The 208,657-nt window shown below is 35.6% G+C and overlaps 2 protein-coding genes across 5 annotated transcripts; one reads left to right on the top strand and one right to left on the bottom strand.

Moving 5' to 3' along the window:
* Nucleotides 1-41,343: 41,343 nt before the first annotated feature.
* On the bottom strand, nt 41,344-88,537 carry MAPK6 (mitogen-activated protein kinase 6). 2 transcript variants are annotated; one of them, XM_074294522.1, is made up of 6 exons: nt 88,377-88,537; nt 72,779-73,967; nt 70,166-70,310; nt 67,293-67,457; nt 45,262-45,463; nt 41,344-43,585 (listed from the first exon to the last, which is right to left on the bottom strand). In XM_074294522.1, exons 2-6 carry the CDS (start codon nt 73,331-73,333, stop codon nt 42,484-42,486), a joined length of 2,169 nt encoding a protein of 722 aa, XP_074150623.1. In that variant the 5' UTR covers nt 73,334-73,967; nt 88,377-88,537; the 3' UTR covers nt 41,344-42,483. The 2 variants fall into 2 exon arrangements, 1 of the variants encoding a protein (XP_074150623.1); XR_012486932.1 differs by lacking the exon at nt 41,344-43,585 and adding an exon at nt 65,357-65,526 and having other exon boundaries at nt 45,330-45,463.
* A 723-nt stretch (nt 88,538-89,260) lies between these two features.
* LEO1 (LEO1 homolog, Paf1/RNA polymerase II complex component) lies at nt 89,261-185,243 on the top strand. Of its 3 annotated transcripts, none has more exons than XM_074294525.1 (14): nt 89,261-89,388; nt 121,804-121,975; nt 122,893-123,014; nt 141,525-142,283; nt 145,453-145,560; nt 146,766-146,860; nt 147,459-147,604; nt 151,745-151,829; nt 156,216-156,310; nt 157,153-157,287; nt 171,602-171,737; nt 173,826-174,012; nt 177,252-177,349; nt 184,999-185,243. In XM_074294525.1, exons 3-14 carry the CDS (start codon nt 122,957-122,959, stop codon nt 185,101-185,103), a joined length of 2,007 nt encoding a protein of 668 aa, XP_074150626.1. In that variant the 5' UTR covers nt 89,261-89,388; nt 121,804-121,975; nt 122,893-122,956; the 3' UTR covers nt 185,104-185,243. The 3 variants fall into 3 exon arrangements, with proteins under 3 accessions (XP_074150626.1, XP_074150627.1, XP_074150625.1); XM_074294526.1 differs by having other exon boundaries at nt 89,264-89,396; nt 121,809-121,975; XM_074294524.1 differs by lacking the exons at nt 89,261-89,388; nt 121,804-121,975 and having other exon boundaries at nt 122,801-123,014.
* The last annotated feature ends 23,414 nt before the right edge of the window (nt 185,244-208,657 follow it).

Raw genomic sequence — 208,657 nt, 5'->3', positions numbered from 1 at the left:
AAGGAGAGAAGTAAAATGGTGCAAATTAATCTATCATTAAAAAAGAGCAAGAAAAAGCTTTTACAGTAGAGGGGAAGAGGGGGAGGAGAGAGTGAGTGAGTGGACCTCATCAGAATTGGCTCAGGTGATAAAAGAGAGGGCATTTTGGGAGAAGGAGTGGTTTGTAGCAAAAACACTTTTGAGAAGGCACAGGGTGAAAGGAGAGAGAGAATAAATGGGGGGAAATACAATTATCGATAGTAAGTGTAAAAAAAAATTTAAGCAAGTGTCTCTAATGGAATATTATTGTTCTCTGAAAAATGATGAGCAGGATGCTCTTGGGGGCGGGGGAACAAACCTGGAAAGTCCTCTACGATCAAAATGAAAATAGACTGTATACAAAGTAATACCAATGTTCTAGGATGACCATCTGTAAATTACTTTGTTATTCCCAGTAATACAATCGTCCACAACTACTCTGAGGATTTGTGGTAAAAAAAAAAAAAAAAAAAAAAAAAAATCCTGTCCATTCCCAGGGAAGGAACTAACTGATGGAGTCTGTATTCAGACTGGGAACATTCTCTATTTCTCTCTCCATCTCTCTATTTTTAACTTAATTTTTCTTGAGGGTTTTTATTTTCATTAGGGTAGGAGATCTATGTTTTCTTTCACAACTTGACTTTTATGAAAATGTTTTACATAACTTCACATGTGGTTTCTTAATTGTGGGTGGGGATAAGGAAGAGAACCTAGAACTCAAAAATCTTAAAAACCAAATAAAAAAATTATTTTGAATGTAATTGGAGAAAATATTAAATAAATAAAAATAGAATAGTTGAGAGAGAGAGAGAGAAAGAGAGAGAGAGAAAGAGAGAGAGAGAGAAATGAAAGAAAGAAACCTAGTTCCTTCAGGGGTTCACTGGAAGGAGGAACGGAGGCAAAACACTGGGATTAGAATTCATAACTTTAATCTTCAAAGGGAATTAAATAAGAAAAGCAGAGGTTTCAAGCTTGTACAGGTTTTGTTCTACAGGTATTAAGAGGGTAAAGAAGAGAGAGAACAATACTGATAAAGGAGGAAGAAGGAGGTGGAACTTGCTATTTCTCATAATTGGGATGTGTGAGAAGAGTATACAAAAATGAAGAAAATGGGGGAGTAGGTGTCAGATGAAACTAACTTATCTGAAACAAAGGAGAGCTGAAAACACACACACACACACACACACACACACACACACACACACACACACACACACACACACACACACTATATAGTCTGGGGTAGAAACATCACACTCAACCAGGAAACAAAGATTGGGAGGGAAAGGTTAGCAGGGCAATAATACTGGGAATAGCCACAATAGTCCTGATTATGAAGAGAGGATTAAAAAGGGTTTAAGGAAGGGGGGGGGGGGGGTGTTAGACTCTAAGTAAATGCCTCAGATTGCCTCTAAGATTATTGAGAAATATCCAAACAAATTTGGTACATGAATATAATGGAAAGGTACCATGCTGTAAAAAGACAAAAGGATGCAACTGAAATTTTTGCAGTTTGAATCAACATGAAATAAGATGAATAAAACTGGGAGAAAAAATATATAAGGATGGCAACATTGTAAAGATAAACAACTTTGAAAGACTCAATACCTGATTTCATCAAAGGGACTCAATTATTGGTTAATTCTAATTACATGGAAAAATGAAAGCAATCCTAAGTGCTTTCATTGACCTTAACCCCAATGAGCTATATATAAGTTACTCTAAGTACTTACAGGTGCTGACTTTAAAGAGCTCATGATATCCATTCCCATAATTCAAAATTAACTACCATATTTGTGACCCAGTAGAAGGTCTTCCCCCTTAACAGGGCTGCTTCTTCCTTCCGTGGTTTTTTCTCTAAGGTCCTCAATGGAAATTATTCTTACAAACCCATTGAGGGTTCCCTGTTATAACAGAAACTTGCTAAAAACATCAACATTTTGGTGAATAGTCTTTTCTCAGTCTTTTAGTTAGAAATTGCCTGAGCCTTGGGGGGAACTCAAGAGCCCTCATTCTAGGCAGACTCATTTTGGGTCTGCATTGAAAAACTTGACTGATTTAGAACAATCAAGTGAAGTGATGTCTTTGGGGATGTTTTAAGTTTGACAGGGCAAAAGGACACTGCTGCTCCAATCTTGACATCATGATACAGTTTTACTAACACTCCCACAAGCCAACAATAATCATAGCTAACATTTATATGGTACTTACTATATCCCAGACACAGTGCTAAGTGCTTTATAATTATCATCTGACTCCATCTTTACAATGACCCAGAGAAGTACATGCTATTATTATCTCCATTTTACTAACAAGAAACTGAGGTAGACAGAGGTTAGTTCCTTGTGTAAGAAACAAAATACTTTACCAAGAACTCCTTTGACTCACTGATGAATACCAGAAAAATTTTATTTTACATTCTTGCAAGATTGAGTGCCTAGGCTAGGAAGCATCTTTTGAAATCACAAAGTCAATCTTTCATTTCCTATTCTGGAGTGCAGGTCTCTGTCTTATTGCCCATTAATTGCGTGTTAGAGAAGTTACAGAGTGTGAATTTCCACTCCTTACATCTCCCTGCCATCAAGGAGCTTACATTCTTATGGGGGATGATAACCAGAGAAAGGGATCAGGGCCAAGTCCAGAAGGTTCCTGTCCAAATCTAAAACCTCCACCCCATTACATTTTTAAAAATTTCCTTGTGGATCCCAGCCTCCCATTTCTTAGGTTTTAGTTTTCTAATTTAAGTTTCATTTCTCCAATTCAATTTTCATAACTCTGGGGGAACTAAATCCCTATCCAATTCTTACACTTGACCTCAGACACACAAATAAGTGTCTAAATTCAAATTTGAATTCAGGTCTTTCAGGGCTGACATTCCAGACTGATCAATCATATTCTTTTTAACCCTTTGTCTTGAGAGCCATATCCAAAGCTTTAGATAGGAAAGATGTCATCATCACTGTCCACAGTAATTTCCCATTGTCCACAGAACACCTATGTTTGTAGCCATTGGAGCTGTCCCAATTTCTCTCTCAGATTTCATGAGTTGACCTGTCCATATCTATATGATGGTATGATTGGAGACACTCATACTGAAACTTGGATATTCCAGTGGAATCAGAATATCTGTTGTAACTGCACCTAAGGCAGGCTGAGAAGGGGTTCACAAAGCATGGGGTCAAGGCATGGAGAAAGAGGGCACTGCTTTTACCTGTATCTGGTAACTTCCCTAATTTTAGTTTTCCAAAAGAAATTGGTTAGAACTTTGGTGAGGAAGGTGGAGAAAGGATTTGGTATAGTGGTTTTTTGGGGTTTTTTTTTTTAGAATTGATGGTTAAAGAAAGGCTACTATGGTATCTAGTTCAGATGAATTCAAAAGCTTTGGGCTAAGATGCTGAGAAGATGCTTTCTTAATATTTCTCAAGATAGAATGGGGTTGTTGAAAATGAATTTCTACCTTTGCAACACCTGCTGGGGATATTGACTATATGTTTAAATGTAGTTGAAATTCAGGTAAACAATAAATATATATTAAATACCCGCTCCATGCTAGGTATTGTACAAAGTGCTGGGCATACAAAGCAAGACCAAAGACAGTCTCACAGGGAATTCACAATCTAATAATGGAGACAATATGTAGAGAAATGTGTATTAACAAGCTATGTACAGAATAAATTGGAAACAACAGAGGGACAGGCAAAAGCTTCCTGTAGAAGGTAGGATTTTAGCTGGCACATAAATGAAGACATTGGTGCAATTAATGGCAGGAATACTGAATTTGGAGTCAGAGGCCCTGACTCTACCACTTATCGGGTCTGTGTGACCTTGAACAAGTCACGTAACCAAGTCTTTAAGCCTCAGTTGTCTTGTCAGTAAAACATGCTAGGTATGGTGCACAGGGCACTAGGGTTGGAGCCTTCAATCCTGAGCAAGTCACTTCACCCTGCTTGCCTCAGTTTCCTCATGTGTAAAATAAGCTACAGAAGGAAGTAGCAAACCACTCTAGTGTATTTGCCAAGAAAACTGCAAACGGGGCCATGAAGAGTCAACCCAACTCTCATCAACAATACAACTACAAAAATGAGTGTATCCCATCTGACTTCAAAGCTATAATCCTATGATTCTCGAGGTCACTGGCCCTTCTCCCATCTACTTCTCCATTTCCTGGTTATTATCAAGGAGAATGATTTCTCTTTTGAAATTTCTGCCAGCATTGGTATTACCCCTACCATACTCTTCTGATGTGGTTTTCCATTTGTGACTGCGCTGCAGCTAGTTGGATTGCTTTGGGTTTTAAGTGGGAGTAAAGAAGAAAAGGGGAAAGAGGACAAAGAGAGGGAAAAGAAGAAGAAATAAGAGGATCAGAGGATCCTGGGCAATAATAATAGCCAATATTATTATAGGGCAGCTAGGAGTCACAGTGGAAAGAGTGCTAAGTCTGGAGTCAGGAAGACTCATCGCCTGAGTTCTACTCTGACCTTAGATACTTACTAGCTATGTGACCCTGGGAAAGTCACTTCCTAAAGTTTACTTCAGTTTCCTCATCTGTAAAATGAGCTGGAGAAGGAAATGGCAAAACCAGTATCTGTGCCAAGAAAATCCCAATGGGGTCATGAAATGTTGGACATGACTGGAAAATGACTAAACAACAAATATATAGCACTTTAAGGTTTGCAAAGCATTTTACAAATATTATCTTCAATACTATCTAAGTTCCTCTGTTTCTGTGGATAAGGAAAAAAGAAAGGTTGCAGGGCTAGTGTTAGCAACATGTTTACAAAGTCTAGAAACAGGAGGAAGGAGGGAAGTACAGTAGAGAAGGTCAGAAGTATGGTTGGGTAGAAAGCTATCAGATACAAGGATTTCTTTTAAAGAGTAGGAAAAGCAATAAAAAGGCTGCATTTATGGATACAGATTCCTAATATACATTAAAAAATATTCTTTTCTTGACAAATATTAACTTATATTGCTGCTCCTATCAGTTGGAGTGTCTATTAAAAAGCACCCCTGATATAGGGCAGCCAGTTGATTCAGGACCTGCAAGACTCATCTTCCTGAGTTCAAAACTACCACAAACACTTAATGTGACCCTGGGTAAGTTACTGAATCTCTGGACCTCACTTTCCCCATCTTTAAAAAGAGGGGATTGGACTAGTTGGAATTTTGAAGAGTCTTCCACCTCTAAGTTTGTGCACATATCTATTGTCTGGCATTGAGCAATAGAACTAATACTTTCTTAGAAGCATTGAATGTTAGAACTTGACGAGGACTAAGAGATTATTTTATAGAATCCGCCCATTTTATAGATGGGTTTAGAGAAGCCCAAGGTTTCATGAGTGGTAGTTAGCTGAGTTGGAATTTGAATTCAGATTTTTAGGCTCCAAATGTAGTAAGTGTTCTTTCCACCATATTGCACTGTGATTTGAGAGATGTTAGTACAGGAAAGTGAATCTAAAATTTGAGGGAGTGAGAAATTAAAACTTAGGTCCCTGATAAAGATATTGAAGTTGTTAAAATTTTGAAGCAAAGTAGAAGTCTGAATAGTATTGTATACTTCTTAAGAGTTTGTTTTTAATTAGGATAAATTGTGATGAATCAGGAAGTTGACTTGTCCCGCAGACAAAAAGCTGATGTTGGAAGTCAAAAGAAAATAGGTTTTCTTTTTTGCTTGCCTTTAAACATCTGCTGAAAAAATAATTATTTTGAATGATGTGTGTGTGTGTGTGTTCAGCAAAGTCACATGCTAACTTATGATCTAATCATCTGATGAGCAGGAAATCTTCCAATATTAATTTTCCCATGAGGCATTTAATGCTAAAAAGGAAGTCCACATTAAGCAAATAAGTCTCTGACTTGTACATTCTCTTTTTCTTCCAAGTATTGAATTTGTTGGAAGACACTTTTTTCTGCTGAAGATTTCTTCATAGTGGGACCTTTGGCCACTTAGTCAATTTAGGATTTAGCAACCTTTGAGAGACCAAGTCAAACCCTTTGACCCAAAACCTTTCCCTATGCTGTCTCAAATAATAACAGCTATTTCTTTCCCTTCTTTCCTTCTCTACAATCATTTACTCACTCTGAGCAATAATGACAATAATAATAATGTTGAAGATAGAGAGTATTTCTATAATGCTTTAAGATTTGCAAAAAGTTTAATAAATATTCTTCTTTTTGTTCTTATGACAACCCTAAGAGTTAGATACTATTATCCCCACCTTTTAGTTGACGAAATTGAGGCAAGCAAAAGTTAAAAGACTTGCCAGGTTCCTACAACTAACTAGAAAGAGATCTTTCTAATGGCAAGCCCAACCCTCTATCCACTGTGTCACCTAACTTTTCCACTAACTCCCCATGTGACCTTTGGAAAATCTTCAAATCTCTGGGACTCAATTTCTTCATCTGTAAAATAAAGTTTGACTTAATGATTTCTCATGTTCCTTGCAGCTCTAATATTTTATGATTCCATAGCCTCAGATATGCTTTATGTCTTACTCCTTACGCTTTATGTCTCATTAGTGTTCTCAAATTATTGGGATAAGTATCAATAACCTCAAGAAAACTTCAAAATCTAGATACAAGATGCAACTAGCATTAATGGCTAGTCCTTTGTAAAGACAACTGAAAGAAAGCCTAGTTTGTATTCTTATTCCATAAAAGTTCTGTTCAGATGTCTCATCCTGGTTTAAAATGACCTGGTTTCTCAAAGGCTCATGTGAAGAGATCACATGTTCTGGCAAGTTCCACCAAGCAACAACAGATTGTGTTAGAATCAGCCAAAGGACCAAGAGGCTCTTAACTTAGCAGCTTGGCCACTAGCTGATGAATTCTTTGGCCATCACTATCCATTAGATAGATAAAATGCAAAATGGCCTCAATCATCTGTATCTTGCTAGTAATGGCAATAGAGACAAAGAGACAGAAAGTGCTAGAAATGACAATTTTCAATACTTACATAAATTTTAACTATTAGTCTAAGCACAAGAGCTTTATTAGATTTCCAATTAGAACTATATATGGTTTAACCTACAAGCTTCATATCTGTGTTAAGATCATAGGAGATGGGCTGAAACAACTTGATAACTACATTCAAACATCAGTATTTATCCAGTCACAAAACAGGGAGACATGCTTGCCATCTCTTGCCATTGGTGTTTTACTGCTGTCACAAAGAATGCTCTATAGACAGCAAGGTTCTTCTTCAATGCATTTATTAAGCCCCTTTTCATGTGCCAGCAACCCTGCTAAGTGCTAAAGATAGTAAAATAAAAAAAATAAAAATAAAAAAAAAAGTCCTCACTCTCAAGGAGTTTACAATCTAATGAGAGAGACACAACTATATGCAAGAAAGCTATTCACAAGATAAATTGGAGATAATCAGTGGAGAGTGGGAAGAAACAAGATCAGGAGACCAATTAGAAAGCTATTGAAATAGCCTAAGTATTTAGAGAGATGGGGAAACTTAAGGCACCGAGAGGTTAATGGACTTTCCTGAGTTCACACAGCAAGTTCTATGGATAAGAAATTGTGTATATTATGAGAATCTTACCTAGATATAGATTTTTTTTAAATCAAGAAATAAAATACACAATTACTAAAAAACATGTAAATGAAAACATTAAAAAACAGTTAAACTCAGATTAAAGAAAATGACCCAAACTGGTTCTTTTTATAAAGAAAGAAGTTTAATACTATGGACACTAAAAACATATGCTCAGTTTGTTTTGCTTAATGATTTTTCTTTGTGAGAAAAATAGAAAGTATTATATGGGGCAGTGGGAAGGAAGAGAGAGGAGAATGACTGGGAAATGTTTGTGCTGTAAAACGCAAAAGCTATCAATGAAAGTTTTTAAAAAGAGGGACAAGTAACAAGAGGGAAAATGGAATAGGATGTGTTTGCCAACAACAAAGATATCTACTCAAGAGAACTGTAGAAAGTAAAGAAATAAAATTGCTCTGATTAAAAAAAAAAAGTAGGATTAAAGATATAAAAAGGGACATGAACCACTGGAAAAGATGGCAGGTCAGTTATGAAATGAAAATGAGATTAAAATAGATGGATGGGAATGGAATCAAGATGGTGAAGAAACAACAGAAAAAAATTCTGAAGATAGAAAGTTAGTATGGCAACAAGAAGATCAAAACAACACTCAGAAAACAAGGTCAAAGCTTCTACATCCAAAGCCTCTAACTAAAATATGAATTGCTCTTAGGCCATGGAAGAGCTCAAAAAGGATTTTGAAAATCAAATAAGAGAAGTAGAGGGAAAATTGGGAAGAGAAATGAGAATCATGTAAGAGAATTATGAAAAAAAATCAACAACTTGTTTGAAAAAAAATATGAAGAAAATAACACCTTAATAAATAGACTAGGTCAAATAGTAAAAGTATTTAAAAAAAAAAATGAGGAAAATTCCCTGAAAAGCATAATTGGCCAAATGGAAAAATTCATTGAAGGAAAAACCCCTTTAAAAGTAAAATTGTCCAAATGGAGAAGGAAGCATAAGAGCTCACTGAAGAAAATAATTCCTTAAAAATTAGAATTGAATAAATGAAAACTAATGACTTTATAAGAAATCAAGAAACAATAAAACAAAAACTAAAGAAATGAAAAATAGAAGACAATATGAAATATATCATTGGAAAAAGCACTAATCTGGAAAATAAATCTAGGAGAGATAATTTCAAAATTATTGGATTACCTCAGAGGCATGATTTTAAAAAGGAGTTTAGATATTATCTTTCAAGAAATTATTAAGGAAACCGCCCTAATATTCTATAACCTAAGGTTAAATAGAAATTTAAAGAATTACCTCCTGAAAGAGATCCCAAAATGAAAACTCCCAGGAATATTATAACCAAATTCTAAGAGCTCCCAAATCAAGGAAAAGATATTGCAAGCAGCCAGAAATATAAGCCACAGTCAGGATAACACAAGACTTAGCAACTTCTATATTAAAGGATTAGAGGGTTTAGAATATGATATCCTGAAAGGCAAAGGAATTAGAATTACTACCAGCAAAAGTGAGTATAATCCTTCAGGTGAAAAAAATGGATATTCAACAAAATAGAGAACTTTGAAACATTCTTGATAAAAAAAGGCCAGAGCTGAATACAAAAATTGACGTTCAAGTACAAGACTAATGAGAAGCATAAAAAGGTAAATGGGAAAGGGAAATTGAAAGGGACTTAAAGTTAATTTTTTTATTCCTACATGAGAAGATCATACTTTAATTCATAAGAATTTTCTCATTATCAGGCAGAGGACACAGCTGTGAGGCAAATATGAAGAAATAAAAACTAAAAAAATAAAATATTGGAGTGAGATAGGAATGTACTGGGACAAAGGGAAAGGGAGAAGCCAGAGAAAGCTTTTACAGTGGAGGGAGAGAAACAAGAGGTTAGGGGAAGTGAGCAGACCTTACTCTCAGAATTGGCTCAAACGAGGAATAACATATACACACAATTGGGTATAAAAATCTATCTCACCTTATAGGAAAATAGGAGGGGAAGGGGATATAAGAAGGGCAGCAGTGTTAGAAGGGAAGGAAGATTTAGGGAAGGGGCAATTAGAAGCAAAACACTTTTAAAGAGGGCCAGGTTAAAAAGAGAGAGAAGATAAATGGAGGAGGGTAGAATAGGATGGAAGGAAATATAGTAATAGTAACTATGAAAAAAAATTAAGCAAGTTTCTCTGATAAAGGTCTCATTTCTCATACATATACATAACCAATCAAACTTATAAAAATAAGAGCCATTCCCCAATTGATAAAAGATCAAGAGATGGAAGTAACCAAAGCTATCTATAGCCATATTTTAAAATGCTCTAATTGTAGAAATGCAATTCTACAATTCTGAGGTACTATCTCATACCTGTTAGACTGGCTAATAGAAAAGAAAAGGGAAATGACAAATGGTGGAAATGTAAGGAAAATGGGGAACTAAATACACTGTTAGTAGAATTCTGTTCTGACTGAAAACTGATTCAACCTTCTGTTGTAGAGCAATTTGGAGCTATGCCCAAAGGTCTATAAAACTGTGTATATACCCTTAGACTTAGCAATACTACCACTAGGTTTGTATTCCAAAGAAATAAAAAAACAAAATGGAAAAGAATTTATTTATATTTATATTTTAGCAACTCTTTTTTGGGACAAAATTCTTTGTCAATTTCCAATTGAGGGGATTCTCATCGAATGGGAAATGGCTAAACAAATTATGGTATATGATTATAATGGTATACTATTGTACTATGAGAAATGATGAGTAGGATGCTCTCAGAAAAACTGGAAAAACTTACATGAAGTGATGCAAAGTAAAATATACTGTGTCCAAAGTAACAACAAAATTGTTAGATGATCAGCTGTGAATGACTTTACTATTCTTAGCAATATAATGATCCAAGACAACTCTGAAAGACATGATGAAAAATGTTGTTCATCCCCAGAGAAAGAACTGATAATGGCTGAATACAGGATTTAAAACATATTCTTTTTTACTTTATTTTTATTGAGTTTTTTTTTCTATATTCTTTTCCACAACATGACTAATATGGAAATGTTTTACATTATTACACATGTATGACTTATATAGAATCACTTGCCTTCTCAATGGGGGAGGAAGGGTAAGGAGAGAAGAAAGAAGAGAATTAGAAACTCAAAGTTTTAAAAACAAATTCTAATTGCTTTTATACATAACTAGGGAAAAATAAAATACTAAATAATAATTTTTTTAAGAAACAGATAGTTGAAGCAATCCACTAATATCTACAAAATATTAAAAGATCAAAAGGTCTCTGGCATGTTGGGCAGCTCATCTATAGGTTTTTTGGTGGAAAGAAGTGAAGGAAAATCATAAAGGACAAGAAGATATAAATGGACCATATCACATCATTGAAAGGGATGTCCACATTGTTGAATTCAAAACACCATCAAAGAATACAGAACTTAGCAAAGCTTCTGGTTTAGAGGAGCAAATGTGTGGTGGTGACCCTTTCTGAGTTGGACAATTTCATTGATAGCAAGAGACAGAAGTAAGGGAAATTTTAAGAGAAATGCTGACAAAGAGAAGTGACATCCATTCAGAGAAAAAAATGGCCAAAATATAGTATACTGTTTTCAGTTTAATTGCACACAACTAGTGGAAGGACTTGAAAGTGACAGCTGAGAACTCCTGAGACCTAGAACAGTTTGGTCACCACAAAATAAATGCGTACTGCCTACTTATGATTTGGACAAAAGAAATTAGAATTTTTTGATTTTTACTATAAGATGAAAGTGAGTCATTGCAGGGCAGCTAGGTAGCTCAGTGGGTAGAACCCTAGCCTGAAATCAGGAGGACCTGAGTTCAAATGTGGCCTCAGACACTTAACACTGCGTAGCTGTGTGACCCTGGGCAAGTCACTTAACTCCAACTGCCTCAGCCAAAAGAAAAAAGAAAAGTCATTGTACACAAGACTCAGTGTTGGTCACTGGTCCATTTGGCCAAGTTCCTTCCCTAGCAGAGAGTCAGAGTACCCCAGAGACTGGACCAGGAATGGACCATCTGCTTTTCTGAAGAAAAAAGAAAGAAAAAAGCTTGTGCCCTGCCCCGAGGCCTACACGGAGCTTCAGGATCAGCCCAGTCCTGAACAGACTGGAGCTCTGGGCTTTGAGAGGGAGCTAAGTGATGTGGGAAATTCAGAGGAGGCTTTTGGCCCGGTGTGGACCCAGACCTCAGAACTAGCACTGCCCCCTGCTGCCTGCGAAGTGGAAATCCCTTCGAGTCGGCAAGAGCCACTCTGGGAAATCTTGGCCCTTTCCAGGTTAAAAGTTTCTGCTTGGCAGAAAGAACCTAACACTGCCTCCAGAACCCAGAAAAGAAACAGTCAAAGGGTCAGAGGCTACAGAGCAGGGGCCCTGCCCACAGTCAATTGCTGTGAAGAATTGCTGTCCCCCAAAGGGACAAAAAAACATAAAATCATGAAGTCTGGAGCTGTCTGTTGCACTGGGCAAAGGTGTATCCTCACTTGGGTGTCTCTTTGCTATTTTCTATCAACTTGTGCTCACCATTCCTCCCACAGACATTGCATAGGGGTGCAAAAGTTCCCAGGTTAATGGTTAGAATATCATGTGATAATTGTGATTCTCTTGCCTTCTGTTTAGTAATATTCTGCTTAAGTATTAAGAGTCATCTCTTGCCCACTATCACCATTACTATTCAATATAGTACTAGAAACTCTAGCCTTGGCAATAAGAGCCGAGAAAGAGATCCAAGGAATTAGAGTAGGAAATGAAGAAATCAAATTGTCACTTTTCGCAGATGACATGATGGTATACTTAGAGAACCCCAAAGACTCTGCTAAAAAGCTATTAGAAATAATTCAGAATTTTAGCAAAGTCGCAGGATACAAAATAAATCCACATAAATCCTCAGGATTTTTATACATTACCAACACAATCCAACAGCAAGAGATACAAAGAGAAATTCCATTCAAAATAACAGTCGATAGTATAAAATATTTGGGAATCTATCTACCAAAGGAGAGTCAGGAATTATATGAGCAAAATTACAAAACACTTGCCACAAAAATAAAGTCAGATTTAAATAATTGGAAAGACATTCAGTGTTCTTGGATAGGCCGAGTGAATATAATAAAGATGACAATACTCCCCAAACTAATCTATTTATTTAGTGCTATACCAATCAGACTCCCAAGAAACTATTTTAATGACCTAGAAAAAATAACAACAAAATTCATATGGAAGAATAAAAGGTCGAGAATTGCAAGGGAACTAATGAAAAAAAAGTCAGAGGAAGGTGGTCTAAGTGTACCTGATTTAAAGCTATATTATAAAGCAACAGTCACCAAAACCATTTGGTATTGGCTAAGAAATAGACTAGTTGATCAGTGGCATAGGTTAGGTTCACAGGGTTAGATAGTGAATAAAAATAGCAATCTAGTGTTTGACAAACCCAAAGATCCCAAATTTTGGGATAAGAATTCATTATTTGACAAAAACTGCTGGGAAAACTGGAAATTAGTATGGCAGAAACTAGGAATGGACCCACATTTAACACCACATACTAAGATAAGATCAAAATGGGTCCAAGATTTAGGCACAAAGAACGAAATCATAAATAAATTGGAGGAACATGGGATGGTTTACCTCTCAGACTTGTGGAGGAGGAAGGAGTTTGTGTCCAAGGGAGAACTAGAGACCATTATTGATCACAAAATAGAACATTTTGATTACACCAAATTAAAAAGTTTCTGCACAAACAAAACTAATGCAAACAAGATTAGAAAGGAAGTAACAAATTGGGAAAAAATTTTTACAGTTAAAGGTTCTGAAAAAGGCCTCATCTCCAAAATATACAGAGAATTGACTTTAATTTATAAGAAATCAAGCCATTCTCCAATTGATAAATGGTCAAAGGATATGAACAGAGAATTTTCAGATGATGAAATTAAAACTATTTCCACTCATATGAAAGAGTGTTCCAAATCACTATTGATCAGAGAAATGCAAATTAAGACAACTCTGAGGTATCATTACACACCTGTCAGATTGGCTAAGATGACAGGAACTAATAATGATGAATGTTGGAGGGGCTGTGGGAAAACTGGGACACTGATGCATTGTTGGTGCAGTTGTGAAAGAACCCAACCATTCTGGAGAGCAATCTGGAATTATGCCCAAAAAGTTATCAAAATGTGCATAACCTTTGACCCAGCAGTGCTACTCCTGGGCTTATATCCCAAGGAACTACTAAAGAAGGGAAAGGGACCTGTATGTGCCAAAATGTTTGTGGCAGCCCTTTTCATAGTGGCTAGAAGCTGGAAGATGAATGGATGTCCATCAATTGGAGAATGGTTGGGTAAACTATGGTATATGAATGTTATGGAATATTATTGTTCTATAAGAAATGACCAACAGGAGAAATACAGAGAGGCTTGGAGAGACTTACATCAACTGATGCTGAGTGAAATGAGCAGAACCAGAAGATCATTATACACTTCAACAATGATACTGTACGAGGATGTATGCTGATGGAAGTGGATTTCTTCAACATAGAGAAGAGCTAATCCAATTCCAATTGATTAATGATGGACAGAATCAGCTACATCCAGAAAAGGAACACTGGGAAATGAGTGTAAACTGTTATTTTTACCTTCTGAATCCAATTCTTCCTGTGCAACAAAAAATTCGGTTCTACACACATATATTGTATCTAGAATATACTGTAATATATTTAACATATATAAAACTGCTTGCCATCTGGGGGAGGGGGTTGGGGGAGGAAGGGAAAAAATCTGAATAGAAGTAAGTGCAAGGGATAATGTTGTAGAAAATTACCCATGCATATGTACTGTCAAAAAAATGTTATAATTATAAAATAAAATTAAAAAAAAAAAAAGAGTCATCTCAATTTATTTGTTAAATGAGCACTTTGGTGCAAACCACAGTAGTTGGAAACAAAAGCATGGCTCCCCCAAACCCTCACTTACCTCTGCGGCCTTGAGAGTGAGTTGTAGCAATATAACACCCCCTTTGGAGATCCCCTGATGTGCCAGCAGGAGGGCAAGCTGGGTAAATGAACCAGCCCATAGAGGGAAGAGTGGGAAGGGTTGCCAAGCCCTCTCTCTCTCCTATGACCCAGTTTGCTCTAGTCTCTCTGATGCTTCATGAAACACCCCAAAAGTCCAATTTCATCATGCACCATCATTTATAGAATAGTTATCATTTTTTATTGTAAAGGGAGCCCTGATTTTAGAGTCAGACTTATGGTTAATTGTAGCTTTTCCACTTACCAGCCATATCATCTTTCAATATGTGCAGGTATGGAATGTTAGAGCCTTGGGGGAGAAGGAAGGAAGAAATGAATGGGTTTTAAGGAAGCACAGCTGAGAATTATCAAGGAGAAGTGGTGGAAGCTTTGTTTCCCCAGCTTCTTGGAGAGAAAAAAGGAAGTGGGAGAGTGAAGAGTTATAGCAATGTCTTGGATCACTGAGAACAGATACCCTATTCTACCACTTCAACAGGGTTGGCCCAAGCTTCTCCAGTTCAGTGGGAATTACAAAATCTAACCTTCCAGGTTACAGAGTAGGTGATGTGGGAGACAAGATTAGGAAGTGATCAGGTGGGAAATAATTTAGGGAAGAAGAGCAAGTTAATAACTCTAGTCTAAAGGAAGTGGAGGGCCATTACAAACAGTGAAGAAAACTGGCTTGATTTAGGGCAAAAACAGTGGCAGGATGGTAAAAGGCCCAGACTTGGAGTCAGGAGATTCGGGCTTGAGTTCCAGATTTGTCATTTACTCTGTGTCCTTGCACAAATGGCTTACATTTAGAATCTGGGTTTTCTCGTCTACAATGTGGGAATACAACACTTGTACTTTTTAGCTCCCTGAATTGTTATAAAGAGCCTATGAGACCATATGCATAAAGGGCTGTTACCACTATAGCACAGGATCTCAGCTCTGGATCAGAGGCCATTAGAACCAGGACCTCAACGTAAATGTCAATCGAGAAACATTCATTAAGCACCTACTAAGTTGCTTACGAGCACAGGAAGTGAAACGGAGATCAGCTGTTTCTAGGGGGAGGGGATTATTTCTCATAAGTCAGCTGGAAGCAAAGGTTTGAATTAGTGCTTAACATAGCTTGCAAGTTCTAACCGCAGTCTTAACCACACCTATTTAAGCATTCAACAGGAAGGGCCAGTGGTGAGCTTTCCAGTAAAAATTGTGCTGCAGTCAAGATTAGAAACAGACAGAGGCCATCCCCTGCCTTCTCTGCTGAGGTCCTGATCCAGAACATAATCCAGAGAGGGGCGGGAGAGGTGGAAGAGGAGAGGGAGGGAGAGAGAGAGGAAGGGGAAAAGGGGGAGGGAAAAGGGAGAGGAAGAGAGAGGGAAAAGAGAGAGGGAGGAAAAAAAGAGAGAGAGAGGGAGGGAAGGAGGCAGAAAGACAGAGAAAGACACAGATAAATATATAGACAGAGGCAGAGACAGAGAGGCTGAAAGAGGGGAAAGGGTGGGAAGGAAGAAGAAAGAGATACATAGAGACAGAGATAGAGATATAGACAGAGGCGGAGACAGAGAGAGGCAGAGACAAACAGACAAAGATTTAATCTGGTGAGAAATCTGGCAGCTAGTTTAGGAAGGCTGCTAGTCAGAATCCCATTTTTCAAATTAGAGATCAGTTTCTTGGGGGAGGAGCGCAAAGTCCAAGTCATAGGATTCAGAGCTGGAAATGATTTCAGAGATAATCTATTCCACTTCTTTTCTTTTATAGAGTGGTAAACTGAGGTCTACAAAGAGGCAGAGGTCTGCTCAAAGTTACCAGGCAATAAATAGAACAGGACTGAAGTCAGACTAAAGTCCAGAGTTTCTGATTTCAAATCCAAAGCTCTTTCCATAAATTAATCTAAACTTAAATCAATTTACTGAAGTGTCACACATGTCATACATGAACTGGTCCAAGTTAGCAAGAGCTTGCAATATGCAGGAAAATAATGAGAAAGAAGTCGCTCAGAAACAGGTAACCTAAGGTATTTCATCCTAGAAGTCAAGTAATAAGAAAAAAAGAGAAACAGCATTCACTTGATTCATTCTTATGCTATCAGAGACCTTTTCTCCCCACATTAGCAGGGTCTGGATCCAGAAGCATCAAGAGATAGTAGGAACAGTCAAATCCCAAGTGTCCACAATGAATGGTTGCTAATGCAGCCTTCAACTGAAAACCTGCAGTGATGAGGAGGAACTAATCCACAAGGATGCCCATTGTACTTCTAAACTGCTCTAACTGTGGGGAGTTTTTCTCGTTACCTGCGATCACTCCTCCCCAGAAAATTAAATTCTGCCCTCAGGACTTCCCTGAGCTTTGTTAGACCAAATTGGGTTTAGTCCCAGGCTTCCCAAGAAATAATTTGTCATCTTCACTCGGACCATAACCTCCATTCCTTCCTCCAGGGAACATCAAGTTCCACCTCTGGAATCATCTTCCCTTTGGCAGAGAAGAGAAGGGAATAAGAATTTCTGTAGCACCTACTATGTGCCAAGCACTGTCTGAAGCAAGTACTGGGGAGTACTTAAAGCTTGGTCAAGCACTGATGATACCATGGTCATCCACTGCATCCGTCTTCCTGACTTTTGCTTTCAGCTAGACTTTGATGAATCTGGAAGAGAGAATTAGGCTGATGACTTGATGCAAATCTGCCTCACTTAAATCCAGTTATTTCCTCTTCAAAAACAAAGGACAAACAATAACAAGTGAATCACTTAAAGGCAGAAATATGCTGGAACCAGCTCTAACCAACTGTTAAATTTTTAGTATAAGCATTTACACTTCATAAATAGAAAATACGATGAATCAGGATTTATTATTTTGTTGTCTAGTACAGTGCTGAAACAGTACTGTGTCACTATACATAAAGATCCCCACAGGTCATATATTGACTTAGTTTTAAAATGCAATGTCATCCACGTTATATTTATTTTTATTTATTTTATTACATTATTATATTGCCTTTTAGTAAAGAAAATAAGGCTGAAAATGACATTTTGAACTTTAACATTAAAAGAAGAGTTTGATTTGCAAAGTTTGCCTTTTAAAAAATTGTAATGTAGTATTGCACCCCTTGGAGTTGGGGTTGTAGTAGGAGAGTGTTGACACATTTGCTGAGCCAGTATTTCTTTTAAAAATGATCAAGACTGTCATCAAGACTTAATTGGCTCAGGAAACTAAGACTTTGGCCCTTGAAAAAGCTTCCTGGTGAATTAAATACAAACAAAACAAAACAAAACAAAAAAAAACCACCAAAAAACAGGGAATAAAGAATGTCCAGCTCTAGTCTCAGGCTTCTTGACTGGAAAACCAGCGTGACTAACACAAAGGCAGGGAAACTATCCCCAATTCAATCACTGTGGTATCCTCTCTAAATATCCTATCTCTGTTCTGGCTAAGTAAATATCCTTTTGTAAACTTTTATATCTGAGTGTGTCTGGTTTCATTTCAATTTTGACTGTGAACTATCAAACTGGTTTGAGTTAGCCTGGCCTTCTAATGTAGGAATTAGCTATGGTGGCTATTCCAGTAAGCTTGTATTTGACCTTCCCCGAGGAACTTTCAGAGACTCATGGACAAGAATGGCACAATACTGAAGGACTGATGTTTCGAAATGACCATTGCACATATTTAACCTATATTGTTGCACATGTTTAAGCTATATTGGACTACTTGCTGTCCTGGGAGGAAGGAACACAAAGTTTTGCAAGGGTGAATGTTGAAAACTATCTTTGTATGTGTTTTGAAAATAAAAAGCCATTATTAAAAATAAATAAGATAAAATAAAAATAGAGATGACCAACCAATCCTCTTTTGCACATTGAACAGTAAGAATAATTGACTTAGTACTTCTTTAAAAGAGAATGATTGACCCTCATCCACTTTCTTCTCTTTCTCCTTCAATCTTTCCTTAGAGCACTTTAAAAGGAGTCTTGTGCCCTGACCCCAACCTGGCTGCATGGAAGCTTTGAGGATATGGCTGCCAAAGCATATGTTCTACTTAGACAAGCCTGAGATTGGATCTCAGAGCCCCAGCTGCCACTTCTGCTTTATGGCTTGGGTTTGCTCGCTTGCTGTGCCTGGCCATAGGTAAGCAAGCACCAGTCCTTTGATAGCTTTTTCTCTAGCCCTGGAGGCCATCTTTTCAGTTGAAGATGTCTGTAGATCCTGGGTCCTCAGCCTGTAGGCAGTATTACCTCTGTATCTACTCAAGAACTTGGAGAAAAAAAAAACAGCTTTTTACAGGAGAGTGAACACAAGTCCTTGCCTGGCTTATCAGAAGATATGGACATAGAGGGAATTTAGACAGTGCAGAGCTGTGGTGAAATGTAAAATGCCTATTTAGAAGTCTTGAAAAGTATATCATGTTGCATAATGTAAATATTTTTATATTTGTAGAGAGAAAATAAATAGGTGTCCTATTGATGGAATATATTTTCTAGGGAGAGAGCAGTAGGGAGGTCTCCCTGACCTTGGGGTGCTTCTGTTCTAACAATCTGTCAGTGATTCTAAAGTCTTGAGGCTTTGGATTCTGTGACCCTGAGGTCCCCCAACCCTAGAGTGCTATTGCTCTAACAATCTGTCCATCAATGATTGTAAAAATTCTCTGACCTAGGAAGATAATATTTCTTCCTTAGACTTTAGGGAAGATGTATCAGAGATGCTGAGGCCCTCTGAACTTAGAGTGGTGCTGTTCTAACAATGTCAATGATTCTAAAGTGTTCTGGCCTTGGGATAGTCCTACAAACATTGCTGACTGTCAGAGATACATAATCTGCTGGTCAGTGATAACCAAATTCCTGAGACCACTCCTCACTTCTACCTCTAGGCCATAAAATTAGCATATCAGTGACATGAAGAACTGGAAAAATTTGTCTCCTTTAGCTTGGTCCTTTGCTAGATTCTTTTGACACTTAGCCCACTTCAGTCAGGGTTACAAATCCAATAAACTGTGCCCCTTGACTTGGATATGGGTTCAAGCCTGCAAATTCTTTTGAGACACCTCCTGACACAGGTCTGTGACCCCAACCTTTTGGGGTCCCTTCTGAGCCTCAACACTATGAGTGATATACTTTGTACAATGAACACCTTTCCACTTCTCTCTGCTCTTTTGGGACCAAAATTAGCCTTCTAGTAATTTTCCCAGGACTTTAGGAGATGTGTAAGGAAACCAACAGCAAAACTAAAGAGCCTGACCATTATGTTAAGTGATTAGGCTCTTTCAGGCCTGAATTTAAGTGGCAAATTCTTGAATCCAGAGCAGAGGAGTACCTTAATGGAAAAGAAAGAGAAGAGCACCCTCCCACCCCACTTCCCGAATGATACAAGTACATCTAGCAGTGGTCATCATTGTTAAATAATTTTATGATACCAAATATTTTAAATTCTTACTTTCTAGTATGATAAAGATATCCTTTTTGATTAAATATTTAGCAAATGTTTATCTTTTAAAAAGTAAAATTCCAAAAAAAAAACCCCTAATTTAAAAAAAAAAAAAAAAAAAAAAAAAGTAAAACTCCTGGATTAGCATCTAATGAAATTTTGCTTGCAAACCCAAAGTCAGGTGTGAAGCTATGGGTCATGTCCTTCCTTACTGGACTCTCCCAAGGGAAAGAAGGAACCAGACTGCACAAGGAATCACTAATGTCTGACTTAAGACATTCATTAACTCTCTGTAGATGAAAGAATTCAGTTTTCTAATTTGGAATAATAGTGCTTTTTTTTTTTTTTTTTTTTCCAGAATGTGGGCCTTGTCTACCCATTTACCACTCTCCCAAATAGGATTAAAGTAATACATTTCAAATTATAATGACCCTTTCTTCTGAACCTGAAGAAATCCCTGGGAAATTCAAATTTTTTTCCACCTATGGGTAGCTTAAATATCAACTAGCTGCTAATTAATTCCCTCAGAAGTATTTCATCCCTTCCCTCACCAATAGTATGAATCAGCATCAGTCCCCAAGTCCAGGTTCCCCACTCCCTTCCTCCATGTCTGGTCTTGCTAGATCCAGCTAAGAAAACTAGAGAAACACATAGGACTTTATAGGTTCAAAATACTCCCTTCCCTCTCAGGCCCCAGTCCTATTTTGGAAGCCCAACTAATTTAAACTGTTTCCACTATTCTCATTGATTGCTCTTCATATTTTAAGAATGTTCCCTCATATTCTAAGTACATCCCCTTGAGGGTAATTTTACTGCTTTGTATGCTTCCATGTTTATGCTGGACTACTGATTTTGTAAACATTCCTGAATATCCATTAAGACAAAACTGCTATAGGAATGTGCACAACACATTACAGGGATCAAAGAAGTGGCTCAGAAGTTAAATGACTTGGCCATGGCTAGTAAAAAACCAAAGATAGAATTCTGATCAGTTCTCTGTGACCTGAATTCCAATATTCTTCCCACCATGACGGGCTGAGGAGCGGTCTAGTCAAGTAGGCTAGTAGTAATAAGTAAGCTAGTAAGCTAAGCTCCCCTCAGCCCAGGCAAGTATCCTAGACTGTCCAGTTTGATAGGACTAGAGCTTACATTCTTTTTTTTTATTTTTATAACATCCCTTGTATTCATTTTTCCAAATTTCCCCCTCCCTCCCCTAGATGACAGGCAATCCCATACATTTTACATGTGTTATAGTATAACCTAGATACAATATATGTGTGTAAATCCAATTTTCTTGTTGCACGTTAAGAATTGGATTCCAAAGGTATAAGTAACCTGGGTAGATAGACAGTAGTGCTAACAGTTTACATTCAATTCCCAGTGTTATTTCTCTGGGTGTAGTTGTTTCTGTCCATTATTGATCAACTGGAAGTGAATTTGGATCTTCTTTATGTTGAAGATTTCCACTTCCATCAGAATATTTCTTCCTATTGTTGTTGAAGTGCACAGCGATCTTCTGGTCCTGCTCATTTCACTCAGCATCAGTTGATGTAAGTCTCTCCAGGCCTCTCTGTATTCCTCCTGTTGGTCATTTCTTACAGAACAATAATATTCCATAACCTTCATATACTATAATTTACCCAACCATTCTCCAGTTGATGGGCATCCATTCATTTTCCAGTTTCTAGCCACTACAAAAAGGGCTGCCACAAACGTTTTGGCACATACAGGTCCCTTTCCCCTTCTTTAGTATTTCCTTGGGATATAAGCCCAGTAGTAGCACTGCTGGATCAAAGGGTATGCACAGTTTGATAACTTTTTGGGCATAGTTCCAAATTGTAGTGTTTACATTCTTTTAGCATGGATTTTGAAAAGTTCAGGTCCTTTTTTCCAGGTTAGGACTTAAAAATAATAATAGTGCTTTGAAATTTGCAAAATATTTCCCCTGTATTATCTCATTGCATCATTAGAATAGCCCTAGGAAGTAGGTTCCTTTATTATCACTATATTCAAACTCATCTTTGTGGATGGGCAATTTTGAAGTCCTTGTTTAGGGAAGTGCAGGAAGCTTATTCTATTTTTTAAAAGGAGACCTCAGAAATGTGAACTATTTTGTGAATTAGTTCCAAGCCAATTACTAGTTGAAGAGTCAGGATGGAAATAGGAATTCCTATAGAGAGGGAGGAGCTGGCTGCAATAAGATCAAATAACAGAGAGGTCATCTGATTGTTTTCTTCTACAGTTCTTATTCTTAACCAGGCTCCTGAGCTAATTCTTTTGAACTGTTTCTTTATAGATCTCCCAATACCCTTTTTACAAAACTGGAGACATCCTCAACTTTGGTGAGAAAGGTGGAAGCTGGATCCTTTGAAACTGATAATGAATTGCAGGCCAGAAGGTAGGGCTTTTACTACTGAATTGAACTCGACCATTGTAGTCTCTTCAAAAAGGGACTTCATGTTAATTCTGGGGAGGTTTTCCTGAAGGTGGCCAAAAAGGCCACAAATTGCAAGTAATTTGTTTTTTGGATCTTTTGTTCTTGCCAAAGTGAGTCACTGGTTGAAAAAGTTGGAAAATCCCCTTTGTAGGGCTAAATGGACCTTTATAAGGCTAACAGAAAATTCTCTGAATGTCACCAAAGTATGGTTTTTAAAGGATTTGGGGTTCATTCTTTGAACAAGAATCAAGATATCTGGAAACCTTCATTTAGATCACAGCTTCTTAAACTTTTCCCACTCATGAACACTTTTTGCTTGAGAAATTTTTACATGACCCCAGGGATATGGGTATATAAAATAGTTCTACAAATTAAACATTTACTGATAATAAAACATAAATTTATTTTAAAATAATTTTGGCATAGTTATAATTTTACTATTTATTAAATATGAAAGCAAATTTGGATACTAATAAGATAAATGTGCTTCTTTATTTTTTAAATTACATCTTGGCAGAATATTTGATACCTTTTACTGTGGCCAAATTTTTCACAACTCCCATTCATTATTCAGTTACATGATCCCAAAAGGGGTTGCAACCCACAGTTTAAGAAGCTTTGGACTAGGATCACCATAGATTTAGACCTGAAAGTACCTCAGAGAAAAGCTGAGGCTGAATGAAGTTGTGGCTTACCTCAAAAGTCACATGGGTGGCAATTGTTAGAGGCAGCTAGGACCTAAAATTCATCACCCAGACTCAGGCTGCTTTGGACTGCTTGACAATTACATTAACATTTCAGTTGTTGAAATAGACTGCTTAAAGCACATGCGATGCTAGACAAAGATAATCCAAAAGAAGAATAAAAAAAATTTTTTTAAAGAGAGGAAGAAACATCTGGGACAGGTTTTTGACTGCAATGATGTCAAAGAAATTTCTCAGAAACATTTATAAAATGGCCAATATTTAGCTATTCCACAAGAGGGCAGCCTCTCCTCAAGGTCTGATGGAAACAATGTTACAGTTTTTGAAGAGAAGTTATAATGTTTGGTTTATCCTTCGGTGTCCTGGCCAGCCTATATCCTTCTCCCTACTATAAAGTTACCAAACAGCCCAAGCTAAGAACTTCTGCCAACAAAGTATTGTTGGACGTAACCAACAGCACAAGATTTGTGGAGAGTCTACAACTTCTGTGAGCGCCTAACTTAGGGAGCTCGCTCACCACGGGAAGCCTAAAGTCTGATGGAGAAAAAGGCAGGAGGCAATTACAGAACAGTAGTTGGAGATGGGGTCGGCCCTTAGGCTTTTATTGTAGAAGAAACTCCTCAATAAAGAAACCATACTGATGCAGGCTGGCACCTTCTCTGTAATTTCTAACGTCTCAGAGACTTTCTAGAGTAGTAATGAGATGAAGCGACTTTTCCAGTCATACCGCCAGGATGTGTCAAAGTTTGGGCCTAAACCAAGGCCCTCCTAGTTCTAAACCAGGTTTTCTATCTACGTTTCTAACCACAGGGAAAAGTCCTTCGGGAACTTAAGAGGGGAAATCAGTGTGCGTTGTACCAGAGAGGATAGACTTAAGCTGGTTTTTGAAGGGTAGATGGAATATTGTTAGAAAAAAAGGAGATGAAATTCAAAACAGAGGAGGGAAGATGAGGGGAAAATTCATGTTTTAAAAAAAAAGTCCACTAAATCCAGAATTTTGTCATGTATGAACTATATCACCTTGAGTCAGTTATTTAATCTAAAGGCTGTGAAAGACCCAGACACATGGAGTAGAATGTGGATTTCTCATTTCTCTAACTTGTTGCTTCTGTCCAAAAAAACTGGGTGGTTTATTATATATATGACTATCAGATCCCCTTGCAAACTCATAATTCAATTTAACAAGTTTATAAGTTCTTTTTAAAAAACTTGTTAGTAAAATAAAATAAATAGAATTTATAATGGAACTTTTGGAAAATATCAGCCTGATAATGGTCAGTCTTAAGTAAATCATTTTACCCTGGACTCAGTTCCCCTATCTGTTTAAAAAAAAGGGGAAGAGAGGGACGCTACAAGATTTCTTCTAAATTATCTTCCAGCTCTAGGGAAGAATATTTGTGTACCCTTTTCCTGAGATCTATATTGTTTCAGTCACTTACAATCATGATCTATATAAATTCCAAAAGAAATACCAGGCATGATCTGACATGCACCCTAGAGTCTGGGAGAGAATATTTCAGGATAGGTAGTATCCCATGTCCTAACAATGCTACAAAGAGAACAAGCCCGGGAGGGACAAAAGATTCATGTGAATAAAATTCTGATGACAGAAAAATAACACAAAGGATGGAAAAAAAGAATTTTCTAAAGATCAAGGTGAAACCATAGAACACTTGGCAAGTTTAAAAATATATACAAAAGATAAAAGCAAAAGGATGGATAGATATAAAAACATGACACTGAGGCCTATAAAAATAGTGCCTGCTTACATGAACTGATGAAGAATGAAATGAGCAGGACCAAGAGATCATTATATATTTCAACAACAATACTATATGATGATCAATTCTGATGGACGTGGCCCTCTTCAAAATTGAGATGAACCAAATCAGTTCCATTTGTTCAATAATAACTAGAACCAGCAACATTCAGGGAAAGAACTCTGGGAAATGAGTGTGAACCACTGCATGGAATTTCCAATCCCTCTGTTTTTGTCTGCCTGCATTTTTTAGTTTCTTCACAGGCTAATTGTACATTATTTCAAAGTCTGATTCTTCTTGTGCAGCAAAATAACTAAGGAAATGTGTACATATATTGTATTTAACATATACTTTAATGTATTTAACATGTATTGGTCTACCTGCCATCTGGGGGAGGGGGTGGGGGGAAAGGAAGGGAAAAATTGGAACAAAAGGTTTTGCAGTTGTCAATGCTGAAAAATTACCCATGCATATATCTTGTAAATAAAAAACTATAATTAAAAAAAAAGTGTGCCTGGAGGAAGAAAGTTCTAAATGAAGAAAGGCTAGTGAGAAAAACAAGGCTAACCAAAAAAAAAAAAAAAAAAAAGGGGGGGGGTTTCTTTTAAATATCTTAAAATAGTTAACATTTCCATGCATCTTTAAAGTTTATAAAATCCCTCTTATATTTAATCCTTATATACAACCTTGTGTAGTAAATGCTATTATCTCCACCATTTTACAGTTGAGGAAACTGAGACAAAGGTAAGTGACTTGTCCAGGATCACATGGCTAGTAGATATTTGAGGCAGGATTTAGACTCATATTCCCAAAATCAAGTCCAGTGTTCTATTTACAATGTCAAAGGAGAATACCATGGTGAATTGACAGTAACTAATGATGGAGAAAAGACACTTTTTTTTTCTTTGATACTCTCTTCCAAGAATAACCTGTAATCTGAAAATAATGTAACAAATGTGTTTACCGGGACATTTATAGAAATGGAAAAATAACCCCTACAAGAAAATAGAAACTAAATGCTTTAAAATGAGAACAAGCAAATTTAGCCCCAAAGAAGAGAGATGAGAATGTATTTCTACCTCCACTTCTTGGCAGAGGTAAGGGATTATTATATAAAGAACATAAAAAGACTGTTGATGAAAGCACGAACGTTGAGTATATCCAGCTTGTTTTTTTTTTAAAAAATATATGTTAAATTTAACACAATTGTACCAATATTGCTCGTTTTTCTGTCCTCTTCTTAACTTCCTTCTGTTCTTTTGAGTGTTTTCACAATGTTTCATTTAGATTTTTTCTTTTTTTTTTCTTCATCATCTTCCAATTTTTCCTATCAAAGTAAAAAGCTCTCCCTGATCATTAATATTTTTGTACATATAGAACCTTTGAGTCTATCTTTGACTTCACTGGGACATATCCCTAGTCATTAAATTAAAAGGTATGCAAAGTTTAAAATTTAATTCTAAATTCTTTCCAGAATAATTAAACCATTTTAACAGCGTCAGCAGTATATCAGTGTGTCTTTCCATTCTCACAATTGGCTTTTTCTTTTTTTGCCAATCCTATGGGTGTGAAGTAGAATATCAAAGATGTTTTAATTTGAATTTCTCTTATAAATTTGGAGTATTTTTGTATAATTGTTGGTGATTTGTATGTCTTCTTTTGAAAACTACCTGTTTATATTACTTCAACTATTTACTACTGTCATTCTTGTATATTTGCATCAATTCCCTTTATATATCAGATTCGTATCAAATATATTTGCTGCAAAATGTTTTTCATTAAACTATTTCCTTTCTAATTTGATTTTGTGCAAAAGATTTAATTTTATATTATGAAAATTGTTCATTTTACCTTTTTATGATCACCATTATCCCTTCTTTAATTAAAAATACTTACCCTCTTGTCCCTGTCTATTTTTGTGAAAATTGTCATCTCTTCTCCTTTAATTTCTCTATGATAGGAATCTTTATATTTAGGTCATGTGTCCATTTGTTTTTTATTGTGGTTTATGGTGTGAGAAATTGATTTAAACCTAATTTTTGCCAGACCTCTTTCCAGTTTCCCAACAGTTGTTCCTGAATAGTGAATCCTTCCCAAATAGTTGGCATTCTTGAATTTGTCAAACACTATAAGTTGTTGCTACCAGAAGCTAAATGCCTACTATGTGTCATAAGTACTTAACTCCTTTTTCTTGTTGGTCAGTCCTTTGGATACTAGGCAATGATTTTTTTTTCAGTCCTAGCATTTCATGAAATTATATACTAAGGTATGAGGAGCTGCAACCTGCTTTAGTGGAGGTAATCCCCATGATGATAAAACAATGGATCTTTTGAGGTCAATTCTCAATAATGGAACTACTGAGTCACAGAGCAATATTGAGTTTTTGGAGAAATGCAGTAGCATCTCAGATCCTTATATCATTCCTCTTCCACTCTCTTAAAAGAGTTTTCCATTAATTTGTGCAGATTCTTGACTTGTCTCTAATAATCTACTCTGAATATGAATAATCTACAATGAAAATGATGATGGATTTGATCTTTTCTCCAGTAGCTCTTTCTGAAGAAATAGGAAATGTTGAATAGCTGTCTATCATTCTCCTCAGCAAGCAAACATCATCTTTGAGAGGTTCTTGAGGTGAACTACAGGCCATTCTCCCAGGAAGCTATTCACTTTGAGAGATGTTTGTTATAAGTGGAGGAGAACAATAGTGAGGCAAATGTGACTTATGGATGAAGAAATTTAGGTTTCAAATTCAGCAACAAATCTATGATTCAGCCCATCTCCAAACTCTTTATTACATAATATAGTTGGTTCATTAACAAATTGATAGACATGGCAAGTCTAACAGCACAGATCATCCCAGAAACCTGACAGCTGGGCGATGCCTAGAATATTCCTCTAAGTTAGAATTAGTCATTCCTACCTCCCTCTCAAAAAATATTTTTAAAGCAATTATTTCTTGGAAAATTTAATGTATACCTGAATCATTGACAGCTCATTGCATATCACTTATACTAATGTGCTTTGTCAGTATTGTTATTCTCGTTCAAATCTTAGGTCACCTTGGTGACATTCTAGCAGGGTAAAAGAACTACATTTAAAACATAGCAGGGAAGCATTTGGGGAAAAGAAGTAAAAAATTAAGAAAAAAGTTAATTCTCATTGAAGTTAATTATAAAAGGAACTGTAGCCACCACTGAGAGAGAAATCATTATGGAGAAAGGGTTTACTTTCTTTGTCACCAATAATGACCAACTCCCAGTTTTCACATGAAAAGCAGCACTCCTCAGGCCCCAAGTCCTGCTTCCAGCCCAGGCTTCTAAGCTTGCTTTGAGGAGATCAGCCATCTCCAAGAATTGCTACCAACTGATTCACTGGGCAACCAAGCCAGTCTAGCTGAAGCAGCAAGGCATCTGGAAGGAGAGACAGGTCATGAGCAAATGCAAGTAGACCTCCACTGTCTTGACCATCCTGATGGAGACATCCCAGGACCCTGAACCTAAGAGTTATTGAAATAGCCACGCTTCCAGACCAGGGTCTTCAGTTATTATTCTGAGAGGTAACTCCCCTAGAGATGCAACTTGGCAACTGTTCTTGCAAGTGCTACAGTCATGTCTATTGAAGATCCCAAAAGAAAGTTTTTGTCACCCAAATCTTGATACTGTCAAATGGTTCAACAACAGAAAGTGATTAGATTTTTTTCCCATGGAAATGACATTAAGGAAGAAACATTACCATCTGATTTACCATCATATCCTAAGGAACATGAATCTCCCCCATCTGATTTGCAACTGAAACCTTCCCCTTATCTCCCTATTAAAATATCACCTCCTGGAGAAGAGGGATTGTCTTGCTTTTCTATTTCATATCCTCAGTACTTATTATAGTATTCTACATGTAGGAAGTGTTTAATAAGTGCTTTTATTCTTTTTAAAAAAAACTATAAAAAATCTGGATTGGATCCCCAAGGGAGATTTATTTTATGTAGATTATTTTAAAGTATTTCATTTGATCTTTCCTTCATGATATTGCCACAATTCAGAAGTGGCATTGTGAAAAATCATTACTACTTTATACATGATACTTCTTACTTCCATATTGGACTTTGAGGTGAGAAACAATATTGACTAGTATATAAAGAACCAGATCAGGAGAAGAGGAAAACATGAGGAAGAAAAAAAAAAAAAAAGCAAACAAACCAAAAAAAAACAACAAAAGTGAAAATACTATGCTTTGATTCACATTCAGTCTCCAAAACTATCTGGATGCAGGTAGCTTTTTTCATTACAAGTCTGCTGGAATTGCCTTAAATCACCTCATTGTTTCCTAATAATTTTTTTTTTTATCAAATACCAAATTCTTATCCCCAAAGCTTAAATCTTTGTCAAATACAATATTACTATTATTATTTTCCCGTGTATTGTGTGTCTACTCTTCCACTGATCCACTTTTCTATTTCTTTTCCAGCACCAAATAGTTTTAATAATTACTGCTTTTTAATATAGTTTATGATCTGATATTGCTAAAGTTCCCTTCTTTACATTTTTCATTAATTCTTTTGATATTCTTGATCTTTTGTTCTTCCAAATGAATTTTGCTACTGTTTTAGCTCAATAAAATAATCTTTTGGTAATTTAATTGGAAATAACAATGATTAAGTAGATTATTTTAGGTAGAATGATTTTTATTATATTGCCTCTGTCCACCCATGAAAAATTAATATTTTTCCAATTCTTTAAGTTTGACTATTTGTATAAGATATATTTAATAATTATGTTCATGTAGTTCCTGAGTTTGTCTTGACAGGTATATTCCTAGTACATTATAACTCATTTGCATTCCCTAAATGATGGGCACCCCCTTCAATTTCCAATTCTTTACTAACACAAAAAGAGCTGCTAAAAATTTTTTTTAGACATATAATTCCTTTTTCTTTTTCTTTGATCTCTTTGGGATACAGACTTAATGGTGGTATTGCTGGATCAAAGAGTATGTACAGTTTTACAGGCCTTTGGGCATAATTTTAAATTCTTCTCCAGAATATTTGTACCAGTTCACAATTCCAACAATGCATTAATGTCCTAATTTTTGACATCCCCTCCAATATTTGTCATTTCTCCTTTTTGTCAGATTAGCTAATCTGAGATGAGAGATGGTTCTTTCAGAGGTTATTGTTTTAATTTGCAACTCTCTAATCAATAGTGATTTAGATAATTTTTAAATATGTTATAACTTTGATTTCTTCTTCTGAAAACTACATGTACATATCCATCGACCATTTATCAACTGAGAAATAGCTCTATTCCTCCATTTTTGAGGAATTTTTACAAATTTGGCTGAATTCTCTACATATTTGAGAAATGAGACTATCAGAAACTTGCTGTAAAAATTGTTTCTTGGTTTCCTATTTTCCTCCTAATCTTGGCTGCATTAATTTTATTTGTGCAAAAACTTTCTAATTTAATCTATTATACACTATATTTCCCTTGACACTATTTCTTATTTAATTGTAAATTTTCCCTTGGTCATACATCTGACAAGTAATGTTTTCCATGTTTCCCTAATTTGTTTTATGATATCAGTCTTTATGCTTAATCATGTACCTATTTTGATTTTATCTTAGTATACAGTGTAAAATGTTGGTCTATGCCTAGTTTCTGCCAAATTGCTTTTCACTTTTCCAATAATTTATTCAAATAGTGAGTTCCTGCCTACCAAACTTGGATCTTTGTGTTTATCATCATGAAATAAAGTCATGGATAAAGTCCACAGGTTTTGTGTTGTGAAGGTATCGATTTCCTCATTACTGAAAGTTTTCAAGTAGAAGGCAAATAACTAGATATACGGTAGCTGAAATTCCTATGCAAGTATGAGCTGGACTGGTGATCTTTGAATTCTCTTCCAACTCTTGAGATTATAGGACTCTAATAATTCTGAATTTTAGATTTAATGCTGAAATGTGCTAGATTCTTAATTCTTAGAGAACATTAAAAAAAATTATTGCTTGCATTTTGTTTGGGTTTTTCTGTGTTTGTATGCAGATGCATTTTACCTCCTTGGAGAACTCCTTGCTTGAAAAATTCCTGCATACTTAAAAAGAAAACAGGTAGATCACAATGGGCATGTTTTTCCAGGGTACCCTAGTGTCTACTCATCCCTTATAAAATGGAGTATGGATTCTAAAAGACTTAAGGATTAAATCTTTGACACCAGTCATCCCCACAAACTGTAATTACCTTTTTAAGGCATGACTTTAAAAAGGCTGTTAGCTTTACTCATGACTTTATCATGATATACTGATACATGATATCAATGGATCTGATTTGTGCCCTTCATCCAAGAGTGGTGGATCACAAGCATCTCCCACCAGTGCTTTTTTTTTTCTATATTCTTCTGCCTTTCCAAAGCTTAGCATATTCTGGAGGCCTTTCTCTAGATCTCGACATTGTGTGGCTCCCAATGGAAGAGACAGGATTACTTCTCTCTCATTACATGACAGATATACATCATCTTTTCCAATAATCAATCTCTCTGATGATGTACTATATTCTGTTTCTGTACACTTTTGTCAGTAATATATAGAATTCACTCTTACCCATCCTTATATTATTCCTATTGCCCATGGGGTGACTTCTAATTTGTTTAAAGACTTGGCATTCCACAGTCAATACCCAATTGATAAATGGTCAACGAATATGAACAATTTTCAGACAATGGAATTAAAGCAATTTCTAATCCTATGAAAAAATGTTCTAAATAGCTATTGATTAGAAAAATGCAAATTAAAACAACTCTGAGGTACCATTTCACACCTCTCAGACAGATGACATGAAAAGATAATGACAAATGTTGGAGGGGATATGGGAAAACTGGGACACTGATACATTGTTGGTGGAGTTGTGAATAAATCTAGCCCTTCTGGAGAGCAGTTTAGAACTATGCTCAAAGAACTATCAAACTGTGCATACATACTCTTTGATCCACTAATTTCTCTACTAAACTTGTATCCCAAAGAGATCTTAAAGGAGAGAAAGGGATCCACGTGTGCAAAAATATTTGTAGCATCCCTTTTTGTAGTGGCAAGAAACTGGAAACTGAATGGATGCCCATTAGCCAAAGAATGGCTGAATAAATTATGGTATATGAAAGTAATGAAATATGTTTCTATAAGAAACGACCCAACAGGATGACTTCAGAAAGGTCTGGAGAGACTTGCATGAACTGTTGCTAAAGGAAGTGAGCAGAACTAGATTATTGTACACAGCAACAAGATTGTGTGATGATCAGTTGTGATGAACTTCAACAATGAAGTGATTCAAGACAGTTCCAGCTTGTGATGGAAAGTGCCATACACATCCAGAGAGAGAACTATGGAGACTGAATATGGATTAAAACATAGTATTTTTGCTTTTTTAGTGGTGTTGGTGTTTATTTGCTTGTTTGGTTTTTCTCATTTTTTTGATCTAATTTTTCTTGCACAGCATGATGAATATGGAAATATGTTCAGATGAAATGCATATTTATCCTATAGTGGATTGTTTGCTATCTACAGGAGAGTGATGGAGAGGGAGGGAGAAAAAAATGCAACACAAGGTTTTGCAAAGATGAATGTTGAAAACTATCTTTATATGTATTTAGAAAAATAAAAAGCTATTGTAAACAAATAAAAATAAAATTTCACCTTCTAGAAAAAAAAAACTTGGCAGTCTATGACTTGAGCTCATACAGCATCATTGACAGATTATTTTTTAAAAGATATTTTTCAGTGTAAAATTTAAGAGCACAGTCCTGTGGATATAAATATGGGCATATGTACTACTCTATGAAGTGATTGGATATAGAAAAATCCCATATGTAAATTTGTTTTTATATAGAAAGTTCCTTCTGACAATAGTAGAATTAACGGATTTAATTGATATTTAACTTTATATCATATTAATACAGAATATACTTATAAATAAGTGTCAATATGAAGTAGCATGAGTAGCATTGTTGTTTATGCTGTGATTTCTAATTCTGGCCTGAAACAAAATTAGCAGAGATGCCAGAGAATCAGCATGAACATAACAGGTAATGACAAATAAACTCCATTTTCCTTTTTGTGTGGTTAATAAAACTAACTGGTAAATTAGGGGGGTATTTTCATAGTTTACCTAGATTTTGGCAAAATATTTGATAAAGCTTCTTTTTTTGTTGTTGTTTTGGGGTTTTGTTTTGTTTTGTTTTTGTAAAAAAAAATAAATAAACAAATGAAAAAAGGTAGGCTAGATAAATTCAGAGGCATCTAGAGATGTAGGGGATAGAGTGCCTGCCCTGGAGTCAGGAAGACTCATTTTCTGGGCTCAGACACTTTCTGAATGACCATGGACCTTAACACTGAGTTTTTTTTTTAATAGCTTTTTATTTTCAAAATATAGGGAATGATAAATCACTTCAACATATATATATATATATATATATATATATATATATATATATATATATATATATATATATATATTTAAAAAAAATACAAACCCCAAATCGGGACACAGAATCAAAAAAGACTTAAAACAACTAAACAAGATGAATTCGAAATGAATTGAAACAAGCATGGACAATGCGAAGTAACTAGTAATCAGTGGTTTAATGTCCCCTTGAGAGGTCTTCAGTAGAAAACCTTAGAAATAAGCGTGATCCTGTACTACTTAACATTTTTGTTAGTGACTTAAAAGCATGGATAACATGCTAACAAAAGATGCAAATGATACAAATCTGGAGTGATGATTTGGTGGACTTTGGCCAGGTTCTGCTGTGACTCATTTGTTCCCATTGCCACATATAAAACTCAAATAAGAGTGACAAGACACAATAAAAAATTTAACTAGGGGACAGCAGGAAAACAAATGGGGGGAAAAGCCAGAAAAGCATGATTACAAAATAGGGGAGAGGGAATATCCTGAGATATGTCGCTCCAAATCACTAATTGTTTTGACAACTGCCCAGATAGCTCTGGAGGTAGCTAAATGTCTCAATTTATGGAGCACTAAGCCCAGAATCAAGAGAACCTGGGTTCAGATGTAGCCTTGGATACTTACTAGTGCCTAGGCAAGTCAATCTGTTTGCCTTAATTCACTGGAGAGAGAAATGGCAAACCCTCCCAGTGTCTTTGCTGAGAAAACCCCCTAGACAGATTGGTGTGCTATGATCCATGACATCATGAAGAGTTGGACATGATTGAATGACCGCACAAGAAGTGACTCTTACAATAGTATGGCTAGATGGGTGCCCACACACGAGCATTCTAAGCAGAGGGTTGTTTCCATTATTTGTTTAGAGACTCAACATTCCCAAGGGCTGCTGTAGGGATCCAGGATGAAATGTCTATGAGAGATTGATAGAACAACTGGGAGACTACCACACAACATCAGACCACAACTGCCATCTGTCTACTCTCTACCATGGATCCATAGTTCACAATGTTCTTATAGCCTTTGATGATCTTAGCAAAGGTATAATTAGCACTACTGGATATTGTTCCCAGATGGTTACCTGAGACCCTTCATGGAAAATTCAGATGCTAACATTCTGGATGATAGAACAAAAGATCTATCAAGAGAAAACTATTAGGCTACAACAATAAAACAAAGTTTGAGTTTTATACTTCAGTTTAAAAAAAAAGCAACCAAACTTACAATTACAAGTCAGGGAAAAACATGGTGAATCAATAGTTTATCTGAAATATAATCTGGGAATTCTGAGCCTTCAAACTCAATGAGTCAACAGTGTGATATAGTAACTGAGAAAGCTAATGAAATTTTAGACTGCATTAAGAATCAGAGCTTGCAGTTTATAGGTGGTTGTTCTTCTATAATCTACTCTGACCAAGTTATTATTAACTACCATTTTTATAATGACCTACTATATATCAGGTATTAAATGTTCTACAAATATTATCTCATTTGATTCTTACAACCCTGAGGAGCAAGTACTGTTATTTTTATTCCCATATTACAGATCTGGAAACTGAGAGAGGCAAAAGTTAAATGACCAGGGACACATATACTGTATCTAGGATATACTATAATATATTTAATATGTATGGGAATACCTGCCACCTAGGGGAGGGGGTGGGGGGAAGGAGGGGAAAATTCAGGAACAGAAGGAAGTGTAAGAGATAATGTAAAAAATTACCTATGCATATATACTGTCAAAAAAAAGTTATAATTATAAAATTAATTTTAAAAATTTTTTTGCGAATATAACAAAGATGACAATACTACCTAAACTAGTCTATTTATTTAGTGCTATACCAATCAGACTCCCAAGAAACTATTTTATGACCTAGAAAAAATAACAAAATTCATCTGGAAGAACAAAAGGTCAAGACTTTCAAGGGAACTAATGAAAAAAAAAAAAAAAAATCAAATGAAGGTGGCCTACCTGTACCAGATCTAAAACTATATTATAAAGCAGCAGTCACCAAAACCATTTGGTATTGGATAAGAAATAGACAAGTTGATCAGTGGAATAGATTAGGTTCAAAGGACAAAATAAGTCAATAACTATAGCAATCTAGTATTTGACAAACCCAAAGACCCCAGCTTTTGGGATAAGATAATTCATTATTTGACAATAACTGCTGGGAAAACTAGAAACATTAGAAACTAGGCATTGATCCACACCTAACACCATATACCAAGTTAAGATCAAAATGGGTTCATGATTTAGGCATAAAGAATGAGATTGTAAATAAATCAGAAGAACATAGGATAGTTTACCTCTCAGACTTGTGGAGGAGAAAGGAATTTGTGGCCAAAGAACTAGAGAGCATTACTGATCACAAAATAGAAAATTTTGATTGTATTAAATTAAAAAGTTTTTTTACACAAATAAAACCAATACAGACAAAATTAGAAGGGAAGCAATAAACTGGGAAAACATTTTTAAAGTCAAAGGTTCTGATAAAGGCCTCATTTCCAAGAAAATTGATTTGAATTTTTAAGAAATCAAGCCACTCTCCAATCAATAAATGGTCAAAGGATATGAACAATTTTCAGATGATGAAATTGAAACTATTTCTAGCCATATGAAAAGATGCTCCAAATCATTATCAGAGAACTGCAAATTAAGACAACTCTAAGATACCACTACATACCTGTCAGATTGCCTAGGATGACAGGGAAAGATAATACAGAATGTTGGAGGGGATGTGGGAAAACTGAGACACTGATGCATTGTTGGTGGAGTTGTGAACACATCCAACCATTCTGGAGAACAATTTGGAACTATGCTCAAAAAGTTATCAAACTGTGCATACCCTTTGATCCAGCAGTGCAAGAATGTGCAAGAATGTTTGTGGCAGCCCTCTTTGTAGTGGCCAGAAACTGGAAACTGAGTGGATGCCCATCAACTGTAGAATGGCTGAATAAATTGTGGTATATGAATATTATGGAATATTATTGTTCTGTAAGAAGCAACCAGCAGGATGATTTCAGAAAGGCTTGAAGAGACTTACATCAACTGATGCTGAGTGAAATGAGCAGGACCAGATCACTATATACTTCAACAATACTATATGATGATCAATTCTGATGGATGTGGCCCTCATCAACAATGAGATGAACAAATCAGTTCCATTTGTTCAATAATGAAAAGAACTAGCTATACCCAGTGAAAGAATTCTGGGAAATGAGTGGTAACCACAACATAGCATTTCCACTCTTGATGTTTTTGTCCGCTTGCATTTTTTATTTCCTTTTCAGGTTATTTCTACTTTAAGTCTGATTTTTCTTATGCAGCAAAATAACTATGTATATGTGTGTGTATAGATAGATAGATAGATAGATAGATAGATAGATAGATAGATAGATAGATAGATAGATAGGTAGATAGTGTTTAACATGAAAAGGTCAAGAATTTCAAGGGAATCAATGACAAAAAAAAAAAAAATGCAAAGGAAGGTGGCCTAGCTGTACAAGACCTAAAACTATATTATGAAGCAGTGATCATCAAAAATCCATTTCATTCTAGCTATGAAATAAAGAATAGTAGATCAGTGGAATAAGTTAGGTTCATTAGGCATAATTGTCAATGATTTTGGAATAAGAACTCACTATTTGACAAAATTTGTTGGGAAAAAATGGAAATAGTATGACAGGTACAAGGCATTGACCACCCTAAAATAAGCTCAAACATAAACAGAGTTGTGGAGAAGGAAGGAATTTATGGCCAAAGAACTAAAAAACATTATGAAATGCAAAAATGGATAATTTTGATTACATTAGATTAAAAAGTTTTTGTACAAACAAAAGCAATGCAAACATTAGAAGGGAAACAAAGCTGGGAAAAAGCTACTTACATCCATTGTTTCTGATAAGGGCCTCATTTCTAAAATATAGAGAGAATTGATTTAAATTTATAACACATGCCATTGTCCAACTGACAAATGGTCAAAAGGATATGAACAGAATTTTTAGACAATGAAATTAATTTCTAATCCTACGAAGAAATGCTCTAGATCATTATTAATTAGAGAAATGCAAATTAAGACAACTCTGAGGTACCATTTCACACCTCTCAAGACTGGCTACAATGAAAGGAAAAGATAATAAATGTTGGAGGGGCTGTGGGAAAACTGGAACACTGATACATTGTTGGTGGAATTGTAAATACATCCAGCCATTCTGGAGAGCAATCTGGAATTATACCCAAAAAGTTATCAAACTGTGCATACCCTTTGATCCAGAAGTGTTACTACTGGGCTTATACCCCAAAGAAATATTAAAGGAGGGAAAGGGACACACATGTGCAAAAATGTTTGTGGCAGCTCTTTTTGTAGTGGCCAGAAACTGAAAACTGAGGGGATGCCCATCATGGAGAATGGCTGAATAAGTTATGGTATAACTTATGGAATGTTATTTCATGAGAAATGATGAGCATGATGATTTCAGAAAATTCTGTAAAGAATTACATGAATTGATACTAAGTAAAGTAAGCAGAACCTATAAAAAATTGTTCATCACAAGATTGTGTCATGATCAACTGTGATGGACTTGGCTCTTTTCAACAATGAGGTGATTCAAATTAATTCCAATAGATTTGGGATAGAAAGTGCCGCCCGCACCAAGAGAGAACTGTGGAGACTGAATGGGGATCAAGACATAACATTTTCACCTTTTGTTGTTGTTGGGTTGCTTTTTCTCGTGTTTTTTTCTTTCACTTTTTGATCTTATTTCTCTTGTGTAGCATGATAAATATGTAAATGTTTATAAAAACTGAACATGTTTAACCTATATTGGATTACTTACTGTTTATGGGAGGGATAGAAGAGAAGGAAGGAGAAAAATCTGGAACACAAGATTTTGCAAAGGGGAATGTTGGGCACAGGCTCTGAAATCAGAACTCAAATACGACCTCAGATACTTAACATTTCCAAGCGTGTGGACAAATAAATCATTTAAGCCCAACTGCCTCAAAAAAAAAACAAAAAAAAAATTTTTATTAAAATCACAAAAGTAAAATTCGAAAATGATCTTTGCATGTATTCAGAAAAAAAAAAAAGCTATTAAAAAAAAAAAAAAGATACCATTAAAAAAAATTTAGAAGATTGGGTCAGGCACCTTTCTCAATCATGCATCCAGGAAAAAAATTATGAACTAAAGAAGAAAACAGGGATGATTACAGAAGGTTCAAGTAGGTAATTTTGATTACAAATATTTTGAAAAGCTTTTCTAATTAGCAAATTAATGTCTCTGGGATAAGAGAAGTGGTTTGGGGATTGGGTGGAGCAGAGAGAAACTTTTGCATCAAATTATCTCTGATAAGCAGGACCAAATATTTGAAACACAGTTTTTGTGCAAAGAATCTGAAACAAAGTAGGCCCAACATCTGGGGAATGGCTAAACAAACTAGGATACATAGATGTACTGTAATTATTGTGATGCAAGAAATAATGAGTATGATGAATAGAGGAACCTTGTTAGACAAAAACTGATGTCAAGTGAAATTAATGAACTAGGAATATATACACACACACAAAGTGTATGAATATGTACACTGTTTATGTGTGTGTATATATTCTATATCAGTATAAAAATTTAAAGAATCACAATGAAAAAATGAAAACTGATTCTTGCAAAATTATTAAGACCAAGTTTAGTCCCAAACAAGGGGTGTGAGAAGGCTTCTCCCTTTTCCTTTCTTTAAAGAGCTGTGGGATGATAGACATGGAACACTGCATATGTCAGGCTTCAACTGGATGAAACTTTAATTTTCTCTTTTATTCTTTGTTATAAATGAAGTCTCTCTGAGAAGGGGGAGAGACACGACAGGGAGGTATAATTGCTAAAAATAAAAAAAATTGATAATAAAAGTCAAACTAGTTTCCTGAGAAATATTTGGTTTTCCTCTCACTTGGGATCTTCAAGCAAAGACTGAATGACCATTTCCTTGATTGTCCAAATGAAATTCATTGTCCCATCTTCTCCAATTTTTTTCTCACTCTTGCCACAAATATTGGGCAACAGAAAATTATGGATGGATGATAGCACTTTGGAGATAAGTCTGGTGACATAATCTTCCCTAAGACTCTCCTTTCAAGCTAACAAAATAATCAAGAGGTTGGGCTTTGCTCTGGACCTTAGTGGTATGGCATTTCAGAAATAACTTAGTCCTTCATGAAAGAAACATCTCTAACATAGGAACTACATTTATTTTGTGAAAAAATAAAAAATAAAAAAAGAAATTCCTCTTAATAAAACAGTCTCCAAACATGAAGGGAGAAATTTGAATGAGATTTATTATAGGAGCTCTCAGGGCCATACAGTGTCTATCTTCAATCATATATCACTAAGTACACATATTAGTGATTACCTCTGGAGATTCTGTGGTCAAGCTAGTGGAATGGGACCCTCCTGGCTGGGATAATTAAGATAGGCAATAACAGAAGACCAAGTTGTGACAAGATGATGGAATCTTTTTTAGTAAAATAAGATTACGAATAGACAGTGGAAAACAAGAAGGAATACAGGATGCTTTCAAAAAGCAGTTGTCAAAAAAATCCATTAAATCTTAAAAACAAGCAAGGGAGGAAAGTATTTGGAGGAATTAGGTATCAGCATGTACTAACACATTCTAGCAGAGATAAAAAATTTAGCCCAGGAAAACAGTAAGGAGTGAAAACTCCTCATACAGCAAAAAAAGAAAGAAGAAAGAAAGAGAAAGAAAGAAAGAAAGAAAGAAAGAAAGAAGGAAAGAAAGGAAAGGAAGGAAAGGAAGGAAAGGAAGGAAAGGAAGAAGGAAAGAAGGAAAGGAAGGAAAGGAAGGAAAGGAAGGAAAGGAAGGAAAGGAAGGAAAGGAAGTAAAGGAAGGAAAGGAAGGAAAGGAAGGAAAGGAAGGAAAGGAAGGAAAGGAAGGAAAGGAAGGAAAGGAAGGAAAGGAAGGAAAGGAAGGAAAGGAAGGAAAGGAAGGAAAGGAAGGAAAGGAAGGAAAGGAAGGAAAGGAAGGAAAGGAAGGAAAGGAAGGAAAGGGAAGGAAAGGAAGGAAAGGAAGGAAAGGAAGGAAAGGAAGGAAAGGAAGGAAAGGAAGGGAAAGGAAGGAAAGAGGAAGGAAGGAAAGGAAGGAAGGAAGGGAAGGAAGGAAAGGAAGGAAAGGAAGAAAGAAAGAAGGAAAGGAAGAAAGGAAGAAGAAGAAAGAAAGAAAGGAAAGGAGAAGAAAGGAAGAAAGAAAGAAAGAAAAGAAGAAAGAAAGAAAGAAAGAAAGAAAGAAAGAAAGAAGAAAGAAAAGAAAGAAAGAAAGAAAGAAAGAAAGAAAGAAAGAAAGAAAGAAAGAAAGAAAGAAAGAAAGAAAGAAGAAGAAAGAAAGAGAAGAAAGAAAGAAAGAAGAGAAAGAAAGAAAGAAAGAAAGAAGAAAGAAAGAAAGAAAGAAAGGAAAGAAAGAAAGAAGAAAGAAAGAAAGAAAGAAAGAAAGAAGAAAGAAAAGAAAGACTTAAGAGTGTGGATCAGCCTGGAACAAATTTGGGGAGGCTCATAACCAGCCTCATATGCAATATTATGAACTTTTCGGGCACAGCAAACACATCTCTATATGCTTATGGAAAAGGTACAATCTATAATAGTTTTATATGTATATTTTATGCAACATGTACATTTGACCTAGTTTAAATTACAATTTCAACAAAGCTTAACAGTGTTTTGTTTTGGTTTTTTAAGTGACAAGGCATATTGACTTAAGTCAACATAGGACTTCTACTTGAGTGAGATAAGACCATTTTTTCCTTTAAATATTTCAAATCAAAAGAATTTAAAATCATGACTATAATTTTTGGCCCTATAAAATGGAATAGACATTTCACTTAACAGTCAATCAACTTAAGTAGTGAAACAGGAACCATTTTTTGATGGCCATGTTTTATTCATCCTTTTCTTTAAACAGGTTAACCAAAGATACAGACAGTATTCAATAAAATAAAATAAAATAGGTGAAGTGAATTTTCAAGAGACTGAGATGTCACATGCTACATTTAACCTAATTTTATTCATGCTTGCTTTGGGATGGGGAATAGATCATTCAGTAAAAACATACAGTAAAAACAAAATATGTCTTACCATATACAACTTTTAACCTACAATAATGATGTACCTTAATTACGTCCATGCACACAAGTCTAACATTACAAATTTTTTAAAAAATAAACACAATTAAGACTTCTAGGAGCATTTTATAATAAAGTAATTCCTAATTTTTCTTTGTAGATAGATCAAGCCCTCCAAAATACAAATTCCTATACACAGTGAGCGCTTTACTTAAAATGAACACTTAAGTAATTGAGTACGTGGACAGCCTCAGAACAAGCTGACATTATAATATTCAGCTAGGTAGGCAACAAACCATAGTGCCAAATGGAAAAACTTTATTTGCAAATAAATTTCAAAAAACTAAGTTAACTTTCTATAATTAAATACAGAAAATATACTGATTTGCTAAAATAAATAAGATGTGGTGTATTAACACTTCACTATAAAGAATGCATACCAGAACACTTATAAACAGTGAATGATTCTTATTAAGAAGTTACTATAATAACGCTGGCTAAATAGAAGTGATATTGTGAAGCACTATGGGTGGTACATGTTTTGCCACATACTTCTGTTACCTTGAGGTAGATAACACATGTGTACCAAATTCGGCATTCATTTTCAGTTGCTGCTGGTATCATGTGTTTTAAGAAATGTGTACAGTATGAAAAACTTGAAAAATACTCATGAATGAAAAATGTCTTAGGAAAAAAATAGATATTTTCATGCAATTATGTACAGTCTCACTGTGTAAATTTCAAGGCAAGATTTTTTTTTTCCTGTAAAACAGAAAACTGTTTTACTGAGAGAATGTTTTTACTTGGCTTAGTGCATTTCTTTTGTCTCCTCCTGCATTGCATTATTTTGCTCTATTCTTTAATTTTGTGTGCAAACGACATGCCAGTTTAAAATGAAAACTATTTCATGTATAGAAAGTAATTCTGGATTTTTAAAAACCAAGAACTAATGAAATCCATACTAAAATGACACCGTCTGATTCAAGTAAAAAATGACTTATACTAGTAATAAAAAAGACAAAACACATTTCATGAATACAAAAAGAACTGTCTGCTGAGTGTTTTAGTTCAGATGTTTCAGAATGCTGCTGTATGTTTTATGGGGAATCTGGGGAGAAGATTTCATAGCAGAAGGTGTTAATGTGGCCTGTATTGATTTAAGTGGTGAACCAACTGGACTATGAAACTGTGGGATACCTATCGACTCAAGCTGCTTGTTAAAGAGGAACTCCCCACTATTGTTAAGAAAACCCTCCTCACTTTCTCTTTCCCCAAACTTGCCATCCTCTACTGGCTCAGTTTCTAGCATTTCAGTATCTTCCTTCCTGCTAAAGAACTTGTCCAAGTAACTGGTGTACGTGTTTTCTTTCTCAATTTGCTCATCCTTTCTTACTTCACAACAAAACTGATCTATGAGAAAACATTCCTCCCCACCACTTACATACTGGCTTTCCCAAGAAGACTGATACAAAGCTTCTAACTGTGCCAAATTTGCCATTCCTTTTTCTTGCTTTTCCCGGCTAACTGACTTTGATATCAAAGTTTTCATTTCTAGTTGGGACACTGAGCTATTCAAGTCATTTAATTTATCAACAACATCAGTAGACTCATGTTGTGAACTAAGTTGAATAGTTCCTGCAATAAAGGAATCAAAGTCAAATCCTTGATTCTTCTCCCTTTCTTTTTCAACCAGTTGCTGTGATGCTTCCTCAAGAGCTATTTGAGCTTTAACCAATCCATTCCTTTCACATTTTGACTTGCCTTTCTTATCAGATTTTTCTTTGCTTTGTTCTTTCCAATTAGAAAGATCTATAATAAGTTTGGGTTCATAGTAATGGTTAACTTCACTCTCTCTCCAAACTAAATTATCTAAATATGATGATGACCTCATTTTGTAGTTACAAGTGTGGCTGCATTCCAGATCACAATACTTATTTTCATGATGATCTGGATACTGCCAACAAGGCTCAGTAGAGAAATGGGTATCAAAGGCAGGATCCTTCAGATACTTTTCACGATCTCCATCCAAATATTTTCGAGGATCTACTTGTACTTCCTCTTCATCAGTGACATCAGAAAGAGCCCTTGGGTCACGCTGAACTTCATCAATATCAAAATTGTTGTGTATAGGCCAGTCATGGTCTGAAAATTGACAATCATGGTACCTGAAATAAATTAATATCACAATCAGTCATGTCTTAGATTGTAATTATTAAATAATAACATGCCAAAAAATTCCATTTTAGAAGAACAGATACAAAAATAGGATTTTCTGTCCTCTAGGAATTTACAGTCTAGTTGGGGAGAAAAGACCTATCGACAAAGAAAGAAAAACAAGACAATATATGTCAAATGATGCCTTATTTTGACTAGAGGTTTGCACATTTGCATTTTAAGCAATATTTTTTATCCATTACTCATCATTTCAAGAGAGGCTCTCCTTAACTAATTCCTTTTGTTCGCAAACCACAAAAACTACTAGATAAAGAATGTGGATCAAATTCAGACAAACACTTTTATCAATTTGTATGCTACTTATCACAAATGAGACTAAGTAAAACACAGGAGGGATTTGAGATATTTTAGCACAATTCCATAATTTTATAGAAAAAGGAAAATGAACTCCAGAAAGTTAAGTCATTTGTTCCAAGGTCAAACAATTAATGGCAGAACTAGAAAGAGAACTCTATACTTATAGCTTAATGATAAATCAAAGCACTGAAAAGGTTTTTTTTAAATGACCTAACTTGAGCACATTACTAGACTTTCTTAACGATTGAGGGAAAAATATAAAATCAAATGGCTGGAAGGAATTTTAAAGGTTTTTTGACCACTATTTCCCTTTTTAGGCAGGACTATGCCATAACCATTCCATAAATATAAGAATCTTTAAAAGGGATTTAGACAATCTCATTTCCATTTGTCTGAAAATTCTCCTAATAATAAACTCGAATGAGTCTAGCATTAAAAATATGAGCAAAAGGGGCAACTAAGTGGCACAGTGGTTAGAGCACCAGCCTTGAATTCAGGAGGTTCTGAGTTCAAATCTGTTTCAGACATTTAACACTTCCTAGCTATGTGACCCTGGCCAAGTCACTTAACCCCAGCCTCAAGGGGGGGAAAAAAAAAAAAAAAGAGAAAGAGAGAGAGAGAAAGAGAGAGAGAGAGAGAGAGAGACAGAGAGAGAGAGAGAGAGAGAGAGAGAGAGAGAGAGAGAATTAGGAAAAATATGAGCAATGCAGTGAAGAAAAAAATTTCTAAACATGTAGAATTCTAATATTAAGTGTGTGTGTGTATGCCATAGGAAAAATAACATCCTCTAAAACATAATTACATATGTGACAGCCTGATGATTGTACTATTAATACAGATATTTGTCTTCACTTAAAAGGAACATTATATTATATATTATTTGCTGAACTGTGTAATATTTAAACTATTTGAGTCTTATATCGTCTCCTCATATCCTCTGATCCCCCCCAAACTAATTTTTCACTTTAAAAGGGCAACAACAAAACCATTCAAAGGACTGTTAACATGAAAATTTTTTGATAAAGTACCAAAACGGCATATTTTTTTCATTCTACAAATTAGTTTCAGGAAAAATATTTTCTTAAACATTTTAAATGGTTTATAAGTAGCATGCACATGCATACATACACAATATGTGTAAAGAGAAATAATTTACCAGGAGAGTAAAATTAAGAAACACAGATTAAAAACATGGTATTTTTACTCATACAACTTTTGCAATGACACATCAAAACCAAACAAACCCACCATATGTTGTGGGTTGATAGAAATATAGTCAATTATTAGCTGAATATAAAATCAACTTTACCTCTCCCAATTATAAATGTGACTATGAGTTTCATCCATGAGCAAAATATCATCAACTTCATCTTCAATGTGAAAAGGATGGCTTGAAATTGGTTCATCCATTGGAAAGGAATAAATGCTCATATAAGGATGGGACAGAGCTTCTTCTGCTGTCAATCGATCCATGGGACTAAATGTCAAAATTTGCTCCAGGAAGTCCAGTGCTACAGACATAAAATAGAAAAGTGTTAAGAGAAATACTTTTCTAAAAGAAAAACTCAATGATACATCAAACATGATTATTAAGCATTTACTATGTATAAGACATGATGCTACAAAGATTTTTTTTTTTAAATTACAATCCCTAACCTCAAGAAATTCTTATTTTTTCTGGGTATAGGAAGAAACTAGAAAGATATGACATGTATCACAAGGAAAGAAGGAAAGAAGAGATCCAAACAAAATTTTCTATGTACATTTGAGGGGGAAAAAAAAAAAAATTCAATTCAGGGATTAGGGAAGGTGACACCTAATCCAAATTTTCAAAGAAGAGAAAAGATTCTTTCATACCAGAGTATATACCTGTGTGTGATGACAGCTGTGATAATCTTTATTATTTCATGTTACACAACAGGAATGGGGGAATCCCCTTGCATACCAAGGACATCAAATTATAGGCAAAAGCAAACAAGGGTGCCATATCATATAAAAATAAAGTTAATATACTTTTGTCTAGAACTTTCAGTATTTTCTCTCTCAAAAAAAAAAAAAAGAACAACTTACCTGATTTTTAATTTTTTTAATGATACAGAAGTTTATTCAATTAAAAAAATACTTTAAAATACTTCAGTTCTACATTACAGTCAATTAAGAAAGAAAAGCAGTAATGGGAGAAAGAAAAAAGGAGCCCTTTTCTCATCAATTAATCAAATTAGTAATTCAACAAAATCATAGGTCAATTCTTCTCTAAATGGCACCACTTTCCTTTTCTATCATTTCTCCCATTCCAATCACTGAATGGTTTTTAACTAATTCATTAGCTGTCTAATGGTTATGCTAGAATCCCTACTTGGAATAGACTATGTACTTAGTCATCTTACTACCCCTCCCATTTTAGGGGGGGGTTTTTTGGTCTTTTTTTTTCTTTCACAAATGACTATGGAAATGTCTTACATGACTATATTATGGAAATGTTTTGCATGACTATACATGTATTACCTATATTGAATTGCTTGCCTTCTCAATGGATGTGGGGTAGGGAGGGAGGAAGGAAGAGAATCTGGAATTCAAAGTTTTAAAAACATATGTTAAAAATTGTTTTTACATTTTTTACTGGGGAAAAATAAAATACTAACTAAATAAAAAAAGTTTACAATGAAAAAAAAAAAAAAATACTTCCCTCCCCACCCCACTATCCTAGTTCCTCTTACCCATTTGATCTTCTACTATGACTGACTGCCAAACTCACCATTTGCTTTCTCTGTTCTTAAGTCATGCAATATAACTACAGAAAAATAATAATGAAGAACTGGATCATGACAAATGGATATTGTATCATTTCAATTACTGAGCCAAGCTTAATAAATTTTTTTAATTGCTTTGGGCTATACATCTTGTATAGGCAGTGCTCTGTTTAAAAGTTAAATAGAAATGTAATTAAAACACATTTATATTATCATATAAAATATGTGATAATGAAGTACTATCCTTGTACAAAAAGTCCTGATCTACAAATCTGAAATGCATTTTACTGGAAAATTTATTACTATCTAGTGCAAATTCCCACATTTTCCCTCATCCATACAACTTAAATTTGTCTCTAAATTCAACTTCTCATTCTTTCCTTATTTGGGAACAGAAAATGTTATTCCTGTGTAAAGCAAATCAATCTACCAGTACCCTAGAGTTCGTTTCTTTCTCAGCTCCTAAAGAGTTATTATTTTCATTCATTCTTTTCTCTCATCAAGCTTTTTAACTATTTTTTCAGAAGTCCCCTACACTTTAAAAAACCTTTGCTTCAATTTGTTTTCCTTTAAAACTACTGTTCTGTTTTTTTTTACCTGATTTTTCACGGCCAATTATTTCTGGACATTAACATTTCCTCTAGTTTTTTGAGGTTATCAGCAGACTGCCAAACATGACAAAAAAGCTCAAGTATCCATGAGCCTAATTTGGTAATAGCAAAAACAAATGAAAACACAATCTGATCTATGATACATAAAGATTCAGGGAATCATGCTCCAATGCTTCACCAAGGCACAAAGGCAATCCCCAAATTCTCAAATACTTTATCAGCAGTCTGTAAACCACAGCAGGTTCTGCCACTTTGGAAAGGATTTGAGTATGGTCTCAACTATCTGATTTCTAAGGATAAACATAGCTGAGTAGAGAGAGACTCCACAACAGTAGGGTGGGCCACTTGATGATGAAGTGTTTGGCAATGACAACTATAAAAAACAACAATATAAAATAGTCTTCAGTCCAGATCCCTGCACTCACAGCAGGAGCAGGGTAGCTGAAACAGTCAGAGTTTTAAGACGCATAGTTGACATTTTAAATGTGAAATTTTCCTATGTCTCTTCAGGAGACATAATTAGGGAGGTATTCATTTCATTACATTCTTACTACATAGAAAAATTTAGTTATTGTAGTCATGTCTGACTCTGTGACCCCTTATGGGTTTTTTTGGCAGATACTGGAGTGGTTTGCCCTTCTCTTTTCCAGATCATTATACAGATGAGGAAACTGAGAAAAACAGGGTTAGGTAACTTGCCCTGGGTCACACAGCAAGGGTCAAAGCAACTGTGTCTACTTCTGGATTTGAACTCAGGGCCTGCCATGGCTCTATCCACTGTGTTATCTAATTGCCCTTAGAGAAATGATTTAAAAAAAAAAAAAAAAAAAAAAAAGGGAAGTTGTAGCTAAATGGAAGACTTGTTCCCCAGGTTCTTCCCTTAGGAAAGGCAAATGAAAGGGCTGGCAGAATTGGTTTTGGTTTGTGATCCAAGGCTGCCATCTTTTAACAGTCAAAATGAAATTACAAGAAAAAAAAAAAAGACAACTGGGAAGAAAACTGTAGCTTATGTGCTAATCTGTTTCAGATTAGGAGGTAGACAAATTTTAAGAAAATCTCAATGAAAAGCTCAAAATTAAATCAACATATACTTGTTGACTTCAATGCAAAAATAGGAACAGGGAAAAACAGTGAAATATGTTGTTAAAAAAAAAAAAAGTACAAAATGAGAGAGCTAAGGGCTTAGATTATACACAAGTTACACGTTTAAATATCACATATACTTTAAGATTTAGAAGTGGACATAGTGAATATCAATTAACATTTTTTAAAAAGAAAATTAATTATATCCTAATGGAAAATAACTGGTTTAAAGTAATTTTTAATCTTTTGAGTTCATTTTCAATCAACTGTCTTATATAATTAAGGTTAAACTATCAACTTTTATTAAAGCAAACATAAAGTCAGTAATAAATAATAAAAATAAGATGTGGTATATTTGAGGCAACTTAAACCTGACATGTATAAACAAGTTGTTACATGCTAAAAAATGGAAAAGGTATTAACAGATATAACCATTTCCAAAGAAAACTGGATCGATGTAAATCAATTGCCATAATAAGGAGCCCAAAAGAACCCAGATGCTTTCTCTGCCAGAAAACCACTTGATCTTCTTGCCAGGGAGAAATGGCAGCCAAAAATACTGATTCAGACTTTAACCTTATAAGATCTCACTGAGGACAACAGTGGAAGATTTTGAGCAATATCACCTCATAAAACAGTAGGAAGCAATGGAAAGAAAAACAAGTCTACAGAAAGCTGGTTCAAAGACCCAATTAAGTCAGATCATCCTAAGAGCATTTACAGATGAAACTGAAAGGAAAATAAGCATGAAAAATGAAAGAGCTACAAAGATCTGTACATCTAATTATTTTCACCATTAAAGATAGTGAAGTCACTACATTTAGACTCTAACATCACAGAGTTCTGAGTGTGCTTCCTGAGGAAATGGAAATAGTACATACGAAAACAAAAAGAGAAAAAGGCTGGACTCATCCAAGCATATATATAGGTGGTCCATGCTAGAAGTGACATAAGTTTGTGGATGTTGAGGTATTCATTCTCAACATCTGAAAAAGGAGAAGATACCAAAAGTATTTCCGATCTTATGACTACCATTACCAAAAACATGAAGTGACAGAATATTCTGATAACTAATAACCCATATGCCTAATAGGGAATAGTCATATGAATTATTTGGCTACTTTAATAACCTCTTCTGAATAATTTTTCTTTACTATTTTTCCCTCCTTTTTCCCTTGGGAATTACCTTCTCCCACTAATTTTTTTTTTCAGGACTTTCAAAGAATAGCACAAAATATAAAAGAAAAGAAATAATACATATAAAGTTATAGTGCCGGTTAATTCTGGGGGATTATATGCTTTTGAATCTTCCTGATTTAAGATAATGGAAATCATGTAATTTTTGGTACAGTGGAAAGAACATTGGCTTTGGAATAAAAATACAATTTCAAATTCTGAGTCTGCTATTTATTATCTACATGACAATTTTGTAAAAGTAAATTACTTAGCTTCTCTAGAACTCAGTTTCCTCAAATCTAAAATGAAAGAGTTGGATTAGCTGCCTTTCCTTTCCACTTTATGATAGTAAAAGCCTTAGTTAGGTGTTAGAAAGAAAGGATTGTTAGAAAGAACACCAAAATCAACTATCAAGGTGAATCCTGATAGGCTGAGATGTGAGTCTGGGATGAGGGAAATGAAAAATAGGCAATCCCACCCAGCTAGCCGATTAGTGTTATGAAAAGAAAGACCATCTTTATCGGAAGACAAGGATGCTGTGATGTACTGACATCAAATGAGGCCAAAGATCCATGGGAGCAATAAAAACAGCATGCGTACTGGTTATAATATTTTATCCTCGTCCCTATTTTCTTCATCTCAAAATCCTTTGAACATTCCTTCCCACTCTCTCCTTTTCCCAAACTGACAGTAATATACTGATCCTATCTGCCAAGGACAATACACTGAGCCCATCCCCTTCCAATCACACTGCATTCTCATTTATCAGCCCTGTCCCACTCACTCCTCCCTATCTACTGATTATTTTCCTACAACTTTCAGACATAATGAAGTCTCTCCCCATCCTTAAAAAAATACCTTCCTCTAGACTACCACTCTCCCTTCTCAAACCATCACGTTCTATCTTTTCTCTTTTTCCCTCCAAACTCCTCAAAGTGTTTTATACTTGCCACTTCTACTTCCCACTTTGCTTTCTTCTTACTCCTTCCTCAATGCTTTATAATCTGGCTCCTGACCTTACCACTTAATTGTTACTGCTCTCTTTAGTTACCAAACAATCTCTTATTGCCAAACCTGATAGTCTTTTCTCAATTTTTCTGCTGCAATGGATACTATCAATCATCTTTTTCTCTTTGGATACTCTTGCTTTTTAGGATTTTGTCATATTGCTCTCTCTCTCTCTCCTGGTTCTCTCCTCCTCTATACTCCTTTTAAAATTTCCTTTGTTAATTCACTTTCTATAGTATATTCTCAATAACTCACCAGCTTCCCATAGATTTAATTATCACCTCTAATGTGAATGATTCACAATATACAATCCCACTTTCTCTCCATGATCTTCAGTATCAAGATATTTCAAATTGGATGTAGTAGACATCTCAAAATCAACATGTCCAAAAATGAACTGATCTCATTCCCCTCTTCTAACATACCCTATTTCTGTTAAAATTATCACCATCCTGAATGTTGGAGGGGATGTGGGAAAACTGGGACACTGATACATTGTTGGTGGAGTTGTGAAAGAATCCAACCATTCTGGAGAGCAATTTGGAACTATGCCCAAAAAGTTATCAAACTGTGCATACCCTTTGACCCAGCATTGCTGCTATTGGGCTTATATCCCAAAGAAATACTAAAGAGCGGAAAGGGACCTGTATGTGCCAAAATGTTTGTGGCAGCTCTTTTTGTTGTAGCTAGAAACTGGAATATGAATGGATGTCCATCAGTTGGAGAATGGTTGGGTAAATTGTGGTATATGAAGGTTATGGAATATTATTGCTTGGTAAGAAATGACCAGCAGGAGGAATACAGAGAGGCCTGGAGAGACTTACATCAACTGATGCTGAGTGAAATGAGCAGAACCAGAAGATCACTATACACTTCAACAACAATACTGTATGAGGATATATTCTGATGGAAGTGGATATCTTCAACATAAAGAGGAGCCAACTCACTTCCAGTTGATCAATGATGGACAGAGGTAGCTGCACCCAGAGAAGGAACACTGGGAAGTGAATGTAAATTGTTAGCACTAATGTCTGTCTGCCCAGGTTACATGTACCTTCGGAATCTAATGCTTATTATGCAACAAGAAAATGGTATTTACACACATGTATTGTATCTATGTTATATTGTAACACATGTAAAATGTATGGGATTGCCTGTCATCGGGGGGAGGGAGTAGAGGGAGGAGGGGATAATTTGGAAAAATGAATACAAGGGATAATATTATTAAAAAAAAAAAAAAAAAAATATATATATATATATATATAAAAAGAAGATTGTGTTTTAGGTTACAATCTTCAATCCATAAGGTCAAAATATATTCTATCTCTATCACTGTAACTCTTGTGTTCCTTATAGTTATACATAAACCACAAAAAGCTGAAAAAAAAAAATTATCACCATCCTTTCAGATTTGTAATCTTGGAATTGTTATTGACCCTTTACTCTTCTTCACTTCATATCCAATCATTTTGTGATCATGCCATTTCTATCTCCAAAAGATCTCTCAAGTTTAAACCTTCATCAGCAATGAGAGGATCCAATTCGGTTCCAATTGATCAGTAATGAACAGAACCAGCTACACATCCAGCAAAAGGACATTGGGAAATGAATGTGGACTATTGCATTTTTGTTTTTCTTCTTTCCAGATCCGATTGTTCTTGTGCAACAAGAGAACTATATAAATATGTTCACATATATTGTACTGAGGATATACTTTAACATGTTTAACATGTATGAGACTGCCTGCCATCTAGGAGAGGGGGTGAAGGGAAGGAAGGTAAAAGTTGGAACAAAAGTGATTGCAAGAGACAATGCTAAAAAATTACCCATGCATATGTTGTCAATAAAAAGCTATATTTTAAAAAAATAAATAACCCTTCATATCTCATACAGCTATCATCTTAGTTAAGAGGACTTACCATCTCTTATCTAAATTATCAACCTTTCCAACTCCATGATTTTGTATAGATAAATTTCAACTATCTTTATGTTGGACCTTTTTAAGCCCAATATAAAGACAATTTTTAAAGAAACTATATTTGACAGAGAGGCTTGGAGAGACTTACATGAACTGATGCCGAGTGAAATGAGCACAGCCAGGAGATCATTATACATTTCAACAACAATACTGCATGAGGATGTATTCTGATGAAAGTGGATTATCTTTGACAAAGAGATCTAATTCAGTTCCAATTGATCAATGATGGACAGAATCAGCTATACCCATAGAAAGAACACTGGGAAATGAATGTGGACTACTTGCATTTGTTTTTTCTTCCTAGGTTATTTTTACCTTCTGAATCCAATTCTTCTTGTGCAACAAGAGAACCGTACAGATCTGCACATATACACTATATCTAGGATATACCTTAATATGTTTAACATGTATAAGACTGCCTGCCATCTAGGGAAGAGGGTGCAGGGAAGGAAGAGAAAAGTTGGAACAGAAGTGAGTGCAAGAAACAATGTTGTAAAAAATTACCCATGTGTATGTTCTGTCAATTAAAAAAAGCTATAATTTAAAAAAAATAAGAAACTATATTTGTCTAGATATAATATTCTAATTTGCTAAGCTAAAATTGGGAAAATCAAAAAATATTTAGTACTGCACATCTAGTTTTGAACAGATTCTAACGATCTCCCTACAGACATCAATGAATCATCAAATGATTGCAGAGACAGTAAGGGATGCCCATGACGAATGTCCACAACTTCTCAAACTGACAAATAGCCTTTTAGAGATGGTAGACATTCCTAGCCCTAGTATATGGTTCTTGAACAAAGGTTAAAATACCTCCAGTCTAATCCTCCCACATATTCTACCAATGAATATTTCAAGATTTGCCTGAATTTAGTTGGGTATGTCCAAGATTTTTCCAAGAACATACATATTATTTCTCTTAGCTTTAAAACATTGGAATGATTTGATTTCTGGGCTTGCTCAAAGTTTTTAAAAGCTTTAGCCTTAACACTAGTTTTCCATCCTGCTGTAAAATAGCAAGAAACAAAGAATGCTTTATTAAAGTAGTGCCTTCTCATCACAGAAAAAACAATCCCATTCTTAAACAATGTATCTTGCATGTATATATTTGAAAATCAATTTAGAGGATTAAAATTTTTGTGGATTGACAGTCATTTTTCTGATGGGCTATAAAAATGCCACAAAATTAGTTAGTTTCCATACACATCAAAAGATGTCCCTTCAGTTGTGCTACCCCCTTACCTTGAGCAAGCCATTTAATCTGCCTGAATTTCAATCTTTTCATCTGCAAAACAGAGGTGAGAATGCCTCTCAGAGTTGTGGGGTAAGTGTTATAAACCATACAGCTATAAGCAAATGTTATTTATTAGAGGAACAATTCATAGTAATAAGGTTTTTTTATTTCCTTAATGTTTATTGCTTATCATCTTGACTGTGGATAATTTTATGGTATATACATTCTCACTTAAAACTAATTTACTGTTTCCATTATTTTTTCTGAGGTAGATTTTCTAGTTATCTCTAGATCTGCATTTTACCTCTTCATTTCTACCGTTAATGCCTCTTAAACTTTTTGAGTCTTACTACAGTTGCCAGAATTTCCAAAAGAATGTCAAATAAAAACATGTATCTTTGATTTGTATCTATTTTTTAAAATAACTTTTTATTAATATTTTTTGCTTTGGCATCACTTGCTTCCCCATCTACCCTTTTCTCTCCCATTCTCAAAGAGTCAACTCTGATAATAAAAAACAAAAGTGAAGAGGAAAAATAAAGTCCAATACAAGGAATCAACATATCTAAAAATTCGGGTGAGACTATTTATTTGTTTACTAAGCTAGCTGGGTGACCTTGGAAAGTCATTTAACTTTTTTCAGTTTTGTTTTCTCCATCTTCAAATAGGGGCACCTACCTCACAGTTATTTTATCAGGATTGAAAGAGATAAAATATGTAAAATGTTTTCTAAACCTTAAAATGTTACTTAAATGGTAGCTATTTTTATTACATGCTGTAATGTTCTTTAGTTCCTGGAGGTCTTTGGAGCAGTGTTCTTGATTTGGTTTTCTGGTGATCTCTGGGGCAGCCTTAGTTTCAGTTCAGTAATCACCACAAGAATAGCCAGGTGTTAAAGTTCAAATCCTTTATTGTCTCTTTCAAAGTCTTGTCTCCTTGCCTGGGGCTTCAGCTAGCTTTCTTAGAGGCCTTCCTGCAGGAGGCCAGGCCAGCCACCAGGAGCCTGAAAGAAGATGGAATTGAATCTCTCTCTTGCTCTCTCTCCTAGGCTCAGGGAGCTCCTAGTGCCCTTGTCCTCTGTGACTTTCAGACCCTGCTTATATGCTCCACACTGAATATAAACCAATCATTATATCACTAGGAAATCATTATTTGTTATAAGATTAAATCAATCATACTGAACTTAGAGAACTATTAAGCACCATGCTAAACTAGATAACCATTGTCTCATCAATTCCACTGAATTAGCACCTAGTAAGAATCCTTGTTTCAAGTTCAGAGATCTGGCCCCAAACAACACGCAATATTCCATATTTCCAAAGTCTTTTAAAAGGAATATGAAGAGTGATACCTTGTCATATTTCTTCTTTGGGGGTCAGGCTTCAGGTTCTAGTTTTGCTAGTGTTATTTCATTTACATACCATTATAGTTACTATGTATACTGTTCTCCTGAAAAATTAGTTCATTTAAGTCTTTGAATGTTTCTCTATAATAGGGTTTTGGGGTTTGAGTTACCTATTTATTGACTTTAAAAAATTTATCTTGGTTTCATAGTCATTATGACTTGTGAGTACAGTAACATTACTTTACATTCACATACTACAACTTGCTTAGCCAATCCCCAAATGATGGGCATTTAACTTTTTGTTTTCAGTTCTTTGCTACTATCAAAAGTACTTATATATATTTACTGTGTATAAAGGGCACTGGAGTATATGCCTAATAGCAGAATTTCTGGGTCAATGGGTATGGTACCATTTACTTTAGTTATTTTCTTTGCATAATTTCAAATTTCTCCAATAGTTTGGTGGCATCAAGTCATAGATCAACTAATGATAAGTTCAATTGCCTGTCTTTCCACAATCCCATCAACAGTGATAAATTTTTTCTTTTGCTATCTTATACCATTTTGTTGGGTTGTTGTTTTAATGGGCATTTCTCTAATCATTTGCTATGCATACTTTCATGAGTTTTTGTTAGTAGTTGGCAATTCTTTTGAGATATGTTCATATCCTTCAACCATTTATTCATCTTAGAATTTGTGGGGGGCGGAGTTCATGGGGTTTTTTTGTTCCCCATGGATATAAGAGGCCTTTATCAGAGATATGATTCAAAATCTTTCCCCACTGCTCCCCAATTGACCTCTTAGTCAAAGCTTCCCCAGGCAATTGGGATTAAGTGACTTACCCAGAGTCACACTGCTAGTTGTTAAGTATCTAAAGCAAGATCTGAACTCAAGTCCTTCTGACTTCAGGGCTAAAAAAGATTTTTTAAAAGTGTAATCAAAATTCCTACTTCAATATCTTAAGTTCATTTCTATTCATTCTTTAGTTAAAAATTCTGCCTGGAATCATAACTGAAAAAGGTACCTGACCCAATCCTCTTCTTTTTTTTTTAAATAATGGCATGATCTTTCAAGTTCAGGTTTATTTGGAGCTTATTATGGTTTATGGTATAAGATATTAGTCTAATCCTAATTTCTACAAAATGACTTTCTAGTTATGCTAACAATCCTTGCTAAAGATAGGAGTTCTTCCCCAAGTAATTTTTGTCCTTATCTAGCTTACTCTGTTGTTCTACTTTCCAATTTTTAAAATCAGTACCAAATAATGTTTATAATTATTGTTTTATGGTAGAATTCCAGGTCTAGATATGCTTTTTTTCCCCTTTATTCATTTTATGATTTCCCTTGAGATCCTAGATCTTTTGTTCCTCTAAATGAAATTTGTTTTGTCGATGTCTTTAAAATATCCTCTTAACAGCTTAATATAGCACCAAATGTATAAAATAATTTGGATAGCATCATTTTTATTACTGAACAGCCCAAACATATAACACTGTTGCCTCTGCAATCAGAACAAAAGAGATTAAATGAAAAGAAGCAAAATATGGGGCAGCTAGGTGGCACAGTGGATAGAGCATCAGCCTTAAATTCAGGAGGACCTGAGTTCAAATCTGGTCTCAGACACTTAACACTTCCTAGCTGTGTGACCCTGGGCAAGTCATTTAATCCCAGCCTCAGGGGAAAAAAAAAAAGAAGCAAAATAACAAATGTCCAAAGGGATGATTGCTGTTTTTCTATTCTACTAATTTGTTCCTACCTCCTTTTAAAAAATGTGCTGAACTTTCCTTTGAATAACTTTTGTTTCTTTTATAATTCCTTTAGGTTTAAGTTGATTTATTTTCTCCTTTTTTCTTAAACACTTAGTAATATAAATTGGCTTCTAAGTAAAGCATTGACTACATTCCATATATTATAACATGTCATTGATAATTATCTTTTAAATATTGTTATTTTTCTGATTTATCTCAATCACTATTTGACAGATTGTTTTCAGGAAGATTTGTGCATATATTCTTTCTGCCTCTTTTTAAGTTATGAATCTCTGACCTAATTAAATTAATTTGTGTTAGTGTTCACAAGGTTTTGAAAAGGGATTTCTTCCCCTTTCTCCCCTTCCCTCCAATGCTTCTCTTTCCATTATCTGTTGTTCAACACAATAAAAGTGTTTTGTTTTGTTTTTTTAAACAGATATAAAGTGTCTGAGACCAGATTTGAACTCAGGTCCTCCTGACTTCAGGACTAGTGCTTTATCCACTGTGCCACCTAGCTGCCCCCCCACCTCTAACTTAAAGATGAAACTGTTTCCAAATATACATTACTAAAGAGCACTGAAATAGAACAATGGTTTCCTTACAAAATATACAAACTAGGAAATATTTTATTATATATTTATATACATTTATATTTAAATAATAGAAGTATAAATATATATGCAGAACCTAAGTATAACAGATGTAGAAAAAGCCTTTAATAAAATCTAATGTACATTTACATATTGCTACTCTACTTCTCTCCTTTTGTTAATTATATTCTAATAATAGTTTGGTCCAGAGCTTATGTATAAGTAAGTTTTGCTTACTTTTCTAAAAATCTTTCCACTCTTCAACAATAACAAATCCAATTCAGAGGTAATCATTTGGAACAATGGTGATCACTAGTGGTCATTAAACTGTACATAAGGATTCCAGTAAGTTGCAGCTAGGTGGCGCAGTGGATAGAGCACCAGCCCTGAATTCAGGAGGACCTGAGTTCAAATCGGGTCTCAGACACTTAATGCGTCTTAGCTGTGTGACCCTGGGCAAGTCACTTAACCCCAGCCTCAGGAAAAAGGGGGGAAAAAATTTTAAATGTAAATTATCTGTTTCATTACATTTTTACATATTTTTTGTTAAATATTTCCAAATTACATTTTAATCTGGTTTAGGCCACACTTTGGAGGTGCTGTGGATCATACATTTCTGACACCTCTGAACTAGAGAATTCTCCCTTCCTCCTGGCTTTGGGCCAGGCAATCTCTTTAAATATCTCCAAGGAGAAATTTAGGAAGGGGAATAACATATAAAAATTTGTCTCCCTGCCAAATAAAATACCAGAAACATTGAAAGGGAGATCAGAAAAGATCTAAAAAGAACTATTAGAAATGTCAGAGCTAACTTAGAAGAAATGGGGTTTCTCTAGTACATAAGGGAGTGTCAGAAGCAATCCTTACACTTGTCTTCCTTCCTAGAACTGCCTCCCAGAAGTGTATAACAGTGAAATTATCAGTGACTACGTAGGTCTTGAAGAATATATACTATCTCGAAGTTTCTGGAGGCCTCAATCAGCACTTTTGGTTTTGTATCTCAGGATAAGAAAAAGAGCCTATAATACACTTCAAAATTTAATTCCAATAAGCATGACTTAACATATATTATGGATCATCATATATCTTTTTGGCAAGGTCAATGCCTTACTATAAAAATTAGACATTTAGAAACATCTGATACCAAATGGTAGAGAAAACAGAAATGAGATTACTTCTGATCTCCTGCTTCCAATAAACTTCTTTAAGTTTCCACTTCCCAAATCTTCTAATACATCTGCCTTTTTTAACTTTTATTACATATTTTATCTTGATTTTAAACTGGTTCTTCCCCACCCCCAATGTATTTTCCCACAAGCAACACATTGATGGATTTTATTATTGATCCATTCATATTTGCTATAAGTAATAAATTTTTCCCATTTTCTTATTGTTCTTGCTGTCTACAGGAAGTGAACTCTATCACCCTCTTTAAAATATTTTAATATTAAAAAGTATTACTTACATATCTCACCCCCATGCTAAACCTCTGCTCATTCTCATTCTTGTCCCCTTGTGTGGGCTCTATTTGGGCCCACTAATACTAAATGGTTCTTTTGCCTTCAAAAATCTCTCAGTAAAATCAATAGCCACTTTTTTACAAGATGAAGAATCATAAACATCAGTTAACTAAAGCTGCTCAACCTTCTCATATTGTTTCTGAAAACTCTTCTGCCCAAATATCCTCAACTGATGAAACTTCCTCAACTCCCTGCACTTCACAAATTACATATAAAGGTTTTCTGACCACAAGTATTCTGCTGGGCTTGCTAGCAAGCTCATCCTTATAAAAGAAGCCCAGGCATTATAAACTGAATAGTTCTTCCACAAATATGGGCCATGAAAAAATAATTTTTGCTAGCTCAAGACACTGAATGGCAGGCACACCTTGGGAATGGCATTTATACACTTAGCTCTGAAAGAGTGATTCACTGCTTACTGCACTAATTCCATGTGCCCACTTTTGTTGACCCATGAGAATAACAAGAAACCCCATTACACAGCTAAATATTAAATGAATAACCTTTAACTTGATTGTCCATATCTGGGTGATTTCTTAGGCAAAGTCTATAGTTAATTGCTTTAGCTAGACAATTTAAGACAGATTCATTCTCTTGAGATACCCTTGAAAGGTGCAGTATCATGTTTTATGCCTGTCATAAAACACCACAAACAAAATTAACCCTTGACAAATAGTCTTCAGCAGACCATTAATAACTGATACCTTTTTCCTTTCATTGAAGAATGGAGTATACACATGACTGGCTTTTGAACTCAATTGCTCTTGTTAGTCTTAATAAAGGTCCTCCATATTTTTTAGAACGAAGAGTAACCATGTTGTTCTCCCCTTAAAAGCCTGCAAAGAGATAACCTGACAAAGGGTCCATAACTGACTAGATAAGATAAATGAACACCTCCATGGGGAAAAAAAAAAAAAAAAGAAAAGACAATTTTCTCTAGATCAGATCACTACATTATGCACAAACAACTACTTAAAAGACTTCTGGAACCATGTAGTTTTGAATCAGCAAACTGATTTTAAGGATGGATGGATCACAAATTATGAAACCAAAAATAGCTCTTTAGGACTTGTACAAGTTACCTAGTATATCCACAGCCATGAATTATAAGGTCACAGAATCAAAGTGCCATGCATTTAGAGCTGGATGGGAGCTTAAAAATCTTTATGATCCATTTTATAGATGAGAAAACTAAGTCCTGAAGAGGTTAAGTGACTTGTCCAGGGCTCTTATCTAGTGTCTCAGGGGAAGATTTTAACTCAGGTCTTTCTGACTCATAGTACCACACCTCTATATCACATCACCTCTTGTCTTCCTCTCTAATTTAAAAAAAGAAAAGAAAAGAAAAGAAAATATGTCTCCCAACCATGAGTCAGATTCCAGAGCTTCCAGTCACTGTTCTAGGGCTTCTTATATTACACTATCCTTTGAATTAGAGCCAAAAGACTAGTATATGACCTTTAATCAATTGAAGTTTAAAAAGAAGTCTATTTTTAGGGATCCCAACTCTATTTTCCAGATGATATCCAATCCTCCATCAACTAAGAAAAGCTCCAAAAAGAAATCTTATATGTCTCAGGACCTCAATGACAAGTATAAAAAGATACTATTCAAGCACTTAGTATAATAATGGTAAGACTATAACAAATTATCATTGGACAGATATCCCAAGGGGGTCAAAAAACAGAAAATAAGGTCCACATACACCAAAATATTCATAATAATGCTGTTTATAGAACCAAATTTGACACTCAAAAATTATGGAATGGCTAAACAAATTGTGGCATATGAATGTGAAAGAATATTAATGAAATGTAAGAAAAAATATAATTATAGAGAAGCAAAAGAAGATGTATATGAACTGATTCAGGGAAGAACCAGGAAAACAATACATCCAATGACAATATAAATAAAAACCAACAAAAACAATCTGTAATCATAACAAGCAAGTTGGCATGGGAGGAGGAACGGGGGACCCATTTCAGAGATAGCAGACTATGAGAGGGGAAAACTACAAATATTAGGCTCAATTACTGTGTTGATTTATTTACTATTTCTTCTCCCTTTTTTCCTTCTCTAGCTGACCAGAAAATACAAAAATAAAGGGAATGTCAAACTACATAAATAAAAAAATTTTTAAAGAAAAAAAAACTTAGGTTTTCCTTTTATTTTATTTATTTTTTTTTGCTACAAGCAGAAATAAAGGCATTAAAAAAAAAAAGTTTATTTTTTTAGCATCCGTATGTACACAAATCCTATTATCTTATTTCCAGAAACTTTTCTATGATAATATAATACAAAGCCTGAAATAAACCCACTGGAATAGTTTCCTGGCAAAATCAATTTCTCTCAAAAGGGAAAATTCATTTAGTGTGGTAATGCTGTAGGATAAATTACTTGAAATGAAAATAGGTACATTATATCTAAAGGATACCAAAGTCTAGTCTGTTTTACACCAAATGAACCATAGATGTGTATACTTCTTTGATGTTAATGGATGAAAATGGAAAAGGGAACCCAGGCTTAATACAATTGGATATTATTCTTTTTTTTTTTTAACTAATTTTAATTACTTTTCTTTCTTTTAAAAAAAATTTTCTCATTTAAAAAAAGAAACAGAAAAGGAAAATAAAATGAAAGAAAACAAAACAGAACAGAACATTGTCATAATGCAAAACATCAAGGAGGATTCAAAATACACAATAAATTGCCAGTTCAAGAAAGGATATATTTCTGAGAGTTGTGTGTGTATAAATACAGATATATACATACACACCTAACCCACATACATATACTCACACCCATCCAGAGCCACACACATATACCTATGTAAATACATACACATCTACATATACACACACACACACACACGCGCCCACATGTAAACATGCATCTAAAACAATATTAGTATGGCTGACATAAAATGTAGAGTTCTCTTGATTGAATCTTAAAGTTTGTTTTTGTCTAAGATCAATGATTACTAGCTGTACCTTTTTTCCCCTAATAAATTATATTCCTGATCCTTGTAGTGTTTGTGTAATTATTTTCTTTCCTATGCCTACTAACTCTCCTTAACTTGCCTTGCTATTAAACTAACTCTCCTTAACTTGCCTTGCTATTACTTAACCTCTCCTCCCCCCACCCCCCCCACCACACACACACACACACACACACACACACACACACACACACACACACACACACACACACACACTCTCTCTCTCTCTCTCATGGATCCCTCCCTTGTCATCTTCCTCAAACCTTTGCTTCCCCTTCTAGCCACTTCTCCTCTCTTTATCTCTTTATATAGATGCTGGAAGTTGCTTATTAATAATGCATATTTAATCATAACCAATGTGAGGTTTTCAGAACTATAAGCCCTCCTCCCTCTACTAATAATTGTGTCTATTCTTCCTCTGAACCTCATTTGTAAAACATAATTACTATTTTTACATTTTCCCAGATGGTTCTGCTTTTCAGAATCAGATTATACTCAATCCTACCCTAATTATTTTGTGAGCCATCCTATTGTTGATGTCAACATATGGTACACATTTCCATGTGAAAAACATAAAAATTTGTCCATGTTAAGTTCCTCGAAACTGATCTTTCATATTGACTCTTCTATTCATTATTGAGTTTAGATTTAGTGTAAAGTTCTGAAAATCTGCAAGTTTTTTGTTTTTGTTTTTTTTTTTAATTTCTGGGGGTTTTTCCATTGAATATTTTGGATAATTTTGTTGGATATGATATTTTTGGCCACAGGCCTAGTTCTTTTGATTGTCAGTAGATATGATTCCAGGATCTGCAGTCTTTTATTGTGGCTGCTAAGTCCTATGCAATTTTAATTGTAGCTCCAGAGTATTTGAATTGTTTTTTCCTTGCAAAATTTTCTCTTTGATCTCGGGGACTGAAATTTAATAATAATATTTTCCACAAAGCCATCTCTTTGAGGTGGTGATTTTTTCCTATTTCCACTTTCCCCTCAAATTCCATCACTCCAGGACAATTTTCTTGGATTATTTCTTGCATTACTGTGTCAAGACTTTTTGGGGGGGACTCAAAGCTATCGGATAGTCCAATTATTCTTATATTTTATCTTTTTGATCTGTTCTCCAGATCTGTTGTTTTTCTTACAAGATGTTTCACATTCTGTTCTTTTTTCTCCGTTCTTTATATGGTTTTGTTATTTCTTGGTCTCAAAACTTCCCTGGCTTCCCCTTGCCCAATTTTAATTTTAATTTTAGACTTTTAAAATTTAATATCCTTTTTTAAACTGGTTAACTTTTTTTCATAATTTTCTTGTTTTTCTTTGATGGTTGTTTTTTTTTTTTCCTCAATATATTATTTTATTTTTAAATTCTTTTTGGGGGTTAAATTCTCTCTGGCAGTGAGCCATTTAATGTTATTCTTTGGGGTAAAAGTAGCTTCTTTACTTCAGTCTCCTCCACTGAAGATGAACTTTGGTCTTCCCTACTCCCATAGTTAGTTCCATAGTTAGGAGGTTTTTTTGTCAATTCATTTTTTTTTTCCTTTTAAAATGAGAAGTATTATTGTAAATACAGCTACTTGTGGGGTGGGGAGTTTAACTTGTGAAGTGGTGCCTCACTTCAGCTCTCCCCTATGACCTGGAACTCCAAACCAAAAGCTCCACCTGCCTACAAATGCCCACAGCCAGCAGCATCCCTACAATACTGCCTCTGCACTCACCAGATATGCTGGTTTCTTCCAGCCTAGGACTGTGTCTCTACAGCACAGCTGGGCCAGGCATTCAATCAGCTGAGTTAGGGACTCAGAACCTCTCAACTCTTCAAGTTATCTGGGGGGGGGAGGGGGGAGAGTGAAAGTTTCTGTGGTTCTGGCTGAGTTTCTGCCAAACCCAGCTTGCCCCAAAGGTCCTCTCACTTGGTATTTCTGTGGAGCTAGCCAGGAGATTATTTGTATTTCATACTGATTAATCCCAGGCCTGGGGTCTTTCTCCAGATCTTGGGTTGTATCAGAACTCCCATTCTGCCCCAAGTCTTCTTAATCTTTTATCAGTCTATGTTTGCTCTCTGAGGCACAAATTTGTTGTTTGTGGAGGAAATATGTAGATCCTGAAATTTACTAAGCTACTCCTCTATCTTCCTAGAATCCTCCTCCCCTACCACTCATACAGTTGACCTTGACATCTTCAGATGTAAAGCTATAGATTCTGAAATGAAAACTGATTAGCAAGATGCTCAAAAAGTTATCAAACTGTGCATACCCGTTGACCCAGCAGTTCTTTTTCTACTAGGCTTGTATCCCAAAAAGATCTAAAATGAGGGAAAGGGATCCATGTGCAGAAATGCTTGTGGCAGCCCTTTTTGTAATGGAAAGAAACTGGAAAATGAGTGGATGCCCATCAGTGGGGGAATGGCTGAATAAATTGTGGTATATGAATATTATGGAATATTATTGTTCTGTAAGAAATTATCAGCAGGCTGATTTCAGAGAGCCCTGGAGAGACTTACATGAACTGATAATAAATGAAATGGGCAGAACCAGGAGATCTTATACACAGCAACAACAAGATTATGTGATGATCAATTCTGATGAGCATGGCTTTTAAACAATGAGATGATTCAAGCCATTTCTAATGATCTTGTGATGGAGAGAACCATCTGCACCCAGAGGGAGACTGTGGAGACTAAGTGTGGATCACAAAATAGTACTTTCACTTTTTTGGTGTTGGTGGCATTTGCTTGTATTTTGTTTTCTTTTTGATAGGATTTTTTTTTTTTTGGTGCAGCAATTGTATAAATATGAATGCCTACATTGGATTTACATATATTTTTACCATGTTTAACATATATTAGATTACTTGCCAGATATCTAGGGGAGGAAATTGGGGGGGGAGGGGGGAATTGAATACAAGGTTTTGCAAGGGTCAATGTTGAAAAATTATCCTTGCATGTTTTGAAAATAAAAGGCTTCAATTAAAAAAAAAAAAAAAAAAGACTATAAATTGTGGAGCAAAAAAAAAATTTAATTAGTAGCTTTGTAAATCATAGCTTAATTAATAGAAATTTCTGATAAGATACAAATGGATATTCCTGCCATCTTAATGTTTTGGAGAAGGCCAAAGCTATGGAACTTTCAAATAAGCCAAAACTACCAGTGCTTCTCACATCTTCTATGCTAAATTTAGCATCCTTTTATTCCCAGCATTTTTTTGGTACTACCATAAGAATAGTTTCCTTTTAAACATCTAATATTTGTAATTTCTAAAGACTCTGGAAAATGGCCATTTTGATGAGAACAAGCACACCCTACATTTAAATTTAAAAATATACACGACTACAAAATCAGCAGCTTCTGTCAGAGTACTTACACCTTTGGCTTCTTTATAGGTCCTGATTTCTACAATCCTTGATTCTAGATTAAATCATATCTCAAGTTCCAAGCATTCTACACAGGAATGAAAACTTTCATTCAGTTGTCTTAAGGGGATTTATCTATTGACAGGTACAAGAATTTTCCTTATTCCATCTTGACAAGTCCCTGCACAAGGGAGAAAAACAGGCCTCTTATGAATCTTCCTTCATCAGCAGCATTTACAATGTACCAGGCAATGGTCTAAGAGCCTTATAAATATTGTCATTTGGTCCTCACAGCAACCCTGGGAGCTAAGAAATATTATTCCCCATTTTACAATTGAGGAAACTTGAAGAAAACAGAGGTTAAGTGACTGTTCAAAGACATACAAACAGTAAGTTTTTGAGGCAAAATTTTGAACTCGTATCTTTCTGACTCCAGGCCAAGTACTTTAACCATTGGACTACTTGTTGCCTCGATCTGCACATAGCTATCATTTTCATGCCTTGACCTTTCCCCACCGGGGATCTTTCAATCAACATCTGTCTATTTGTTATTCTTGCAGGAGACTCAGGTGAGGCATACACTATTTACAATCACTTGTCAATGGGAGCCTATTCTTCCCCTTCTGCTCTCCTATGGTACAAAAGAGTGACCAAAGAGCTTCATTATCCAAGCCCAGACACTAAAATTAATACTTTTTCATTCAGATATAATTATATCTCATAAAAAAAGTTCTTGGCTATTATGCAAAAACTAAAAATCTATCTATGCAAATCCTGCATCAATAAAACAAAACAGCTTCATTCTTTTTTGGCTGACCAAATCAATTTGAATATCCTAAAAAAAAAAAAGGATAATTTCAACATTCATTTTCATCTTGCCACACAATGTTTTCTTGGGATATGTATTATGTTAACATTAAGATGGTAAAACATACTGTTTTCCTGACCCACATACATACTATTCATCTTCATTTAACTTCCAGAACTTTACTGAAATGGAGATAAACTAGTAAAGAGAAGCTGGAATTTGTTTTCTTTTTTGGGGGGGCAGGAAGAGGGGAAGGAGATAGTGGATATCTCTAACTTCCCAAACTGTCTTAGAAAATGACAACTCTAAAAATGAAAACATTTTGTGCCACTGTCAAGACTGAACACTAGAATGAACAGGCCACATGATAAAATGACAAAAATTTTAAGAAATAGTTCAAAAATAACTTTATTAATATTTGCCTCTTATAAAAATGTCAACAATTAATGTTGAATGATTACTAATAGTTAAAATCCTTTGTATTTTGTTTACATTAGCACCCATCTAAAAAGATAAGAGACATACTTTTTTCTCTCAGTGTTTTCGAAAACATATGGTTTTCAGTCATACTTTGTAAGAATTAGTATCTGACACATATAACTATTACTCAACATTTACACATTCTTTATATGCCTTCATACTCATTAATTCTACTCAAAAGTCTTCTTACCCTCCATCTTTACCATCTCGCCCTGCCTGGTAAGTCTTAGAATATCTCCCTGCCCTGCAGTCTCACTCCATGCTGCTGACTTAATTCTCTTTCTCTTTTATATCTTTTCACAACCACACCTTCATACTTATGCAAATAGTCACCCTACCCTTGGTATGACTTCTTACAAACCAGGATACTTAAAGACAATAGCCATCTTTCCCCTTTTATCACCAATGGCACCCAAAGAATAGAGAAGCTAGAGAAGAAATAGGGTTAGAGCCAGAAAGTGATCTCAGACAGGCAAAAAGTGACAAAAGACAAGTGAAATATGAAGAACTGAAGAATATTAACAAGAGTAATGCCTTTAGATATTGAAAAAAATATGCATATGCATAAGGAAAAAAAATTTCCTTGGTAAGATTAAGCTTTCCTTAGTTTGACTAAGAAATGTAGAGAAAATAACATAGTTCATCTTATTCCAGATTACCTTCACGACTAATTCCTGGAAGCAGCTGAATTAAGGGTTTATGTGGCTCAGTCATATCATTTTTTATGTAAACCGGGATTACACTGAGAAGCTCCTGACGATCTTCCTCATGTACAACAGGAATAGATTCTAATATCAGCTGCATTTGTTCAAGTTCATGTGCACCTGAATAAGAAATATCAAATGAAACATATAAAAACAATAACCCAAAGAGCACCAAAAAAAAAAGCCAAAAGATTATGATCTCTTCATTCAAATTACTTATGTTTTATCTGTACACTTATTTAAGTTTCAATGGAATGATAGCTCCTTGGGAGTCAGGGACTGTCAAAGAAAAATAGATTTAGAACTGGAAGGATCACCATCAAATCTAACTCCTTCTCCCAACACTCCGCATCCAAAAATGAAAAATAAAGAGATTAAGTAATTGGCTCGGTCATATACACACCAATTAACAGTCAGAATTCAAACTAAAACTCACATTCCAGATGCCAGGCTCTACTATACCATACTGTCTTCTCCGCAGTTTTTTGCTTTTGTACCCCAGAACTCAGCAGACTCTCTTATACATATTATACCCTTGAAAAATATTTAATTGAACACATATTACATTACCCAAAATAATTCCCATTATATTTTGTAATGTACCAAATAACACTTATTTAGCCGAAATGTACATTTTATTAGATTTACAGACAGTTTCTACTTTTTTGCCACCCAGGAGATTATTTTTTTTTGCTCATACCTTATCTTAGTTTAATTCATTAGCTGGGATACCATGTCAAAACAACATTGTATAATATAAATAATAAAACTGAAATTGAGACCATAGTCATAATCTAATCCTTGCATAGCTACTAAGCAGCTGTAAACTTTCAACCAATTAGCATCACTGAACCACAGTTTCTACATAAACAAAATGATAAAAAAAAAAAATCAATTTTGGTAATCTCCAATTCAAGGTCTCTTCTTAGTTCTAAAATTCTGTTTCTAAACCTCAATGCTTCTAATGGGAAAAAACAAGAGTTGAGTCCTATGCACTAGCTTTTTTTAAAAAGAGTATTCCCATCATTCTATTTTCTGATATAGTTCTTAACACAGCACTGCATTAAACATTAGAACGTAACTATTCATTAAAATGTTAGTTAAAGACCATAAAACTAAACATAATTTTCAGCTTCCAGATACTAAGTATTCTTATTAACTGAATGACCAAGGCAAATCACATTCTCAACAATCTGAGCTTCACATTTATAAAAGAAAGAATTAGACCAAATGATTTCTCAGTTTTTCTAAATAGCTTTATATAAACCTAAGAGATAACAGATGTGAAAGCTTATTGTAATCTAATAAAACCTACAAATGAAAGCTATAATTGGCAGACACCAACTTATGTTTACTTGTGATGTTTTCACATTCCATTCAAGACTGCCAAATATCCAATATATGTCAACTTCTATCATCTTTTTGGATAGTTTACTGATGCACTGGAGTGGCATCTAACCGGAAAAGAAGGTAACAATGAGTTTTTGTAAAAATAGATTCTCTGAACTCAATTCAAAGGAATTTTTGTGAACATCTCAAGTTTGCTATGGGAAGAGAGAAAAAAAACATCAAGGTCACACTTCCCCAGAAATATTTTTCCAAAGTAAACTGGATCAAAAAGATCATACTAATAAAGCCCCTATAAAATGTGAAAAAATGTTTATTATAGCCAGTATCAGCGTCATGTAACATATACAGTTCTTTACATCTATTCTGTAGGATTTGAAGCAAAATTTTACTGTTTATATTACAGATGTGTATAGCTTCCTTCTTTAAGACAGTTTCTTAAGTTAGAGCTGGAAGGAACTTTAGAGTCCCACTACTCCAGCATATTCCAACACCCTTCTTAATTTTGCCCATTCTATCCAAATTTTGATTTTCATTAATGTCCAACATGAATTCTAAAGCTCTAATCTGCATGTTTTTCTGATTGTTACACTACTTGTTCTACTTTTTTTCTACCCTTATCTATTTAAATCCCACCCAATTATACAGGCCCAAGCTCTAGTCTTGCCATTCATAAAAAGCCTTTTCTGACTACCCAGCCCTCACTAATCTTCCTAAGAATAACCTAATTGTACTTAGGTTTGCATTAAAACTGAAACATAGTACCCTTAATTATATATTCTGTGCTGGGGGAATCTGATGTTTATTACATTAGCTTTATCTTCACAAGCAATTTGTTGACAAAAACTAGACCATATTATACTTCTCTATCTAGGACCTACCATAAATATCTTACAGGTAAACTGGCTTGATTATAATCTTTGAAATCATCATTTTTGCCAGAAATTCCCACCAAACATAATGCCAGAATATAGCAAGCACTCAATAGGTATTTGCTTTAAAATATTTTTTTTAATTTTATAAGATTACAAAAGCCACTAAATTGTGGTGGGAAAGACTTTGGAAGGTCAAAGAAAAAAACAGCCAGAATTTCCAGCAGTTGCAGCAATAGCACCAAAGACCAAAAGTGATAAAACTACATAGCATTAAGTGACAGACAGCACTTAATAACATAGGCCCTTACTGACCTCAAATACAAAACTGAAATTTTTAGTAAACAATCAGCAGAATAATTACATAAAAGAACATCATAGAGTTAACTAAGTACAAGTAAACAGAGGGTTTGCATGAAATATATTTTTAAAACCCAATATTCATTTTTAGGTTTTAGAATTCTTTATTCCACAGTAAATTACTTGATATATATATATCCCCTAAATAAATGAAAACTTGCTTCTGAATGACATTAATTTCTACATTTTGTGTGTGTTATGTGTATATGTGTGTGGTATGTATACATATATATGAAAAGAAATTCAAACCTGCAAAGAGGGTTTTCCCAGTCAGCATTTCAGCAAAGATGCATCCTGCAGCCCACATGTCAATGGCTTTAGTATAGTTATTAGGAGAAAGTAAAAGTCGTGGAGATCTGTACCATTTAGTAACCAATCCTTCAGAAAGATGACCCTAAAAAAAAAAAATGGAAAAACTTACTTTCACAATGTTATTTTAACAAATGCATAACAAATACATATTTGCAGCAAATACATAAATCTGACCTAAAAAAAATCTTAATCTAAAAAAACTAATGTGGAATTTTTAAATTATTCCTTTTTGAAGGACAATGGCTATTCTGGGTACCAATTCCCTTAAGGAGATCTCGTTTAAATTCCATTTTCATAGCAGAATAGACTTCCCACTACAACATGCATGCAAAAATGCAGATTTCATTTAACACTTATAGGTCAAAAATGCTATAGAAATCAGAAGTACTACTAAGCCAATAATACAAAAATGGTTAAATCCTCAAAGCCTTAGAGAAAAATTCACATCACAGAATTTTGATCTGTTTTTAGAAACAAAAGGATATGATGTAATTAATAAATGTAATTTCTTACTACTATGCTTAAATATGGCTCTATTATATATTCAAAATGGTTAAGATATTGTCCTTCACATATTTATAGTTATACACACAAGTATAACTCACTTTATTAATCAATTATGTGTCCAAAGTCATTTGCACTGGAATTGAAGCATTTAAAATGCAAATGGGAAATCTGGACTTATAATTTAAGTTCTGTACAAATTAATATTTCACATTATATCATGCAAAAGCAAGGTTGAGTATGTTAAAGAATTACCAAGAAAATACCATAAACTTTCAAGTAGCTAATCAATCATTCTATGCCTTAAGGTAAACCCACACTTATCATTAATATTCCCCCACTATTGGGGCACACCTAGGTGGCGCAGTGGATAGAGCACCAGCCTTGAATTCAGGAGGACCTGAGTTCAAATCTTGTCTCAGACATTTAACACTTCCTAGCTGTGTGACCCTGGACAAGTCACTTAACCCCAGGGGTGGGGGGAAGAGATTCCCCCACTATTAAATTATTTTTTACTCATTTAACATAAATGACCCAAATCAAAGCCCAAAATATGTAAAAACAGGTCTTACAAATAGGTGAAACCAGTCTTTTAATGAAAGGAATAATGCTATTGTGTTTATGTCTCTATAGATATGAAGAAATCTGGCTTTAAAGAAAGTACATCAGTTGGATAGAAAGAAGTTCTTGATCATCAGAATGATAAACACTGAAAAAAATTAGGCTACTACAGGATTCCAGGACGTCTCTTGAGTTGAAGCCATTCAAGCATATAAAACTTTATGACCTAGATCATTTTCATATGTCTTTAAATAGAGGGTACTAGGCTTGATATTACTTGAGATTTTTCTAAATCCTGTGATTCTGTATTGAAGGGTAATGGTGGTATAGTGGAAAGAGAGAAGGCCTTCCAATCTAAAAGAACTGGGTTGAAGTCTTGTCATAGATAAGCCTGGCTATATGATTCTGAGCAAGTCACTTAATGTTCTCAGTGCCCCAGGCAACTCTTTAAGACTAGCAGTTTTTCTTGTTAGTTTTTCCCCCTTTGTTCTGATTTTTGTCTCCCAACATGTTTAAGAAAATGTTAAAAAATGTTTACATATAAATGGGGAGGCGGAGAAGACTAGCAATTATACAGTTAATACAGAAATGTTTTAGATGACTGAACATGGATAATGTATAGCAAATTCCTTGCCTTCTCAAAGAAGGGAGAAAGAAGAGACTTTGGAACTCAAAAGTTTACAAAAATAATATTAAAAATTATTTTTACATGTAATTTAGGAAAAAAAAATTTTAAGGCTAGCAGATGTTGATCTGTGTTGGCAAAAGTAATTCCTTACTAGTTTTCTATAGCAATGAAATCTAACAGATTTAAATTTGTGTCACTTATACAATTAGAAAATGTAATTGCTAACCATTCATTCTCAATTGTCCTCAATAAGTGAAAAATATAATTCATTTTTAAATTTTGTGTATGCATGTGTGTATGTAAAAAGAAATTCAAACCTGCAAAAAAGGGTTTTCCCACTCAGTATTTCAGCAAAGATGCATCCGGAAACTTATATCAATGTAACAAGAAATGGGGATTATCACACACAAATATAAGGGCCCAAATCTAATTTTTATAATCTTCTTCATCACAACAAAATGAATAAAATAATGGATAATAGGAATTCCTATTTATTTAATTTCCTCTTTTCATCTTTTAGTGAAGCTACTGAAACAATGAATAAAATTACTAAAATGCCAATATTTAAATGGAAGCAAAAGGTCAAGGTAAACTCCCTAACTACACCTGGGATAAAATCAAAAATTACTTTGAGTCTGTAAAACTTACAATACAATTTCCAACGTACAGAGTCTTCATTTCTATTTCTCTAACTAAAACATTAGGATACCTTCTCAGCTAACTTACCCAACAGGGTTGTATCATGTTAGGAAATAGGAAAGAGTGCTACAAAGAAAATGAAGATTCTCACCTCAACTTTTTTTATGGATTATTGCACAGGTGCACGTGTGTTACTATGATCCTTTTCTTTTACATACCTTATGTGAATAATGGGGATCCATAATCCGGGCAAGACCAAAGTCACCTATCTTCAGCACCAAGTCTTCAGTATTAATGAAAAGATTAGCTGGTTTGAGATCTCTGTGCAGTACATTTGCAGAATGAATATACTTGAGCCCACGTAGCAGCTGATACATGAAAAGCCTGGCATGCTCCTCCAGTAAAGGGCCCTGCTCTAGCAGATTAGCCAAGTCTGTCTCCATGTACTCCTGAACAATGTAAACACTGTTCAGCTCTGTCAGAGAGCCCACATCATCTGTTAACTGACTTCCACTGGGACCAAGAATTTCAAATACTTTCACAATGTTATCGTGGTCGAGTCTTCTAATAATTTTGATTTCTCGTAAAGCATGTTTAACACTCTGGGGATCTGTAAGAACAATTTTCTTGACAGCCACTCTTTTGTCACAGTCATTATCGACAGCAGAAAAAACTAAGCCATTGCCACCACAACCCAGCGGTTTTAAGTCCATATATCGAGAGCCCAGATCAAAACCATGAATGTTCATGAGACTTTCAAACTTTTCTGCCATTTTGAGACACTTAGTATTTTTCCTTTCAAACTGATGAACTTGTGTAAACACGGAAGGAAACTGGCATCAAAAAGAAAGATCTTTCAAAAAGGGAGAAAAATAATTCTGCTTCCACTGCAAGATGGTTTCTTGATACTCATCGCATGTGCCAACCAGGCCTGGTGAGTTCCCTTCAAATTTACAGCTTGTAAGCTCTAACTCATACTGAGAATTAGAAAGATTGCAGTATCCATAGCTCAAGATAGGGGCAGCAACTCTGCAAACATTTAAAGAAAACACTCAAGAAACTCAAACGGAATGAAATGACATACTATGCACTCAGCTTTACTGTGCTAAACGAGTTAACATTTAACAAAAAAGTGAATAAATATGCACACAATAGGCTTCTCTGAACATTCTCCTCACAGTGCAGATACATTCAGTGTTGGACTGGTCCTGAGCAGCATCATTTCTAGGGTGCCAGTAAGCACTACGTTAGTTTTGTTTCTTTTCCTCCTTTGTTTGTTTACTGTTTATTTGACTAGGAAGCTCTGGCAGCTGTTGGTTTACAGAAGATGTCTTTTGTTAGTGATCAGGTGGCTCCAGCTCACCACAATCACAATCAAAGCTACCATCCATCTTATTCTGTGACAACCTGGAAAGAAAGGGGGAAAAAAAAAGAAAAAGAAAAGAAATCAGTAAAATTATACTGCCGACTATATTGCTTCCCTTCTACTTCAACTACAGAATACCCTTACCAAAACTATATACACTTAAAACTGGAAAAAAAATTTTCTATAAAAGGTTAATTTTCAAACAATTAGGTGCTCACAGAAGTTTGCCTTACCAACAAGGTCACAGCGTAATGTGGTGGGCACATCTTTAATGCTGCTTCTGGCAGTCTCTGTATGGTGGTGGGTACTTTTGACCCTGTCTACCAGATTAAGACTAAAGTTCAAATACAGCCCACCATTTCATCATTATTCTTGTGTCAGTCACCTTCCAGATGTTTACTCATCACAAAGACGACTAAGTAGCCTCCTTTCAGGCTGATAAGCTCATCTAAGTAAGGCAAATGACACCATCAGGAGAACATGGTGATGACTGAGCTTCAGTCAGAGGTCTTGAACAAGAAAGCATTACTTCACATGTCTTCTACTCACACCAGCCATCTCCACGATTCCCTTATTATATAATCATCTATATCTAAATCTGAGAACTTATTATGACAAGGTCCTTAAGAACTTACAGCCCATAATTCCTTCACTCATTTGTGTCTCCCAAAAGAGGCAAGGAAAAGCAAAAATTAGCTTGAAATCAATTGGTATTCTCCCCTAACTCTACACACTTGATAATTCTTTGCACAAAAATGATTACACGCGCACATAGCCAAAGCCTACAATGATAATTTGGGGGAGATTTGAAGATAAAGACTAGATCAAAAAGAGATAATTTCAAGAATTGAGTTGGCTTGATTGAGTTGGTTGCTTCTCCTACCATCACCCAGACCCCCTCCTACCACCTAAGCAAAGTGCTCTGCATCAGTCTAACTGGGGACTCTTTATAAAAGCCCAATAGGTTATCCAAAGTTGTGCTAGGGCAGAAATGAAAAGACAAACAAACACAAAAACAACCCAATTTGCTTATTCCAAAGGAACTAGATTTCCCAACCCCCAACAACCTGAGAAATCATTTATCTCAGATCTTTAGTCAAGAAATAAAAGTATAGCTTCAATTAACACGGTCTGGGTAAGAAGCTTATATAGCTTGCTATTTACATTAGTGGAATTTTCACTTTTCTTTTCCACTGATTCTCCATTTTCCACTCTTTTCCACTGATTCATTCAGCTGTATTGTATTAATACTTGTCATCTGAGCTCACTTAGAAAAATGGTTTTATATTTAGTCCTCCCTCTACAATAACCTCACCCCCACCTGGTCATCCCATTGACAAATATATAAAGAGTATAAAGAAGCAAACAAATCCAGCAAACTTCTCTTCCCATGATAAGCACTGATAGGGACTAGAGAAATTAACAAGAATGCATTACATTTGAAGATAAGGACTAGATTATAACTGTATATATCCTGGTTATTGGGTGTATCTATTCACACACCACAGCATCTCACCTCAATGCCCTGAGTACCTAAAACTATGTGATAGTTCTGAAAGACACTTATTAGTCCCTCAGAGCTACACAGAAAACTCTGATTGAAACTGGTCAGTCTCCAAAGCAGAAGCCATCAAAGCTAGGTTTCAAAAGCTAAGAAGGTTTCTATTGTGCAATGCCCTAGAGATAATGAACTAGTCTTAAGTCTCAGAATCAACAATTGCCTAATTCAACCTAGTGAGTAGACTGAAGAACATGTGAGCTCATCAGGTGATGCCCAAATGGTGCTCAGGAACATCATTATGACTACAGCTGCCATTAAATAGTGATTTACAGGAGATGTGTTATCTCATTTGACTCTCAAAACAACCCAGTGAGACAAGTATCATTATCTCTACTTACTAGATGAGAGATTTAGTACCCTGCTCATAGTAATAGCTAGTGTGTACCATTGTTCTGCTCTTTTCACTATATTGGAAATTGCCTCTCAGATGCAGATAATGCCTAAATTTTTTCCTACATCTCCCCCACCCCAATCTCTGCAGGAACATTATTATCGAAATGTTTTTGTAAATGTTAGGTATATTTGTCATCTACAATACATAAAAACATTTAGTGAGCCTATTACTAAGTATCCAGTTATTCTGAATTCATATCCATCTTAAATGTAAGAATTAAGGATTGACTAGATAATCTTGTTAAATAGCATGCTTATTAATATTTTTTTATTTAATGTTAATGGCAGCTACATGCTAGAGAATTCATCCATTCAAAAAAATTCATTAAACAGCTACTCTGATTGTCATACACTGGGCTAGGCCATGGGGATGCAAAGAAAAAAAAAAGAAAGTCCTTCCTATTAAGAAGTTTGCATGAGAAGAGGGGGAAGGAAAGAGGACAAGAACACAAAGATAATACAAAATATAGATTAAACAATAAGCATTTCTTTAGAACCTACTACTTACAAGCATTGTATACTAAGCTATAAGGATGCAATGACAGAGCTTACATTCTAACAGGAAGGGAGACATTGGTACAGACTATAGCACAAGGCCCTTTGTGTGAGGAACAGCAAGTAGGGCTGTTCAAAGTGCTAAAAAGCCAATTCATTAGCCAAGACCTTCTATTTAATCCTAGAGGTAATAGAAAACCACTGGAATTAATTGTGTAGTGCAGGGGTTCTCAAACTACAGGCCAGATGCAGCCGCTGAGGACCACTAAGGGGTGGAGACAGAGTGTAAACTTTTGTTTTTACTATAGTCTGGCCCTCCAACAGTCTGTGGGATAGTAAACTGGCCCCCTATTTAAAAAGTTTGAGGACCACTGGTGTAGTGGATATAAGATGGCCAGACCTACACTTTGGTAACAGTATGAAAAATGGATAGGAATGGGGGAGACAAATGCAATTAGGAAGCTTTTTCTATAGTCCAGGTGAAAATTAATGAAGGCCTGAACCAAGGTGGTAGGACATCTGTGAAAGATGTTGCAGAGATATAAACAATGGATTGTACATGGAGGTGGAGGGAGGTTGAGATTGAGAAATCAAAAAGGTACTAGGCTGCAAATGTAGATAACTAGAAAGCGGCAATCTCTTGCTTTGTAAGAGAAGTGGTTTTAAGTGAGTACACGAGTTCTGTCTTTATGTGTGGGAATGCCTATTAAAAGGATAGGCATAGGGAATGATGATGAATGACAAGAGCTCATATATTGGGGGGGGTCATCTGGAATGATAATTGAACTGCAGAGGAGTTAATAAAATAACAGCATAGAGGGAAAAAAAGAAGAGTGCTATGTTCAGAGTCTTGGGGTACACTGGCAAGGGACAAGGATGGGAGAAATTAGAGAGAAGGAAAGTGGAGATTGGAATAGGCCTTGTTTAAGAGGTGGCACTTTAGCTAAACTTTGAAGGCAGCTAGGAAGACTAGACAGAAGCAAGGAGTACTTTCAGGTATGACAGTCTGTACAAAGGCAGGAACAAGAGAGAAGAAATGATGTATATAGGGCCCAAAAAACACCTTAAAAAGTAAAGTGAAATAATTTTGGAAAGTAGATGGAGATAAACAGAAGATTTTGCATTTTACTGAAAGTTTCCTCATAACAGAGACTGTCTTCTGTATATATAGTCTCAATATTTAAAACCCAGTAAATGTTTAATACATGCCTGATTGATGGACTGATCCTAGAGGTAACTAGTTTTACTGGAACTTCTTGAACAGGGAAGTGAGATGGTCAGATTACTGCTTTAGGAATTTCAATGGCAGCTGTATGGAAGATAGATGGAAAAGTAGAAAGAACAGAGTCCACAGTTAGCAGATTATAGTAGTAATCCAGGTGAGATGTAATGAGAGCTGAAACTAGAGCAGTTGGGACAGGAACTGGAGAGGAGATTGAAGAGAAATAATGTGGGTGAAGAATCAGCACAAGAGTTGACAAATCACTGGATACCATATGAAAGCACATAGTCAGAGATGTTTTTCTCTTGATCACTCAATTTCTGGTACTTATCAACTAATCCCTCATTTCTAAGCATGCCTCACCTAAATTTAAATTTAAATCCAAGAGACAGGAAAATAAAGGACACATAGCAGTTTCCTTTCCGAATCTCTACTGCATATCATCTCTAGGAATAAAGCTAGTCTATAAACTGATTCTTCTTTTTCCCATTCATACCTAAGAGTTTTTCTAATACTTCATTTCTAATCTCCCTCTTGTAGCATCACACTGAACTTCACTATCTCTGCCCTCCAATACATTTGCTCATTTCTCTCATATCCTACCCTATTCATTTAAGGTATTATTTTTCCTCTTTTTCTAATGGTAGCTCTGCTATTCGGGAAGTTTAGGTAACATTTATGAATAACAAAAGAGAGAATATCAGAGAAGACACAGAACCTGCTCTTAAGCTGCTTATACTCTTCACCCATCATTAGAAAGGCACAATAAAACTGCTAGCAACTAGCAAAATATATATTATATATAAAAACCATTTCCCAATAATTAAATTATTATAAGTTATGAACAAAGTTATTTTTTTTAAAAATCACAAATTATTAATAATTATATGAAACACTATTCCAAATCACTAAGAGGAAATAAAAGAACCTTGAAGTTTCCCCTCACCCCCAAATTAGTAAAGACAGAAAAAGATGGGAATAGTCAATGTTGGATGCATTATGGAAAGTTGGGTGAAATTGCTTGTGAAATGGGGAAAGCAATTTCGAATTATGAAAAGATTAAAATATCCAACCTCTTTTGATCCAAAGTTTCCACTGCTAGACTTATATTCCAAAAAGGTCAATGAAATTTTTTTAAAGCCCCACATACAACAGATATTTATATTAACCTTTTATCTAGTAGCAAACAATTGAGAACAAAGCAGAGGATTATTAAGTGGAGAGTCGCTAAGCAAAGTTGTGATATATGAATTAAGAATATTGCTGTGCTGTAAAAATATGTAATATGACCAAAAAAAAAAAAAAAAAAAAAGAGAGAAACATTAAATAATGCAAAGTGAAATAGGCATAATAAGGAAAACATCACACATAATGACAATGTAAAGAGAAAAGACAACAAATCAACACAATTCTGGAAAATCATAGTAGTCAAATTTGACTCCAAAGAAATTATGAGAAAGCATCTCTCTATTTCAAACTTTGGAGTACTGAGGTACTATGAGTGTGTTAACATTTGTCACACTTTTTTCATGTGTTGCTTAAATTTTGCAGAATTGTTTCTTTTTCCCTCACTTGACCATAAAGAGACAATGGATCCAATAAAGGATATCGATAAAAATTTCTTCAGGTAATTATGTATCACTCTCTTTTCTTTCCTAGAAATCCTAAAAAACCTCAGCTCAGAATGTTTTAAGATCAAAGAGTAACTTGGCTTTGCCTTGAATGTGAGTGTGGCTGGCAATATCCAATGTGATGGACAATCAGATACACTGTATTATGAATGAAAGAGTGATATTAAGAAAATTATATAACACAACATTCTGAAAGGTCATATTAGTGAGTTCAAAAATCAAGATTGTGCAAGTTTAAAAGTTACAGAGCTACCAAGACCTTTCTATCACTACTATCAACAACTTGTCATAATAGTGTAATAGTTTGTGCAACCTGCATGATTTTCAAGCTTAAACATCAAAGCTTACATAATTGCATTAGTTTCCTGAGTTATACAAGGTGAGAGGGACAGCAAAGTCATGCTAAGCAAGTCTATACAGAACAGCATCTCTAGACTCTTACTCAACAGGTCCTAGTACAGCATAGGTTCTAACTGGGACCAAGACAGACTAAAGCTGCTTCTTCTCAGCATATATATCTTGCTAAATACATAATAAAATAAGCATGAGAAAGAAAAGAAGATGGAATAACTACCAAAGATAAATCATACTAACAATGTTTATCAATCAGTTCATGTTCCCCTTCTTTCTAAGTTCCTAAATGCCCACTGTTAGTAACATAAAATTAGGGAGAAGCTTAATTCAACAATATCATAATTTCACTATTAAAAGCAACAAAGGCTTTACCCACATGGGAGAAAGAGAAAAAACACTGCAATAATTATGGTTTTTGAAAAGTGTGTTAAATAATTAATCCACAAAAATTTAGGTGATTACATATACATAATTTCTCCCCATTTTGATACTTGACAAAGAGTTGTATCATTGAAAGAAATGAAATTCAAATTCACCAATTTAAATGTAGCAAAGTGTAGTGAAATACAAAACAGTAGGGCATTTGGGCACTGTGATTTGAGTATTCACTCCTTTTAAACAGACCAAACTGCTATAAAATCAAGTGGAGTAGTCCACCTAGATTCATAAACAAAAGACCCAAGTTTTAATCTTGACCTCGAACAAGTCACCTTACTTCTCTCTATGCATCAATTTCCTCATACAGAAATGAGGTTAGTCTAATTCTTTCTAAGGTGCCTTCCAACTCCACAATTATGATTTTATAATCTCTCTTCCAAATGAAGGAGGGGCCAAGAAAACAAGGAAGGCTTCTGGGCATTAAAGGGATGGGTAGGCTGTCTAGAGATGAGAGGAGGAAAGGAGAAGGGGTATTCAAGGGATAAAACACAGACTATGATCTTTCGTCCAAAAGAGTAATGAAAGAATCAGGAGGGCTTTGGTATCAACGTCCACACCTAAATCCCCTGGAAAAGAAAATAAATCTTCCTCTTAGATAAAACAATTACATGACCAAATTCCTTTAGATTTCAAATTCTCCCATATGCTACACATACTATTAAACTAGGACACTTGGTGACCAAATAGCTTCCAAGCACCTCAGTTTAAAGCAAGAGAAAGTACTGTAAAACCCTAGGCATTTTTAGTGATTTGTGAAGAAATACATTCTTCTGAGTTAGAATAAAGTTTGATTTTTTTGGGGGAAGTTTTCTTAAGGGAAAATGTTTAAAACAAAACTATTATCACTCCATAGTGTATATTAAATACATGATCCATGTTATTAATGAATTAATGGTATGATGAGATACAGCTCAGTAAGTAGTAAGGTTCCCTGAAAAATCAAACACAGGTACATCACATTCAAATCCTATATAATCAAGGAGAATTCCCTAGGAATTGGCAGCCAACTTAGAGTATATTTTTAATTAAATGGATACATGAGTTTTCAACAGGTATATTAATATAGTACAGACTGAAATGTGAATTCTGCAAAGCAATTTGGAACTATGAGTTAAAAATTACTTATTTATGCATATGCCTTTTTGACTTAGTGATATCCTTAATAGGCTTATGCCCATCAACTGGAGAACAGACGAATAAATATTTGGTGAAATATCATAAGGGAAGCTTTCAGAGAAAGCTGAGAAGACTTATATGAACTAATGCAGAATAAAGTGATCAAAACCAGGAAAACAATACATAGAATAAAAATATTCTAAAGAATAACTTTTAAAGATTTAAAAATTGTCAACAATCAACATTATTCCAGAAGCCCAATGATGAAACATGATATTCACCTTCTGAAAGAGGTATGTATTCAAGATGCAGAAAAAGACATTTTTGGACATGGCCACTATATGAATTTATTTTGCTTAAATAGATATTAATTGCAAAGGTTTGTAGGGGAGAGAATAATTCGGTTGCAACACCCCTCCCAAAAAAGGGGGGAGAATCAGTGTGAAGCATTTTTTAAAATGAACATAAGAGAACAGAGTTAAGAAAGCCAGAAGGAAACCCAAGCATTCAACTTTCAAAACTACATGTTAAGTCTCCATTATATACTTAAAAGGAAAACCAAGTTGTATATAATAGATTCAGTTTTGCACACAATCTTCTCCTGTTCTATGTGGTATATAGAAATGCTTTTATTTAGTGTTTAAGTTAACAATAATTTCCTAAAATCACATATAGTGGCTGACTATAAATCTTATTTAACAATCAATTAAACTGAGGCTCCAAGAATTAAAAAAAAAAAAAAAAAAAAAAAGTCCATACATTCGAGAAATTAATAGATTACTGAATATTTGATTTTTAGGAGTAAGGAAATTAAAACTGTCAATAACTACTTTAAGATATTGGAGCTAAATGACATTACAGAATAGAAATTACAACCTATTTTTTAGTATTTAAGAGAATATATATACACAAATTATATTTAGATATAATACATACATGTTCAAAAATATCAAACAAATTCCTCTTTATAATTACAATATAATAAATTTCAGAGGTAAGAGCAAATCATGAATTTTTTAAAGCAAAGGTACTACTACTTATGAGCTTCTTGATCTTGGGTAAATTCTTTAATATCTTTGGGTCTCAATTTCTTCCTAGGCAAAATGATGGAACTAGACAAGATAATGTAAATATTTTAGGTATAAAGAAGACAAAAAAGATGGAAGGGGAGGAGGAGAAAGAGGGAAGAAGAGAATACAAAAGTAGAAAAAGAAAGAGGAGGTAGTAGAGAAAAAATTACAGTTTACAGGAAATCTAAATGGCATGGAACTTTGGACTTCAGAGTGTAAAGACTTTTGAATCCTACCTCAGAGGTTTACTAGTTGTGAGACATTTGGCAAGTGGTGAATGTTTCCACTTCTATAAAATGAAAGGATTGGATAATAATGGCTTCTGAGACCCCTATTGGCTCTAAATCAATGACCCCTCGAAACTATTTCTGTAAACTGGCATCCATAACTATTAAGATATGAATTCATTTAAATCATTAATAAATTCAGTTTTTCTTAATCACATCTATCTATATCTGAAAAATAATACATATATGTGTAAGGTATTATTGATTTCATCACAGCTGGCGTATTGCCAATGTATAGCTTTTCAAATTCCTTGAAAATCCCATGGTTTTCTCAAGTATTCAAGTCAGGGATAAATGTAATTGTCCAAAGCTACTTTATTCTTGATTCACAAGAGACTAAATCATAATATCCAGCTTTTAGCAAAAGTAGGAAGCAAGACTCATGTGAAACAACATGAACTAGTACAACTCAGAGCACAATGAAACACTAAATTTTGTGACACAGACTATAAAGTGCTATAGAAGACTGGACTAGTCATAAAAATTCTGAAAAATGGGGAGGATCACAGAGCTGAAATAGGCAGGAAAAGTTCAAAGATAAATAGAACCAAAGCTGGGCCTAGCATGATAAAATCACTTAAACACAACTGCAAAGCAGGTTCTGATCTGAATTAATGGAAGGATTTCTCTATATGTATCAAAACACAAATTCAGCTTAAAAAAAAAAAAAAAAAAGTGAAATTAAAAAAAAAAAATTATTCCAGGCAGAGAGAACAATCTAAGCAAAAGTATGACACAGCATGTTTACAGGAAAGGGGTTGAGGTAAGGTGGGGTGGAGTGATAGAACGATGAAGAGGGGGGAAGTAAAATATAAAATTTTTAAAATTCAGTTGAGTTACAATATAATTTTAGAAGTATATCTCTGTAAGAGATTGCTGTTGTTCAGGTGTTTCAATCTTTTCAGTCTCTTTATGATTCCATATAGGGTTTTCTTGGCAAAGATATCAGAGTGGTTTGCCATTACAGATAAGGAACTGAGATTTAAAAAGGGTTAAATGACTTGTCCAGGTCATTTAACCCTTTTTTAACCTCAGTTCCTTATTTATATGAGGCCAGATTTACACTCAGGAATAGACATCTTCTGGACTCCAGGATTGGCAATCTATCCACAAACATATACACATACACTTCCCCCTCCATGGCATAGAATCTAGCTACTTTAAAAATTAATTCACTAACATGAAGAAATAGATAACAAAACTATAACAGTTGAACACTTCAGTGTGGCCCATTAAACCTAGACAAATTTAACAAAAGGATAAACAATAAAGAGGCTAAAGTCCTGAACAAAACAGATGTTTGGCAATTATTGAATAAAAAGGGGATTGTACATATTTCACTGCTATTCATTGTACTTTTACATAAATTTACATATACCAGAGTCTAGTGTCCTTCTGGAAGTCCCTGTTCTAACGCCAAAATGTAGTGTGCTTTCTAGAGCCCCCAAATTGGGGTGCCAAAATATACAGTCTGGACTAGCTCTCTGGAGGACCTCGGGACCAGCTAAGACCAGCTGAGTCCTTTGTCTAAATGGAGGAGTGAAGGCAAGAGACCCAGGAGAACGATCCTTATTTCCAGTCCTCTCAGCCCTTAAATACCTCAGTATGACTATATCATCACATCACACTGAGCAAGTGCTAACTATAAGCACCCTGCTATTGATAAGCAAATGCATCTTATAGTAAGTATCCCTAGCTTCAAGTAGAACACAGGTGGTCCTGCCCTCCTTGATTTCTCAGGAAGGGTAAGACCCTCCCAAAGGGAGATGGGGAGCAGCAAACTAGACATGGTCATCAGATTCCCTTTGGGCTGAAGGGTCTTATACCCTTACCCAGAGTTCCCCCACTATACATATGCTGATTACTCCTATATTGTGTAAATTCACCTTAAATATTTAGGCTTAATATAGGTGATACAAAAACTTCAAAAGCAAAACCCCTATGTATTAATACAGGTTTTACATATAAAAATTTCATTCAAATTTTTAAAAGTCTATCTGCCAAATTATATTTTAAAAAATTAGACCCAAAATAAAGTCCAGTAATTCCTAGTACAATTATTTTAATGACAATAAATCAATTTTTAAAATCCTTTAATATATAAAACAAAAGGGGAGGAGACAAAATAAAATCATCTGCCTTAAATCTTATTGCTAATCTTATTTTAAGCCAACATACTAAACACTGAGTTTTCAAGTCAGTCAAAGCTGTATCTTGTTACCTAACTCCAATCTAAGCCCTAATTTTGGAACAGTATGCTAAACAGCCTATCATGAAATACTGAGATGAAAAAGTGGCTATCATGCTGATCTATTTAAAATACTCTTCATTATATAAGAAAATAAGGCTGACAAATATTTGTCAAATTTGCCACTGTTCTAATAGTTTTATTTTTCAAAATACATGCAGAGTTTTCAACAACCATCCTTGTAAAACCTTGTGTTACAAATTTTTCTCCCTCCCTCTCCCCCCTAGACAGCAAGTAATCCAATATAGGTTACTCTAGTAGACTTAATTAAAACTGAAAACTAATCTTTACAATTATATTTCTGATTCATTCTTGAAACCCTTAAAATGATTATTTCTAGGTATGTTATTACAAAAGATATCTAAACGGTAAAAACAAATGAAGTCAGTTTAATAAACTAACAAATCTCTCAAAATACTACTGGCTAAACCAATTAACCTCACCAGGAAACCTTTAGAAAATCTCTTTTAAAAATGATTCAAAATTCCACATTTGAGCATCTAGTACTTAGAAACAAAACTACACTGACTTATTTTAAGGTAACAAAGATTAAAAAACCCATTTCATATTATAAAACGTTAAATCGAACCAACTACAAAATCACTTCATGGACAAAATGGTAACTCTCTTTAGAATAGCACCAGAAATATTATGCATTTTGGACAATTTTAGCCTCATTAAATACAAGAGTATACTTGGAAAGGGGAGGGAAAAAAAGAGCCACGTTGCAGTCAGCAGTCAGGCTGAGTCATCATGGAACTCATAAAACTTGCTGTTCTTCTAAACTCCCTCTCATAATAAAAAATGTGCACTGAATCAGCAAATGCTATTTTTCCAGCCTATGAAAATTGTCAGAATTAATGCATATGTAAAAACAATGAAAAACTTTTAAAGGCTGTTAAATTCATAAAATAAAAATCAACATTACTTCCACTCAGAAAGAAAATTTCTTAGTGGTTGGATTGGATTGTTTATAGAGATTTGGGGAGAGAAGAGAGACAGCTTTATTCTTTTGGTAAAGGTTTTAATAACATCAAAGGAAGAAGTCGATCTATTTCAGTTTTGAAGAAGGTGGGGGGGGGGGATTGTTAAATTCCCAGGAGAGAAAGGAAATTATGTTTCTTATTACTGTCTTTATTTGTCTATTATCTTTCAAGGGACAGAGTTTTGCATATAGTTTGTAATTAACAAATGGCTATTCAATTGAAATTGAAATAAATTCTAGTCTTCTGCAAGGGTTTAACATCTGAAATCAACAAATGTATTTTACTTACAGATTTCCATTTTCTAAAGTTTCTCCTTACATTAATATACAGAGGGCAAAACCTAGCATTTTCAAATCTGGCATATCAAATCTAGCTTATTTTAAGACCAGCCAGTGAAAAAAAGTGTATTTAGAAAAGCAGAACAAGAAATATAGTATTGCATATTTTGATCTGAAAGGTTTTTTTGTTTTGTTTTGTTTTCTTATTAACTTCTTACTAAAACAAATAAGTTTTAAGCCTTTATTCAGATTGAGGAAGGAAAGAAAGAAAAGCACAAGTCTAAGAAGTTTCCTTCAAGTGCTCTGCTCTGAATCCTTCAATCTTCTAGTCAAACAATACTATCAAAGAATCCCATAGTGAAAATTATGCTTCTGATTAACAAACTCAAAAAAAAAAAAAAAAAAAAGGGAAATGAATCAATTCAGAATTTGTTTAAAATAAACAGGATAGAAAGACTGGTCAATTTGATAAGTTATTTGACATTGCAGTTTAGTTAAAAGTTTGATGCTACTCCATTCCCCATTAACTTTTCCCTTCCAAAAACTACTAATAGATAACACCAAAGCTGAAAATGACCTTTTAAAACAATCATTTCAGCACTTCCACACCACTCCACCATTACCGTATTCCTAATTATAGTTTACTATTTCCCCTCACCAAATCTTTTCCAAAGAGTGCACAAAAGAAAAAAAAAATATTTTTATTTAACCTAAACAATCCTTAAATTAAGTCAGAACGCCAGTATTTTTCAGTGCATCTCAGGGAAGTCATGGGTCAAAAATAAGATGATGAGGGTACACTAACTCGATTGAATTTCACAGAATTGACAAAAGTAGATTTTTAAAAATTCTGGTCTCTCTACAAACTACCACTCTACACAGAAAAGAAAGTAAGTGTCTTGGAACATACAAGGAAATTTGAAAACAAATACAAAATCGCCTTCACTGTACCCCAGAGTAGCCTAGATTAGTAACTTGAGAAGATTTCAGACAACTTTTTATGTAGCAACTGCTACGTAGTTTATCAAATCCTCGGGTGCCTTAGCCTCGTAGGAGTCAGCTGAGGCAGAGTCACCGGGGGGTGGGGAGAGAGGAGATCCGGGAAACTATTTCGACCAGCAAAATGCCAGGAAGGCGTGAGGGGCCCTTATCACACTGTTTCACCCAGCACCACTAACCGCCCCTGGGATTTCCCCTCCGGGGGGCCACCTACAAACCCCAAACTATTCAAATCTCCGCCCTTAAGAAGAGGGGTGAGAAGTCGAACGCCCACCTCTCTAACAGCAAGAGTGACAGAAAAGCCAAGTTTCCCGGGAGAAAGAAGGGATTGGGGGCGGCGCCCCGGCCCAGAGTCAGTAGAGGAGACCCTAAATCCTGGGAGTGGGGGAGGAGGGGAGTTCTTCAATCAATCCGTGGGACTGGAGAACTCCTGGCGCAGAAAGGGTCTATAAGTTGCCGGGCCAGTGGGAGTAAACCCCAAGTTCCTGAGGCAAAAGGGGGAGTTCCTGGAGCAGTAAGAGAATAATTTTCCACATTAGAGGGGGCTCTAAATCCCCGCGACAGGGGAGATCAAGTTTTCCAGGCCAGAAGGGCGCTGGGGAAGACTTTAAGCCCCCGGGACTGGGAGGAGAACCTAGTTCCCACGTAGAGAAGGGCTCTCTAAGTCCGAAGAGCAGGGGAGGGCCATAAGGTCCCGGGGCACTGGAAGAATGTAAGTCCCAGGACGGCGGGGACCAGTCCTGGGACCGCCCCCCGCCAAGGTGGCTCGGGGTCACCAAAGAGAGGAGTCGGGGACCCCCGAAGCCGGGAAAAAGGGAGCGAGGGGTGAACGCCGCCCCCTATCCCGGTCCCCCCCACCCCAGCAGTGGGAGGAGCGGGCGGCGCGCCCCACGCCGCGGTATCAGTTTCCCCAGCCCCGCAGGAGGCGAGGTGGGGGGCGGGGCGGAGGAGGGCGAAACCGGGCAGCAGCACGCGGATGTCCCCCCCCTCGACCCAGGCCGGTCCAGGCCGGTCCGGCTCCGGGGGAGGAAAGGACATGGCTCGGCTAAAGAGGCCAGGCTGGGCAGGGCACAGGAGGGAGCTGGAGGAGGGGCGGCGGGAAAGAGACGAAACAAAAGCGCCTTTGTTAAGCGGCGGCGGCGGCCGCTACCGCCGCCGCCGCCGCCGCCGGAGGGAGGGTCACACACAATGGAGGAGGAGGAGGGACGGGGAAAAGAGAGCTGAACCGGCCTCGCGGCCGCCGCCGCCGCCGCCGCCACCACCGGGCCCTCCTGGATTCGGTGTCTTGTTCCCCCGCCTCTCGCCAGCCGCCTGTCCCTACCCCACCTTCCCAGCGGCCCTCGGCCCCCACCGCCCCACCGAACACACTCACGGGACTTCTCCGACTCATCGAGGCAGTGCAGGGCCCGCAGATAGCCCCTAAGGTCGGCTCCGGTCTCCGGCGGTGTTGGCGGCAGCGGCGTCTCCAAGGCTCTCGCTTTGCCGCAGTCGCCGCCATGTAACCCCGACCCGAGAGAGAGGGCGAGGGAGGGAGGGGGGAGGGGGAGGAGGAGGTCTAGGGGAGGGGCCTCCGCGGGCTACGCCCCCCCAGGAATACGTCACAGGCTCCCGAGCAGGGTTCCCAGCCCAGGGCCCTCCACCCTACACACACCCCACTCTCAGGCCCGCTTCCCTTTTTCCTGTTGGCTGCTTGCCACTGACTCGCGCAGGAATTTCAAATGCCGGGGACTGGAGCCTTGGCGCGCGGATGGGGGAGAGCAGCGAAGGCCGAGGGGCCGTGCACCTCGTGGTGCTCACGCTGTGCCGGGTGCGGCGGGGTAGTTAGCGAACCACTTGTGCTCTGCTGGCTCCCTGGGCCCTCACGCTCCGGCAGAAACACATCGAGTGAAAAAAGTGTTACTGTTCTGCACATGACCGCAGACTTCAGCCCAGGGGCCCGGGCGCTGTCCGGGGAATCTGAGTCCGAGAGGGGCTTTAGAAGTTAGAGGATGGCAACGGCGCTTTTTTAACAACCCATTTAGGCAGAGACTGGAGGACTCGAAACAGGCGTGGGCGGGACGCGTCCTTCCGAGCAGGGTCGCCAGGACTGCCGTTACTTCCAGGTCTATCAGTCAGTACTGTGATCCAGGGGCCGGGCTGAGGGCGCAGCAAGCTCAGCAAGCTACTCCAGACACGGCTCTTAGTCCCTGGAGGTGTCACCGCGTAAACAATTGTGTGCAAATAAGCGGTGCTCGGGGTAAAGCGGAAGCCAGCCCCAGAGCGAGGGCTGAGCCAAGGCTTCCCGCAGAAAGCAGGATTTCAGGGGCACTTGAAGGGGGCCAGAGCAGTGAAGGAGGTGGAGATGAGAGGGAGAAGATTCTGGCCGAAGTTCCAAGGACTCTCAGGTTAGAGGGTCTTAATCTGGAGTCCTTGAGCTTTTAATATTTCGACAAATGCATTTCAATATCCTTGCTTTCTAGTGTAATTCTGGAAGTATTATTTGCATTCAGAAACATTCAGAGAAGGGACCGAAAGCTACACTAGTTTAACTATTATGATATTTCAAACCCCAGCTCTATTTGCTACATTGGTAACCTTGGCCAAAGTCTTCTTCTGTAAATTAACATTTTTCCCATAACTTATACCACTAAATAAAATGTTACAAAATGTGGGAAAGATGAGTAAGCGGAAGAAGGAAAAGCTTATTTTGCTCTCAGAACCAAATTCAGAACAATGTGTATGAATTGTAGATGGAGGCCAGTTTTGGTTCCATATGAAAATTGTTCTTTTAATTAAAGTGGACCCACAATGGAGTGGGGTGTCATGTTTTTTGTAGTAAAGCACTACATTTTGAATGGGAGGCCTGATGGCAAACCCCAGCTCCACCCTTTACTATCTGTGTGACCTTGGATAAGTCATTTTCTCCAGATGTTGGGCTTTTTCTCCACAAAAAGACATCTTTTTCTCATACTTTATACCACTATATGAAAGACCCTACAGAGCTGTGAGTACCCAAAGTATTTTAAAGTAGAATAGCTCTAAGACTTAAAGACTTCCTATTTGTGGCCTAGCAGTTTTGTGTGAGAAAGGCAGGGACCTGGAACAAAGAATTTGAGGTGAAAGATGTTGCTTTCTCGGAGCTTTACTACCTTTTTAGTTTTACCAGTTTATTCCTTTGACTAACCCTGAAGCCCTTGTGGGACTTGACTGAAGCTAAGGGCCCTCAGACCTTTGGGTTTTGTTGGAATGCAGCCTCCTGGAATAGTTTAAAGGGGAATGAAGGTTGACAATCATTAATTTAATGAAGTTAAGAGGACTTTTTGAAATGAAATCAAACCCCTCTCCCCACCCCATCTTCCTTTGAAGCTCAGCAGATAGTAGTGTAGTGAATTTGCCCGTAGTTTTTTTCAGCCAACCTTGAGGAAATTGGAAGTGAGTGGAGTCCAGAAAATAGACTTTAACAGCCCATGAAATAGCAGCATCAAGGGCAGTGGTCAAACATCAAAGTCCCTTATTTAAAAAAAAAAAAACAAAAAAAAAAAAACCACACGAATGTGCTAGAAGCCAATGTGCTTGCCCAAGAGGGGAGCTCAGAATTACCTTCTTTTGGTCCTCTGGATAATCTGCTACTTCCCTAGCTGTTGCCATCTCTTAAGACCTGGCAGGGAGAATCAGGTTCCCTTTCAGCTTCAGGGAATTTCTTTTAGACAAAAAGCTTTGAATTCAGTCACAATTAAGTCAAGACCCCAGTTACAAAAATGTTTAACATTTAGCAGAGGTTGGGCTCTCTGCCTAAGGATATTTATATCTTTCTCTCAATCTGGTCTCTGTGGTTGAGGCAAAATTCAATTTACTGGAAATGTTAAGGTAATGAAACAACAGCTATTATGGTTTCTGTGGATAGACAACCACCAGAACAGGAAGCTGGGGAAAGAGGTGACCTTTTCCTGGAACTTGTTCCTTCAGCCCTTGTCTTTGGCTTTGAGATACCTATAGAACAATTAATCCTTTTTTCTATCAGAGGTATACTGGAACACCAAGTCCCATCCAAGCAATAAGCAGTTATTAAATACTGTCAAGCACACTGCTAAGTGCTGGGAGAACAAGGAAAAGCAAGAAACAATCTCAGCTTTCAAGGTGCTCTATCATGGTCTAATGGGAGAAATAATATGGAGACCATTGTATAGGCAGTAGGGAATGTACTAGACCTGGAGTCAGGAGACAGTAGTTCAAAATCCAGCCTGGAACAAATACTCCTTACTATCTGTGTGATCCTGGGCAAATCACTTACTCTTGTCTGACTCAGTTTCCTCATCTGCAAAATGGGGATAATGAGGATTCAATGAGATAATACTTTATTGCAGTTTTAAGCTATTAAAGCTAAGAGGATAGTTGTGCCCATTCAGCTTTAATGAAGTTATAAAGAGGGTAATGATAGATTTCTCAACAATTTTGGGTCTGTTTAGTTTAAGATGCCTTTGAAATGTCCAATAAGCATTTGGAAATTCAAAATAAAGGGCTGAAAGAGGTTCGGCCTGGATAAGTAGATATGAGAATCATCTGCATAGAAATGACATTTGAATCCATGAGATCAGGTAAAATCTCCAAGTGAAATAGTGTGGAAAGAGAAGAGGAAAAAAAAAAGGCTTAGGTCAGAACCTGGGGGCTACCCATGGTTTAGCTGGATGTGTCATGGAATGAAGACCGGCAAAGGGGACTGAGTTGTAGTACACAGGTAGAAGAACTAGGAAAGAACAGTTTCAACTCATAGCCCAATTGTTCCAGTCTCTATGCTTCCAGACTATCTCTTCTACTATACATTCCTTCATACATGGCCCAGCCCTCTCATACAATGGTAGGTCAATCAAAAAGTGTTTTTACCTTACAAAAGTAATATTTTTAATAGGTGAAATAATAAATGGAGACCCACCTGTATACTGGAAAAGCCCAAAATCAAGTTCCCTTGTGCCTCTGCCCTCAAGGCAGAAATGAGGGATTCTTAAGTATAAGAGACAAAAAGAGCAATATGTTTACTTGTGATATTAAAATAAGTTTCTGAAAAACATTTTATAAACTTTTTGAGTTATCATGTAAAATAGACAGCTGAACTAGAAGAATGCCTATTCGAAACATTTTAAAATCCAAAATGTAATACAATCACTCCTGATTTATTTGCTTTTATAAATAATATTTTCTTAATATGCGATAAATTTGAAGATGAGTAGATTTAAATGAATAATTGAAGCTGTTGTTAAAGGAGTCATTTTTATCTTTTTAACAAGGATAAAAGTCTCATGGCTTCAGGGAAATTCAGTTCAGGTTTTGCCTCTTGCTTTGGCAAACTGCCCTGATTTGTAGTGCTATCTTGACAGCTCTGCTAGCGTAGGAAGAACAGATGTACCCAATTTCTGGACACAGTACTTATGTTTTAACCTTGAGGTCTTCACAGCAATGAGCGATCCTAGAAAAGCACACAGTCATGATCATGACCAGTGAGATAAAAGTATTTTAAACTTGAAGACAAAAGGAAATTTGGTAATTAAAGTTTTTTGCTCTGCTCACAATACTTCAGTGTGCAAGTCTACACACTTACTTCAGGGAAGTCAGGACAAACAGCTCAGTAAGCATTAAGAATATAAAGATTTAGAAACAATAAACTTTCCTAGCAGGATTGCTTCTGTAGCAAAGAGGATCCAGTGGGTAGGACCTAGATAAACAGCTATTTCATAAGATAAAGGACAGTTTATTCATAGCAGTTGTTTCTCTTCAACAATCCCTGATGGTCTGGAGGAGGTTACTTCTCCAGTTCTTTAGCCCTACAGTCAGTTAATTGGTGGCCAATTCCATAAGAGTTGATTATTCTCTAGGAGTCACTAGGAAAAAAAACAAACACTTCACTTGAGGCTTGTATTATATGCCATAATGAAAAATTACTAGGAATATAAATATCAAAGTATTTCAAACCAGTAATACATATATATATCCGGTTTTTCATTGTGTAGCAATGATACTAAGGGATATTTTATTGAATAGCAAAGCTGACTTTGTTTTGATAAACTGAGAATTTTAAGGATTTATTCCAAACCTCCCTTATTCTCTCTCTAATTAGTTTTATTTTCAAGACATATGCATGGATAATTTTTCAACGTTTATCTTTGCAAAACCTTGTGTTCCAATTCTTCCCCCATCCCCTCCCCTAAATGGCAAGTAATCCAATATATATTAAACATGGTAAAAATATATGTTAAATCCAATGCATGCATACATATTTATACAATTATCTTGCTGCACAAGAAAAATCAGATCAAAAAGGGAAAAAATGAGAAAGAAAACAAAATACAAGCAGACAACAAAAGGAGTGAACGATACTATGTTGTGATCCACACTCAGTCCCCACAGCCCTCTCTCTGGGTGCAGATGGCTCTCTTCATCACAAGATCATTGGAACTGGTCTGAATCATGTCACTGTTGAAGAGAGCCACATCCATCAGAATTGATCATTGTATAATATTGATGTTGCTGTATGCAATGATCTCCTGGTTCTACTAACTTCACTTAGCATCAGTTCATGTCAGTCTTTCCAGGCCTCTCTGAAATCATCCTCCTTATCATTTCTTATAGAACAATAATATTCCATAACATTCCTATACTATAACTTATTCAGCCTTTCCCAACTATGATCATCCCATTCAGTTTCTGGTTTCTTGCCACTACAAGAAGGGCTGCCACAAACTTTTGCACATGTGGGTACCTTTCTCTCTTCAAGATTTCTTTGGAATATAAACCGCTTTGAAATACTGTTGAATCAACTCTCTTACTCCTTTAATGAAGCTTATTTACTTAAACGTCTAACATCTCTTTGAGACATAAATGTTTAATAAATGGAGGAATAGCTTAGAAGTCAGGAAGATAGATTCAAGTTCTGATTGCTGTGTAGTAGCTGATTTACCATGAGCAAGTTATATCCTCTCAGTGCCCACTGACAACTTGAAGACTATAAATTACAGAGGAGTTACCTTTCTGGGAGGTAGAAGGAATTTTCTTACCTGAAGTTCTTCATACCATTGAAAAACAAATAAGTAAATTCTACCCTCTCCAAAAAAAAAAAAAAAAACCAAACCCTAAACTATTTATCTGAAATTTTCTTGAACTTATTTGTTATATATTTTTCAACCTTTGTTGCATGTCAGGATAAAGAATTCCTTAATCTGGTCGTATCTCAAGTCCTTCTCTGATGCCTCTTCATGGCATGGAGATGATTGTTGTTCATCCTTTGCTTTCCAAGAAGACCAGTGATATCATGGGGCAATGTTCTGAGCATGAATTGGATTTAAGTGAGACAGAATTGCCCAAAATCATCATTCTCACTCTTCCCTTTCAGAGTCCTCAAAATCCAGTGACAGAACAAAAGACAGGGTGACCAACAATACCGTGGATGACTTTGTGCTACTATAGGTTACCATTAGGGTGCAAGTTCCAGAAGGTCCTTCTAGGCCAGAAAGACTTCGAATATGACCCTGGAAGCAAAGCAAGCTTATTTTCTAGATTGTTACAGAGTGCTAGTCTGGCTACTCAGTGGCAGATTTTTGTTTGGTTATGGCAACCCATGAAACAAAATAAAAATTTTAATGGTCTTCAGTCATGTGGCCCTTTGTTTCAGTAACAGTGAAGGGAAAGAGGACTGAAGACTCTTAGAATTTTATTTTAATTTTTAGACTGTTAATGAACTTTATTTGTACTGATGGTATTCTAAATCTGAGTTCCTCATCCAGTGACCAACAACTACATATACTGTTAGAGGGATTGAATTAAAGTATAGATCAGTGGTCCTCAAACTTTTTAAATAACGGGCCAGTTCACTGTCCCTCAGACTGTGGGAGGGCCGGACTATAGTAAAAACAAAAACTCACACTCTGTCTCCGCCCCTCAGCCCATTTGCCATAACCTGGCGGGCTGCATGTGGCCCGCAGGCTGTAGTTTGAGAACCCCTGTTATAGATCTTAACATTCTTGTTACAACCAGAAGAAAGAAGTTGTGGCTAAATGAAAGGATGACTCAGGTATTTCTGGAGAAGCAATGAAAAGAGTAAAGTGGATTAATCATGTAGCCCAAGCTACTAGAATTATTTCACGGGACATTTGGTAATCATGTATTGCAATACTAATGGTAAATGTTTGCAGAAAGAGAACCAAGAAAATACTTGCAGCATTATATACCAACACTTTGCTGAGGATGAACTGGTTAAGAAAAACTAAGAAGAACTTGATAAGACCTTCCAGATCTGATTAACATTTTATTACTTGATGACTTTAATGCAAAGCTCAAAGTGATTGCCTTTCCTGGCTCACTATTTCAAAACATCCCTTACTCTTTGTTTATTTCTTCTGTGCCTTGCTCTTTCCTCTCTACTTTCCATATTCCTTAACTCCCTTCTCCAGTTCTGAAATTTATAATCAAATCAAGTTCATCGTTCCTAGATACACTTCTGTCAGTCTCAACTTTGGTCTCACTTTTCATAATCTACCTTTTAGAACCAAAGTCCCTCCCCACTGGCCACCACTCCCCTATGTGTACTGGTGGGGTATCAGAATTCAGTTGGCTTTTGGATTTGTATCACTAGCACTTGGCACAGGGTAATTATTTAATTACATTTCAATCACTAATGCTTTTATTCAAATGTCTGACAAGTGAGCATGGGGAGAAACTTCTGATACAGTATAAATCAGCAATAAGAAATGAGAGTCCCCAAGACTCATAGAGACACCAATTTAAGACCACCCCATCCATGGAGGCTCCATTTCTCTTCAGGCTGCACCACTGACTCATCTCAGGAATTCTGTCATCTTCCCCCAATCTTTTCAGCTCACTTTTATGTGCTATCTTTACTCTTCCCCCTCTCCCCCAATTAAATATATGCTTCTTAAAGTTTAGCCCAGCACTTAGCCCATCACCTAACACAAAATAAACTTAATAAATGCTTGTTGACTATTGCTGACTTTTTAAAAAAATGTTAACTGATTTAGATGAAAAAAATTTTTTGAACTCAAAATCTTATAAAAAATGTTGAAAACTATATCATTGTAATTTTTCGTGTAATTTTAAAAAATATATCTTTGATGATATTATTAGGAAGTGAGCAAGTAGATTTTCACAATTGACATTAAACAGTGTATCATATCTTTGCCACCTCAATTAATTAAAAGTTGCAGAAGATATAATAACCAGTTGTATTTATTGTTTATTATGGAAAAAAGTATCTGATTCAGTAAAATAATCAACACATAAGCTCTTTTGTAGAAAGCTGTCTCTCATCAAAACACCAAGTTTATACAGGATTCTTAGCAGCATGTTACAACAAAGATTACCCTGATTAGTAACGCTGTGATAATAAACATCAGGCAAAGTATGAAAAAGGGAGATGTCTGCTTGCCAAAGATACTTGATAGAGGAGAATTCAGTGAATTATCTTGGTTGAGGAAGGATAGGTGGTACAGTGCTTTTGTTTGTGGATGGCCTACATTTACAGAAATCTCCTAGAAGGGATTTATAATCATTCAAGGAAATTTAGCCCATCTACCCACACAGGAGTCCCAAACATCTATTCCCACGTGGGAGGGAAAAATGTCAATTGCCCAGATTTCAACATGCATTTTGAAGAACGCTCTATAAAGCGTGTCCAGCAGTATGCATATCTGGGACACAGAACACATATGGACAATTAGCCAGGCCCAGTGAAGGAGAAGAACAGAATAACTAGCTTTAGGGAAATTTCTAAACTCACCCCAACCTTAAATATCTCATGAAAGCAAAGACTAATTTTTTTATTTTAATTTTTACGCTCAACTTCAACACCAAATAGACATTTCCACATAAATAATATAACTTAAGAATAGCATTGAACATAAAACTGGATATGTGTTATGTATAACTTGCTTTTCTTTTAAATGTAACAAACCTGTAACTTTAAAATTGTGCTACTTACATTTGATTCTTTCTAATGGTCTACCTTTCCAATACTGATATTTGCCTGTGTTTCTCTTTGGCAATGAGAAATGGAACACCAGTGCCTCTGAAGAACCAAAAATGAGTGTCACACAGAGGACAATGGAAAAGCACATGATATGAGCGGGCTGTGTTACATAACCAAACAGTTTTTTACTGTAACAAAAAGAAAAGGCTCATCCAAACCTAAAAATTCTAATCCAAAAAATTTCCATTTCTCATAAGGAACTTACACAGTCCTTCAACATAATAATACTGCCTAGTGTGACTCAGGGTATGAGAGAGTCAACTTCCTCTCCCCCATTTTACCTGAACAGTGGGCATGACTCAGTATTACAGAAAGTCAAGATTCAGGTTGGTTCCTCCACTTTTATGGCACTTCATTCTATTTTTGTCCATCTAATCTTTAGTTCTCTGTGTAGTCCTTGGTTGTGTCTTGACTTTTCATGACCCCATTTAAGCTTTCTTTGCAATTGTTTACCATTTCTTTCTCCTGTTCTTTTCACAGATGAGAAAACTGAGACAATAGGATTAAATGGCTTGCCCAAGGTTACATTGCTTACTAAATGTCTGAAACTAAATTTGAATTCCTCTTCTTGACTCCAGCCCCAGCTCTCTGTTCTCTATACCTAACTGCTCCTTAGTACTATATCTATCCCTGCCCTGTACAACTTTCTGAGCTTCAGCTATCTGCCATCAAGTCATCCTTCACTGTATGGGTTTTTGATTAAAATTATAGCTCCTCAATTATCACTCATAGATTTACAGGTTGAGACACCAGGGAGCAACTATTTATGGTTAAAATAACATTCTTTGGAGCTACACTACTAAACATTATTGTAGAAAACTCCCACCAGTGAGCTTTTAATTATCAGCCAATAGTCACAGCTCAAAGAAAAGGAATTCATTAAGATGACAGAAACAAAAGTATAAAACATTACCCCCCCATAAATCTGGGACACACTGCTACTGTGTGTGTACACGTGGTATCTGTGGGAAAGGTAGGAATTATCATAGAGTCCACTAGTATTAAGACCCAATTAGGGAACATGTAACCAAAGTGTATTTCTAGGACAGTAAAGTCCCAGTGCTCTTTCTCCTCTTCCAGTCACTTTATGCCAAGCCCCTCTGGGCATGGCCCCACTATCATTAGAGGCTGGGGGACTCAATATATGATATGTACAATTTTACATTGTGTCTTGGCTCTGCTATCTTTCAAAGTACTTATCTTCTACCAAGAGAAGCAAGGATTGGGGGCCACTTGCTTGTTGGTCTTTTCCAAGACCATTGGAGTAGTTGCTATGGAGTCTTTCTTTATTCTCAACTCCAACCCAAAAGACCTAGGACCTCCAGGCTCTGGAATCCCCAAGATTACCTCCAAGCCTAGACATATTGATTTTCGGGTATATGCTTGTTCAGGAAGAAAACAAGCCCCAAATACTCAACTCACACCCAGTCTCGGTCTCTCCTAGACAAAAACATTTTATCTGCCATATCTTCATGGCAGCCACAGTGGGAAATAGGGCAAATTGCCCCTCCTCCACAAATGACTTTGAAACAGCCCTGACAGACAGAATCTGAAGCCAAAAGGGAAGATTGGAATTGAGGGTGGGGCCACTCATAAAATACCCAATGAGTCATCTGTTCTTCCTGCTCAGTAACCAAGAAGGGCTTCGTCATCCCAAGTCCCCACTCTTAGCTAGGATTATAGAGCTACCGTTTGGTAGAAGTAAGCCAAGAAGTTTGTTATCCCCAAAGGGCCCAAGCACTGAGTCACTATGTCTCTGAAATCTCCCTAAGTTTCCAGGGGAGCCTGGGTACACATTTCTTGGGTTATCCCTCTAGGCCAATTCAACTGTCATTACAAAAAGAAAAAAAAGCCCTCAGAAGTATCAGAAAATACTTCTATCAGGGCTGTCACAACATGTATTTCAGCCAAGATAACTGCCTAAGTGAATCACCCAGCTCCCACATACCTACTCCAGCAAAACCCTGAAGTTCCCACCTTGCCAAATAATAGCCAAGAAAACCAATGAGAAATTATAGTAAGTAACTTCATCCCAAACTCTTCAAGTGATGAACAAGAAGCGTAAGAGTAATATGAAGAGTAATATTTTTTTTGAAGTATCTTTACATTTGGAATAATTTTTCAAACTTGTTTTTTTAATTTACTCACATCGAAGCTTTGCATCAGTCTTAGGCTCAGCCCCCTACTAATTTTAGTTAGGGTTTAGCTTTGCTTAGAGTCACTGGTCTTGGTTTTGTTCTGGGTGACTGATTTCTGAGCTGATAGCCACTTCTCAGGGCTAGGCCCCACTGGATCTAGTTCAGAATATTGAATTTTCAGGATCTTTACTAGCTTCTAAAAACAGTACAACAGGGACTTCTGAGTCTCTGTTTACATACATATATGTGCATATATGTGGGGGTGGTGAAATATGAGACATATTTCAAGCACAAACTTTAAAAAGAAATGGATTTTTTTTAACAAACTAAGCTAAGAATACCTAAGAAGAAACAAAGCAAGAGCTAAAACATGAAATAAAAGCTAATAAGGGAGAATAAATAATTTTCAAGAGAAATTTACCAAAGCAAGCACTCCCTGAAAATTAGTATAGACCGTACAGGTATTAAAGATTCTGAGAGAACAAGAAATATTTAAATTAGAAGATTTTAAAAAGGAAAAAAAATGAAAATAACATTTTAAAAAACTGACCTGGAAAACAGATCAAGAATTAATAATATAAGAATAAACTTCCTGAAAACTGTGATTAAAAAATAAAGTTTAGACAGTATATTTCAAAAGATCATAAATGAAAATTAGCTAGATTAGAACCAGAGAACAAAATAAATATATAAAGAGCCTATATTACTTCCTGATAGGTACTCCAAAAGGGAAAGTCCCAGAAATTTCATAACCAAAACCAGAGCTCCTTTATAAAGAAAAAATTCTAGAAACATATGAAGAGTTCAGTCACCAAGGAAGCACAGTCAGGATCATATAAGATTTGGCATCTTGTACTACAAATGAGAAATTATAGAATATAATATTCCAAAAGACAAAAGATGCATATTTAACAGGCAAGAATAACTTACCCTGAAAAGTTAAGTATAGACCAGTTTGGGGGAAGTTGAGTGGGGAATGGATCCTTCATGAAATAGAGGACTTCAAAACATTTATAATTAAGGCCAGAGCTAAGTAGGAACTTTGAAATATAATCCAGCAAAGGAAAGGTAAATTTATGTGAGCAGTTGGACAGAACTCTATGATGCTACAGTGTTAATGTATTGGAAGATGAAGAAACAAATTGATGTGGGTTAAGATTCCTTTTTGATTCCCAACCCCCATGGCTGAATTCCAATGGGAGATATCAGGCTCTCCCTGCCCCCATCAGATCTGAGCCAACTTGGGCTGTCCCAGCCCCCACTCTAAAGATCTGCTCAGGTTTCCCAACCCCTACCCTAAGTACAAACAGTTCCTTATCTAAAAACCCATTGAATTCTAACCCTGGCTGAAACCCAGCCAGGAGCCAATCTGGAACTCCACCCACGCCCCTTTAGATTACCAAAAGCCCCCCATTATAAAAGGGGGAACACTGGAGTCCATTCTTTGCAGAAGTCCCCAAACATGGCATCCTTACCCCGGCCATATCAAGGGTTTCTGCCCACCAGTGCCAGTCTTGGCCCTTTAACTCTACTTCCAAACCCCACAATAAACCTCTTTTATCAATCTAGGTTTTTAGTCTATAAATTCCTTTACAGGGGACTCTTGCGCCGCTACTACACCTCCTTGCGCCTAATCCAAAGGGGTTTCCTGTACCCTGAACCTGCCACTAGACCTCAGTTAAACCTAATTTAATTTAGATACTCCTTATCTAGTTCTCATCAAAATGTTTTTTCAAAGCTTTAATGTTTTCAAAAATTATTGAAGGAAGTGAATAAGGAAACATAGGTGGATTCTGTTCTTAGGATTTGTAGAATGAATACACTATTATGGAAAAAAAGAACTTGCTAGTTTTCATGAATGGAGTATACAAGAATAATATACAAACATGGAAGGAGTGTAGGAAGTAGGTATCAGATGAACCCTACTTAGTGAAGTGGACAAATGAAAGTTTAATACATATATAATATGCAAATATTCATGCAAAAGTTTAGTATAGAAATACATTAAACTCAATTGGGAAAAAAACAGAATACGAAGGATGCCAAGAGGGAAAATAATGCTAGAGAAGGAATAGCTACAAGCAAAATGAATTTCTTGATACTAAAGGGGAGAATTGAAAGAGGGAAAAGATTTTTAAATCTAAGAGCATACCTTTGAAAAGGGGACCCCAAAACTCTAAAAATCCTTGAAGGAGAAAATCTCCTCCAACCCTGCCTCAGTGAGAGACCACCCCAGGGAATCAGATAAAGTGGTTTACCTAGGTGGGGCTGGTTGAGTCTTAAGCAGAAGAATTCCAACCCTATTCAAATGTAGATCTTCTATTCTACTCAAGCTATACCTAGCCCCATCAGGAGCAACCCCCAGCTCATAGCCAACTTCTATATAAAATTCAATATGAAAGAACCAAACTAAAATCCTCTCTTTGCAGAGGTTCCAAACATACCAGCTCCAAGCTTGGGATGCCAAGGGCCTCTGTCCACTGGAATATTCTTTCCAGTGCCACCCTCTCTTTACCCTCACCTATTCCCCTAACTAGACTTTATGCCTTTCTGTCAGGACTTCTAATCTTACTTCCAAACGCCACAATAAACCTCTTTTATCAATCTATTTTTGGGTCTGTAAATTCTTTTACAGAGAATCTCTGCACCGCCAGAAGGGAGTCCCCAAAACTCCCTACCCTTGTGCTGAATCCCAAAGGGTTGCAGGGGAGCTAAACCTCTCCTTTTGGTTCCCTGAGCCCCGAACCTGCCACTAGACCTTATCATTGAACTCCCTGACCACCAGAAACCCTTATCTCATTTTGGTTCCCTAAATCTAAACCTTATCACCTTCAGTTTCTTTTTAGCCAGTTAAGCAATGGCTGAACAAATTGTGGTATATGAATGTAATAGAATGCCATTAAAAAAAAAAGAAAAAAAAAAAGATAAGCCTTGCAAAGCATGAAGATTATTTATCCTCATATAAGATATATCCAATATATACACACATATGGTATGTAAATATGTTGTCCTGTAAAACACCTCCCTTACTTTCCATGCTGTCATTTCTGTGATATTCTCCATTAAGATTATTGCCACCTACGCTTCATATAGGTATGTCCTAATTTTTTTTTTTTTTTTGCACAGAAATTTGAACAGCAGAGGTGGAAATGATTTCATATATTCCTGGTCTTTAGTGCCTAGTTCTCATTATTTTATTTTATTTTCCAAAGTAGGGCATTATCAGAAATCTAGGCCATTTTGTCATGCTTTTCTCAACTTTTCTCTCTAGTGAAACAGAGGGCTCACTTGACTGTAAAGTCCTTCAGTCAGGAATAAGTCATATTATTCTATTCTATTATTCTATAATAAGTCATATTATTCCTTCCCTCAGCCCTAGCCCAGTATTTTGTACCCAGTAGATGTTCAATGAATACCTCCAACTAATTAATTCCTCTAGATTGCTTAATTTCCCTAACCAACATCTTCTTTCCCTGGGCTATTACAAATGTTCTTGCTGTTTTCATGACCCTAAAATTCTATGCCCACAAGGCTATAAATGTTGTCTCTTGGGGTTCAAGTTTTGTTTTTCCCCCTTTCTCTTTGTGATCAAACCTCTAGAGAACCCGATATCTATTGGAGTTAGTGAATTCTGTTTGTCTCCCTTGAGGCAACATTGCTGTAAAATGAGATGGAGAAGGAACCGGCCAACCACTCCAATATCTTTGCTTAATGGGATCTTGAAGAGTTGAAAACAACTGAATGACAATAACAAATCCTGTCATTTCTTCCCAGAAGTAAAATATTTGACTGTTGTAATCACTCTCATTTTTTTGTCCAGACCAAGGAAGCAAGTCAGAGCAGAGGCCAGAAGCTGAGAGGTGTATATTCTGTACTACCCACACCTCTGAGCTGAGAGCTTCCAGTCACATGTTCTACAATGGAGGAAACTCAGATCCAGAAGGTGGAATCATTCTTTTTAAAATCCGTCTAATAGGCCATTCTTCCTGTTTTAGTGGATGAGAAAATCTGAATATTTCTTGGATCAAACTTCCACTCTTCCACTCTGCCTTGTTGATATAATGACAAAGTATTGTTTTAATTTTGTGTTGCAACTTCTCCCTATATAATTTTTGATTGGCATTGGCCTTTTTTGCCTTCCTTTTCATATTTTTTTCTATAATTGACCAGCATTGGTTAAGCTCTTTCTCCAGTACTTTCTTTTCTTATTTACCTCTTTTGTTTTGATTGTCTTTACTTTTTTTTCCCTTTTCTTCCTTACTTTCTGCTTGATTTCTTTTCTTTCCTTGCTATCTGCAGTTCATAGAATCATCAATTCTTAGAATGTGATTTTAGAAGGCTTCTGCTCTAACCCCTTCATTTTCCATTCTAAACTAGGAATGAAGTGATGCTTTATCCAGTCAGCCAACTCTTTCCTAATAGCCACAGCCACACCCACAAACACAGCTTTCTTTGGTTCTTCCAATTTTCTCAGGAGTTGTTTGTCTTTGCCTCCTTTAAATAGAATTAGTAGTTTAGCCAAGCCTACTGAAGCTTCCTGAAGGGGAGAGATTACATGTAACTCCTAAACTTCAAGAAGCTAACTGAGAAGCATTAATTTTGGGAAATTAATTCATAGGTGTGTATGAATACACACACACACACATATATGTGTATATATGTATAATCTCAAGGATAGTTTTTTCCCAAAAAATGGTTTTTGATTTGCTTGCTTTCCTCTGTCTTTTTGTTATGTATAACTACAAACACTTAGATGAAGTGTGCTGGAATAGGATCTTGAATCCCCATTTGTTCTTTTAAACTTTTTGTTGCTTGGATTACTTGGATAGTTCTCTGTCCTGAGCCTACCCAGAATCCTGGAAAAATCTGTATACTATGAATAGCTCAACTCCACCCTTGCAAGCATGCTAACCACAAATATATCAGAAGCATAATAATATGGAAAAGACAAAGAAAAACCCCCCAAAACGATTTACTGTAACTTTCCAATCCCACATAAGTCTCAAATGAGTGCCTTGAAGAGTCTTGATCTCAGGGATGACAATCTGCTTCCAACTGAGGACCTTTTTCAGGATGCAGCTACTCTTGGGTCTTCAGGGCTGGCTAGGGTTTCTCATGGACTGCTCCTGGATCAGGCCTTGGTCTGAAACTTAGGCTCTTTCTTGCCTTTTTTGGGAGGAGAGTTCAACTTCCTCTCTAATTCTTTCTTGATTTCCCCATACTTTTACAACTAAATAGGATGGGAGATGCCATTTATTACAACCTATTTATCTTCTAGATCCAGAGAAGTGAAATGATTTGTCCAGTCTCACATAAGTGGTAAATTGAAATGGGCTTCAGATGTAGTACTTCTGACCCAAAATTCAGCATTCTTTCTAGTATTTTCTGCCCAGGCACCAGGCAACTCACAGAACAGTCTCATCCAGGACTACAGCCTTAGAAATGAGGTCCAACCAGAAATTCAAGGTGTTCTAGATTTGTGCAGTATCTTCTGAGGGTATTTGTGTCATTTTGAGAAATTGAATAGAAATTCATTCAGGGTCCTGGAGACCTGACTCAGTATATTTATTGATTCAGAAGTCTGACTTGATCTGCTACTTCAATTCCCAAGTTCCATATAAGAGAAAACAGGTTTAGGTAGCTGTTTAGGTGCCTTAATTAGCTGGTATTCTCCCTGTCTCCAAACCCATTTTATGTCTAGCAAACTCTGACTTCTTCCTGTCCTAATTCTTATTATGTAGCCTCAACATCTTGCATGGCAAAAAGCCTTTGTGAAGGACCTATCTAGATGTGAGTCCTTCTCAGTACAGGTCTTCTGCTAGTTCTAATTCCCTGAGATTTGCAATCTTTTATGATTCTGAAGTGTTTGAGATAGCAGATGATAAACTATGGCACCTAGGACCCTGAGGTTGGACTGAACATGTTGGATGCTAAATAGACTTCTTACACAATGTCAGGACATGAAGCACATCTAGAGCATACCTTACTCATGAATACTCAGTCCCCAAAGAATTGCTCAGAAGTCTGTGTTTATTGTTTTATACCCTAAGGCATAGGGGCATCTGATCAAGTTGCTCAGGATTTTAAATTGATCATAGGATTATAAATATAGAACTTGAAGGACCCTAGGAACCATTTAGTTGAATCCGTTCATTTTATAGATGAAGAAACTGAGGTTCAGAAAGGTTAACAGATTTGTTTAAGAAGTAAGTAGAAGTTGCTGCACTATGCAGACCAGATTTCAGACTCCTGGCTCAAAGTAACTTCCTAAAGAAGATTTAGAGGCATTTGTCTGAGAAGGGTTGAGAAAAAAAAAAAAAAAAAAAGTAGAAGAGCAGGGATTTGAATACAATTTTCTTATCTAGTTCTTTTTCTTTCTTTTTTTTTCTAAATAAGTTTTCTCGTTATCTCTTTTTACATCACCATACTGTCACCAAATAATATCACCATAATCACTACTCTTTTACATCACCATTGTAATATTCTTCTTTAAAATTTAATGTTCTCTGGGAGCAGGTTTCTTGAGGGGCTTCTGGAGGCAGCCTTCGTTTCAATTCAGTGTAATCCCCCCAAATGCAGCCAGGAGTTAAAGTCCAGATCCTTTATTTTCTCCGTCAAAGTCTTGTCTCTTTTCCTGGACCCTGTTAGCTTTCTTAGAGGCCTATATCTCTCCTTGGTTCTGAGAGCTCTCTCCAAATGTCTCCAGCCTGCACAAAGGTGGAAGTTGGAATGAATCTTCTCCACCTCTGAGAGTAGGATTATGGGCTTCTTCTTATATATGCTCTCTAAAGGTGTGAAGTCTAATGTGTGAACTCCTTTAAAAGATGTGAACTAAGTACATAAGCATTAGCACCTTGTTTCAAGTTCTGTCCCTTAATAACCATAATTTACCTCAGAATAGAATTCCTTTCCTTCCCCCTTTCAGAGAGTCAACCCATATAGCAAACAGTACAAGACACACTTCTGCCATGAGAAAGGAGGAAAAAATCAACATAAGTGATCAATACATGGAAAAAAAATTTTGGGCAATGTACAATACTTGTGGACCTCCCATATCTGTAAAGGGATTGAGTATCCTCTCACATTTCTTCTTTTAAATGATATTTTTTCTTTATAATTTGACAACTTACATTTTTTATTTTTGCATAAGATTCTTTCCATTTACAATGTTGTTATCACTGTGTAAATTGTTTTCTTGGCTCTTCTGAATTACTCTGCATCAGTTCATATAGATCTTTCCAAGTTTCTCTGCATTTATCACATTCATAATTTCTTATAAGACAGTAATATTTTGCTATATTCATGTGCTCCAATTTGATTAGCCATTCTCCAATCAATGAGCATCTACTTTGTTTCCAGTTTTTTGCAAAAAGTACTAGTGTAATTAATTTGATATATTGGGATGATACCCACTGTAAAGTCTCTTAAACTCCCTTTATGGAATATTTCTCTTCCCCCATGGAAGCATCCATCAGTGGTACTCCCTTTCATCATTTAAATAAGACATAACCTTTTATCCCTTTGCCTCCTGGCTCACTCTCTACTTGTAGATTCTCTTCTTCCTAAGAGACTACAGGGGTTATTTTCTCCTCATTGTTAATGTTTGATTTGACTGGATATAACACATATTTTCTTTCTTCTTACTCCCTACTCTCCTTTTATATGCCCTCCTATTCTTTAATTTACTCCCACAAAAACATTGATTAATCTGTAAATAGGGTTTTATGAAGTTTAGTCCATTGATATTTGGAGGTAGGATGTTATTATGATGGTTTAGGAATATTTGTCACTTCATCATCATTATTTCTTCAATTTTCATTTTTGTTTCTGTGTACTTTTTAGAAAGAAATTTTTTAATTTTTTGGGTTTTTTTTTCTTGGTTATTCTATTTGCTTGCCTTCCATGTATCTCTGTTGATTTTTTTTGAAAAGCAAATAATTTTTTCAAATATAAGTTTTGTTTCTGGGAATGCTTCAAATAAATGCCTCTTTTTTGTTGAACATTCAGCTTTTTAAATTCATGGTTGGGCTCAGGTTGGCATGGATAGGTCCCCTTGGACTCTATTTAGAGCTCCTTTGCTCTTCAAAACATATTATTCCATTCCATCTTGCAATATCTCTAGTGATTGCACAAGTTTTGTTATTCAAATTTCCTTATATTTGAATCTTTCTCCTGGTTGTTTATAGAATTTGTTGTCATTGGGATTGTTTGATGTAGTTAATATTAGTCCTGGAGTTTGCAGTATGAGGTATTTTATTTTGTTTTTCTTTTCTGGAGGTGATATGTGTATTCTTTTGATGGGTACTTTGTTTTCTGTGTTCAAAAGTTCTGGGTTTATTATTATTATTTCTTGAATTATAGTGTTCATTTTTCTTTTACTTGTATTCTTCTGGAGAACTTATAATCCTTAAATCGTCTCTATACATCCTATCTTCAAGATCAATATATTTTACTTGTATGAGAGATCATATTCTCTTTCATTGTTATTTCTTTTTTCTTCTGTTTATTTGTATTCCCAAAAAGTTAATCTCTTTTGTTTCTTTGGTGAGACTTGTCACAGAGAGTAAAAGTTTTTCTATTCTGCCAATTACTTATGCTCTGCAGGTCATAAATTTTGCTTACACAATTCTTATTTCTCTTTTGAATCTTTCAGAAAGCTCCAACTGTGATTCAGTGATCTTTTAAGAGTCTACTCTTGGGGACTGAGCATGAATGAACATGTTAGGATTTAGGGATTAGCCTTTTCTATTATTAGTTCACTGGATTTTTCGCCTCATCAAAATTTTTGGTTTCCAAGATCACGGAGGCAGCTTAAATTTCTATTTTGGAGAGGTTTGTAAATTTGTAGGGTTCAGAGAAAATGTCCATCTTCTTGGATGATACAGAAGTTCTAGCTCTCTATTACATCTCAAGTGCGGACTCTCTCATTCCTCTCCCTCCCTAAGACTCCAGGACTCAAATGAAGTTAACTATGCTTTCCCCTGCCTGCTTATCATCCTCTGGGTCACCCAAGTTCCACTTTTCTCTTTATTTCTCCTGACCCAGCCAATTAGTAGCTAAGTTTTGTGATTCTAACTTTACTCTACTTTTTGTATCTTATCCTTTTTCTCCATCAGGTAGCCAGTATCAAAGCTCAGATCCTCTTCACCTCTCTCCTATATTATTAAATTGTTTCTTATTGATCTTCTTGCTTCAATCTCTCCTGCAATCTATCTGTCATGTAGCTATAGAGCTGTCCGTGTCATTCTCATCCAAAAATTGTTTTGTTCCACTCTTATCTCTTGGGTAACCTTCCACCTCCTCAGCCTGGTCTACACAGAGTTCTACATTTCTGATGGCCCTGCTCTTACTTTGCTCCCAGGCTCAGTTTTTACTCCCAAACAACACCTCCCAACCCCATTATATACTCTACACTCCTTCCAAATGGAACTGTTCCAAATACAGCCCTTGTCTTGCCTTCTTGCCTTTTCTCATGTTGCTCCCCATTCTCTGGACCTTTCTCTTCACCCGTTTTATTCACGCCATGCTTTTATCTCCAACTCAAATGCCATCTCTTTTGTGTAGTCTTCCTCCATCTTATTATCATAACTTTGCTCCTCAGATTCACCCAGCATTTTATTTTGTAATTCCCTTTTGTGCTTACTACGTGATATTATGTGATACAGAATCACAGGATCTTAGAGCTAGAAGTGATGAGTGATCTTAGAGAACATCTAGTTTAATTTGTATTGAAATGAGATCCCTTTAACAATATACCCAGTAAGCGGTCATACCATTCCTGTCTAATAAGTGGGACTGATAAATATGTAACAGTCCCCTCCCCCGGAGGGAAATATACACACAATACATTTTAAGTTTAATCTGTATCATTCTTAAGTCTAGACAAAATGCCCACATTGAAAATTTAACAATTGGTTTTTTAATAAGAGTTGTTTCCAGTCTTTGGTAGAAACCCACTACCTTCCAAGGCAGCCCATTCTGCTCTTAAGTAGCTCCAATTATAGGGGCATTTTCCCTTATATTTAGATGAATTTTTTTTGAAACATTTAAATATTACTTCCAGTTTTGCTCTCAGGAAATTATTATGGCCCTCTGCAGTTATGTCTTATCCCCCACAAGAATGCAAGATCCCTATGCTCAGGGGCAGTGCATATGCATTTCCTATTACCACTGGAGTCCCCACAAAATCCAAGATGCAACAAAGTCAACCAGGGTGGAGCTCCCAGCACTGTTCGATTTATTAGGGAGATGGATTCAAGACTCCCCTTCGTAATCCAGGACCCCCCATTTTGACTCCAGCCCTTTTTTATTGAAATTGAGAGATTGCTCAAAATAGAATGAGGTAATATAATTCATCATTGGTCAGTTCCCAGGAAGGAGGGAGGGGAATCTTATAATTGGCTAAAAGAGATGTCCAACAGCAGTGTTTCCTCAAGATTTTAATCCAGGATCACAGTGTAACATCCTAACTCTTTTTGTTATTGTTTGCTTGCATTTTGTTTTCTTACTCATTTACTTTCTTTTTTTGATCTGATGTCTCGTGCAGCAAGAGAATTGTATAGTTATGTTTATAATACTGGATTTAACATATTATATTTTAACATGTTTAACATATTGAATTGCCTACCATCTAGGGGAGGGGGTGGGAGGAAAGAGGCTATATGCAAGGGTCAATGTTATCAAATTATCCGTGCATATGCTTTGAAAATAAAAAAAGTGTTATTTAAAAAAAAAGAAAAATATTCATATCCTTTATATAGGCTAATATCATGCATATGTGTGCAAAAAAGAGAAAGAATATAAGGAGCAAAATTTCCTACTACAACAAGCTCTTTCTTAATTCAGTTTAACATTTAATGAACATGTATGTGCAAGCAAAAAAAAAAAAAAAAAAAAAAAGATTTTAGTCCACAGGGCTCTGGGATTTTTCACAAGCAATGAAACTGAGATTTTTTTGGAGCACACCTCTCATAGGACATTCAAAGAAGTGAAAGGGTAATCTTAATACAATAGATCTCTATCACAGTCAATATAGGCTTAACTAAAGTATAAATCTATAACTAAGAAAATATAAATCTACCCTGTAAATCATATAGAAATAATATAATCACCAATACATAGTGAATTAATTCTAACATAACATAACTCCTATTCTAAGTGTTAACTAATTCAGATTCAATTCTGTCCTACCCAACTAAATCAATCATTGATACTTAGTAAAACATAATGAACTGAAAAAATATTGATCAAATTGAGTAGTTGTATCAAAATTATTCTCATATCTCCAGTGATTAATATGAAACTGCCCACAGTAGGCATTTAATATTCTCTGAACAAATGTATTTCTAGTATGAATCAAAAATATACTTTTAATATTCCTTACTTATATCTCATCAAAGTGGTATTATCCTCTTATTAATATGATGATTTTTTTAAAGTAATGGCAAATAGAAACATTTAGGTTAAATATTGCATATTTTATATTTTCTAAAATATTTTATCTTTAAAATGTTATTCTAATCTAATGTTATGTCCTGTTAAATATATGTAAATATTTGAGTATATATTATGCATAAATCATGTAATATATATGTGTGTAGAGGGCCTGAACTCTGAGAAAAGTATACTTGAAGCAAAGATACTTTTACAGGGTTTTTCTCAGCGTGATTGATGAGATAAGGGTTCTCTAGTTCACATATACTTTGTACTTAGTGTGATATGATGATGTAATGATTCTATAGTTGGCACATGCTCAGAGTGCTGTAGTGATGTAATTGTACTAAGTTATTTAAGAGCTAAGAGGGCTGGGGAGTGTATGTTTGAGCTTGAGCTCAGACTGATTCCAGACTGAGATTACATTACATTACATATATGCATATATTATACAATATGAAAATATCAATATTGTACTAGAAATGTTGGCTTTAGCAATAAGAGAATAAAATAAATTGAAAAAGTTAGGTAGGTAATGAAGAAACAACATTATCATTCTTTGTAGATGACATGCTGTTATACCCAGTGAATCCTAGAGATTCAACTAAAAACCTAAACAATTAACTTTAGCAAAGTTGCAGGATATAAAATGAACCCACATAAATTATCAACATTTCTAGATGTTATCAACAAAGTCTAGCAATAAGAAATAGAAATTTCATTTAAAATAACTGTACATAATAAAAAAATATTTGGGAGTCTACCGGACAAAACAAAGCCAGGAACTATATGAACACAATTACAAAACACTTTTCACAAAAGTAAAGTTAGATCTAATCAATTGGAAGAATACCAAGTGCTCATGGGTAGGCTGGGCTAATATAATTAAAAATGACAATTCTGCCTAAATTAATCTACTTATTTTAATCAAACTGCCAAGAATTTACTTATAGAGCTAGAAAAAATAATAACAAAATTCATTTGGAAGAAGAAAAGGTCAAGACTATCAAGGGAATTAATGAAAAAAATGCAAATGAAGGTGGTCTAGCTGTACCAGACCTAAAACTGTTTTATAAGAGGAGTGATCATCAAACCATTTGGTGCTGGCTAAGAAATAAAGTGATTGATCAGTGGTTCACTGATTCAATCAGATCAAGGTTCATAAGACACAATAATCAATGACTATTGTAATTTGGTGTTTGATAAACCCAAAGACTCTAGCTTCTGGGATAAGAACTCATTGTTTGACAAAAACTGCTGGGAAAGCTGGAAAATAGTATAGCAGAAATTAGGCATTGATCAACACTTAACACTCTATACCAAGAGAAGGTAAAAATGGATTCATGATTTAGACATAAAGGGTATTACTATGAGCAAATAGGAAAACAAAGCATTGTTTATCTCTTGGATCTGTGGAGAAGAGAGGAATTTATAGCCAAAGAAGAACAAGAGAACATTATGAAGTGTAAAATGGATGATTTTGATTATATTAAATTAAAAAATTTGGAGCACAAGATTTTGCAAAGGTGAATGTTGAAAACTATCTTTGTATGTATTTGAAAAAACAAAAAGCTATTATAAAAATTTTAAGAGAAAAAGAAAAAAATATAAGAATATACATATATTGTAAATACAAGCATATATGTATATAAATGTAGCCATAACAGACACATGTGCTAAACCTATATATTATACACATACTATTATATGTATTTACATGTTGCATGTATCATACAAATAATACATGTGTGTATAGCACAGTGCCCAGCACATAGTAAGTGCTATACAAATGCTAGCTATTATTATGTGTATAAAAAGAACTTGAAAAAAATTATACAAAGTCATTTCTCCAATCTATCTGCTAGGAATTTGGATTTCATTTTCTTAAGAACTGAGAGACATCAATTCTCTTCTTAGAAATTCCCAAACTCATTTTTTTTTCTAGAAGTTTTAATGAAGTGAATTGAATTTTTGGCATATATTGTATATTCCAGAATTGGTTTTTTTTTTAAATACAAATATTTTATTTCCCTTCTCATTTTTTTTTCTTTTTTTTTTTCCCCTGAGGCTGGGGTTAAATGACTTGCCCAGGGTCACACAGCTAGGGAGTGTTAAGTGTCTGAGACAGGATTTGAACTCGGATCCACCTGAATTCAGGGCTGGTGCTCTATCCACTGCACCACCTCACTGCCCCCCAGAATTGTTTATATAGCAATTAGAACACAATTTGTAATCCTTGTGTCAGAGTTCTCATGTGACATTGATGGAATATATCTTCTAGGGGGGACAGCAATAATTTTAAGGTCCCCTGACCTAAGGGTGTTTTCGTTTTAACAACTGTCAGTGATTTTAAATCTTCCGGCTTTGGAAGATGTGATCCTGAGCCCCTCTGATTTTTTTTTTTTTATACAGTTAAATATTTTAATTGTGACTTTAATGACATCAACAAAAATAAACATTTCATTGTACAAAGAATAGACCTAGGGGATTATATGTGTAAACTATAACTTCTATGAACAAAAATTGTTAAACTATACATTAAATACAATATAACAGTAACAAAAGGCCCTCCTTGTCTGTGTCCTTTTCTAAGCTTCCTTCTGCTCTCTTTTGGGGAATTAATTTTATTTATTTATTTTTATTAAAACTTTTTATTTTCAAAACATATGCAGGTATAATTTTTCAACACTGATCCTAGTGTGCTAACCTTGTGTACCAAATTTTCCCCATCTTCCCCCTACACCCTCTCCTAGATGGCAAGTAATCCAATATATGTTATACATGTTAAAATATAAGTTAAATCCAACATATATAAACATATTTGTACAGTTATTTTGCTGCACAAGAAAAATCACATCAAAAAGGAAAGAAAATGTATAAGAAAACAAAATGCAAACGAACAACAACAAAAATAGTGAGACTGCGATGCTGTGAACACACTCTGGCCCATAGCCCTCTCTCTGGGTGTAGATGGCTCTCTTCATCACAAGATCATTGAAACTGAGAGGTCCTCTGATCCAAGAATGCTAAAGTTCTGTCAATGATTATAAAAACCTTCTGGCCTAGGAATATAATATTTCTCCCCTTAAACTTTAAGGAATATATATTAGTGATCCTGAGACTCTCTATCGTTTTGACTTTCTGATTATAAAGTCTTCTGGTTTTAGGATAATCCTAGGTCTGCTGGTCAGTAATAACCAAATTCCTGAAATTACTCCTCAGATCTACCTCTAGGCCATAAAATTAGCCTATCAGTGATATGAAGAACTAGATAAATGTATCTCCTTGCTTCCAGTGCTTGGCTAAATTCAGTTGGAATTTTGCCTGCTTCAATTGGGGTTTTAATTACAATAAATTTTGCCTCTTGACTTAGATATAGGTTCAAGCCTGCAAATTCTTTTTTTTTTTTTTAAATTATTATAGCTTTATATTTATCCCTCATATATTCTTGTTGCTAGGTTGGTAAGTGGACAGCCGATGTTAATCAATGTACTATCCTGTTTTCCCTTTAGTCCTGTCCCCCCCTCCCCATTAAATTAAATTCAATAAACATTTATTAAATACATACTAAATGGCACTGTGATAAGGGCTAGATACAAAAGAGATAAAAGACAGTTCCCGTGCTTAAGGAGCTTATAATCTAATGAGAGAAACAATATACCAAGAAATAAATACAAAGAAAATAGGAAAATAATTGACATTGAGAGGGCACAGGAATTAATGAAGGATTGGGAAAAGCATTATTTAGGAGGTGGGATTTTATTTTATTGGGATTTAAAGGAAGCCAAAAAGGTCAATATTAGGAGTGGAAAAGGGAGAGAGTTCCAGCCATGACAGGCAGTCAGAGAGAAGAGATGAAGTATCTTGTTAATTGGATAACTCAGGCCAGTGTCACAGAATGGAAGAGTACATGTAAAGACAGGGGGTTATAAGGCTATCTTTGAAAGGCAAAGAGCCATTTGTATTTTCTCTTGGAAGCAATAGGAAACCAGTGGAGTTTATTGAGTAGGAAAGGGTGCTATGATCAGATTTGTATTTTAGGAAAATCAGTTTAGTGGCAGCATACCAACTTTATTGGGGTCAGGCTATTCCTTCATTGAGACTCGACTTTTTAAAAATTCCATAGTCTTCTCTCCTTTGGGAGAATGGTTTTCTTCTCAGCTAGGCCATAGGTAATGGTGAATGCCTGACTCAATGGCAGCCAGTTAGCTTCCTACAGGCCCACTCATTTTAGTGCTCTGAGAAACTGTGGTGAATGTATTTTCCCCTACCCTGGAAAGTCATTAAAGTAAACCTATTAAGATGATATTCTCTCTTTTGTGAGTACAGATCCCCAGCCAGAAATCTGGCACTGGCAGATATGGCAGTTTTAAATCTTTCTCCCTGACAGGTGTTCCAAATTATTTCCCTCAATGCCATAAGGAAACAATCGCAGAGAGACAAGCCGTTCCTTGGATCAGTAACTTTCTCACATTTGTTGGAGTGATAAAACAAAGGCAAATGCCTCTCTGATCCTATGAGGAAGCATGACGTCCCTACTGGGAGAAAAAGGGAAAGAGGTGAGGAAAATGAAAAGTTACTGATCTCAGTTTTCAGTCGAGTTTCCTGATATAGGATTTTCCTTAACAGGGTTCTTAAATGTCCACATCACACGGGCTCGGGAGTCCCTGTGCCCATTGTCTGCTCTTCAGGACGACTGCCCCTTAGCTTCTGGCTTCCTGGCTCCTGTCCCTTCTACTTTTAGCTTCCAGAAATTCAAAGTTAAAGAGCCAAAATTCCTCAGGGGATCAAAGAAGAGAATGCTGGGAAATTTCTGCCCAAATAATGCCCCCAAATATCATTCTCCAGCATCTCTGATCTCCTTGGCTCTGCCTGAAGGTCCTATGGCTAAGAAAATTCTTCACCAATTCTTCAGAACGTTCACAAAGCCTGGGGAATGAATAGGTTTATTTATAAGTCAAAGGAAACAATAGTTGTTCTGCAGATCTAGTGGAAAATAAAGATAATTGATTAATTGATTGTGGGAAATTCTTCCCCTCTCCACCTCTCCCCAGAGCCATACAGCACCTTTCATTCTTGCGTAGACTCCCCCCTGGATTTGCCTCCAATGAGGCTCTTCGGTAGGGGATCGCCTTTCTTATACTTGGCAGCACCTCTCTGCAGATGTCAGGCACGCTTATTGCTGCCCGTTACATGAGTCCGCAGTTCTGTGGGGCAATGTTCTGCCTGTGGTTTTTCAGGAAGGCAGTGATGGTTCTCTTCTAGCCCACGGGGTCTCCATCAGACCCCACACTTACAGCCAGGAAGGATGTCCCGGAGCTCTTTTATCTTCTCTAGACTGAGATACTCCACTACGTAATCCCACTCTTCCTGTAGTAGCCAGGAAGGAGCTTCACTTCAGAGACCTCTTTCTGGGAATCCACATTTCCTTTCCTTCCCGTTATCTCTTCAGGCCGGGTGACTATCTCTGATGCCATGAGGGTGGGGCTACTGAAATGATCTGTTTCTCAGAATAGAATGGAAATAGGATTTGGTCTAGCTCTGGCTAGGGCTGAAGTCTTGTCACGACCCTAAACTCATAGCCCCACATACTATTCTAATCAGCCAGCTCAAGGATCCCTTAGGGATGAACTGAACCTCTCTGATGTCTTCAGCTCCAACTCTTATTTTATTGAATTGAACGTTTGAAGGATCTGTGCTTTTGTTGGCACTGGGAGAACACATTTCTGTTCTGATTAGAGAACTTCCTTCATTGAGGATAGAAACTGAATGTTCAGCTCCCTCACTTTCCATCCACAACTCTGCTTGGTTTCAACTCCACGGAACAAGATGGTCCCTCCAACCTGTCCACGTGTTCCCTACCCCTTTCCTGCTTGCTTTTATGTATTGTCTTCTCCATTACAAAGGTAGAGTCCTTAGGGGCAGGGCTTTTCTTTTTCTTATTTGTATTCCCAGCACTTAACAGTGCCTGGCATAAAGTAGGCATTTATCGATGTTTGTTGAATTGAAATCCTTTGCCAGTTCGGATTGCAGATCATCTTTGACTTATTCCATTAAATTCTGGTTGTCTAAGGTAGGAGGGTTTGAAGAGACTTATAATCTTGAAGCTAGAAAGCTTATAAGCAATGAGATCTGAAGCCAGGTCTTTCTAACTCCAAGATCAGCATTTTATCGACTTCTATCTAAGTCTAGTTTGAGTTGTTGTCTGGAAGTTCCTTCTAACTCCTACATACACCGCATCACTGGCCTGGGTTGTTGCAAATCATCCTAGTAGTACAACTTTGCAAAAATACAAAAGATCTCTGAGAAATCGCAGCAAGGAAATTCCTTTATATTTTCATCATTCAAAGTGCCATCCATGCAAATTCTACATGGCTAGTCTGAAGTCACATGGAACTGGTAAGACTGGTAACTTTTGTTCTACTCCCCCCAAGAATGGAATCTATATTGTTCTATTCATTTATGGAATGTTTCCATCCATATGTTCCTGAATTACTTAATTTATGCAGTTAGAGCCATCTTTTCCAAGAAACCTTTACTAAATTACCTAGCTTCATATTGATATTGTTCTTTTTTTACTTTAGTCCTTTCATAATGAGGGCCTTATGCAGACCCAGAATACCTCAGGTAGCATCTCCAGGTGAGGGTGTTAGGGAATGGCTTCTCCCAGTGCTTCATATTGATGTTGTTCTTTTTTTACTTTAGTCCTTTCATAATGAGGGCCTTATGCAGACCCAGAATACCTCAGGTAGCATCTCCAGGTGAGGGTGTTAGGGAATGGCTTCCCAATGCTTCATATTGATATTGTTCTTTTTTTTTTTTTTTTTTTTTTAACTTTATTACTAAAGGAAGAGATTGTACCTCTCCTGGAAATATTCCAAGTTTTGGGAGTCAGCATACATTATTATACTGAACTGTAATCAAGAAGACTCATCTTCCTGAATTCAAATCGGGCCTCAGACACTTCCTAAGCTGTGTGACCCTGGGCAAGTCACTTAACCCTACCTGCCTCCTCTGTAATATGAGCTTGAGAAGGAAATAGCAAATCATTTCAGTATCTTTGCTGAGAAAGCCTCCAATGGAGTGAAGAAGAGTCAGATGTGAACACAGAACAACAACAAAACAACAATAACAATAACATTAATGCTTAGACTTTGGGGAATGACCTTCAGGACCACACTCAGCTATAGGATAGAAACAAACTCATTCAGCAGTCCTATTACTTAGTTGGTCCTATTAGCGGACCAAAATTATGAAAAAAACTGAGATAAGTATTGAGTCGACTTCATCAGAAAGAGTATGACCCAAAGGTATTTTAGGAAAATGTATGTTTATTGTTGTCATATCATTGAAGATCTTTGTAACTGTAAATAAAGGTATTCATTCATCAGGTCAATGAAACAAATGCTTAACTGGAATTTTTGAGATCTTTGGGAGGTTTTTTTTTGGTTTGTTTGTTTTGTGAGGTAATCAGGGTTAAGTGACTTGTTCAGGGTCAAGCAACTACTATTCATCAAGTATCAGAAGCTGGTTTTGAACTCAGGTCCTTTTGACTCCAGGACCAGTATACATTTGATATATATCCACTGTACCATCTAAGTAACTCCCTATTGTTGAAATCTTGATCATGCTCCCTGCAGGCATAGCCAAGGGCATCCATGCTGGAGAATTTCCAGCAGTCTCTTCTTCAACTCCCAGAGGAATTCTGGGCTGTTTCCTTTTAACTAGTAGGAAGAAGAAGGATAAACGACCCGAGTCAGGGAGCTGGAGGCTGAGGAGCTATCACTGGGAAGAGCAGATAGGTTGTCAGTCCCTGGCCGTTGCTTTAGTTATTGATGCCCAAGAAATGGGAGAACTTTGAGGGGGAGAGCTAGACCAGGCCTTGTTTCAGGAATAGAGTTTAATAGAAGTTGAGTGAAATTTTAGTTATATAGTTAACAAAATTATTATTTTCCTTTAAAACTCTTAAGTTCTGAAAAAATTGCAAAACCCCCCACTATTGCTTATTTGTAGTCTTATTATGTTACTTATTTTGAATATTATTTAATCAGATTTTTGATATTCCTTAAAATAAGCTTGTTATATTACAGTTTTTAAAAATCTGCTCAATAGTCTACCCTATTGAGTTTTAGCAAAGAGAAAAGTCCAAAGGGGCAAAAAAAGATAATGGACTATCAAGGTGAGTCCTTTGGACTCCAAATAAACATTTCACAGACTTTTAATAGCTCAACTGCCTATGAAGGGGCAAGCAAGGGCAATGACTTACCTCTAGGAAATAGGCTGCATTAGCTCCTTTTCCTTCCAGCTGTCCACCTGCATGAGATGTCCAAGAATTGGGACCTCTCACTGTGGGCTTCAGAACTAGAACGGACTTCTCCCCCACTTCCTTCTTGGAGGTGACAAACCTCTGAAGTTCTGAAGGAGTTAAAGAGGAGAGTCTCCTGCCAATCCAGGGGTAAGGGTCATCCTCCTAGCAGAAAGAGCACTGGGGCATGAATGAAGAGCAGGCAAGGTCTGCAGCTGTGCATCCAGGGGTGAGCCTGGGGCGGTCAGGGGGGGCCAGCAGAGACATTGCCTGCTGGGGAGAGTCCAGGCTCCGTGACTGGCACACCCACAGCCTAAAGTAGCTGCCAACTGACCTGTGCAGCCCGGCCCATCCCAGTGGCCAGATGAGTCAGGCTCCTGTGAGTCTGCGTCAGGTGTGTGGCTTGGGTACAAGCTGTCTCTTCCGTAGGTTTGGCTGCTGCGTTTAGATACACAGTATATGCCCCAGTACAGATGTATGTATTTTTATACAAACATGTGCATATAAAAAATCAAAATTTATATTTATTACTCCATACACATATGTACCTATATAATATGTCCCAATAGGATATGTATGTTTATACATATATAACATGTAAAGCAAATTTATACTGGTTTATATATTAAGCCCATCTATGTATACATACAAATATATGTATATAAACACATTCCATAGTTATTTATACACATGCCCAATTACATGTAGTTATATTTAGACACATAACATCCAAAACAAAATAAAAACCACACTTCCAAATGCATTCACATATAAGACCATTTCTGTTCACTATCATGCATGCAACCAAATATATACATGTATATGTTTACATATATAAACACATATAAAAAGTCATGGCCACTATTTGACATACCTATACAATGTCCAGTTATGTATATGTGCGTATGCTATTATAAATATTATATATAATCAACTTTTATATTTATAATTATATATAAATAGTATATTTATATACATGTACTTATTCTCACTTGATCCTCACAACAACTCTGTGAGATAAGTACTTTTATCTCCATTTCCTAAAAAGCTGTTTTAAAATTTTGTTTGGAATGTTCATTTAAAAATGTTTTGAGTTTGAAATTCTTCCCCTCCCTTTAGCCTTCCCCCCACCATTTGAGAAGGTAAATAATATGATGTCAGTTATATATATATGAACCATGTAAACATAATCTCCAATTTCAGGCATGGAGTTACCGAAGGACCTGGAGTCAGGAAACCTCAGTTCAACACTGCCTCATCAACAAGTTACTTGACCTTTCAACCTCAATTTTCTCAAATATAGTCATCTATTTCTCTGAGTATTGTAAGGATCAAATGAGGTATTAGTAAAGTTCCTTGTATATCCTATAAACATTATTTTGCAGATGACAAACTGAGGTTGAAAGGAGACTATTGATGATAGGATTGTATTAGATAAAGAAAAAGGCTCTAAGTTTTAAAAAGGGTCTAATTTTAGCTCTAAATATAAAATCCCCTTGAGAAAGAAGATCAGAAATATTAAATGACATGGCCACAGTTACATAGAATAGACATTTTCAAGGCATTCTTATAATGCTACATCTTTTAATATTATAATTTTAAATAATATTAAAATTTTAAAATATTTTTAAAATTTTAATTTTCCTAATAAGTTATTTTAAAAACCTAAGTAATTCTTCATTTCTTACACATTTCTTTTCTTTTTTTTTTCCCCTGAGGCTGGGGTTAGGTTAAGTGACTTGCCCAGGGTCACACAGCTAGGAAGTGCTAAGTGTGTGAGATTGAATTTGAACTCGGGTTCTCCTGAATTTAAGGCTGGTGCTCTATCCACTGCGCCACCTAGCTGCCCCTTCTCACACGTTTCTTAACACTTCATACATAGAGGAACCCTAAAAGCAGAGTTTATGTGTTTGCTTCCAGGCCTATCTCCAAAGTCTTATTTAGTGAATGAAAAAAAATTCTATAGGAATTTTAAATAGTAAATTTTATTTTAGACATTCAACAAGGATAAATCAAGTAATAAATGATTATATGTTGTGCTAAATACTAAGGTTACAAAGCAAGGCAAAACTGTTGTTCTTCATCTCAAGAAGCTCAAATGAGACAGTATGCAAATTAGAAATCTAATTTGATACATAGTGAGAGTATTGAGTTTGTACCAAGGTGGTGGCTGTTTTGAGTAGAGAGAATAGGGGATATGGGGGATGTATTGAGAATATAGCAATAAGGCGGCTTGGTGGATTAGGGAGATTGGAGTGTGGAGTGAGAGGGAAAGAGGAGTTGAAAATAAATACATTTACATTTTACTAGCATATCATCTATCCAGTAGTATCCAAAAAGATACAGAAATAAGTGAAATTTAAAAATTGTAATAGAGGGTCAACCATTATGCTTTCTAGTCAGAATAGAGGGAAGGATGAACTTACTCATTGGCCAATTTTCAGTTGAAACTTATTAGCACAATAATATTGGGTGTTAAAGTATATATATATGTATATATACTTATTTGCTTTTTTAGAAATTTCCCCAAAAGATGCTGTGACTAATTACATATTATAATGTACATATTTAGAACATTATATTTCACCTTATAAAAGGATTTATTAAGACCTTCCTTTAAGATGTGAGCTTTAAAAAAAAAAAAAAAAAGTTGGGGGCTTTCCCTATGTCTTTTCATTAGGATTCAGAGGCTCCAAAATCCGCCATCTTTTCACTGAACCATAATGTCCTTTTCACTTGCATGTCTCCTGTTTGCTTGTGAAGTACATAGAATCAAACGCTAAATTGTTTTCCCGCTGATTGTATTATAGTTCAGAAATTGTTTATCCGTATCTCTGACTAGTCTACAATTAGTAGTGGATCTTAATATCGGAATTTTGAGTTTCTTTGTTTCTTTCCTTTGGCTGCTGAACAGATCAGAGCACCTCGAGATTCTCGGGGCAGACCGGATGTTAGATGCCCTGTTTTTTACAAGGGTCTCTCTAGGAGAGCCTGAACCCCGGAGGGGACAAGTGGTTTAGGACGCAACGGACCTGGCTCTCTTGCCTGCCTTCGTTACCTGTGGTTCGCCGCGTCTGGCTCAGTGGGTACTACTTTAATAAATGCTTGATGACTGGCTGACTTGTGGGTGTGCAGTGTGACTGAGGGCTACTCATTTAATCCCTTGGTGCCTTAATTTCCCTATCTGTACGTAGTTGAAAAACAGAGGCTCCAGCCTAAGAACCCATGAAACGCTCCTCTTACAGATGAGAGTCTTTCTGGAATGCCATAAAACAGGCATTTTCTCTCAGCCTGTGATAGTCAATTTTAACTTCTCTTAACCAAATCCTCGTGACCGCAGGAAGCCATCTGGTTATCGTTAGGGACAAGCGTCCAAGGCCCCGGGACGGCGCAGAACCTCTTCGACAGTCCAGTCAGCTCACTTGAGCGAGAACCGTTAGGAAAATAGTCATTTTGTATTTTTTTGAACAGTCCGAAAGGGCCGGTCAGCCCTAGACTCCTCCTTTTCCACACTGTAATTTGCCCCACATCTAAGGCTGGCGAGAGCGGAACTGCATATGCAGGCTACCTCGCCCATCCTTGACCTTAACTGCTCCCTGACCTAATCCAATGCGCTAAAAGTTTTAAATAATTTCTTTTAAATTAACTTTTATAAAAAGAGTCACTAGTTATTAATGTCCTAATCAGAAACGTATTGGTATATCGCAGCAATACCAAGTTTTTTCTAAGAGGAAAAGAAAACTTAGTAAAAGTAGAAACAAAGGATTTTCAACTTGGCATTGCATCACGGTGACCTCGTTTATTCCCCCAACTCTAGCCAACTAGGGCAGTCCATTCCGCATAGCTCCTCCCACCGGAGAAGCCCCTCCCACACACGCCAGTCCCTCCCACTTATGCCTCTCCTTCCATTCTTGGAGACTTGGGGCGGGGCTGGCGCGGAAGGCGGGTCAAGGGGGGGAGGAGAAGAAATTCTCTATTTGCTTAGCTATGTTTCTTGCGACAGTGTCGTGAGGCGCGCCGGTTTCTTGCCATAAAGAAAGTTAGGCACCGGCTGCTGAGGCTTAGGGATGGCGGACATGGAGGATCTGTTCGGGAGCGACGTGGAAAGCGACATCGACCGCAAAGGTTGGTCTGGGACTGCGGCTTAAATGTTTGAGGAAGGTGGGGATAGGCCGGGAGGACTTGAGCGCCAGCACGGTGTGGGAAAGGGGGAGAGCCTTTAGGCTGTCGGGGCCTATTCCTCTAATACTCCTTCTCTGGAGCCCCCGGCCAGAGCCCTCCAGCGATCGCCGGTGGCAGGGGCGCAGCCCGAGTCGCTGAGGCCGGAGGTGAAGGCTTTTTGGTCCGGCCGGGCCCTCCCCCGCCCCCCAGCGGCCCTGATCAGCTCCTAACGGTGGGGAGAGAGGGGAGAATGTGGGGGGCATAGATGCGGACTCGACGCAGCTCACAACGACTGTAGTCAGGTCAGCTGCTGTGGGGGGGGCGGCACTTGAAGGAGCGGGGGTTGGGTTCCCCAAACTGTTGGGGGACTACATAGCGGAAATGGGTGAGGGGCTTTCTCGCCAGGGCCAGATGATGAGGGAATCGGGATGGAAGCTGTTTGATGTTGGGCTGTGTGCGGAATACGGATAGAAGATATAGAGACTGAGATAGGGAGAAAGACAGGGGAAGGATGGAGACAGGGTACGTGGGAGAAGGGAAGGGATGGAGGCAGGAGATTTGTGAGAGAAGGGATGCATGCAGACCCGAGATTTGTGATTGTGGGAGGAGGGAAGGGACACATCTAGAGAATATTTGAGGTTTAAGGGCATGTGTAGGAAAGTTACAGCATCCTGTTTGTTCTTGAGTCCAGGACCTCATTACTTCTCCCTGAGACTATTGAAGGAACTTCCTAGTTGGTCCTTTTCTGTCTACTCGCTTCCTTCTCCACTCAGTCCTCCAAGTAGCTTCTTGCTCGCATTCCTAAAGCGTGGATTTGGCCAAGACTTAAAGAATGGTCTTTCAGCCAGTTCAAAAATGTATATAAATAAATTATTCAAATAAGTGGAGGGGTGACATGTGTAGTTTCTGTCAAACTGACACGTTAAAGATCTTAGCTGAAAAGACCAAAGTCTCCCACTCTATCCAGAGCCGTCTCCAGTCGCCCTGGTCTGTGTCTGGCCACCGGCCCCAGATGGCTCTGGAGTGGAATGAGAGAGGTGACCTTGTCCAGCCTCCCTCACTTACATCCCATTCATGGCATCATTTCCCTGATTTCATGATCCTGTTCTAGAATGAAGGACAAACAAGAGGAAGCTCTGCTTAAAAAGCTCCAGGGCCTCCTGATTGCCTACTATGGAATAAAATATTAATTTGTTTTGACATTTTAAGCCCTAAACAGTTTGGTCCCATCCTAGCTTTTTCTTTTTCTTTTATTCAGTGAGCATATATTAAGTAGCTACTAAGCACTTGGGAAGGCAAACACTTGAGCTTTTAAAAGTCTCAACTTTCAGGAAAAGGGCTGAGACTTTTTACTGAGACTTAAATTTTACTGGGATAGAGAATTGGAGATGTAAAACTGTGGCAGAAGTCTTTTTCTGACTATTCATTATGATATAGAGGTGTTCTTGGAATTGCAGTTTCAATTGAATCATTCTAGTTTCTCCCTTTCATGATGTCCCTGGTCTAGCTCACCTGACTTCCTTGTTCTTCAAACATGATGTACCACTTTCCATTTCTGTGCTTCCCATTTCCCAAACCTGGAATTTACTCCCTCTTTATCTAAGCTTCATAAAATTCCCATATTCCTTCAAAACTCAGCTCAAGTTGCATTTACAGGATATACTTCATAATAGGAGTTGCTAATGTCTATCCAGTCCCCATTACATTTCACTTATTTTGCATTTATTTAGATGTGTGCATGTTGTTACTTGATTAAATATATAGCTGCTTTGAAATCAAAGATGATACGGTTTTTGTGGTCTGTAGCATGTTTCCTGATACAAAAGTGCTTAATAAATGGTGATTGTGTCAATGGAGTCTGTATCAGGAAACTTTCATTTGAAAGAGCTCTGCTTAGGTGGAAGGAGAATAAGTAGTTGATAGAATAAAGGGTATATTGAATATATGTTGTAATTTCAGCATGGATAAAAGTACGTAGGATGGAGCTGCTCTTGTGAGGTGATCTGTTCTTGGTCCTTATTCTCCTTGTTCTTTCTGTGGCATTTGAAACTCTTGACTATTCCTTCCTTCTAAAGATTTCTCCCTTTCTGTCACATTTGGCTTCTATGACTTGATTCTTGGTTCTTACTCTACTTGTTTGACTTTTCCTTCTCTTATCTCTTGCTGGTTCATTTGCTTATTCATGGCACTCAGATACCTTACAATACTGACTTCTATGCTCTTCTGATTTTTTTCTCCACTACTTTGGTGACCGTAATTAAACTCTTTTGGCTTCATTTATATTCTTTATTCAAATGACATCCAAATCTTTAGCACATCATAATATCCTAGAAGCTGTCTAATCTAACACATATCTGAACAAGAATCCTTTATTTATTGTTGTCCTTTGTTCTCAGTGAACCAAAATGACATCACTATGTGGGAGTCAAGGTATAGGGTCTCCAACAGTGACTCATCAGACCACTGTGAATTTGGAGTACTCTACCACATTTCAAGCACATATATTCCTCATGAACACCTAGAATAGAAATATCTCTAAATTCGTACATTTCACTGTTTTTTTTTAGCTACTGTAATCCTGCTTCAACACCTTCTTTGATGAGGGCAAGACACTATGCCCAGTGTCCTTTGCCCAGTGTCTCCTATGTTATACAATTGATTTGAAGTTCAGAAATCTTGAGAATGTCCTGGTCTCTATGTGAGCATTTGCCTCATCTGAGTTCTCCATGTCTTTTAGATATATGAACATTTGGCATTTGAACAATATGTCTAGTCTATTGGAGTTGTTCTTTGTAGTAGAATTTGAATGCTTGGCCAAGACACGGGGGTCCTCAGTATTGATACCATACCTCACCAGACTATCTTCAGAATATTCCTAAAACAATTCAGTTTCCTGGCATGGTGCAGATATACTGGCCAGGTTTCACAGGTGTATAGCAGTGGGGTCAGCACAACAGTTCTGTAGACATTCAGCCTAATACCGCTCTTCTCTTGCCCTTTCCTTCTGAACCCCCTAGACGTTTAACTTTGGCAGTGTGTATATCAACCTCATCATCTTTATTCATGTCCTTGGAAAATATACTGCCAAGATAAGTGAACTTTTCTGTAATTGATGATTCTACCTGTGGTTAGTGTGATGCTGACTGTGGAGAACCTGTTTTCTGGTAGAGAACCTCATGTTAGCTTTAGGCCTAAGTTAGCAAAAGCAACAGAACATTGATCTGCATCTCAGCTTTGTTGCATCTCAGCTTCAGTGGATACAGAATCAAATGCAAATAAAAAAAATCATGTACCAACTCTCCCTTTATAGTGTATTCAGCTCTATCTAGATTATCTAGGTTATCTAGATCTCTACTTGAAGATCTATAGTGAGAGTGAAGCTACTTCCTAAGGCCATCTAGGGATAGCCCCAATGATTAGAAAGCTTGTCCTTACACCTGTCTCTTAGTAAATTGTTCTGGTTTTTCCTTTTGGGGTAAAGCAAATAAATTCTAATTCTTATTCCAAGGGAAAGCTCTTCCCCCCTCAAAGGTTTTTTTTTTTTTTTTTCTTGAGGCTAAACATCTTTAGTTCCTTGGTCAATTCATCTTCATGGCATTATCTTTGGCTTTTGAGTATCTTTCTTTGAGTGTCTTTCATTTGGTTAATGTCTCTTCTAAAAATATGGGGCCTAGAAGTGAACACAATAAACATAATTTAATAAGGAGAAGGCAGGGGCACAGTGGGATTATTACTTTTTTATTACCTGGATGTTGCATTATTTTTTTTTCAGTGACATTACTTTGTTTGCTAATTTTAAGCTTGCAATTCAATAAAGCTTCTAGATATTTTCTAGAAAGTGCTGCTAAATAGCCATACCTTTCTCATCTTATACATGTGAAGCTGATACATTTATTCCTATGAAATTTTGTCCTATTCTTTTTTGTTCAGTGTTCTAGCCTCTTAGCATTACTATCATTCTTTTGGATCTTGATTGTCTTCCATTGTGTAAGCTCTAACAGCTTTTGGACATTTGCAAATTTGACAAACATGTCATTAGTACTTTTATCCAAGTAATTGATAAAAATATTAAATAACACTGGGCCAAGCACAAGTTCTCATAGTCAATGTACTAGACTTCCAAGTTGACATTGAACTATTTAGTGACTGCTTTGGATTAGACCATTCAAAGCCTTCTGGAACTGCTTAATTATATTATTATTTATCCCCAAACTTAATAATTTAGCCACAAGAATAGCATGTCAAAATCTTGGCAAAGCTTATCTTTTAGTATTCCCTTGTTCTATTACTCTAATCTTGTCAAAAAAGGTATTTTGCTAGTCTAACTAATCTTGTCCAAAAATATAATGAAATTAACATGACATGATGTCATTTTTTAGGAATAATTTTTTTTGTTTTTTACTTTTTGTCTTTATAGCACCTCCCTGCTCCCCTGAGCAGGGAACTATTCCTTTTTGTTATTGTTCAGTCATGTCTGACTCTTTGTGAATCTATAGACCATAGCACACTAGGACCTTCTATCATCCACTATATCTTAAAGTCTGTTCAAGTTCATGCTTATTGTTTCATGATATTATCTATCCATCACATCCTCTTCTATCCCCCTTTTCTTTTGGGTTTAGTCTTTCCCTATGTTCCCCGTCTTCTCGTTATGTGGCCAGAATATTTAAACTTCAGCTTCAGCATTTGACTTTCTTTCTTTTTTTCTTTTCTTTTCTTTTTTTTTTTTTTTTTTAATTTTATTTTAATAGTTTTTATTTACCAGATACATGCATGGGCAATTTTACAACATTGACAATTGCCAAACCTTTTGTTCTAATTTTTCCCCTCCTTCCCCTCCCCCCCTCTCGATGGCAGGTTGACCAATACATGTTAAATATGTTAAAGTATAAATTAAATACAATATATGTATACATGTCCAAATAGTTGTTTTGCTGTATAAAAAGAATCGGACTTTGAAATAGTGTACAATTAGCCTGTGAAGGAAATCCAAAATGCAGGCAGACAAAAACAGAGGGATTGGGAATGATATGTAGTGGTTCATAGTCATCTCCCAGAGTTCTTTTCGCTGGGTGTGGCTGGTTCAGTTCATTACTCTGTTGCTCTGTTGGAACTGATGTGGTTCATCTCATTGTTGAAAATGGCCATGTCCATCAGAATTGATCCTCATATAGTATTGTTAAAGTATACAATGATCTCCTGCTCCTGCTCATTTCACTTAGCATCAGTTCATGTAAGTCTCTCCAGGCCTTTCTGAAATCATCCTGTTGGTCATTTCTTACAGAACACTAATATTCCATAATATTCATATACCACAATTTATTCAGCCATTCTCCAATTGATGGCCATCCACTCAGTTTCCAGTTTCTGGCCACCACAAAGAGGGCTGCCACAAACATTCTTGCACATAGTGTTTGACTTTCTAGTGAATAACCTGGATTAATTTCTTTAAGCATTGACTGATTTGATCTTGCTGTCCAAGGGATTCTCAAAAGTTTTCTTCAGAATATGTTTAGAAGAATTGTGCATCTGTAACTTATATTGGATTACTTGCTATCTAGGGGAAGAAGGGAGAAAAATTTGGCACACAGGGTTTTTGTAAGGGCATATGTTGAAAACTATTTTGCTTGTATTTTGAAAAATAAAAAGCTATTTAAAAAAAGTTTTCTGCAGAACTACAATTCAAAAGCATTATTTCTGTTGTGGCACTGAATTTTCCTTATAGTCCAATTGTCACAACCATATATTGCTACTGGAAAAACAGTAATTTTAACTATATGAATCTTTGTCTGCAAAATTATAACTGCTTTTTAAGTGGGAAGACCAATTAAACACAGTAATTTTGTAGAATCTGTTTTCGATGTGCTCACCACTTCACTTTCTAGTTTTTGATCCATATCAACATTTTAGGATTTTGTCCAGAGTCAAAATCAAGCTTATTAGTTGATAGTTTAAAATTCCATTTTCACCTTTTTGACTATTGGGACAATTTATCTTTTCTAGTCTTTTAGCACTTCTTTTTTCCAGTCTTTCACGATCGTTCTGCAGGATTTTTAACAATCCCTTTTTAGTATCCTTGGTTATAGTTCATCTCACATAAACTTATCAAGGGGAGCTGGATAATCTTTTAGTGTGTGTCTTCTTGTCTTGGATATTGACTACTTATTGGCTATTTTTGTTCCTTTTTTTTTTTTTTTTTTTTTTTTTTTTTAGTCCAAAGGTCATTCTCCTTGGTTGTTCTGTTTTCTATTGGTTCCTTTATTTCTTTAACAGTTGTTATCTTAATAATCTTCATTATCTGAGAAGCTTTCGCTAGAATTGACTACTACCAATATTGAATGACTTTATGGTTGCCCTCCCCCATACCACACATTTGAGCAACCTGTATTCATTAAATCCTAAAATGAGAAAGGAAGGAATCGAATCCCCCCAAAATTGATTTCAAGTCAACCCTATTACCTTTATTACTTTCTCAAGAAGATATTAGTAACAACCATTACATAACTTTGCCATAGTTAAATCACAGGTTTAAGCCCTGTATATCTTATTATGCCTTATCCTATACAGCTGGGCTTTCAAGATGCTCATATATTTTCATGACGATACTTTAATAATTGTCTTCTTAATCAGCTCATTAGTATTATATGTTCTTATTCTCATGCTTACAACAAAACTAACCCATACCAGCATCATAGATGCCCAAGAGGTCGAAACTATTTAAACAATTATACCTGCAGTCATCCTTGTCCTAATTGCCCTCCCATCTCTGCGCATCTTATATATGATAGATGAGATTTACAACCCCTACCTCACAGTCAAAGCCATGGGTCATCAATGATACTGAAGCTATGAGTACACCAATGAGAAAAGAGAAACAAAGTAAGTCAGAGCCAAGTAGTTCCACCTTCTCTGTTACTGTTTTTTATCATTCCATCCTCTGAGAATAGTGTAGCCCTTCTTAAAATTGCCCTTTTTCTTTATTTTTTTAAATTGAAGCTTTTTATTTTTAAAACATGCAGGGATAATTTTTCAACTCAATTTTTCCCTTGCAGTATCAATTTTTCCCCACTTCTCTCCCCCTCCCCCCCATGGCAAGTAATCCAATATGTTAAACATGGTAAAAAAATATGTAAATCCAATATAGGCATACATATTTATATAATTATCTTGCTGCATAAGAAAAATCAGTCTAAAAGGGGAAAAAATGAGAAAAAATAAACTTCTAACAAACAACAACAAAAGAACTAAAAATACTATGTTGTAATCCACACTCAGTCCCCACAGTCCTCTCTCAAGGTGGAGATGGCTCTCTTCATCACAAGATCATTGAAACTAGCCTGAATCATCACATTGTTGAGAAGAGCCATGTCCATCAGAATAGATCATCAGATAATCTTGCTGTTGCTGTGTACATTGATTTCCTTACATCAGTTCTTGTAAGTTTCTCCAGTATTTTTTCCTAATGCAACTTTTTAAAAAAATAAGTTTTTAGTAATGTCTTTTTTTTTGGTCATCATTTCCCTCCAGTAATTCTTCTGCTTCTCCCAGACAATCATTCCATATAACAAATAGCATTTTTTTTTTCAAATAGCATTTTTTAAAGACAAAAAAAAATGAAGAAAAAAATCAGTAATATCGATCAGTGCATTGGAAAATTCAGAAAAGGCTCAATGTGCAACACCTGTGGTCTTCCCATCTCTTTGAAGGTGCTGATTGGCGGTGACCTCTTATTTCTTTGAAAATTTGCTTGGTCTTTATAGTTTTGCTACATCTACTTTTTATTGTTTTGTTATATGGCTTTCCATTTACATTGTTATAGTCATTGTATATATTGTTTTCTTAACTTTGGTAACTTCATTTTCCATATTTCAGTGTAGTTTTTTAAAAAACAATCTTTTTTTTTGTTGTCCTTAGCATCCCTAGGAATTTCAGCTCTTGGAGCATTAGCATTTCTGCTACTATTCTTTGTATTTATCTTTAGCAACTTGTTCTTATTTTCATTTCCTACACATTTTTTTTAAAAACCTAAGTTTATTTAAAATATTATCTGTCTCTTTAGATAGATAGTTCTTCCTTTCCCCCGAACATTAATAATTTCTGTTTTTTAAACTTTTTCCCAGCTATCTGATGCCATTCTTACTTAGATGGCTTATCTATACTTTAAACTCAACTGATCAATAGTAGTTAATATTTCCTTCAACCTTTTCCCCCCACATATTAATAACCTCATGATTAATATTCATTAATTTGGAAAATAGATACAATATATTATTTTCTCAGTCACTTTTTAAAAAATTGATTCTATCTCTTCAGTATCTCTTGCACTCATCCCACATTTCCTTCTCATTCCACAATTACCCTAGAGTAGGCATTATTACTTGATAATTGAGCTTCCAGTGCATACCCACCACCCACTTCGAGTTCTTATCATCTTTTGCCTGCATGAATGCAATTATTTCCTAATTTATGTCCTTGCATCTGTTTTTTTTTCTGTTTTCAGTCCATCTCCATAGAACTGCTAAATTGATATTCTTAAAGTAGATATGATTGTGTCACTCTTTGTTCAGGAAATTTCAGTGACCCCAAGTTGCCTGTAGGATAATATACAAATTTCTGTGTCTAGAATTTAAAACCTTTCATAGTCTGATCAACCTGTTTTTTAATATTCTTTACATGAGATTCCTCACATATTCAGTGCTCCAGCTACACCAGCCTGCTTATTATTGTTTGCCTAGAGCATTTAATTTGCTAGCTTTGGATAGGCTATTTCTCATGCTTGCAATGCTTTCTTTCCTTGTCTCTGCCTTTTGGTACTCATGGCTCTCTTCAGGGCTCAGCTGCAGTGTCACCTCCTTCAGAAGGCTTTTCCTGATGCCCTTAGTTGTTAATTACGCCCACTAACGAAATCACTTTGTATATATTTTCTTTTCTTTTTTTTAAATTATAGCTTTTCATTGACAAAACATATGCATAGATAAATTTTCAGCATCGACCCTTGCAAAACCTTCTATTCCAACTTTCCCCCAACCCCTCCCCTAGATGGCAGGTAGTCCCATACATGTTAAATATGTTAAAGTATATGTTAAATACAATATGTTGTATATATTTTCAGCATACATCATGATGAACATATTTTGTCCTCATTATTTTTTCTAGTAGAAAATGAGCTCCCTGATGACAGAAGCTTTCCCACATTTGTAATTATACTCTCCAGTTCATAGTAAGCACTCAATAAATGTGTATTGATTGGTTGTAGTTCCATCCATTACCTTTTTCATTCTTTTGAAATGTTTTCCTCTTTTAGATCTTGAAAATATATCCTTGAGTACCTTTTAAACATTTGGTCGGCACAAATTTCTTCTGAGTACATTTGAGTTGCCATTTCTATTTCCTCATATTACACATAGGAATTGAGCCATTAGATTGAAGATAAGAATGGAGTGCTATAAAAATTGGTAAAACTTTTCCATTTTGAATCTGTTTCTTCTTCCAAGTTCATCTATAAATGATCTTGTGATAATCTTTAGTTTCATGCAAGTTTTTCTTTAGATTACTTAACCCTGTTGACTAATTTTCATTTTTCTGTGAGGTATTTGGGCTTTCTATCATTCTTCTGAGTAATGTTTTGTGAGTGAGCTGGTATTTTAATGCCATTTTGTCCTTGTGTGGTTTAGCAAATGTTCAGGGTAGTCAGTCAGTTAATGAATATTTATTAAACGCTCACCTTGAACTGGGCACTGTGCCACACAACTGAAGATACAAAGAGAAAAGTGAAATAGTTCCTGATTTCAAGGAGCTTGTATTCTAATGTCTCCTTTTAATTTTTAGAATTTCAAGTTTGGTATTTGGGGGTTTTTAATTTGTTCTTTTTCTAGTATTTTTAATTGCAAGGCCAATTCATTGATCTTCTCTTTCTCTATTTTATGCAAGTAAGCATCTAGAGATATAAAATTTCCCTTTATTACTGCTTTGGCAGCATTCTACAAATTTTATGTTGTCTCATTATTATCATTCTCTTGGGTGAAATTATTGATTGTGTCTATGATTTGCTGTTTCACTCATTCTTTAGGATGAGATTATTTAGTTCTCAATTACCCTTTAAACCAATTTTTCCCTGACTACATCGTGATCTGAAAAAAATGCATTTATTATTTCTGCTTTTGATTTTGAGATCTTTATGTTTTAATATATGGTCAATTTTTGTGTAGGTTCCTGGAACTGCCAAGAAGAAAGTGTACTCCTTTCTATCTCCATTCAATTTTCTCCAAAGATCTATCATATCTAGTTTTTCTAGTATTCTGTTTATCTCTTTAACTTCTTTCTTATTTATTTTGTGGTTTGATCTATTTAGTTCTCAGAGAGCAAAGTTGAGGTCTCTCACTATTATAGTTTTGTTGTCTATTTCTTCTTGTAACTCTCAACTTCTTTAGGAATTTAGATGCTATACCACTTGGTGCGTATATGTTTAATATTGATATTGCAGCTAGGTGACACAGTGGATAAAGCACCAGCCTTGAATTCAGGAGGACCGGAGTTCAAATGTGATCTCAGACTCTTAACACTTCTTAGCTGTGTGACCCTGGGCAAGTCACTTAACCCCAACCTCAAAAAAAAAAAAATTGATATTGCTTCATTATCCCCGGTACCCTTTAACAAGCTGTAATTTCCTTCATTATCTCTTTTAATTGGATTAATTTTTGTTTTTGTTTGATCTGAGATCAGGACCCCTGCTTTTTTTTACTTCACCTGAAGCATAATAGATTCTGCTCTCCAGCCTTTTACCTTTACTCTGTATCACGCTGCTTTAAATGTATTTCTTGTAAACAAGCTATTGTAGGATTCTGGCTTTTATTCCAGTCTGCTGTTTGTCTCCGCTTTATGGGAGAATTCACCCCATTCACATTTACAGTTAAAACTACTAATTCTGTATTTCCTACCATCTTATTAAGTCCAAATTATACTTTTCTCTTTCTTTTTCCCCCTTTTCCTCTCCCTAGTATTTCATTTATGAGCACTACTTGCCTCAAGTAGCCCTCCCCCTTTAGAGAGCCTCCCCATTTCTTATACCTTTCCCCTACTATTTATCTTTTCCCTTCTATTTAGCCTATCCCTTCCTTTTTCCCTTTTCCCCTCCCACTTTTCTATAAAGTGAGAGAAGTTTCTCAGGAAAACCAAATATGTCTAATATTCTTTCTTTGAGCCAAATCTGATGAAAGTAAGATTCACACAATGTTCATCATCTTCCCTTCTTTTCTTTAGTTATAATAGGTTTTCTTTGGCTCTTCCTGAGATGTAATTTCCCTCATTTTATCTCCACTTTCTCCTTTTTTCTGATACATTCCCCTTTCTACCTCTAGTTTCCCTTTTATATTATAACAGTAAAATCAGATTATACATGTATTCTCTATGTATACCCATAACAGAAATACAGTTCTCAAGACTTTTCTTTTTATTTTTTATGCTTCTCTTCAGTTTTATATTTGGAGATCAGATTTTTTGTTTAGCTCTGGTCTCTTCATCAGAAATAAATGGAATTCATCTATTTCATTGAATGTCCATCTTTTTCCCTGGAAGAAAAATTCTCAGTTTAGTGGGGTAATTTATTCTTGGCTGCATTCCAAGTTCCTTCTCCTTTTGGAATATGGATCCTTTAAAGTAGAAGTTGCTAGGGCCTGGGTGATCCTTATTGTGGTTCCTGGGTATTTGAATTGTTTGTTTCTGTCTGCTTGTAATATTTTTTCCCTTGGTCCGATAGTTCTGAAATTTAGTCACTTGGAGTCTCTTTCAGGTGTTTGGTGAATTCTTTCAAATCCTTCTAATCGATTCTATGACATCCAAGCAGTTCTCTTTGATAATTTCCTGAAAAAATAATGTCTAGGCTCTTTTTTTTTTTTTTTTTTTCATCATGGTTTTCAGGCAGTCCAATAATCCTTAGATTGTCTCAAGCTTATATTCTTTTGAGAGAAAGGAGACAATATTTACACAAATCCATATAAATCACACATAGGAATAAATAAAAATTAACATCTTGTTGTGGGCAAAGGAACATTGTCACAAGAATTAGGAAAAGCATTTTGCAGGAAGTATTACTTGAATTGACTCAAGAGGCAGAGAAAAGCAGGGAAATCATTCCAAGAGTGGGAGCAGAATCATGGAAAAGTATAGAAACAGCAGGTATCTGGTTGTATTTGGGAACCACCTAGACTAATTTAGTTGGATCATAGGAGAGTTGAAACATATGATGAAGAGCAATATGTTTATAAAAATGGATTGGAGCCAAATGGGGAAGGGCTTTAAATTCTAAAAAGAGGAGTTTAAAGGTATTCTATAGGGAACCAATGAAATTTCTTAAGCAAGGAATTGAAATATTATTCAGTCGTTTTCAATTGTGTCCAATTTTTCATGACCCCATTTGAGATTTTCTTGGCAAAGATACTGAAGTAGTTTCCCATTTCATTCTCCAGATCTTTTTACAAATAAGCAAATGATGGTTCAATAGTTCAGGCAAGCTCTAATGAAAACCTGAAGCCTAAGATGATGACTTTGTGAATGAAGAGAGAAATGATTAAGAGGAGGTGAAATCAATGAAACTTTGTTTCTGATTAAATTTAGAGAAAAGGAGAATAAAGAGAGTAGAGTTATTTACTAGATGAAGCAGTTTTCTAAGGTCTTTTGGACTGGTTTCTGTGATGATTATTTTGAGCTGATTTAATTTCCAGAAGAAGTGATAATAATACTCTTATTGTTAAATAAGTTACTCTTATTCATTTTGTATTATTATTTTTTAAAGCCTGATAGAACTGTTCATTAAGTCATTTTGGAATTGTAATTGCCCTTAGGATATAATTTTTTCATTTTTATCCTTCCTCTGAGCAAAGCAAAAACGAATACCAAACTACTGGATTTCAACTGCATATAACTGATTCAGAAATATCTCCCACATGAATTATCAATCACTTTCTGGCAAAATGAAGTCGTTTTCATTTTTTGTGATACTGCTTAACATCCTCCAACTCGCTTCTTGAGGAAAATATTAATGTTATAAAATAATTAGGTTTTTGAGTAATCTATAAATTTTCTGATCATTTAGGCTTAATAAATTAAACCACATTTTCTATTGTTATTTTTGCTGTTTATTCCTCTTTATACTTTCAAATTGAAGTAACCAATATTTGTGTATACCAGTGTCCACTTCTTTCTCGTCCCAGTTTCAACCCTCTCATTAGCCAATTCAGCTTTACACTGCTCTGTTCTCTATAATTCCTTGCCCTATTGCTGCTCATCCCTTGTGTTGTCACACCATAGTTTAGGATTTCTCCCATCATTTTCCTCCTCCATTCCTAATTATGGGCTCATGAATGAAGCTGAAGGAGGTCACACAATCAAGTTTTTTGGGTACATAACAAATTATACAACTGTATTATGTAAATAACTTTGGGCCCTTATTGCTACAAAGAAGTCTTTTTCTCTCTGCTTTAAGAAGATTAAAATAATCTTTTCTTCTTAATCCTCTCACACCTTTCCCTATGCCCACTCTCTCAGCTGAGTTTCTTCCGTACTGAGCAAATTTAGACTCAATTTCTCTTGATATGAATTTTTGTTAATGAGTTGGCCCTTTTCTTCACCAAGGGCAGCATCTCTCTGTTTACCTTTAGTCCTATCACTTCCCTTTTGTTTTGCAACTTGACAACTTAATGATCCCCTCATTTTAATTTTTAACCCCTACATACTGGTTCCTTTCATAGTGCCTTTAAATATGCCCAACTCTTTCTCATTTTTAAGAAAAATTTCATTAGACTGTCTCATTACTCAAGCTATTATTGTCTTTTATTTCGCCTTCCTTTTTCATCCAGACAAATTAAACCACCACCACCACCACCTTGATCAGCATCTCTACCCTCAGACTCTGAGAAGACATAAAAACTGAACTTAAGAGCCTTTGAGATAGCAATGCTTCTAAGTCAGTATGTGTAATTGTTTTACTGTTGAGAAAACAGCCTGGTAACTGCTCCTGCAGATGCTGCACCCAGATGTATTTATCCCTCAAATAAAGATCTTATCCCCAAAGCCTTTATTACTGTCAAATGGTCCAACAGCAGAAATGGAGATTCTCATCAACTGAAATGATATTAAAGCAGAGATATTAATTACCATGTGCTTTGCTACTGACCCGTAAGGGCCTTTCCAGCTGACTTGCAGCCAAAACCTTCCATGTATGTTGTTCCCCCAATAAATGTAAGCTCTTTGAGAGCCCAGTTTGTCTTTTCAGTTTGGTATCCCTAGCCCTTAGGACAGTGCTTCTTAGTAAGTGCTTAAATACTTTATTCATTTATTCTAACTAACTAACTAGAAATAGCTTCTAGAATAGGCTGTCAACATTTATTTCCTCCCAATTTCTCTCTTATTCATTCCTCAACCCTTTGCAGTGTAGCTTTGGATCCCATCACTCAACTGAAGTTTTCATGTTTGATTGTCTTTTATAACTCCTCATCTCTCTAGAGTACTTCTCTGATGTATTTGATACTGATAATTACCTTCTGGATGCTCTCCTCACTCAGTTTTCATGAGGCTGGTTCTTTTGCTTGGTTCTTTCCTTACTTGTCTTGCTCTCATTTATCATTCGTATCATGCCCCTTAACTTTGGGTGTTCTCCAAGGTTCTCATCTCTATATTCTCTAACTTGATGACCTTATTAGCTCCTATGAGTTTAATTTTCTCTATGCAAATAGCCATAGATCTCTATAGAAGCCCCAGCCTCATCCTTGAGCTTCAGTATTATATCACCTCCTACCTTTTGGACATTTCTTTCTTTTTTCCTTCCTATCTCCTTTCCTCCCTTCTTTCCTCCCTCCCTCCCTACCTCCCTCTCTCTCTTTTTAAGTCAAGCTGCTCCTTATTTCTTAAAGAACAATAATATTCCATTACATTCATATTATTAGAAATACACTCTTGACATTGAAAATCAGATATCAGGGAAAATTTATTAAAGAAAAATTTTAAGGAATCATTTTGACATTTCCAGCCGGAAGCGGACCCTACTCCTCTTCTAGAAGGGGAGCACTTGTTAGTTTGGTGCAGCCCCTTCAGAGAACAGATTGGTCCATTCTTTCCTGGTTATAATCTTTCTAATAAGCCCACTACATGTTTCCCCCTAAATATATTAAACATGTTCCCCCTACCTCATCATGTTATTTAATATGTATTATTTAATATTCAATTAGCCTATTAAGCAGGCGCAATTGTAATTTGGTCAAGTCAAGTCATTGACCCCAACTAGTTTGGGTTGGGTTGGCTATCTCTCTATCTGTGCTTTCCTAGCTCCCCAATTCCTTGTTTGCCTAAGGCTTCTATTGATCATTTGGTTGTTCTGTGAATCCTAACCTTCCTTAACCTCCCACATTCTGAAAAGTTCTTGGTCACTGTCCTGTATTACTTGAAAGCTTGTGACATCTGTGGAAACCCAACTTTTCAGCATTTCTCACAATATTATCATAACTTATTCAGCCATTCCCCTACTGATGGGCATCCACTCAATTTCCAATTCCTTGCCACTACAAAATGAGCTGCTACAAATATTTTTACACATGTGGGTCCTTTTCCTTTTATGATTTCACTGAGGAAATAGAACTAATAGTGACACTGCTGGATCAAAGGATGTTGCATGCAATTCTTTTTTTTAATTTTTTTTATTTTTATTATATATTTTTTTATAATATTATTCCTTGTATTCATTTTTCCAAATTATCCCCCTCCTCCCTCTGCTCCCTCCCCCCGATGACAGGCAATCCCATACATTTTACATGTGTTACAATATAACCTAGATACAATACATGTGTGTAAATACCATTTTCTTGTTGCACAATAAGCATTAGATTCCGAAGGTACATGTAACCTGGGCAGACAGATATTAGTGCTAACAATTTACATTCACTTCCCAGTGTTCCTTCTCTGGGTGTAGCTATCTCTGTCCATCATTGATCAACTGGAAGTGAGTTGGCTCTTCTTTATGTTGAAGATTTCCACTTCCATCAGAATATATCTTCATACAGTATTGTTGTTGAAGTGTATAGTGATCTTCTGGTTCTGCTCATTTCACTCAGCATCAGTTGATGTAAGTCTCTCCAAGCCTCTCTGTATTCCTCCTGTTGGTCATTTCTTACAGAGCAATAATATTCCATAACCTTCATATACCATAATTTACCCAACCATTCTCCAACTGATGGACATCCATTCATCTTCCAATTTCTAGCTACAACAAAAAGAGCTGCCACAAACATTTTGGCACATACAGGTCTCTTTCCGCTCTTTAGTATTTCTTTGGGATATAAGCCCAGTAGTAGTACTGCTGGGTCAAAGGGTATGCACAGTTTGATAACTTTTTGGGCATAGTTCCAAATTGCTCTCCAGAATGGCTGGATTCTTTCACAACTCCACCAGCAATGTATTAGTGTCCCAGTTTTCCCACATCCCTTCCAACATTCATCATTATTTGTTCCTGTCATCTTAGCCAATCTGACAGGTGTGTAGTGGTATCTGCATGCAATTCTTAATAGTAAACCATTAATTCTGATAAAACGCTCTTTTCCTTACACAGTAATCTGAAATAACCCATAAAATTCAATACATAAAATAAAATTGGCAATGTGCAAAACATTTTTCTTGTTAGTAATTTCCTTGAATTCTGTGATTAGTGTGTGTGTGTGTGTGTGTGGGTAACATCACAATTTTAAAAAAAGATTTCAGAGTATATTCACTTAATATTTTTCGCATTTCCATCTGAAATTTATAGTACCATAAATATTGTATAGCACATAAAATTCTTAAAACTAAAACATTTTATAACCTGAATCTTACCTTCAGGTAAGGTACCTGTGTCAGATGGCAGTGTGAAGTCATTTTACTCTATATTATATTACTATAAACCTTTCTACTTTGGTTTTCCTCTGAAAGCGAAGGGAGAATTTGCTGGGATTTTAGTGGACTTGGAAGGTGCTTTTGACATCACCTCTGACATTGTCCTTCCTGGCTGGTGTTGGAGATTGTGGAAGATGTACTAGCTTGAAAAGATCCATCTTTGCATCTGCTTTTTGAGCCATTTGAGTTTCTTAAGGGTCTTGGAATATGGAAGTTTAGTTTGGGATCAGCAAACAATGAAAATATGCAGAGAATGCCTGGGGAGCTCTTTACAATGGTAAGGTGACCAACTTGCTTCACAAACTTGTTCATTGAGCCTCTTATTTTTTTTGGGGGGGGTGGCTCTACTATATATAGCCAACACTAAAATGAAAATGAGATTGCTAATAAAATCATGCCAGATGCCTGCTCTCACAAAAATTAACCATGGAAATGCTGAGGATTGACTGTATCTTACATTTTCTTTTATTTTTTTTCAGTCTTTGGACTTTTTCCATAATAATTTTCATTGTCTCATAGAGTCATTAGCTTATGTTTGTTTCTTCTAATTTTCAGAGAGTAAGTTGCTTGGGCTAGGTTTTGTACATCTCCTGTTGAGCTCTGCTAATCCTATTTCTAATTCTTTATTTCATAGCTCATTTCTTTTCCTTCTAGTGTTCTCATTTCATTTATTTAAAATTTTTTTTTAAACTTTTTTGAGTTCTTCTATGAATTCTTCCTGGGAAGGTAACCATTTAACATTACTCTTTGGGAATAGGAAAGATTTAATTTTTTTTAACTTCAATATCTTCCTCTGAAGATTGAACTCTAGTCTTCCCTATTCACATAGTGACTCTAAAACTGGGTTCTTTCTGCTTTGCATTCTCTCCCTCCCCCCACTCCTCTTTGTCTCTCTGATAAAGAGCTTGTTATTATAGTTACTTCTAGTGTGGGGGCAGGGGTGTCCCTGGCTCGGGTCTTACTTCAGTTCTCCTCTCTGGTTGGGAACTAAGTTAAGAGCTCTAAGTCCTTGTAAAATGGGCAGTGTTCTGCTGTGCAGCATTTTTGCCCCATTGCTTTTGCACTCACTCAGGCCCCTGCAAGTGGGGCCAAGGGTCACTGCTTGTTGTTTCAGAGGAAGTAGCCTGGGGTGTTTAAACTTTTCTGGAGCCAAACCTTTCTTTATAGTATCTTTCTTAGGATATTTTTCATTGCACATGAAAGGACCACTCTTCTGCTTCAACTCCTATTTGCTTTTAGCTGCTCTATGTTTTCCCTGAGGTGTAATTTTGTCTTGTTTGTGGGGAAAACCTGGAAAGCTTAGAATTTTCTGACCCATTCCACCATCTTCTCAGAATCTTTTCTTTTTAGTATATTTTCTAAATCTGTTTGGAGAAATTTTATTTGGAGATGAAATGGAGCTTACTATGCCTTTTTTTCTCCTGCTATTTTAGTTTGCTCTGGTGAAAAACTCATGGTTTTGGTACTCATAAAAAGAAGAAAAGGTATTTGAATGAATATTGGTATTTAGGTTTGCTTACGTTTGATGGCATAATAATGTGTATGTAATTTCTTTGTTAGATTCTGATTCTGAATCTGGATCTGATTCTGATCATGAGAATGCTGCCTCTGGTAGTAATCCCTCTGGAAGTGACAGTGAGGGGGATGACAGAGAAGATTCGGTAAAGCCGAGTAACAAGGAATTGTTTGGGGATGACAGTGAAGATGACGGACTTTCTCATCACAGTGTGAGTGATAATCACTCTGAAAGATCAGACAATCGATCGGAGATTTCTGAGCATTCTGATCATGAAGAAAATGACCAGTCAGATATTGATCAACATAGTGGATCAGAAGCTCCTCATGAGGATGAAGATGGAGACCATAGGTCAGATGGAGGGAGCCATCAATCAGAGGCTGAAGGTTCTGAAAAAGGACATTCAGATGATGAAAAATGGGAGAGAGAAGATAAAAGTGATCAGTCAGATGATGAGAAAATACAAAACTCTGATGATGAGAGGCCACAAATTTCTGATGAAGATAAACTGCAGAATTCTGATGATGATGAGAAAATGCAGAACACAGATGATGATGAGAGGCCTCAGATTTCAGATGATGAGAGATTACAGCTCTCTGAAGAAGAAAAGATGGCCAATTCTGATGATGAACGACCAGCAGCCTCTGACAATGATGACGAGAAGCTACAGAATTCTGATGATGAAGAAAGACCACAGGCCTCTGATGAGGAAAAAATGCAAAATTCTGATGATGAAAGGCCCCAGGTCTCTGATGAAGAGCACAGACGGTCAGATGATGAAGAGGAACAAGACCATAAGTCAGGTGTGTACTTTTTGTTATATGTGAAATGTTAATTAGAAATATAATAATGTACATTGTGGTCTGGCTTTTCTTCTCAAAATTCTTTACCTTCACCTTCTCTCTAATCTAGCTTTCTTATTGTACTTTTTAATATTTTATTGTTTTTTTTTCCCATTTGTTAGTGAATGATCTGATATAGTAGAACGATGTCTTTAAAATTAATAGATGTTGAAAAGAGATTTTTAATAGGAAAGTTATAAAGAGGCATTTGTTCATTTCAGTAGTTTAGTATATAAGATTGTAATAAGATGGAGTTTAAAGAGAAGATCATAAATCTAAGTTGGTTAGTAATGTCCCTTGAAGAAAATGCTTGCTTAGTAAATACTAACTAAATGTGTTCTAGGGAAAGTTGAGTAATGTCATGATTAACATCACTGAAATGTGCTACCTTATTGATCTGAAAGTGAAAATAACTGAAGGAAAATACTTGAAGTTAATTGATATTTTCTTTATATTCAATAATATTTGTTGATTGTGGATATACTTTGTAAGCTATGGCCCATTTTAAACACTCTTGTTATATGATATCGAGACAGAATTAAGTGTTTATTATGTGCCAGGCACTGTGCTCAGTGCTTTATAACTGATATGTCATGTTATCTTCACCACTTCCCTGAGAAGTAGGCACCATCACTTTATTTATTTATTTATTTTAATTATAGTTTTTATTTATCAGATATATGCATGGGTAATTTTACAGCATTGACAATTACCAAACCTTTTGTTCCAATTTTTCCCCTCCTTCCCCCCACTCTCTCCCCCAGATGGCAGGTTGACCAGTACATGTTAAATATGTTAAAGTAGAAATTAAATACAATATATGTATACATGTCCAAACAGTTATTTTGCTGTACAAAAAGAATCGGACTTTGAAATAGGTGCCATTATTTTTACCCTTTTAGCTGTGAGAAAGCTGAGGCAAACAGGTTATACAACTTTACCAGTCATACAACTAGTGAGCAACTGGGCCTGGATTTGAACTCAGATTTTCCTAATTACAAGTCCATTGTTGTATCCATTGTCACCTAGCTACATTTTAGTGCTCTTGACAAGTGTCTTGTAACTATAGTGAATAAACTTTAATGAAAAGGACTTTCTTTTTCTTGTTCAAAGAATAGTGTTTTGTTTTTTTAAATAAGGATATCTGATTTTGTGCTATTTGCATTTTTAAATAAGAAGACTTAATTGAGTTATTTACAATTCTTTGTCTGACAGTCAGGCAGCAGTTACTCTTAAATACCTCAAGTTTGCCACTAGGAAACTCCCAATTATCCACCAAAATTTCCACTGTGAAAAGATTTAGAAGTTGAGGGGAAGGAGAAGAGTAGTATATTCTCTAATACCAATTGACTTTTATCTTTATGTCCAAGATACTTCTTCATATGTGCTAAGCTTTGAAGCCTCTGTTTTAGAAATAAAATCTACAGATTGAGAATTTGATTTATAATAATAAATTCATTCTGCTATAAGCATTATTTTACTATAACAGTGCTTTTTATCTAGTGCAAATACTTAATAGTTGTATATAAACATGAACAGATCTGAAAAGAAAGGAATACATATCTTTGAAAATTTTTATTTTTATGTTTTTATATCAACATTTCTCTAGTTCTTTCCCTTCCTTCCCTAGAGCCCTAAAAAAATAAAAGAAACTTTTTTTAAAGAAAAAAATTCAGCAAAACTGAGTCCAACATTATATATAATGATCTGCATTTATAATTTCCTGCCTAGGAATACTAGAGGTGTGGGTGCATTCTCATGGGTAAATGCACCTTTCTTGGGGCCAAACTTAATCATAATTTTAGAGCATTCAATTTTGATTATTTTGTTGTTCCTTTTATTTATAGTATGTAGTCTTTATGTATATTATTTTCATGGTTTTGTTTACTTTCTATCAGTTTATGCATCTTTTTCTGTTCTACTTCATTTATCATATTTATGTATATTTTAATAGTACAGTCAGCTAGGTGGCGCAGTAGATAAAGCACCAACCTTGAAGTCAGGAGGACCTGAATTCAAATTTGGTCTCAGACACTTAACACTTCCTAGCTGTGTGATCCTGGGCAAATCACTTAACCCCAATTGCCTCAGCAAAAAAAAAAAAAATTAAAATTAAAAAAAAAATAATCATTCAGTGATGTTCCATCACATTCCCATGCTACAACTTTGTTTAATCATTTTCCTAATTGATGGTTTTATACTTTGTTTCCATTTCTTTGCCATTATGAAAGTGCTGCTATAAATACTTGGATTTATTTGAAGGTATTTTTCTCATTTGTTTCCTTGGGTGGGTTGAGCAGACAATTCGTATTTATTATAAAGTAACTAAAAAGAAAAGGTGTGTTTTAGTGTTAAGTTATTTGCCCTAAACTTTTTCATCACAAATTTTATGCAAATAAAACATTTTAGCTCTAGAAAGACCAGATGTCAGTTGACCCATATAGTATAATTTTTCTTTTGAAATTAAAAAAAAAATCCTACTATTTTGGTTTTATTTACTTTATGAATACTAACACTAAGCACATTAACACAGTATGGTCCTTTGAAATATTCTTAAATTCTGATCTTTCCTGGCATTAAAATTGACTTACTTATAGCAAACATTTGCTAGCACACTTTTCCCATCGGAAATGACAAAATAAGTGAAATGCTCTTTCTAATGTCTTACTCTTAGGAGATTGGGGTTGGTATTTTGGGGTCAAGGTGAACCTGATTTTTCAAAAGTTTTTGTCACCAAATCACAAGATCTGACAGATCCAACAAAAACAAAGCTTTGTTTGTGCTGATAAAGCCATCTTTCAGCCTTGCTATGATTAGAGGAACTCTTCATCTGAAATTTGCCCCTCTATAGCTTATGAAAGGTTATTATCTTCATTGGTTGAAATGTATACATTGAATCACATATTGTTTGAAGTATAAAAGTACTTTGGATAAATAATAGCTCTGGGAAAGTATGATTAGAATGAAATTAACCTCTTTTATCAATTGGCTTCTAAATAGGAATAGTCATTACTTTTCTTTCTTTGAATCTTATCTTGATTAAAATGCTAATCTAAGTTGTTTTTTAAATTACTTATCTTAAAACTGAGAGGTTATTTTTATGATTAATTCCTAATTGTACTTTCTGTAGAATCTGCAAGAGGCAGTGATAGTGAGGATGAAGTTTTACGGATGAAGCGAAAGAAAGCAATAGCCTCAGATTCAGAAGCGGATAGTGATAATGAAGAAGGACAAAAAGGTAATCGTTTTAAAAATTGTAATTTACTCAGGATGTCAAATTAACACCAAAGAATTTTGATTAATACATTAATTGGCATAATTTGAGAAGCTAGGCTTATTCTGATGTTTTCCCAAAACTACCTTGTATTAATTTTATAGATTCTTTATATGTGTGTAAAGTGTGATTATGTCTCCCTCCTTAGAACATAAGTCGCTTGGGGGAAGGAATTGCTTCACTTGTGTCCCTGCCACTTAAGCTAGTGCTTGACACATAGTAGACCCTTAAATCCTTATTGATTGATTAACTGAAAGTTCAACTGCTCTTTGGCATTGCCAATTGAAGGAGTATGAGGCATATCTGTTAGCATGCAATGCTACTATGAACTTATAGCCCTTAATGAGGAATGGATCTGGCAGCATATAGCACGCTATAAATGGAAAGAATTTGGGACAAAGGGTCCCAAGACTTTGCTAAGAGTATTGGTTCCCCCACTTACTAGTCTTGTTACTTCTTTTGAAAACTAGGAATGATATCTGCCATTTCCAACTCAAAGAGTTGTTGTAAAGACTACATGAGATGATAAATGTGGTCATATAGGTGAGTATAGGTAAATCATAACTTCACTGAGCCTTAGTTTTTCATCTGTAAATTGTGGAATTAATACTAATATTATCTACTGTAGGATTATTGTGAATTGTTTTGTTAACTTCAAAGCCCTCTACAATATTGGCTATTATTATTACTTTGCAGTTTTTGTTTCCCACCTGCCTGGCCTTTCTTCTCTTTAGTGAAGCTAAATATAATTATCTTTTCACTCTTGTTAGGTCCCTAGATAATGCCCTAGTATTAGGACAATGCCCCTAGAGTACTGGATAGATCTTGGTTGTATGTAATTGTTTGCCTCTTACCTCTTCCCCATTAGAATGTCAACTTCTTGAGAATAGGCACCATTTCTTTTCTTTGCACCCCCACATATTATTACAGTGCGTGGCATAGAGTAGGTGCTTAATGGATATTTGACCTGACTGTACAAACCAGCATTAGTGAGCTGACTCCACGACAACTTTTGTAAATATTTAGGGGATCCTTCATGTGATTTGTGCATATCTGGGGGTATTTTATGGCATACACATATATGTTCATATGAGCTGTGTTCCATATAACTTTAGTTACAGGAAAGTGATGGTTTTGTTTGTTTTTGTTTTTTTTTTCATTCATTGAAGATAATAGTGAAGCCATGGATTTATTTGGAGGTGCAGATGATATTTCTTCAGGGAGTGATGGTGAAGACAAACCACCTACTCCAGGACAGCCCATTGTGAGTAAATACCTATCCTGAACTGGAACTGTTTTTAAAAGAAAAGGTTATGGTTAAGGCCCAGAGTCTTCTCTTTCTTATGATTATATGGAACCAATGCCTGGCTTTCAGGACTTTGTTGAATATTCTCAGATGTTAGATGGTTCTGGCCTTCTTACCAAGTATGTGGCAAATGGTACTGTTGAGATTGGGGAGGGGAACCCCAAAAGTCCCAGACCAGTATTATAAAGTGTCTCAAAAGAATTTACAGGATTGAACCCATCTCTTAGTTGAGGGGCAAAACTTTATTAAAAGTATTGTACGCCATTGCTAAGTGGAGTGAATTCTAAGAGAAGTAAAGAAACAACCAAGGAGAGTTTTTTTTCCAGTTTCTACCATAGATAGGCTGCTTCTATGGCTCAAGGCTAGGGAGTCTATATCATTCATGTCTGACAAATAAGGCACCAAAAAATTAGTACTCTCGGCGGATTCTTTGTATTGCACCATCCCTAAAGGGTATATTTTCTCTTTTCTTGATGTACACCGAAGAAAAGTAATGTTGGACTAGATGATCTTTCATATCCCTTTTAGTCCTTCAGTTCTGTAATTTATTTACTAGGATGAAAATGGGTTGCCTCAGGAGCAACAGGAAGAAGAACCAATTCCGGAGACCAGAATAGAAGTGGAAATACCCAAAGTAAACACTGATTTAGGAAATGACTTGTATTTTGTCAAACTGCCCAACTTTCTCAGTGTGGAACCCAGGTAATGTCCCCATTTACAGATTTTCTAATAATGGAACTGTACTTTTGAAATGCTGGGTTTTTGTTTTTTTTCTCATTTTATATTTTGCAGGGGAATTTCTATTATATAGAAGCTAGTGATTAAATTGCTTTGCCACATTTGTAAAAATAATATATAATTTAGAAGTCTTGACTATTTGCAAGAGATTTTAGGAATTCCAGTCACTTAGGCTCATAATCTCGATGTCATCCTCATTTCCTGACTTTGACATCCCCATATCCTGTCAATTCTGACTTTGTAACATCTCTCTCATATATACCCTTCTCTCATACTGCTACAACCATGGTGCATATTCTTGTCACCTCATACCTGGACCATTCTTATAGCCTACCACAAGTCTCCCCTCACTCCATTCTACCCTCCACCTAGTTTTCAGATTGGTCTTCCTAAAGCATAGGTCTGACTGTGTTACCCATTCTACTCAATAAACTCAGAGCTTTTTGAAACTTGCCTCTTTCCCCCTTTTCTCCTCAAACTTCCCATGTTATCTGTCTTACATTCTACCATATGATTTTTGTGTTTGTGATTCAGTATTTTATTTATTTTTGTGATAATAGCTTTTCCTTTTTCAAAATACATGCAAAGATAGTTTTCAACATAAACCCTTGCAAAATCTTTGCATTCCAAATTTTTCTCCCTCCCTTCCCACCCCTTCTCTCACTTAGACAGTAGGTAATCCAATATGGGTTAAACATGTGCAATTCTTCTTTTATATATATCTTTATTTTCAAAACACATGCATAGATCATTTTCACATTCCCTCATGCAAAACATTGTATTCTAATTTTTTTTCTCCCTACCTTTCTCCCATTCTTCCCTAGATAGCAAGTAACATATATGTTAAATTATGCAATTCTTCTATACATATTTCCACAATTATAATGCTGCACAAGAAAAATCAGATCAAAAAAGAAAGAAAACAAAATGTAGGCAACCAAGACCAACAACAAAAAAGTGAAAATACTATGTTGTGATCCACCCTCAGTCCCCAGTCTTCTCTCTGAGTACAGATGACTCTTTCCATCATAAGATCATTGGAACTGACATCAATCATCTCATTGTTGAAAAGAGCCATGTCCATCAGAATTGATCATTGTATAATCTTATTGTTGTCGTGTACAATGATTTCCTGGTTCTGCTCATTTCACTTAGCATCAGTTCCTGTAAGTCTCTCCAGGACTCTCTGAAATCATCCTGTTGTTCGTTTCTTACAGAACAATAATATTCCATAACATTCATATGCCGTAACTTATTCAGCCCTTCTCTAATTGATGGGCATCCACTTAGTTTCCAATTTCTTGCCACTACAAAAAGGGCTGCCACAAACATTTTTGCACATGTGGGTCCCTTTCCCTTCTTTAATATTTCTTTGGAATATAAGCCCAGTAGAAACACTGCTGGGTCAAAGAGTTTGCACAATTTGATAACTCTTTGAGCATAGTTCCAAACTGCTCTCCAGAATGGTTGGATCTGTTCACAACTCCATCAACAATGTATCAGTATCCCAGTTTTCCCACATCCCCTACAACATTCAATCCTGTCTTTTCCTGTCATCTTAGCCAATCTGAAAGGTATGTATGTAGTGATATCTCAGGGTTGTCTTGATTTTCATTTCTCTGATCAATAATGAATTGCAGCATTTTTACCACAATTAATTATCCAATGACCCATATCTTGTTGTTTACTTGAATAAAGCATTTTTTTTTTTTTTTTTTTTTTGCTGTCGTCCCCCCATGCTCCTTCCCTAGTTTTACTTCCTGGTTTTCCTCACTACCTTTAAGTCCTACCTTCCACAGGAATCCTTTTTCAGTCCCTCTTAATTTTGATATGTTCCCTATTTTGATAATTTCCAGTTTGTCCTTTACAGAGCTTGCTTGTGTTTGCATGTTGTCTTCCCCCTTTCCCCAGTAGGGTGTGAGCTACATACCTCAGTAGCCCCATGGTGCCTGGCACATAGTAGCTCCTCATTAAATGTTTGTTGAGTGACTTTTAAAAGCATATTATCCTTTGTATTTGAAGATATATGATATGATTTAATTACTGAGAGATTCTTTTTTAGAATTTTTCCTTAGTTCTTTTTAGCAATTTATTCATAACCTCTTTGTGTTTCCCCTCGTGAGTAGCCTGCTTTAACCCTGTTCTAACTGTCTGAACTAATCAGCCAGGCAGAACGGGATTGGGAAAGGGGTGAATAGCAGGATGGGACAAGGACAAAAAGGAAATCTTTTTCAAAGCTTTTCAGGGAAACTGTGGCAAGGTTATCTTTTTGACAAGGATTAGTACTTTAAATTTGGTTTTTGGTTTTAATTTTAATCTTTCCTCTTAGTAAAGATGTAGCTCAAATGAATTATTTCAAAATTATTTCAGCAATCATCTTGAAATAGTTTAGACTGAATGATGAAGTTGTAAAAGAAAGAGGAAATGAGTTATTTTTCCATTTAAACTTGAATGAATGAAAGTGACATCATTCAAAACAAGATAGGAGGAAGTGAGATAAGAGTATATTTGTGAGTTCCCTTTTAAAGTGTTACTTTCAGAACAAACCTTTTAGAGTAGGAGCAGTATGTTTTTGTGTTGTATATAATTAAATATATTTTTTAAAAAACTCACCATATTGTTATAATTAGAATATGACATTCTTCTAAAACTTTATTTAGAAAATTTTATTATGAAACTATATCATTTATTAGGTAAGAATGAAGTAAAGTTACATTTACTATTTACTAGTTTGCATATTTGCACTTTCCTTTGTTGCAAGTATGATTTTTCACCTGTTATTTGAGCTATTCCAAGTAGTTTTCCCTCAAATCCTCAAATGAGTTTTGTAATCTCTTATTGCCAGGAATGCTAATTGGTGGACTAGTATATCCTTTGCCATATTCCATTGAAGTTTTCTCTTAAATCATCATGCTTTTAGCTAAGAGAAACAAGAGTAGGACTATACAGTTGGGGGAAATATCTTATCAGTGATGATTACATAAAAGTTGTTTTGAGTTGTCCATTTCTTTTGTCAGATAAGTGACTGTTGAGAAGACTGTTTTAGCAGTAGCTCAGAAATCATTTAATTTTATCTTTTAATATGGTTGAAATGGTAGTTAAATAATAGTTCTAAAACTGAGTATTTCTCAGCCTTTTATATTGGAGGTTCTAGTTCATGGGAGTTTCAAAGTATCCCTGTTTTTGTCTTCAAAAGTTTCTTTTAGTTTGAAAAAACCAAATAAAATTAAGTACTTTTGTTTTCTTTCTTCACTTCATTTGATTGTCCAAGATTTAATCAATGAAAGTTTTTAATAGGGAGATAGATGATCACATGAGATGTTTGCTTTTGTTATGGAAGATACCTTACTTAAAGTTCAAAACAAAAATTGGCTGATAATCATGAGCTTTTCCAAATGTTACAACTGTTCATGACTTTATTTTATAGTATGTCAGTCTCCTCAATGCAATTCATAGGACTAAGGAAAAGATGCATTATCCTACTATTTCATTTTATCAAAACAAAATAAATGAAAATTGCATCTTACTTAGACTTTTGACTTGTAGTTAGAATGTAGACTGGTTAGTTCTTCCATATATATGTCTTGAATAAAGAACCCAGGATTGGAGGAGGAGGAGCTGTATTACTTTTTGAAAATTGCATAGTACTTTCAGTGATCTCAGACTTCATTTTACTACAAAAGCTACATGAGTAATAATTTAATATTATTCTACCTTTGATGATGCTGTTTAGTTACAAATTTAGAATAGCTTAATGCCAGAAGAATTAAACTTATAAATAACTCAAAGGTATCAGATGTAAAGAAATTTGGTGGACATGTCCAAATTTTAGCAATCCATATATAAGAACCGGCATAACTATCATTACCCAGAAATGTACAAACAGAAAAGAAGGTGTACATAGTTTAATAAGATCCGGTGGTTGGACAGCTTGGATAGTCCATTAATATTAAAAACAAACAAGAGAAAGACTTAGATTATTGTATACTAGAATCTGAAAAGATGGAAAAGAGAGAAAGCCTATAATTTTACTGAAGAATTCTTCTGTAATACTGATCACATACCAAATGACTAAAATTGAATTATATTTTTGTGCATTTGCAGACCTTTTGATCCTCAGTATTATGAGGATGAATTTGAAGATGAAGAGATGCTTGATGAAGAAGGCAGAACCAGGTTAAAACTTAAGGTATCACTACAGAGTCCCCTTTTATAGTTTTTGAATCCCTTTCATTAAGTAGGACATGAATAAGTGGAGGTTTTCTTTTTAAATTGAGCTTCTGTTTCATCTTCTATGAGCAGGCAAATCAGAATAGAATCAATAATTGTTTGCCTTTTTCAGAATGTTTCTTTTGATAGAAAAATATCATAGTCATTGTACTTATTTGCTGTAATAATTTCTTTACTTCTCTTGTAGATTAATTGATAGACCTTTTCCTTCAGTACCTATTCCAAGGAAATGTATGCTAGCTCTCTACCTAAAATAGGTAAATTTTGGGTTGTCTTACAGCATTTAGTACACTTTTACACAGATACTTAGTGTTTGCAACTAGATTGAATTTGATTCTTTGGATAATACCTAGTTATGTTAAAAGACACATTTCTCTCAATACACAGTACTTTGGTAGTTACCATGTTTATATATCATACAGAGTATCTCAGAAGTCTTAGTCTTTTTAAGTATAGAGCTCCATAAGTTTAAGATTAAGTTAAAACTATAGAGCTTAAAACTATACTAAGACTTGAGACATCCTGTATAGTTTGTGTAATCTTTAACTAAAAAATGCCAATTAGTATTGTTATATAGAAGACTGCTTCTGACATTTAATTTGTATTGCTGGCATGGCATTAAGTAGCAGGAGATATCTAAACTAATGATAGGTTAGCAGTTTAGACCTCAGATATTTGAAACTGTACCATTTGTACAGAAATCTGTAATATTTCTTATATATACTCAGACTCAGCATTTTTGGAAATTAATAAGCCGGAATATGAACCTATAACAGTTTAACACTTGAGGTTTCAGTTTGAATTCTGGAGTGCAATTAGTGGAAAGGGGACTAGATATAGTCAAGAGAAATTGAGTTTGAATCCTGGCCCTGTTAATTACTAGTTGAGATCTTGAATAAATTATTTAATCTTTCTTGGACCTTATTTTCCTTAATTGTAAAATAAAGGAATTGTACTAGATTGTCTTTAAGGTTCTTTTAAAAAAAAAAAAAAATATATATATATATATATATATATATATATATATATATATATATATATATATATATAATTATAAAATTAATTAAAAAAAAGGTTCTTTTTTTCTACTTCGTGCAGAGTCTTGGGGTTATAACATATGACCCCAAGATTATATTATTATATAATATATAATATAACATTATATTATATATTATTATTATATATAATTATATAATATATAATATAGCAAATACATGTAAATATATATGTGTATGATATAAATATAATAAATAATGAATAAAAATATAAGTAAATAAAAATAGTTTAAGAAGTGAGGTGTAATGTCTACTAAGGTAGCTTTCTGGAGGTCCTCTGGACGAGTCTTGGTCTCAGCAGAATAGTTATCACGAAGATGGTCAGGAATAAAGTCTAAAGTCTTTATTGTCTCTTCACAGTTTGTTCACTCTGATTGACTTTGTTCCCAGTTCTCTCAACCCTTAAATACCCTATTACAATTACATCATTTCAGCATACTGAGTATATGCCAACTAGAATGATTATATCATTATATCAAACTAGATATATATATATATATATGAACTAGAGAACCATTATCTCATCAGTTCCACTGAGTTAACACCTTGTAAGTATCTTTGTTTCAAGTATATTTCTCCAGAGTTCCGGCCCTCTACAGTGAGGAATCATTAACAAGTGAGATCAGGGCTCTCCACAGAGGAGAGGTAGCTGCTGAGCCAAGCCTGAGAGTTAGAGAAAGGTTCCGAGAGGTAGAGAATGACAAAAGGGAAGTAATCCCTGCTATTAAGGCATTCCATTCTATCAAGGAAGACAACATGGACCTAAATATATAGACATTGCACAAATAGAAAATAACTGCAAGGTAGTTTAGGAAGGGAAGATACTGACTCCCCCTAGAGGGGAGGATTAGGAAAAGTTTCACACTTTTGAAGGAAGTGAGGGAGTAGTCTCTAAGGTAGAAGTGTGGACACTGGACATTTTCACATGGGAGGTAGTGTAATGTGTCGGAAAGCACTATATGTGTGAAACAGCAGGAAAACTAGTTTGAGTAATGATTATAGTGTGTAGAAAGGGAAATCATGTATATTAAGGCTGGAAAGGTAGGTGGTGGCTAGGCTGGGAACACTTTTAAAAACCAAATAAAGGAATTAGTATTTTACCTCAGAGGTAATAATAAGAAACTGCTGGAATTTATTGAGCAAAAGACTACCATATTTTAGGAAAATCATTTTGGCAACTATTTGAAGGGTAAATTGGAGTAAGAGATCAATTCCATTTAGTTTGCTTTGGGGACAGATTGCAAAAATACATAGTTGAGTTCCAGGGAATAATTTGTAGTTCAGTTTGGCTGCATTGTAGAGTATGTGAAGGGGAGACCTGTGTATTAATTCAGAAAGGCTAGATGAAGCCACGTGACTGAAAGTCAAAAAAGCCTAATTGATGCAATGAATCTTGCTCAAGTGGGTTTAATACTCAAAAATTATAAAGATTTTGTTTGAAAGGGCCTCAAAGCTGAAGGATAACATAATAATGAGTTCTCTGTGTATTATTATTATTATTATTGTTATTATGATTTATAAGATCATAAAGCAACACTTATTTTTCAGATAAAAAAAATGGGAGATCAAAAAGGGCTAAGTGATTTTTTTTACCCAAGACTTAACAATTATGAGCTGACGTTGTTTAAATTCTTTCTTAACTTTTGACCTAGTGTTTTTCCCTTGAGAATATATATGTTCCTGTTAGCACTGAATATTTTTATATCTGGCTATAATGTTAATTTTCTGATTTACATAATGTTAATGATTTTGTTCATGTGTTGATTCTCTTTACTAATTCTCTCCCACCCCTTTTTTCACCAATTCTTCACATTTTTCATAGCCACTCTCCCTTTTTTTTTGATTGTCTTCAATCTGCTATAATAGGTTTATAGTAAGTTTGCCTTGTCTCCTCACTTTTACTGTTTCCTTTTCCTACTTTTCATTTCTTAGTTCTTTGGTTTTAGCTTTTTTGACATAGAGCCTTAGAAACATTTATTTTTGAATTTGAAAAAATTTTCCCTCCATTTTTTTTATCCCAAATCTTAGTACCTTCTTTAATCTGGAGCATCTTTATGTAACTCAGAATTTTTAGAACTTTAGAATGTCAGTATGTCATGAAAAAGATACTTTGATATTTTTTCTGTGATATTAAAAAATAGTTCAGTTAAATTTAGGTTTACATAAGAACTCAGATATTATCTGTGGTAATAGTTTCCTGGTGAATGAATCCTTATTATAATGTGTACATGTCCTGAATTGAACAGTTAATAGGAACAGCTTCAGCAATAAATTGTAACTTGATGGCATGTATGCATACATATTTAAAAGGGGACATCTTTGTCTTCAAGTGGAAGCACATACAGATCTGGTACCTTTAATGAAAAAAGAATTCAACACATTTTGCTGCTAGTGATTGAGTTGCATCATTTTTGAATGTGAAAGGCAACACCTAATTCATTTTGTAATTCCAGAGTAAAGTGTTTTTCACATAGTGGGCACTAAGTAATATATCGTTTTTTTTTTCATTTGTACTGTCATATGTATATATGCCTAGTTTTTTATATGGGGAAGAAAGATAAGATTAATGACCTGTATGAAAAAAAAAAATGTTCTTGATTATCTGGCTGCAGTGATTTTTGAGGGAAGGAGAAAAAAAGGGAGGAGTGTCTATGAGAAAAGCTGGTAGGATGTGAATTGTTAAAACAAGTTAAACAGAAGAGTTCCAGAGAGGCTGCTATATTATATCTGCATGGTGGATAGGCACACCTGTTTTACACATAGCAGTCTTTACTATATTGGATATTGGAAGCTTTTTAGGTTATTGATATTAGTGATCGGTTTTAAATTGATGACAGCATTAGAGAAACTGGTTTTGCCTCCTCTACGGGAGGAGTTATTTACCACTTGCTAATTGACAAAGTCAATGAGAATTTAATATTTTCTATCAGTATGATTTATATATCTATTAAGTAACACATTTATATATCTACTTAAGGTTTACAGAAAGCTTTCTTCCACAGTAAATCTCTGCAATAGATCATGCTATTATTATCTTTTGGGGAGGAGGCATGTAAGGCAAAGAGGGACTAACTGCCCTATTCACATTACTCAGCTATAATTAGTATGTGACAGAAGTGTGTCTCCTGAAACAAAGACCCATATGCTCTTCATATTAGACCACATAATTTTCCAATCTTGCTTTGTGATTATGCTTTTTTTTGGTAGGTGGTGGGACAAGGAAAATAAATAAAATAATTTTAAACAATTTTACTTTTTAATAATTTTCTATACACACATATTTTTAACAGGTTGAGAACACTATACGATGGCGAATGAGGAGGGATGAAGAAGGAAATGATATTCGTGAAAGTAATGCTCGAATTGTCAAGTGGTCAGATGGAAGGTTAGTAGAGATTAACATTGTAATTATAAAATGAAAGAAAAATTTTGAAATATGCAGGATTGTGATTGAGTGGACTGAAATATTAGATGGATTAGAACCTTTGAATGGGGTCTTTTACCAAATATAACCAAGAAATTGTTCATCACCTGAGTTGCAGTTTTTCATAGGACATCGTAAAAATAAATGAAGAACGGAAGCTAATAATTAATGTGCAACAAGAAAATGGTATTTACACACATATATTGTATCTAGGCTATATTGTAACACATGTAAAATGTATAGGATTACCTGCCATCGGGGGGAGGGAGGGGATAATTTGAAAAATGAACTAAAAACTAAATAATGAATGAATGAATGAATGAATGAATGAATGAATGAATAAATGAATAAATAAATAAATAAATGAAGAAGAGGCTAAGTTTGTGATACATTTCTAATAAAGATGGCAATAAAATGTCACTTTTCCTATTGGCTACAGCAGATAAAAATAGAGGATGAAACAAGTTGATCACCTACTGTTATATAACACTAATTGAAGCTTTTTATTTTTAGAAACTATTGGTATTTGATTTATTAACAGTCTTAGAAAAATTTCAGATCAATTGTAATTTAATTGAAAGTATAGATTTTATTTTAGCTTTATACAACCAACACAGCAACTGACAGAATATTCAGTACTCCATGTACTTAGTAATTTCCTACCTATAAAATGAAGAAACTTTAATTTTCTCTAGCACCAGTTACTTTTGTTTTAAATGAACAGATGAGGCAGGGAAGAAAGCTTTATGGCCCATAAAATATCCACTTTACTAAGATGCTGTGTTTTCTTTTTCTTCTTAAAGCATGTCACTTCATCTAGGCAATGAAGTTTTTGATGTCTACAAAGCACCATTACAAGGGGATCATAATCATCTGTTTATAAGACAAGGCACTGGTCTTCAGGGACAAGCTGTTTTCAAGACCAAACTAACCTTCAGGTAAATATTAATAAATTACCAGGTGCCATATTAGGTGATCTTTTCTCAATTTTACTTCCTGACCAATATAGCTGCCACATGCGACACTGTTGATCACTCTTTCCTGGTTGCTCTTTCCCTTCTGAGTTGTCATGACACTATTTTCTCCTACCTGCTTGAGCAGTCTCTCTCTTGCTAGCTCATTATCCAAATTATTCCCCCCCCCCCAACTGTGGGTGTTCCCCAGTGTTTTCCCAGGCTCTTTTCTATTTCTATGTTTTGTAACTTTTCAGCTCCCAGGAGATTAACTCTGTTTTTATGTAGATGATTCATAGATGCATATGTCTAGTCCTATTCTCTCTTTTGCATTTCAGTACTTCATCACTAATTGTCTGTTGAACATTTCAGACTTGAATGTCCCAGAGATATCTCAAATTCAAACTGAGCTCATTACTTTTCCCCCTCAACACTCTTTTCTTCCAGGCTTCCCTATTTTTGATGAAGGGACACTAGCCTTCTTCCTCTGGGAAGGAAGAATGTTGCCTCACTCATTGAATATCCAGATTACTAATACAATAACCTGTGTAACCTTGGGAATTTCCTTCACTCTTCATTCCCCCTAACCTTAGTCAATTTCCCTCTCTCTAACATCTCTGTAACCTCACTCCTACCTCTTCATGTAGCTCCCACCTTAAAGGCTCAGTAACATCTTACCTTGATTATCTCTATACATTTCTAATTGGTCTCCTGCCTCAAAGTTCTTCCCATCCCAACCATTGTGTATAGCTGCCAAAGTGATTTTGCTCCCATGTGACTGTGTGACCCCCTCTACTCAGTTAACTACAGTGGCTCCATATTGCCTCCAGCAACAAATATCAGTGCTTCTGTTTAGTTTTAAATCTCTTCAAAACCTGGCCTTAAAATATCTTTCCAACCTTCCTGGATTTTGCTCTCTCTCCCACAATGTGTGACCACCCCATCCTGACTCTTTTACTGTTGACATTCACTTCTTTGTACTGGCCATCCCCCATACCAAGAATATACTCCCTCCATACCTCTCTTTTTAGAACTCTTCTTTTCCTTCAAAAGGCAGCTCAAGGACTGTCTTCTATATACTAGTCCTCCAACTGCTACTGTTTTTCCTCTCCAACTAACTTTTATTTAATTACGTTATACTAAGTTTTCCTTCAGATTTGTTCTATATTTATGTGTGAATATATGTGTATATATACTTAGGTATATGCAGTATATACATTTTTGTCTATATATACTTATATGCTTTTTTGTCTGTATATATTTATGTATATATGCTTCCTCACGTCCCATTTCCCCATTTAAGCATACAGGTAATTTTACTTATTATAATCTCCAGTGCCTAGCATGGTATCTAGAATATAGCAGGCATTTAGACATGTTGATTGATTTGATTATATTTAACCAAACTTTGCCTCCCTTTCATCCATTGTTCCTAATTTAAATTGTTCTCAACTATATGTAATTACTTGAAAAATTTTATGATGCTATTTTACCATTTTAAACATGCTTTTCTTTTTAAATTTTGAATTCTAAATGTCCTTGTTCTTTCCCCTCTATCCCTACTGAGAAAGCAAGCAATATATGATTTGTAAATGTAAAAAAAAGCAAACAAGTGGGAAAATGACACTTCGGTTTGTACACAGAGTTCATTAGAGTTCATCTCACAGAGTTCCTCTTTCTTTGGAGGTAGATATCTTTTTTCAAAATTATGAGTCTTTGGAATTATCTTAGTCATCATATTTATCATAGTAGCCAGTTGATTATCATTACAGCATTGCTGTTATCATGCACAATGATAACCCTTCTTTTTTTTCCCTTTGCCAGATAATCTTAGACATTTAGCTTCTTTAATTTGGGTGTGCCACAAGGCTCAGTGGTTTTTCTCATTTTACTTTGCATCAGTTCATATAGGTTTTGCCATCTTTCTGAAACCATTACCTATGTCATTTCTTTCTTTTTCATGTAATTTTTATTTTTTTTCCTCAATTGTATGTAAAGAAAAAATTTTTAACATTCTTTTTTTAAAAAATTTTGAGTTTCATATTCATTCCCTTCCTTCCTTTTCTCCTCACTCCTTGAGAAGGTAAGCAATTTGATATAGATTGTACATGTGCAGTCATGCAAAAACATTTTCATATTAGCCATGTAGCCAGACCAAAAAAAACCCAAGAATAATCAAAACATTTAAGGAATATGTTTCATTCTGTATTCAGATTCCATTAATTCTTTTTCTGTAGATAGGTTAGCATTTTTTCATCATTAAGCCCTTGCAAATTGTCTTCGATGAATCATGTGTTGCTGAGAATAGCTAAGGATTTATAACTGATCATCATATAATATTACTGTTAACAATATACAGTATTCTGTTCCTACTCATTTTACTTGGCAGGTTCACTTCCCAGGTTTCTGAAAAAACATGCTACTCATAATTTCTTATAGTACAATAATGTTCCAATCACAATTGTATGCCACAGTTTATGCAAGAATTCACTAATTCCACTAATTGACCATCATATACATTTAGCTTTTTTACTTTGGGTGTGCCACAAGGCTCTGTCACAAGCCTTTTTCTCTTTCTGTGTTTTCTCTCCCTTGTTGACCTTCTCTCATAGCTTGAATTATTATCTCTATGAAGATGACTCACAGATCTAGATATTCAGTTGTAGTCACCAATTAGTGCTCTAGAAAGTTTTTCTTCTGCAGAACTCTTGATTTTTCTCAGACCTGAAAACAGTATCTTACCCTGTTGACTTTGCCTTTCCAAAATTTAATTTGAGAAATTACTTTAAACTTGTTTAGAGAGGGGAATGTTGAGTTCAGCTGAATTGCTGTCTTTTATCTGCCATCTTGGCTTTACTTTTGGGAAGTTCTGTAATAATACATACTCCTTGATATAATCCTACAGGTTTTTGAAGTCAATGTTGTATTCCTCTTAAGTCTTCTCTTTTTTAAACTAAACATCATCATTTTCTTCAGCTGTCTTCAGTATGACATTTTCCATACCTCTCTCCCTCCCTTTCCCCCTGCCCCCAAGTAGAACAGAGTCTTCCAGTTAGATTATGGAAAAAGTATGAAATATAATAGAATATTATAAGTAGTTCTCTTAAACTAGAGTGAGAAGTAATTCTCTTATTTTGTATACTTATACCCCTGAAGTTGAGTTGGCAATCAGTCCAAATCATCTAGGTTTTTTTACATATCAGTGATCTAGTGCCATTTCTCAATCTTTATCCTTCTCACCTTTTAGTAACACTTGACACTCTTGATCATCTTCTGTTGGATACTGTTTCCTTTCTGAGGTTTCTTGATTCTCTTTTCTTAGTTTTCCCCCTATCTATTTGACCACTTCTTTTTTTTCCTTTTGCCAGATCATCATAGACATTTAGACATTTATCTTTACTTTGGATGTGCCACAAGGCTCTGTCCTGAACCTTTTTTATCTTTCTGTACTTTCTCTCCCTTGTTGTCTTTATTGGCCCTCATAACTTCAATTATTATCTCTCTGAAGATGACTCATAGATCTATCTAGTTGTAATGTCTCCATCTGAGTTCTAATATATCACTAATCACTATATTGTTGGACATTATCCTGTAGTCATCTCAAACAAAATGTCTCCAAAACCATACTCACCCTTTCCCATACTTTGTTCTGTCTGTGCAGGGGTACCACCATTCTTGCAGTTATTTGGGTTTGTAACTCAAAACTTTTCTTTGTCTTTTTCCTTCAAAATAATCTCTTCTTTCTACTCACATGATCAGTACCTGTGGTCTGGATTTTTCTCTATTTTTAATTGGTCATTCCAGTCCATTTTCCATAAAGCTGCAACAGGGATGTTCTTAAAGCATGGGTGTGAGTAACCTTGTCACTCTCCTGCTTAATAGGGTCAAAAACAGATTCTCTGAAATAAAAGACTTCAGAATTTGTCCCCAGCCTACTTTTGAGGCACTTTCAAATCTAGCCAACCTGACCCTCATATTATTCCTCCTACTCAACACTCTCTTCTATCTCTGTGCCTTTGCACAGTTTATTCTTCATTGCCTTTATTCTTCATACCTTTCTCACTTCTAGCTTTTAGATTTGTTAGCTTCCTTCAGAACTCAATTAAAGTGTCACTTTGAAAAAGACTTCTATGATCATTCCGACCTTATTTATCTTGTATGTATTTTGCATATATGTACATGTTGTGTCTCTTGATAGAATATAATCTTCGTGAGGTTTTTCTCAATACCTAGCACTGTTCCTGGAGAAATATGGAGGATAACTAGTGGCTTTTCTCTTTTTACTTCAACAACTCCATTCAAGAAAGCTTTAATATGTGACTATTGAGTAAAAAACACTGTTTAGATGCTTGGACACAAATGGCTTTGCACTCAAAGAATCAACATTTTAATTTGGGAATGTATCTGTTGTATAAGTATAAAGCAAGATAAAATATCAGGAGGGCAAAGGAAAGCTCCAGGTAAATGTTTTAAGAAAATTTGAGGGTACATGGGATAAATGTAGGCGAGAATCTAGGGAAAGAATGTGAAGGGGGCCAAGAGCAAGATTATAGAACATAAACCACATGGCAAGAAGAGGAAAATAACCTAGTGAAAGTTTCCTAAGAAACTGCCATTAAAAAAAGGAGAATCAAGGGAGCTAAGTGGCACAGAAATCAAGAGAGGAAAAAGGATATCAAAGGGGTAATTAAGAGTGGTCAAAAACTACCAAGATGCCAAGGAATATAAAGAATAAGAAAAGGTCTTTGGTTTTGGTAATTAAAATATCAGTATATCAATTTTTTATCTTCTCAAGGAAGAAAGCAGGAGTAGGATGAAAGGGGAGAATTTGGAACTCAAAATTTCAAAAAAAATATTAAAATTTTTAAATGTAATTAAAAAATACTTAAATAAAAATAAATTTTTAAAAAATGCTATCAATTATCTTGGACAGAGCAGTTTTAGTTGAGTGTGGTTTGAAACCATATTCAAAGAAGCTGATAATTCAATGGGTGAAGTAGGTACTATAGATTACTCTTGCAAGAGGTTATAGGACAATAATTTTGGGATTGTTAGACCTGTTTTTATAGGATAGAGAAAATCTAATCCAGGAACCAGATCTAATGATAAATTGAAGATAAGAGAAAAAACCTTGTTCAGCTTTCTTCTGAAGTAATGGAGAAGAATAAGTTCAAGAACATTTAATAGGGGGAAAGCCTCTGAAATCAGAACAAAAGCTGATAAAATAGGTGAGGACAGGGAAATACTGAGATGTAGAAGATGAAAGATAAGGAAACTCTCTATAGATGGCCTGGATCCTTAATAAAATAGAAAGCAACATCATATTCTGAGAAAGGGCCATTGCTTTCTTAATGTGTTCTTGAGAAAAGTTTTGAATAGTCAGTCAGTGAATATAGTTAGAGAGTCAATTATAGATGAATAAAATGATTCTAGATTAGCCAGGAACCAATTATTTTAGAAAGTCTGAATGTACAGTAGACACTGCATGGTTTCATTTCTAGCAGTGCTCAGGAGCAGAAGGGACATTTGGTAAGACATTTGGTTACTAACATGAAGGGAATAGTGGTTGGCTAGTATTTGGTCATAGAAACAAGAATACTAGATCATACTTTTCTTTTGAATATGTATATCTTTTCCTGCCACTATTCATGGCTTCTTCTCTTCTGTTACTGTGCATTTCAAGACCACCTATTTGTGGTCTCTGGTCATGAAACCCAGAGAATTTGGACCACAGGACACAGGATTGTGTTGTATATTCCCTAGTAGACTTGGTTCATGAAAGCATATTCAGGGTATTAGAGTCGCCATGCACATATATCCTTTCTCTTTGCATTGCAGATCTTTTTCTACATATTTCTAGTCATTTATCAGTTCCTGGTCAGATAGACGAAGTACTTTTACAAAAATATGTGCATTGATTATGTATAAATTGTGTCCACTGACTGACTAAAATAAGCGTTAATGATGATCTATGAATCAGCCAAATTTTTTTTTCCATAAACCTGAATATTTTTGGAATATAGTTAGATTTTTTTTGGCCAGTAACTCTATCAAACTGATATAAACTTAAGAGAGACATTATTTACATGTACATATAGTTTTTGCTTTATGTAAATTTTCATTATGCAAATTCAACTTTACAGAAGGAATTCTGGGGGGAAAAATTTTTTTCCTAAAAAAAAAAAAGTTAACTTTTCTGTGCTGTCTGTGTGACCCTGCTCCTTTTCCCTTGCTTTAAGTCTTTGGCCTCTCTCAACCAAAAAAAAAAAAAAAAAAAAAAAAAAATTGTTCCAATAGAGAGAGCATCGGGGCTTGACTAGATCTTACACAGACTGAGGAGACCTTGCCCTGTCCCGTCCCTCTTCTGCATGCCTAGCTCTGGTGTGTCTGCCTTCTATCCATCCTCTCAGCCCCTGCACATCTCTGGATTTGTCTCTGTCTGTCTCCAGCTCCTCAGAGCCTACCCTACCCCCCAACCAGATGCCTGGCCCTGGCCTTGGCCCCTCCTACTGCTCTTGCTTCTCCATCCCTAGTCCTTATGTGGACTTGAATCGTGTGCAGCTGCCAGCCATGCCCCCTCAGCCTCATCATGCATGGAAGGGTCCCCTTTCCCCATTAGCCATGTTCTTTTTTTGGTTGGTTCAATAAAGAATGATAAGTTCTTGTTCCCTGCTCCTGCAGATAAGAAATTATTGAATATTGAATTCCTAAAGATCATCCTGTTCATTTGAGAAACAGTGTAATCTCTTTTTGGATAGAGAGTGTGTCATCCACCAAATTGAGAAGGTCCTGGTTCAAGCCCTACTTCTGATACATGATTGGGTGGGACCCTTAATTTCTTAGTGCTCTAAGCCAGTGATGCCAAACTCAATTGAAGTTTTAAATCCATTCCCAATTCTTATTCATTATTTTATTTTTCCCCCAGTTATGTGTAAAAAGATTTTTAATATTTGTTTTTAAAACACTTGAGTTCCAAATTCCCTCCCTTCCTTTCCCCACCTCCAATCTCCCTTACTGAGAAGGTGCATATGAAATTATGCAAAATATTTCCATGAAAATCATGTTGTGAAAGAAAACATAAAAAATCCCCAAAATAAAGGTTTTTTTTTTAAAAAGTATGCTTCAATCTGAATTCAGACACTATCAGTTCTTTCTCTAGATATGGAGAACATTTTTCATAATAAGTTCTTTGAAGCTATCCTGGATTACTGTAATTCTGAGAATAGCAAAGTCATTCAATCATCTTACATCTGTTTATTTGTAGACAGTACTTTTCAAAAACTTTCAACAAAATACATTGTTGTGATCCACACTCAGTCCCCATGGTCTTCTCTCTGCATATAGATGGCTCTTCCCATCACAAGATTATTGGAATTGGCCTGAACCACTTCATTCATTGAAAAGAGCCAAGTCCATCACAGTTGAGCTTCATATTATCTTGTTGTTGCTGAATATAATGTTCTCTCAGTTCTGCTCACTTCACTCAGCATCAGTTCATTGTAAGTCTTTTCAGTCTTTTTGAAAATCCTAATAGTTTCTTATAGAAAAATAATACTCCATTATTTTTATATACCATAACTTATTCAATCATGGTCCAACTGATGGGCATCCACTCAGTTTCCAGTTCCTTACCACTACAAAAAGTGCTACTGCAAACATTTTTGCACATGTGGGTCCTTTCCCCCCCTTTTTTTTATGATCTATTTGACATACAGACCCAATAGCTGCTCATCTCTGAAGGCACAATAGCATATAATCATCATATACCACAGTTTATGTAGCTATTCCCCAGTTGATGGGCATTTCAATTTCCAATTTTTTGATTTCAGAACCTTTTTAAAAAAAAAAATTTATTATTATACCTTTTTGTTTACAAAATATATGCATGGGTAATTTTCCAACATTGACCCTTGCAAAACCTTCTGTTCCAACTTTTCCCCTCCTTCCCCCCCACCCCCTCCCCTAGATGGCAGGTTGTCCAATACATCTTAAATGTTAAAGTATTTGTTAAATCCAATATATGTATACATATTTATACAGTTATCTTGCTGCACAAGAAAAATCGGATCTAGAAAGAAAGAAAAAAACCTGAGAAGGAAAACAAAAATGCAAGCAAGCAAAGAATAACAGAAAGAGTGGAAATGCTCTTTTTTGGTCCACACTCATTTCCCATAGTTCTCACTCTGGGTGTAGCTGACTCTAGTCATTACTGAACAGTTGAAACTGGTTTGAATTATCTCGTTATGATCATCATATAATTTTGTTGTTGCTATGTATAATGATCTCCTGATTCTGCTCATTTCACTTAGCATCAATTCATGAGTCTCTCCAGGCCTTTCTGAAATCATCCTGCTGATCGTTTCTTACAGAAAAATAATATTCCATAACATTCATATACCATAATTTATTCAGCCTCTCTCTAATTTATGGGCATCCATTCAATTTCCAGTTACTAGCCACTACAAAAAGGGCTGCCACGAATATTTTTGCACATGTGGGTCCCTTTCCTTTAAGAACTTTTTGGGATATAAGCCTAGTAGTAACAGTGCTGGATCAAAGGGTATGCACAGTTTGATAACTTTTTGGGCACAGTTCCAAATTGCTCTCCAGAATAGTTGGATCTGTTCACAATTCCACCAGAATGGTTGGATCTGTTCACAATTCCACCAATAATGTATCAGTGTCCCAGTTTTCCCACATCTCCTCCAACATTCGTCATTATATTTTCCTGCCATCTTAGCCAATCTGAGAGGTGTGTAGTGGTATCTCAGAATTGTCTTAATTTCTCTGTTCAATAGTGATTTGGAGCTCCCTTTTTATATGACTAGAAATAGTTTCAATTTCTTTATCTGCAAATTGTCTGTTCATATCCTTTGACCATTTATCAATTGGAGAGTGGCTTGATTTTTTATAAATTTGAGTCAATTCTCTATATATTTTGGAAATGAGGACTTTATCAGAATCTTTGAATATAAATTTTTTTTCCCAGTTTGTTGCTTCCCTTCTACTCTTGTCTCATTAGTTTTGTTTGTATAAAAACTTTTAAATTATCTATTTTGTGATCAATAATGATCTCTAGTTCTTCTTTGCCCACGAATTTGTTCCTCCTCCACAGGCCTGAGAGGTAAACTATCCTATGATGTTCTTCCCCCCACCACCCCAATGATTTTGGTAACTGCTGTTTATAATATAGTTTTAGATCTGATACAACTAGGCCACCTTCATTTGAATTTTTTTCCCTTAGTTCCCTTGAAATTCTTGACCTTTTGTTCTTCCAGGTGAATTTTTTTGTTGTTATTTTTTCTAGGTCAGTAAAATTTTTTTTTTTTTTTTGAGATACATGCCAAGTGCTATTGTTAAGTCAAAAGGCTTTTAGCCCTTATTATTTTTTTAATAGCTTTTTATTTACCAAATATATGCATGGGTAATTTACAGCACTGACAGTTGCCAAGCCTTTTGTTCCAATTTTTCCCCTCTTTCCCCTACCTCCCTCCCCCAGATGGCAGGTTGACCCAATACATGTTACATATGTTAAAGAATAAATTAAATACAATATATGTATACTTGTTCAAACAGTTATTTTGCTGTACAAAAAGAATCAGAATTAGAATAGTGTACAATTAGCCTGTGAAGGAAATAAAAAATGCAGGATTGGGAATCCTATGTAGTGGTTCATAGTCATCTCCCAGAGTTCTTTCACTGGGTGTAGCTGGTTCAATTCATTACTGCTCCATTGGAACTGATTTGATTCATCTCATTGTTGCAAAGGACCACGCCCATCAGAATTAATCATCATTTAGTATTGTTGTTGAAGTATATAATGATCTCCTGGTCCTGCTCATTTCACTCAGCACCAGATCATGTAAATCTCTCCTGGCCTTTCTGAAATCCTCCTGCTGGTCATTTCTTACAGAACAATAATATTCCATAACATTCATATACCACAATTTATTCAGCCATTCTCCAATTGATGGGCATTCACTCAGTTTCCAGTTTCTGGCCACTCCAAAGAGGGCTGCCACAAACATTCTTGAACATACAGGTCCCTTTCCCAAGATCTCTTTGGAATATAAGCCCAGTAGTAACACTGCTAGATCAAAGGGTATGCACAGTTTGATAACTTTTTGAGCATAGTTCCAAATTGCTCTCCAGAATGGCTGGATGTATTCACAATTCTACCAACAATGTATCTGCTTTCCCACATCCCCTCCAACATTCTGCATTATCTTTCCTTGTCATTCTAACCAATCTGACAGGTGTGTAGTTATCCCTTATTCTTAATGTTCATTTATGTTAGTTGTGGTATCAGTTGCTTGACAGAATTGCAAAATGGTAAAATACATTGAGAAAAAAAGAGTTTATTGTGGCATTAATAATTAACATTTATTATATAGCATTTTAAGGCATGTAGATTCTTGTTTGATGTTCATAAAAGGAGAATGTAATACTTGGGATTATATTTCCTATGCATCATATTATTTACATATAATACGAAGACCATACTTGTTTATATTGGCAAACAAGTTTGCCTAGGTCATAAAATAGTATGATAGATGATAGAATGTCAAATCTGATAGATGTGATGTAGTCCAGTTTTCCTGTTTTATATTCTTTCTTCTATGGGAGTTTATCCTTTTGATCTTCTATCCACTCCTTACAAACATACTCTCAGATATTTTTTATACTTTTAACTATTTCCTCTTTCATCCATTCAAAGTATTGTCTTATATCTTTCTCCATTATTTCTAAACTTCTAGAAATAATCTATGTCAGTGGTGTCAAATTCAAATAGAAATGGATTCCTGCTGGCCCATATTGACTTAGAAAATGTCAAATCAACATTTTTCTGAGTTGTATTTTTTTTTTTTTTTGGTTAAACATTTTTCAATTTAAGTTTGATATCTTTGTTTTATGCTATCTTATTCTCTTTGTCTTAAATTGCTTTTTTTCTGGATTTAAATCTCATTATTGAAAGAATTCTATTCAAGGTCCCTTATGACCTATTTTCCAAATGCAAGGATCCTGTCTTAGGCTTCATCCTCTTTAACATTTCTATAGCTTTTGATGACACTATTGAACATTTCAGCTGTATCATTTGATACAGCTCTTGAATTTTTCTCATTTTTTTTTTTCCTTTTTTTGGTCCATTTTTTCTAATTACATGTAAAGGTTTTTGTTTTTGTTTTTGTTTTTCCCTAATTACATGTAAAAACAATTGTAAACATTAGTTTTTAAAATTTTAAGTTCCAAATTCTCTCTCTCCCTCGTTTCTTGTTATCTGCCGCTCCAGAAGGCAAACAGTTTGATATTGGTAATACAAGTGCAGTAATGCAAAACATAATTCCATATTAGGATGTAAAAGAACACACACATACAGCAATAAAAATAAAGTAAAAAAAATATGCTTCAGTCTACATTCATACTCCATCAATTCTCTCTCTAGAGATGGATAGCATTTTTCATGAAAAATTCTTCAGAACTCTCTTAGATCTTTGTATTGCGAAGAATAGTTAAGTCATTTGTATTTGATCATTATTGTTCTTATTGTGTACAGTATTCTCTTGGTTCTGTTTATTTCACTTTGCTTCAGTTCATATAAATCAAGGTTTTTCTGAGAGCATCTTGCTCATCATTTTTTATAGTGCAGTAATGTTTCATCATAAGCAAATACCACAACTTATTCAACCATTCCCCAAATGATGGGCATTCCCTCTATTTCCAAATCTTTGTCACCACATTTGTTTTTGTACAAATGTTGTTTTCCTTTTTGTTTTTTATCTCATTGGGATACAGAACAAATAATGGGTTAGAAGGTAAGCATGGTTTTATAACCCTTTGGTCACAAATCTAAATTGCTCTCCAGAATATTTCAGTCAGTTCATAACTCTACCAGCAGTATATTAGTAACTCAGTTTTCCCATATTGCTTCCAACATTTGTCATTTACTTTTTGTGTCACATTAGCCAGTCTGATAGGTATGGGGTAATTCTGCCTCAGAGCTGTTTTAATTTGTATTTCTCTAATCAATAGTGATTTGGAGCATTTTTTTATATGAATATAAAAATGGCTTTTATTACTTCACCTGAAAACTGCCTGTTTGCAGCCTTTGACCATTTATTAATTGGAAAATAACTTTTAAATTCTGATAAATTTGACTCAATTCTCTATATGTTTAAATAGTGAGACTTTTATTGGGGAAATTTGGTATAAAATTTTCCCCCCAGTTTTCCGTTCTTCTTTTAATCTTGGCTGCATTGGATTTGTTTGTGCAAAGTCCTTTTTATTTAATGTGATCAAAATTATCCATTTTACGTTCCATAGTCATAAATTCTTCTTTCATCCATAGATCTGATAGGTATACTATTTTATGCTTCCCTAATTTATATCATCTTTTATGTACTCATTTTTTACTGGGTTTTCTTTTATTTATCTCATTTCTTTCACTAGATTATTGTTTTCTATTTCTGAAAGTGCTTTCCTGGGCTTTCTTCTGTTCTCTCTTTTGCTGATCTTATCTGTTATCATGGTTTCAGTTCTCACCTCTATGAAGTTGACTCCCAAGTCTTACCATTCATTTTAATCCTGAAATTCATCCTTAGTTTCTATACCTGAAGTCTAGTTCTGTGTCTCCTGGATGTCTTTTTGGACATCTCCATGTTTATTGATGTTCTATTGATAATTTGAACTCCAGACTAAACCACAAACTGAATTTACATCTTGACTCCCAAAGTGGCCCCTTCTTCTAAATTATTAAAATTGTGTGTAATCATAGGCAAGCCAACTAGTCTTCTCTGAGGCTGTGTCCTCATTAAACTGGGATAGTATGTATTGTATCTATCTCAAGTTTGGCATTAGGATCAAAGAATATCATGTGTTAAGCATTCTAAAAACATTAAAATGCTATCTAAATATCAGCTCTTATTATTGTTATTGATTTATTTAATCCACAGCTGTATTAGTATAGTTAATTCCTAGTTAAGAAACTTCCTCTATCAGGACAGATGGACAACTTTTCTACAATTTATTTTTTTCATGTAACCATTTTGTTTCAGAGAAGAAACTAAAACCTAGATCTTCTTAGTTGTAAAAATTAGCTCTCTGTTCATCCTACCTAGTGGTTAATATTATCATTATTATCTTGTTATTACTAGGATGTTGATAATGATATTCTACTAATCATTAAGGTTAAAACCTTAGCTTCATCTTTTACTTTTTTTCTCCCTTACTCCTTTCATCTAATAAATTGTCAAGTCTTATGAATATATTCTTGATGGTTGGATTTGCCTTTTTTTTTTTTTTTAAGTCTTCTATACTAGATTCCTATACTGTCCCTATCAGAAGGGAATTGAGTTATCCATGGTTGTCACACGATATTAGTGTACAGTTGTGATTCCAAATGAGGTTTCTGATTTCATGTTCTTCTTCTGTCATGCTGTCTAACAAGACCTTCATCCTGTGAACTTTACAACTAATTTTTTAGGACTTCTGAAATATATTAATTAATTTACATTGCAATGAAAGTCATCTCAGTCCTGAGCCATCTTTGTTATTTTTGACTCTTTTTTTCCATCTTGATTATCATAGTTGCATACATTTTGTAAAAAATCTAAGTTCTTTCCTTTCCACAAATTCTTCTACTTTACTTCCTCCAATTAACAGTTAATATAGAACAAAAGTCCTCTCTTTCTCCCCTCATCTTGGAGGGCCAAAATGGATTTATTATGGATATATTAGGCAATAAAAAAGGCTTAGAAACTTAATCCAACTTATAGGATGTAGTGTATTATTACTTATTAATTTTATAAATATCTAAATATATCTTTATATCAAAATGTGATTAGTTCTTTTTAGTTTTATCCAGTTATCTCTTTTTTTAAAAAGCTTTTTATTTTCAAAACACATGCAGAGATAGTTTTCAACATTTACCTTTATAAAACCTTGTGTTTCGATTTTTTTTCTCCCTCATGTTAAACATGTGCAATTCTTCTATATGTATTTCTATAATTATCAATGCTGCACAAAAAAAATCAGGTCAAAAAGAAAAAAAATTAGAACGAAAACAAAAAATACAAGCAAACAATAGCAATAAAAAATAAAATGCTATTTTGTAGTCCCACACTTAGTCCCCACAGTCCTCTCTGACTGCAGATGGCTCGATCACAAGATCATTGGATCATTGGAACTGGCCTGAATCACCATATGATCAGCTTTCACAGGCATTCATTATTTATTTATTTCAAAAGTATTTATTAATCAGTAATACAGTTTTGCTCTTTTTTCCCCCCTCATTTCTTGACAGACCACACTCTACAGACAGTGCCACACACAGGAAGATGACCCTGTCACTTGCTGATAGATGTTCAAAGACACAGAAAATTAGAATCTTGCCCATGGCTGGCCGTGATCCAGAATGCCAGCGCACAGAAATGATTAAGGTGATTTTTTTTGTCTTAAGTTTTTCCTATGATTCTATTCACTAATAGTAATATTTTTATTTACCTACTCTTTAGTTAGCTGATGTTGTGATTATTGCCTACTCATATAAGCAGAAATCCCTAAACATGGGATGAGACAAAAGGGTGATAATAGTGACAGCACTGTTGATGGTAATAAAGGAGAACTCAAGGTACATTTTAAAAAATTTGATTCAGATTTTTGCCTAGGTATTTCATCAGTAATTTACTTGCTTGTTTTTAGTTATGGTTACCATTTAGATTGTAAAGTTGGATTGAAATGATAGGTATTTTTGGAAAAGAATTGAGAAAATGTTCTTTTCTTTGCAGAAGGAAGACTTTAGATTTGAAATATTGTGTATTCTTGTTGAGATGGGGTCTTCTGGGTGTGGAATGTTATATAATATCACCTTGTTGCTATTTATTGGTTTTGCTGAACTGCTTTTAAAAAATATTTTTTTATTTCTTTGTGATTAGGTATACCTGGGGCTGGGGAGGGGGGAGAGTGAGACAGACAGACAGCATGTATTTGGAAATGGTGATATCAAATCAAAAGATTACTAATAAAATAAAAGATGGTAGAGAATCACATTAGTACAGGATGAGATAGAATTGAAACTACAAGTAGAATGATACTTATATAAGGATCAGAATTGGACTTACATGTTGGTAATTGGAATGTGTATTTATGATAGTATACTTCTCAGAATTTCAAGTTTATGGAATTCATAAAGGAGGGCACAGATTGTCTGGAAGTTACTTCCAAGAGAGTCAGGTGGTACTCTGCTACTAGCTTATCTTTCCTGATAAATAGAATACAGTGTTACAGACATTCATGTTTCTTATTCTTTGCCTCTGACCAATATGTTTATCATTCATTTCTGAGCCATGTTTCCTGGATAACTTCTTTCCCCTTTTTGGGAAAGGGTATTACAGGAGGAAGAAGAGGGAGGATCCTATCAGCTAGGCACTATGGCATTCTGCCTCCAGTCTTGCTGTCAAGCTTAGTTTGCTTGTTGAATCTGTTTCTGCCAAGCAAGTCATATTATCTTCTGAAATTTTGCTTTCTTGTCCTCAGAAGCAGGTTCAGCAAGCTAGATATTTTTATAGTATCACTAGTAGCAACACATGAATTTGTAGTTTTTTTTATCTGGGATTACAAAATCCAGTAATTTCCTGAAAGGAGGGCAAGAATGATGGAAAAGTCCAGTAGGGATCTCCCTAAAAGTATTTTATTTTAAGAGTTTCTTTATTTTTCAGAGTAGTTTGAATGGAGATTTTTATCATTTAATTGGCCTTGGATAGTCAGTTCCTGGCTCTTAAAGTTGGAATATAATCTTTTTTTTTAAAAGTACTTTTAGGTACAACTAAATTTTATTAAATTTAAAAAAAGGAAAGATTTTAATATTATGAAGTTGTATTTATGTAAAATGTCTAACTCTGAGGTGGAAAAGGAAAGGAAATGCCAAGGAGAAACCAACACAATTGACTTTCTCTTAGTTTTCAGGAATTCAACTACTGCAACTATTAATAAAGTGAAAATAAGGTTCCATATTGTGGTTTATACCTACCTATGTTTCCCCTTGCCAGTGCGCCTTAGCTCTAATAAGGTCTGTGACTTAAAGGATGTAGACATAATTTTCCTGAGATTTGTGATCAATGTGTAGTTTCTAGATACATAAATATGAGAATATTAGGTGCTCCAGAGTGTCCAAAAATGGCCTTTCCTGCTTCAAGGAGAAAGCTTAGGGAATCTTTTCTGTGTGGGTATCTTCAGGATTTATAGTCATAACTTGGGATACAATTAGAAACTCCAATGGAATCTCTACCTGCTAAAGAATTCCAAAATAGAATACTCTGTATGTTCTTTCAGGTCTTGACAATAGATATAGTTCACCTTACCTCTTTCCTTTTCCCTTCTATAACTAAAAAAACAATAATCTTAGTTTTAGCTTAATCAACATTATAAAGGCTTTGTAATCAAAAAAAAACTTTTAAGAACTCAGATTAAATGAAGCTAATTATTTGTAATGTGTTGAGTCAGCTAATGATGTCTGATTTCCTTGACAGAAAGAGGAGGAACGGTTAAGAGCTTCCATTCGTAGAGAGTCTCAGCAGCGAAGAATGCGAGAGAAACAACATCAGCGAGGACTTAGTGCAAACTATTTAGAACCAGATCGTTATGATGAAGAAGATGAGGGGGAAGAATCAATTAGCCTGGCAGCTATTAAAAATAGATATAAAGGTGGAATAAGAGGTAAGTTTTTGTATTTATTTTTAAATTTTGTTATTTATTTTTTATTGAAGTTTTTTATTTTCAAAACATATGCAAGGATAATTTCTCCCCCTTCCCTCCATCCTTTCTCCTAGATAGCAAGTAATCCAATATATGCTAAACATGGTAAAAATATATGTAAATCCAGTATAAGCATACTGATGCACAAAAAAAGAATCGGATCAAAAAGGAAAAAAAAAAGTAAAATTGAAGCAAACAACAAAAGAAGTGAAAATGCTATGTTGTGATCCACACTCAGTTCCCACAGTCCTCTATGTAGGAGCAGATGGCTCTCAATATCACAAGATCATTGGATAAGTTTTTATTTTTAGATGAAACTAAATGGACTTAAATTTTAAATTTTTAATTGAAATTAAATTTTGACATTTAACTTGCACATTATAGAATCTTTTCCTTCCCTCCTCCTTTCCTTCTTCTCTCCTTTCCTTCTTCTCTCCCTCCTTCCTCTCTCCCTCCCTCATCATACAGCTATTAGATGTCATGTGTATGAGGCTAGATTTGAACTCAAGTCTTTTGGACTCCAGGAGCAGTATTCTATCCACTGTGTCACTAAGCTGTATCTAACCATATATTTTTTTTATTAATTTTATAATTATGCATTTTTTGACAGTATATATGCATGAGTAATTTTTTTATAACATTATCCCTTGTATTCATTTTTCCAGATTTTCCCCTCCCTCCCTCTACTCCCTCCCCTAGATGACAGGCAATCTCATACATTTTACATGTGTTACAGTATAACCTAGATACAATATATGTGTGTAAATCCAATTTTCTTGTTGCACATTAAGTATTGGATTCCGAAGGTATAAGTAACCTGGGTAGATAGACAGTAGTGCTAATATTTTACATTCAATTCCCAGTGTTCCTTCTCTGGGTGTAGTTGTTTCTGTCCATCATTGATCAGCTGAAAGTGAGTTGGATCTTCTTTATGTTGAAGATATCCACTTCCATCAGAATACATCTTCATACAGTATTGTTGTTGAAGTGTATAGTGATCTTCTGCTAACCATAATTTTTTAAGGATTAATTAATATTAAGGATTGTTAATATTAATTAATATTAAGAATTGTTAATATTAATTAATATAGAATTAATAAGCAGTTTGTCTTGAGGCCCAAAAAGTTCTGTAGAGAACAAACCACAGTCAAGTGGTATAATTGAGTTGGTTTATTTTGTTTGTTTTTGTTTTAAATGGCAGCACCTTCTCTCACTATTTACTCAACAAGTATCTATTAAGTTGGCCAAATGCCAGGCAATATGCTAGGCCTGGGAATACAAATACTAAATGAAGAATTCCTGTGCTTAAGAAGTTTTTCATTCTTTTGGAGGAAGTAACATATCCATTGTTAAGTAAATGCAAAGTATTTTTGCGAGGAGTGGGAGAGATTCACCAGCTAGGGATTCAGTTGTATTTTGAGGATGATTCTTAGATCTCTTTGCCCTAATGTCTCTCTTGACCTCCAATGTTGTATTCCTTATTGCCTATGGACATCTTGAACCAAATGTCCTATCCACATTTTAAACTTGACATGTACAAAACTGTGAACTCATTTTCCCTCCCAAATCTTTCCACATTCCACTCTTCCTTGTCAAAACCCTCATCCTCCCAGTGATCTAGGCTTCCAACTTAGATATTATCTTCAACTCCTTTTTCTCATTCTCTTATTCAATCAGTTGCCAAGTCTTGCTTATTCTTTCCTAACGTAAATTCCTCTGTTCTAATATCGTCCCTATGAGAGTTGATGAGGGTCCTTATACCCAGTCTCCATCTTCTGATGGGTCTCCATCTCAAGCCTCCCCACACTCCAGTTCACCTTTCATTCAGCAGCTGTCAAAGTGATCTTCCTAAAGCACTGGTCTGACCATGTCACTCTCCTATTCAGTAAACTCTTAGTGGTCCCTCATTAGCTCCAGAATCATTATAAGATGCTGCTTTTAAAGCCTTTTGTAATGTAATATAATGTAATAAAGCCTTTTCTATGTTTCTAGTATTTTTAGAATTTATTCTGTGATCCAGTGACCCTAGCATTCTTGTTAGGCCTTAAGCAAGGCATCCCAACAGGCTGTCCATGCCTGGAATGGTTTCCCTTACCTTCACCTGTCTTACTTCATAGCTGCTAAAATCACACCCCATGTAAGAAGGCTTTCATTAGGTGATCTTCACTTGATCCTCTCTGTCTCTTGCTTGAACAAAGTTGTTTGTATATTGCCTCCACCATTAGACTGTGAGGTGCTTGAGGACAAGGACTCCTTTTTGCCGTTCTTGATATACCCTGTGCTAAGTACAATGGGAAGCCAAAATATGTTCCCTTCTACTGTTTTATTTTGAAAAGGAATAATTTTTAATTTTTATTCCATCTTTATTTCAGAAGTAAAGGTAGCTGAATTAATCAGATTCTAAGTGATTTTTAAAAGTAAAATTTTTTAAAATAGTATTTCATTTTTCCAAATAAAAGGACAGTTTTCAACAATCATCTTTGCAAAACCTTGTATTCCAAACTTTTCTTCCCTTCTCCCCTAAAACAGGAAGCAGTCCAATATGGGTTAAACATGTGCAATTTTTCAACACATTTCTATATTTGTCATGTTGCACAAGTTAAAAATAGTGACTCTTTTTAAAAAAAAAGTAATGACTTTTTGTACTTCCTTTTTACTCCTTTGTTACTTGTGGTTCCCCTTTCTTTCTACAGAATTACTGTTTATATCCATTTATTTTTCCTTGCCTACATAGAGCAGTTCTGACATGTTCAGTTTGCACTCAAAAGCTGGATAATTTTAATATTCCTTCTATGTAACATTTCTTCAATTGGAAAGCTACCATGTCCTACTTAATTCTTTTCTTCAGGGTATATTCTTCATGGATACCTGTATTCCTTGCTGAACCACCATGGCTGTCACTCTCTTCCTCTGCGTGCTTACCAGTTTCATGATTGTCTTTCCTAAGATGGTTTGCCACATTACGGATGTGATTCTGGCCAAGCCAATGCACCTAGCAGTAAATTCCTTCTTATTCCCGGAGCTCTGCTCTAGGGCGCGGTCCAGTATTCTCGAGTGTTTTTTGGATGTCATATCACATCATGGACTCATTGTGCTTGGCATCCACCAAAACCTCCTGGTGTTCCTCAGAGGAACACCATTTCTAGCTTTCCCTTACAAGAGAAATCTTATGTTTTAAATGACTTCATTTTTGTTTTCAGAGGAACGAGCTAGGATCTATTCTTCTGATAGTGATGAGGGGTCAGATGATGACAGAGCACAACGATTACTTAAAGCCAAAAAACTGACCAGTGATGAGGTAAGACACGGGATCACCTTGTTCATTTGCAGACAGTGCTGGCTGAGGATTTATTCTTAATGAATGTTAGAAAAGAGAGGCAGCACACTGTGGTGACTAGGCAGATAGGCAGCCCAGTAGGTGGAACGCTGGGCCTGAGGTTTAAACCTGCCTCAGACATTTTAATATCTCTGTAACCCCAGGAAAGTCACACAGATCTCTGCTGGACTCTGTTTTTCAACTGTAAGAAGGGGACAACCTATCAGGGTTGTTAGTTTCAAATGAAAGCATTTGTTAAGTGTTTCTCACTATGTCTGACACAGAATAGGATGTATATACTTAGTCAGTTCTCCCTCTTTGCCTCATAGTCCTCTTTCAAAATGTGATAAATTTTTTTTAATTAAGGCTAATAGACTAAAGCTACCATGAGATAATATGCACAGCAGATAAGAGCTTTAGATAATGCATCTATCACTCATATATCATAAAAAAGCATAACATGTTATTATAATGTGACTATTAATGAAATATTTCAAATCTTGGTGTTCCTTTATTTCCTAAATTCCTTATGTTGCATTTTGGGCCCTTCTGAATGTCTTGAGGTTATTTTCTCACGAATTTTAAATAATTTCCAGACATATTTCCTCTGTCATTATTAGTGTTTGTTTATCCATATCTACATAATACTACAATTCTAGTTGAATGTCTTCATACACATGGGCCATAGTTGATACAGGAAGGGAAAGAAAGGAAATAAGCATTTGTATATTATATCTACTATGTGCCAGGCTACTATGCTAAGCCTCGCCTCCCCTTTTTTTTTTTTAACCAATCTTATCTCATTTGAGCTAAGACAGGTGTAGAGGCAGGTGGTATAGTAGGATAGAAAGAGCACTAAATTAGGAGTTGAAGGTTTTCGTTTCAAGGCACAAATCAGTTCATCATTTTGATCTGTATACTCATCTGTAAAGTGGGGATAATAGCAACTTGGTATTTCAACCACATGAGATTATCATAAGAATCAAATGAGATAATGTATTTGAAAATGCTTTTAAAAGTATAAAGATGCAATGATTAATGTAAGCATCTATTTTTTTTTCCTACAGTATATATGTGGATACTGTTCTAATTCACATATATGAAATGTGTCTATTTAGTTTTTCTGGTTTGTGTACATTATAAAATGTGAATAGCTTAGCCCTTAGTTAAATGTGTTTTGAGAAATTTCCCATGTGTTATAGAATTTCCACAGTCTGCCTATTTTTAGGTTATGAATTGTAAAATTTAATGTTTCCAAAAAACTGAGAAGTGACATGTTGGCAGAAATTGATGGATTGGCTTAGAACAGATTTGTTTTTCATCAGGATGAGGAAATATCCTAATGGCATATTTACAGTATACTGAACAGTTGGCAAACAGGGCACTCATCATCTAGACAGATGCTCTTTGGTTGATGGCAGGCAAAGACTATGAATTAAAATTGAAAGGTAATTTACAGCCAAGCTGCCTTATTTGTAGGGCATTGGAAATCACCTTGGTCATTTTGCTATAGTTTTTTGGTAATACAAAATAAGAATTTAGGGGAAACAGCTTAAGCATTAAGTCATTCTTTTTCTATTCAGATATGTGTCTATATTTTGTAGATAAGTACATTTTGTAGCCATATTTTCTTTAATAAGTTCATGTTTACCTCAGCAACTTTACTTTCAGTTTTACTTTAATACTTTATATTAAAGTAATATAATAAAGTGCTACTTAAGTGAATTTAATTAGTATATTTAAGTATCCAATAATATATAGAATAGATAACCTTCCAGCAAATTTTCACAACTCAAATTCTATAAGGTAGGAGGGAAAAGTCTCTTGAAAGAGTTCCTTTGGAGAACAACTTGGAGTCACCAGAAAAGAAAGCTTAATGGAAACCCACTGGTAAGAAGGGTTTGTCATTGGGCAGTTTAGCTTCATATGGCTCTTGCTGTCAGGTTTAGGGAGTTGTGAGCAGTGTGGAATCAGTCCTGTTTGGGATAAACTACCAGAGCCCAGTCTTGCTCAGAACAGAAGTTTCAGGATTGGTTATTGCTGGGCTTTCCAGGGTTAACTTCTGTATAAACAGCATCCATGTAAACTTGAGTGCCTCCTAGATTCTGCTCTTGTACCTATGATGTTTTTAGAACAGGTTGTACTTAGTCCAGAGACTGGCATTCTTTCAAAATAACTTGCCAAGTCTCTTCATTTAAGGTTACATGTGCTATTTAGAGTTTTGAGGGAATTTTAATGCTGTAAGGAATATCTGCATTTTAACATTTCAAAGCTTTTGAATTTAAATTTGAGTATTTAAAGAATACAAGATTTTGGAAAATATTTAAATTTCATCCAAAATTAAACAAAAAAAATTTAAACAAATGTTGTAATAGTTTAAAGATGGTACTTGTCCCAGGTCAGGAGGAAACAATGGCAGGTGGGAAATGAGTCACATAGCTACACTCATTGCCAGCAAACTCCTCTCCTATCCCTCCAACCTGCATCATCCAAGCCAGTACAGAAACAGAAAGCCACCTGGCAGGATTCTCTTCAGTAGCTTTCTACTGCCACTATCTGGAAGATTAGGGAAAATTTCTTTTTTTAGTGATTGGACCCCAAGATTCATGACTTTTCATCTTTACCTTCCTTTGATGTTCCCTTTCCTTACAGTGTCTACTGTACAAATAATCAGACATAAAAATGGAAGTATTTGATTATATTGAGAATCTTGGGGAACAAGCTGATTTATAGATCTCTCTGGATATGTATCACTCTGATATCTCACCTTTACTTTCTATTCTGTAATAGTAGAAGGAAAAGCTATTTTCTTCAGTCCTATAGACTCGCACTTTGTCTGCAGGTTGAAACTTAAACTGTTCTTCAGCAATACCTGAAACCTAGTTCACCAGAGTTAAACATAACCTCTGTCTACAGAAGTTCTGAGTCAATTGGACTGGAATCAGCCTCTGACCTAGCAATGACTGGAGTCAAATAGAGCAGGATAGAGACAGGAGAGTCAGGACAGAAACACAAGTTTAATTCATCACAAAATGAGGAAAGTAAGCAGAAGTCCATCTCCTCCCCTCCCCGCCAAGAGGATAGGCTTATCTTGCTGGGAGAAAGGCAGAATTCATAAAAATAAAATCACAAGTGGGCTGGACCATGGCATGATCATTTTGGGGTCTTGGTTGCTGTTCCCATGGCAGATTCATACATAGCATTCTGGATCCTGTGGAAATGGTCTTCAAGTTGAATGTCTCCCAGCCAGCACAGTACAGAACCAGCACAAACAGAAGTGCAGTACCTGGTTTGGTTCATTTGGCAATTACAAGGAGCAAGGATTGTGAGCATGTCAAGAGAGGTGATAGACAGCTTTAGGCTGCAGCACATTGGCTCCCAGGTTCCTGGGAAATAGGGAGCATGACATCCCTTAGTGAACACCTGGTGCTGATCAGAGCAATGCACTTTGCTGGGCAGTGAGATCAGCAAGAGTGCAGAGGATTGTTGTTACTCTTAAGCTCAGGACACAGACTGCTTGCTGGGCCTTAGCTCTGGGAAATCTCTAAAATATTTTGACACCTGGTTACTTTTTATCTGGTTGATAGTTATTTTGGTAAGGGATATTGTAAAAAAGCTTACAGCTTTGAGATAGTAATTTAGGGTTGTGGTATCTCAAGAGTAGGAGATAGAAAAGGGATGAGGAAATGTTGAAAGGAATTTTCCTCTGGAGATGCTTAGGAAAGGAGAAGTAGTCTTAAGGTGGAAAAAGGTGGAAACAGTTGATCTGAGTTTGCCTCACAATTCTAGTGACACAATTTCAGCCTACTTCCTTCTTGCCTAAAATGCCTAAGCAGCGCTTGTATTTTTAGTTGGGGCAGTGGAAAGAACCTAGCATGACTCAAATAAACCTCACTGGGACTCAGGTGAGTTCTTGCCTTAGGTATTTAGAACTGTTGGTGGACTATATGAACAGCTTATTCTCAAGCCTTCACTTCATTTTATATACTATGAGGAGGATCCAATCAGGAAAACTCAAATATCAATACTTATACAAGATGTGTTATTGTTCCAACTCTGTGTGTGTGTGTGTGTGTGTGTGTGTGTGTGTGTGTATTTTGAAGGTTTTCAAAGCTCTTTACAAATAGCTCATTTGATACACATCATAATCTTAGGAGATAGGTGCTGTTATTCCCTCTTTACAAATGAAAAAAACTTAACAGATGTAGAGTGACTTGCCTAGTACCACACAGCTAATAAATATTTGCAGGTAGGATGGAAACTCCTGAATCCAGATGTGTTACTCTATTTGTTGTTCCATCTAGCTGCCTAGATATCTAGCTGGATCATTCTCCTGGCAGAAGCGTAAGTGTGCCCCTAGAGACCCTGTAGCTGCTGTCCCTGGGGTTCTTTGAAGAATTCCTGCTTCTTCTGGGCAAACAACAGAGTGAGGATTCATGGAATACAAGGATAATGTAGAATCCTTTATGTAGATTTATACGGTTGAATTCTGAACAACAAAAATTCTTACTTTTAAACAGTGATTGTTGCCAAAATGAGGTAAGTCCCCTCTACACGCAGTGTGGAACATTTGTCCAGGCTGGGATTCAGATAAAACCTTGTTTTTGGCTCTGCTTGCCTCATACTTGGTGGTAAATAGCCAGGAACACTTAGCAGAACCGTAAAGGACAAGTATTTGTGGTAGAACTAAGGCTCCTCATTCATTCTGTGCACATAAGGCAGGAATAGAAGACTGGGACTTGTTCATGACTTTCCACTCCTTTAGAACTTATGCTTTTATTTGAATATGTAATATTGTACAATTTTAAAAAAGAAAAATTGAGTTCCAAATTTTCTCTCTATCTTTATTATCTATCCCCTCCCTGAAATAGTAAGCAATTTGATGTAGATTACATATGTTTAATTATGTAAAACAGTCACTTGAACCCTTGCTATATGGTAATTCAAAATGGTGGCAAGTACTCTTACTGGTAGAAAGTAGGGGATCTAATCTGAAAATTGTTGGACATATTTTAGGCCATCTCTTACTTGGCTAGAATGGTGGCAGGCTTAGGAAATATACCTGAATGGCAAAAATATTATTCTCTCCTTTCCCCTCTCACAAAAAAGGAATTTATGGAGGGTTGTTTTCTCCATTTGTGTGTGTGTGTGTGTGTGTGTGTGTGTGTGTGTGTGTGTGTGTGTGTGTGTGTGAAGAATCTTTGGAAGTGGGGAAACAGAGCTGAAAAGAAGAGCTCTTTGTATCTCTTAATTATGTATTGTTGGAATTTTGACCCAAGAAAGTAACTCTCTTTTAAAATTTACATTACTAATATGATTTTAACTGTCTCTTGTAAACTTGTTTCTCTTCTATTTGGGGGGGTACACTCAAGGATTTTAGATTGGAGAAGGGCTAATATCTGTATGTAATTGTAAATAGATGATAAAAAATATTTCTTCCTTATAACATTTTAGTCTGTGAATTGGATTAGTACTGTGATTATCTCTTAGAATTCTATCTTGCATATGGTGAATACCTATGAATTTTGAGTTGGAAAATACATTTAGAGAGAATCTAGGCCAGATTCTTTCTTATATAACAGGCAGAACTGAAGGCAGAAGTTTGGCCCTGTTCATCTCAGCACCATGCTATTCCTGCCTCTGGCCTAAGTGTTGGGTCGAGTGGTCAAGAGCTCACAAACGCTGCCTCCTTGTTTGATCCTTGGCAGTCCATAGAGGCCAGAATGGCAGTGTCCTCATTTTACAGAGGGGCTCAGAGAATTTGTGGCCTGATTAATCTGCGGCCACTCGGGGTTAGGGGTGAACAAAGGGCTCCCCTTACTGCACCCCACTGCCTCCAGGTGTCTCTGCTCATTTGTAGAGCTTAGAAAGGTGGTGCATCAAGATTTCTGTTGGAAATAAGAGAGGAGGGTCACTGAGTGACATTCGTTTTCTTAGGACATAGTTCTGGGACTTTGAAGGGTTCATTTAACATTGTAGCTTAGACTTAAAACTGTGGCAAGATAAAACCGCTGATCCGAACATGTCTAGCTGCCATTGCCTTGTAAAGGAGTGGGCTCCATCTTCTGTAGGGATGGGCACAAGAACAGCTTGTATTTAAGGCTTTTCACTTTGTTTGAATGAATGAATGATTTCATATTGGTCATTCCAGGGCTTAGCATAATGCTTTTATACATGGGTGATAGAAGTCTATTGATTTAAAAAATTGAGCTTAGAAGTGGAACAGAATTGGCACCAAGTTAGACCCAGGACTGTACACTCCTGTTCTAGATTTGACTCTAATTTAAACATTATCTGACATGGATTTGTCCCTCATGTAGTTTTTCCTTTCTGTTTTTGTGTTATAATAGTTTCTCTCTGTAATTGGAAAGTATTCATTACTCAATGGAAATTCTCTGAGTTCCTTGTGAAATATTAAAATAATGATATGGATATGTAAGAATAAACTAATTTTTACAGATATCTAATAGCAATTAATAAGATAGCACATAGCATTTCCTCAAGCATGCTGCAGTTTATAATTGGAAAAACCCATGCAAAGAAACCATTTATCAATATATTCAGAAATCCTTTAAAATATTCTGAAAATTAAATACTTATTATAGAGACTTTGAAATCTCTTTATTTTAAAAAACATTAAACATAGACAGCAGATTTTTAATCTGGTAGTTCTCTATTTGTGTTTGGGACCTTTTAATTCAAAATTAATTCTCAAAAGTACTTTTGCTTATTTTATACTTGAAAAATTTCCAAATTGTTATCAACCTTTTTCATTTTTTAGTGACCAGGGGGACTGATATGTCCGTTAAAAAATTGTAATCGATATATATTGTTCTCATGTTACTTAAATTTCCAGAAATTGGCTATTTCTCTTTATATTTTTTTAAAAAGAAGAAAAATCATTGTTCACCAGAACTAATAAAAAAGGGTGTAAAGTTTGCAGAGTTCCATACCCTCCCCCTTTATCTATTCTTTGGAGCCACACTTAGTCATTAAAATTCATAGAGTATGCATGCCTTTGTAAAATATATATAAACAAATTTATTTCAATTCAGTATGCAAAGGGAGAAGAAGTGGCATCCTGTCAAGCTTCTTAAATTGTAGGTCACAACCCCATATGAGATAATGTAGCTGAATGTGGGGTTTTTAAAAATTTGGCAACAGTAAAAGTTATTAAATATTCTACCAGAATTTAATTCTTTATGTAAAAACAAACAAGCATATCCATCTCATTAGTATGCAAATTTGTTTTCATCTTTAATAAATGTGCCAAAGAATTGTGTTAAAATAATATATTTTGTGATTTGTTGTTAGTAAATGTTTTGATTTCTATACTTATATACATGAGGATGGGTAAAAAGGAATTGCAAGTAGAAAAGGTTTTAAGATGCCCCACTGTCACCTTACTCCCAGAAGACCAAGTCACTTAATCTCTTCATGTGCCAGAAAACTATGAAAGTTATAATCCATGGATGAGTTTTTAAGCTGCATTGGTGGAGGGTGGCTTCATACAGGGGAGTTCCTCAAACTAATGAAATCTTAGTTCTGGGCCAAAACAGTAAAAGGGCATTCACTAGAAATAACTCAGTCCATAATTGAACTTTAAATTTATTTTACTTGTGTCCTTTTAGGAGGGTGAGACTTCCGGAAAACGGAAAGCAGAGGATGATGATAAAGCTAATAAAAAACACAAGAAGTATGTGATTAGTGATGAAGAAGAGGAAGATGATGACTGAATTTCATAAAATAGAAATGCATTTTCTATGGATTGTACAGTTATTTTATAACAGATGTAACATGATGAAGTTATTTTGATTAAAATGAATTGATATGCTTTTTGTGTAATTTTAGTGTGAATAAAATTTGTTAAAGCAAATTCTCTGACTTAATAAATGAACATGTAGTCATTTCATTTGACTGCTAGGGCTGCCTACACAGAAATTTAACATGGTCTTTTTGCCTATTAATCAAAAACATTTTCATTTAAGGCCTGATGGATCAGTTGCCATTGTTCTTAGAATGCCTTACTTGAAAATGACCTTTATCTTTTCAAATGTTCTTTCAGTAATTTTTCTGGTTCTCTCCTTGGCTCTTATCACGTTTTGCTCTTGACCATAGTTGTGTATGTGTTCTGCTATTGAATTGTCCCTACTCCCAATGAATTTATGGTATTTTTCACCCTTGTGTCCCTGGTAAGTTAGAACTATGCTTTTGAATGTCATACTTATTTTGTTGAATTTAACTGAAAAATGGAATGGATCATAATTTAATGAGTTGTTATTAGAAGAATTCAGATAGATAGAGGCTAGATGACAAGTGGGGATATGAAAAGATGCAATCCCTGCTCTTAACGAGCTCACAATCTAATGGGGGAAATAAGTAAACAAATACATAAAAATAAGCAATATTGTGGGAAAATAGGAAATAATTGAGAGGGAAAGATTTCCTATGGAAAATAGTATTTTAATTAATTGGGCCTTAAAGGAATTCATAGAAGCCAGCAGATGGAGATGAGAAAGAACAGCATTCCAGGTACAGAGGATATAGCCAGAGAATATCCAGAGTTGAATGAGGGAGTGTCTGGCTCAGAGTATGTATCAGGAAGTAAGATGTAAGAAGGTAGGAAAGATAGGAGAAGAGAAAGGGAAAGAGTGAGGGGTATATGAGAGGCTCAGTTTGATGGTTGAGGACATTGGATTAGAGTGGGAAGCAACTTGAATCAGGCAGATGGCTCAACAGCAGGGGTTGGAAAATCCTTTTCACCTTTAAGATTCTAGTTTTAGCCATTTTATCCAAAGTATTTTGGGATCTCGATCTCAACAGTCACTGGGGCACTATAAGAAGTGATTTGAGAAGTCAGACTTTTTTTTTTTTAATAGTTTTTTTCAAAATATATCAAAGATAGTTTTCAACATTCAGGCTTGTAAAAACTTTCCAAATTTTTTTTCCCTCCCTTCCACTATCCACTCCCCATAGCAGCAAGTAATCCGATATATGTTAAACATGTACATTTCTTTTATACATATTTCCACAATTATGCTGCACAAGAAAAATTGTATCAAAAAGGGAGAAAAAAGACAAATGAAAGCAAACAAGAAAAAAGGTGAAAATGCTATGTTGTAAACCACATTCAGTTCTCACAGTCCTCTCTTGGGGTATAGATGGTTCTCATCATCACAAGATCATTGGAACTGGCCTCAATCATCTCATTGTTGAACCATGTCAATCAGAATTGATCATTGTATAGTAGTCTTGTTTCCATGTATAATCTCCTGGTTCTGCTCATTTCATTTAGCATCAGTTCATGTGGATTTCTTCAGGCCTCTCTGAAATCATCCTGCTGGTCATTTTTTTAAAAATTAATTTTATAATTATATATATATATATGACAGTACATATGCATGGGTAATTTTTTTTTTTTTTTACATTATCCCTTGTATTCACTTTTCCAAATTTTCCCCTCCCTCCCTCTACCCCCTCCCCTAGATGACAGGCAATCCCATAGATTTTACATGTGTTGCAGTATAACCTAGATACAATATATGTGTGTAAAACCAAATTTCTTGTTGCACGGTAAGAATTGGATTCCGAAGATATAAGTAACCTGGGTAGGAAGACGATAGAGCAAACATTTTATACTCAATTCTTAGTGTTCCTTCTCTGGGTGTAGCTGTTTCTGTCCATCATTGATCAACTGGAAGTGAATTGGATCTTCTTTATGTTGAAGATATCCACTTCCATCAGAATACATCTTCATACAATATCGTTGTTGAAGTGTACAGTGATCTGGTTCTGCTCATTTCACTCAGCTGATCAGTTCATGTAAGCCTCTCTGTATTCATCCTGCTGGTCATTTCTTACAGAACAATAATATTCCATAACATTCATACACTATAATTTATTCAGCCAATTCTCCAATTGATGGGCATCCATTCAACTTCCCGTTTCTTGCCACTACAAAAAAGGCTGCCACAAACATTTTTGCACATGTGGGTCCCTTTCCCTCCTTTAATATTTGTTTGGGATATAATAAGCCCAGTAGTAGCACTGCTGGATCAAAGGGTATGCACAGTTTGATAACTTTTTGAGCATAGTTCCAAATTGCTCTCCAGAATGGCTAAATCTATTCACAATTCCAACAATGTATCAGTGTCCCAGTTTTCCCACATCCCCTTCAACATTCATCATTATCTTTTCCTGTCATCTTAGCCAGTTTGAGAAGTATGTAGTGGTATCTGAGTTATCTTAATTTGCATTTCTCTAATCTAGTGATTTAAAGCATTTTTTCATAGACTAGAAAATATTTTAATTTCTTCATTTGAAAATTGTATGTTCATATCCTTTGACTATCAATCAGAGAATAGCTTGTATTTTTTATAAATTTGTGTAAATTTTCTATATATTTTAGAAATGACACATTTATTAACCCTTGGATATAAAAATTTTTCCCCAGTTTTCTACATCCCTTCTAATCTTGTCTGCACTGATTTTGCTTGTACAGAAACTTTAATATAATCAAAATTAACCATTTTGTATTCCATAATGATCTCTAGCTCTTCTTTGGCTATAAATTCCTTCCTTCCTCCACAGATCTGAGAAATAGACTATCCTATATTTTAATTTGCTTATAGATCACCCTGTATGTCTAAATCATGGCCCCATTTTGACTTTTATCTTGGTATAGGGTGTTATATGTTGGTCAATGCCTAGTTTCTGCCATACTAGTTTCCAATTTTCCCAGCAGTTTTTGTCAAATGGTGAGTTCTTATCCCAAAAGCTGGGATCTTTGGGTTTGTCAAACACTAGACTACTATAGTCATTAATTGTTTTGTCCTGAGAAACTAACATATTCCACTGATCAACTAGACTATTTCTTAGCCAATAACAAATGGTTCTGATGACCGCTGCTTTATAATACAGTTTTAGGTCTGGTACAGTTAGGCTATCTTCATTTGCATTTTTTATCAATAATTCTGTTAAAATTCTTGATCTTTTGTTTTTCCAGATGAACTTTATTATTTTTTCTAGCTCTGTGATTTCTTGGTAGATTGAAATGACTTTGAATAAGTAGATTAATTTGGGTAGAACTGTCATTTTTTATAATAGCTCAGCCTACCCATGAGCAATTGATATTCTTCCAGTTTGTTTATATGTTTAAAAAGTGTTTTGTAATTGTGTTCATATCGTTCCTGACTTTGCCTAGGCAGGTAGACTCCCAACTATTTAACATTATGTACAGTTATTTTAAATGGAATTTCTCTTTTTATCTCTTGCTGTCAGACCTTCTTAAAGATAAAGTTGAGTGTGGGTCAAATTTTAAAGCTCTTGGATTATGAAAAATTATTGTGAGCGGTGAGCTTTGAAAGTAGATATAGTTTCAAATTTAAATGTCTTAATTGTGGTCTTATGTTGAATCTAAAATTGTTTCCTGTTTTATACTAGGGTGTGCTCATGCTCATTTTGAATAAGGATAATTAATTGGCAGTATAGAAATATTTGGTGTATAAAATTAACCAAACAGGCAGCTAATTCATTTAAAGTCAAGCCTCTGGGAAAAGCCAAGATGGCAGATCTCAAAGCCATGACCTAAAGCTCCTTAGACTTATTTTCCAGGCCTGGTCAGTATGGGGACAGACAAGGATAGGGAGGAGTGCTAATCAGGAAAGGCTGGGCCACACACACGGGGCAAGGCCGGATACCTGGCCCACAGAGAAGGCCTGGCTACGTAACAGGCCCCTCAGCAGCCCCTCAGTAACCGCAGATTCAGAATAGACTGAGCTTCGGGCTGGGGGCATGTCACAAGGTAGGAAGGGTGACCAAAGCACCTGAAGCAGAAGAAAAGGTAGTTTTGTATCACTTTGACCGGAATCCCGGGAAAGAGGGAGCAAGAGGTGGTGGTGAGGGGCGCTTAAAGAGCCAAAAGCACTTTTATAAATGAAGTGAGAATTCTGGGGGTGGAGCCAAGTTAGTGAAGGAGGGGAAGGGGGAGGGGAGAGAGAGCAGCTTCCAGACCCAGAGCAGAAGGTAAAGTGACAGCCTGGGAAACCAGGATGGGGCCTGCAGAGAGCAGGCAGGGCTACCCCTGACGTTAGCAAGACACCCAACACAAGGGGGCACTGTGCTCAGAGCTGCACAGGAAGCTTGGGACAGTGGCCCCTGCACCTGGAGAGCAGAGCTTGACCTTAAAAGTTACAAAATAGGGGAAAAGAAAGACAATGAGCAAGAGAAAACCCTAACCATAGAAAGCAGCTAGGGTGACAGGGGAAGTCTCCAAAAGTGATATGAATTGGTATCAAACTCAAAGGGGCTTCTTGGAAGTGCTCATAAAGGATTTTATTTTTTATTTATTTTTTAATTTAATTTTTATTTTATTTTATTATTATAACTTTTTTTTTGGACAGTACATATGCATGGGTAATTTTTTACAACATTATCCCTTGCACTTACTTCTGTTCAGATTTTTTCCCTTCCTCCCCCAACCCCCTCCCCCAGATGGCAGGCAGTCTTATACATGTTAAATATATTACAGTATATTCTAAGTACAATATATGTGTGTAGAACAGAATTTCTTGTTGCACAGGAAGAATTGGATTCAGAAGGTAAAAATAACAGTTTACACTCATTTCCCAGAGTTCCTTTTCTGGATGTAGCTGATTCTGTCCATCATTAATCAATTGGAATTGGATTAGCTCTTCTCTATGTTGAAGAAATCCACTTCCATCAGCATACATCCTCGTACAGTATCATTGTTGAAGTGTATAATGATCTTCTGGTTCTGCTCGTTTCACTCAGCATCAGTTGATGTAAGTCTCTCCAAGCCTCTCTGTATTCCTCCTGTTGGTCATTTCTTACAGAGCAATAATATTCCATAACATTCATATACCATAGTTTACCCAACCATTCTCCAATTGATGGACATCCATTCATCTTCCAGCTTCTAGCCACTATGAAAAGAGCTGCCACAAACATTCTGGCACATACAGGTCCCTTTCCCTTCTTTAGTAGTTCCTTGGGGTATAAGCCCAGTAGTAGTATGGCTGGGTCAAAGGGTATGCACATTTTGATAACTTTTTGGACATAATTCCAGATTGCTCTCCAGAATGGTTGGATTCTTTCACAACTCCACCAACAATGCATCAGTGTCCCAGTTTTCCCACAGCCCCTCCAACATTCATCGTTATTTGTTCCTGTCATCTTAGCCAATCTGACAGGTGTGTAATGATACCTCAGAGTTGTTTTAATTTGCATTTCTCTGATCAATAGTGATTTGGAACACTCATATGAGTGGAAATAGTTTTAATTTCATCATCTGAAAATTGTCTGTTCATATCCTTTGACCATTTATCAATTGGAGAATGGCTTGATTTCTTATAACTGTAAAAATGTTTTCCCAGTTTGTTACTTCCCTTATAATCTTGTTTGCATTAGTTTTGTTTGTGCAGAAACTTTTTAATTTGATGTAATCAAAATGTTCTATTTTGTGATCAATAATGGTCTCTAGTTCTCCCTTGGACACAAACTCCTTCCTCTTCCACAAGTCTGAGAGGTAAAACATCCTATGTTCCTCCAATTTATTTATGAATTTCGTTCTTTATGCCTAAATCTTGGACCCATTTTGATCTTACCTTAGTATGTGGTGTTAAATGTGGGTCCATGCCTAGTTTCTGCCATACTAATTTCAGTTTTCCCAGCAGTTTTTGTCAAATAATAAATTCTTATCCCCAAATTTGGGATCTTTGGGTTTGTCAAACACTAGATTGCTATTTTTATTCACTATCTTGCCCTGTGAACCTAACCTATGCCACTGATCAACTAGTCTATTTCTTAGCCAATACAAAATGGTTTTGGTGACTGTTGCTTTATAATATAGTTCTAGATTAGGTACAGCTAGACCACCTTCACTTAATTTTTTTTTCATTACTTCCCTTGAAATTCTCGACCTTTTGTTGTTCCATATGAATTCTGTTGTTATTTTTTCTAGGTTATTTAAATAGTTTCTTGGAAGTCTGATTGGTATAGCACTAAATAAATAGACTAGTTTAGGGAGTATTATATTATATTCGCTCAGCCTATCCAAGAGCACTGAATGTCTTTCCAATTATTTAAATCTGACTTTATTTTTGTGGCAAGTGTTTTATAATTTTGCTCATATAATTCCTGATTTTTCTTTGGTAGATATATTCCCAAATATTTTATACTGTCGACAGTTACTTTGATGGAATTTCTCTTTGTATTTCTTGCTGTTGGATTGTGTTGGTAATGTATAAAAATCCTGAGGATTTATGTGGATTTATTTTGTATTCTGAAACTTTGCTAAAATTCTGAACTATTTCTAATAGCTTTTTAGCAGAGTCTTTGGGGTTCTCTAAGTATACCATCATGTCATCTGCAAAAAGTGATAATTTGATTTCCTTATTTCCTACTCTAATTCCTTGAATCTCTTTCTCGGCTCTTATTGCCGAGGCTAGCGTTTCTAGTACTATATTGAATAGTAATGATGATAGTGGGCAACCTTGTTTCACTCCTGATCTTACAGGGAAAGGTTCTAGTTTATCGCCATTACATATGATGTTTACTGAAGGTTTTAAATATATGCTCCTTATTATTTTAAGGAATAGTCCATTTATTCCTATACGCTCAAGTGTTTTTAGTAGGAATAGGTGTTGGATTTATCAGATGCTTTTTCTTCATCTATTGAGATGATCATATGGTTTTTGTTAATTTGGTTATTGATATAGTTGATTATGCTAATAGTTTTCCTAATATTGAACCAGCCCTGCATTCCTGGTATAAATCTCACTTGGTCATAGTGTATTATCCTGGGGATGATTTTCTGAAGTCTATTTGCTAATATCTTATTTAAGATTTTAGCATCAATATTCATTAAGGAAATTGGTCTATAGTTTTCTTTCTCAATTTTCGATCTACCTGGTTTAGGTATCAGTATCATGTCTGTGTCATAGAAGGAATTTGGTAGGACTCCTTCAATCCCTATTTTTTCAAATAGTTTACATAGCATTGGAGTTAGTTGTTCTTTAAATGTCTGGTAGAATTCACATGTAAATCCATCTGGTCCTGGGGACTTTTTCTTAGGAAGTTGGTTAATAGCTTGGACTATTTCTTTTTCTGAGATGGGACTATTTAGACTACTTACTTCTTCCTCTGTTAATCTGGGCAAGCTATATTTTTGAAGGTATTCTTCCATTTCATTTAAGTTATCGAATTTATCGGCATAAAGTTGAGCAAAGTAGCTCCTAACTATTGTTCTAATTTCCTCTTCATTAGTGGTGAGTTCACCCTTTTCATTTTCAAAACTAACAATTTGCTTTTTCTCTTTCCTTTTTTTAATCAGGTTTACTAAAGGTTTGTCTATTTTGTTGCTTTTTTCATAGAACCAACTCTTAGTTTTATTAATTAATTCAATAGTTTTTTTACTTTCAATTTTGTTAATCTCACCTTTTATTTTTTGAATTTCAAGTTTTGTGTTTGTCTGGGGGTTTTTAATTTGTTCCTTTTCTAGCAATTTTAGTTGTAAGCCCAATTCGTTGGCCCTCTCTTTCTCTATTTTATGCAAGTAGGCCTGTAGATATATAAAACTTCCCCTTATTACTGCTTTGGCTGTATCCCACACATTTTGGTATGATGTCTCATTATTGTCATTTTCTTGGGTGAAGTTATTAATTATGTCTATGATTTGCTGTTTTACCCAATCATTCTTTAGTATAAGATTATTTAGTTTCCAATTATTTTTTGGTCTATTTTCCCCTGGCTTTTTATTAAATGTAATTTTCATTGCATTATGGTCTGAAAAGGATGCATTTACTATTTCTGCCTTACTGCATTTGATTTTGAGGTTTTTATGCCCTAGTATATGATCAATTTTTGTATAGGTTCCATGAACTGCTGAGAAGAAAGTATATTCCTTTCTGTCTCCATTTAGCTTTCGCCAAAGATCTATCATATCAAACTTTTCTAGTATTCTATTTACCTCTTTGACTTCTTTCTTATTTATTTTGTGGTTTGATTTATCTAATTCTGAGAGTGCAAGGTTGAGATCTCCCACTATTATAGTTTTGTTATCTATTTCTCCTTGCAGCTCTCTTAATTTCTCTTTTAAAAATTTAGATGCTGCACCACTTGGTGCATATGTGTTTAATATTGATACTGCTTCATTATTGATGCTGCCCTTTAGCAGGATATAATGCCCTTCCTTATCTCTTTTAATTAGATCAATTTTTGTTTTTGCTTGATCTGAGATGAGGATGGCTACTCCTGCTTTTTTGGTTTTGCCTGAAGCATAGTAGATTCTGCTCCACCCTTTTACTTTTAGTTTGAATGTCTCACCCTGTTTCAGGTGTGTTTCCTGTAAACAACATATAGTAGGATTCTGACTTTTAATCCAGTCTGCTAACTGCTTTCTCTTTATGAGGCAGTTTGCCCCATTCACATTTATGGTTAGAAGGACTAATTCTATATTGCTTGCCATCCTATTAACCCCTGCTTATGCTTTTCCCCTTTCCTTCCCTCTTACCTCCCTACCCAGTATTAAACTGGTGAACACCACTTGCTTTTCACAGCCCTCCCTTTTTAGGATCCCTCTCCCACCTTAAAGATCCTTCCCTTATTTTACCCCTTTTCCTGGAAATTTTTGTATTCCCTTCCCCTTAGCTTACTCCTTCCCTTTCACTTTTCAATGAAGTAGAAGAAGTTTCACCATAAATCGAATATGTCTATTGATACACACTATGTTCATCTCCCTCCTTTCTTTCTCTCAGATATAATAAGTTACCTTTGGCTCTTCATGAGATGTAGTACCACCACTTTACACTTTTTAATGATATAATTTCCTTTCCACTTCTAGTTTCTAGGACAAATTATACATATGTTCTTTACATAACTTTATGGCAGAAATATAGTTCTCAAGATTTCTTTTTACCTTTTTAGAAATCTCTTGAGTTCTGTATTTGAAGATCAAACCTTTTATGTAGGTCTGGTTTTTTCATCAAAAATAGATGGAATTCATTTATTTCGTTAAATGTCCATCTTCTTCCCTGGAAAACGATGCTCATTCTTGCTGGGTAAGTTATTCTTGGCTGCATACCAAGTTCCTTAAAGGCCTTTCGGAATATCATGTTCCAGGCCCTGCGTTCTTTTAATGTGGACGCTGCTAGATCCTGGGTTATCCTTATTGTGGATCCTCCATATCTGAATTGCTTTTTTCTAGCAGCTTCCAATATCTTTTCCTTTGTCTGATGGTTCTTGAACTTGGCCACTATATTTCTTGGCGTTTTGATTTTAGGGTCCCTTTCAGTAGGTGATCGATGAATTTTTTCAATGTCTATTTTACCCTCTGTTTCCAAAACGTCTGGGCAGTTCTCTTTGATAATTTCCTCGAAAATGGTGTCCAAGCTCTTTTTTTCCTCACATTTTTCAGGGAGTCCGATTATTCTCAAATTGTTCTCCTGGATCTGTTTTCCAGGTCTGTTGTCTTTCCAGTAAGGTACTTGACGTTCTTTTCAATTGTTTCATTTCTTTGGTTTTGCTTGACTCCCTCTTGGTTTCTCCTTGAGTCATTCATTTCTACTTGTTCCAGTCTAATTTTCAATGATGTATTTTCTTCACTCACTTTTTTTATATCTCTGTAATTGTCCAATTGAGTTTTTATCTTCTATGGAATTTTTTTCCATTTTATTTTTTAGAGAACTGTTTTCTTTTTCCTGCTCACTAATCCTGTTTTTCCTTGGCGTTGTTTACCTTTTCCAGCTCACTAATCTTGTTTCTCAATGATTTGATTTCTTTATCCACTCTGTCTTTGAATGCATGGGATGACTTCTCCAGGCTCTCTTGCCAAGCTTCCCTTTCCTTTTCCCATTTCTCTTCTAGCTCTCTTGTGAGAGCCTTTTTGATTTCCTCTATGAGAATTTTGTGTATTGAGGAGCAGATCATATCTTCCTTAGGGGATTCCTCTGGGGAACAGTCTGTTTTTAGTCTCCTCAGTGTTTGAAGTCTGCTCTCTCTCCATACAAAAGCTGTCAATGGTTAGAGCCCTTTTGAATTTTTTGTTCATTTTGTCAGAGTAGGAATCGAAGAAAACAAACTGACAAGAGAAACAATTGGTCTGTTTTGCGGGGGATGGGGCTGGATGGTATTAATGGGCTTCCTCTACAGACTGGGGGTAGGGCAGCAGAGAGCCACTAACAGAACAGCAATGACTGTACTGAGTCTGCGCTCTGAGGCTCTGAGAACGCACCGAGTCAGTCCAGGTGGGGGTTGGGGGTGGCCGGGTTCTGAGAGACACTAGCTTTCCGGTGTTTTAATCTTCACCTCTGGTGTTTACACCTTCTCCGCTGCTCCTGGCTTGCTGCCAAGATGGAGTATCCACACTGGGGTAAAAGCCTTTTTGCAGAAAAGTCAGAGATCGTACCCCTCCCCCTCCGGTCAGAGCTGTGTGAGATGCCTGTCTCCCTCTGGCTTGCCTGCCCTCAGTCTGCGCCCAGTCTGATTGACCCTCCCCCAGCAAACACAGACCTTTTCTGGCGACTTTCAAGGATGTCTTCTCTTGGTGATTATTTGTGGATTTCTTTCTGGGTCAAGCATTAAATCTGAGGCTTGTCATGAAGTAAGTTCTGAGAGAAAATGAGGAGCTCAAGCAGCTGTCTGCCTCCACGCCGCCATCTTGGTGATTTAGCTCATAAAGGATTTTAAAAGACAAGTGAGAGAGGTAGAAGAAAAATTTGGAAAAAAATATGCAAGAGAAAATCAACATCTTGGAAAAGGAAGGGAAACTATTGACTGAAGAAAACAATTCCTTAAAAAATCAAATTGGCCAAATCAAAAAAAAAAAAAAAAATCCACTGAGGAAAACAATATCTTGAAAAGTAGAATTGATCAAATGGCAAAAAACGATACAAAAGCTAACTGAAGAAAATCATACATTAAAAGCTAGAACTGGGCAAATAGAAGCTAATGCCTCTATGAGATATCAAGAATCAAACTAAAAAGAATGATAAAATGGAAGAAAATGTAATACGTCACTGGGAAAACAGCCAACCAGGAAAACAGATCCAGGAAAGAGAATTTAAAGATTACTGGTCTATCTGAAGGTCACAACAACAACAACAACAAAAAGGCCTGGATATTATTCTTCAAAGGATCATCAAGGAAAACTGCCCTGAAATACTAGAACCAGAGGGCAAAATACTCATTGAAAGAATCCATTGATCAACGTTAGAAAGAGATCCTACAAGGAAAACCCCCCCAAAAATTGTTGCAAAACTTCACAACTATAATCTCAAGGAAAAAAGTACTGCAAGTTGCCAGGGAGGGAAAAAATATTTAAATATTGAGGATTAAATATTAAGTACCAGGACCTGGCAGCATCTACAATAGAGGACCATATTCCAGAAGACAAAGAACCTGGGATTACAACCAAGAATCAACTACCCAGAGTAACTGAGCATCATCTATCAGGGGAGGAGATGGATTTTTCAGTGAAGTAAGAGACTTTAATTATTTCTTTGGAAAAGATTGGAATTGTACAGAAAATCTGATCTTCAAATACAGGACTCAAGAGAAGCATAGAAAGATAGATAGGGGGAAGAAAAAAAAAAAACTAATTTAAAGGTCAAACTGTTTATATCCCTAGATGGAAAAATGATACTTGTAACTCTTGAGAACTGTCTTTTATTAGGGCAATTTAGAAAGGGGAAGGGAGAGCATACAAAGACGGAGGGTGTCCAACTCTGGTGTGATATCAAAGTAAAAGACATTAAGGAGTGGGGGAAAAATAGTGTACTGGGAGAAGAGGAAAAGGGAGATAAAATGGAGTACATTAGATCATATGAAGAGACACAAAAGACCGATTACAACAGCGGGAAAGAAATGGGAGAGGGGGACGAGTACTGTCTGAAGATTTATCAGGTTTGGCTCAAAGTGGGAATACCTTAATCCCTCAGTTGGGAATGCTATAAAAAAAATAGGAGAAAGGGAAAGAAAAGGGAGGGGCTGGATAGACAAGAGGGCAGAAACCCTCTGTTTCTGGGATTTCTGGAGAAGGGTAATAGTAGATAGAGCAGATAGAGAATGGGGTGGGTCAGAAACAAAATCCTACTTAGGAGGGATGGTGGAAAGAGAACAAAAGTATATACAGGGGAAAAAATAGGATGGAGGGAAATAGATAACTGGTAATCATAACTGAATAAAAGAACAAATTAAAAACTCCCAATTAAATACCAAATTAGAAATTCTGAAAATCAAAGCAGAGATAATTGGAAAAAAAATTAGTGAACTAATTAATAAAATTTAGAGTTCATTAAAAACAAACAAACCAACAAACCAAGGACAATAGACAAGCCTTTGATTAATTTGATTAGAAAAAGGATAGGAAAAAACCCAAATTACCAGCATCAAAAATGAAAAGGTGAACTTGTCATCAATAAAGAACTCAATGTTATAATTAGGAGCTATTTTGCTCAATTGTGTGCCAAGAAATCTGACAATGTAAATGAAATGGGTGAATATTTACAAAAATACAAACTGCTCAGAAAAGAAAATAAATTACTTAACCCCATTTTATTAAAAGAAATTGAGCAAGCCATCAATGAACTCCCTAAGAAAAAGTCTCCAGGGCTAGAGGAATTTTACTAGTGAATTCTACCAAATATTTAAAGAACAATTAATTCTGATACTATGTAAATTATTTGGGAAAAACAGGCAAAGGAATCCTGCCAAATTCCTTCTATGACACAAATATGGTATTGATACCTAAACCAAGAAGAGCCAAAACAGAGAAAGAAAATTATTTAGACCAATCTCCCTAATGGATATTGATGCAAAGAGTTTTAAATAAAAAGTAGCAAAGAGATTATAACTTAACTTATCAGCAAGATAATGCACTATGATCAAGTGGGATTTATACCAGGAATGTAGGTCTGATGCATTATAAGAAAAACTATTGGCATAATTGACCATATTAACAATAAAACTAACAAATCATATGATAATAGATGCATAAAAAGCTATTGACAAAATACAGCACCCATTCCTATTAAAAACACTAGAGAGCATAGGAATAAAGCGAGTTTTCCTTTATTTTTAGGAACTTATTCATAGGAATAAGGAGTTTTCCTTATTCCTATGATAAGCAGCATCTGTCAGCAAGCATTATTTGTAATGGGGAGAATGCATTCCTATTAAGATCAGGGCTGAAATAAGGATGCCCATTATCATCACTATTATTCAATATTGTACTAAAAATACTTGCTTTAGCAATAAGAAAAGAAAAAAGAATCGAAAGGAATTAGAGTAGACAATGAAGAGTTAAAACTATCACTCTTTGCAGATGATATGATAATATATTTAGGGAATCCTACAAAATCCAAAAACCTACTAGAAATAATTGACAGCTTTAGGAAAGTTACAGAATATAAAACAAACTCACACAAATCATCATCTTTATATGTTACAAAGTTCAGAAGCAAGAGATAGAAAGAGAAATTCCATTTAAAATAACTGTAGACAAAATAGTATATTTGGATGTCTTTCTGTCAAGACAAATCCAGGAACACACAATTACAAAACACCTTTCACACAAATAAAGTCAGATCTAAACAACTGGAAAAATAACAATTGCTCATGGGTAGGCTGAGCTAATCAAATAAAAACAACAATTCTCCCCTAAATTATTCTACTTGTTCAGTGCCACACCAACCAAATTGCCAAAAAATTAATTTATAGAGTTAGAATAATAGCAAAATTCATGTGGAAGAACCAAAAGGTCAAGACTAATGAAAAAAAAATATAAAGGATGTTGACCTCCAAGTACCAGACCTAAAACTATTATAAAGTAGTAGTCATCAATACCATATGGTACTGGCTAAGAAACAGAGTGGTGGATCAATGGAATAAGTTAGATACATATACATGACACAATAATCAATGACTACAGTAATCTAGTATTTGATAAACATCAAAACTCTGGTTTGGGGGGTGAAAACTCACTATTTCACAAAAATTTCTGGGAAAACTCTAAAATAATTTCAGAAACTTGGCATAAATCTACATCTCACACCCCATAACAAAATAAGGTCAAAATGGGTACATGATTTAGGTGTAAAGGGTGATACTATAAGCAAATTAGAAAAGCAAAGGATATTTTACCTATCAGATTTTTGGAGAATGAAGGAATTTATGGCCAAAGAAGGAACTAGAGAACTATGAAATGCAAAATGGAAAACTTTGGTTATATTCAATTAAGAAGTGTTTGCACAAATGAAAGCTGAGAAAAAACTTTTTTACAGCCAGTGTTTCTGATAAAGGCCTCATTTTTTTGTTATTTATTTAATTTAATTTTGTTTTTTAATTTTAATTTTATTTTATAATTATAACATTTTTTGACAGTACATATGCATGGGTAATTTTTTTACAACATTATCCCTTGCACTTACTTCTATTCAGATTTTTTCCCTTCCTCCCCCAACCCCCTCCCCCAGATGGCAAGCAGTCTTATATATGTTAAATGTATTACAGTATATTCTAGATACAATATATGTGTGTAGAACCGAATTTCTTGTTGCACAGGAAGAATTGCATTCAGAAGGTAAAAATAACAGTTTACACTCATTTCCCAGAGTTCCTTTTCTGGATGTAGCTGATTCTGTCCATCATTAATCAATTGGAATTGGATTAGCTCTTCTCTATGTTGAAGATTTCCACTTCCATCAGAATACATCCTCATACAGTATTGTTGTTGAAGTGTACAGCGATCTTCTGGTTCTGCTCGTTTCACTCAGCATCAGTTGATGTAAGTCTCTCCAAGCCTCTCTGTATTTCTCCTGCTGGTCATTTCTTACAGAACAATAATATTCCATAACATTCATATACCATAATTTACCCAACCATTCTCCAATTGATGGACATCCGTTCATTTTCCAGTTTCTAGCTACAACAAAAAGGGCTGCCACAAACATTTTGGCACATACAGGTCCCTTTCCCTTCTTTAGTATTTCCTTGGGATATAAGCCCAGTAGTAGCACTGCTGGGTCAAAGGGTATGCACATTTTGATAACTTTTTGGGCATAATTCCAGATTGCTCTCCAGAATGGTTGGATTCTTTCACAACTCCACCAACAATGCACCAGTGTCCCAGTTTTCCCAACATTCATCGTTATTTGTTCCTGTCATCTTAGCCAATCTGACAGGTGTGTAGTGGTATCTCAGAGTTGTCTTAATTTGCATTTCTCTGATCAATAGTGATTTGGAACACTCTTTCATATGAGTGGAAATAGTTTTAATTTCATCATCTGAAAATTGTCTGTTCATATCCTTTGACCATTTATCAATTGGAGAATGGCTTGATTTCTTATAAATTAAAGTCAATTCTCTGTATATTTTGGAGATGAGGCTAAAGGCCTCATTTTAAATATATATAAAGAACCGAGTTAAATTCATAAGAATACAAGTCACTCCGAGTTGATAAATGGTCAAAAGATAGGAATAGACAATCTTCAAATGAAGAAATTAAAGCCAACTATGATCATAAAAAATGCTCTAAATAACTATTGATTAGAAAAATGCAAATTAAAACTCTGAGGTTCCACTATACACCTGTCAGATTGGCTAAGATGACAGAAAAAGATAATGATGAATGTTGGAGGGGATGTGGGAAAACTGGGACACTGATACATTGTTGGTGCAGTTTTGAAATGATCCAACCATTCTGGAGAGCAATCTGTAACTATGCTCAAAGAGCTTATCAAACTGTGCATACCCTCTGATCCAGCAGTGTCTCTACTGGGATTGTACCCCCAAAAAAATTATAAAAGAGGGAAAAGACTCCACATGTACAAAAATGTAGCAGCAATTTTTTTTGTGATGGCAAAGAATTGGAAACTGGGTAGATATCAATCAATTGGGGAATGGCTGAATTAGTTCAGTGTATGAAAGCAATGGAATATTATTGTTCTATTAAAAAAATAATGAGGGCAACTAAGTGGTTCAGTGGATAGAGCACTGGTTCTAAAGTCAGAAGAACCTGAGTTCAAATCTGGTCTCAGACACTAAACAGTTCCTAGCTGTGTGACCCTGGGCATGTCACTTAACCCCAATTGCCTCAGGAAAAAAACAATGAAGAACAGGTTGATTTTAGAAAAATACGGAAAGATTTACATGAACTGATGCTGAGTGAAACAAGCAGAACCAGGAAAACAATGCATACAACAACAGCAAGATTGAGCAATGATGAACTATGACAGACAATTCTCAATGGTTCAGAGATCCAAAACAGTTCCTCATAAATTTTGGATGAAAAAAACCATCTGCATTCAGAGAGAACTATGGAGATTGAATGTAAATCAACATATGCTATATTTACTTTTTTCCCCCCTTTTCTTCTGTTTTTCTTTTTTCCCCTCATGGTTTTTTCCTTTTATTCTGATTTTTCTTTTCCAACACGATTCATAAAGAAATATGTTAAAAAATGAATGTGCATATATTACCAAGAAAAAGTTATTTTTACATGTAACTGGGGAAAATAAAAATTCTAATTTCAGACAAAAAATAAATGAAAATAATAGGGGGAAATTGGGCAAATATATGAAAGCTGTGGAAGAAAGAATTGAACACAAAACTAGCATACTGGCACAAGCAAAAAAACTTACTCAAGGACTGGGGGAAAGACTTAAAAATATAAGACAATATAAAAAACCCAAAGGACTGGGGTGGGGTGGGGGAACAGAGGAAAATGTAAGGTATCTTCTAGCAAAAACAACTCATCTGGAAATCAGATTAAGGAGAATTTAAAAATCATTAGGAAAAGATTTCATTGCATGTGAAAGCCACCTCAAAAAAAAAAAAAAAAAAAAAAAAAAAAAAAAAAAAAAAAAGGGCCTAGGCAACTTAATTCAAAAAACTTGCCCAGATGTCTTAGAACTATAGTGCAAAGTAACTGAAAGAATACACTTCTTAGAGGATTCTGGAAACATGGCAGGGTAGGTTGATAAATTTCAAGCCCTCTAGATTTCCCCACAAATAAAAGAACTTTGTACCTCAGGGCCAATCTAGAAAAATTATGGTGACTTGGGGCAAAACAACCTGAGAATACCTATAGAAAGACCCCATGCTGGGGATTAACCCTTGCTAAGTACAAATGCCTCCAAGCTAGCTCCACAGAAACAAAGCTTGGGAGCCCTGTGGTGAGCTGGGTGTGGCTGAGCCTCAGGAGCCAGGGAGACTTTTTCCTCCCAACAATGTGTGGAGTCCAGTCTGAGTCCTGGAAGCCAGAGGAACTCTCTGCTGATTAGGACTCGGCCCTGGGCAAGAAGAAGCCAGCCAAGGTAAATGCAAGGGCAGAGGGGCAGGGACACTGCTGGCTGTGGGTACTTACAGGATGGGGGAGCTTTTAGTGTAAGGTATCAAGTCAGAGAGAAGAGCTCAAGTGAAGCTAGAGGCACCGTATAATAATGCCTGTTATTAAACAAACAAACAAACAAACCCACTATAGAAACTTACCATAGGAACAAGGAAGATCAGGGTTCATTTTCAGAGGACACTAAAGTAAAAAAAGCTTCTACTCTCAAGAGTAATGTGAAATGACTCCCTGCCCAGAAGAAATTTATAGAAAAACTCAAAAAAGAGTTCACAAATCAAATGAGATACATTGAGGAAAAACTAAAAAATAAAAACCATCCAAGAAAATAAGATTATGAAAAAAAGTTAATCAACTAGAAAAGAAGATACAGAAAACTGTCCAAGAGATTATGGCATTTCTAAAAGTTTAATAGTTTTAAGAACCTCTTGGATTCTTTTATGTGATAGTAGGATATTCTGTATAGGATATTTTAAGTTTTAATTGGTTGTATTAGGTCATCCTGAGGTCATTTAAAGAGCCTCTGAAAATATTATTTTTTTTTTATCCTTTTGAAAATATTTCTGTTATGGAGAATATCTCATTTGGAATATTTGTCTATGTATTGGGTATTTTTAAAAGCAAACTGATTTGTATGTATAATGTTCACTTATGGAAACATCTCCTTAGATATATATGAAGTGAACTTACTGAAACAAATTCTTACTGTTATAAATATAAGGTTATGGTAAATATCTGTTTTAAGATTTATCTGAAACTTTGGTTAATAGAATATGTTATTAGAAGTAAAATTCCTTGGGCTTATAATTAATGCTATTTGTGAGTTTTAAAGCTGCACAGTTAGTGGGACAATTCATTGGAGTAAAAATGAATTAAAGCTATTTTATCCTGTTTTGCTGAAAGTTAAGTTTTAACTGCTTATGTTATGGTTGTGTCCCTGCATTCTTCCTGTGACTGATTTCTATGATCAGAGCAATGGTCAATAAGAAACTGTTAATGCAATTCAATTATGTTGTACCTTGCTATTTCCAATCTGGTTATATGTAATCATTATATCCTGAATAGTTGGCAAATGAGTATTTACCATGATCATCTTTCTGATACTGAATGTTTGTGTCTGTGGATATTCAGGTTTTTAAAGGTTTCTAAATAATGAGAGAGCAAAAACTTAACTGCTGTTTTATCTATTTGGAAGCTGCTGGCCAATTCATACTGACCTCTTTACATTTTGTAACAGTCTGCTCTAACCTTTACTTGTTAGATTTGTATTTTTTGTTCTAGATTTTGGTCAAATTACACATATTGACTTGTTTCTGAGACATGGATCAGCCCATCTGAAGCTTTGGTAGCAGGCTGCACGGCCATACCCATCCCCTCCCTGGACTGAGCATCTGGGACCATCCTCAACATGAAGCAGTTTTTGAGAAGATCACTGCTTCTGATGTAATGTGGACTGATATTGGGGATGGGAAAGTGGTTGGATTATTGTTAACTGTATTACTGCGTTTAAGATTTGTTAAAACTGGGGATTTGTCAGAGAAATGCAAATTAAGACAACTCTGAGATACACACCTGTCAGATTGGCTAGAATGACAGGGAAAGATAATGCACAATGTTGGAGGGGATGTGGGAAAACAGGGACACTGATACATTATTGGTGGAACTGTGAATACATCCAGCCATTCTGGGGAGCAATTTGGAACTATGCTCAAAAATTCATCAAACTGTGCATACCCTGTGATCCAGCAGTGTTTCTACTGGGTTTGTATCCCAAAGAGATATTAAAGAAGGGAAAGGGACCTGTATGTGCAAGAATGTTTGTGGCAGCCCTCTTTGTGGTGGCCAGAAACTGGAAACTGAGTGGATGCCCATCAATTGGAGACTGGCTGAATAAATTGTGGTATATGAATGTTATGGAATATTATTGTTCTGTAAGAAATGACCAACAGGATGACTTCAGAAAGGCCTGGAGAGACTTACATGAACTGATGCTGAGTGAAATGAGCAGGACCAGGAGATCATTATATACTTCAACAACAATACTATACGATGATCAATTCTGATGGATGTGGCCATTTTCAACAATGAGATGAACCACATCAGTTCCAATAGAGCAGTAATGAACTGAACCAGCTACACCCAGCGCTGGGAGATAACTATGAACCACTACATAGAATTCCCAATCCCTCTACTTTTGTCCGCCTGCATTTTGGATTTCCTTCATAGGCTAATTGTACATTATTTCAAAGTCCGATTCTTTTTGTACAGCAAAAACAACTGTTTGGACATGTATACATATATTGTATTTAATTTATACTTTAACATATTTAACATGTATTGGTCAACCTGCCATCTGGGTGTGTTTGGTTCTTAATAAGTGCTAAGTGGGTACTTAACACACCTTTGGTTCTGGGCCTTTAAGGGGAGTTTACCCCTTTGAACTTCTGAGGAGGAGTTTACATATGAAAAGGAGTTTATACAACTTTTAAAAGGAGCAAGTTCATTGGTTGAAGTAATTTTTAGTTCTCACACGCCCATCCTCTGGGAGGATAAAAGAAGACAACATTGAGCCTGGAGTGAGTCTAATCTGGGACAGAGTTGGGACAGTTCTCTACAGGAAGAAGGGTCGAGTCTGGGATTGAGTTGAGGCAGCAGATCTCCTCCCAGAGAGAGATCTGAAGTTTCTGGAGACAACAGAACATTACATGGGTGGGGGGAGGGGGAAGGAAGGGAAAAATTAGAACAAAAGTTTTGGCAATTGTCAATGTTGTAAAATTACCCATGCATATATCTGGTAAATAAAAACTATTAAAAAAAAAAAACAAAACAGGGGTAGCCATCCTCATCTCAGATCAAGCAAAAGTAAAAATTTATCTAATTTAAAAGAGATAAGGAAATGCACTATATCTTGCTAAAGAGTAGTGTAGATAATGAAGCAGTATCAATATTAAACATATACACACCAAGTGGTGCAGCATCTAAATTCTTAAAAGAGAAATTAAGAGAGCTGCAAGGAGAAATATTCAGCAAAAGCATAATAGTAGGAGATTTCAACCTTGATCTCTCAGAATTAGATAAATCAAACCACTAAATAAATAAGAAAGAAGTCAAAGAGGTAAATAGAATACTAGAAAAGTTTGCTATGATAGATCTTTGGAGAAAACTAAATGGAGACAGAAAGGAGTATACTTTCTTCTCAGCAGTTCATGGAACCTATACAAAAATTGACCATATACTAGGACATAAAAACCTCAAAATCAAATGCAGTAAGGCAGAAATAGTAAATGCATCCTTTTCAGATCACGATGCAATGAAAATTACATTCAATAAAAAGCCAGGGAAAATAAACTAAAAAATAATTGGAAACTAAATAATCTCATACTAAAGAATGATTGGGTGAAACAGCAAATCATAGACATAATTAATAACTTTACCCAAGAAAATGATAATAATGAGACATCATACCAAAAAGTGTGGGATACAGCCAAAGCAGTAATAAGAGGAAATTTTATACATCTAGAGGCCTACTTGCATAAAATATTGAAAGAGAAGGTCAATGAATTGGGCTTACAACTAAAAATGCTAGAAAAGGAACAAATTAAAAACCCCCAAACATGAAACTTGACATTCTAAAAATAAAAGGAGAGATTAATAAAATTGAAAGTAAAAAAACTATTGAATTAATAAAACTAAGAGTTGGTTCTATGAAAAAACCAACAAAATAGACAAACCCTTAGTAAATCTGATTAAAAAAAGGAAAGAGGAAAATCAAATTGTTAGTCTTAAAAATTCGCCACTAATGAAGAGGAAATTACAACAATAATTAGGAGTTACTTTGCCCAGTTTTATGCCAATAAATTCGATAACTTAAATGAAATGGAAGAATACCTTCAAAAATATAGCTTGCCCAGATTAACAGAGGAAGATGTAAATAGTCTAAATGGTCCCATTTCAGAAAAAGAAATAGAACAAGCTATTAATCAACTCCCTAAGAAAAAATCCCCAGGACCAGATGGATTTACAAGTGAATTCTACCAAACATTTAAAGAACAATTAATTCCAAAGTTAACAATAAACTATTTGAAAAAAGAGGGATTGAAGGAGTCCTACCAAATTCCTTTTATAACACAGACATAGTACTGATACCTAAACCAGGTAGGTTGAAAACAGAGAAAGAAAATTATAGACCAATCTCCCTAATGAATCTTGATGTTAAAATATTAAATAAAATATTAGCAAAAAGACTATAGAAAATCATCCCCAGGAAAATAAACTATGACCAAGTGAGATTTATACCAGGAATGCAGGGCTGGTTCAATATTAGGAAAACTATTAGCATAATCAACTATATCAATAACCAAATTAACAAAAACCATATGATCATCTCAATAGATGAAGAAAAAGCATCTGATAAATCCAACATCTATTCCTACTAAAAACACTTGAGAATATAGGAATAAATGGACTTTTCTTTAAAATAGTCAGGAACATATATTTAAAACCGTCAGTAATCATAATATGTAATGGGGATAAACTGGAAGCTTTTTCCCAGTAGGAGTTAAAGAAGGTTGCCCACTATCACCATTACTATTCAATACTGTATCAGAAATGCTAGCCTCGACAATGTGTTAAGAAAGAGATTAAAGGATTTAGAGTAGGTAATGAGGAAATTAAATTATCACTCTTTGCAGATGACATGATGGTATACTTAGAGAACCCCAAAGACTCTGCTAAAAAGCTATTAGAAATAATTCAGAATTTTAGCAAAGTTGCAGGATACAAAATAAATCCACGTAAATCCTTAGCATTTTTATACATTACCAACACAATCCAACAGCAAGAAATACAAAGAGAAATTCCATTCAAAGTTAACTGTCGACAGTATAAAATATTTGGGAATATATCTACCAAAGAAAAGTCAGGAATTATATGAGCAGAATTATAAAACACTTGCCACAAAAATAAAGTCAGATTTAAATAATTGGAAAAATACTAAGTGCTCTTGAATAGGCCGAGCGAATATAATAAAGATGACAATAATCCCTAAACTAATGTATTTATTTAGTGCTATACCAATCAGACTCCCAAGAAACTATTTTAATGACCTAGAAAAAATAACAAAATTCATATGGAAGAACAAAAGATCGAGAATTTCAAGGGAATTAATGAAAAAAAAAATCAAATGAAGGTGGTCTAGCTGTACTGATCTAAAACTATATTATAAAGCAGCAGCCACCAAAACCATTTGGTATTGGATAAGAAATAGACTAGTTGATAAGTGGAATAGGTTAGGTTCACAGGACAAAATTGTGTACAACTATAGCAATCTAGTGTTTGACAAACCCAAAGATCCCAACTTTTGGGTTAAGAATTCATTATTTGACAAAAACTGCTGGGAAAACTGGAAATTAGTATGGCAGAAACTAGGCATGGACCCATATTTAACACCACATACTAAGATATGATCAAAATGGGTCCAAGATTTAGGCATAAAGAATGAGATCATAAATATGAGGAACATAGGATAGTTTACCTCTCAGACTTGTGGAGGAGGAAGGAATTTGTGACCAAAGGAGAACTAGAGATCATTATTGATCACAAAATAGAAAATTTTGATTACATCAAATTAAAAAGCTTTTGTACAAACAAAACTAATGCAAACAAGATTAAAAGTAACAAACTGGGAAAACATTTTTACAATTAAAGGTTCTGATAAAGGCCTCATCTCCAAAACATATAGAGAACTGACTCTAATTTATAAGAAATCAAGCCATTCTCCAATTGATAAATGGTCAAAGGATATGAACAGACAATTTTCAGATCATGAACTTGAAACTGTTTCCACTCATCAATTTTGGAACACTCTCATGAGTGTTCCAAATCAGTATTGATCAGAGAAATGCAAATTAAGACAACTTTGAGATACC

Source organism: Sminthopsis crassicaudata, chromosome 2, assembly GCF_048593235.1.
Source record: "Sminthopsis crassicaudata isolate SCR6 chromosome 2, ASM4859323v1, whole genome shotgun sequence".
Taxonomy (NCBI): Eukaryota; Metazoa; Chordata; class Mammalia; order Dasyuromorphia; family Dasyuridae; genus Sminthopsis; species Sminthopsis crassicaudata.
The sequence above is the reverse complement of the archived record's forward strand: the minus strand, read 5'-3'. Positions and strand labels throughout refer to the sequence as shown.

Excerpts from the sequence above, each read along its gene's own strand:
- MAPK6 (XM_074294522.1), bottom strand. The coding sequence starts at position 73,333 with ATGGCAGAAAAGTTTGAAAGTCTCATGAACATTCATGGTTTTGATCTG. Across the intron at positions 70,311-72,778 it reads ATCCCCATTATTCACATAAG|GGTCATCTTTCTGAAGGATT; the intron begins GTATGTAAAAGA and ends TTTTTTTTTTAG. Across the intron at positions 67,458-70,165 it reads TGGGAAAACCCTCTTTGCAG|GTGCACATGAACTTGAACAA; the intron begins GTTTGAATTTCT and ends TTTCTTATTCAG.
- LEO1 (XM_074294525.1), top strand. The coding sequence starts at position 122,957 with ATGGCGGACATGGAGGATCTGTTCGGGAGCGACGTGGAAAGCGACATC. Across the intron at positions 151,830-156,215 it reads GAACCAGGTTAAAACTTAAG|GTTGAGAACACTATACGATG; the intron begins GTATCACTACAG and ends TATTTTTAACAG. Across the intron at positions 171,738-173,825 it reads AGCGCACAGAAATGATTAAG|AAAGAGGAGGAACGGTTAAG; the intron begins GTGATTTTTTTT and ends TTTCCTTGACAG.